Here is a 228,635-nt window from a genome sequence, read left to right as displayed (position 1 = left end):
AATATATTGTTGTTGTTTCTTTCTGAATTCATCGTCACAGTAGCGTCTTTTAATATATTGTTGTTGTTTCTTTCTGAATTCAGCATTTTCACAGTAACGTCTTTTAATATATTGTTGATGTTTCTGTCTAACTTCAGGATTGTTTTTATATGCCTCGCTTGTAGAAGATTTCTTCTTTTCTTTGTAATCTTTATTTGAAGCGTACTTTTGTCGTTCTTTCCTTTTTTGGTTTTCTTTTCTCTGATTTCTTGGTTTGTCTGATGCCATTAATCTTCTTTTCATTTTGCGCCTTTGCTGTTTATTAACTTTTGTCAGTTTATAGATTTTTTGTATAACTGTATCAGAAAGATCACAGTTAGCACCATTTTTTATTGCAGTCCTTGACTGACAGGAAAAAACATCATTTGATGGAAGGAAATTAAAGTCACTCGATAGTTCTTTGGTAGTTATAAAAGTAAATTCATTTTGAGGAGCTTCGTGTGATGTGAACTGAGTCATACGGACTTCTTGTTGTTTCTCCAGTGGTGTACAAACAGACATTGGAGAGATCTCAGTAAGATCAGTGGTTGTGTTTCTCCTTGGAGAAGAGGAGTTTGCTTCATCAACAGTTGTATCAGAGTGAGTAGGTGCCACAGCAGTGGCAGCTGTTGGTCTGCAGACTGTGTCTGTGATAGTATCACTCAGGTTGACTGTGCTCATACTGTAGAACTGCACAGGCTTCAGCTCATAGTTACAAGAAGGTGATATCTCCATCATTTCATAAGAATCTTGGATCCTCTTAATCATGTCACTGAGGAGAGTGAATTTCAGCATCACTGCTGTACCACGATTACGTGACTGTAGTAGTAGAGGAAGACCACTGGCTGTTCTGGAGTGTGGATCAAAGAAACCATATTTGCCTGATGTGGATCGGAACACTGCGATACACAATCCACTCATAATCAATAAGGCATACTGCACATCTGACAACAGGCAGCTCAGTCCTGCTTCTAAGCTGAGAAAGGTATCTACTGCCTCCTCTGGAGGTTCTTCAAATGTCCCATACCGGGAAGGCTGTGTCATGTCGACATCATACATAGACCAGCGAGCATCAACTTTGTCTGGCAGCTCATCGGTTGCCAAATGAATATTTTTAGGAAATCTTTTCTTGGCCTCTTTGTACATCACATCACCTTTATCCAAGACCAGATTAAGGTCAGCTGTAGTCATGTTATCATTCTCATGAAGGAAAGCAAGAAATGTGAGTGAGTTACATGTGCACTGCTTGTTTCTGGAGTCTCCATATTTGGGATGAGCCTGGCTGTGAGATGCACAGATATGTGTAACAGAGGGCTGGTTTTCAAAGTTCACTCTTTCTGCATGAGATGGTCCTGCCACATCACTGTGACGGCCTCTTTTTACAATATCAGCATAACCCACCTGTGGGGCACTTGACACCTCAGGTTGGTCTCTATGGTTTACCTGATGATCATTAAATTCATGCTGCAATCCAATCTTTACAGCATCTGCATAGGATACCTGTTGTACATGTGCAGGAACATGTTGACCTGCCTGTTTGACACCATCAGCATTGGTCTTTGCAGACACAAAGTCTTCTGCAGAGCTCTGAGGAAAATCACACTCAGCTTGTTCACATGTTGGTACTTCATAAAACTCATGGAACTTCTTCCAGCGTTGTTTTGCAGCTTGTGACTTTTTCTGCTTCCTTGGCATTTTTACACAAGTGTTTCTCTTAGTCTTTAGAAAATATGTTTATAAAATAAGAGTGGCACAGAGCAGGAGATGTTTTCTTTGTCTTTATATTTCAGTTTTTATTTCTCAGAAACAGATGTCTTTGTTTGTTTGACAGTTTGTCAGTCAAGAGAATAATATGCACTCTCTTTATTGGCTTGGCACAACTTAGCAGCAAGCGCAAAGTGAAAAACAGCTAGAGAGAAAATTTAGAAGAGAGAACAGACAGAGCAGGAGAAACACGGCTGGGAAATCACAATCAAACCGTGAATTAGAGTTTTCTTTATTTGTTCAGTTTGTTCTCAGGTAGAGGCAATATGCACTCTTTATTGCTTTAATGGCTTGGCGTTTTTCAGCAGCAAGCCAAGAGTGAAAAACAGGTAGAGAGAAAATTTAGCAGAGAGAACAGACAGAGCAGGAGAGACACGGCTTTAAATCAAACCGCAGAGTTTTCTTTGTTTGTTCAGTTTGTTCTCAGGTTGAGGCAAAATATGCACTCTTTATTGTTTTATTGGCTTGTGCATTTTTCAGCAGCAAGCCAAAGAGTGAAAAACAGGTAGAGAGAAAATTTAGCAGAGAGAACAGACAGAGCAGGAGAGACACGGCTTTAAATCAAACCGCAATAAGATTCTTGGTTTGGCAAAATTTCTCACAAACCACAGGGTGAAATACAGATGGAAAGAAGGCAGAGACAACAGGTGGAGTAGGACAGAAGATAGAGGGGTTGGGGGGTTGGGATGTGAGATAGAAGACTGGAGATCTGGTCCTTGTTCTTCTTCTGCACACTGTGAACAAAAAACAAGAAAAAAAATAATTTTAATAAAATTATATCACATGGTAATTGTATGAACTAATTGTGACTACTGAAAAAGGACAAAACAAATATTCAAGCTAAACTGTTGTCGGCTGCCATGTGCAAAAAGTTGCACAATTTGGCACTTTTTAAAAGAATAAATATTTAATTAAATTCAGCAATAATATTTTTAAATACAAATATGACTGAGTGAATTGTTAACTAATCACATGTAATGTGCAAAAATGTACGAAAAAAATATTTTAGCCCAATTGTTAAGCTGAACTTATGTGTCTTTATTATAAAAATGTGTTTAAAAGGTCTAGCACAAAGTTTGAACCCATCACTTTAAAGCTTATATTAGTCAGATTATTTTTTTAAAATTTTGGTGTACTTCTCTAACAGTATGTGCACACCTACCAGGCAAAGCACAGATGTGAGTCAAGTTCCTGAAAGTGTAAGACAAGAAATAACATGTTAGTTGTCTGTACAGTTTTATCAGACTAACAAAAAAACAAAGCCCACACGACATGATACACTGAACTTATAGTCAGCAGGGTAATTATAGAGTAATATAGCACACCAGCTGATACAGCAGCCATTTTATAATTCAAACTAATTAACTGAAGTATTTATTTAAGTACTTATATAAGGCTACTGTTAGACTGTTACTAGCCTTAGCATCGCTGCTAACGCTAGCATTCCTGCTAGCGTTAGCACTTCAGTTAGTGTTAGCACTGCTGGTAGAACTAGCACTCTTACTGTTAAAACTGAGGCACAATGGCAATAATAAATCTCATTTGTTACTTTTGTCTCACTGACCGCCAATAAATATCACAGGAATATCACAGGAATATTCTTTTTGTCAGTTAAAAACTGCTAAGGCTAGTGTTGGCACTATAGCTAGCGTTAGCATTGATGCTAGCATTAGCATCGAAGCTAGCATTAGCACTGCTACTAACAGCAAAAGTCATAAAGTACTCTTACTGTTAAAACTGAGGCACAATGGCAATAATAAATCTCATTTGTTACTTTTGTCTCACTGACCGCCAATAAATATCACAGGAATATCACAAGAATATTCTTTTTGTCAGTTAACAACTGCTAAGGCTAGTGTTAGCACTATAGCTAGCATTAGCATTGAAGCTAGCATTAGCACTGCTGCTAACAGCAAAAGTCATAAACCTATATAAATGGTAGCAAAGGTTATTCTTTTTTTGCTTTCTTTATTCTTTGAACTCTGTTGAACTTTAAAAAGACTTGATATGTGAGTTTAAATGTCAAACATGTATTTTTACCATCATAAAAATAAAACAGTGCTGTACTGAGTGTATTGTACTTACCACAGCAGAGAGCAAAGCGGAATGACGGCAGTTGGTGCAGTGATTAGTTAAAGACTGATGAGGCGTTCAGGTGGTGCTTGGAAATTTGAGCATCAGTTTGAACATCAATAATGAGCATATATATTTCTCTGTCATAGAGAGACAGAGAAAAAAATACACAAGACTCACCAGCATACAAATTGGTACTTTTTCTCTTTATGTCACTCATTCGCTTATACTCAGGAAAGAGGGCAACTGGCATTAAATTAGCAAATAAAAAGTATGTCATCTTGAACTGTTTTATGGATTTTATTTTAAGACTACTTTGAGCGTATTCGTGGGGAGATAAACTATACAGACTAAAAACAGTGACATTAAATGAGATTCGATTATTTAAAATGTGGGAAAATACACTACAGACAGGTAGATGTTGTGAGCTTTAATTATCCAGTCAGAAAAGATTATTTTAAAGTCATCAACTGACTAAAACTGCCGAGGTATGAAAAACCTGTGTGGAGAAGACAAGTCCACCAATACACAATCAACTTGAATTTAACAGGGCAATAATTCAGGGCTCTATTCAGTTAGCCTATATTAACTACTGACATACTGTTAATCTGTGGCAAAAGCCTGTCAAACCTGTCTTATTGTACCTATTGAAAAAGTTAATCTTACTACAACTGCTTAGATGTAACACACATTTTTGATTTAATCTTGGCAGAGTGAGAGACAGAGCTCGTTAAGCAGGCAGGTGTGAGCCTGGTTGCTATAGTGACTGCACCCAAGGGCTCCATACACACGGACACAGACATGTGGACTGAAATGAATTAATTGCTGAATTTTGAGTTAAAAATTTTGAATGAGATAAAAAAACAAAAAAAACAACCTGAATTTAACCTGAAAACAACAGTGCTGAACTGCTAAAAGCTGAAGGTTACACAGAAGAAGAAGTTGGAAAAAAGCTGAAAATGTTTTAATTGTAAATTAGAAAAACCTAAGAAATGAGAAAAGAACATTTAGAGTCAGAAAACATCTGAAAGAATATTAAAAGGTCATATTCTTTGAATCACTGAATGACTAAAATGTGATCCCTCCACTTGGACCCACACAGTTTAAAAAGTTTACATCTCTGAGCTTTGAAAGACAAGATGTTGGAAAAAGAACAACGATGGCGACGTTTTGAGGGTAAAATGATGGCTTTAACACTGTGGACACAGCAGCAGTTGAAAGAGAAGTGTTTAAGATGAATCTTGGCAGAGTGAGAGAGAGAGCTCGTTAAGCAGGCAGGTGTGAGCCTGGTTGCTATAGTGACCGCACCCAAGGGCTCCATACACACGGACACAGACATGCACCTCACTTTTGCTGCTTAAAATGAACAGAAAAGTCAGGCTGAAACAAATCGTTCCCAAATGAAAAGTAAAAGTCGTATTGACAAAATTCTTTCACCGTGAGTGACAGCAATGTCTAGTCTACTGAATTCTCAGTTTTCATGCCTGTGGAGTTTATTATATGGACGTGGTGACAGTGTAAAGACACCATGCTCTTCTGATTTTCAAACGAACCTTCTGAGCCATTTTAACATTAGAGTCTATGGAAGAGTTGGAGGGAGGAGGCTGTGCATTGGTGACATTTACGAAAGAACCATAACACCTAGGACAATAGTAAACACATTGGATGAAAGAGGACAGCGATGGCTACGTTTTGAGGGTAAAATCATACCTGTAGAGCAAACGCTGCGGACACAGCAGCAGTTTTAAAAAAGATTTTAAGATTAATTTTTTTGCTCCTCTCACTCTAGCAGTTGAGCTGCCTCACTCTAGCCCCAACATTCCGTCCCATACACACCCATTATAAACTCTGAAACGGGTGAAAAAACATCATGAAACTTAAACTGGAACTGAAGAAAAAGTATAATAGATATTGAAAAGATAAATACAAGTTGAATAGTTGAATGTCTTGTCTTCGTTTTAAAGTTTGAATGGTGGCTCTATGTCAACGTATGTGGAAGTAGTAAGAGTTTAAAAATGCGTAAGTTGAATGAGAATTTGAAGGGTCTCTCCATTGAAATACATTATAAATTTTTGTTAAATAAAGTTGAATAAAATTAAAAATATAAATGTTAAAAATGAGAAAAGTAGAAGCATTCATGTCCAAAAGAATAGGAATCTAACGGTGTTTGAATGGTTTTTCTAAGTTGAGCGGTTTTGAAGGAGTGAGATGCCAAAAAACGTACGGAATATATAATAATAATAATAATAATAATAAAGATTCGAATAACAATACTGTGAATGCTTTTCAAGCATTCACACTAATAACTAGAAAGTGCATTTTCTGAAGAAACTGCAGTGTGAATGCTTGAATCTGAATGTATGCACTGAAATGAATTAATTGCTGAATTTTGAGTTAAAAATATTGAATGAGATAAAAAAAAAACCAAAAAAAAAAACCGAATTTAACCTGAAAACAAAGGTGCTGAACTGCTAAAAGCTGAAGGTTACACAGAAGAAGAAGTTGGAAAAAAACTGAAAATGTTTTAAATGTAAATTAGAAAACCCTAAGAAATGAGAAAAGAACATTTAGAGTCAGAAAACATCTGAATGAATTTTAAAAGGTCATATTCTTTGAATCACTGAATGACTAAAATGTGATCCCTCCACTTTGATCCACACAGTTTAAAAAGTTTAAATGCCTGAGCTTTGAAAGATACGGTGTTGGAAAGAGAACAATAATGGCGACAATTTGAGGGTAAAATGATGGCTGTAACACTGTGGACACAGCAGCAGTTGAAAGAGAAGTGCTTAAGATGAATCTTGGTACAGTGGCAGGCAGAGCTCGTTAAGCAGGCAGGTGTGAGCCTGGTTGCTATAGTGACCGCACCCAATGGCTCCATACACACGTACACAGACATGCGCCTCACTTTTGCTGCTTAAAATGAACAGAAAAGTCAGGCCGAAACAAATCGCTCCCAAATGAAAAGTAAAAGTCGTATTGACAAAATTCTTTCACCGTGAGCGACAGCAATGTCTAGTCTACCTAATTCTCAGTTTTCATGCCTGTGGAGCTTATTATATGGACGTGGTGACAGTGGAAAGACACCATGCTCTTCTGATTTTCAAACGAACCTTCTGAGCCATTTTAACATTAGAGTCTATGGAAGAGTTGGAGGGAGGAGGCTGTGCATTGGTGACATTTATGAAAAACCATAACACCTAGTACAATAGTAAACACATTGGATGAAAGAGGACAGCGATGGCTACGTTTTGAGGGTAAAATCATACCTGTAGAGCAAACGCTGCGGACACAGCAGCAGTTTTAAAAAATATTTTAAGATTAATTTTTTTGCTCCTCTCACTCTAGCAGTTGAGCTGTCTCACTCTAGCCCCAACATTCCGTCCCATACACACCCATTATAAATTTTGAAACGGGTGAAAAAACATCATGAAACTTAAACTGGAACTGAAGAAAAAGTATAATAGATATTGAAAAGATAAATACAAGTTGAATAGTTGAATGTCTTGTCTTCGTTTTAAAGTTTGAATGGTGGCTCTATGTCAATGTATGTGGAAGTAGTAAGAGTTTAAAAATGAGTAAGTTGAATGAGAATTTGAAGGGTCTCCCCATTGAAATACATGGGAAATTTTTGTTGAATAAAGTTGAATAAAATTAAAAATATAAATGTTAAAAATGAGAAAAGTAGAAGCAGTCATGTCCAAAAGAAGAGGAATCTAACGGTGTTTGAATGGTTTTTCTAAGTTGAACGGTTTTGAAGGAGTTAGATGCCAAAAAACGTACGGAATATATAATAATAAAGATTCGAATAACAATACTGTGAATGCTTTTCAAGCATTCACACTAATAAAGATTAGAATAACAATACTGTGAATGCTTTTCAAGCATTCACACTAATAATAAAGATTAGAATAACAATACTGTGAATGCTTTTCAAGCATTCACACTAATAAAGATTAGAAGAACAATACTGTGAATGCTTTTCAAGCATTCACACTAATAACTAGAAAGTGCATTTTCTGAAGAAACTGCAGTGTGAATGCTTGAATCTGAATGTATGCACTGAAATGAATTAATTACTGAATTTAAGTTAAAAATCTTGAATGAGATAAAAAAAAAACCCCGAATTTAACCTGAAAACAAAAGTGCTGAACTGCTAAAAGCTGAAGGTTACACAGAAGAAGAAGTTGGAAAAAAGCTGAAAATGTTTTAATTGTAAATTAGAAAAACCTAAGAAATGAGAAAAGAACATTTAGAGTCAGAAAACATCTGAAAGAATATTAAAAGGTCATATTCTTTGAATCACTGAATGACTAAAATGTGATCCCTCCACTTGGACCCACACAGTTTAAAAAGTTTACATCTCTGAGCTTTGAAAGACAAGATGTTGGAAAAAGAACAACGATGGCGACGTTTTGAGGGTAAAATGATGGCTGTAACACTGTGGACACAGCAGCAGTTGAAAGAGAAGTGTTTAAGATGAATTTTGGCAGAGTGGCAGAGAGAGCTCGTTAAGCAGGCAGGTGTGAGCCTGGTTGCTATAGTGACCGCACCCAATGGCTCCATACACACGTACACAGACATGCGCCTCACTTTTGCTGCTTAAAATGAACAGAAAAGTCAGGCCGAAACAAATCGCTCCCAAATGAAAAGTAAAAGTCGTATTGACAAAATTCTTTCACTGTGAGCGACAGCAATGTCTAGTCTACCTAATTCTCAGTTTTCATGCCTGTGGAGCTTATTATATGGACGTGGTGACAGTGGAAAGACACCATGCTCTTCTGATTTTCAAACGAACCTTCTGAGCCATTTTAACATTAGAGTCTATGGAAGAGTTGGAGGGAGGAGGCTGTGCATTGGTGACATTTATGAAAGAACCATAACACCTAGTACAATAGTAAACACATTGGATGAAAGAGGACAGCCATGGCTACGTTTTGAGGGTAAAATCATACCTGTAGAGCAAACGCTGCGGACACAGCAGCAGTTTTAAAAAAGATTTTAAGATTAATTTTTTTGCTCCTCTCACTCTAGCAGTTGAGCTGCCTCACTCTAGCCCCAACATTCCGTCCCATACACACCCATTATAAACTCTGAAACGGGTGAAAAAACATCATGAAACTTAAACTGGAACTGAAGAAAAAGTATAATAGATATTGAAAAGATAAATACAAGTTGAATAGTTGAATGTCTTGTCTTCGTTTTAAAGTTTGAATGGTGGCTCTATGTGAACGTATGTTGAAGTAGTAAGAGTTTAAAAATGAGTAAGTTGAATGAGAATTTGAAGGGTCTCCCCATTGAAATACATGGGAAATTTTTGTTGAATAAAGTTGAATAAAATTAAAAATATAAATGTTAAAAATGAGAAAAATACAAGCAACAGTGTCCAAAAGAATAGGAATCTAATGGTGTTTGAATGGTTTTTCTAAGTTGAACGGTTTTGAAGGAGTAGGCTTTCAAAAAACGTACGGAATAGATAATAATAAAATAGAATAATAAAGATTAGAAGAACAATACTGTGAATGCTTTTCAAGCATTCACACTAATAAGAGAGAATTGAAAAACTGTCATTGCTATCTTTTTGTAAGTGGCTCGCAGGTGCACGAGACAGTTTGGGCGAGTTAAATAGCAAGCTAAATTTGGCAAAACCAGACACGATTAGGCTCTCGTTTTATCGATTTTTATCATAAGTGGAACATGTCCGGGCAGAGTGATGTATTGAGGTTAGTCAGACTCCACAGATTCGAGGTTTTAACAAACCTTGGACCAAGCAGCGAAGCGCCTGTTTTCCATGGAGAAGAAAACAAGCCGGGGCAGGTCAAAGCTGGCACAGTGCTGGATGAATAAATGATAGGTAATGTGTATAATCTTAACCCACAACGATAAATTAAAGAGGACATGTATATTTAATGAGTGAGGCTGGTGGACAGCAGCGGTCCATGTTGATGCGACTCTCACTGCAGCCCCATATCAGGGGTTGCGGAGCCTTGTTTGACTCCAGGGACTGTGCTGTAACTGTGATTGTGGTGTTTTTCTCATTTGAATTTCTCAGAGCCCTACTTTGTGAGTGCCATGGAGTGGGGGCCTCATATTTACTTCTTCTTCAGAGAGATGGCCATGGAGTTTCATCATCTGGAGAAGGTGCTCTCCTTCCCTTTTTCTCCTTCCTTCTTCTTGCTTAGTCTGAAGGGTTTTTGTTAAACTTTCCCTTCTTATTCTAGGTGATGGTGTCCCGCGTGGCCCGTGTGTGTAAATCAGACCTGGGTGGCTCCCAGCGCGTCCTGGAGAAACAGTGGACCACGTTTCTAAAGGCGCGGCTCAACTGCTCCGTCCCCGGAGACTCGCACTTTTACTTCAACCTCCTGCACGCCACGAGTGGCATCATCCGCATGCAGGGACGAGATGTCATTCTGGGTCTCTTCTCCACGCCACCCAACAGGTACCACGGGACACATAATACCCAAATAAATGTAATGTTGCTCTTGTTTTCTCATCACCGTCCTCTCCCCCTGTGTTTGGTAGCATCCCGGGATCTGCGGTGTGTGTGTTTGACATGCAGCAGCTCGCTCATGTCTTTGAGGGACGCTTTAAGGAGCAAAAATCCCCCGAGTCTATTTGGACACCTGTACCAGATGAAGCCGTGCCTAAACCAAGGTATTATTATGCAAAGTGTATGTAAGCAGGACTTGTAAGCAGAGTACTGCAGTGCTGCTGTCTAAGCATCTGTCTCACATTCAGTAAAGTCCTCCTATAAGCTCCAACTGTCAGTTTTACTTCTATTTCACAACTATTCACCAAATATTCTAATACTGCCTCCAGCAAATGAAAAAAAAAGAATCTCCTCTGGCTTTTCTCTCGGACTGCTTTTCAACTTCTCCCTCTGTCTGCAGGCCAGGAGGATGTGCAGTGCAGGGATCCAGATTTAGCTCCTCGACCACACTGCCAGATGAGGTGCTGAATTTTGTCAAGACCCACCCGCTCATGGATGAGACAGTTCCGCTGCTGGGACATAGACCCTGGGTGGTCAAGACTATGGGACGGTACACAGAGTGACTCAGTTGTTTAACAGCATCCATGTAGCTCTATAGAACTAAAAAAAAAAAAAAAAAAAGGGAAGGATAAACTGAAAAATAACAGCCAGGATAGGATAGGAAATGTAGTCGATTCACCTTTTTTCTTTTTAATGATCTCTGTTTCTAGGTACCAGTTGACGTCTATGGTGGTGGACACAGAAGCTGGCCCCCATAAGAACCGTACAGTCTTGTTCCTGGGTTCAACCCGTGGGACCATTCTCAAGTTCCTAATGATTCCCAGTGGAGATTCTGTCTCTCATAGCAGCGTCTTTCTGGAGGAGGTGGAGGGATTCAACCCAGATAAGTGAGTATGAGGCAGGATATCTTTGTCCTTGGCATATATCGAGTCACTGTAACTGCTTCTGGCTGATAACTGCAGAGCAGCAGTGCTTTTCACCCAATAACTTTCATCATTTATACTTAATTAAATATTAGATTTTCTACATTTCTGAAGTCCATTTCACAGTAAAAGCCTATTCTTTCATGCCTTTGACCGTATCTATCACAGGTATAGTCATATAGACTATATAATTAAAGCAGTGTGGTGACATTTTTTTTCTTAGCAGCAGTGACAGCAGTCTTAGCCGTGGTACTTTCACAACGCCAGCTCATTAAATTCGGTTGGGCTGAAGGATACTGGAACACAGCCTATCAATCTCTCATGCAACAAACCAATAATCTCACTGTCCACGCATGTCAACTCAGCACCTGGTTAATCTGATTACTGTGACTGAAAACAACTCTGCCCACAGCAGTTACGTGTGAAAATGTAGCTGCAACAGGGAGTTGGTGACTAGAAAATGTTTTCAGCTGCCAAAACTTTTATTGCCTAGGTATCTAATATTCAACTGTTTGTTTATTTGTTTATTTAGGACAGACTTCAGGTGATTTGCAGGTTATTCAATCGATTAATCAGTTAAGTTTTAGTTGTCCCAAAAAATGTTGGTGCATTGTGTAAAATGCCCAATATGACATGTTAATTAAAAAAAACATTTTTTTTGCACCTTCAAATTATTATTAAAAAATAACAATGGAAATGGTTGACAGCAACAAATCATTCATCCAAACGTATCAGGGATATTTGATGTTATGATGTTTCGTTGCTGAACCAGTGATTTATAGGTACACTCACTGGCCACTTTATTAGGTACACCTTGCTGGTCTCAGGGTGGATCTACTTTTGCCTTCACGGCTGCAGTAATTACTCATGGCATAGATTCAACAAGGTGCCTGAGACATTCCTCAGAGATTTCAGTCCATTTTGACATGATGGTATCACACGGTTGCTGCAGTTATGTTGGCTGCAGGTCCGTGATGAGAATCTCAAAGTGGCAGGTGAGTGCATGTGCCAGTTCTGTTTTGGAAGCACCAAAATAATCAAATTAACTATTGTTTCATGTTGACAGCAAAATTCAGCTGAGACCCTTTATATGATGGCAAGGGCACAGAGCTTTATAGTTAAGTGTTTACAGTGGGATGCAAAAGTTTGGGTAACCTTGTTTTTCCTGTATAAATCGTTGGCTGTTACAATAAAAAATGTCAGTTAAATATATCATATAGGAGACACACACAGTGATATTTGAAAAGTGAAATGAAGCTTATTGGATTTACAGAAAGTGTGTGATAATTGTTTAAACAAAATCAGGCAGGTGCATAAAATTGGGCACTGTTGTCATTTTATTGATTCCAAAACCTTTAGAACTAATTGTTGGAACTCAAATTGGCTCGGTAATCTCAGTGACCCCTGACCTACATACACAGGTGAATCCAATAATGAGAAAGAGTATTTAAGGGGGTCTACTGTAAGTTTCCCTCCTCTTTTAAATTTCTCTGAAGAGTAGCAACATGGGGGTCTCAAAACAACTCTCAAATGACCTGAAGTCAAAGATTGTTCACCATCATTGTTTAGGGGAAGGATACAGAAAGCTGTCTCAGAGATTTAAGCTGTCTGTTTCCACAGTTAGGAACATATTGAGAAAATGGAAGACCACAGGCTCAGTTCAAGTTAAGGCTCGAAGTGGCAGACGAACAAAAATCTCAGACAGACAGAAGCGACGAATGGTGAGAAGAGTCAGAGTCAACCCACAGACCAGCACCAAAGACCTACAACATCATCTTGCAGCAGATGGAGTCACTGTTCAACCATTCGGTGCACTTTACACAAGGAGATGCTGTATGCGAGAGTGATGCAGAGGAAGCCTTTTCTCCGCCCACAGCACAAACAGAGCTGCTTGAGGTTTGCTAAAACACATTTGGACAAGCCAGCTTCATTCTGGAATAAGGTGCTGTGGACTGATGAAACTAAAATTGAGTTATTTGGGCATAACAAGGGGCATTATGCATGGAGGAAAAAGAACACAGCATTCCAAGAAAAACACCTGCTACCTACAGTAAAATATGGTGGTTCCATCATGCTGTGGGGCTGTGTGGCCAGTGCAGGGACTGGGAATCTTGTCAAAGTTGAGGGACACATGGATTCCACTCAATGTCCAGGAATCAGTGACAAAGCTGAAGCTGCGCCGTGCTGGATCTTTCAACAAATTTCTGCAAAAGGCGGATCTACTAAATATTGATTTCATTTCTTTTTTTGTGGTGCCCAAATTTATGCACCTGCCTGATTTTATTTAAACAATTATTGCACACTTTCTGTAAATCCAATAAACTTCATTTCACTTCTCAAATAACACTGTGTGTGTCTCCTATATGATATTTTTAACTGACATTTTTTATTGTAACAACCAACGATTTATACAGGAAAATAACGGCGATTAACAAGGTTGCCCAAACTTTTGCATCCCACTGTATGTGAAGCCAAAAGAGGAGTGCAGAGGTGTTACATCTGACTTGACTTTCTGTCCCTGTGTCCAGATGTGGTGAGGACTCTCCTCAGGCCCGTCAGCTCCTGTCTCTGTCGCTGGACCGAACAAGCCACACTCTGCTGCTGGCCTTTCCCTCGTGCCTGGTCCGAGTCCCCACATCTCGCTGCCACCTTCACTCACGCTGCATGAAGTGAGTGGCACTTTTGCCTTTCAGAGTATTTTCCTTTTCTTCAATCTTTCTTTGGCCAATAATTAGGTCACTTTAGCAGCTGCCATATGCCAAGGCTTTATTTTCTGGCCAACTTTTATTTCTCCTCTGCTTTCTCACTTCCTGGTACTGCTATCATCCAATTAAAATGTACAGTTCTATTTTCATTTTTTGCATGTTTGTATTTTGGATATGCATGTCACAGCTGGCTACTTTGGTTTAATATTTATTTTGAGAAAATTTGTTTTGCTAGCAAATGATATTTAAATTGACACAAGAGGCTGATTGACTGTGAAAACAAAGGAGGCACCTGTATTTTATCTGTCTATATGAGGAAGGTGTTTTGAACACTGTGCCATGGACCTGATTCCCACAGCAGATAAATCACACTTAGATAGTGTGAACAAGCAACCATTTGATAGAATATGTGTGTCTGCGGCGTATAAAAATGAATCCCTCGCAAGGATTTATTATCTCAGTAGTTGTCCGCATATTTCAAAACAGACACGTTTCACATTTGAGGATTTTAATGATGTTTAATGATGTTGTTTTGATTGTTTGCTTGTTGTGTGAGTAGAAGCTGTCTGGCCTCCAGGGATCCATACTGTGGCTGGACCAGAGGCAGCACTTGCTCCTTTCTAAGACCCGGTACACGGTGAGGACAACAAACATGCACACAACACTGAATGTTTACTGCCTCCAAATGAAGATGATGTAATTGCAAAATCAGTATGAGCTACACAGGCTACTTGACCTAAATGGTCTCTCTCTCTCTCTATGTATGTATATGTATGTGTGTATATATATGTTAGCATGAATAAACCACCAGTGGGTCACACAACTGAAACTAGGAGATGCAACCATTAACACAAATGGAAGGGAAAACATGCAAATTCCACAGAAAGAGGCCCACAGCCCAGATTTGAACCCAAAACCTACTTCCTGTGAGGCAGCAGTGCTAACCGCTGTCCCCACCTCCAAGTCTGGGCTGTCACCCCTTAGCAAGTTTGTGCCAATACACATGTTGATAAAGGAAAACCAGTGAACAGTTTGCTTTACTTTCTAAATGTTTAAGTTAATTTTGTTATTTCTTTGTAATGACCAGTAGACAGTGCTTATTTTTTATTATTTCTTACTAAAAATACAGGTGTCTGAATCAAATGCAGAACCTGCAGACTGATGAAGTCTTTGAAACCCGTGATCAGAGGGACTCCATTGGCTTTATTACACTATGGGGGTCATTTTGCCAACATAGTTTGGGTCCACTCCTCCCGCTAGAGGGATGGGACCCAGCAAATCAATACGAAGTACGATTACCTTTATTATATGGTGAAACATTTCTATCCTGATGTCAGTGACCACTTCCAGCGTAACAATGTCTCAATCCATAGGGTAACCGGGGTCACCGAACAGTTTGATGATGATGAAGATCGTATGCCTGACCTAAATAAATATCTATAGGAGATACTGTTAGGCAGCAGCCTCCACCGTCATAATCAAAACACTAAGTTAGGGAGCATCTTTTGGGAGAATGATGGTCTTCTCTAGTAGAATCAATACCAAGAGGCATCAAAGCTGTTCTGACAGCATATGGAGGTCCAGCACTGCTATTAGGACACGTTACGACCCCCCTCCCCCTCTCCCCTCTTTTTCCACCAGCTTGTAAATCACAACACACGCTCCCCACCCTTTAATCCTCTTAGGGGTGGAAAAGAAAAAGAAAGAAAATCCATAAAGGGATCAAAAATGTCATAACACCGAATCTTAGATCCATATGTGCAATATCAGTTTTTATTGATCCCCACTAACAAACATCATCATTCACAAACAACTTTCTGCACAAAAGTGAGCATGAAAAGGGTCGGATTTTCATTGATTAGCTGTAAATGATTTATTTGTGAAGTCAGGCATCAAAATTCATTCAATGCGCTCTTCCATGAGTATTCATGTGTCTATATAACAATTAAGGAAACATGTTTCCTGCTGTGTGCTGTCTTTATTAAAAACAAATCTCTGATTATTTTGTCTGTGATCTCTCTGTCTCGTAGACTCCCTTTTCAGCAAGATGTGGAGTATGGAAACACCACCTCCCACCTCGGAGACTGTGATGGTAGGTTGCAGCACTATGACATGGATGCTGCTGGTTGTGTGCAGTCGAGTGAGGGCAGGCTCCACCTAGTGGCTCAATCGCTCATTACACCTGCCTATTTGTCACTGAACATTATGTTCTGATAGTACCAAGTGAGAGAGTACAGACAGTCATTTCTGGAATTAAGTTAATTTTAATTATCAAGGATGTAACATGATTTACTCCGCAGCTCAGCAAGATCCATTCAGCATGGAAACTGAATACTTTAGTATTTTTGTGAGAGCTGGAAGAAGAAGAAGTGAGATTCTGGTTTCGGTCTCACTTCCTTCAGGTCAAAACATATCCCAGAGTGACATTTTAATTAGGGAGGTTGTGACAGTTGTGAAAGTTGTGCAACTGTGTGTAGATAATACTGGAAATGCACTATCATTCAGCATATGAGGTTTTGTTTTGTCATATATCTGATAGCGAGGAATGGGTTCGGCTGGTACGCGAGCAGGAAACGGCTGAGCATAATGTCACTACATCCCGCTTCTGTTGAGAGGCTCAGATGTCACTGCAGCAGTACCACAGAGGCCCTCTTTGAACCGTGCTTTGAAATCCACAGAGTCAGTGGAAAACACCAAAAAAAGGCATTTCCTCTACAGCATTTTCTTTTTTTACGAGGTGTTCCGTTTGCTGTAACCCAGATTCAGCATCATAAAATCCATTTAGCTGGTTCGGAATTTCCAACAAAACAACAGAAAAGGGATACGCAGCACATTCCAAGCCCTCACCACACTCATTTGTCTTGAAATAACATATGACAACAGATAGCACTGGAAGTCAGTGATACCCAGCTGCACATCTGTCAGACTGTAATCCAAGCGGTGAAAACGTCGGAGAGGCTGAGCCAGAGACAGGCATGTGGTGCTGTGTCTGCAGATGGGAGCTATTAGAGCTGGGTGGAAACACTGAGGTAAGGCCTTGCTGCAAAGGGGCAACTCTCTGGCCAGGCAGCAGGATGGAAAGTGTGAGGAGAGGGAGAAAGGGAGCTGCTGTAGTCTTAGCTGTGCTGATGACAAGTGCAGGCCTCTCTGAAACAGAGCTCGTGGAGCCTCAAGGCCAAACTGGAGAGAAGTTACTCTGAAACATAATCATCACAGAAAGAAAATCCTATAATGCTGCAGATGATGATCACCACTTAGGAGTGTATTGTAGTTTTTGATCTATCATGATACGAGACGGGAAAGTGCTAAGTAACAGAATAGGACTATATGTAATAATAATCATTTTAAACTACAGCCTCCGGTCACACATTGAGACAGGACGGTCATTGGAGAGTTCTACTGAATGTCATCTTTGTAACTGTGTCTTTTAATCTTCAGGAATTCTCCAACAGAGTTTGCTCATTGAACCGGAGAGCCTGGTCTCGCTCAACCTGCTCGTGGCATCTGCAGTCTCTGCATTCACCATAGGGGCGGCGCTCTCGGGCCTTGCTGTGTGTTGGATCATGGCCCACAAGCCTGCAAACCGTCGCCATGGCACCACTTCCCAGGCCTCCATCCAGCGGCGTGAAAGAGGCCTGCTGAGTAGCGGCGGAGGGATGGAAGGCTCTGTGTTGAGCGTGACACGGCAGGGAGGAGGGGAGCGCCCCTGCTCTCAGGGCGGGGAGACCTTGTTTGTCATGCCCAACGGCTGGGTGAAGTCGGGAGAGCTAGACCCCGGTTTCCTGCCCACTCCGGAGCACACACCCCAGCAGAAACGCAGAGGCCTGCGGCTGTCCGACTCCAACTCTGGAGGGTGGGACACAAGTCAGACCTACCTCGGGGGAGGTTCTGTAGGTCTGGGTTCACCCTGTCGCATGCCCCCCTCTGTTTACCTGACCACCAGACTCTTCCAGCAAGGCGGAGGTGGAAGACACAGCGGCGACAGCCGAGGGAATGACACGCCACGCCAGCACTATGTCTGTCTGAGCAAGCAAGAAAAAGCGAAGGGGACGCCCAAAGCCCCCCTCAGGAAGTCTGCAGTAGAATATGTTTACCCCATGACCCCCCAGGACTCACCTGAGCGTCGGAGGGTGGTCTCAGCACCCAGCGCACCAATGGAGTACAGCGAGCCACTGCCTTTGCGTTGGCCAGCCCAGGAAGGATACATCCTCAGCAGCCACGGGATGGTTCCTGTCCCCCTGCCTCCCCCATCAATGCCCGCTCCCAGCAGCCAAGCTTATGTGTCCCAGCAACACACCCCCGGGCTGAGCAGGGCTCTCCTGAGAGGGGCCCTGGAGCGAGGGGAGCTGGGTGAGCTGGTGGATCTCAGCCAGCTGATGGGTAAGAAGAACTGCAGTGACAGGACTCAGGCTGGCCAGTGACTGTGGAGGAAACCAATTCTGTTTCCAGGGCTCTTTGTTTTGTTTACATAAATGTCCTTACTCTTTATTCTGCCTGTCACTCTCTCCCTTCTCTTTTCCCCACATCTTTATTTCATTGTCATTTCGGCCCACTACCCCACTCCATAATCTTCTCTGTCAGTCTCTCGGGCAACCCCTCTTTCACCCCGTGATGAGCCTCTCCTTATGACTGGCTGCTGGGCCTGCCGCTCATATCCTGGCTCACATTAATTGGTCAGATGGACTGAGGTTGTTGCTGTGTCTGCATTGCAGAGTTGCCTCCCTCTCCTGATCTTAGTGGCAGCAGGGAGAGAGAGAGAGACTAGAGGGGAGCAAAGAAGATGGAAAGAGAGCAGAAGGGGGGGAGCAGAGAGGACGAGGATGAAAATGGACGTGGCACTTAGATACTGCGTTCACTGTGCAGATTGACTGCAGAGCCAGTCGAATGCTCCTGCAATAGTGGGATGCTTTTCCCTTCATGGATAGCATTAACAAGACTGCTAGCCATCTGTTCCCCACTGCATTACCTGTTGGTGTGATTGCCAACTGGGTACTTGAAGTGAAATTGGAAATTCTGAACATCTTTAAAGTATCTGAAGCTCCAGGTGAAAAAAAAAAGGTCATTCTCTCAAGACAGATATTGAACCTATAAGTCCTTCAGTTTTTTCCCCACTCTTTCTCCTTGCTGCACACATACAAGTACATGTATTTGTACAGGTGGGTATTTAGTATTCTGTGTATACGAAGGAGCATGACTTGTGTGCCAGATCCCTCTAACCTGTCTCGTGGGGATATGGGACCATAACTCACGTCTTTGGAGTGCAGGGCGCAGGACTGGAACGTCAGCACTATTCCTGCCAAATGCATGCTCTCTGTAATGACGGCATCTCAGCTGTCCATCACTCAATTCGTTTCTTGCTTCCACTCTATGTACTCTTTAACAACCAATAATTCCACAAGGACATCAGGTGGGATTGTACCACAGCACTGGACTGACAGAAAAATCACAAATGACAGAAAGATAGACAGAAAGGCAGGAGGCGTTATGGAGAATATAACGTACAAGAACTGCAGTGTAAGAACACCTTGTCCTTCACTGTCACCTTATGGTTTTTTCTGCTTACACACACACACACACACACACACACACACACACACATTCATTAGGTCTGCATTATAGAACGCAGTCCAGTTTTACGGGGGAAGATTTCCCCTTAGGCTCACAGTGGGTCAAGGTCCCACAGATGTAATACAGAGCACAGTGGCAGTTACAGTGGGGATGATTGAAACCTCTGGCTCATCTTAGAGCCAACAGGGGTGAGGGGAAATGTTCTCAGCTGGCAAATGGGACTATATATTCAGCCCATCAAAGTGTCCGCGGTGCCACGAAATGGTCGGCCTTTAGATCAACACAACACGGTTTAAACGTGTTGCAGCAGTAAAACAGAGACCAGATAAAGAGGGCAGACGGAAAAAAGGAAATAAAAACACGATCATATGAAGGTGGAAGAACTAAAACTACTGTGGGAAACAATGAGAATCTGTTACAGCTGACTGGGTGACTTGACGGTCAACCCTCCGGTCTACTAGACGACAAATGAACGCTGGTTTGCGCTGAATCCGAAGCGAGCAGCAATATATGGTTTATATGTACATAGTAAACTTTAATTTAGGTGAGACCATAATGTTAGACAAACAGTAACTTAGAAAAAATATAGACAGGCATCAGCTTGGAAACAAAAATATGCATTTTACTGTCTCATTATAAGAGTAACGTGGAAAATTCTCACAGTGACCTGCTCCAAGATGGAAATGTCCAAGACACTACGCATCGCCAGTGTCTTTTTTTTTCTTTTCTTTACTTCAATGTGCCAAACCCAAATGAAGAATGATTTACTGATGCCTGATTAATGAAGCAAAAAAAAAAAAGAGTGGGAGAAACTTTAAAAGTGCCATGAAAACATAGTTTAGGTCAGCAGTGCACCTTCCTCACGTACTGTGGTGTTGAAGAACTCACTTATTGCAGTATACTTCTTATAATTCTGCCTTTGACGTAACGCGATGAATGTTTCTTCTTTTTTTCATTGAGATGCCGACTTGTACTGCTGTTAAAATACACTTTTTTCAGCTCTCTTCATGTGACGCTCCTGATGCTGAATGTTAAAAACACTATTTGAGGGTCTGTTTGTAAATTACTTTTACTTAAAGGGACGGTTCACCTCTGAAATGAAATGTATGTATTCTTCCTCTGGTCTGCTTTGCTTTATTTTATTTTATCCATAGTGTGAGTTGCTCCTTTAGAGACATCAGCTGTAGAAATACTTGTCCGCTCTTGAATATAATGGAAAGAGATGACCATTTCCTTGTGCTTTTCAAAAATAAAAATAAAAACTCAGCAGTTTTGTCCCTTTCCACACATCATGATGCAGTTGCTCAAAAAAACCCGGAAAAACAACAAAGCTTGCTGTAAGCAGCTTGTCATTGGAACTATTTTCTCCGTAACGTTTAATCATTGGTGAGAAGGAGCCTGATGCTTCCTTCTGCATAGTGACATATGTGGCTGATGTAGTTTGGTTCCTCCATGAAACTGCCTACATCAAGGTTTGTGGGCTGTTTTTTTTTTTATCCAAGTAACACTTTTTGTAGAAATATTGCAGCTGAATCTTTCAAATGTAGTGTTTCAGCACTTTGTGCGCCACAAGGCAACTGCAATGTGCTTCCATTATATTCAAGAGAAGGCTGACTTTTCTACAGCTGATGTATCTCCAACACGTTTTAGATAGAAAGCGCAGCAGACCGGGAAAAAAAAACCCTGATCTTAGGTTTAATACATCACGCCATATACTGTACATATGTAAGCATACATTACATACTCTGTCATGCCCTTTCAACACTATTAATGTTTTCGCTGGTGCCGTGACATGAACTGAATAGCAGATATCTAACAATAATAATAATGTTTTATAAGTAGTTCATAAGCAAACCCTCAAATGGACTGAAGTGCATTGAGGGAACACTGTGTAGCTCATTTCCTGATTATGGACGTTTCGTTGTGTAGTCTGTAGTCTGGTGATTGTCTGTCTGTCATCGTCAACCAACTGCCATACTGGAGGATCTTGAAAACCGCTCGTCAGCATCCCGAGTGAATGAATGTAATCACTTTTGTTTGGCACCATTACAATGTGCAGAAATAAGGAAAAGCACAAACTGTGTGGGGGTTTCTTTCCTTTTCTTTCTAAAAGGGAGCTGTTCTCTATAACATTTGTGAATAATGTAAATAACCATCCTGAATGTATTGTGTACCTGTGTGGTTTCAGGGATGGGGGTGTGGAAATTGGGAGGGGGGGATCCGTGCTCTTCTAAGGCAGCGCGGTTGCTGAAGTGCGAGGCTATTTTTTTCGGTGACGATACTGTGAATAAGACGTATGTACAGTATTTACGTGACTATTGGCTGAACGCAGACTTCAGCAGTTTCCTTCCTGTCGTTAGAGTAGAGTCGCAGGCCTGACCTCAGTCTGAGCTGAGCCGTCTCATTTGACTGATGCCTGCCAAGTTTTGCAGTCGCTAAGCCACTGCTGATATAATAATCATCAATCTTTGGAGTACTGCTATTAAATGGCATTATATAATTGACTGCTAATGTTGTCGCGTGTGGTTTTGAATGCACTCATTAAAATAAATGCATGTCATTATACACGTGCCCACGCACACAGTGCACACACAAATGCACAGTCACTAATGCAGCATGATTGCTTCACTGCCGTCTAGAGTGATGTGTATATCATTATCGCAGTTTATTTTCTTTAAATGAGACATATTTGTCTCGAAACTGGCAGCTTTAGGCTTCAGAGCAGACAGATTCAGAGCAGAGGAAGTGGAAAATCTTTCAAGCATGTGCTTTTCTTGCCACTAGAGGGAGCTGGACACTGGCCTGCATTCATGTGCTCCTGGGTTTCACACAGGAAGGAGTGAAGGACACAAACTCCCATGGGCCCGCTTCTGTTAAGTGCACATGGTCTGTCTGTGCTGCTATACGCCTGAGACAGACTGATGTTTTGATGAGAGGTGTGTAGCAAAGCTGGCAAAGCAAAGCCTTTGTTATCTCCTTTCCTGTTTTGCTATGAACATCACACAGACAGCACAGAAGACATAATGGGTTTTAAAAAAATACAGATATTTATAGCTTAAGACAAATATAAAACATACATAACACACATTAACTAAGACTTAATACAGCAATTTATTGAGTCAGTCCAAGCCAGGTGTTAAAGACAACTGATATATACCAATGAGTCACTGGGAAATAAACACAGATAATAAAAAAAAGGAAAAAAAGAAATCCATTCTCTTCCACTTATCCAATTCAGGTTTACAGGGGTTGATGCCATTTACCATATGAGCTGCCTGGACAGGCCAACAACCTGTCACAGGCCTAAAAGAGAAACAGACAACCATTCACACTTATGGGCAATTTAAATCACCATGGACTAGAAGGAAGGAAGCCAGAGTACCCACAGACAACATGCAAACTCCACACAGACAGTTGATTCAAACCCAGGACCTTCTTGCTTTGCGTCAACACTACTAATCTTGCTGTGCAACTAATACAAATTTCCATAGCTAACCAGGAATATTTGTGTACTTCATAGACTATAAAATTGCCTCTGCGAAAAAGGAATCATATGTCATAATACATAAAAAAGAACAAATCACAAAAAACAGTCAAATATTTATTTTAATGCAATAAGTCAATCAGCTGCTGCATTGCTAAGTAACTCAAATGGAACCAATGTTTCAAAAGTCAAAAAATGTCTTGAGAGAGCAAGAGACATTTTTAAAATGGTCAAAGAGTAGCAGCGGTATTCCAACTTTTTGTGAAAACCAAATGTATCAAGTGGATTCCTGTGATTCTCACAGTGTACCACAGCTTCTTCACTTTAATTCTCAGAGATTTCAGGTACTTGTCTTCAGCAAATGTCAATCAGAGCAGGTGAAATTTACTAGAAAGCCCCTTCATGCATTGTGCCATCAGTGTGGAGAATGGGACACCCACTCCCAGCATGCCTACATGTGCAGTAAATGTGAGTTTTACGTTAATATTCTTTAAGTCCTTAGATTGGTTTTGTTAAGCATTGGTAGGCATGGTAATCAGCTTTTGCTGTTGCAGACTACAAACAGTTCGTGGCAACCAAGGGAACAGTCAGATATATCTAAGCTGTCAGAAAAAATCATCCATACGAGTCACAGATTATTCACTTAAATTATGCATGAGGGATGGATGTTTTTGACAGATTTCTAAAGTATTTGTCTTTTCTTGTTTTTATGGTCTATTAGATTTTCTTAAAAATGTGTGTGGAGATGACAAAACAGCACCTAAATGAAATACATTTAAGTTAGCATACATCTTGTTGTCTGATATCTGTGACTGAAAAAACATTTACCTAAGTTAAACAGCAGCTCTGACTCATTGTGGTCATTTGACCTGTATTTTTGCCCATGTGTTCTACATATTTATCAAAGCCTCAGGCTTTAAGATCTTCTTCTAGTTTAACTTTTGACTTCAAATATAACTGAACTTTACGGTATTTTGCCTCTTTAAATAACACACTCAAATGCTGCCTTAAGAGTTACGTGCTTTTGAATAAAAGCCTTTCAATAAAAAACAATAGCTGATGGAATCGAAACAGCAATTTGTGCCAGCAATCCATTCAGACCAGAGTAAATACTTGTGCACAGTAGTGCTTTTGCATATCCAGTCTTCCTGTGGCTCGTCAAAGAGGCCAGCAACAAAGGCGATATGGATCGGCGTGTAACAGACGATAAACACAATCATATTGGCTGTGACTATGCCAACAATGTTTTTCTTCTCCTCTGACTTGTCGGCCTCCTTTAAAAACATACGGATGATCCGAGTGGAGCAGAAAACGATGATCAGGAGTGGGATGAGAAAACCTATAAATATCACTGACGTCATACTCCATGTACGATGTGGAATATTTTTACATCGTTCAAAACATGTCCAGAGTTTTTCAGGATAGTTGTCCTTGCGGACTATAATGCATGCTGTTATCACAACTACCCAAATGACCAAACACACTGCAAAAGCTATCTGTTTCTTCCATCTCCACGATCTGGCACGCAGTGGGAATCTTATACTCAGGTAGCGTTGGACACTGATGGCTGCTGTTGTGAAGATGCTGGCATACATGTTGATATAATGTACATACATGAGAAAGGTACAAAAGTAAGTTACAGGCAGGCAGGAGAAGGCATCGTAAATCCTGAAGCTCAGGAAAAGGATGAGGGAAAAATCTGAAATGTTCAGGTTCAACATATAGATGTGCGTGTCTGTCCACGAGCGCCGTACGGTAATGAAGGCATACAGAGCAGCAGCATTTATCAGGAAACCCAGAAGAAACAAAGTTGCATAACCCAGACCCTGAAGATAATCCACTGTGCAATTCGTGGCACAGTTGGTGGTAATGTTGCAAACGGTCTCATTTGCAGACATATTGTTCAGTATCTGCGGCCCTGCGTTAGAATCAAACAGAGTAATACGTTAATTACTTGTCTAGATAAGCGAGCAAATCAGTCATAATAATCCACATGTTACTCATTAAAGCGTGTGTACTGTATATATTTTCAACTCTTCAGGGAATATTTTCATGACATATGTACATTAAAGTGTACAATGCTGCCTTGGAGTAACTGTTAACTCTTACTTTTTAGCACAAAAGGTCCTCACGTGTTACTGTATCTACCCTGGAGTTCAGCAAGTGTGGGAAACAGTGAAGTGATTAGAAGAAGTGAAAACGTAGAAGGCACTCGCTTGACTTTGCTTAGAGTTGCTACAGTCATGTCCTCTGCATATGTACTCAGAAATATTAGCGCAGCAGTTAACAAGTTTCATCATTATTTGAAAATAACTGTCTGGTAAGACTAAATATAAATACCTTGCAATATAAATTCCAGTGAAATGGTCGTATATAAATAAAATCAGATGTAACCATTATTCAAAATCTTCCCCTTTTTAAACAGTGAAACAAGTGTATAAACTATCAAGCAGGCAATACATAACAAAGACAACTATTGCACACCAATAACTACAGGACTGCCTCACAATATTGTGTTCAACAGAACAAAAAAATGAAATTAAGTCTGCCTTTTCAGCTAATCATTTCCAAACATGCAACACGAGCTTCTGTCTGTCTTCTTCATCCCCAAGAGGGAAACTCAATTCACAGCCAAGTGACATCAGCCAGTAAAGTATCAGCTAAGAAAAACTGTGAGAAACAGTAACTGTAACAAAGTAACGTGTCTGACTTCCTGATAGCGCTGAAATTTGTCAAAACTAGAAGAAAAATCTGATAAACTTTGAGTTCCTGATTAAAGTCAACCATCAGAAACCAAAACTCACCGGCTGAGATGCACTCTTCTTCATAAAGCTCGCTGAAGTGATTTATCGTACTGCTGCACCAGCATGTTTCTGTGTCAGTAACAAACGCCCGGAATTCAAATCTGCTGTTAGGTTGCCTCATTTCCTTCTTTGTTCATTTCGGTTTATAAATTTCATGAGAAACGTCCAGCAGCACGAGCCACGAGCTATATGGTGATACACCACATCATGGCGGTTTCATGGCAGGCTAACAGTATCTATTTTCAGACTACCTGCCACACAGAAAGATGTGTGGTGAGAAAATGAAACTGGTGCAGATTTTTATGACTACACTTTGAATCTGTAGTACTTGCTGTTCGCATGCAATACGAGAAAATGTTTGTAAAGTTCTTACATTTTTTTAATCAATACATTGCAATCCAAGAAAGATCTAAAACAGGTTGGAACCAGAGAACCAAGTCAGGGCAGTATAGTAACATTTCAAAGACATTTTTAAAAAGGTGTAGTTTTGTCCTTGTGCAGGAGTTCTAGTTATGTAGAAGTTTTTCCAGTTTGCTGGTGTGTGTTAACACAAAGCAGTGGATAAAAGACATCGGCACTGATCTTACTTAAGCAATTATTGCTGCTGATCAGTCTGGGCAAAGATTATAAGTCCATTATTCCACAGTCTTCTTCTTTCAACTGCTCTCTTTAGGGATCACCGTTGTAGATCATTTGCTTCTGTCTCATCCTATTTCTGCTATAATCCTCTGTCACACCAACCGTCTGCATCTCCTCCCTCATTGTGGTCTTTTGTTCTCCTCCTGCATGGCTCTTTCTGCTATCCTCTCTTCACTCTCTTCTTCAACTTTCTTTTGCGCCATCTTTTACTTTAAATGGTTGACCACTGGCAGAGATGGGCAGTAACGCGTTACTTGTAACGCGTTACTGTAATCTGATTACTTTTTTCAAGTAACGAGTAAAGTAAGGGATTACTATTGCAAAATCAGTAATTAGATTACCGTTACTTTCCCGTAGGAACGCTGCGTTACTGCGTTACTAAAACCGTGATTTTTTTTGCGAGAATGTCTCATGACAGTGACATAAGCAAGTGCGACGTTGGTGACAGCAGCTGTGTGCAGATCAACAATGGAGTGCGGGAGAGAGTATGAGCGTGCAGCGTTTAAAGCGTGGAAGTACTGACCTTACTTTGAGTTTGATTCCATAAAAAGTGACAAAAACATTAGCGTCCATCGTGCGTGGGAAGAAAACTTCTTTTTACAGCGAAAAAACCCCCTAAACTTCCGAGCAAGCACCGAGTAGCTACAACGTGATGGGAAACTCACAGAGACACTCGCGCGGATTCTTCAACTGACCGCAGCACACCTGCACCAGGGTAACCCTCCGCCTACCCTTCTCCTGCTTTACAGGTGAAAATAGAGCAAAAGGACCGCTGAGTCTTTGACTTTATTTATTTTCTGCTGTGTTTTACTTGCATCTGTTTGAAAGAGTGAGTGAAAACACAAAAAATATTTTATTTTATGTGCTGGAATGTGTAGAAAATAGGTTTAAATGTTAAACTAATTTATTCAAGTCAGAGAATGTTGCATATAATTAAATGTTTTGCTTGATGCATAAAGTTAAAAGATTAAAACTGATAAAACAAGTTAAAAAAAGAGACTTTTCCATTTGATTACATTTTGTATGATGGATTATGTAGAAAAAGTAGAATTGGGCTGAAAGATCTATCACTTTATCACCTCTTCAGGTTGTAAATCGTGTTTTTAAAAAGTAACTAAGTAACTAAGTAATTAATTACTTTTGAAAATAAGTAATCAGTAAAGTAACGGGATTACTTTTTTGGGGGAGTAATCAGTAATTAGTTACTGATTACTTTTTTCAAGTAACTTGACCAACACTGTTGACCACAGGAATTCAAAATCATCTACTTTAACTGCCACTACACCTTGCACTTTCACTGCTACACCTGCCTCCCATCCATCCACACACATATTCTGTCTTGTCTCTCCAGAGCATACCTCCACCTTTCCAAGCACTTTTCTATTTGCTGCCTATTCTCACTACAGATAGCAATGTCGTCTGCAAACTTCACAGAGACTTGCCAGACCTCATCTATCAACCCATTCATCATGATTGCAAACAAGAAGAGGCTCAGAGCTGATCCCTGATGTAATGCTACCCCCATCCTCAGTCACTCCTACTGCAAACCTCACCACTGTCTTCCTGTCATGCATGTTCTGCATCACCTTCACATACTTCTCTGCCACTCCTGTCGTACAGCACCATAGTTCCACCTTTATATGCTTTCTCTACATCTACAGGTCAACTTCTTCTGACCTTCTCCATCAACACTCTTCACACAGACATTGCATCTGTAGGGCTCCTAGCTTTAACAGCCCTTTTCCATATCTTCATGGTATAGCTGATGAACTTCATCCCTCCGTAGTTCTGTTCTGTAACAACACGCTTCTTAATCATTCCTCAAGCATCCTCTCACTCTACAAGATTGTGTTAAACATCCATCCATCCATCCTCTTCTGCTTATGTGGGGCCAGGTCGCAGGGGTAGCAGCCTAAGGACCAGCATGCTTTCATTCTCTTCTTGGCTGCCCTCACTTCCTCTCCACTTCCTGATTCACTAACTGCCCTCCACCCATCCTCCTCTCTCACTCATTTTCTTTAAGCATGAGCTCCTTAAAGGGCTCCTTTCAACTTCTCAACTCACTCTCTTTACATATTAGCACATTTTCATATCTATCCTTAATCACCCCACACTACTGCACGTCCACTCCACCTCAGTTTGTCTGTTTAACTAGCTAATCAACACAACTCCTGTTCTCCACCTTAGTGTTTAGCCTCACATACAGCTCACTATAAGCCTTTGCATTTGCTTTTGTAACCTCTCTTTCTAGCTGTACACCTAGCCATCAAGTCTCCTTTTTCCTCTGTCTGGAGGATAAACCAAAAACCTTCTTGGCCGTTTTCCTTTCCACTTCAGCTTTCAGAGATTGTCTCAACCCCTCCCTGAACTCTGTGCAACATTCGTCCTACTTCAACTTCCACCATTTTGTCCTAGCGTCTATTTCACTGGCTTTCTCTTCTTGATTTCTAAAATCATACATACTACCATCCAGTGCTACCTAACTACATTCTCCCCTGACATCTCCTTTCTCTTTCCGGTTGCACTTCCTGGATACGATGTAGTCCACCCAATACTATGTCACCTTGTGAAATATATCTTGATGGCTATGGCTACTTCCATCCTTTTTTCCCCCAAATCCACTACCATCTGTCCTTCTGCATTTCCCTTCTTAACACCACATCTACCAACACCTCCTCAAGATCTCTGTTCGCTTCACCAGTGTGTCCACTGAACTCAAAATGTTCCAATCACTGGTCGCTCTCCCCTGAGAACACTCTATTCCAGTTTATTCCAAAATTCCTCTTTGTCTTCTGCCTGACATCCAGGCTGTGGGGTATATGCCCTACAGACATTTAAAATCACCCCTTCAATTTCCAGTTTCAAACTCATGATACGGTATGAGACTTTCTGCACCTCCACAACACTATTTACATGCTTTTCCTTCAAAATTATCTTTACTCCATTTCTCTCCCCATCTACACGATGGTAGAACACACTGAATCCCCCTCTAATGCTGAGCTCTTGCTCCCCTTCCACCTTGTCTCCTGCAAAAATGATAAATTTACCTTCATTTTGTGCATTACTTCAGAAAGCTCGCTCTCTTCGCCAGTTATATTCCCTACTTTAAAGTCCCGACTCAGTATTCCACTCTCTTGACTGCAGCGTGAGAAATTAATCACAACTTGAAAACATTTAAAACAGTGTCCAATCTTCCCAGAAGTGGACGTGTGAACAATTTCACCCCAAGGTCAAACCGCTCATTTCTCAAAGAGAACTGTCCAGGCCTCAGTCAGCATGTTAAAAGTTCATGACAGGAGGGTTGATGATTTGGGCTTGTTTTGCAGTAATTGAACTGGTAGTGAAATCCTCTGTATACTGAAGTATTCTAGAGTCAAACGTGAGACCATCTGTCTGACAGATAAACTGGGTTGTGCAACCCAAAAAATATCCAAAGCACAGCAGCAAATTTAACAAAGAATGCCTGAAAAAGAAAAAACTTGGAGTGTTGCAATTACCTGGTAAAAGTCAAGACTTCAACTCCGCCGAAATGCTGTGTCAAGACCTTGAGAAAGCTCTGCTTAAACAAATACCCACAAACCTCAATGAACTGTAGCAACATTTTAGAGAAGAGTGATGAAATCATACAGAAAAAAGTTAATTCCCATTATTGCTGCTAGTAGTGTTTCTACAAGCTATTGAATCACGGGGTGTAAACTTTCCTTTTCACTTGACAGTAGATTGTAAAGATAAAATGCACCAGAGGAGGCAGCAAATTTCACTAAGCGCAAACAGGAAAGCGACGACCCTTGGAAAATATGTGTCAGTGTGTCAGCCCTGATTGTGAAAATGTTTAAGTCATTTTCTGTTGTCAGCAGATGAACCAGAAACCACCTATGATTTCTCCAAATGCTGTCAAAAGCAGACAGTCACAGCACAACAGCCGAAGACTCCAGGATTCAACATCTGTTTATGAGCATGCACAGATCATTGAAACAGACTGAGAGCTCACCAAGACATCTGCGGGACTTTTTCTACCTTTATTCTGCCTGATGAAACAGCTTCAGGCTCATGAGTTATTTTGTTAACACGTCCTCATCAAAGTGTTTCTATGATGAGGACATGTTTCTGAGGGTGACACTCATGTAAGCCAGACTCCGCACAGTCAATGGGAATTTAACTAGACAGGGCCACAGATTGGTCACAGAATATGTGTGCTTGTGTTTGTGTTTTTGTCACCGTAACCATAATAATGCATGTAATAATCATCATTATAATTCTTTATACAGCTGTGGTCCCACAGTGAGTTCAAGTTTTAGTGCACAAGCCCAGACAGCGATGGGCAGTGAAGTGCTAGTTAGCAGCAGGCAACACACGCAAGAGCCAGGATGTTAGTCATTCTGGCTCCTGGCAACATTTTATACAAAACCGTCATGGTGTGAGTGACTGATTCATAATGTGGGTTTTAAGCTTATACTTCCTGTCAATGATTTTTCAGGGACTATGATGACAAAGCACGAAATACTAGAAAACTAGAACTAGAAGAATGTTAGATTTTTTGCGTTAGACTTGGACTTCCACAAAAAAAAGTTGGAGCGGGCTGAAAGTTCATCCAAGCTAAGGAAATTACTGACGAAAACTACTGAAAGTGATCAACTGATTTTATATGGAGTGACTGAAAATGTAATCTGGAAAGGGTTTTTTTTGACGGGCTTAATGGAAATAATGAGAAAACAGATGACAGAGCAGAGAGGCTCAAAGTGTGAGCTTGTCCTTTTACTAGTTAAAGCTATTTTAGGCCCTGCAGCTTGGTTTCAGGAAAGTTTTACAGTCGCTTTAAAAAAAAAAAGAGTAATCGGCTCCATCCGTCTGGGTCCTCTGTGAACTAAACTGTGATCCTAGGGGAAAGCCTGAAGGTCAGAATTAAATGAGCATTGACTGTGGGCCTCTCTTTTAAATAGAGTGGCTTAAGTAAGTAAAATACCTGCAAATCAATGTAGTGCAGCCACACGATTTCCCATTATAACACCCTTTAACATTCATAACAAGATAAGGAACTCTATAAAGCGGAGGAAATGTCGGATTAGATGTAGTTTATCAGTAATTACAGTATGCATTTTGCAGTTATTACATTTTTTGGGGGGAGGGGGCAATCTTGTGATTTTATTAAAAGCTACTTTATGCCTTAAAGATATTATTCTCTAGAACAACGGGAGAAATCTAATATTGCACAGGATATGAAGGGGTTTGATATTTCAGATGCTGTCTGTTGTTCACATTAATTCGTTTGAAATCCCTTTAAGGCCTATCCTGTTTTCACAAAGATATTTCCCAGATCTACTTTGATCTGATATATTTTGTGGATATATTTGCTCCACTAGTCTCATTTTGCTTGACTCACACGGGCCTGTCTGTTGATCCGCTCCTACTTGTCTCTCTCGCTCTGACTCCCTGCATTCGTTTCTGTCTGTCTGGTACTGTTTGAAAGTGCCCTTTACACGTCAGTAGTGAGGCGGGTGGTGCAGGGAGGTGGGGGTTTCCACAGCTCTAACTAGGTCAATGAAGACACACCCCTTTCTACCCTGGCTGTGCCCCTGTTCCTCTCCCCCTCCTGCTTGTCTCCTTTCCTTTTTCCTCTGCTCCCTGCTGTGACGCAATGCAGACTTTCTGCAAACCTCCCGAAGCTGAAAAACACAGCACAGTCTTCCATTTCATTAACTGACTGACACATCCAACAAAACAGCTACACAAAAAACAACTTTCATAGATGCCAACCCGGGCAAGATGAATCAGCTGCACCATGTGGACCTTCTAATCGGCCAAAGTTTCAATGATTTCGCCCGGCTTCTTGTTGTGATTACAGATTACATAATGGTCCGGCATTGCATAATGTTTGTGGGGGTTGTCAATCTGTGATCAGCCTTTTGCACATTTGGAGGAACAGTGCGGCCGCCATAAAGGGTTGTTTGCTTTGGGAACAACATCCTCTTATAGAAAGTCAGCTGGTGCACACCAGTGATATAGCAGATAGAAATGAATGCATTTATCTGCAACTTGTGAAACCCATAACATATTCGGCCTGTTACTTGCGATGTGTCTGACACGTTCTTCGAACAGTTTGGACTGGAAATCACAAAATAAGCACAAGTGCTAACTCCATGTGTTACATAAGTCCAGCCTGTTATGGCACAATCCCGACACTGGATGTCTCCGTTTCTGCTTGCTGTGCAGCGATGAGTCATCTGGGAGGTTATATATGAACTGAATTATCAATGTCACTCATGCCTGATTCCTAAATGTATTTTGGTAAACAACAACCAGGAAATATATCCTGCTATCTGTAGGTGTAGAGCTGATCTCACAAGCAAGAAAATATCACAAACTCCAGCCAACAACCATAAATGAGCTGCAAAATTAAAAAAAAGATTAATTCACAGATTTTTTTTTTAGCCATAATATGGAGTGACAAAAGCATCGCTCTCCCCTGATTAGATCATTTGAGGCGCTTAGAGAAGCTGGATTTAAGAGAAAAGGAAGCAAGGACCTGATGGGAGTATGGGATGATGAAAGAAAATGGGAGGACAACACTGAGATAAAGCAGCAGAGTGCGGTTGTCCAGTAGTGCCCTGCCTGTTGGCACACAGCAGATTTAGGTCATCGGTGATTGAGGAAACACATCACTGTGAGGTGGAAAAGAAAACAGAGAAGAGAAAAGAAGTAGCTTCTTTCTATTCACTGAACTCCCTGGCCTTAATTAGCATGGGTGGAAATATCACACTGTTGTCAGCGTCCATGTGCTATTACATGTGCTAATCCAGGTGCATTTGGTGTGTGTCTCAGTGTGTGCGCAGTCACAATGAGCTGGGTGTAACTGGGTCAAGTTCACATGGCAAAGCACGTTGTTTCATGCTGGAGATAAACACAACCTTGTTGCCATAGTAACATGTCTTCCCTCTTCCCACAACTTTGCATGCTATACATTTGTATTTGCATCAGATCTCAGCTGTATTGTTAACACATACACAAGCTACAGATTCAGGACAGTGTGTGACGTCCCACCAAATCCCACTGTTATCAGTTGTGGCTCTGAACGAATGCAATCAATCACGGCTGTCGACTGTTTGGATGATGTCTTCTCTAAATCAGAGGTTCCATGAGTAGTCCGAGTGCGTCAACACCACAGAGTTCTCGCTCTATTCAAGCATTCGTGGGTGTGGACGTGAACCTGCTTTTGTGAAGAACAAAGAGGAGAGAAACGTGGAAGGGTGGAGGAAAAGGCAGTGAGTGACAGAACGAGAGCTTTGCTGCTGATTGTGTTTGTCAAGACAAGTTCAGACATACTGGAGAAATTTAAACATAGGCTTGTGCGCGCGTGTGTGTGCGTGTGTGTGCGTGTGTGGTTAAATCGTTTACAAACTCAAATAACGATAGAGAACCTCTCCATGAAGACATGTCTGAATTTAGCAACACGAAAGAAAGACGCGTCCTGTTTAGCAAACACGCTGGTATGCTGCACATGCCACGTTTGCTGGTGAGTGTTTATGTGGGTCAATAATGAAATTCTGATCCACTGAGAAAATCTCAGGATGTTTTTTTTTAGAAAGATGAAAACTGCTGGGACAATATCTAGAAATCCAGTAACTGAATAGATATGTGGAAAATAAGACAAATGCCTGTGAAAGTACAGTAAACAAGTTTGGATTTGCTTGTTTAGAGTCACCAGGAAATGCAATTTAATATTAGAACATAAGATATTTACAACTAAATAAGCTAGGCTATTATGTTGTTGTTATTTGTTTGTTTTTCTTGAGGAAATATACTCGGCATAACCTCATCTAATCTCTTCTATATTAAGTCTGCTTTTTTTCCCCTCTAGGTGACAGCACGTTTCATTGGAAGTGACCAAATGTTCCAACAAATGAGATCATAATGTATTGCAAATGTCTGTTCATCCATCCATCGATTTTCTTGGAGCCTTTCTTGGATAGGCTGGAGTCTATCACAGCTGTCATCTGGTGAGGGGCTAGGTTCACCCTGTTCAGGTCTCCAGTTTATTACAGGCCTAACACAGATAGACAGATAACCATTTACACAAGCAAATCACCAGTTTACCTAACACGCAGGCCTTTGGACTCTGGCGTAAGCCGGAGTACCTGGAAAGGACCAACATGGATATAGATACAGACTCCATACAGAAAGGCCGCACCCAGCTGCTGCACTCAAACCAGTGCTGCTAACCACTGCACCACTGTGCCCCCTTACTCCACACTTGTTGCATGAATGCTTCAAGTAAAACACTTTGGTTTTTCTTGGTCTTTTCTTTATTTTATGAATAATTATGAAGGCACACAAAAAAAGCATCAACTGATCAAATTACCAGCAAGAAGAAGCTTGAAGCATGAATAACAATTTCCACTTCACTATGTGACACAGTGAAACTCAGTTTGGCAATATTTCGTAAATGATTAATAAGAAGAATAAACCAGAGATTAACCATGAGCATCCAAAGTAAAAGCTGAATCGAAAGTTACCCCGAGGTGATGGTCGATTTAGCAAAAGGCTCGAGTTTCTATTACGCAAGCCACAAATTTATCGAGGGCATGAACAAAGACTTCTGTGTTTTCATTATTAACGTTTATTAGAGTCTCACACACACAAGATCTTTAACTCTGAAACATCCTGATGCTTACAAGACAGCTTACAAGACATACATAGCTAGATAGATAGATAGATAGATAGATAGATAGATAGATAGATAGATAGATAGATAGATAGATAGATAGATAGATAGATAGATAGATAGATAGATAACGGAATGTCATCTGGAAATAAGATGGCATGAAATGGCATTAAAAGGGCTCAAAATGTTTTGAAGGGGGGACAGACATAACAGAAACAGTAAACCTTGCAGCACACCACAGGAAAGTGCAGCGAAGAGGGCCTCTACTTAGAACCAGCCACAGACAGATGTGAAGAGAAAGCTACGCCAAAGCAGACCACCAGCCTACCCATCCATTATCTTGGTCTATCAAGCGTAACGTGACAATATGATCAAAACCGAACATTCTGCTGCATCAATATGCATCAAAATGTCACTGGAGATATGTTGTCACGTTTTGGTTTTCAAATGCGGCTTTGTATGCTACAAGCCTTGTGCCGTTGATGCTAGACCTTCAAATCAGATACTGAATTTTTTTTTTTTTGTAACTGATTATTATACAGGCCAAAAACACTACTATAAACAGCATGCCTGAGCTCCTATTACGATGCATGCAAGTCCAGGGAGTGCTGAGGAAGTGCTCGGTGAGATAATCTGTACCTTGTGACCCATGATTGAACTCGCACTATTCATCCCTCAGCCTTTATCAAACTGTGAAGTTGTGCAGTACATGAAAAATGAAAACGATAAGGGGAAACTAGGAGCGAAATGAAGCAGGTGCACACGTGTAAAGCTGTAACAGGAGCTGAAAGGATGAGAAAAGAACTGAGAATGATATGTATGAAACATGGAGAAAAAAGTAGATTGTGACAGGAGAGAACAGCGCTTGCACTCTCTCTGACACATTGACCTAGTGACGCAGCAAAGCTCACAGTCCAGATTACAGAGCCGTGGCTTTTTAGAGCGGAGGGGAGGGGGGATTAACGGAGCCTCGAAACAGAAGAAAACAGGGAGCTTAACTGAATGAGGGAAGTAGGGATTACAGCTCAGAACCTGAAATAATCCCAGCCAACTGACTGGCACAGCCCAGCACACACTGAGTGTGTGCATGTGTGTGTGTTTAAATTTCAACCTTCTTGAGGGTGAAAGCATTTCTGTACAAATTAGGAAATGAAAGGGCATGAAACGGTGAATGTGGTGCATGAAAAATGTTGGTTAAACTGACCCCTGTTTGCATATAAATGTGTATGAGGAGCTAGACGCGAACGACGGGAGGTGATGCCGCTAACACAAGGAGAGAGAAAGAGAGCGAGATCGCCCATGGGGCCCCATTGAAACCATGTGCAGCCAATCAGTTACAGTTGGTCCCTCGTCCCTACAAAGACTCTTTGATGTGAGAGGACTTTAAATTCAACCCTGGGCAGGCACGAGGTTATACCGGCTTTGATGGCAGTCAGGAGAAACCTTATTCCATTCCTCACAACAAGACCTTGTGTATGACAAAAAAGGCTTGCTTGCCTGAGATTCAAAGATTCAGTGGCAAGCGCAGATTCAGTAGGTGGTGGAAAAATGTGAAAAATCAATTACTCTGAACTAAAAGCAGCTACACTGTGCTTTTCCATGTGTTTAGCTACAGTTCCCCATCCTACACGTTCTTATACACATTATTCAAAGGGCTCTTTCACAGCCTGTTTCATCTCAGAGAGCCAATTTTTCTGCATACCTCCTTTCTATACCTCTCTGATATAAATATCCATCCATTTATATATGACTTCTGCCGGCCTCCCCATCTGCTCCCTCATCCTGTTATGCTTCTCCTGGCAACCTTCCAAAGTCTTCTCCAGCTCTAAGCTCTTCTTCTTCTTCCGTGCCTCTTCCCTCTTCACCTCTTACTTTATCAACAAAATGTCTGCCACATAAGAGCCAATGCCGAAGCCCCCCTTCGCCTCCCACTAACTCCCTCTTTTTGTCTCTCTTTCTGCTTCCTCTGCTGTCTAACTGAGCAGCACAGCCGTTACGTAAGAGCTAAGGTCAAAGTGTTGCTGCGGTTGTCAAGGGAAACACAGAACAGGGGGGCTTCGGAGGAGATGCACGCACGATGAAAAACACGAAAAAAGAAAAACTGTGCCACAAAGAAGAGGATATTTATCGTGAGTGAAGGATTAAAAATACTGAGGAGTTTGAATTTATTTCACGCTGGCTGATACCGATGAGTACGAGGAAGTGTATAAATAAAAAAGATAACATACGAAAAACAAGGAAGGGGAAGAGGAAAAGGATCTCTGGAGGAAAAAATAAATGACTCTGGACATCTGTATGTGTGTGTTTGTGCGTGTGTGTCTGTGTATAGAGGAAAGCAAGGAAACAAAATAAAAAAAATCTGTTGCTGTAGGTGTTCTGTGCTCAGCTGCTCCACTAACCTAGTTTGAGTAATCTCTGCCTTCATGCTGTTTCATAACAGTGATGCCAGCGCATTGCATCATAAGGCCACCCGCTACGGCAACACACACACACTCCTCCTGCCCCTCTACCCTCCCAGATCCTCATTAACACCCACAGGCTCATACTTTCCCAAGCACACATATTCATCAGAGTTCAAATCCCTTTTATTGTTATTAATCAGTTAAAGACAGAGATTTGCTATAACAACCACACAAAGAATCCATGAAAACAAACAATTCACAAGAGCAACAGAATAACACATGCATCTGCAACAAAAATTGTTGCGATGTTGAGACATGATAGTGAGATTAAATAAATGAGACGCAAATGCGATAACAGGGTTTCTATTGCATGCCCTTGCATGTGCAGTGCAGAAATATGAACACGAAACAGGAACCAGACTTTTGCAAAGCAAACCTGAGGTTACTGAGTCTAAACTTTGCTCAGTTCCACCGAGAATACACTGAGAGATGGTGAGCAATCACCGGGAAAACAGCCAGGAATATTTTCCCATCTATTCTTCCAAATCCAGATGAACACCACTGAGGAACAAAGCTCATCTGAGTGCACAAGCTGAAATAAATACTTTACAGACCCACAAAGTCTATCAGTCCTTGTCACAATAATCTAAATCCACTTTACCCCTCTGTCCCCCCCCCCCCCCCCTCTCCCCCCCTCTCTTTGAGGAGAAAGGTCGCTCATAAATGTTCAGGAATGGGACGAGAACTGCAAAAGGTGACATAAGCACAGAGGCTGAATAGAAGAGGCATTGTACAATTAGGAAAAGTTGAGTCAGTGGAGAAATAGCGCGATTTTATTCATGCTTTAAACCGTGAAACCAATATTTGAGGAGCTGGAGTCACTTACTTTATTCTTCAATGAGCACCCAACTGATTATTAGTTTATCAGCTTGAATGTCAAGCTTGTTTCCAGGAGAAATATTCATTTTGAGCCTTTCATTTTTGCATTTCATTGAGGCCACATTTCCATACACCATTAATGCAAACCTGGAAAATATGCAACAAATGGTGTGTGTGTGTAGGGGGGGAGTACTCTCTGGTAAACAACAGCCTTTTGATAGCATCATGACGCTTGTTTACATCTTCAGCAAGAGCCTGATTAGACAGGTATTAAATTTACATTGATTTATAGGTCCCAACCTGTGCTGTTACAGTAAATTATGTCTTAAATGAGGGGAAACAGTGTGTTAAAGCAGAACTGACTGCAGGTTTAATTGCCTTCCTTTTCCCTGCTGGATGGTAATAATATTTATTTCTCACACTATAACTGTGTGCTGTCAGGAGTCGGGGTGGGGGGGGAAACAACTAGTGAATCAAACGCCAAGCCACCTTAAACGCGCTCCCGACTGCGCGTCCCCGCGAGAGCTGAGAGAGGAGCTGTCGGCAGTGAGATCATGTGAGAGTCCACGCTTGGAGAAAGTAGGTTAGCAGGGTAGACTGAGAGGAAAGCAGGCGGAGAAGTCACAGAGGCAAAAAGGGGGGGTCCGAGCACCGCTCTTCCACCGTGGGACTATTCTGTCAAGAAGAAGGAGGAAAAAAAAAAGTTGATCCAAATCTATTCACCAGTGCGCGGAGACAGTTACGATGCGAACCAAAGCGACTTCGTACACTCTTTTATTTTCCCCGGACTTTACCGAGCGATAAAAAAGAAGAGTTTCGGATAGCTTTTTTTTCTTTCCCCTGCCGTGGTTTGCGAAAGCTGCCTGCAGCTGGGACGAAGTTAATATTTACAGAGTAAATTGACTCTGGCTCCAGCGCCGTATTCCCCTCTCTCCCCACTGTCACTTACAGTAAACCCATGTAGTCCAGTCTTCGTCGTTCTTTCCAGAAATAAGAAAACACCAAAATGAGAGGTAAGTTTACTTTTTTTTTTTTAATGTCACAATAAATGCGTGTGTTTTTTGGGGGTGAACTTTGTATTTTGTGGTTATGTACGGGCTGGAACAGCCACATGTGTGCACACAGGGATTTAGGAGTGCGCCTGTTTTCCTCTCAGTTCGCGTTAATCCCTCATGACTGGATTATAGGCGCACAGAGCTGCACGCCAAACGCTAAAGGACGCAGCGCTGGAGGCATGGCGTTCACTCGTGACAAATGCTAAATGTTATACATGTTTACTTTTCTTTCTTTCTTTTTTCCTATGCATCTGCTTATTATGATAACATCAGACCAAGTCCTAAATGCACACATGCGCATTTGTGCTTTGTAACTTGTGCAGTGACAGACCTTACAAACCTACCTTTTTAAATAAATAAATAAGAAAACTTAGAAGTGTGAGCGCGATCTCACCTGAGACTCCTGTAAATTTTGCCAGGGCGTCCATGTTGGGGTTATGCAATGAGGAGAGGGAGGGGCGTGGAAGGAGGATGTTGTTAACCAAAACTAGAATTATGTAATCGAGATGTTATTTGACCTTATCAGGTGTCTAATCGGCTAAACTAAAGCTTAAATAGGCCACATTTAGCAATAATCACGCAATCGAACATCATAATAATTATAAATTAAGACATAATCTTGAATTTGTAAACTTATAACCATATATTTTGTTAATATTTCCATATATTTGAAAAATAAAAGAGCCCTTCAAATGCGCGTGTTTTCGTGGGGGGTTTTTTTGTTTTTTTTTTGCAGCTGATGTTACAACACGGATCTGAGCAGCAGTTTGTGTAGTTGTGTTATTGTTGTGATGCGGTGGCTGTGTCAGCATGGCCGACTGTGTGAGTCTACAGAGGGAGACGGACCTGGCTGTTCCACTGACCTAGTTATGTCACCCAACGTTATACAGCACACACAGCGGAAGGAGGGGAAGCGGCTCCGGGAAGCGTCGTGCCTCCCGGACGTGCGGCTTCATGTGCGATTACAGGCTCGATGTTCACGGTGTCGCTCCCTGACACAGGCTGAACTTGAACTTGGCCTGGGAAGAGGGCAGCTCCAAGTGATAAAGGGAAGGGGCTTTTATAATGAAATACTAAAGATAGATACGATTTCACATGAAATCAAACTAGTCCTCAGATTTGCAAAAAATGCAAATCACTTTCATATGAAATCTTTTTACTTGTTGGAAAGAGGCAGCATATAAGACAACCCCCTCCAATTACAGCGGTTTTAAAGAGGCTGATAGTGTTCTGATGGTTGGATCTGTTTGTTTGGCAATTTGGGAGTTTTGGCCAGAGCAAGGATTACTATCTATCATGTACAGGAAAGGAGATTACCTGCAAGGAGTTTGGGGGTTTTTTGGCAGGGGAAGAAAGATCTTTTTTTTTCTCTTGTACTTAAAAGATAGAGAGGTGGGGAGGTAGGGAAGGGGGGTATCTGGTGGAGGGAGTTTCCCTTTCTGGCAGGATATTCAAATGTAAACAATCCACAGCCCTTTCTTAGTTGGCTGCACTCAAAATGTAGTTTAGTCACACAACCTGTCGTGTCCTCACTGGAAAAGCACATCAGCATTTTTTGCTATTTTATCCCATCTTGAATCGTTTTGATTTCAGAGTGTTGAGTCATTCCAAATGTTTAGGCATGCAGATGGGCTCTGGCCTGTTGTGATGTCTGGGCTTCTGACACTTCCCCTCGTTTGCTGCACTAGACAGCACTTCTACAAAATGTGTTCCACTTATTTATAACCTAGCAGACAGTGAAAGATCACAAGACTCGTGTCATAAGCTGACAGCCAGTGTAGGAAGTCCGTGACTTTCTTAGCTCTGTTCTAATCTCTCCCAAGTGGGGCCTCAACTTGGGCCTCCACTTGCTTGTTTTTGCATCTTTTTAAATAAAGTAAGCTAAATGCACGGGTGGCCAGATTGTATATGTTAATTTAATGCATGCTGCAGTCTCAAGTTCTTGTGTTTTAAGTTGTATTATTCTAAGAGAGTTAATAAATATAAATATATATCAGAGATATAATTGAGCACATAGGTTGTTTAAGACGGTTCCAATGTAATGTAGTTCCAATGCAACAAGGAACAGTCACAGTGGACTGTTGTTATACAGCTCTGTGAAACACTGTAAGCCTACACCCAATTAGAAAGCATGATACAACAAGCACTTCAGTGTTTCCAGTATGTACAGTATAGAGCTCCAGCACAAGGCCTCCACCTTTTGTTGAAGGTATTTTCTGCCAGTCATTATGAGTAGGTAGCAAAGAATTAAAGGCACGCCGCCTTTTATAAAGACTAGGATCAATCTTAGTGTATCACTTGTTATTTTAACCCTTTTAATAAACCGACACAAACAAATTGTCCTCCTTATAATTTAGTTTTTATGATTATATCATCGAGAAGTGGCATGTGTGCGTGTGTTCTTGCACGTATGTCTCAGGGAACATGTGGAAGGTAAAAATTCAGCTTTCTCTTTTATTAAGCTACTGACACACTGACATACTGACCATTTGACCCATAAGGCAGGTGGCTCCTGGGTGAATTACTGACTGTTTGTTCCTCGTTAGATGCAGAGAAGTGAACTGCTGGAAGCTCAAAGTCAGTGATTTTATTTCCTGTTTCTGTCTTTGCCTCTCCATACCCCACCCCTAGTGAATTAGCCTCTTTAGAGATAACAAGGTTACACATTTAGCTGCCTGATAAACACTGTGAGGCCAACGTGTTTGCCTGAACCGTTAAAGAGCCTGTTCCCTGTTTATTTTGTGCAAAAGGTTTGGGTGCGCCAAAGTCCTACAGACGAAACACCTGCCGTACTCAAACAATACTCTGCGTTTGCCATTTGCGTCATTTCTCATCATTTGTTACTAAGTTAATGTGTCACCCAGTAATAAAGCTACAGGATATATGAGCTATGTTAGCGAGAAGAAGAACTACCTTGATCCTTTTGGAGAGCTGGCTGTCTGAAGAGTGCTAAAGGTCACATACTTCAGACTAGTTTTCAGGGTTAAAGGTACATGTTTGGGTTTTTTTGCAGTTTAGTGTGGCCACTGTTGCTGTGTCGCTATCAGCATTTCAAGCAGCTGAATTTTTATCAGGTAGTTAGCTAACAGCAATAATTCTGTAAAGATTAGCCAAATATCTGACATCTGAATATCCCTTAATCACTAAAGGCACAAAAGTCTGCAAAAATTAGGACAAAATGGCTTCTAATACATGCATGGGCTTCATAGTCTTTAATAATGGTTAAAATAATACTTTTACAGTGTTGGTCCAAAATCTAAATGCGTCAATTTGAGGGGGCATTTTTCACCATCCTATCACTAGTGGTGTTTTTACGTCAAACATTAACCAGCCAATCAGAAGAAAGTTAACCGGTAATTAAAATAGCTGCTATTTGAAAATCTATTTTGCCACTGACTGCTTCTTTTTTAAGGCATACCTCTTAATTTTCTGTATAGATTTTGTTTTCTATCTAATCAGTTTAACTGCATGGCTGTTCCTTATTCAGAGCGACTTTAAAACAGGGGAACAGAGTAGATGCATCTGTTTCTGTCTCTGGTTTTTCTTGGATGTCTGCACAGATTCAGAAAAGAGGCCCATGAAAGTATGTATGTGTGGTTGTAGCAACAGGGGTGGCTGGCTGGGCATCTGTGTTATTCTGGCTCTCAGCACAGGACAGGAATAGAAGCAGAAGCTCAATGTCAAAGACCTGGGAGAGGAGTGGGGGCTGAATAACTGACATTCAAGTTCAGAAATGGTATGGTTTGCATGGACAGCAGCCAGGGACAGGAAGAGAGGGCAGTCACAGTTCTAGCAAATGTAGTTTATCTTTAATATAAAAGCAAGGTGAAGCCCTAATTAATCTATACAGAAGTAGGAGAAAACTGTGAAGGCCTGTGTTGGATATTAGGTAATGTGCAGTTTGTCTAGGCCTGCTATCGTTGCCTTTCTTGTTAAATTTGGCTGTTATGTAACCAAGCCAGTTTGCTAATGCAGGCCACAAGCCTTCAGGGAAATGTTTTATGGTGAAGTCTGAGCATTGTTCAGCTCCACCTTAAAACTGCTCCGCAGCGCCGGGATCGCGCTCGCCTCCCTCTCCCCCTGCAGTGGGAAAGTGTGTCAGTAGGACAGACCGTCCACATGGGCTGACAGGCTACATCGCCCGAGTGACGTATGACTCAGCCAATACCAAGAAGCTGCTAATGCAGCTCAGCCAGTGGGAGAAAGAGAGGCTGAGCAGGGCGGGTTGTCAGTGTTGCTAGAGTGAGCGTGCTGAATGAGTGTTGTTAGGAATGCTCACAGACAGGAGTTATATAATCGTGAGATGAGGGAGGGGTGGAGGGGAACCTGAGAGAAAGAGAAGAAGGAAGGGAGGGAGGGAGGGTGATATTTTTCCATTGCATGTCTGCAGCTGCCTTGATCAGTTGGAGTATTTCAGTCAACAGTTTTAGAGAAGAGACAGCCGACTGTGTCATTAGAAAAAGAAGTGGAAAGTTGTGTTTTCCAGTACCTAAGAGTGCAACAATTCCTTCTCAATCCCTAAGTGCTTTTCCATACGTGATCCTCGCGGCACAAAGGGTGATTTTGTAAATCAATCTAGGATAGTACAGGCAGAAAACCTCTGCTGTAACTATCATATGATATAGAGCTTGTCGTCTCTACCGCGACCTAAAGAGAACGAGTCTTTGTGTATGTGTCATATGTGCAAGTGTCATGTGATTTCATATGTGGTTGTGAACTCTGTTGCCTCATGGGGGCCATTTACAGGGCGCAGACAAACACAGTTTATGGCAAGTTCTCATATACACTGTGTGCTAATTGCGGGACGGTTTGTTTATGGGGTTGTTGACATTAAACAAATAATCGATGCCAGTGCTACATAGTGGAGATCACTCAGTGGACTAATTACAAGATGTGTTTTTGAGTGGTCTGGGTCAACGTCAAAATACGGTAATAATTTCTTACCAATACCAATGAAAAGGCCTGAGGTGCATTGTTTTCAGTTAATCATATGGTGTACCGAGCAGTTTACAACACAAAGAAGTTCAGAGATCAGAAGGCGTAAAAGTGGTGCGTTTGGGAGAGAAATCGGGATAGCACGGTCTAAAGGCTAAATTTGTGCCTGGCTCAGGGAACAGAGATGTAGGAATAGCTTTAATTGTATTAAGCTGATTGAATTTGGGAGTGAAACTAAAACTTTTCCAGATTTTGAACAGTTGTAGGGCTGTGTGGACAACAGATGTTGGACTCCTTATTTAGGAGAAAGGAAAGCCAGCGCAAAACAGCATTTCTTTGCCAAATATGGACTTGTATGAAACTATTTTTGCAAGTCTTACTAAATATTTTTCTTCCTGTTTTTGTGTTGTGTGTTTGGATGTTAAAGCCAAAGTATGACTGAATATGTAGTCTGAAAGCCTAATGTGAAGCACGGCTTTCCTCTTAATTTTGAGACACATTAAGGAGCAGTTTTCTGACCTCTCCTCCATGTTTCTTTTCATCAATGCAGCTCAGATCGAGGTCATCCCCTGTAAGATCTGCGGGGACAAGTCCTCAGGAATCCACTACGGAGTCATCACCTGTGAAGGCTGCAAGGTGAGCCCAGAGTAACGCCTTGGTATCAAATCTCACTTTAACCGAGCTGTTTTATCGAACGTTTGCATCTCATTCGCAGTGTCTGTATTTTGTCTTCTTGTGTGTGTTTAGGGTTTCTTCCGTCGCAGCCAGCAGAACAATGCCATGTACTCTTGTTCCCGTCAGAGGAACTGCCTGATTGACCGAACCAACCGTAACCGCTGCCAGCACTGCCGCCTACAGAAATGTCTGGCTTTGGGCATGAGCCGAGATGGTAAAAAACAAAATACACGCAAAAACCATGCACTCTATCCACCTTACCAACTTCCTCAGTCTTTAAACTTTTAACAGTTATCACAACCTATTTGGTTAATCTGAGACTTGCTTAAATAAGGGAAGTAAAGAGATATGTGTGTATTCAGTGACACGTAAGGCGTGTGGGTGTCATCGGTTTCAAAGCTGATGCCAGAGGAATTTGAAGACCTCACCAGTAAAGATCGAGATCAGCTGTTGTAAGAGGGTTGGTCACATATAGACCTGTTCTGTGGGCTGCAGAAAGAAGACAAATATTATGTGTCTGCTACCCAGGGCTGGGTAATACAGTGCTCATATATAGAAATAGGGGATTCAAAGTGAGGTAAGATATCCTACAATTAGACTGAGGAAGAAATGTTTACACAAGCTCTTGAATTAACCTAAAAAAAAATTTGAAAGTGCAATATCCTTTTATCTTTTCAGCAGAACTTTATTTAAGCTTTTATATTTGCTATTTTATATTATACTTATTTTATTCTGTGGAATGAATGGGTTGAACTCCATTTTCACTGTGCAGCAACATAAAATAATCTTTATCTGTATCTTAGCTTAAACGTGACAGTCAATCACATACTGTACATTTAATAAATAAAATGTATTTGTTTGTCTACTATAATGAAAGTATTTCTGTTTTGCAGCGGTGAAGTTTGGCCGTATGTCAAAGAAGCAGCGCGACAGCCTCTACGCTGAGGTTCAGAAGCACCAGAAGTCCCAAGAGTGTGTGGGGTCTGGAAGCGGGGGCTCTGCCACTCTGTCCTTACCCAGGGAAGATGGAGTCTGTGGCAGCGGTGGGGAAGATGGCGAAGAGGGTTTGAGCAGGTCCTACAGCAGCGGCGGCTCCAGCTCCACCCTCAGTGACCTGGATGACATCGCCGCGCTGCCTGATCTGTTTGACCTGCCGTTGACACCCGAGGAGGCCAGCGAATACTGCAGCCTGGAGCTGCTCGGAGGCGGAGGAGCCAGTGCCGGGAACACCTCCAACTCATCGTCTTCTTCTTCCACTTCCTCGTCTATGTCCAATCAGAATTCCCCACAGCAGACCATGCTGGATGGCGCGGACAGTAATGGCATCCAGCTCCTGCACTCTCACACACATTCGCTTCTGGGACACACACATGCACTGCTGGACCAGCTGCCTGATGACTGCTCAATAACAGACCTTGGTGAGTGCTTAATATAATAAACAACAAAAAAAAAAGTTCTTGTTCTTCACCCGTAAACCCGTGTGTACAGGAGTACCTCAAAATGTCAAATAGCGGTGGCTGATGTGTAACAGGACTTTATTTGACAGGATATAATAAAAGAGAAGAGTGATTTAGAAGTCCGTATTTTCCTAGTGCATGCTTTTCATGCAACGTTAATATTTCTTTCAGCCGTTTGACATAGTCACTCTTAATGGTTCGTGAAGCTTATGACTGATTCTGGTTAAGCAAAGCAGAGTCAGTCTGGATCATTATTTCAAGTAAAATATGCAGGCTTTGCTTTGAGAATTTACAGTGAAATGCTAAAAGTATTTCTTTGTCAACAAGCAAAAGGGTTGAGCAATAAGTATAATATACTACATGAAAAAAGAGTTAACAGCAAAAAAAGAAATCATATTCAATTCAAGGACAAGGACATGGTTCATCAAAAGGTTGATTTAATAAAAGGAATCTGAGTCATACATGCTAAATCTAAAAGCAAAGAACGTTGGCAAGTGTTATAAAGAACACAAAAAAATAATAATAGTCAAACTATATAGTACATCATCTCTCCAAAAACGGCAACAGATGAAGGGATGGGTGTGTTTCGGGTCTCTGGAGATCTTGAGCGTGAACACATTTCACTTTACAGGTGTTGCAACAACAGACTGTGAGGAATTGAATGGGGTTTTGGTTTTTGAACTTTTAAATCAACCAAAAAAACCACTTGTGAATAATAAATGCAGGAGGTGGTAAAATGACAAACGGCTGTGGAAATAAGGTGAGGAAATGAGCCATTAACACTCCTGTCAGGGTCAGTCAGCAGTAACAGCAGAGTGGTGCAAAGCATCTAGTAATTCAAGGTCACACGGCCATGGTCTGTAGATGTGTAAACAATACCAGTGTTACACTGTAACTCTGCTGAGCTCAATGCTGTCTTTCCAAAGCGCAAAATCGGTGCTACCGCAAATAAACAGCACTGATTGTGTGTGTATATACCTGTTTTGTCTTACAGAGCACATCACTCAGAGTATTGTTAAGTCGCACTTGGAAACGTGTCAGTACAGCGCCGAAGATATGAAGAGATTCAACTATGTACAATATACACCTGAAGAAATGCGTACTTTTCAGAACAAGGTAAATAATCCGCACGTGCCCTCCTGAGGATCATAAGGAAAAGGAAAAAAAGACCTAAACCAAGAAGACTGATCCTATTAGTGAGCATGGGTTATATAGTCAAAGCATGATGGAGCTTATTCTTCAGTGGCATACACCTCCAGTCCTCATCTAAAACTCACAGTAAGCCACACTATTGCTTGGCATGTTCTTAACCATGAACATCCATATTGTGGTTTTTTGAGTCAGTCGGAAAATTAGAAAGACACATGTGTCCATAAGATGTACTGTAATATGCAAGTTTTTCTATACTTAACAGAAAAACAAAACTATTTACATCTATATTAATATTTGGGCATCAATGATCGTATTTCTTTTTAATGGGAGGCTAGGCATCAGGATGCTGTCCATCACATTATCATTGTGACATTGATGAACTTTTAGAACTTAAATCTCTTCTTTCTTGCACACTTTGCTTTTCAGTCTGCTGAGTGGATGTGGCAGCAGTGTGCACACCACATTACCAACGCAATCCAATACGTTGTGGAGTTTGCCAAACGTATTGCAGGCTTCATGGATCTGTGTCAGAACGATCAGATCATTTTGCTGAAAGCAGGTTAGTGCACAGTCTATGAAAGCGCAAATACTCTGTTCACTGAGTTTGTTCTTCGTAAGTAAACAAAGGCTGAAACTTGCTAACTGTGATTCCTTCTGCTTTGTTTTTTTTTGTCTCCAACTCTACCTTTGCCTTTTGTTTTAACTACCCGTTCGTTTGTTTGAATAAACTATACGCTCCTGATCTGAACACTGTACCGGACACATCAAATTGTGCAATCCTGGTGGGAAAAAAACCCAAAACATAATTTTATGTTACCTGAATACCTGCATATATCTGACAATGCATTTCTGTAAATGTTTTGAACTTTTTAAAACACTTTAAAACTGTTCAAAAATGTCTTATATATGCCGTCCTTCAATCTGGGTCAAAATTGCTTACATCTTGTTGTTTGTTTTGTACGTGTTGGAGTATCTTGGGCTTTTTCTATCCTCCCCTCCTTCTTTCTTCTGTCTCCATCTTTTTTGCTCTATCTGTGGCTCCGTTTTTAGGTTGCCTGGAGGTCCTCCTTATACGTATGTGCCAAGCGTTCAACAGCAGCAACAACACCATTTTCTTCAATGGAAAATTTGCTTCAGCTCAGTTCTTCAAAGCACTAGGTGAGTATCAGAGCATTAAAAACAATACAATAAATGTCGTAAATATCACATTTCTTTTTCTTTATGCAAGGTTTATAATCAAACATCTGTTCTAAATGCAATATGCAAATCTACCATTAGTGCATTCAAAACTGCCAGTGATCCCACTGTAAGAAATACAGCCAACACCTCTATACCTGTTACCTAAACCCTACATTGATCAACACAAATCATTATTATAAATGACATAACAGTCATAAATGTCACTGTAATGCTTTTTCTCTAAGATAGTTATTTCTCTTTTATTCTTATCAGCAGCAGTTCGTCACAACGAGAACAGATATTAACGTTAATTAGGGCTAATTGAAACCCTGCAGATGGATTTTCCAGTTTTTGCCTCATTTTTGCCTCTGCGATATCACCGGTGCGCTCTAACAGAAGAAAAATCAGCTTTAAAAACATTTAAACTCATTTAAAGGAATGCTGCTCAGGTCTCATTTTAAAAGACAGATTGGTCAGTGGGGAAGGATTTTCCCTTTTCTTAAATACTTCTAAGAAATCAGATACACAGTAATCTGAGTAAGAAAGCAGCTCATTTAACTGTTATGAAATTTCCAAATCAGGAAGAGAGACCGAGATCTTCAATCTCTATGCATGTCCTGTTTCTCTAAGCAGTGCTACCTTTATGATTATTATTTCTGACAATTAACTTATCAAACACAATGCATGTGTGCAGGCTGTGATGATCTCGTCAGTGCAGTGTTTGACCTGGGGAAAGGACTCTGCCGTCTACAGCTGTCCGACGACGAGATGGCTCTCTTTAGCGCTGCTGTCCTTCTAACGCCGGGTGATTATCTTTCATGCACATCTCCTTGTCGCTCATACACACTTATAAAAGCAAACAAGCTTGAGAAGAGCTACACATTTGACTGCAAAATAATAGTGATAATCAGAAAACGGGTTACACTTACATTCATGTATTAGTTTTGCTTTAGATGTTTATTCTAAATGCAATACTGATTATTAAGCTAACTTGCAGTAAAAAACCTTAATTTGGTTTCATGCATCCGTGTATCAGCTTCAGCATCACATTTGTGGGTTGCTCGGATGACAAAAGCGTAGATCAGTTTCATGACATAATTGCATAAATGAAGCTTTAATCTACCTTATTTATCGTTTCCTGGGGATATATACAGTATCAGGCTGGGAGAGAAGGTGTAGAAATCCTGACACTTGATGTTTCTATTCGATTGGATGGTGTCAGCTAGCCCTTACATCTCTATCAAGGCTTTCGTTTAAAATCTCATCTTTAGAACCTACACTGTAGGTGGCTAATATCTAAATGTCATCTCTGTAGACCGACCCTGGCTGACAGAAGGGCAGAAGGTTCAGAAACTCCAGGAGAAAGTCTATCTGGCTCTGCAGCACAGTCTACAAAAGAGTGGCGCATCTGACGAGAAACTGGACAATGTAAGGTTAAGCAAACGTTGCCCTTTTTAAACACGCACAGTTACGCATTCACATGTTTACCCTTGTATTTTTTTCATCCCCACAGATGCTGTCCAGGCTGCCTGTAATGAAGTCCATCTGTAACCTCCACATTGATAAACTGGAGTTTTTCCGTTTGGTCCACCCAGAGACAGCCTACAGTTTCCCACCACTGTACCGGGAAGTGTTTGGCAGCGAGATATCTCTGCCGGACTCCACTGACAGCTAGACAGGCAGTTAGGCAAAAGACAGAGAGAAAGAGAGAGAAAGTGCATTAAGATGTAGGGAAGCAAAAAAAAAAAAAAAGAGAGAGAGACAGAGAAGGGTAAGGATTTTTAAGATCCACAACCAGCAGTTAAGAGACAATCCAGGACTTTAAATTTTCCGTCTCCCATGATCCCAAAGTAGTCCTCCACTTTCCCAGCAGGCAAAAGCACCTTACACTACAGACCACACATGCTCACGGTCCTCTGCATATTGTAGCATTGACAACACACATATGGGTGTAGTAGTAATAATAATAATGATAATAATACCACAGCAGCCCACTAAGCATGTAACAGCTGCAAGCTCTAACACATGTTCAGCATGTGATCCACTGCGGATCACCCAACCATTTATGAATGTACCTCATCAATAAGCACAAAAAAAAAAAAAAAAAAAAAAAAAAATCAATAAGCACCAGTGCACAAGCGAGAAACAAACAACAGAGAATGTACAACCCTGCCACTTTCGAGACAGAGTTTTACAAATAGCGTTTGTATAAAGTTGCATCAAGTAACAAGTCTCCCTGTTCTTGCAGCTCTTAGTCGATATTCATGCATCTCAGTATGGTACGTCCGCGTATTCATACAGACAGCATCCTTGTACTGACCATCACTTAGGGACCAAGATCATGAGTCAAAATTTGTGGGGGTTTTTCTCCATGACTCACAACTTCGGCTGAACTCAAAAAGCTAAGTACCAGTTTCACTCACTTATTTAGACAGTGTTTGGTGCTGCCTTTTTGTAGGCTCTTGTAATGCAATGACAAACCTCAGTCCCACGCACCCCCTTCCTTGTAAATGCCACTTAGTGACAGGACATGATGAAATTATCTTTAATTTATATACACATTTATAAAAGAAATATTTTAAATAAGAATGTAAATAGATAATAGTATATAAGTGTATGGAGAGAGTTAGAATGTGTGAGTTCCGTTTGGCATGAGAGGGAGAGAGAAGAGGATAGCAAGACGTGAGAGGAGGATTTTTTTTTTTTAACGGATGGATACGTGAGGAGAACTGATATTTGGACTGGAATTTTTTTATTTTATTTTTTTTGCCTGGATGATTTTTCCTCTCCTGACAATACTCTCAGGTTTGCACGGCAACCAACAACCCCAACCGGGCAAAGGCGCGGCCGTCACCCCAAGCGACGGTTTGGACATTTGCTGCAGATGCAACACAGCAGCGGAGCCGGTGTTCTCGAACTTAACGAAACAAACATTGTTTTGAATTTGAACTGTCAGCTTTCGGTTTGCACTGTGGCGTCCCGTCCCTCCGCCCTCCGACAAGAGGATAAACAGTAAGGAAACGAGAATGCAAAAAGGCAACTGACGACTTCAGGAACTGTATAACACAAGCGGACAGACCAGGACTGCCCACCTGTTTCTAACCAGCAGTCAGTACACAGCTAAACTGTCTTCACTCACAGTGTTTCAGGTGGTTAAATGCCGGGATAACGATGGTCCATAATATGTATCATTAACCTTCTTTGCTGGTTGGTGCAACTGTATTATTTTGTACATTTGCTGTTCCTCTCTCCTCCTGTAGTCCCAAACCCGACACTTGTCTTATTACGAAGCACTTATACTTTTCCTCGTTCTCATTGGACACTAGTCTAAGGCCAGACAGAGCTACCAGCTGCCCCCCTGAGTTGGGCTTCAATGCCAGTTAAGACTTCATTTAATCTGTTGAGCTATTTGTATCTTTTGTTAGAAGCCTGTCACACAAAAGTCACCCATAACTGTTTACATTTTTTGATGTACATAAATAACACACGTTCTAAAGGTTCTATTTTAGCATAGAGATGGGGATAAATGTCTTACGATGGGCGATGGTTGTCGAGCAGAGTCCAAGGACCTGCTGCCTGCTGCTCAGGGAGCTAGCTGTGATCTCCTGTCCCTTTATTACCAGTGTCGTCTTTTAGCCTTGTACTCCTCACACCTTTGCACCTAAGATGAAACGCATAACCATAATCACTGTGGACGTAAGTTATTTTTGTGAATGTTACTCACAAAGTGTCAAAGCCCTTCCCGTTTGTCCTAATATTGTAACTTTAAATTTAAGATGCATAGGATTACAAAAAATAAATAAAGTAAATAAGTTAGAGTTCAGGATGAATTTCGTTATTGGGTTTAATGTTTCTTTTGCTGTGATTTTCATTTATTTGTCTGTTCTCCACATTTTTTTTTCTTTACGTGTCTCCACTTTCGTCTTGTAAAGTCAGTGATCTATTTTTTTTTAATTGAAGAAAGAAAACTTCAAACAAAAAAATGTTTGTCTCCCTTCTCTTTCCCTGTATGACAAAATGTACAAGAGGTATATTACTAGTCCAAGAGTCACACAGCTCGATATACAGTATATTGTTGTCCAATGGGATACATTATATGTGGTTTTAAGAATGTAATAAATTGTTTCTTTTTCTTTTGAAGTGTTTGTGTAATTTATTTGCTTTTGTGTCAATTTATACAGGTCAATGCACAAGAATATAGGCAAATGTATAGGCGGTTTTCCACTGTACAGCATTATCAGGGAGGCTTCAGACTGGTCCCAAATTCATGCTTCTGTGAACCTTCCCTCCCAATGCCAGACAGTGGGAGTTGTGAAGCGCTATCTTCAGCCGCTGGAAGAGTTAGGAGTGTTGCAGCAGATGGTCTGATCCCCACAGACCCTTGATCACCATATAATGGAGACAGACTGGGATTACATGAATGTAAAGAAGCAATCCAGACAGCCTAAATCCACTGGTGAGCTCACCAAGATGCAAGAATGTGCTGGTGTAAGGTTAATTTGCGTATATAAAAAAAAGTGTAATTTGCCACTTAAAAAAAATAATTCATGCACTATAATTGATAAATACATTCTGACTAGAACCTAAAGAAAATTCACAGTGCTGCATGAAAAAAGTTCTTGCATATGGTTACCGTTCGGTGTGGGCTAAAACCAAACGTGAAAAGCCAAGAGCATCGTTGTACTTGATCTTGTACACTGTACACTCTAAAGTTTCCACATGCCATTAACCATAGATCTACAACAAAAATCGATTTGCTAGAATTAGTTCAGGAAATCACTTTAGCTGACTGTGACTTTCTTCCTACAAACTCGTTTTGTCCTCAGTAAATTAATTTAACACCTCAAATTAAGGTTTAGATTTTTTTTTTACTTTTTAAAATGCATTTTAATCTTTTATATTCAGCTATAAAATATTATTTGAAAATATAATAGGTGAATCAGTAGTGGAAATCGTGTGGAAAAACGAATGATCAGTTACTTATTAGAATAGAGAAACAACCTTTAGGCTTCAGTACTTGCAGTTTTAATATGGAGTAACGATACCTTAAGGTGGGCAGTTTATTAGTATTTTTATTTATTAGTCTACACGAAGTGCTTTGGTCTACTTTATCCAGCCGGATGGAGCCTCCCACACGAACCTGAAGCCAGGAAACTGTGGTTGCTTAGCAAACTTCTCATCCACGATCCAAAGTTTGGAGACGTGTTGCTCAGTCGCTGTTTGTGCTGTGAACTTAGAGCAACTGCTTTCCTTACGTTTCCCCCCTTCTTTGAGGTCCAGGTGGCAACGCTGAAACCTGCAAAGATGTCCGTCGCAGGATTTAAAAAACAGATTTACAAAGCCACTCAGGTAAGCGCGCGACAGTTAAACATTAGCCTGTCGTTTAGTTAGCCATGTAGCATTCTGACTACCTGGTTAAGCACAACGGAAAACTTTAACAACAAACAATTAAACACCTCCAGCTTGCTGCATATACCATAGGCTATGTTTTTGTTAAACATTTCAGAATATGACAAATGTGTTGCTAACGTAACGGCTAACGTAAAAGTTAATAGTTGACTTTATCTTAGCTAATGCTAATTAGCGAAACATTGACACAGCACTGGTTAACCCAGCTGTTAATCTTTCTATAAAAGTTTTGTTTTCCTCAAGTCTAACGATTTGTATTTATGCACCCACTGTTTTCTGATAAATTACTTTTTCCCCTAAGAAAGTGAGACCTGGGAACAGTATTTGTACCGAGCTTCTACCAAAGTTTTGTACTACTTGGCTTGTGCTCTTGTTAAATTGATGTTAAAAGAGCAGCAGACAATCGGAGGTTTCTTTTCCGTCTCCCAAACAGAGACCTCGTACGTTGGGTGGAGTTTCTTCGTATCTTTTCAGTGTTTTGTTGTTGTTGTTGTTGTTGTTGTTTTCCATAGCAGGGCAGTTAGCCAGTCTTGTTCAAAACTAAGGTTCCTTATCTGTTTCTTGGTGTATCGCAACAACCCCGAGACAGATGAGCTGTCCTGTTAAGATGATAACAGTTAAAAGTAAACTAATTTTAAGTGTTTACGTTTCATATGTTTCCCAGCTGTGTAAAATGATCTGTCATTATTTCTTAGATATTCTGTTCATCAGTCACCTGGTGTAATGTTCTTTTTTTTTTTTTCCATCTTCAATAAGGAAGTATAAAACTCTAAGCTTAAGAGTTCAGTGCTGTGTTTTAAACATTAGCTTTTCTCATTGCTGAGCATCTCCTATGTCACATAACAAGCATGTAAAAACTGAAGCAGCACACGTTAACATAGACAGCTGAGGGATTTGAAAGCTTAGATTCAGATGATTACACAAATTTAAGTCTGTGCATTCTTGTTACATCATGAATTTATTGTACTGGGTTTGTCTCCAGCTTCCACTTATCCATTAACAGTAATGCTTGTTATCAGAGAAACATAAATAGCTGCCCTTTGATGTAAATGCAAAACCTGCCCATGACCTGCGTTGTCCCTGTACCAGCTTTGCTAACATCATGTGATATAAAAGGGATTGCGCTTACGTCGGTGGGTGTGTGCGTCCTCCATTGTAAGTAATGGAATCCTAGTAATGTGGATACTGCCCAAGCCAGCTTCAAACTCACAAGTAATAACACAGATCTAGTTGTTATGTTAGTACTGTAACAACGGATAGGTGAATCCACAGAAACCAGTTCTTGCTAAACTAGCTGCACAAGTGGTTTGCTAACTATACAGAACAGTGACCAGTTTCTGTCATAGAAAAATCAAGAATTATTTAATATGCTATGGCTGCAAACACACAAGATTTATACTGAGTGTTTTTTTTATCTGAGTTGTACTACCTGGCCCAGCACAGCTAAGCATCTTGTCATTCAGGTTTTAAAAGAAAAAAATGGGGTGGAGATTATTAGTTGTGTAAGGTAATTGCCTAACAGACTTACGTCATATGGCCTAGATATTAATTACATATAGATTCTACATTTACATTTTAAAGTTAAATCTTAAATAAAATGTGCGATTTTTCAAATTACTATTTTTAGTACTTTGCCCACACAAAACCCCCCACAATTTTTATTTCCTATAGCCACTGTTGCAGGAAACAACTAAATAAACAAGCCCTTCAGCATGTTTTACAGTTTATAAGTGAAGTGCCAAATCCCTGTGCAATATCACATAAATGCTGAATGGTTCATAACCGTATCAAAAAAATCAGTGCACCTTTAATTACTCAGATTATTAAGACTTCCTTTATGTTTGACAGACTAATCTCTCCTCAGCATGTGGCCACCAGTGTTGCACAAATTTCTGCCATTCTTCAGAGGCCATTTTTAATTTGCTCCTTATTAGAAGGACTTTGTGTTGCTTTACCCTTTATCTTATTAAAATATCCCAAACAAATACCCCAGACTAGAGCAGGGCGATATGGCCAAAAATATTTATCACGATATATATTTGAAAATTTGTGATGATGATATAACCGACGATATAATTGATGCGAGACAAAATACAACTCCACAACATTACTAGCGCAAAAAGACAACCTTCCATTTATTTTCACTTAAACAAGAAGCTGGTTTTTATGTACATTAAAGCTTTATAAAAATGTAACAGTGCAAATGCAAATTCCTTGCTGAAAGTTTAACCAAAAGGCATTTCCAGTAGAAATGGGCTGACATATCCTGAGCATAACCATGTATAATATCCACTGAAGTTAAAAAGAGGTGCTTTGCAACATTAAGCTGCAGTGTGCAGTACGCATTTTTCGGACCATAAGGTGCACGGGATTATAAGGCACATTAAGCGAAACAAAGCAGTCAGATAAATCAAACTTTATTAAACTCATTCTTCTTGCTTCCTCCACTTCTGTACCATTGATTCATTAATGTTGAATTCTCTGGCAGCTGCTCTATTCCCATGTTGTTGCAGTATATTAATGACTAACCTCGTATTGTGGATGGATTATCTCAGTTGTTCTCCTGACTGAAGTTTGGTCCGTTTACAGCACCCTGCCATGCGATTGCATTTGTCTCTAACCATGAAGAACCTTCACGTTAACTTTTATAAGTGGAAAAGTGTTAGTGTTCGTCCTCCAGCTTCACTGTTTATGTTATGCTAACATAGCTGTGTCGCTAGCGATCACGTAGCACATCATTATATACCAGCTAGCCCAACTTCAGTAACCCTACAAACGTCACTGCTGTTTAGTTTCCTGTCTTCATTTATGTTGGAAGTGATAGCAGAGCTGTACGTTTGATTTTTTTTCAGAAATCTCTCAGTCAGAACATGCTATATCATGCTTAGGTAACTAGCGAAACTAGCGAGCTAACTTCCGCTAGCTTCCTGCTAACTTCTAACTCCGTTAAATGTAATAACTTTTGTTTTCATGGATGCCTGGAAGTTAAACTTTATAGTTACACCTGGTAAAGCAGCAATGCTGATCGTTTTATTAAAGATGAAAGAATTTAGACAGTTTTTAACTCTAAGTGATGCTGCAGTGTTGTTTGACCTGAAGAATACGGAGTTTAGGACCCAGATTACTCCCAGATTTAAGAGCATCTTAGTCCGACAAATATGACAATAACAACGGCCGCTTGCATGTTCTGCAAAAAAATGTGCTTTGTTGTGTATCTGACGGACAAACACCAAACCAGTTCCACATCACGGAAGTTGCACCATTTTTACAAACCAATTCTGGTTCATCTGTTTCACTCAACAATTGGCCATGTGCGTATGAAAACAAAGGCACTGCGCATGCGCGTTTTACTCCCATTCTATCGCGATATTTCATTTTCCTATCGTTGCCTAACATTATACCAGTATTACCGTGAACGGTATAATATGGCCCAGCCCTACCCCAGACGTGCAGGCCCAGGTCAGAGTTTTGTGTTTTTACCAATAATATAGAGCTGCCATGCCAGAGGAACAGAGGAAGACCACAGAGGAGATTCATGGAGCTAGTGGTGGAAGAGATCCTCAGTGTTGGTGTGAAAAAAGAGAATGTTAGGGATAGGGTGAGATGGAGGGAGATCATCCTTTGTGAGTGCGCATGCGCCATTAGCGTGCTGCCTGCTGTAACCCCTAATTTCCCTCGGGATGAATAAAGTATTCTGATTCTGATTCTGAAAGGGAGGAAGTGTGTAGTGTTTTGGCATTGTGCTTTGCATCTTTTGGCTACAGTATTCCCTTTTTGCCAGTTTTTGGAGACTGCCAGTCATCTTGTCAGACTGTGTCATGGTGTCATATGGATCATCCAACATATTTTTACAGAAAATATGTCAGCTCAAATGGGGCCTGCTGGGCCCCATTTGACATTATAATTCATTATAATTAGCCCATTTTGAACTTGGAAATGAATTTGATTTTAAAGTGGTAATTTCTGCTCCTTAGTATACTGAAGCCAAACCCTTTCACAGGAGCTGAATTGGTTTTACTTTTCTTGTTGGCCAAAGACATTTCTTGGACTAAGCTGAATTAAACCTGCCACTGTCTCGTGTGGTGCTCAATAGAAGATGGCTAAGCTAACATTGCAAGGTCAGATCTGCACCTAATTGCTTGTTTGAGGTCATTGCTGGAGGTTTGGTGAGTTATTAAAGCCAAATGTTCACTCACTGTTTTCCCTCCTGCAATGGGAATGTGTGTTTGTCTGTGTTCAATAAAGCACAGAAAAATAGTTGTATTTTTAACTCAAGCCTTTGATTAGTTTCAGATCAGATCAGATTTGTTATAAGGGCAGAAAACCACAGAGCTGCAATGAGCTAAGTTTTGACTTCCCACTGTGCATAACAACTTCTCATCTGGTACAAAGAGATTCTTTGATTTCAGTTTCTAAATAGGGAAACATCCAGGGCTAATCTATTTCCCATGAACCCTTTGGTGATAGGTGCTTAGGGCGAATTTCAGAGTCATTGAACGTTAGAAAAAAACATTGCCAGGCCTGTGTACAATAAACTGGAGAGATTGATCGATCCATCTGTTCATAGAGTTTTATGTGTAGTGTGTTGCTGACAGCTGCACTGGACTGAACTGAACTGAAATAAGAGCGCGCACACACAATGAGCCTCTGTTTGGCTTGCCAGGAGACCTAGTGGAAGAAAGATGAAGCCTGCATCTGTGATTATTAAAATTATCCATGGATGTGGCTGTAGTGTAGGAAACTCTGCTAAAAGTCTGTGCTGGCCTAATGGAAAAAAGGAAAACTTCTAGTATAATTCCTTATGGAATTATGGTTCTAAGTAAAGAGGAAAGAACTCAGTCCCTCACACAGAGCTGAGGAGGTTGCTTCCCCCATGGAAAATGGACAAGTATTGGAACTTGGGAGTTAATTAAAACAAAATCTTGAAAGATAAACAACAAAGTTTTAAAAGCAACAAAAGCAAAGGCGTTGCAGAGGGTTGTGAAAACTGCCCAACGCATCGCCGGAGGACCACTTCCTGCCATAAAGGACATCTACAGGAAGCGGTGTCTGAAAAGGGCTGGGAAAATCATCAAAGACCCCTGTCACCCATCACATGGACTCTTCACCCTCCTGCCCTCTGGGAGGCGCTACAGGAGCCTCCGGACTAAGACCATCAGGTACCGGAACAGCTTCTTCCCCACAGCTGTCAGACTCCTGAACTCTGCCTCCTGACATCTGACCCACGTTAACACATGGACATACACACATCCACAACCACCTACACACACAATGGACAACTGTACCCTCATACACACAATAATAACATGGACTGAGCCACCACTCTCAACCACTAGCACTATAGCCTCTGTAGAAATTATCCACATATTTCACTTATCTTAACTGCATTAATGTATAATTCTCTGTAAATAATCATTCTGTACAATTCGATAATTTTTAATTCTACAACTGTTTATAAACTGCATAGTTCACATTTCTGTATAACTGTATATCTCATATTTCTGTATAGTTTTTTAAATTTCATATTCTGTATAGTTTTTCATATTTATATCCTGTTCATAGCCTGTACTCACTACAGCCTGTACATACTTATAGTTATAGCATATTCATAACATACTTCATACCGTGTACATTATAACATACCATAATAGACCCATTTCTGTAATATACTCACATATCTATATTATTGCTAACATATATTTGTAATATATCTGTATCATGGCTAAAGCACTTCTGGATGGAAACAAACTGCATTTTGTTGCCTTGTACTTGTGACATGTGCAATGACAATAAAGTTGAATTCTATTCTATTCTAAAAGCACAGGTGTCCTTGGATCTGGAAGTGGATAGAGTTGTATGCAAAGGGTTAGGCATTTTGTGTTGGCGCAGACAACCAGCATTTTAGATTCTCTGGAGATTATTTAGAGAAGCCAGAATTTGTCAAGCTCAAATGTTTACAACATTTGTAGAAAAAGTGGCTTACAGTTTTCAGAAACATTCACAGGGATATCAATAGAAATTTTATATGAAATATTTTTCTTTTTCAGTCTTCGTAATCCTCCGTGAAGGCCAGTCAGAATGTTAATTTCAGTCAGTTGTATTTTTCTGTTTGCTCTGGGTTCACAGTTGATGAGTGAGAAGGTTGGAGGTGCAGAGGGAACCAAACTGGATGAAGACTTCAAGGACCTTGAAAGGGTATTTATTGCATTCCACATAATACTTACAGCTCATGTGTTTAAGTTGTATTAGCTTGTTGAAATAATTTCTTCCAGCTTCCTTTGATTTACATAAGTGGCCCTAATGGCATTCAACTTGCATTAAATTTTTTTCATTTCTTGTGTGCCACCAGAAAGCTGATATTACTAGCAAAGCAGTAGTGGAAGTCCTCAATAAAACAACAGAGTACATCCAGCCTAATCCAGCAACGAGAGCTAAGCTTAGCATGCTCTCCACAGTTTCCAAAATCCGTGGGCAGGTCAACAGTCCAGGCTACCCCCAGGCTGAGGGCCTGCTGGGGGAGTGTATGACTAAATATGGACATGAAATCGGCGAGAGTAGCAACTTTGGTAAGAACAGCAGTTAATAGCAGGAAAAGATATAAGGTAGAAGAGGCATGTTATACTTGATAGCATATGCTTTAAATTAGGAAAAGACACAAGAATGTGGACAGTATGATAGGGGAGTTGTGTGCATTTGTGAGGGGGTTGCCGACAGACATTGTTAATTTGGGGGCTTTGTTGTGTTTGATTGTTGCTAATTACATGACTCATATTATCTTAGGCATGCTCATGCTAATTGTGTGTGCATTTTCCACAGGTGGGGCTCTTATAGATGCAGGAGAGTCAATGAAGAGGTTGGCTGAGGTCAAGGATGCGCTGGATATTGATGTGAAGCAGAACTTTATTGACCCACTGCAGGGAATCGCTGAAAAGGACATCAAAGACATTCAGGTAGACTCAAAAGATTTTGCGCATACAGGCCTAGGCATTCACTAATGAGCTCTACAGTCTGCATGTGAGTTACAATGTTATAAAAAAGTATTCAGAATCCAAGCTGACATTGAATTACACTAATGACAAAGAAAATTTGTCAAAGCAGTTATGAACAAGTGAAAATCTTTTGATGTTTGTATGATAGTATATATTCTGTGAAATTTCATCCTCCTAATTGTAACACTAATCTCCCACCCCCACTTTGCAGTTCCACCTGAAGAAGTTGGAGGGCCGCCGTCTAGACTATGACTATAAAAAGAAACGTCAAGGTAAAATCCAAGATGAAGAGATCAGGCAGGCCCTGGAAAAGTTCCACGAGTCCAAAGAACTGGCTGAGCGCTCAATGCACAACCTCCTGGAGACAGATGTGAGTATTAAGTAGTACAATGTGGCTTTTAGAACTGCTGCGCCAAGTTCCTTCAACAGATAGTTGTAAGAAAACCTGACATTGTTTAATGAGTCTGATGTAACAAAAGTATTGATGTGATTAATGCCACATTTGTGGCTCTGTGTAAGACCAAAAGGATTAACTTGTAGGAAGACTGTATAAACTTAGATTATATATCTGCAGGAGTGCCAGTGAGACACTCTTTGTTATTCTACAGCACTATCAGCATTATGCATAATGAAAAATACTTTGATAGAGACTGAATGTATTGTGACAAGAGATCCCCAATGAGTTTAAAAGCAGCAGTAGCTTTTAATTTTGACCAATTGTTAACCTAGTTCAGTGTCAACAAACATGGTTATTTAGTCTATAGTCATCTTTAATCATTTTAGCAAGAATAATGATTTAGGGCAGATTTTGTGGCTGCCAAGCTATCTGTGTACCAGTACTTGCAGATCTAAGTCTAGGAGGAAATGTATTATAATGCAAGGTATGCTGATGGATTACTTGTTAAAGTCTGTAATGGTGCATTAATACAGTAGCACTAAACTGAGAAAAGAGTGGCAAGTCACATAAGAAACTACGTAGCGAACATGAGAACCATGTGAAATTACATTGCCCAACTGTTTCACTGTTGCATGTTTTGGAAATGCATGTAGTTGGCAGCTCACAGGTTCTCCAACATCAAAACACACAAGTATTTAAGGGCAGTACGTATCACCTGACTTGCCTTGTTTTTTTTCCAATGTGCTGTGCAGTTACGCGAAACCCGTCAAACCTGTTTGGTGTGGTATTTGCTGTCACCATGTTTCGTTTCTTTTTTCTGTTTTTTAAATACTCATCATGTTTCTGCCTTTGTAGGTGGAGCAGGTGAGTCAGCTGTCGTCTTTTGTGGAGTCTCTGCTGCAGTATCACAGACAGGCCACACAGATCATGGAGGAGCTTTCTGACAAACTGAGAGAAAGGTCAGCACCAGACTATTTTTGGAAAGTGGCATGCCTTTTGTATGTTGAGGCTTCGTCCTCTGGCTCATGACAGGATGATTCAGCCGTATCTTTTATCCATCTGATTACATCCAATGAATACCAAGCTGCAAAATATGTTTAGTTTTTTGTTTTTCTGTTAGAGAAACAAAATATCAGTTTAGTTTAGAACTTTAGATCATTTTGTTTTCTTTTAATAAAATGTGTCTAGTTTTTGTGATTGGATTAAAGCCCAAAATAAGATCGGCCAACTCTTTGTTAGCATGTCTGTATTTGTATTGGCACATCTTCTACTTGTGAGCTCAAAGAGGTAATGGTTTGTGATTCTGATTGTTTGCAGGGTAAATGATGCTCAGTCTCGCCCAAGACAAGAGTACACACCCAAACCCAAACCAGCCTTTGATTTTGGAGAAGTAGAACACTCAAACGGAGGATGCTCTTCATCCGCTTCAAGCCCTCCAGCTTACTCTTCTGGTACACTTCTTTCATTCTGTTTTTTCCCTCTTCATATTGTGTGTGTGCGTGCGTGCGTGCGTGCGTCTCATTCATATGACTGATGTGTCTTTCCTTCTGCAACATTAAGCAAACACAGCACAGTATCAAGGGCCATCCTTCCAAAGACCGTCCATCAAGAACAGACGGCGTGAGTGGACAGAGGAAGAAAATGTGTCACTTGCACTGAACTTAAAACTATTACTACTACTACTACTCAGCCTGTTGCACATCTTTGTAGCAGAAAAGTTTATGCATTAGTGTGAAGTGTCTCACTAGCTTTGCTACACTGTGATTGGTGGGTCAATTAATAACCAAGGCTGCAGATACATACATTCATTCATTGGCAAACAAAAACACATCTTAAATAACCATTGAGTATGGTATTATGTATGAAGTTGTATGTATCTGACAGCTTAGTGCACTGATGACTGAATCTTCTGAATCTCAAGAAGAAAAAAAAACAATCGTGATGTACCCAAATATTTAATTTGCAGTTTAAAGTCTGAATCAATTCTCAGACAAAAGAGAAGAAAATAATGGGGAAAATATGTAGCCTGATTTGTACTCCTGCATTGATTTCTTGAGGTTCAGAAGGATTCTCCTTAAGCACACTGGTGACTAACTTAAAAGTCTTTATGTTTCCAGTTTTTATGACTTGGACTTCATGGCTACAGAGTGGACTGGAAAACATTGGTGTTAAATTCCCTATAATGAAAACCTTTCAAAGGAGAATATACTAACCTCGTTGAAGGGAAATTGTTTCCATGGAATAACTGTATTTGTTTTTTGTTTTGTTTTTCTCCCTTTCTCCATCTCTGTGCCTCTGTCTCTTTCTTTAGCTGAGCCTTGCTGTAAGGCCATGTATGACTTTGAGCCAGAGAATGACGGAGAGCTGGGCTTCCAGGAGGGTGACATCATTAAATTGGTCTCTCAAATCGATGAGAACTGGTATGAAGGAAGCCTCCGTGGAAAATCAGGATACTTCCCCACCAACTATGTTGAAGTGATGGTCCCTCTGCCACACTGAAAACAGCAGGGGTTAAGATTATGAAGAGTGGAGGATAAAGGATTACCAGATCTCTTGATAACAAAGATTATATAAAGAGTAAATATCAAGACAATGACCAATATTATTTTGTATCTCAAGGTTAAAGAGTACACACAGATTTGTAAAAACATCAAGGGCAGAGGAATGTTCGATGAGCCAAATTATATCGTAATATTTGGGTGCTTCTGTCATATCCTGAGTTTTATAGCCATTCTCTATGCACCTGTGCACTTTTTACACTACACCTCTATCACCAGGACTGATTAAGAAATGCTGAGAGAGAATGGTGTTTGGGGAAGAAATGGTCTACAAACTCCTAAGTGCAACAACTTTATTTTTCTTATCCTGTTTTTATACTCAGAATATTACGTTTCGTTCTATGCATTGTTCATATTGGTACTACACACATGCATGCGTTCCTCTAAACACTATTCATACACTCCCATTTTTAATCTCTGTACCTTAAGGCCTTAGTACTGTGCGCCAACATGGAGGACTGGCTACCCTTTATCAATGTTTAGTCTCTGCCGCCCTCTAGTGGTCACAGAGTTTCTTCTTAGCTCCTTATTCAGCAACACTATTCTGTGATGTTTGTTGGCTGTTTCTTACCAAATCTATGTTGGGTAGTTTGTCCTAAGTTTTAGTTTGCAGATGTTGAAACAGCGTGAGTGAGTCAATAGATGTATTTTTTTCTAAACATTGGTAGTTTTAGCATTAACAAAAAGAATTGCAGTTAAACTCTAAAAATTACAATTTAACATTATGTAACGCAGGTTACTTACAACCTAGATCATACTGCCCTCATTTTATTCAACATGGATGCCAAAGAATTTTTTTTTTTTTTTTAAATTTCCAAAATGCAAAGGGCTGTTCGTGTGCACAATTGTGTTGATATTTCAGATGATTACATGCAGCATCCCACCGTTCATGTTGTGCAACGTTACACCAAAGCCAAAACCATGTTCTTTTAGTTCCTGTTTTCTCAGGCTCTATTGATACTGCTGGCAGTGTCACTCATAATGTTCTGTGGGGTGTTTTTTTTTTTTTTTTTTTTTTAATTCAGCTGTTTGTTTCATGAACTTTCTGTCACTGGTGCATTTTCCACGTCAGTGCTCGGGTGAGCTTGGCCTTATTATTCTAACCTCCAATTTGATGCGTGGAATTTAATCTGATGTGTGTTTGGTGTTTTTTGTACCTGCCTCAGTTTTCAGGCCGAAACTGCATCAGACCTGATGGGGGTTACTATCTTCCAGTGACTGTGTACTGAATTTACAAATAATAAGGAAGGACCTTTGCACAATGGCTGGTTTCAGTTCCAATTAAGCCTATTACAAGCAAACTATGAACTGTCATGGTCTGTGCTGTTCACTAGAATGCCAACTTTCTCCTCTTGTCATGATCCCCTTGTTAGACCGCCCCCTGCCCCACTCATCTCTCCCATCTCCATTTAAACTGAGAGTGGAACAGACAGGTCTTTTCAGCAGGCAAGGGCACACAGCACTGGATTATGCCCTCCCCCACTATGCGTTATTCACCACCTGCCCCTGTGCCCCTACCCCCTTTCTCATTATCTACCCCATCCCAAGCCCACGGTGCCTCTGAGGCTCAGTCTCCCAGTCCATAATACCATCATTGCTATCACAGTAGATACCTCTTAATGTTTTGCTTGCATCTGTGCTCTGTTATTAGTGGTATGCATTGCACCGGGGGTTTGGCATAGCAGACTAATAATTGTGGTTCAGGTGTGGGTTTACATGCCTCATTACACCTAATCAAAAGCCCCCTTCCCAAGTTTAGGAGAGGAGGAGGGTCAGGGACTCAGGGGCTCAGGTTGAGCTGTTCTGTAGCTTGTATAATATTCATGAAGAACAAAGGGCTAAGATCAGCTTTTGTCAGCTGCTGCTCTTACTGTGGAAATAAAGCTTTTATTTCTTTTTTCCCCCCCATCATGCACGCTTTTGAATTTTCTGTGAAAGTAGCCTAACTTTTTGTATGTTTTTTTTATTCTAGCTTTTGCCATATGCAATGCCTCATTTTTTGTAACTGTGACACAATAGGGAGAAATGTTGAGACTAAAAGTGGGATTATCCTGGATTATCTTTAGGATGTATGAATTACCTCTATGCTAAATGTAATCTTGTGTATTGTATAATTAATGTGGTGTATGAATGAATGCTGTCCATTTGCTTCTTTAAATAAATGTTAAGTAATTTGTCCCGTGTGTCTGTGTAAAACTAAACTGCTACAGTTTTTGTTTTGATTTTTTTTTTTTTTCGTTGATTATCACACAATACATATTTTGACGTTTCGACAAATGCTCTTTTTTTTCTTGCTCACTAAACATCTCAATACTTGGGACTTCATCCCCCAGTCATCCTATTTTTAATCTCTATAACCACCCGTCTGCATGACCCCCAGACACAGCAGGCTGCATCAGCCAGCTGTTGGATTATTGCCACGGCACTATCTCATCGGGGAAGGCGTGTCAGTCCCCGAATTACTCAGCGCCCCTTTGTCCTCGTTCGGTGGCCAGCCAGCGACACTCATGGCGGCTGCACCCGTCAGGCAGCGCTCCGGACCAGGGGGGCAGCGGGCACAGCTCCCGCCCTGTTACTACGAAGGGTACCTGGAGAAGCGAGGACCGAAAGAAAAGGTAGGCTCACCCGGTGCACATCAATTGCCGTATTTTGGTTTCGGCGCGTCCTGTAGATGCTGGAAGTCGGTGTGTGTGTATATGTGTGTATATGTGTGTATATGTGTGTATATGTGTGTATGGACCGCACACCGGCTGAGCCACCATTCCCAGAGAGCTGTCAACTTCCTTATTGTGCGAGAATGGGTGAGGCGAAACTGCACTGCTGCTGCTGGCGGGGATTTATTTAATTCACACAGCGGTGAAGCATATTGGAGGCAAAGCATGCAACGATGTAGCATCTAATCACAGCGTCTGAATGACAGAAATCACGACTGCTGTCGAACATTACATGTTATTGCCACATGAACCGAACAGGACTGTATTTTGTTGATAACGGGGCATCTGATTGTCACAAACGGTACCCCAGCCAAGTGTTTCCACTCAGAGTCCATTAGCTGACTCACAGACACTCAATCTTTTGAATTATTGATCCGCCAGTCTGATCTCTGAAATACATATCCTAGATTTCAAATAAAGTTACACAGAGAAATTGGCAGTTTTGCCCAAGGATACTTTCACGTATTAGCTTTATTTATAGGGAAGACGATAAAGAAGACACTCCCCAGGTGTCCTACCCCTCTCTGATTAGGCTCCTTTTTAATGCAATGTGGACATGTAATGTGAGCATGGCTCAGGTGCAGGGTGTCGCAGTGATCCATGGCCACAGACTGACAGCAGCTGAGGCTCACTCACTACAGCCATCTCCAGGGACAGGAAATGTGGGGGTGATAAAAGGAAAATATCCATTACACTGACAGGGAAGACAGCACTGGCCCTTTTTGGTTTAACATTTTTAGTTCAGGTCTGTGTGTCCATCTGTATGTGACAGGCATCCAGGCGGCTGTGGACGTGCCTGTGTGGGAATTCTTTGTATTTCTTCAACAACGCCAAGGACACTCATGTAAGTTCCAGATTATATAGCATCTTGTGTGTCTTTTTTCATATAATAGTGTGCTGGCACTAAAATATAATTATGTGTGCAACAGTATGTGGAGAAGCTGGACCTCAGCGGCTTTGTGTCCCTGAAGGACGACTGCAGCCGGGACAGAAACCTAGAGGCAGCTAGGCTCATCCTCCAAATGAAGGATGGAGAGACCAAACTCACAGTAAGCCACTTGGCTCACACACTCAGACGCAAAGATGCTAAAATTAACAAATCTTTGCTGAGACAGAAAATGCTGCTGCTGTCTTTTCCAGGCACCAAACTTGGAATCACGGGAGCTGTGGAAAGGATTCCTCTACTCTGTTATAGATGTAGGTGTTAATCTTTTACACAGCTGCTGTCCCTGCGTCCCTGTACCAGCCTGCCTCTCACATGTTTTTCCTGTCCAATTACAGCTGAATGTACCATCCTATCTCACACTGCTGCCGGGGCAGCTACAAATGCTACAGGAGGTGGTGGACAAAGAAAGAGCCAGGCGGAGAAGTCGCAATCCTGCACGAGCTCCTCCTTCGCCTCTCTCCGTTCCTTTAGTAGGAGAGATCCCACCGTGAGCGCTCCTCTGTGCTACATAGAGAAGATGCACTGCAGCTAAAGTGGCTTTGGTATATCACCACATTAACTGTAATACTGTGTGTTTCATCTGCAGATGTTTTCGGCCTGTGTCCCGGACGGAGGCTGAAGTCCTTTTAGAGAGACACCCAGACTGTGGCAACATGTTGCTTCGTCCAGGCAGAGACGGATGCTCGTTGGCTGTTACTACTCGACAGGATCTCAACGGGTAAACACATTCTGAATATCTGAAAACCGCAGTTACAAAATCACAAATATCAAAGGTTAACTAGAATATCATTACATGCTGTCTTTTTCTTTTTTGTGGCTCCAGGTCAGTTTTCAGACATTACAGAGTCACACAGAGGGACCAAGGTGGTTATGTCATTGATGTTGAAAATCCTGTAAGTGCACAAGTGTCATCAGTTACAGTTTTACAACATTTCATAAGAGGAATGTAAAACATGTTAGTATAACTGACCTACTTTCAGATTCATGAGTATTAGGAAAAGGAGAAGAGGTTTAATTTTTCTAGTGTACACCACAGTGGATCAGGAATGGTGTGATTGACATAAACACAAAGAAAAGGAAGGATTTTAACAATTATTGCATCAGCCATTTAGAAACTACAGCATTTTCACAGGCTCAAAAGTAATTACACATTGTGGACATGGGTGCCTTTTTTCATTTAGGAGACACAAGATACAAGACTTGTAACAAAGCAGTGATTTTAAATCTTATTTTGGTGTTAAGTCAGCACATTTTTAAAATGTTTATCAGATTTGACTGCGGATTCTTTTATATCTCAGTGACCATCAAAGTTAGGTCAGATGACACATATAAATAACTGCCACAAGTGTCATCACTATGGCTTTCAAATGGCGAAACCTGCTTCTAAAAATACTTTCATTCTTCAGCTCAGCAACACTAAAAGATGTTAAAGACTATAACAGACAAGTAAAGTGGATGATTGTGGAATTAACTGATTAAAAACCCCTTCACAACATCTAGCCAGTTAAGAGCACTCGAGGAGGCACTGTAAGTGTATCATTGTCAAAGCCTGCAATCAAGAGACGCCTTCACGAATGTGCAGACGGTTTACGGCAAGACACAAAAACCACTGTTTACGTTTAAGAACAATAAGATCAGATTAGACTTTGCTTGGAAACAGAAAGCAATATATTATTGTGCAATAAGATTCTTTGCTAAAATTAAACCAAGATGAACTTTTATCTCAAGAATGGGAAGAGTGGGCAGAAGGAAAATAACAGCACACGATCCAAACTAGATCACACCGGCTGTAAAATACACCAGAATTAGCGTTATAGCATGTGCATGCATGGCTGCCAGTGGAACAAAGTCCACCAGTGTTTACTGATGATATGACTGCTCATAGAAGTAAGTGGGTGAACTTTGAAATGGATGTATACATTTTGAGTAAAAAAGGTACAGTTTGAAAAGGTTATAGCAAAAGTAACCCAGGAGCTTGATAAGCCAGAGAAGTGAAATGAAAGTGGTTGAGTGAGTCTCAGGATCTCCGTTCAAATGAGCATGCTTTTCACCTGTGCAAGGGAAAAAAAACCCAGAAATCCACTAACAAGCAGCAACCAAAAGCAGCTGCACATAAGGGCCTGGCAGAGCATCACAGAGAAGGAACCACATTGTTTGGTGATATCCATGAGTTCCAGACAACAGAGAATCCTTGTATGCAAAGGATTGCATTCAAGCACTGAAAATAATCCCTCTGAAAACAATGTTTAAGTTTTTATATAAAAAAATGATGTAGTTTCTGTATGGGCAATGCTATTTATTTTTGTCTTGAATCAAAGTTAAGAGTCAAAGAGTTTATTTGCATCATTTCAAATCAATCGTGGTGGTGCACAGAGCCAAAATTCACAAAATTGTGGCCTGATCAAAAACTTATAGACCTTACTGTTATAGATTCAGAATTTTAACATTACATCATGGCTGTGTTTTTATTGAAGAAATGTGTGTTGTTGTTTGTTTATTTTTGCAAACATCAAACCGCTTAAATCCAACTGATCAGACTGATGCATGAGATTATTAAAAACACGGGTCTCAGTTCACCTCTTTTATTGTGAATCACAGCTACTTAACCATGATGCTCTATGTTGGATAATTTTTTTTTTTAAATAAAGAGCTTTTATGCAGGATGTCAGATACAAACTTGATGTTTCAGATCTCTTCAGAGCTGTTATTTTCTCTGTACTGACAGCTGGTCCAAATCAAATATAGCTCTGTCCTCACATTAATCCTTTAAAGCTTTTTGAGTTTTCAGGTTTTGAGGATTTTTGTGGATATTTTGGCACACAGGCCTTAAAAACATTATTTGAAAATAGAACTGTAAGACATAAATTCTAAATTTGAGTAGAGAGATTGAAGAAAGCAGGAGAATCAGGGCTATACTTCATATTAACACTTATATGTCCTCATTTGTGCTTCTTGTATGTGGAGTCCCCAAGGCTCAATCTTTGGACCGGTTTTTGTTTGTTTATATGCAGTACCCCTCGGTCTTCTGCTTAACAGCTACTTTGCTATGCTGATGATACACGGCTATACTTTTCTGTTAGGCCCAACAACCTCAGGGCCCTCTCCTACCTCAGCAAATGCTTCACTGCCATTAATATTTGCATGCATTTACATTTTCTCCATCTCAACACTGGTAAAACTGAGGCACTTGTGTTCAGCCCTGACAATTTCTCCAGGGAGGCCAGCCAATTACATTGTTCCCCATCTCCACCAATATCAGATCTTCTAAAAACCTTGGTATTATTTTTGACCTGCAACTGAAATTTGAAATACACCTCCAAGGGAATCCAGACTTGATTCTTTCATTTAAAAAAACGCTGCAAAAATCGGTCGCTGTCATTTCATAATTTACAACTTTAAGATTGCTATTAAAAAGTCACTGGCCCTGATGAGGCACCTCTATTCTTGCTGCTCAGCCTGTCAGTTTATCTGAACAGGTTCTTTGAACTGTTCCACGTTTTTACTTTTAAGCCTGAGGTGATATTGAGATGCTTTTGAAGTTGGAGTGCCCAAACTTTAGAACAGCTTCCCTCAGCCTATCAGGTCGGGTGAATCTGTGTTTTGTTTTTAACAACTGCTGAAAACTAATTTTTTATAGATTATCTTTCCCTTCATCTTTCTCCCATTATTTTTTTAGCCGTAGTTTAGATCTAATGAGTATATGGAGGTGAGTATGTCAATAACATATGATTGACTATTTGTCTGTATGCTAGATTATGTATACTTATTTTTAATGTAAAGCTTATCCAAACTATGAAACACACTGTAGCTGTGTGTTTTAAGTTAATGTTATTGTTTTTATTGTTATTATTATTATAACACAGAGGTATCTTCTTGCAGATCCCCTGTGCCACTCTTCATGAGGTCATTGATGCACTAGTAGAGAAAACAGCAGGAACTCTTCAGCCTTTCCTACTCGAGGAGCCTTATGAGGAGAATATAAGTGAGGCATTACTAAACATTTCTCACCCACCTTTTTAAACAAATTCTTAATACTAATTTTGTTAAGTTTATGTCATCAGCATATGTTTCTGCCAATGATGAGAATGGAGAGAGGATCCTCCACACTGCCCCCTCAAGCCCCCTGCCTAGGGCCCCTGTCCTTCCTCCAAAACAAGGTTTGTGCCGGTCATATAAACCATGTGCAATGAGAGGCAGAGAGTATATCGTGATCACTGCTCCCATTCTGGTGCAGATCGTTGGTCCTCCAGCAGTCCCCTGTCCAGGTCCCCCGCCCCAGACCGTCGCATTCTGACCTCACCAGTCCCGGCCTCGCCCAGCAACCCGATGAGACGACTCATCCTCTCCCCTTCACCTCTCACACAGAGTGAGTACAAGATGTGCTGATTTCATTGGCGGCAGTTTATCTGCAGTCCTTTAATCCCAAATTGTTTATCCCTGGTTGTCCACAGCGCTCAATGAGGAGCTGAAAATGAAGCTGGAGAAGAGACGAGCGAGTCAGGAGTGACTTTTACTGATTGGGAGGGACTTCCTGTCACAGCATACACAATCTTCGGTGCCAAACCTACTCTCACTGCAGCTACGTGCTCATCCTGTGCCTTCAATGTGGAAGACAAGGGACTACAGAACCACTACTTTCTCTTGGGGAACCTTAAAACTGTGTATGTTTGTTTCAGTATTTATGTTGTTAGATTTGACATGAGTTAACTGACTCTGGCTAGCTCCCTAAGAGCAAGACCGACTGGTTATCACAGATTACTTTCATGCAATCTCTCAAAATGCTGCCCGCCCTGGTTGGCTGATGACCCACTTGCGCGTTGTCCAGTTGCATAATATTGTTTACAACCTGCCTCCGAGCAAAAATACAGTCCACAAGAACTATGAATCACTCACAGAAGGACTGGCACATATCGGACCTCCAGTTGAGCCTCATGTTTTCCTGTTTGAGCCAAAAAAACAAACAAATAAATGAAAAAATACTGGGTGCTAAACTGCTGCTACAACACTGGAAACCACTTAAAAAACAACATGTAGACCGCCATGATCAACTCCAATGCAACAAACTCTGACATGAGACAAATCCAGGCATGCTCAGCTCCTTGAGTCACCTCATTCACATCACTACATGTAGCATGACTGGAATAATAACAATACAACTTAGCTGCACACTCTCTGCCTGCCTGCTCCGAGTCCTACATCTGACTGATAAGCAACCATTAACACTGCTGTTGACACAATGTAGCTCATTTACAGCTCAACTTTAACTGTGTTGTGCGTGTTTCCTTATTCTCTTCTCTTGTGTACGTGCTATTGTATGGTGCTATGATTGACCAGACCTGCCTGGAAACCACAGACTGTATGTAACTCTAGATGATTTCTGTTCCTCTGTAAGAAAAAGGGAAAAAGAAAAAAAATCAGTCTAGTGTAGTCATAAGTGAGGGCGCCCTCTTGTGGTACGTCTGTCCCATAACCCTAATGAGCACAATCACTTTCAATAGGTCAACCCCTTTACTTTGCAGAGTAAACCTGAAACTTTTGTTATAGTTTTTTTTTTTCCAGCTGCACTACAGTTAACTGATTATAGGTCTGAAGGTGCTCAAACAACGACAAGTAACTCTACGTGTAAAAAACGTTTACAGATCAGTGTCAAATGACTCTTAAATGTCTTGCAGTGAACAGTTTCTTGTATGTTGGTACATGATTGTCTCGTCTACTTTATTATTATCAAAGGTAGTTGGATATCTGAAGAATTAAATGTGTTTTTGCATGGATCCGTTGTGAGTTAAGGCCTCTTGTTATCGAGATAGTATTGATAAATTCCACTGTTATCAGTTGATGATTAGAAAGACTATTGGTGCCCTGTTTTTCCTTTAAAAAAATCTTTTAGGTTAAAAGTTAAGGTATTAACATGGGGATTATTGCGATTTTAGTCCTTCCACGATCTCGACAACTATCAGAAATAAATGTTAATATGTAATCGACAGTTTCTACACATTTAAACGGTTAGAAATGTCTTGCCAGAAATACGGCTAGACATTTGGTTTCAATTGGAAGCAAGGAGAATATTTTTAAAGTCTGAGGTTTTGCTAAGTTAGAAGAAAAATCAATCTATTTACCTTGTCAAACATGCTTCTTTGTTTAATAACAAAGTGGCTAACCCAACCCTCTATCTCCCCTTTCTCTACAACCTTTCTCTTGATTTGTGGCGTCTCAATCAAATGTAACTATAAGATCATAACAAATATGCATCAGTTCTCTGCGCTTTTCATATTTCTGTGCATGTGCAGGATTATTATAGTGCCAGAATATTGCACATGCAGGGAGATGATGGTGGCATTAATGTAAATACATCGTTTCCATCGTGGAGGGCAGATAACAACACGCCGCCCTGCTATGTTGCATTGCTTCATCACTCCTGTTTGGACACGCTGCCAGGTGTTTTTACGGTTTACCTGATCCGCCCAGCTGGAGTCAGCTGTGCCTTCTACCGACAGTAGTAGTACTATAACGAACACTTAATCAGACCGGAGGTCAGCGCCTTCCGCCACACTCTGAAGGGGTGTGGGGGACTAGTTTAAAAAAAAAAAAAAAAAAAACCCTGCGCGGCTGTCCGGAGTAGGAGCCCCGGCCATTCAGATCCTTTCACCGACCGAGGGATATGACCGCTGAGAGAGGCTGTGGACAGAAACGAAGCACCGCTGTGTCTTTAGAAACACTCACTGGAGGCTGACGGGCTGCTGAGCCGTTGCTTGAGCGCCTTTCCTTTTTAATTTTTTGTGCGGTCGCTGATTTTTAGACGCAAGCTTGCAGATAATAAATCTCAGTGAAGCTGCTGGCTACGGCCAACGTCTGACACCTCTGGGGTACGTTAGACGTTAGTCTCAGTTGTTCACACTTTTATTGAGTGTTTGCTAAAGGTATGTGGGAGTTTTTGATTTTGCCTTGTTTATTTGTTTTTGTTTTTTAAACTATCAAACTATCCGTGAAGCGGTGGTGAAATATGTCGTAAACAGGTGCTGGGACTATTTTTTTTTCTTAGAGGAAACCTTGGGGTGTGTCCGTGCGCAGGTAAGACATTAACTTGTGATTCGAGTGTTTGCTCACTCTTAGCTAACCTGCAAGAGCTACTTTATTAACAGCTTCAGGGTGAATTTCACGTTAAAGCTTCACTACATGGGGTAACGTACTTTATTACTATTATTATAACTAGTTTAGCTAAGTAGCGTACTGTTAAATTCTCATTTATTTTATGGATTTTTGTTTCTACATTGATTTTCACACACTTATCGGGTTTGTTCTACTGTCCAGATTCAGTTGAACGTAAACATGAGAGGCATTGTGCTGTGAGTGTGTGCGTGTGCGCCTGCGTGTGGGTGTAGAGTGAAGCTGGGATTGGCCCTCAAGGCTAAATAATCTTATCGGGGTGCATTCTCTGACATGTTGTGGCTCATCAGGTAACACACACATCATTACTTCAAATTTGATTACTGTGAGAGTAATGAAAACAGATGCTCCTTTTGTAACAACGACCTAATTAAAGGTCACCTCAGTTTCTTGCTCTGTGCAGTGAAACCACTCTTGCATCTAACTTCCTTGCAGCCAACTTTGTGCAAGAGCTCGTCTCTAATCGAGCCCAGAATTTGGCACTCTGTGTGAATCTTTCATTGTTTCGGTGCTTGGTGCTGCAGGAGAGCTGAGGTTGACATCCCTGCACCCTGCTGAATGCTTTTCATGGCCCTGCATTAACATCACTATGGCACTGACAGAATTACTGCAGTGCTGACTTTAGCTCACTCTGTCCTTTCTGGCGATTCCTTTACTTTTTCTTTTCTTTCTTTCCCCCCCCCCCCCCCCCCTTTTTTTTGGCTAAGTTTCTTACACTTTGTTTTGATGCACTTTAATGTTTACCCCTGTCAGCTATTGTCCTGGTGTTGTGCTGTACATCCATTAAGGTTCTATACTTTTCCTTCTTTACTCATGAACCGTTTTTAATATCTTGTACACCCTTGTATTTTTCAGCCCCCATCGCCTTTGTGTCTTTGGTCCGTGCCATCCATCTCCCCATGGACAGCCTGCAGAGCGGGGCCAGTAAAGGGGCTGCTACCCTTCAAACACCACAGACCACATCACGTCATAGATGCCACCCTGCCGCCTTTACCGCTCTATGACTGACTGTTGAGGAAACAATAAAGCCAAAAATCCTCTGAGCTTGAGCAAAAGGAGCCATGAATCTGCTGCTGTCCCTCACTGTCTTCTGCCTGCTGCCTCTGGCCTTGATGGCCAAGGAAAACTTACCACTGAACTGCATCCCCCGCAGATCTGTGCCTTATCACAGTAAGCGCTGCTCTTTTGTCTTGTGTAACTTGCAACTTGACTTACAGTGCGTCAGCTTGTGTTAGCTCATATAATTTGGACTGACTCAAAAGGAAATGGGATTTAATCACTGGTGGTTGCCGAGTTAATCATTTGTCTGCTGTCTCTTTTTTTTCCCTTAGGGGACAATGCTCGTTTTTTTAGTGAGAATGATGTCTATAACTACTCCACCATGCTGTTGATAGAAGATAAAGGCGTGCTCATGCTTGGTGCTAGGGAAAAAGTGTACGCACTTGACCTCTATAACATCTCCCAGAAACGTGCTTCAGTAAGAACACCGTTTTTTTTGTTTGTTTGTTTTTTTTAACAGGCAGCACCCACTTTATTCCTTTTAAAGCAATCTCTTTCACCAATCCAGGGCAAGTGCCCAACATAGCCGATAAGACCATTTCCCATACCATACCATACCATACCACCAGCTTAACAGGAAGTCTCATAACCAGAGTTTTGACACATTTTTCAAAGATGGGAAAAAAACCTGTTTAAAACTTTGTCCTTAAATTACTCTTCCTTCACATGAATTTATCCTGTTTTCACCTCAGATTGCACCTTATTAATGATCAGCTACAGTCAAAAAATGGCAAGTATCATGGCGTATTTGACCGTTGATTCTTAACACAGTGTAAACAAAGCTAGCAGACATACTAAAGCAGATCATCTCATTTGAGCCGCAACACTTCCTGTTCAGCAACAATTTTAGCCACATCTTCACAGTTTAACCATCTTAACAGCAGCTGTGCTTCCTTTAAAAAAATGTAAACGTTGGAAGTATTGTTCTGTACAGCAGAAAACCTGTTAGCCCTGAGAAACATGTTCTCCTACCACACAGAGTAGTGTGACCAGTAATGAAAGCAATGTCAGAGTTGTGGACTTGTCATAACGTTTGTCATCAATCAGTTATTATGACAGGCCCAAACTTTACCCTATTCAACAGAACTTCTATTAATTTTTTTGAAGTGTGACCAAAATTGTGTTTTTTATTTTTTAGGCTGCATGGGAAGCAACTCCAGCAAAAAAGACAGAATGTAAAAACAAAGGAAAAAATGCAGAGGTTGGTTAATTGTAGTTTTGTAAAGGTCAATTTACATTAAGCAGAGGCAGTCACTGGTTCTTGAATTCCTTTCACAGACGGAGTGCTTGAACTATATCAGGATCCTGCATGAGGTGGGAGATGACAGAATGTATGTGTGTGGAACCAATGCTTTTGATCCCGAGTGCAAATACGTGGTGAGATAAATTCACTAACTGATTGAATAGATGGTTTTTGTGGCTTTTCATCAGCTTCACAATAAGTGCAGAATAATTCCAAAGATAAAACGGTGTTTGCCGGTGCAGTCCTTTTCAGGTGATGCATTGACTTTTGAGAAGGAGATGGAGGATGGCAAAGGGAAGTGTCCATTTGATCCTTTCCAGAGATACGCTTCAATCATGGCAGGTAGGTAGAAATTTGCCAACTACACTAAGAAACCTGTTGAAAAGATTAGCAGAGCAAACAGATTTTCTTTTGCTCTCTGGTCTCGTTAGGTGATGATCTTTACTCAGCCACGTCAATGAACTTCCTCGGCTCTGAACCCGTCCTAATACGCTCGTCTGGTAACATACGGACTGAGTTGAAAAGCTCCTGGCTTAATGGTAAGATATAAAAAAAATAAAATTTTTTAAACCTATTAGTTGAGTCAAAGTTAAAGATTTCTTTTCTTCTTGTGCCAGAGCCCACCTTTGTTTCCATGGCTCAGATGCAAGAGAGCAAGGAAAGTGAAAGCGGAGATGACGACAAAGTTTACCTGTTCTTTAGTGAGACCGCTGTGGAGTGTGACTGCTACAACAAACTGGTGGTGTCCCGCGTGGCCCGCGTCTGCAAGGTGATAAAAGGTTTTACATTGCATGCACTTCCAATGACAATGGCACATAAATGGCACTTCCTCCATTTGTGCTCCTGCAGCCCTTTCCGTTGTTTCGTTGCTATGTGTATTTTTCCTCCTGTTATGAATTTCTGTGTTCACAGGGGGATCTTGGCGGTCTAAGGACTTTGCAGAAAAAGTGGACAACCTTCTTGAAAGCTAGAATAGACTGTCCGGTGCTGGAGTCCCAGCTGCCGTACATTATCCGGGACGCATACCGCTGGTGTGACCCCGAGAAGGATTGGAAGAGCTGTATTTTTTACACCGTCTTCACAGCACAGTTGTAAGTTTGGACATGTTTGTGTAAGAAGGAAAAGGCTAACTTCCTCTTTTATGTCTTTAGGACACCAGTTGGCTAAGATGTCCTGCATGTTTGGTGTGTGTGTTTATTTAAGGGACACATCAGACTTGTCTGCAGTGTGTGCGTACCGCGTGTCAGACATAAGCCGAGTGTTTGCAGAGGGGAAGTACAAGACCCCAGTCCCCGTAGAAACCTCCTTTGTTAAGTGGGTGATGTATAGCGGAGAAGTGCCCATCCCTCGGCCTGGAGCTGTAAGTCTTCCCAAAATTCCCTTGTGCATTTTATTTTATTTTATTTTATTTTTTTAAAGAAAACCCTAGCAGGAAGCTGATTCCTTTTTGCACCCTGCTCTCTCTTTCCTTTTTGTTGATCCTTTGCTAGTGTATAAATAATGCAGCTCGTAAAGCGGGCATACATAAAACTTTGGATCTACCAGACCGAACCCTTCAGTTTGTCAAGGACAAGCCCCTCATGGACCAGGTTATCCAGCCAATAGGAGATAAACCTCTATTGGTGCGCAGAGGAGCTACATTCACACAAATCATAGTAAACCAAATGAAAGCTGCAGATGGCAACAAGTACCCCGTGATGTTTATAGGCACAGGTTTGCATCAGTACATCATTCTGTCACTTCCTGTTTATTGTCCATTTTGCTGTTTTTGATGACTTAACAGTGGTAAGCATACTGGACTTTATGCATGTAAATATGTTTTCTTGTTTTTATACAAAAGACAAAGGCACAGTGCTGAAAGCTGTGAACTACGACGGAGAGATGTTCATCATAGAGGAAGTACAAATCTTCCACCCCCGTCAGCCAATCAAGATTCTTAAATTCTCAAATATCACGGTAATTTGAGATAACCATTCATTTAAAAAAGTTTATATCACAGCTGATGCCTCAGTAGTGATATTGTTTCAGGAATTCCATTACATTTTTATTTATTTATTTTTTATCCTTCAGCAAGACGGGATTCATCAAGAATGTGAAAAAACACATATTTAAGTTATTTATAAAGAGTCTTCTCAGAAAGAATAAACAGGTTCAATATGTTTGGTGTCAATGTACATCAGCATCATCGGTGCTCTGTGTTTCTGTCATAGATCCAAGATGTACATGGTCAGCTCTATGCAGGCTCAGACACTGGAGTAGCCCAGATACCACTGGCCACCTGTGAGAGGTCCTCATCCTGTATGGACTGTGTTCTAGCCAGAGACCCGTACTGTGGCTGGAACAGTGCTCTGGGGAAATGCGTTTTCATTTCTAAATCACACCGGTAGGCATCACTTTAAAGACAAGGACCAAGTGATATTGATGTTGTATATGCAAACTAATTTTCCATTTACTTGCTCTTTTTTTTGTAGTGAAATAATTCAAAGTTTGAAAGTTGGAGATGCTTCCCTCTGCCCTGATGCTGGTGAGTTTATTCATGAAACTGAATCTTCTGGAGTTTGCACGTTTCTGCATGTGATCTGTTGCAGTTGTCAAACTGAAAATGGATTTATGGGTGTCTGTTGAAATTTCAGACCCTATCAAGCCTCTGAATTTGTCCGTCCGGGAAGGTGAGGACCTGAAGCTCAGCTGTCTACCCCTTTCCAGCTTGGGAAAAATCATGTGGCAGAAGAACAATATTGATCTGACGCCTTCAGCTGCACTTCAGCTACAAGACGGACTTCTGATCCAGAATGTTTCATTAAGCGATGCCGGTCATTACCGCTGCTTGTCTGTGGAGCACTCCAGAGCTAAAAAGCACAGCATAACTGTAATTGAGCATCTGGTCACAATTGACCTATCAGACTCAGGTGATAGGACACTGGATACCCAAGCTCAGACTGATTGTGCATCAGTTACAGGACTGCAGGTTGCATGTGCTCTTTTGGGGCTTGCTTTTTTTGCCCTTTTGGCCTGGAACTTTTACAAAGGCCATCTGTGTATGCCTTGGAGTTGCTTTAAGAGTAAAAGTGAAGAGCAATCTCAGGAGAGCCAGAACCAGGAGGCTTTACACTCTGGTGTGAGCTACCAAGCTGCACCCAGAGAGGAAAAGTCTGTGGTCATCAGCAGCAACAGTAACAACAACCAACACTGAGAGTCACAAAGCTGAAGCGCATGACATTAACAAAGATAGACTTTAGAGTCAAATCAATGCGGGGGGACAGAAACAGTTTCATTTCTGCCCTGAACTAATGAGAATAGGGGTTCAGCGGTAATATTTGCATAGAAACTTGGATGTAAAAACATTTCAAATGCTTGTTTTGATAAACAAAACTGATAAAACTAAGTTATTTTTGGTACAAATATGATGTACTTGAATTCCTGCCTTTTTGTTTTATATGCAGGTTTGTGCTCAAATTCCTACTAATTGTTTTAAGTACCACAGATTGGAATATGTTGCAATGACTGGTTTGATTTTTTTTTTTTTTTTTGTTAAACAGGGAATGTACAGTAATTGAAATCGAGCCACTTATTCTGTAACCACTAGCTACCAAGACTTTGTTTTATTGTAATTAAACAATTTCTATATGTTCTTTAAGTTGTTTCAGCGAGTTTAAAATGCTTACTGTTTCATCTCTAACGTGAAGTTTGTATGAAACCCATTAACCAGTGGCCAAAAGGAGAATGGGGGAAAAAAAATCTTTAATGTGTAACTTTTTGACTAAATTACAGTTCTGCTTTCTTAGACATCAGTACAGTGATTTGAAGCTTTAATACTGCTTTTCTAAGAGAGCAGCTAAAACAAAAACAACAAAGCACCTTTACTGTACAGCATGTGTAAAACCCAGTCACTGGCGGCTTTGGTCCGTACTGATCTGTGGCATTTATCTCCTGTAGCGATACCTCTTGAAGTGGAACCAAAGCTGGAAGATCCCATTGGCGAACTGACAGCGAAAGCCGTGTCGGTGCGAGTACTCCCACTCCCTGTTTACGATCTTAAAAGCAATGTCCTCATATGGCGGGCCCGCGTGGAACCTTAAAATCCCAAAGTCCTTGTTGTCGGGACTGGGCTCGAGGAAGTACTGCGGCGTGGATCGCTTGTCAATCAAATCTGGATAGAAGATGTTGAACTTGTAACCTTGGACTATCTTAGGGGGAGGGTTGTCGAAGTCGTAATGTGTCTGGTTGTACTTGTTCCACTCGAAGCCTGTGTGGACCCTGTTGAAGAAGCGTGGTTTCCTGGGGCGGTATTTGTCTGCCCACAGGTACATTTTCCCAGTGACCGGAAACTCAACGCTGAACTGGGCCTCATCGTTGCCCATGCCTTCCTTGGCCCGTCGCACAAAGGCGTCCTCTGCACTTTCGCTGGCATCACCTGACAGACAGAAAGTGGGAAAACAGTGAGGCTACAGTTCCCAATATGCATGGTTATACATTTCTGCAGTGAGAATGCTTTGCTGTCATCTCATACCTGTGACTTGGAGCTGTCTGCGTGCTAACTGCAGCCGGTGTGCGTCTTCCTCTGGGGTGATCGTGTGGGTGTCCAGCGGCAGCTCAGACTGCATGAGCAACGTTGGGCTGTAGCGACCCGAGTCATACTCCGCTTGGCTCTGCTGGATCAGGTCCTCCTCCGTCAGAACAGCCTCCACAACCTCATCCTTTTCCTCTCCATCCTTCTTGTCACCCTTTTCGCCACCTTCCTCATCTTGGTTTCCTGCTGTAGATGTGGACGGACCCTCCTCTGGCTCTGTTTCAGTGTTTCTCTTTTTCTCTCTAGTTTGCCCTCCTCTCTCACTGGAATAAGGAAATGTTGGTTTAGATTTTACAGTGCACCTCTTGCAATAGTGCAAAGAGGAATTTGCAACTCAGGTCTGTACATTTTAACTTACTCATCTTCCTCAGTCCTAGGCTCCTCTTTGATGATGGGAAACAAAGGTTCACTCTCTACTCCCTGTTCCTGTTTCAGTTTGAACAACTTCTGACGCAACACCTCCTGGTGTCGTTCTCTCAGCCTACAGCATAAAAAGTTAGATTTAGTTTTAAACAATCAGACTCTTGAGATTACAAATCTCTTCTATAAGAGTGCCCTGGCCAAAAAAAGACAGCAGTGTGATATTAAGTTGCATAAAAATGGGACTTAACTTTATTAAGCCAGCCAAAAACAGTGGGCATTGCCACATCACTGTCATACCTTGCTCTGGCCATGTAGACTTTGACCTGCTGCAACAGACTCTCCCAATAACCGATATCAAGATTGGATCCTCCAGCCCGAATCTTTGCCTCAATGTTTTGGTGCAGTGCTTGCAGCTGACTGTATGTCTTTCCTTTGAACACAGACTGAACATCTGTGCTCACAGCTGTATTGATGCCCTCACGACGATCACCTGAGAAATAAACTGATAAATTAATACAGTGGAACCTCGACTTACGAAATTAATCCGTTCCTGACGGTCTTTCATAAGTCGAAGCACCCATCGTGCCTTTTGACTGAGACGATGCTGGCTGGAGACGAAGTTCTTGGTAGTGGAGGCTGAAGAAAGCATACGTATGCATGGATACATACAGCACCACCACGGGGCAAACTGGCATAACATTAGGGTGTAAAGTTCTTAATTTTTTTTAATTCAAAGATTAATCAGGTTTTAAACATAAGGAGGTAGTGCAACAGACACTGAAGTGCACGTTAAAGACCAAAGAAAACTATTTTATTAACAAAAAGTTTTAATCCACCAACAGCCCTGCCATCTAAAAACACTACAAGTACAGAAAAAAGGCAACAAAAACAATGTATTCATTCAGACATTTTTACACAATTATTAACACTTCAACTTTCTTTGTAATGTCTGCTTGTATTTTAAGAAGTATCGCATTTGGGTAAAAATATTACCAATAAATCAAAATTAGAGGAATAAGTGTGTGTGTGTGTATATATGTATATATACATATACATATATATACATATATATATATATACATATATATATATATATATATATATATATATATATATATATATACATATATATATATATATATATATACACATATATATATATATACACATATATATATATATATACACATATATATATATATATATATATATATATATATATATATATATATACATATATATATATATATATACATACATATATATATATACATACATATATATATATATATATATATATATATATATATATATATATATATATATATATATATATACACATGTGTGTGTATATATATATACACATGTGTGTGTATATATATATATACATGTGTGTGTATATATATATATACATGTGTGTGTATATATATATATACATATACATATATACATATATATATATATATATATATATATATATATATATATATATATATATATATATATATATATATATATGCATGCATGCATGCATACATATACTGTGTGTACATAACATTCTAAACATTAAAACTAAAACTCACATATTTTTTAAACTTTTAAAAAAAATTCTAATTTTCTATTTTATCCTTTGTTTTTTTATGTTATATTTTTTGTGCATTTTTATGTTTTTTAACTAATCACTTCTGCCACTTTCAACGCTTTTCGCCTTCTAAGGCACACTTGCACCTGAAGGTTGACTTGTTGTCGGCCTCTTTGTGAAAAATCTATCCAACGACATCTGTTTCTCTCTACTTTTCAAAATGGATCTGAAGTGGGACAGTCAAGACGTCACCAAAACGCTCAATAGCCCGAGCGGTAAAGTTCTTTTCAGGGTGATTTTTTTTTTGACAAATCGGCCACCCTCTAAAAAGTGCAGAGATTGCACTTGATATCGTCCGATGGTATGACGGCCTCCTCCTCCTCCTCGCTGAATTGTTGCTGTACTGATGAGTGTTGCATCGCCTCTAACTCTTGCAGCTCTGCCGTTGACAGCTCCTCTTGATGTTTATGCACAAGGCCGTTTATATCCTCCTCGTCAACCTCCAGTCCCAGGGTGGTGCCAAGATTTACGATCTCCTCAACCTCGACATCAGGTTGAGGTTCCCCCTCCTCTCCCTCAAAGCCTTCAAAATCTCGAGGGGCAACAGCATCAGGCCACAGCTTCCTCCAGGCAGAATTCAGCGTTCGACGGCTCACCTCCCGCCATGCCAAAGAAATCAACTGGAGGCATGCAACGATGTCGAAATGACTTTTCCAAAACTCCCTGAGGGTGAGCTGCGTACTGTCTGTTATGTCAGAACACCGTTTGAACATGTGTTTCGTGTACAGTTTCTTAAAATTAGAGATCACTTGCTGGTCCATTGGCTGGAGGAGAAGGGTCGTGTTAGGAGGGAGGAAGAGAACCTTGATGAACGAGAACTCCAGGATGTCATCCTCGAGGCCAGAGGGGTGGGCGTGGGCGTTATTGATGATCAGCAGGCACTTCATGGGAAGATCATCCTCCTCAAGGAACTTCTTGACAGCAGGGCCAAAGACCAAGTTGACCCATTCGACAAAGAACTGTCAGGTCACCCAGGCCTTGGGGTTGGACCTCCACATAACCTCGACCCTATCCTTTAAAATTTTGTGTTTCTTGAAGGCACACAGATTTTGTGAGTGGTACACTAGGAGTGGCTTGACCTTACAGTCCCCACTGGCATTAGCACACAGGGCGAGGGTAAGACGGTCCTTCATGGGCTTGTGGCCTGGCATCTTTATTTCCTCCGCGATGATATACGTACGCGGCGGCATTTTTTTCCAGAAGAGGCCGGTCTCGTCACAGTTGAATACCTGTGGGGATGTAGCCTTCTTGATTGATAAGTTCCTCAAATTTTTTAACAAATTCTTCGACAGCCTTGTGATCGGAACTTGCTGCCTCACCGTGATGCACAACGGAGTGGATGCCAGTCCTCTTCTTGAACAGATCAAACCACCGATGCGATGCACTGAACTCTGGGGAGGTTGGGGGTGCCTCCTGCGAGGACCTTGATGCCGTTGGCTGCTCATTGGAAGCTGCCTTACTTACTGAATCATTATAAATTGAAGACGCCTTCTCGCAAATGATCGTCTCTGTGAGGGTATCGCCAGTCTTTCCCTTGTCTTTAATCCAAACAAGGAGAAGACTTTCCATCTTGTCGTGTATGGGGGTCCTTCCTTTTGGACATGATGGTGGTGCCCATTGAAGGTTTACCTGCTTTGAGGACTTCTTTTTGTTTTTAGAATTGTTCCTATGGTCGAAGGATTTTGGCCATACTCACATGCAATAGCACCAAGTTTCACACCTCGCTCATATTTATCAATAATTTCTCTCTTTGTTTTCATCGAGAGCACTTTACGCTTCCTCTTTTCACTCGCATCACTTGCAGGCCTCATTTTGGATGAATGACAGGCTATAGGCTAATTGCTGTGTTGTTCAAGTGGAACAGCGAAGCGCAAGTACGGAAGCCAAGGGGTTGTCACATGATTCAGAAGGCGTCGTGGGGTTTGTAGGCTCAGCCAATCAGAGCTAGCGGATTTCGTTACGCGGGCATTTTGCCGTAACACGGGCAAAAATATTGCCGTTCAGTGCCTTCGTAACTTGAACTTTTTGTGAAACGGGGTATTCGCAAGTCGGGGTTCCACTTTCATTACAGTAATTTTAAAAAAAAAGAAAGAGAGAGAATCATATCAGGAGAAAAGCCATTAGAGAGGAACAATGTGACGGGTGTCCTACCAGGCCCTTTTCCAGAGGCCTCCAGTTTTCTCAGTTTGCTGATCTCATCCTCAGTGATGGTGGTCATGTCTCTCCAGAAGTCCACGTTCTTGCCCTGTTCCAACTCCATGTACACCTACCAGAACATTGTGCATGCAGTAATGTTTTAATTATGCTGCACTTTAAGATCAGTACATGTTAACATGCATCTTTTGACATTTTTACAGTAAATATGTATAAATATAGATTTACACTAAACAACCTACAGCTGATTTGCCTCCTTTATTCTGTGACATTTATATTATTAAGACTTGAAGTGTGAGAGATGGTCGCTTCCTAGGTGGCCATACTAGGTGGTAGCCTGCTAAGCATGAGGTCAGCTAATCTGAGTCCCTGAATTGGACTTCGCCACCATGTTTGAAGTGATTCTGACAAATGGAGAATTTTAAAGCAATTACCAATTAACACCATCTGCTGTGTGGATACTTACACTAATCTGTGCTCAGGTATTTTACAAAGTAAAAGTCAATATTCAAGTTAGGACTTAATATTATCTACAGTGCTGTGCAGAAGTCTTGACCCACCCCTTATCTTTATATCATTAATGACATTATTAGAAATGGAAGATTGGTGCAAACGTACATAGAAATTCAGTATATAAAAGGCAAAAAATATACAATTCCAGCAAGCTTGAAAGTCAGTATTTTGTATGACCAACTCTCTTAGACAGCTTTCTTATAATACATAATAATAAGACTTGTAATAAGTAGTCTCCAGGAATAGTTCTCGAGGCTTCTTGAAGGAAATTCAAAGTCCTTCTTTGGATATTTGCTGCCTTTTGTTCAATTCTCTATCAAGATGATCCCACACTGCTTCAATAATGTTAAACTGGGAAGGCCAATTGATAGTGTGTTTGGGATCACTGTCATGAAGCCGTTGCCAATCAGATGCCTTCCAGCATTTTCTTTTCCTGTGTTGATAATTCCGTCAATTCTGACTTCCTGTCCAACACCACTGGTTGAAAAGCAGCCCCAAACTATGACAGCGAGCCCACCATGTTTTACAGAATGTTGTGGACACTGAGTTTTAGACCTCCTCTGTACATGTTAATGACAATTTGAATGAAAAACTTCAAATTTGGATTCATTACTTTACAAGACCTTTTGAACAGATTCAGTCCAGCTCTTGTGTAATTTGGTATACCTAACCCGCTCCTCCCTGTTTCCCTTTCTTCCTTCCTTCCTGCCACCCTTCCACTGAGACAGTTCTTGACTGAAGTAAAGAAATATGCTGTGGAGTAACAAAGTGCCTGAAGATTCAATTTCAAATTGGTTATTTGCCAAGTTGTCTGTCGATGATAAACATGGCACAGATCCATCCCTTGCGTAAGGTAAGGTCTCTTTTTATGCTCGAATGATTCATGGTGGCTTAACAAACAACGATTCCTCTGAGAAAGGTCAGGTACAAGGACTGGACTGAAAATAAGCAAAATAGATGCCAGTGATCAAAGAAGAGCCTTCAGGAAGCCAGGAGAACTATTGTTCAAGAGCACTTAAAAAATGTCAATAACATCTAACATCAGGAAGCAAAATATAAAGAAACGGGATAGTTTAAGAATTTTGCACAGTACTATAACATGAGATTTCATAGCAGTAGCTCATAACATAGTGAGTAATGTTATGTTTTACATACAGTCTAAACTTGACACAACAAATTGAGCGGGGTTTTTAATATTGTATCTGTATGGGCATATTATGAAACACTGTATTAAAATCAGTCCTTTCATAAACAGAACTTTTACACTTTATTTAAGCACATCTACAAACCTTTATGTCCTCTAGCAAGTCGTCCATGTCAGTGACCGTGAGCCCATTGAGGAACGTGTATGGTTCGTGCATTTCCACTGCCAAATCATCATCTTCTGCACTGATGTACTTCGCCAAAAGGTCGATCGGCTTCGCGCGGCCGTCACGGATTCTAATCTTAGACCTGCAGAGACAAAGAACAAGGGTGTGAAGCAGGGTTAATTAGATAAACAGATGTAGAAGGTGGAGGTTTAAACAAACTGATCCAATCATAGTGGAGTAAGAGCCACACTAACCTTAGTTTGGCCTGATGCAGATGGAAGTTGTCTTCCTGTTCAGCCCAGGTCTTGAAATATTCTGCCTCTTTCTCTCTCTGCAGCATTTCCAGCTCCTGCTCTCTCATGGCCTTCTCTCGCTCCCGCTCCAGACGCAGCTGCTTCACCTACAGCAACATAAAGTTGGTGTATAAATATGTCGCTCCCAATCTCTAAACTTAAAACTGATCCTCCATGTTTTGCCTGGGAAGTGAAATTCCATCCTTTTTTTAAGCATTTGTATAAAAAGTCAGGCACTGTGTGAGCACTAATGTGGAAGATTTTTATCCCACAGTTCTTACCTTCTGCAGCTCTCTACGGTTCTCCTCCTGAATACACTTGTTCCTTTCTTTGAGCTCTTTCTCTCCGAGATGACCGATACCTTTCTTATCCAACGCCTGAGGAAGCAAAAAGAACCGTGGATGGGATACAAGGTCTCAAAAGCAGGTTATGACAGGCAAATATCCAAACTTTTGCAGTCAGGAACTCACCTTTTGCCATTTAAATGTCCCCAATAAGTTGTTGTCCCCAAAAGGATTGTCTGCATTGGTGTATCCCAGGTACTCCTCACTCCAGCCCATCTTCTCTCTCCTTTTCTTCTCCTTTGCTTCCTTCTTTGCCAACCTTCTGGCCCTCTTCTCCTCTGGTGTCTCAAGAGCTTTCATCATCTCCTTCTGTTTGTTCCTCTCCTCCTTTTCCTTGAGTGCGCCTCTCTCGCAATCAGACTCTGAGCTCTCAGATGACTCACTCGAACTGAAGCGCTGCTTGCCTCTGCCCCGGTCAGACTTCTCTTGGCTTCTGTTACTCCTCCCGCGCTCCCTGTCTTCACTTTTTTTCCTTCGCTCTCGACTTTTGTCGCTGTCTCTGCCACTGTTCTTGTACCTCTCTTTCTCTCTGTCCCACTCCCTCCTCTGTCTGTCTCTCGGTGGACTCCCTCTCTCAGGACTCCTTCTTCTTCTCCTTTCTCTGTCGCCGCTTCCATCATGGGAGTCAGAACTGGACTGGGATCTTCCCTTTCTCCTCTCTCGGGATGTTGTTCTATGACTCTCCTGTTCCTTTCTCCTCCTCATTTTTGTATTATCTGAATCAGGACTGAGACAGAAAGTGTGATTTAATACAGTAAATGCAGGAATACAATATTAACTACAGAAAAACCACATAACAGGAAACTCTGAGGTCCCGTTGAATACAGTTAAAAACATATTTTTTATTATTATTATTATTATTATTATTATTATTATTATTATTATTATTATTATTACATGCAATGGAGTTACCATAACAAGTTGATATAGGGATTATATCTACAGAAGGTCTTTTCATTCACATAAAGACTAACACTAACGTCACTGAACATCAGCATTGCTATCAGTTGATTGGATTACTGTGCAGCAGCCTGGCACTCAACCAAGGATGGGACAAACATCGATACAGCAATATACTGTGCACACATCTCTTTTATGTATATTTTATGCAGTGACAACAAACCTTATGCTGTACAATGATTTAAACCCTACCTACATCCAATTAAAAACCATACAGAACAACAAAAGATTCAATTCAGAAATGCAATTTGCTTTTCAAAAAAGAAGGGTTAATTTAAATTTAATTCCGGCAATACATTTTTAAAAAGCTGATATTGGGGGAAAAAAACCCTGGTGATCTACGGTAATAAGATGCCTTCTCCTTGGGGAGGGGACCCCGAGCTAGACCCAGAACCCACTGAAGAGATTATGCATCTCACTTTGCCTGGAAATGCCTCAGTATCTCCCAGCAAGGACTGGAAAGTGTTGCTTGGGAGATGGGTGTCTGGAATACCCTGCTTAGCCTGCTGCCACTACAACCTTCGGATGATTGATTGATGGATAGACAGAATATCTACGAAGGTCTCACAGGCATGTTGCAGTAAGCAATACTGCGCCACACGCACTGGTGGTATGAGTTCTTCAAATAATAAAACAACAGACACATCTTTTTTCTTCCTTTTTTAAATGTAAGGCCTTGCTCAGTTCTGCAAGTCAACATCAAATTATATTTAGCGCCTAAGCAAAAGCATAGATGCATGCTGATTCCTGGAATTCCCCCCAAAAAGAATAGTTTTTGTTGATGTCCTTTCGCTGTCGCAATTCGGACAGAAAAACGTTACGTTTACGGAGTCACTCGATGTGTTCAAATGAGGCCTGCTACTACCATCATAATATATAAAATCCCAAGTAAGCAGCCAACTCCGCTTCGCAAAGCGATTACCTTGATGACCGACCCTTCGACCTGTTCCTCTGACTCTCTCGCCTCCGGTCGCTCTCCGAGCCGCTGCTGGAACCAGAGCGGCCCCTGTGCTGAGGCCGACGTCGGGCCGTAGAGCCATCGCTGGAGTCCTGACTGCAGGATCTTCCCCTACCACGAGCGGCCGTTTTCCCGTCGGCAGACCGACTGTGGTCTCTCCTCTCATCTGGGGATCTAGACTTGTTTCCTCTAGACTTGTTCGGCCGATCTCGGCTCCGACTTCTGGACTTGGAGCGAGCCCGACGTCGAGACTTGGAACTCATTGCGAACTTTCTCTCAATAGGGGGTCCCAACACCAGTTTGTCGCATAAATAAGATGTAACAAATGGGCCTTTTTAAGACATATTCTGTTCGTACCTGGTTAAACGGCACTGGAACGATTAAAAAGCAAATAATGTCAATATTTCACATTTTTAGGTCATATTAAAAAAATAAATAAATAAAATAAAACCGTTACATATTTAACTAGTTAACGGGGCAGCAAAAAGCCCCCCTCGAAGGGGCTTTCTGTGAAATGGCGCGTATTATTTACGTCACGAGAACCTTGAGAAAAATAAACTAGAAACAAATGGCCCGCTGTTTATTAACTGTTGATTTATGAAATCCGCACCCCTCCTCGGAGTACCATCTGAATACAACTGAGAACCGTCAGTGTGTTGAAATAATTTCAGGGTGAAAACAGCTCAGAAGCACGAACAATATTTGGCGTTTTTGTGACGTCAGAAAGTGGCAAATGCAGTTCCCTAAATTCCCTCTCAAATAAAATGTTAAAGAATTATTGCTCTAAAAGCTATTATTTTTTCTGGGTAAATTTAATTTTATATAAACTTATGTAATAAGACAGTTGAATGCGTCACGGCACGCCTTCTTTGCTGCTCTAAAGGGGAAAAATAATGTTGACAGGTGGAAATTGGACTACAAATCCCGCATATCACAGGGCGCCATTGCCTGTTTGTAGAGGAAAGGGGACTCCTTTCAGCAACATTCTTCTCTATCCTGTCTTCTCTTATGGCCGTATGAGCTATATTTTCCGGCTGTTGCCGTAAAGAATTCATGGGTTTGGGTATATAGGTGTGTTTTCTGTCCTAGCCTGGCTCTTGTATGCGGTTAGGAAGTATTCGCGCCGTGCTAGGATCGGTTCGATCTGGTTGGTGAGGTAGGGCTTGTTAGCTAGCTCCCATTAGCCTACAGCTATCAGTAGATTTACGGCTTATATCCGCGGCTGTTCTGCCAGGTAGATCAGCTAAAGCTGGAGGCGCGGGTCTGACACAATGGTTGGTCAGTTGCAGATTTCTCTGAGTGTTGACATTGGTAAATAATTTCTCTGTTTCGGGGACAGATCAACGCCACCTTTGTTTGGCTCGAGCACAGCCTGACACGTTTGGCCTGTTTTATTGTCTCGGTACTGTTGTTGTTTTCAGGGTAGGCTGCTTGGCTTATTAGGCTAACTTTGCCGTGTTCGCGTGGACAGAAGGAAACTGTCCGCTGTTCACTCCAGAATATCCCGACAGCCACCCAGACCACCACCAACAACAACATTATGGCGCAACCCGACGCCCCTCATGTAGCCAGTTCACAGAAAGCACTCATGCTGGAACTGAAGAGCCTTCAGGAGGAGCCCGTGGAGGGATTCAAAATAACACTGGTGGACGAGGCTGATTTATACAACTGGGAAGTGGCCATTTTTGGACCACCAAACACTCACTATGAAGGGGGATATTTTAAGGTAAGAAAGCCAAAGTGGTGTGATTACTTCACTTAATGTAATACAATACACAGGCTTTACTGAATGAATAAAGATTGCCACACAATTCAAGCCCCAAAGGTCTCTTTTTGTCCTAGGCTCGAATCAAGTTTCCTCTAGACTACCCTTACTCCCCTCCGGCTTTCCGCTTCCTCACCAAGATGTGGCACCCCAACATCTATGAGGTAACAACTTGACATACTTGAATGCCCTCCCACTGCTGTTTGTGATGGGAGCAGCTGTCCTAGGCTTGCCTCATGATTCATATGATCAAATACCACTTGCATCATGGGGCCCATTAAACCCATTAAAAAAATGTGTTTGTTTGTTTTTGAAGCCTTTAATGGATCAGCGCCACCATACATATCTGAGCTGCTGACACATGTTCCCTTAAGGTTGCTGGCAGTTAATTGACTGCCAGCAACCTTAAGGTGTTCAACCCAGCTGAAAACATCAGGTAGTCAATCTCCATAATCTCTCCGTAGCGGGGGATTGGCTTTTTTTTTTTTTTTTTTTTTTTAATTATTTATATTTTGTGTGGTGTGTTTAGTATTTTTATACAGGACTTTATCAGATTCTTGTTTTTTTAAAAAGTGCTCTACAACTAAAACTTGACTTAATCACATTTGAAGGAGCTTTCTTTCCCCTCTGTGTCTTTTAGAATGGAGATGTGTGTATTTCTATACTGCACCCTCCAGTGGACGACCCACAGAGCGGAGAGCTGCCTTCAGAGAGATGGAATCCCACCCAGAACGTCCGGTTAGCACTCCCTCATTATCTCTCATGTCTCTCCTTTCTTGGGTACCTCCCGTCTTTGTTCTGTGTCAGCCACTTCAATAATTTACCTGAGTCAGAGTCTTATCACATGACATTCATCTTCATTGGCTTCTTTTTACTTGTATCTAGAAACTGAATCCATATGTGGGCATTCAATGTATTATACACCTTGCTAGTTAAAGCAGTTTGAGTCGCCTGTTGTTTTTTGCAGTATGGAGGCATTATCATTCAGTAGGAAGAGGAAGATATCCTCCTTTATACTGTTTTATTATAGTAGAAGTACATTATCATGCATTGCTTTCAGAGCACAAGTTATTACACAAAAATACAAAAGTCACCATTTCTGAACATGCTGAACATTCAGTGGCAATCTTAGTGTTGTTTTACGTTGTTGTCTTCGGACAGGGGTCGGCAACCTGCGGCTCCGGAGCCACATGCGGTTCTTTAGTCCTTATAGTGCGGCACTGCGTGGTTTGGGAAAATAAATTTGAAGTATTTGGCTGAAGTGTATTTTATTTATGTTAGTTTTTTTTTTTTTTTTTTTTTTAACGTGTAGTTCTAAATTGTTAGATTATTGTGATATTGAAATATAAAAATAAAATTATATTCTATTATTTCTTCATCGCTCAAAATAAGCGTCACACTCGCGGAAGCCGGTATACCCGCAGAAACGCCGTGCATTTATCGAGACTTTCAACCCCAGATAGGCCAATTATGGATCTTCGGATCCACATTATGTCAGCAGCTGTTCTCCACCGTGAACTAAGTTAAAACAAACTCCGCTCACGCCTCACAGATGACAGCTTACAGTCTTGCGTAAAGATGAAAGTGACTTCGTACAGCCCCGATTTGCAGACGCTGTGCGCAGAGGTTCAGGAGCAGAAGTCCCATTGTAAACATACCACGACAGACCTGACGATGTTTGCATGAACATGCTTTTCAGCATCTCTTTATTGACCACTTTTCACACATGGTTGCTGTACGCACACAGATGGCTGCAGCTTTTCAGCTCACAGTTCGACACACACCAACAACAGCATAGAGAGCACAGACGTTAAATCGGCGAGGCGTGATTGCGGGTGCCGCTCAGGTGCGTCCGCCTCCCCTGCGGCGGCGCTGCAGACCACGCCCCGCCACACACATTAACCAGGTAAAATACATATTTAGGCAGAATATTGTAAATATCTATTTCTTTCTTTTTTTTAGCAACATAGTGCTTTTTTTCCCAATAATTTTTTTTAAAAGTCAGGTCAAGGCTCAAAAAACCCAAAGGCAATATAAGGGTGGCGGCTTACAGTTTTTGTTTGCTACATGGATCATTTTAGTTCAGCTGGGTGTCTTTCCTTTTGTTATATTTCTTTAAGAGTTCAAAATGTGTTAATTACATAAATAAAATTTAGTTTTTGCTGTAGCACTTCATGGATTTCATAAGCAACACACCTTAGTTGTTCACACAAAGTATAAAGGTAAAAAACAATATATACAGTGTTATCTTCATTTTAGATGTCAAAAAGTATTTGTGGCTCCCAGTGTTTTCTTTTGCGTGGAAACCGGGTCCAAATGGCTCTTTTGGTGTTAAAGATTGCTGATCCCTGTCTTAGGACAACAATCCTCCTCAACCTTGTTTTAATAAGATTTACAAAGGCGTAGAGAGGTCTGTTTTAATCAAAACAGTCCAGTGTTCTAGTTGCTCATTGTTTTATCCAGTGCAAGTTACCTCACTGTCATTTACAGCATTTTTGAAAAGTTTAAAATAATCTATCTGCCAGAATAATTAGCATTATATCCATAATTGGAGACTCTTTATCCAAATTTCTAAATTCACCCAATTCTAAAATAAAATGCGTTTTAAAAAATTAACATAAGGGAGAAAGTAGAAATTAGTTCCTTTTTTTTTTCTTTTTGTTTTAATTCCCATAACTTGTGTGTTCGTGTCCTGCAGTAGATGCCACGCTGACTGCCACCTTTGTGTTTGCTTCCAGGACCATTCTGCTGAGTGTGATCTCACTGCTGAATGAACCCAACACCTTTTCTCCTGCCAATGTGGACGCGTCTGTCATGTACCGCAAATGGAGAGACAGCAAAGGCAAAGACCGGGAGTATGTGGAGATCATCAGGTAAACAGTTTGCATGATTCACAGTTAAAAGAAATGGTGTAAACTCACTCGCTGTGCAAAACAAAAGTCATTTCATGTCAGATGTATCCTGTAGTTGTAGAGAAGATTTTACTGATTCAGAGGGTCAAACTAATGCCTTGCATCAAGCAGAGAAATACAGATGTAGTGATTGTTGAAACAGCTAAAACTGTCCAGTGCATTATTAAAACTTGGTGAACCGCCATTCTTCTGGGAATAAATGTGTTCAGAAAATAAAAATCTTGAATGTTCAAAGCTGGAGTTCACTCCAAAAAAAAACCTCCAGAGGGAAGTACCTCGGAGGCGACCTAACCAGATGACTGTTGTGGGTGTGTGGACTCTGTACTTGTAAAATATTGATAGCATAAAGGTAAAATTTTGCACAGCTTCATTCATGTAGCAAAAGATCAGCTGACTGTTGGCGGATAAGGTGGGAACTTTTCTTCAGATTTCTTTGATCTTTTATGGAAAGACAGAAAATGATAGTAAATCTCCAGCTGTTTGTAATGACGCCACTCGATCTCCCCTCAGAAAACAAGTGTTGGCTACCAAGGCTGAAGCTGAGCGCGATGGCGTGAAAGTGCCCACTACGCTGGCGGAGTACTGCGTCCGCACACGCGCCCCAGCCCCCGACGAAGGCTCCGACCTCTTCTATGACTATTGCTACGACGAAGACGACGTGGAAGGCGAGGATGGCGACTGTTGCTATGACGAAGACGACTCAGGCAATGAGGAGTCCTGACACGCTTTTTTCCGGCACCCCGATCTTAGCTGACGTGTGCTACCCTTCCTCTCTCTGCCCGGGTTGCCAGATATTCTAGGTTTACAACCAAGAAAGATTGGAAGCTTCCCTCCTCTAAACCAACACAGAGCTTTTTTCCTCTCGCCTCTGAATGCGTCTTGGAGGTTGAAATTGATGCCTTGCTGAGGAAGGCTCTGACCTGGTAAGATTTGCACCAGCACAAAAGTCACCAGTTTCTTCAGTTTTTATCATCACCTAAATCCTTACTTTAAAGAAAATAAAAAAACATAACTCTCACATACCCTGCTGAGTTTCTCAGTCCCATGTATAGTGTAAGGTGTTGTGGGGTTAAAAAAACAAACAAAAAACCCAACTGTCAACAATAGCAACATTTGCACTGGTGCAAACACTTCCAAACATTTCTCAGCCTGTCTTTTGCATATCTTTCTTTCCCTAATTGTAACTGGTTATTGCTCACTGCTAGTTGGTCACAGTGATGAACAGAAGATTGAGGACTTCAAACAGCACGTTTGCTGTGCTGCAAATATTCTGTTTTTTGTTTTGTTTTTGGGTTTGTTTGTCTTTTTTCTCCCCTCTCCAAGTGTCACAGTCTGATCCGCTTTGATAGGACAAGACCTTAATTGTCACATGACGATGTTTTCAAAGTTCCTGTGCATGCCGGAACTTCTTTTCAAAGCTTTTTGTCTCTTTTACTGGTGGACCGTTTATCTACGTCATGATCCGTGTGATGACAAAGACTTCAACAACAAGGACTCTCTGCCCGGAGGACCGGCTGGCTCAATCGGAAGGTCAAATCCTCACGTGAACTTTTTTTTTTCTGTTTTTTTTCCTAACATGAAGTTGATCTTTGCCGTGTTTTCTTCTGGTTACTGTTGGATGTATTTCTCCTGTCATTTTAAGTGTAGGGTTGTGTTATTTGAAGTAGTTCAGATTAAGAGTTGTGTAGGATGATCACCAGGGAGTTGTTGGGGCGGAGCTAATTATTGATCAGAATTGCATTTCTCCTCGGGGGAGGTCACTCGCTGATGGGCCCCACTTGACCCAAAGACCAAAAGAAGTGTGTTTTAAAGAAAGCCCAAAACATTTGGTAACTGTTTGTCGCACTCTGTTTGCTCTTTGTGTTCTCTCTTGCAAGCTTGTTTTCATTTTACTGTTTTCTTCAGATAGATGTTATGCCTGTGTTTTGTTTTTTTTGTTTTTTGCTTGAGAATGAGTTATGTGATGACGAGATTATTAGGTTTGATTGACAGAAACAATTGTAGGTATTGTCTCATAATCTATGATCCCACACTTCTCAACAAGGTTCTTTCTTTTCTTTTCTTTTCTTTTTTTCTCCTGCCAGTCCTCGGAAGTGAACAAGACCATCATGTTTTATTCTTCCATTGCTATTCTGTCTTAGTTGAGATTGGACTTTTTTCTTTTTCTTCTGTGTGTGTGTGGGTGTGCTCTGTGTGAACCTTTTCATCAGCAATATTGATTGTTTTAATTAAATTGGGAAGTCATACTGAATTTCTCAGGATAATGAATTACATGTGACACAACAATTGAGAAAAAGTAACTATTTTCCTCTTTCGGTGGTCTTCAGTGTTGGTTTGCATCTTTAACAGGAACCGTGACAGATATGCACATATAGCTGTATGAATGATTACTATGTTGTTTTATTCACCTGTGTATTTTTTTTTATTTTTCAGCTATTTAAAAACTGAAAAAATAAAGATTTATTTGGAAGAAAAAAAGACCCACAGAGCTTTTTCTTCTGTTTCACTTGATTTGTATGCCTGCATTTAAGCGGGTTACTTTTTGTATTTTAAGAATTTTTGATATTTTGGTTTTATTATTAGCAAAGCTGCATAGCTATTTGTAAAAAAGGTTACTATAAGGTAAAGGCTGCTTTTTCTTCTTGATTCCTTAATACATAATTGGGGCGATTGTGGCTCAAGAGTTGGGAGTTCACCTTGTAATCAGAAGGTTGCTGGTTCGAGCCCCGGCTTGGACAGTCTCGGTTGTTGTGTCCTTGGGCAAGACTCTTGGTGGTGGTCAGAGGGCCCAGTGGCGCCAGTGTCCGGCAACCTCTCCTCTGTTAGTGCGCCCCAGGGTAGCTGTGGCTACAATGTAGCTTGCCATCACCAGTGTGTGAATGTGTGTGAATGGGTGGATTACTGAACGTGTAAAGCACTTTGGGGTCCTTAGGGACTAGTAAAGCGCTATACAAATACAGGCCATTTACCATTTACAGGTTTCATGTTGGAGCATGTGGGTCTGACTGTCATGTTATTTCCATTATTATCCACTGATTTCACAATAAACTGCACCGTTTGCTTCACAAGCTGTGTGCAGCAGCTCTCAATGTGAAGATATATTTTTATTTCTAGTTTATTATGTTATTCTTATTTTGTGCACTTATGTGTACTTTGTGCTACAGAAACAGTTATAGTACCAAAACTTTTTCTGGAGACGTATGCTTATGCTTTTCTTTTTTGTAACTTTCATCTATTCGCCTGATTGGTGGGAATCAAACTCAGCAGATTTAGACATGACTGTAAAACACAGTGATATAAGCAGACTGAGTGGTATAGAAACAAGCAGGCACACAAGCTGACACCAATCAGAAACTGCTTTGAATATTTCAAATATTTTTAAGCATTTCAGGCAAAATCTTCACATTTTCTGCATTCACATTGCTTTTTTTTTTTTTTTTAAAGTTAGTTACTGTTGCCTCACTTGATATTTTCTCTTTTTCTGACTATACTCTATAAACTGTAGAGATGGTTGTGGGGTAAAATCCCAGGACCAGCTCATCTAGAACCAACAACTGTTACGTTCAGAGTCCCTAAATCACTTTTCTTTCTCATTCTGATCCTCAGTATGAACTTCAGGAGGTTGTCTTGACCATGTCTGCACAAATAAATGGACTGAGCTACTGCCATATAATTGGCTGCTTAGATCTTTCCATTAAGGAGCTCTGTGGCGCGCCTAATAAAGTGACGGGGAATTGTATCTATAAAACAGTCTTCATTCACAATGTAGTGCTATTAAAATGATTTTCAAATAATAATGTTAACTCAAGATAATTTATTACAAAAAATTTGTTTATTTTATTAAGATATCCATCATTTTGTTTATTAACTTTAATTTATTAAGAGACCTTTAGCATCCGTTGGTATATATGTAACAACTTGGAGGTTCAATGTGGAACGTCTTCTGAACACAGAGGTGAAGTCTTAATTTCCCAAAGTCCTTGAATGCAGCATCACCCAGTCGCTTTTTGATGTCGTCATCGTAACTATCGCTTGGTAAATTTTCGCCGCCCGGACAAAACACGACTAATTTTATTAAAGAAAAAAAAACAAAAGTACACTACCGTCTGCAGCCATGTCTGTGAATTATGCAGCTGGACTCACGCCGTACGCAAACAAAGGTGTCTGCGGACTTCCTGAGGTAATTGAAGCTTTAAGAGCAGGTAGCTAGCAGGTTAGCCGCGGACGTTTGTCGCATAGTACGTTTGGAGAGCTTGGTCTTTAAAAACGGCAACATCCGAAAGTAACACGAAGAGCTTCTGTTTGTCTCCAAGCATCGGATAATAATCCACGAGTAATATCACATTAGTTATACGTATTTTATTAGGAAGTGCACAGATCGTATACTGATACTATCTTCAGCACACACGTATAGATCTGAAAGCTACAAGGGGAGGGGGTTAGAGGAGTCACAAATACCAGTACTTCAAAACTGTCAGTGTTTCTTTTAAATCAGTGCTGAGCTGTAATAAACTGTGTTACAGCTGTGTGCTTGTACCTTTTGTCAAACAGACTTATTCATTGTAATTTGATTTGAATGTGGCTCTCGGTCAGCTCTTGAAGTCGCGTTTTTCTCTTCTGCTGCAGCACTTTGATAATCCTGAGGAGCTGAAGGCCAAGGTGGAAACTCTAGCTCAGCTGATTAAAGAATCTCAGTACTTGGTTGTCCACTCGGGAGCTGGGATCAGCACCTCGGCAGGTATCCCCGACTTCAGGTGAGACAAGAACAAAAGTGTTTTTTTGTTGTTGTTTTTTTTATGTTGACGTGCAGTTTTTTGCATAGATTGTGCACCTCTAGGCCAAGTTACATTTTCTTTTAGAAGTGCAAAGAAGGAAATACAGTTCCAACAAAAACAAATATTATGTTTGTTTTCTGGAGCCCAAATCTTAAGAAAAGAAAACACAAGACATACTTAATTTATCTCAGATTTGGGAAGTTCTTTTCTTACAGCAGGTCAAAATCATCACCATCATCACCTTGGCAGATGATACAGTTGGGACACTGAGTAAAATGTGAATTAAAAACACAGTCTAATTATTTGCAAATCTCATAAACCCACATTTTTTTCACAACAGAAAAGGAAACAGTTAAAGTGTTTAAATTCAGACATTTTACTACTTCGCGTAAAATATTAGCTAATTTTGAATTTAATGGCAGCAGAGCAAATCAAAAAATTTGCAGTCACATGCTTTGATTTTAATGATGCACCAGATGTTTTTCAGATGTTTTTCCACCAAGACTCTTCTACTGTGAATCTATGCCATTGTGATAGATGCAGTATCCACAGAAGATGCCGCCTAGTTGTTAATTAAAATATATGTAGCATCTGATTGTTTTGATTTTATGAAATCTGAGTTGCAGTTAAGAAATTTTATCAGTTTAAAAAAAGTCAGTGTTACCGATTCATTCCGATTATTATAATGCTGTTAATTTAGAGTTTTGATCAGCAGTGATTAAAACTGGCAGTAAAACCTCACTGTTGCTTAATGATAAAATCTTCCAAGTGTGTTTTATCCTTTGAGCCCGAAGTTGGCCAGTGTTGCTTCACGGTTTTGTCACTGAATATTTTTCAGATGGAAATTTTATGCTTTAATTGACCTTAAAGAGTGAAGTCATGAAATTTAATAGGCAGCACAAATGAATGATTCTGATTGTTTGTTTGTTTTTAATTTGTTTAATTGTTCTCTTATGATTAGCACATATTAGCATCATCAAATATCATAGCTACAGAAATTGTTACTGTGTGCAGAAAAGCTGTGTTGTGCAGTCATGAGCTCCACCAACTAAGAACAGCCATGCACCACCACCCACAGGATCCAGAAATAGCTATCAAGCTGTCAATCCCTTCCATGTCTGGGCCGGGTGAGGTTTCCTGTGTTGAGTCCAGTTAAGTCAGGACTACGACAATATTTGATTGTCTTTGAACCTTGTTCTTGAAAGTCGGAGAGGTCAGGAGATAGAGAAGGTCATCTACCAATTAGTAGGTTGGTGGTTCGATCCCTGGCCGCTCCAGTCTGCATGCCAAATATTCTTTGGCAAGATCCTAACCCCAAATTGGTCTCCAATGTAAGTAAGCGCTTAAGCATAAGGGGAAAAAAGTGCTTGTGTAAATGAGGCATGTTGGGAGAATAGAAAGCGCTATATAAGAATCAATCTATTCACTGTGAGCTGAGCATTTCTGATATCTTTTTGGTATTTTGGGAGATGTAACAAGCACCTCTCGGCTTATTCTCCTGTTTCTCTTGTAGTACCGTGATTTGAGCAGAGGAGGGTGGTGCTTGCTTACTTCACATAAGGTCTAGCACTGTGTAACACGCACTGAAAATATAATGGAAAATACTTCTATTGTCTACTTAGATTGTCTTTGGTACTGTGGCAAATGTTTGCCTCCCGAATGCAGAGATGTGGAGCGGATAGAGGTCTTCATTGTAGTCATTCAGTTGTACTATAGATTATGTGAATTCACACAAACGCATAAATACTCGGATGTGAAGGCAAATTAATATTTCATTGCTTCGCCTGTCAGCCAGGTGGAGTTGACCTTGGAGGGTTTATCATTAGAGCCAAGATTAAAACATACACATAAAGCTCACAAATGCAAACTGTGTTCCCTCTGCTGCTCAGACACACATAAACACACGTACTCCAGATCAGAAGAAATTCAGCTCATTAAGTTACTGTTACTGACACCTTAATACGTAAATGTAACAGCTTCACAGACTAATGTCGCGCAGCATCGTTCACGGGGTGATTAGGGTGTTGTATGCGATGCACGCATCACTCCCTCACTGCCGATGAGGCTTTGAGCCGGTCGGCTGAAAGACGGGGTTTTTAAAGTCCAAGCTGAGAGCAAAAGATGAGACATGTGGTTGTATTTTTGGATTTGTAGGATGCGCTCTATCGTCTGATGCTTAATGATAAGTTGCATGCCCTCAGAGTAACTTGGCAACTGTCACGGTGTTAGACAGCTCCAGCAGCGAGTGTACCACTGTGTTCATCCAACCATTCAGACATCCACAACTGACAGATAATCACAGGAGCAGAAACGGAACAATTTCACATTGAACATCATCCACATAGTCAACAAAAGTTTTCCTCTCACATTAGACTGTGAGCATTTATTTTTGTTGTTGTTTAAAATGATCGCTCTGATTTTTTTTTCTTACTTTATATATATTTGCAGTGGTTTTATTGGTCTTGGACTAACAATAATGTCAATTTCATACAAATATTCTATGGAGCTTCTCTACAGAAACCTTTCCCATGGGTTTATTGTTACACACACCTGATGTAAAGCCTCTAGTCCACTATATTACAACCTGTCCAGTCCCATTTATGCTCACTCCATGTATTTCTAATCTTTATTTTCTTTCAGGGGTCCCAAGGGTGTGTGGACTCTTGAAGAAAAGGGTGAGTCACCTCATTTTGATACTACATTTGAAGATGCTCGCCCAAGCTTCACTCACATGGCTCTCCTGGGACTGCAGAGGGCAGGGTACCTCAAATATCTCATCAGCCAGAATGTGGATGGCCTGCATGTGCGATCAGGCTTCCCCAGGTAATTTAAATCGTAGAGACATTGCTATTCTCTATATGCGACTATACAGTATATGTCAGATCTTAAGAATATCACTAACTTTCACGATGAATGCTTTGGAGCTGAAGCAGAATGAATGGAGGAGGTGTAAAGTAGCTCTTTAGCTTTCAGCCTGACTTGTTTATGAAATGCATGCAGCAACCACATTACTGTTGTTTTCCCCCAATCATATCAATTCATTCCCACATGTGACTCATTGTGTAAATTTTGAAGCTGCTGCTGTGTGATAACAGCTGCGGTGAATAGCTTGAAATAATTTTCAGTGCAATGGAAAATGTTTGGTCTGAGTCTGGGTTACACAGCCATGTTGGACTAACCCAAGGCCAGGAGTCCTATTTTTAATTCAGCACATACATCCAGCCTTTATGCATATTGGAAGGGTTGCTTTCCCTGGAAGCTGGGGGGTTTTTTTTCGGGGTTTTTTTCTAAGCCTTCCTCCACCCTCGGTCAGGTTTTTTAAATGAGACCAGGAAGCGTAGCGGTGGTTCTCTGAGGAAATAATTAAGCTGGCGAAGGAAACCAGTTGGGCCTAATCGGCACAGGTGCCAGGTGATGCTCAGAAACTAATATGAGTGCTCAGAATATTTATAAGAGTCCAAGTTGAAAAGAAGGACAGAGAAAAAGTTGAGCTGTAGTGTCCTCACATTACAGGGTTTTTCCTGGGTCGAAATAGCCTTTGTTGGATGTTATGTACGGTAACAGGCCATGAATCGGTGGTATTTGGCTGAAATATTCACAGGTTTTTATTACACTATATTGGCAGAAGCATTTACTCAGCCATTCAAATCATTTAATCCATTGCCACAGGTGTATAAAAAAACAGCACCCAGCATGCATCATGGTGTGGGGGGGGCCCACATGAGCGAGTTTGGTGTGGAAAAATTTGACCCACCTACACAGAGTCCTGACGTCAAACCAATAGGACACCCTTGGATGAATTAGAGCGGAGACTGCAAGCCAGGCCTTCTCTTCCAACATCAGTGTCTGACCTCACAAATGCACTTTAGGAAAAATGCCAAAAAATTTCCATAAGCACTCTTAAACCTCGTGGAAAGCCTTCCCGGAAGAGTTGAAGCCAGGATGTCGCTCAGGTTCATATGGGTGTAGAAGCAGTGAAACCTCAGTTAACGAACCTACTTTAAAAAGTATTTTATAACATTGGTGGTTATTTAGTTTCAGTTCTGGCACCAAAAAGTTATATCTGCGTTGGCGACGGTGAATAACACGAATATCATCTGCCTCTCTCTGTCAGGGATTTGTTATCAGAGCTTCATGGGAACATGTTTGTGGAGGAGTGTGAGAAGTGTGGCAGGTATGTGCATGCACACAAACACAAAAAGTTACATTTTGATAAAAACAACTTGTCTTACATTGAATTCACATTTCATTAGGCGCTTGTTTGGCAGTACCAGCAGCAAAGCACAAGGCTGCCACATAGTGCGTAAAGCATGCAAATAAGAGGATCTGTTTATGTTTACTGCTTAAGAATGCACGTATCCAAGGAGTCCTGCACCTTACATTTCCTACGGTCACAATGGACTTTCTACCATCTCCCTCCTGGAATTTGCACACAATCTACATGGGTAATGTGTTGATCAAAACATGCCGTGGTAGTATTCCTCTTTATGTATTCAGAGGAGTTCCATAAGTACACAGATAGTTGCTCAGAAGAGCCCTGAAGCAGATGCCCCGCAGCAGTAGAAACCCCATGCTGGTTTCCACTTCCAGCAGGTAAAAACAAAAACTGGCAACACTCAAAGACGTAAATGTAAGGAGTGGTTCCCCCTGCACACGTAAGGGATCCTAATGTGAAATGAATCTGGAAAGAGCAGGACCGCAGCAGCTTAATCCACACTCACTATCTCCAAATGCTCTCAGTAACATTGCAGTGACTTTACTTTGTTCCAGTGACCTTCAAAGTTGTTAGATTACCGCCGGGATTAGGTGGAAAAAAAGGGGCTTGAGAATTAATGCATGTTTAAACAGGTCTGCGAGAGTTTCATGATGTGGTTAAATCCCTGAAATCTTTAGAGAACCTTTTTGGAAAGTCCACCGTTTAGGTCTAAAAGACGTGTGGTTTGAAGTAGCCACTGAGTGTCAGGCTTTGTGTAAAATTAGACCTTGCTTTGATGCCTTGGGAGCAGCTTGATCTTCTTTCTTGTAATTCATGTAAAGCTGCTGTGGACGCACTGAGAATTAAATGGAATTCTTGTTGGTTTTCCAGGCAGTACGTCCGAGAAAAGGTGATCGGTGTGATGGGCCTGAAACCGACAGGACGCTACTGTGAGGTGGTACGATCCAGGGGGCTCAGAGCGTGCAGGTGACACATGCGTAGGCTTGTGCATTTTAAAGACTCGAAAAGTGAGTCATTGTTGATTTATTATTTCCTTTGTGTTTCCTTAATACTAAAGAGGGAAGCTGATCAGCACTATACTTGACTGGGAGGATGCTCTTCCTGACAGAGACCTGAACAAAGCAGATGACGCAAGCAGGTGAGAGGTGCAGTAGTTTGAACTCCTTTTTTTACTTTATATTGTAGATGTTCTTTGTTTAACCATCTGCTTTGATAAGGCGGAAACAGAAAATGTATGCTCTTTTCTGTCAGAGTTCCTCTGACATGTCTGGGTTTTTTTTCTCAATATAAAGCGAAAGCAGTAGTTCAAACACATCCTGTGAACTGAAAAATGTGGAAACTGTTTGATTTGCTTTAGCCTTCTGTGGCTCTGCTATTGCTCCTGACATGCAAAGAAGACCTTATTTGAAAACCTTTTTAGGGATTATATATGCATTGCAGTGCGCTTTGATGTCCCCATTTTCCTCTGGAGTGTGAACATTTGCATTCTTTCCCTCTGCAACAAAAAAACCCTCTTATTGCTTATGTGTCACCTTGATGCGCCGTTTGTAATGGATGTATTATTACTAACTAAATTACAAAGGGGAGATTTGGAGCTCTGACCATTGAACTCTGAATTATGTGTTCATGGCAGCGGAAAAAGGTGAAAAATGACCGAGCTGTAATCAATGTGAGGTTTAGCTGCAGTTCATGCAGTGGATTTGTCCGGGCGCAGACCTGGGAATCCGTCCGTTGCACCGGTTTGAAGATGAAAACGACCAAATTTGTCTGAGCTCAAGCGAGCAGGGGACAGCACAGTGCAGGAGTTCAGCATGTGTTCATTGCACAGCTGGAAGTGTTGCGTGTGATCAGACTGTATATACTGAAATTTGATTTCTGGCTTTAGTTGTGTTTATTTTATTTGTGGTTTAGGATTGGAGCTGCATACACTAAGTATCTGTTTTAGTATCTGTTTTATTTATTTGTTTGCCATTTTTGCCTTTGTGACTATAACAGCCGAGGCCAGAGGGAGGGACTGTGTGTTTGGTTTGGACTGCTTCTCACATATGAACACAATATCTCTTGACAGCCTTGAGCGGATTTCTTCAAAGTTAGAACAAACTGATTAGAATTCATAGTGAACGCTCACTGGAAACGCTCAGTGTGGCTTTAAAAAAAAAAAAGAAGACATTTTTCGTACCATAACGCAGAAGCTAATTTGCTATTTATAACAACAAACAGCACAAGTATGTTATAGAATCAAATTGCAAAAGCTGTAGTCTGAAGAGTAACTCACGCGCTGTACCTTGACTGGCTGACATAGAAAGTGCCTTGAAGCTGACCTTGCCATTCATTCAGTTTCAGCCAGGATAAATGAGCTTTAACTGCCTTTTTACTGACAGATACAAACGTATATATACACGGGCCAAAGACGTGACATTTTATCGAGGTGTATAGTTTCTGTTCATTCATTTTATGACATTGTGGAGTTTATTCTATAAAACTTATTTTTAATTGAATAGATTTTCATTGCATTCAAATATATATTCTTTAACAATGTCAGGTGCCTTAGCTGCCTGTTGAATGAACAGATTTGGACGACTAAAAATGCTGTTCAAATGATAATAAATTTAAAGTAAAAAACTGTGGAGCGGTTTTCAGCCATCCGTCTTCTTCTGGTTATCCAATTCGGGGTTGCGGGACAGCTGGAGCCTATCCCAGCTGCGAGCTGGGGTACACCCTGGACAGTTTGCAAGGCTGACACGGAGATACAGACAACTATTCACACTCGTATTCACACTTATGGCCCATTTAGAATCACCAGTAACCTAACCCCACTAACTTGCATGTCTGTGGACTGTGGGAGGAATCTGGAGTAGTTGGAGAGAATTAGCCCCGGCACAGGGAGAGCATAAAGTAAAAGTCAGGTGGTGCCACTGCAAGAAATGACACCTAAATAAATGAATAATGCAATTTAACACTGTAAGATAATCTATTGGATATATAGATTGCATCAATTATGTACGAATGATGAAGAACTGGTTTGTGTGTGGCGTCGTCCTCTTTAGACGAGCGGACCTGGCTCTGACTCTGGGCACGTCCCTGCAGATCAAACCCAGTGGAGACCTCCCACTCCTCACCAAGCGCAAGGGTGGCAAACTGGTTATTGTCAACCTGCAGCCGACCAAACACGTGAGTGTCATGTATGCAACACCAACACATACAAACGCATGCACGTGTAATTATTTACCTTTGAAGTGTTGAGTGATTTGTGTAAATGCTGGAAAAAACACTGATTATTATCAACCATTACCTCAATGGCTGCAATTTTCTGTGAGTGCAGGACAAGCATGCACACCTGCGTATCCATGGTTATGTGGACGACGTCATGAAACAGCTGATGGAGCTGCTGGGACTGGAAATCCCAAAGTGGGATGGACCAACTGTCTGCGAGAGCTCCACAGCTACCACTGAGACCACCGCCGATGTCAAACCACCGCGTGGAGTTACTGCGAAGGAAAAGGTGGAAAAGAACTTTGTTAAGGAGGAGAGGAAAAGAGAAGCTTCACAGCTAACGGACGATGGAAGCGTTAAGGAGGAGACAGTTTCAGTAAAGAGGGAGAGAGCGGACCTCCCAGTGGAGATAAATGAAGAGAAATAGCCTTAGGTGCTCTTTCTGAAAAGCACGCCACAAACCCGTCCACAACAGAACCTCACAGCCGAAGGTGATTTGAGCTGTTTCACGGAGGTCAGAGCTTCTTCTCATCTGGAACAAAGACTTTTCTAGTGCTGTAGTGGGTTTTTTAATCAGAGATTTCTGACACTCCCCTTGCTGTCATGTTAAGCGGCGATGTGAAACTGATGCAGCTCGAGCCTGAACGAACTCTTGAGTTACAGAGAGGATGTAAAAGTTCTTCCTGCCACAGTATGGGGCATCTCGGGCAACAAGGTGTTTTGCTTTAGTTGGAGAGCAGGGCTGTTGCAGGTGGGATAATGAGATGAGATCTGGAACACTTCATGACAAATATAGTTTTAATCAGGTTTGTAAGATAGCTGCACCATATTAAAGCTTTATTCATAGCCATGTGCTCCAGATCTCATCCCTGGAGACCTTGTCTCTAAAGACTCTTTAGTTCAGTAGATAATGAAAAGGAGAAAGCAAGCAAGCATTTAGAAAATATGAATAACAAGTATCTACTTTGAGTTGAGGGAAATTTCAGTTTTGATTCATAATCATGCTGTATATTTTTAGGAAAATATTTATAACTCAGGATAAAAGTACTGTGCTCTCAGTTTGTTTGTTTGTTTCATACAGTTTGTATATGTTTTGACAATAAACACCAAAAAATCTGTGGAACAATCTGTATACAGTGTTGCTTAGTGGAGATCAGCATTTGAGAGAACCTGGACTAAGCTGTGCTGTGCTGGGATAGTGTGTGACTAATTGTGTTTGCTGTGATTTTACACCTCTGAGGTCAACATTTCAACACTTTAGTAATGTTCAGATTCTCTCTAATTGTGTATCGCTGCTTTATGAATGAATGCTGTTATAAGGTCTATGGCAGAAATGACCTCAGTGACGAAAGGAGAGAAGAACATCTGTTTTTTTTTCCCACCCCCACCTAAGTAAAATTGGTGCTGCATCTGGATTGCACTTACCTTCTCTATTTTATGAAGCCAGAATATCCATTTTGTGTAATGGGTCACAGGTGTTTGCAAAGGTAGATAATTACTGCGGCAGACGCGTGGCTGCTTGGCTGTTTCAGTCCATTAAGGCACTTGATCTGACACACACAGAAGCAACAAATGTTAAAGCTAAAAACACAACAGCTGCAGACACAATGGCATACACTTAAACTGCCTGAATGTGAACGGATCATTAGACACACCTAATGCCTTTACTGTCTACCTCTATTTAAATGTGTTTTAATCATGTCTACTCGAGAGATGTCCACATGACCTCTTTTTACCTTCAGAACTGCCTGTGGCTTAGATTCAACAAGGTATAGTAAACTCACTCATGTTTAAGAGACCAGTGCAACAGGCAACATTTCTCCAATTTTTCATTGTCCAATTTAGTGAGCATGTGTAACCTGTGTCATGAAATCAATATCCTTTTTTGCTGTGAAAGTGAAATTTAATTTTTATAGTTCAAAGGGCAAAAAAATACATTAAAAAAGCTTTTTAACCAAAGCAAACGAGAAGCATTCAAAAAGGTCCAGGATTCCACTTAAAAATCAAAACGTTGAAACCATGAAGGGACTGAATTTAATCACACGTTTTTTAGTTTGTCAGGAACTTCACTGGTTTGCATAGGAATATTCTGAGAGGCAGTAATACAATCCAATAAAACTTAAATTTACCCAAATCCACCTTGTAGCCACACCTTGCTTGACAGTTTGGTTTCACTCAAGTTGAAGTGGTCTAATGTTCAATAAAACCTGCGTTTCTAAACCAGGAATAACAGATCTTGCTTAGATGAGCTCAGCTAGGTGGAGTCTGATTTATGGATTCCCAGAACTTCATGATGATACCTCTTTTCGAAGGTGTGTTAGACCTGACAGAAGGGACACAGGAAGTTATCTTCAAAACAGGAAAAAACTTGTGAAGAGTTTCCTTGGTGTTTGGTAGGAAGTGGAAAGTTGTTTTTTTTCAGCAGCAGCTTTTCATCCTCTTGATTTCAGTGACAGGGATGCTGGTCAGAGAATCGGAGCCCTGATGTGACGATTTGTACCCAGGGCAAAGGCAGCAAAATACCACATTAAAAATGTTGATATAATGAAGTCTGAAGAACACTTTTCCATTGTAATTCAAAGTGCTTCATTTAGAAGAGAGCAGGCACACCATCAGGGGTGGTAGCTTCATGCTGTGAGGAAGCATTTCACTGGTAGTTACTGGGAAAGTGCTTTTAAGGAAAGTGAGAGCAACCAATAATGACAGCAAAAGTCAGAAAACCCTGCTACAGACTTTCAAAAATATATATACAGTCAGGGAGTTCATGCTCTCTTGTGCTTGTCACACAAAAGCAGGCGAGCAAATCGTGGAACCAGAGTCTGCAGCTGCTTTAGAGAAGCTCCACGTTCAGTATAACCGAGCTCAGGTGAGTCTCAGAGGAAGAACGGAGAAGCTGTAACCATTGTTACTGAGAATGACATCAAGAAAGACAGAAACTAAATGTGATTGAGACACTGGAAATTCTTTAAAGCCTGAAGTACCGCTGACTTTGAGCAGGATGTGCTTAGACAGGTTTCACTACTGCAAATATGTTATTTCATCAGAGCCTCAACAGTCACGAGTTTATCAGAAGCTTTATCTGTTGACAAAGCCTGATAACGTACCGTCATGCGTCATAAAGCTTCCTTTTATCCATTTTCAGGCCCAGCTTCCCTCTTTCTGCATCATGGCATCCTCTCCGATGAAGAAATTAATCAACTTTTTCTCAGTTGGAGGCATTTATCCATGAATTCACAAAAACATTTATCTTATGCCAAATTGAAAAAGGATAGGGAATTTTATAAGGCACTAAATTGATGTTTCAGTCCATCAGTGGAGATTTTTTTTTTTGTTCTGTGTCCTGATTGAAGTTGCAGTTGGCACCAATTAAAGGCTTGATGACCCTTTTATCCTCACATTGGATTTATTTGATGTCATTATTTCATAAACAATTTCAGACACTTGTGTGGGAGACAGAGGAAAAGGACTTTGTTGAAAACCATTTTAGGAAGTCGCCTTTTAATTATAAAATAATTGAGTCACGTCTCTCACTGCTGCATCCGGATTCGTTATTACGGCTCCTGGAGGATCACTCCCCTGAGAGGGCTGTTCTTGTTTTTTCCTGCTTACGCTGGAACACAGTGTTCCTCGCATAATATCAAAGATAACTGCAAATTTAATTTACCGTCATGGCCCATAAAGCGGCACATTGGTGGAGATAACTATGGTCTTAAAAGTGCTATTACAGATGATGCTTTCGCAGACAGAGAATAACACTGAAGATTAGATTGCTAAATAATCAGTGCAAACATAATCCCGAGCTGTTTGTGAAGTTTTGCCTGTGTGCACCACTGCAGTGGGGTTTACATCAAACAATCAAGATGTGATTGAAGTGCAGACTTTCATCTTTAATTCAAGGAGCTTAACACAAATTTGGAATTGAATGTTCAGGAATTACAGACATTTTTATTTGCAGTTCTCCATTTTCAGAGGCTTAGCATTAACTAGATAAACTAAGATAATTTTAAACGTAAGGATTGTTTTTAATACTTAGATGAAAAATAATTTGCAGTCAATGACTTTCTGAAATTTAAAATCCATGGAAGTCACCAAATGCTCTGTTTCCTCCCTTGAGATTCTCTGCCTGCCAGACTTTCAGTTTGCTTGTTTGTGAGTCTCTCTCTGCCTCTTCAGGAACTGAAAACGTCACTCTGTTGGACTGAGATCTCGGCTTGGCCATTGAGAAATATCCCATTGCTTTGAGAAACTCTTTGATTGCTTTTGCAGTTTGTTTTTGGTCATTATACTTTTGCACGGTGAAGCTCTGTCTGATCAGCTGACCAGTGCATTTCTCCTTTTTCAGGATGAACCACACTGTTGATTTGGTCATTCAAAAAGTTTCTGCTGTTTGTCTGAAAATGTTATTGGGGTTTTTCAACCTAATGATGAACTTCACTTGCACTATCATCTCTTTGGTCCTCACATTTAGAATTACAGTGAAAAACTATACAAATTCTTTGTCATGGCTTCACCGGGTCATGAAACTGCTCATCAGCCAATTCTCCAACTGTTTTTAAGCCTCTGAAAATGGAGAGCTCTGTATAAAAATAACTGTAATTTCTAAAATGTTAACGCAATTTTCTTTGTAAAACTCCTTGAGTTAAAGTTGAAAGGTTATATATTCATTTGTCGGATTTAAAATCAGGTGATTGTGGTGATGTACAGATGTGTCTTTGTCCAGCAAACTGTAACAAATTAAAAACGTACTTCTTCTTTTTTTTTACAGTGAGGCTGATCAGAATTTAGTGAAATCAGTTTCAAAAAAATCTGCACGAGTTAAATAAACAGATGGTGAATTGACATGAAAAAGAGAAAAACATGTAAACCAACCATGTTTGTGGCCTTCTGTTGGGCAGTTAGTCACCATTTCTTTTGAGAATCATTCCTGGATACGAATAAAATGTTCTAGTTGAAGGATTTTGAAGGTCATGTAGATATAATGTATCAGATAACGTTATTAATTAAGAATTTTTACAGGTAAACAAGCTCCACAACTGATACTTAAGAAATGTTTCCACTTAATGGTGTTTCAAAAGCTTTCAGTGATGAAATCTCTCCATGATGAGGACCATGATTAGAAGCTGGACTTTCAAACATGGTGATACCTGTGACATGAGGTTGAAAGCTCTAGAAGGCCACTGCGTGTCCCCTGAGGTTGACTGTGTGAGATATACGGTACTGTGCAAAAGTCTTGGGCCACCCATGAGAAGTATGTGCAGCAATTTATTTGAATATACGCAAACATGCCTGGAAATACAGTTTATAAAGCAAAAACAGAGTTTGCACAGTTCTAATGTTCCGGGATCTGGGGAAGCCAATCCATTACTGATGTTGCACTTTTGTGTGTGTGTTTTGAAGCTGTTGCCAGTCATAGCTTTCCAGATGGTATTACAAGACTGATGAAAATCTGAGGAGGCTTTTCTGCATTCATAATTACATTAATTTTGACAAGATCTCCATCAGATGAGTCTCTCCAGTGCTGTGTCAGGTCTTTGCTGGATTTTCCCCCCTATTTGTTAAGGAGGTGACTTTCAGATACTGATCATCTGCTGTAGATGAAGTCTATCTTCAAGTTCTTCTTTTGTCCTCGTCTTGTCCAATTTCCTCCAATGTTTTAAGGATACGGTGCACACCATGGTGCCATGGTCTTTGGGAGTCACCTTGTTGGCGCAAAAATATTATTTTATGCCCGTCAGAGAAAAGAAATGGGAACAGCTTTGAAAGCTCTTCGGAAAGTTTGGAGAATTATTACTCAAGACCACTTTAAAGAATTAAGTAAGTCTGGAAGTACAAAGAAATCAGGTGGCTCAAGACTTTTACACTGTACTGCACTTGACCTTGAAACTGGAGCGTTCAGCAGGATCAGATTCTTCATCATGATGATGATAAAAAGTTGATGAACACATTTTCAGGTTAAGTTAACATCAGCTTTAGATTTCTGAAAAATTGATGGTGAAATCTGTTTCCCATGCAACACATATAAATCTATGATTAATATTTGTCCTTACGTTTGCATTTTTAAGCATTATGGTTCCTCTGAGCTCAAACTGTGTCTCTGTGATTTCAAACAACCACTGAATCCAGCTATGGAGTCCATTATTTTCTACTTTGCACATTATTCTTTTGACATTATCTAAATCCTCTTTTTTTTTAAGCATGCTGCTCGCTTCATATCTGATGGTGTTACGATCCTTGTAGCTTTCTTCTGCAGCACATAAGCTGTGTTAATGTTTGTGTCCACCTGGGAAATAAACTTGTCACTTGTTATAAATCAGTAATCCAAGAAGGCCATATGTGGACACTTACGGATGACACTTCCTCGAGTGGTTTTCATCAGCAGGACTGTGAAATTCCTCTCCGTACAGCACTTGAAGATGAATAGCCGAGCACGCGTGCTTTGTACCCTGTTGTTTTAGATGTTTTTCTGTGAACTGGCTCTGAAATAGAAAGTCCCACCAGGGTCTGAGTGGATGAACTGTAGCTGCTGTGGCTGTTGTTTTGCTCTCGATGAGTTGTGAAGTGAGTTCTTCTAAAGGAGCCTTTCAAATAACAGAAGACTTTTTTGTGCTTAATAACAGTGCATAGTCTGAGTAAGGATCTCGAGTAGATAGCACTTGTGATTGTTGCTGTTCTCAGCTGGAAGATGCAGGCTCCCTTGGTGACCCGACAGCAACATCATAGCTCACAGAGAGCCTGCTGAATGAATCAGGCAAGTAATTATTGATGTAAGAAGCAGGGCTGGGAAATAATTACAACCACAGTGGCGCACAATGAAAACGGTGTGGTGGAGCTCATGTGTATGTGTGTGTGTGTGGTATTTGTATGTCAGGAACTGTCTGCGAGTGGCTGAAGATAGTTTTCCGTTCAAAATTTAAAGGTTGCTAAAGGGCAAAAACGTGCAAGAGCCTTTGTGTGGCTGACTCGTTTACCTTGTCTTCGTGATGCCGCAGGAGAGATTAACTTTCCCGAGATGTCACCAAACTCTTGTTCTCCTGTTTTATTTAATGTCACAGCACACACGTGTATTCACAAAACAATTCACAGCAGGACAGGAAATCAGACACAGAGGCGAGCATCAAACATTGAATGTGAATGCCAAAATGTCCTGGAGACGAGTTTCTCCGGCAGATTCCTGCGCGGTGGATTAATTAGCAGCAATAACACAAGAAAATATTTCACACGTTAATCCTGATGAAACTGTAACAAGTCCTCATAATGGTCTCTGTGGGGAATTAAGACGCAAATTACAAACAAATCATTTTGCAGATCATCTATTCAAACATCAAACAGCAGTGAAAAAGAAACAGGCCACAGGCTGATTGAACAGTTTAACAATGGACATAACGCCCAAAGTCTCTTGTAGTATTTTTGCAAATAGTTTTTTTCACAGAAGTGCATAACAAAAATAAAACATACACACGGGTGCTGCATTAGAGGAAAGACATGAGCCCTTCACTCCTGCAGTAAAAGGAACTGGTTGGCTCTGTGATGCTATGGGGGGCAATTTGGCCCACTGCTCCCACTTGCAGCCAGTAAGGATTATACACCTTTATTCTTTTGTTAAACAAGGTTATGCTATCTTCAAGGTTGACAGGGCCCCACCAAAATTGCAGATGAATATGAAAATGATGTGAGTCATGCACTGTGAATTTTCCAGTCACTAGATTTCAACCAAAGCTCTCAGAGAAGCAAGCCTAACTACTCTGTAACCTTGAAGCACCTCTGGACACACTTCGGGGGGAGTTATTAGAAAGCACAGGCTAAATTAATTAATTCATCACCCCATAAGACCTGTTGCACTTGTTGTGTAATTTGGCATACCTCAGCCTTCCCTCGCTGCTTTCCTTTCTTAAGAATATCTTATTTGCTTCAGCTGAAGAAATGGGAACACATGATGTGTTTTTGCAACAGGATGCTAGTAACAAAGTGCTAAAGATACAATTTAAACTAGTTCTTTGCTAATTGTCTGTTAGGTGTAGACACACCATTGATTTATTCCTTGAGTTAGATGTGTTTTAAACTCGAGTGATTCACAGGTCAGTGTTAAGTGGCTTAAAGAAAACAAAAAAACACTCCTCTGAAAATGGTCAGGTTCAAGGACTCAAGCAGACAACTCCAAAGAAAGATTATGAAATAATTTTTAAAGCCTAAGTTAATTAACTCAAATTTGAATGGTTACCAGTGCACAGGAACTACATATATAGAATTACCAGTATGAAACCTATTTAAAATGGTTAAAAGGCTTACTAACTTTGGCTCATAAAAGTTTTAAAGACCTTTTTTCCCGTAAAAATGATACTTCTACAATCTTTGCTGTTGCAGAATTTGCTGCAAGATTTGCTTAACAAGTCTCTGTTTGACTCAGATTTTAGACTGATTTATTAGTTGGTACTCATGATTATGTTCCAGAGACTTTGAGAATCAATGACAAAGCTCCTGCTTGAACAGAGTGGCCTTATGCCTTACTTAAACACTTTATTTCTTCTTTTAATATGTCACGCATGACACCAAAGAAATATGGCATACAGAGTTGAATTACAAAGCAAACATTCAACATTTGGCAGAATATTCGTAGTGGCTTTCTTGCTAACATTTAGATGATGTGCGTTCTATTTATGAGGCTACAATCAGCGGCCATTTAGCCTAGCTTAGCACAAAGACTGGGGAGAGATGGAAACAGCTAGACTGGTTTAGCACAGAAAGTGACCAAATTCACCTTCCAGCACCCCTGAAGCACACACAATCAAAATACATTTAACTGTGTTTGGAAAAATGTCAGGCTATTCTCTTGCTCTGAATAAATCACATATTAATGTCTTTATGTATCATAACCATGCTGGGCGGTGCTTCCTCCACTCTCCTTCCCCTCAGGGACAGAGAGAAAACATGCTGCACTGCATGAGAAATTCTCAGGAGAAGCTCCTTTAGGCCAGTTCTGTACTCTTTTCTGATCAGGCAGTAAAGCACTGGGTTCAGACAGCTGTTAGCATGAGCCAGGCACACAGTCAGGGGGAACGCATAGGCCTGGGTGTTGTAGAAGGCTTTGCTGAAGGGCACCAAGTCAAATTTGATCAGCACCCCCCACAAGGTGAGGGCCTGGTTGGGCAGCCAGCAGATGAAAAAGGAGAGAACTACGATAGTGACGGAGCGGGTCACTTTGGATCGGCGGCGGTGGCGGCCTCTCTCACACTCAGATTTCTCGGTGGCACTCCCGGTTACCATGCTGCACACAATGCGCCGGCTCAGGATAAACCTCAGCAGGAGGAGGTAGCACACAGAGATGATAATAAGGGGAACCACAAAACCCAGAAGGACCTTCTGTGTTTGATAGAGTCCCAGCAGGACTTGGGGGTCCCAGTGACCGGAGTCGGAGTCAGAGAAGCGAACCAAGCAGAGCTCGTCATCTGCAGAAACCTGGAAACATAAATAGGGAGATCAGAGGATCCTTATCCAAAACACAGAGCATGCACTGTAGGCAGACTAGTTGTTGAGTACTGATTCAACAAACCTGGACAGTGGTGGAGTAGAAAGCATGAGGCAGTGTGGCCACCAGAGACACCACCCAAATGGCTGAGCTGGCCCACTTGGCCCGAGCGGTGGCGCTCCTTGGGCTCTCCATCTTCAGAGCAGTAACCAGGGAGCGGTAGCGTGTCACGCTCATGGCGGTGAGAAAGAAGACACTGGCGTACATGTTCATGGTGGTGACCGAGCTCACGATCTTGCACATGACCTGCCCAAAGGGCCAGCGGAAGTCCAGCAGCGTGTCCACGGCCCAGAAGGGCAAGGTGAGGACGAACTGGAGGTCTGTGAGAGCCAAGCTCATCACAAAGCAGTCAATGGAGGAGTGGTGGTATCCACGGCGACGGGAGTGAAGCAAGAAGAGTGCCAGGAGGTTACCCACGAGCCCCAGAACACATACAACCAGATAAACCAGGGCAATGACAACTCGTACCTGTCACACACACACACACACACACATGTTTTGTGCTTGAAGGGTGTTTTCAGTAAACATAACTGAAAACAAAAATCTGAGACTTTTCCAACCTGATAATTTAAAGCTTCTGGGAGTAAAAAACGTGGAAGTGTATTCAACCTGCATTCTTTCTAATGTTCTAATGCCTGGTCTATGGGGGGAAAGTCACACCCTCGGCAAAGCTTTTCTATTGAGTCTATTTTTTGTCTCAAATGCTAGTTTTAAGATCACTATATGCAAATAATATTTATTTTATAATTATTTCAAGTCCAAAAAGATGACAAAGCAGATTATTCTTTAGGGTGGGTGTCCTTTCAAAAAGCTCAGATGACACTTTGTGAAAACATTGGGCTCCAGACTTACCAAACCAATGAGTGGCATGGTGGCAGTGTCATCTTTTATATACAGGTTATGCTACAGAGTGCTGCAATAATAAATGGTAAGATATTTTAAGCTGAAACATATTCTGAAGATGTGGGACTTGTTTAAAAAAATGGTATAACCTTTAATGTCAGAATAAAGAAACAACATTATCTCCAAGATTCATGCACAATTACCGTTTCATTTTTTATTAATCTGATCCAACTGGACTTGTAGAAAAAAAACAAAAAACAAACAAACAAGAAGGTAAGCAAACCTACTGCCAGATTGGCGCTGTCTCCGTGCAGATCCAACGAGGACTCCTGAGAGAGTATGTGAAGCCAGCAGTTTAATGAGAGGTTAAAAGAGGAGGCTGCACCCGTAGGGCTGACCAGTTCGGAGATTTTGCGCTCATCCTCTTCCCCTCCGCACAGCCCTGTCAGAGCTCCAGAGGAGCTGCTGTTGTCGACCTGCATGACTCGGCTGCAGGCGGGGAAGGGAAAAGAGGGCGAGCTACTTCGCAAAACTATCCACTTCTTCCACCGGGATAACTTCGAGATCGCAGGTGCGCAGGTGCGGCTTCAAAAATCCCCATCTCTTTCTCCTCATGCATTCAGTATTAAAAGAGATCAGAGCTCCAAAATGCGCGTTTCTTCTTCTTCTTCTTTTGCTTGAATCTTTTGTTTGTTTGTGGTTTCCAGTCGGAAATGTCTGAGATATTGAAAAAACAAAAGAAAGAGCTGATTAATCCGCATCCACCTACTTTGGCGCGTTCAGGTCGAAGTCTGACATGAAGCAGTTGCCTCTTCTGTCAGCATCCTCGCACTGGAGGCTTTTATACTCGCCCAGCTTCTCGTTTCACCGCATGATGGCGCTCTGTCGGTGCACACACGGACTCCCCAGTGTTGATATATTATTGTCGTTATTAAAGCAGATGCCCCACTAACCAAGTTTCAGATGTCAGTACTCTTGGCTGAGCTTCATTCATATACCCCCGCACCCACCCTTTTTTGATGTAATCCAGATTTAACTTTAATTTTTAAAGATAAATTGATCATATTTTTATAGATTTTCTTGCCTTCAAGGGTTTTTCAGTGTTCATTTCAACATTAGAAAATCAGAAAGCTTTCAGTCTTTTTGATGCTGTTAGTGGAAGAGCTGTGTGCGTGCATGTGTGTGTGTGTGCACTTGCGATTTGCATGTCTTATAGGTCACTGTTGGTATTCGCACAGTGTGTCGCTGGGATCTAAACTGAGTGCGTTTGAAAAGACATAGTGCAGCAAACATTTTCTCCAGCACCTTCATATTAAAACAGTCTGTAACTTTAAAAAGAAGAGATCTCAACATCTTAACCTCAACCAGTTTGCTCCAAGTGGTATTAAATAATTGATCCTTGTTCCTAAAACTTAGTAAAAGGGGGCAAATATAAGAGCAGCTGGGACATTTGGAAGAAAGTGTATCCTTTCCTTTTGGTTTCTTTTCCTGTTTTCACAAGCAGTTAATCACAAATTCAGATGTTAATAAATCATATTTTGTACACAGTGCTGACATGGAAAGAAATGCAGATGTGGTTGAAGTCTGACCCACCAAATCTCCCTCGTGAAGCCGCTTGTTGTCATTCTGCTGAGGCTTTCGAAGATGCTTAAAAATTCAGCTTTCATTTAAAAATAAATGGATGGGGAGATTCTGACTCTGTTGGGCTTTTGTGTTTTCGACTATAGTCCAAATAAGTGCAAGTAAAGCTGAGGCAAACTTTGGTTTGTGTGTGTAGGGATCAGAGATGGGCAGACTGTAATCTGATTACTTTTTTCAAGTAACGAGTAAAGTAAGGGATTACTATTGCAAAAACGGTAATTAGATTACTGTTACTTTCCTGTAGGAATGCTGCGTTACTGCGTTACTAAAACCGTGATTTTTTTGCAAGAATGTCTCATGACAGTGAGGTAAGTGAGTGTGACGTTCATGACAACAGCTGTGTGCAGATCAACAGTGGATCATATATCGATTGTGGGAGAGAGTATGAGTGTGCAGCGTTTAAAGCGTGGAAGTACTGACCTTATTTTGAGTTTGATTCCATAAAAAGTGACAAAAACATTGGTGTCCGTTGTGTGTGGGAAGAAAACTTCTTTTTACAGCGAAAAAAAAACCCCCTAAACAAGCACCGAGTGTGCTACCATGTAATGGGAAATTCACAGAGAAGCTGCCGTATCCTTCCACTGACCGCTGCGGCACACCTGCACCAGAGCACACCTCCGTCTACCCTACTCCTGCTTTACAGGTGAAAATAGAGCAAAAGGACCGCTGAGTCTTTGATGTTATTTATTTTCTGCTGTGTTTTACTTGCATCTATTTGAAAGAGTGAGTGCACTCACTCTTTCAAATAGATGCAAACACACACAAAAAAATAATTATGTGCTGGAATGTGCAGAAAATAGGTTTAAATATTAAACAAATTTCTTCCAGTCAGAGAATGTTGCATATAATTTAATTTTTGCTTGATGCATAAAGTTAAAAGATTAAAACTAATAAAACAAGTTAAAAAAAAATAGACTTTTCCATTTGATTACATTTTGTATGATGGATTATGCAGAAAAAGTAGAATTGGGCTGAACGATCTATCGCTTTATCACCTATTCAGGTTGTAAATCGTTTTTTTTTTAAAGTAACTAAGTAATTAATTACTTTTGAAAATAAGTAATCAGTAAAGTAACGGGATTACTTTTTGGGGGAAGTAATCAGTAATTAGTTACTGATTACTTTTTTCAAGTAACTTGACCAACACTGGTAGGGATAATGTGTAAGGGTGAATATTTCTGTCTGATGAAGGTGAAAATACTTTACACTGACTGTATTACAATGTAAATTTGTGCCCAGACACGGTTATAAAAATGAGCTCTTCTTTAGTAATACATGCAGTTATTCAAATACAAATTCTTGGCCTGATCGAGGGCGTTTTGTCAATGTCATTCTTTGGTGGAGAAGATGATTTGAATTCACGCTCTAAATGCCGTCCTCAGAGCTGCTGCAATGCAAAGAATATGATGGCAGTGGAAGAAATGCTAATAAATTTAAATTAAATTTAGTTCAAAGGAGAGAAAAATCAAATATATATTAAATGCCCCAAGAATTTAGCCGGTTAATGTTTAAACAGTAAATGTATGTAAGGTTGTGCAGAGATAAGAATTAAAGAAAAGACACTGAACAAACTCACTGAAAAGGGTGAAGGATCTCAGGCTGCTGAGCAAAATCAGCCTCATCTGCTTTCATGTTTGTCATCATTAAGTCAGAATTATGTGCTCATGTTTGTGAGTGCAGGTTAATTATTCTGCAGCTATGCTCAGATGTTCATGAAGCCCCATCCGGACAGCCTAACCTTCTAAAATTATCTGAGCAATCTTCTCCTCCTGCAACCTCTTTTCTCCCTCGGGTAGCAGCACCTCTGCTCAGCTCTGAGATCCTGATTGAATTTCCACCTACATCTTTAACTCTTTATCATTACAACACACTGCCTAACCTGCCTCATCAATTATTCATTTCCGACTCCTAGCCGCTGTGTGCGTATAGTGAGCCCGTAGTTTTGAGCTTGGTTTGCAGAAATATTTATTTATTTATTTCGGTTATTCCACATTCTCTGCTCAGCGAGAGCTCTCAGGGAGAAAGGCTCGATGCACGGCTGCCAGGAGATTAAAAAAAACAGTGAGATGATAAAGCCACATTTCCACAGCGCAGCTCCACCGACAAAGACAAAAAAATATATCAACTGTGTAAAAATATAAACCAAAAAGAAGTATTCAAATTAGAGTTGAAAGCAGATTTGAATGCACAGCTGTGCTTTGACGGAAATGCCAACAGTGTTTCTTTTAAAAGTATTGTGTAAGTATATGAGGCAGAAAACTGCAGCTGAGTGTGATGGGCATCAATTTTGCAGATATTTGATTGAAAGTATAAAGTGCTGTGGAGAAATTATAGTGATATTATATATGTTTTTTGTATATGTTCTTTTTTTAAATGGAAGTTTATGGATATATTGCTAAACTGTAATTGGTAAAATTCAATGACTGGTTAAAAAATATGGAAAAAAAACATCCATAAAAATGAATACGGAAAAATAATTTATTGTAAAATGGTACATTGTACTATTTTTCATTGATGCTTTTTGGGGGGGGGTTGTTTTTCTGCTTCAAAATTGCATTTATTGTATAATTAATTACAAATTTGTCAAGATGTTTCATGCTCACCTACAGAGACAGATTTCATAGTTAAGAACAAAAAAAAAAAAAAAAACCTTCTGATAGAGGTACTGCACTATGGCCCAGGCTATAAAACAGCTCATCCCCCACACAGTACTGAACAATGCTGTGTAAGTACTACAGTACAATGGGGTAGATCAGGTAGCCAAGGTATCCCACCTCAAGTTGCTCTCAGATCCTTCTGTTAGAAACTTTTACATCAACAACACTTACAGAGTCCTCTGTGCCTTCTTTATGTGAACATAATCCATAACATACTCATCATTTAAAAATAATCACAGTTCAATTTGTTTCTCTTTTCCTTTCCAACAGCCAGTTGTTACTCCTGACTTAAAATCTACTACTATTGTATTTTCAGATTAAATTGTTCCAGGTTTGCAGCTGTAGAACATTTAAGCTGCTTATCTCATTTCATCTCACCAGAAAAAGGCACTTAACGTCGATCTGTAAACAGTCTTTAGTTACATTTCCACAATTACAGTAAGCGATATTTTTCTTTCTCAAAAATAATGATATGAAACTGAAACCCACCTTCCTCTGGTGTTTTGACAGCTGGCTGTGAACCTGAAGCTTTTATTTGCTCATTGAGTCATATTTGTCATTTTTGTTTTCAAAATATTGTCTCATTATTTTTGCAAATCGGTTTTCCTCGACACAGGACACATGGTATCGCTGGAGGAAGGAAACAAAACAACAACAAAACTTTCAGACGGGTCCAAAATTCACTGGAGAAAATGTGAATTCACACCCGGCTGATCCTGCCAGTAGCAACCTGTCTCAAAGATTTAACTGTCTAAGCCTCAGCGCACACACACACACACACACACACACACACACACACACACACACACACACACACACACACACACACACACACATATATACACATACACACAGTGAAGAATGCAAATGCATCATTAAATTACTGCGCAGAGCTCCTACTGAATGCACCACAGATCATGGTATATATTCAAAGAAAATAATAAATCACAGTAGTGAGCGTGCATGTGTATTTAATGTGTTTGTATTTAACAGGCATCAGCTGCACAGGTATGATCCAGCATACATGATCCAGCAGGTGCTTAAAGGCTTTTTATTCAGAGCAAAATGAAAAATGATTACATCCACGTCAATGACCTCTTTACTGGCCTTTGCGAAAGTGCATTCCTGAAACACCTTTCAAATGGATGTTTATGTGCTGGAGCAGCCTCTCACCCAGCCTCTGTAGTGAAAAGCAGATGCAGAGAAGCTTTTAAACTACCCTGTTGGGGGCTGCACTCGCATCCAAACTCGCACCCCTGCGCCACGTCTTTCTTGTTAGAATAAATCAGTGAAGGTCCTTGTGCCTGTGATCTTGATGGCGAGAGAAGGGGACGTCTGCTTTGGGGAGATCTGTCCAGGGCCTAATCTTCTCTGTCAGATTGCGCAGGGCTTCAAAGCTCCTAGTAACGCAGAGGAGAGGAAGAGGAAGAGAAGGAGGTGGAGGAGGAGGGATGTCTCGGGCATCATCCATCGACTGCAGGGAGCGGGACGGCACTGAGAGACAGAGATGCGGTTGAGAAGAGTGAGTGTGTGTGCATGAGTGAGTGTGCATGGACGAAAAAGAAAAAAAGAAAGCAAGATTGGCCATGCATGATGGCTACGGACCTTTGGTCTCTGCATAGTCTGCCTGACTGAGCCGGCTGTAAGGGTCTGGTCGAAGATTTGAAGAAATCAGCAGAGAGAAGGAGAGGAGCAAGACCTGGATGTAAATACAGACAGATGGACAAAAAGAGGTCAAGCATAGAAAACACAGATCAGAAAGAAGAAACTGAGTAGGTTATTACGCACACAACTACATAACATTTTGCACAACCGGTGCTTCTCTGACTCATTTAAATATTCAAAGCATTCACAGCCGCAGTCCTGCCGGTACAAACACTCGCACGCCTTGATGTGCTTATGAACTTTTAATGTTTACTGTATTTCTTTGTTACAATTATGACTGCCTCAAAAATTACATAATGCTCTATCTCACCAGGATGCAGGTTGCTTTCTGTCTTGTTTTGCTGGGGCCATTAGGAAGGAGAGCCTGTAGCCGGCTTAGCTGCTCCAGCAGAGCACTGCAACACAAATCCAGACAGAAAGATGAAAGAGGCTGTGCAAAAGTTTCACATAAGGGGTCTCATCATTTCCAGCATCTGTGATCACTCTCGCAAAAAAGAGAGAGAGAGAGAGAGAAGGACAAATTGAAGGAAGAGTGTGTGTGTGTGTGGAGCCTTCACACATTTTGTTTTTACAAGCAGCAGTCTGCCAGCGTCAGGGAAAAAAGAATAAAAAAATCAGGACAGTGAAATTGCCGAGTGAAAAGAAAAGTTGGAAAAGCTGTGTGAAGATTTGGAATGGTATGCACTTTGTATGCTGGTAATTTTACTCTCAGGCTCTTCAGTCCTGAATCTTTCACAGGCAGAACGGTTTGGCCATTTTCAGCCGTGACTCGGTTTCATGAAAGCGGTGTCACAAAAGATGTCGTGGAGATTTATTTTGTGCAGCTAGCTCTGTACAAGCCCCGCGTCCAGGTTTGATTAATCCTGCTGCCTTATCTGTTCAACCGGTAGGGACTTTGATGGGAAACAAATGTGAGGGTTTGCAATTATGCCGTGTTTTCATATGGCTGCACCTCCTCAGCCTGGCCATTGTTAAATGTACGACACCCGGATGTTCTGACTATATATGGTCAATCTTAATTTTTTCTGTCATCCTATATTTCTGGATTTAGGCTCCATGAAACAGGCCTTGTGGTGTCATAGTCTTGAGATGAAGTGGTTTAGGCTATCAACAAAATACTAAATACTACCAGACATAATCCCACTAATGAAAACACAGTAGCTAAATAACTGAAACAGGGAAATAAATTGAAAAACCGAGACATCTGTGGTGCTATTTTTACAGGAGCAATTGCTGCAGAGCTAAAATAGCCATTCTCTAAAATCTAACAGTGACCATTCGATCATGCCAGAGCTCTGAAGCTGTGCCCTGACTGTGCCTGAGCCAGGATATAGCTTCCAAAGCTTCAGAGACTTGGACCTTTCCAGACCATATGCTGAAATGTAGTGCACTGGGCTGTAGTCATGGTAACTCTTTGCTTTTCATTGCAACTTTCAAAAGCAAGTCCTGGATGTTGTCACAGGTAAAGCTAATCAGGTGTGTTATGTTCTTTACTGTATTTTCTGGACTTTAAGCTCTCCATCATTATACAAAACACTGAGTCGTCCAGGCATCTAATGCCAATAATCATCAGGTTAAACTTTTGTTGCCTCACTTAAGGACTCACTTGTTGGTCTCCTCCAGCTGCTGGATCTTTCTCTGCAACTCGAGGTTGTGAGCACCACATGCAGACATCCTACAGAAAGAGGAGGAGGAGAATGAGGGCAGAATCGTATTAAAAAAATATCGTTTTATGATGTTGCCTCGCCTGCCCTCCATTTCTCTCTCTGCCAATATCAGCCTGCTGACTGTTATCGCAAACCCCATTCTGTCATCCAGGGACTCCACCCCCTTTCTTCTTCTGGTGTCTCTCTTGTTTGGTTCAGTCACTGTGAGTCCATTATGCCTTCGACTGATAATGACACCCTGTTGATACGCTCTGCTTGAATCTGGTTTAATTATCAACGAATGCTGACTCTGGGAGAGACAATCTCACTCTGCCATGAAACTTTTGTTATCAGGAGGCAGCAGAGCTCAAGCTTGATTGAGATGTTGATAGCATGTAATTAGATATATAAACCTCCTGTGTTACATCAGTAAGACATTTTCATTAGTACGCAAAACACGCAGACAATTTTCACATTTCAAATATTTACTAAAGTGACAGTACATTTGTGTTTGGCCATTTTTAAAGCTCAAACTGTGTATTGGCTTTATCCCACCCGCTACACCCGTGGTCCAAAACACCTCCATTTACTCTCAATCGACTCTTTTATTCTGACACAGATCAGTAATGGCAGGTTTTAAAAGAGTCCAGCAGTGCAAGGGAGTCAGTCTTAAGAACCACATCAGAGTGAAACAAGTTCTAAAAATACCCCCAAGAGAAGCTGATGAATGATAAACCTAGGGGGATTTGACAAACAAAGGAATTTGGGGAATATTGCTGCATTGCGTTTCTTTGAGGCGAGTCAAATTACATGCTCGACCACGCAGCGCTGTTTGTGGAGGTGTGATGTGGTTGAAGCGCCAGCATGTGGGAGGCAGGTGGGATTAATAAATTTGGTGACAAAGGCTTGCTGGCTGTGTGGTGAGGCTGATTCCGAGCAGCCTCGAGGTAGAGAAGGAGGAGGAAGACTGACGCAAAAACCTGCTTGCTGTTCTGGGTTGTGGCATCATGTTTAGGAATAATCCACTCTCTCTCCTGACTACATCTGTGAATTTGCGTGTATGCACAATGAGAAAGTGGTCCAGATCGACCGTAAGTGTTTTGGTGCCCCACAGTGGAGCAGTTATCACAGTATGGTGGGTATTCTGAGTTTCTTTACAATGTTCAATGAATGTAGAAACTTTCAGGTCTTTGACCTTACTGAACACCGATTTTTTTTCTCATAAACAATATTAAGATCTCTAAGAAGTCTTAAAATGAGTATATACAACCTCAGATAAACTGCAAACCGTGACATATTACACTATGTCAATAAAAACTAAGTCAAAGTGCAAAGAGCATTAAAAATTAGCCGCTGCTAATGAAATGCACTTGATTAACAGGTCGTCAAGACGTTTTGCTAGTTTGCAGGTCTGGAGCATTATCACAAATCCAAGCAGGAAAGACATCAGCAACGATCTTAGAAAAGCAATTGGGGTTATCAGGCCACTCAGAAAATGTTTTCATTCTACAGTGAAAAAGATTATTCACAAGTGGAAAGCAACAGATGCCAATCTCCCCAGGAATGGACATCCCAGAAAATTCACCTCAGTCAGACCATCCAATCCTTACAAAAACTTTTTTAAAAATCTAAGCGCTACATTTCAGACTCTACAGCCTTCAGTGAGCATGTTAAATGTTAAAACTCATGACAGTACAATTAGAAAAAGGCTGAACAAGTGTGGCTTGTTTAGAAGGGTTTCATCTAAAAAAAAAAAACCCTACAAAACTTCTGGAACAATGTCCTTTAGAAAGATTAGACAAAAATTGAGGTGTTTTGGTCATAATGGACGGTGCCAAGTTTGGAGAAAGCCAAACACAGCGTATCAGCACAAACAACCCCCACCAACTGTCAAGCACGGTGGTGGGGGTGATGATTTGGGCTTGTTTTACAGCCACGGGTCCTGGGCACCTTGTAGTCATTGAGGTAACCATGAACTTCTCTGTATCCCAAAGTATTCTTGAGTCAAATGTGAAGCCATCTATCTGACAGCTAAAGCTTGGGCAAAACTGGGTCCAACAACAGGACTATGATCCCAAAAAGAAGGGAGGAAAAGAATCAAGGTGCTGCAATGGTCCAGTCAAAGTCCAGACCTTGACCTGTTGAAATGTTGTGGTGAGACCTTAAAAGATCTGTGGATGAATTTAAGAAGCAACACTGTAAAGAAGAGTGGGGTAAAGTTCCTTCACAATGATGGCAGAGACTAATGAAGTCATACAGGAAACAGTTACTTGATGGTATTGCTGCTAAAGGTATTTCTACAAGCTACTGAATCACTGGGTGTGCTTAGTTTCTCACAGGACTGTTTCTGGATCTTGGTTTAGTTTTTTGTCACAACACAGTTTAATGTGAGAATGTTGTTGTCCTTCTCAGATTAAATTTACCTAAATTTAAGACCACGTAAAGACTAGATCATATTTTTTTATTATACCCTGATATATAACCTTAGAACTGAGAGAAGGCTCACTTTCTTTTTTTTCCACAGCAGGAGTATGAATATATATTATTCTCTGCATTATTAAAACATCATCTTTTCGTGTGTTTGTTCTTACTGAAGTGCCGTTGGCATTATAGATAGTAATGCTTATGTACAAGTTTGTTTTTTGTTTTTATCTAAATATTCCTCCAATGAAAAAGAAATTCTCTTTTGCAGCAATCTCTTGAAAATGGTATTTCTTTGTGTATCCAGATCTTTATTAGTGAATAAATAAAAAAAAAAAACAAGGTTTATGTCTTTCATTTTGGGCTGCTTCACTGGAACTGAATTTTAATGGGTTGTATTTCTTTTATCAATTTTGGCACTATATAATTTTTCTCTTGAATAAGTTTCTGTAATTAATTGGTTTTGCTGGAGGCAATGACAACTACTGCTGCACAGCTCTCCTTCTTCTTCTTTTTAATTCAAAACACCTCACTAGTGTTGTTTGAGGTTGTTATACAATTGTTTTTTTTGAGCTTCCTGTGAGGATTTTTTTTTTCAGGGAACTATTTGACAAATACCAGGAAACATGAAGTGTGCTTTACTTAATGAACAACAAAACACTCACTGAATCACTGAAAAACATAAAAAAAATCCAAAGCAGATGATTAAAAGAATGTTTCCTAAGTCGGTGCAGAGATAATGTCATACCTTTCTTCCAGGCTATCGACATATTCCCTTTTCTTCTTCCGACTTTCCTGAGCTGAGCGCTTGTTGCGGATTTTCCGCCGGATCTTTTTCAAAACTCTCTCTTCAAACTTGTCAGGGAGATGAAACACATGGGAGACCAGGACAAGAGAGAATAAAGAAAAAGGTATGTGAGATGAAACTAGGTTGAGAGAGAGAGAGAGAGTGTGTGTGTGTGTGTGTGTGTGTGTGTGTGTGTGTGTGTGTGTGTGTGTGTGTGTGTGTGTGTGTGTGTGTGTGTGTGTGTGTGTGTGTGTGTCTGGGTGGGTGGTGGGGAAGGGTGGGTGGGGTAGGGGGGGCATCATATCTGGCTGACTTTGTGTAACTGGGGATACAGATTTATACATAAATTGGGGATACAGATTTAGATCACGAGTGTGTGTTTGTGGATGTGTTTGGAGCATGCTTGTGCAGAGACATTTGCCCTACATACATGTGAATATTGCTCATGTACCTTGGATAGAGGCAGTCTGCTGGGCAAGTTTACCCCTTCTTTAGCCAGAAGCTTCTTCTCATCCTCATTAAGTACAAGCTCCCGCAAGGAATGCTGGGGGATTCGCTGCGCCTGTGAACCAGATGGACAGAATTCATTTCACTTAAAGTTACTCTATTTGCAGCTTTCCCCAAGAAGGCACAGGCAGATAGTAAAATTCTCTTTCAGTCAGAGTTGGACAGGACACCACACATATTTTAAGTTTCAACACAATTATGAAACCCTTCTTACTTTGTCTCCCAGGTTGGATAACAGCAGGTCCTTCACGGTGAGAGAATGGCTGGGTGGTTGCAAAGGATTTTGGTTTGTGGTGAGGTAGTATGAAATTCCGATATCCTCCTCTAAGCTGCCAGACTCACAGCCTGCATATTAAAGCAGAAAAAACAGTACACCACATGTCATGGTTTACAAAATTGCTTGTATTTGCAGTTCAAACAAAACCCACCACAAAACGTCAGTCATTGCAGCATCTTTCTGTGCTTTAAAAACACTTTGCAAACACACAATGCTGCACAGGTTTTTAGGCATTTTAGACACTTGGATTCCTGTCCATCCTGTGGCACCACCAGGGAGGAGACTGATCATGCCTGCACCAATTATGCACCAGATGGCACAGTCCCCATCAAGCTCTTGTCTCATGGAGTCAGTCTGGGAGAGACTAAAGATGTCGAGATAGCCAAAATCTACAAAAGCCACCTGAAGCAAGCAACCAGCCAAGTACCTTGAAAACTTGGTCACACAAAATATTGGCTTGATTTGGAGTATGTATCGTTACTTTAATATTAGTGACATCAGGACATTGTCTTGTAATTATATAAAAAAATTGTGAGAAAGTTTTAAGGTAGCCAGTTAACCTATAGGCTGAAGAACGTGTGATTTTTATATTGTCAGCTTTTCACAATTAATCAAACCTGATATGCCACTTTTAAAACAAATACACAGTGTCCCAACTCCATTTACTGAAAGACTCACTCTCTTAATTTCCAGCTAGTTATACATAAATTGCTCTTAGTGCTCATTTGGAAAGCACAACTACAGCGCATTGTGTTTCGTTTCCTAAATACAACTTGAAATTGTTCGCTCTTGTTAACACACAGATGCCAGTTCATAGTGCACAAAAGTGTACAAGCATTTGTAAGAAGAGGAAAACAGCAGGGAAGAGGAAAACAGCAATTTCAGATGATTGCGATAGGCCATGTTCTTGTTCACAGAAAGTCAATTTGAAAAACAAAAATAGAAAATAGCATCAGAACTTTCCATTTTTTCCGAAAGTAAATGTTTACATGTATTAAAGTATTACAGATATATGTGCTTTACATAGTAAATTCAGTAGATTCTATGATGTTTTTATATTCTTAAAGTTACTAATAGAGTACTGAATGGACAGGCTCTAGATAATTTATGTCTGCTTCTTATTACAGTTTTTTCTGATTGCTTAAGCACATTTTTTGTAACTATTGGCTAATTTTGCAAAACTCTTCACACAAATAAGAAAACCTGTCACCCAATAATCAAAACATTGTAGTTCTCTTGCAAAAGCGAACACAGCTAGACTAACTCTTCACACCTTCGTAAAAGTGGTGTTTCCGTATCAAACAGTACACACAAGCCATCATCTACTAAGCACACAATGCGCCAACTGCACACTGATGGTATGAATACAAAACACATCTGGCTTTTGCTTTCTCTGTGCACAAGGTAGGCTATGTCAGTTTGAGCTCATACTTCTGTCATAGATCCATAAGCATAGAGGGATCCAAACTTCAAGTACTGGTGTTTATTCAAACACATCAAAACAAACACAAGTGTTTATTTCCAAGTATAGGATTATTTGCAATCGCCATAATGACTATATGGGTTACTTGGTCTGCAGTGAACATGCTTCCTCTGCCCCCAGCATCTGGTCATCTAGCAATTCTGTAAAGTAACAATTTCAGTATTTTTACATCAATGGTATTGGTGTGTTTCTCATTGGCATATGGCAGTGCTACAAGTCTTTGTGCGAAGTGACTGTGCTAACCGATTCTCATTTCAAGATGTCCTTATGGTACTTGCTACAGTGTAGCGGCTCGAGTTAGGCTGGACCCGTTGGCCAGCTACCCTCAGGGTCATTCCACGGTTGATTACATGGTCCACTATTGTAGCTCTGATGTCATCAGTAATTCTATTTCTTACTCTTCCTACCCTTCCTCTCCCCCCTCCTCATTTTCCTCTCCCCCCTCCTCATTTTCCTCTTGCTCCTCCTTGTCCTTGTCGTCCTCTTCATCCTACTTCTTCACCTCCACGTCCTCTTCCTCGGCCTCCTCTTCTTCTCACTCTTTCTGCTCCCTCCATTGTACTCCGCACACACAGCTTACCTGTATTATAGTGCTTAGGCAGATTGCAAAGTGAACGAATTATCTAAAAAAGTTTTCACATGTGAAAGTGTGCCAGACAGTTGGCAAATTAGTGTTAATGATAGCCATACATGTGTATACTTTTGCTAGGAGTGTGTTGGAAATTTGGTAATTGAGTGTTGTGCAGTGAATTGTGCCTACAGTTTTGCAAAGTGTGTGTTACAAAATTGCAAACTGAGTGCAAAGCAGTTTTTGTGCTTTTAGTTTTGCAAACTCAGTGAGTGGTTTTGCTATAAGTCTGAATAGTTTTAGAGATTGTGCTACAGGAATCACAGTTAGGGTTTAAGCATTCAGAAAAAACTGTAAACACACTCCTAATCGTAGTCTTCAGTTGTAGGCTCTGAATATAATGGTTGTTCCTTGTACAAGACTCGGGACTGACAGAGCATTTCAGTCTGTGGCACCTAGAATATGGAATATTCTCCCACTCCAGCTTTGTTTAGCTCTCTGTGGGCTCCTTTAAAAAGGATTGTTTTGCTTGTTTCTGTTTTAATTTAAAGTTACAGTAAATAAACATTTTCACCTCTAGATGTCAGTAAATTTCAGTCAACTGAGTTTTGTTTTCTTCCCATCTCGATTCAAATGCATAATCCGAGCTACAGTTGCTGCAATATGAGAAAAATGTTTTAGCCAGCTAAGAGAGATCAAAGACATTAAATTTAGACTGTACTCCATAATCGCCACAGCCAGCCAGTGTGTATCTACTATTGTCTGCTCAATTTCTTTATTCGTGTGAAGGCTGTCAGCCCACTGTTTACCTCAGCTGCCAATGACGGGTGAGAGGCGTCCACATCTATTTACTTTGAAGTGGGCTGTGGACGTTTGTGAGAGTTCGATATAAGTTGATGAGTTAGCGAAGGTCAGTTCTGATGGATGATATGAGATGAGGTGAGTTGCTGAGGATATGCTTAAGCCTTAGCCTGTTGTTTTTGCTGCTGTTAGCTGGTGTTTGCCAGCATGAGTGAAACTTTCTTTAAAGTTGATGTAACATTGTTGGACTTGGATGCTTAGTGAATAAACTCACATACAATGTGAGAATGTAATCAAGCTGTTTATCAGAGTGAAGGTTTGAATTTTAAGAAATTAGCTGCCATAATGTTAATTTACAAACAGTTTTTGTTGTTTTCTGTCAGCCGTCCCAGACTGGAGGGTCACATGTCTAATCTACTGACTGTAATTGCGACAATATCAGGAATAAATAAATTTGTGCATATGTTTTCATGTGACTTCAGTTCAGGAGGTAAGGCTTGAGATAAGAAGGAAAGGATGACATTTTATCCAGATGTTTTCGCTAATTGTTGAGGGGGGCACCTTCTCCAATGATAAAATATAGGTATGATCTTTAATATCTTCAGACTGAAGGTGCAGGCACAAAGTTAAATGTCCCTCCATGGCACTCGAAAGCCTACGCCTCTTTGATACATAGATAGATCATACCTAGATCATAGGATTATAAATTGCAGACCTGCTCCTGTGTATTATTAGGTAGATACTATGAGTACAGCATCAGCACAGTACAGTTTTTCCTATTAAATAACCTCAGAAAATCACTGACTGTGCCTGTTTTCCATTAAGATTCTTATTAACAGTAATTATTTTTGTAATGATCTGTTTTCTTGTACTCTATTTCGTTCAGTTTTTTGCATTTTGATTTTCTGTTCTATTTTATTCTGATTATTCAAACTATTTTTAAAGTCCACACCCTGATGTTGTGTTTTCCATTTTTTTGATGTGTTGCTCAATGAAGGCTCGTTAGTGCTCTTATTGTTGCGGGATTTGAGTGTGACCTGAAAGCACAGTCGAAACTATTTCGATACGATTGTTTACAAGAGTCAGAGGTTTTATGAATAGTAGTTTGACTTTGAGTATTGTGTCTAGGTTTTGTGTTAACAGCTTGGAAAAAAGAAATAATGTGTGTGAAAGGTTTCAAGAAATGTGTCAAAGCAAATGTGGAAAACTGTAAACACTGGGAAACACTAATGTTAAATTGTGTGGGTTGCATTAATATTGATATGTCAACACTCCACAGCCATTTCGAATCATCAGGAACCCTCTGGTCTTATCTGCTGATCTTTTCTGGCAGGAGCATTTAAACCAGTAACGCTTCCCTCGTGGATATAAATTCACACATTTGAATTACACCCACACTGGTTCTGTGGCGAGTTAAAGGCTGCAGTTTATGGCGGTTTGTGTAGTTGTCGCTACCTTTCAAATGCACAATGGATTTAACCTTCACGGTAATAGCTGTTACAAAGCTTCGAGCAGCTGCTGAAAGGGACTTTGTAATATAGTCTTACAAGCACAAGACCAGTGTTACAACAATTGTTCCCTGTAATGAATTAAAAGAACACTGACCTTTAACCTAACAGACAATATATACTATATAAATCCAAGTAAATGATGAATTTATTCACTCATTCACTGATGAAGTCCAGTACAGACAAATAAAACAGCTGTCCACTGTAATTGTGATGCTGATGAGTAATTAAGCAGGTATGTAAAGAGTTAAAGAAATTACAGCCCGAAAAGATTACTTTCCTTTCCTCATAATTATGACCTTGTGGATGTATTTGCTTGTGTTTTAAAACCTTTTGTTGTAATTAGAAGGTGATGTATGTGGTTTTTTTTAAATGAAATGTATTTTCAGATATTTCTGGCACTAGTGGTGGGTCAAAAAACTGCACAGTGAAATGAACCAATATTCAAAATAGCTGCCCTCACAAAACAGTTTATGCATGGCAACAATCACAACCGTTTATCTTTAAAGATGTTCAAAAATGGGAAAAAACAAACAAAGTGGCTCTTTGAAAGGTCCGCCATCAGAGGCTCAGTCAAAAGCCCCCATTATCCCACTACAGAAAGCACAAAATGAGAGATCTCACAATGTCAAAAGCTTCCCCTTTTTCATCTGGTAGTCCTGTGCCCTGGTTACTTTGTTCTTTACGCGTCTCAACCTCACATTTGCGCTCACTGTTAAAACAAACTACTGCTTTACAGGTTCCAATTCAGTACATGTTTCTGGTCTGTATAAAAAAGCAAGCCGGTTAACCCTTTGCTATTTAAATGTTGTCTTACCGAGATCGATAACAACATCTGGCTTTTTTTCATTTGCCACTGTCTGATTCACGAGACACGAAGACTGCGTGAAAGCCTGAATATCACAGGGAGTGGAGGCTGTGCAGGAGGCTGTGTGAGGGCTGTTTGTGGGATCTGTCAGGGGGTCCTCGGTGATGCCACTGTCACTGGTGCAGGGAGACCACAGGGGTGATGCTGGCACAGAGGAGGAGTCGCTCCCATGCAGCAGGAACTCCAAGAAATCATCAGGATCACTTTGCTTAGTGCTCAGTGTCTGAAGAGAGTATGCATACATAATTACATTATGGCTTGATTGGCAGAATGAATCTAGATCATAGATAATAGTAATCACACATACAAGCAGACACAGAAGCGTAAACACACCAGGCTTTCAATTCGCTCTCTCTCTCTGTTTCCTTTGGTTCCTGCTATTTGCAACACTTGCCGCTATACAACCAGGCACACCCCAGAATACAGTTTAAACTCAGCACTCAGGTTCTCATGATGAGATGAATTTGTGGCCGTGATTATGTTTTCCCCTGAGTGATTCGGTTTAGGAGCAAACTGTGCATAATGAGCAGCACACTTACATCATTAGTTGAGCTGGTCCACGTTTGGTTGCTGTGGCAACTGGTGGATTCACCTGTGTTTTTGAGCAGAAGGTCAATGATGTCCATCCCATCGTACACCTGAAACAAACAGTGATGGTTCTGAAATTGAAGTGTTTCTCAGTTTTTCAAAAGATAAAACGTTTTTCACAGTATTACCCAATTTCACCTGGGTGTCAAAAACTCGCTCAATCTCACACTTCACTTGTCTCTGACAAACTTGCATTCACGTTCGCCTTTTTTAAAGCGACGCTTTCTTGACACGCACTCATGCTGAATCACTCTCTTACACAAAAAGCATCAACTGCACCCAGTGATCTTACCTTGTCTGTAGTCAGTGTCATAATTCTGACATTAAAGCAGCTGGTGGAATTTCAGCGAAAGTCTCCTTCAGGCATACAAATGCAGCACACAGCCAGATTGGTACGTTCCTTGTGCCTTTAGCGTGAAGGAGAAGCGTCTGAGTCAGCCTTCAGGGACAAAGTTGAAATGCCATATCACACAACAGCATTCCCCAACCCAGCTGATCACTGTCCAATCCACTGTTAGTCAGCCAGCAGAGAGAGCCAATTAGGACAAGAAGGGAGATTACTTAATTGTTAATAAGTGTGACCTTTGAGGTCATAAATCAGCAGTTGGTGTATGCTGTCAAATTCTTTTTTTATTTTTTTTAAATTGGACAAGCTAAATTTAAAGCCCAATTTATTGCTTTCAAACACAGAAAGTGGAAAGACTGACTTTTAATTTGCACCAGTTTGGACTAAGCCCAACAAAAGTTCAATACTCCTCTCTCTGCTCATCACTAAGGAATCCACAAGGCAGTGGAAACACACACGAAAGGGTTTAATCTGAATTCAAGGGTTAGAAACTGTCTATTTGATTATTTGAAAATTAGAGAGAGTTAGTAAAAGAAAGTCAGGATGTGCTTCTAAGCCACTGAGGGATTAACAAAAAGGGCAGCTGTACTTCAAACTCTATTCACTGACACTGAAAGCCAGCGCAGAGATCTGATTTGAAGCAGAGCTGAAGCTGTCTGGGAGGTTTCTGGATGGAAATCGAAGGAAAAGAAAAAATGCTCCCCTTCTATGGGACTTCTTCCTGATTCTTCTTATGGCTTTAAGGTTGAATAAGGACTTGAACTAATTTAATTAAAAGGTAAAAGTCAATAAAAGTCAGGATTACACTGAGATTTTGTGCTTGGTCTTTGGTCATCAAAGCCAGAAACTGAGATGAGAACTATCTTTCAGTTAGCTGTCGTTTAGCTGGAGACAGTTCTGGCACATCTAAAATGATTTTAAGACAGTCCAAGAGTTACTAATGATAGTCTTGGTAATATTTCACATAATGAAGCCCAGTGAAGGGCTCAATGTGCAAATAGAAGAGAACAATGAGTGAGCAGCAGGGAACCCCCAAATTCTTGTTGGTCCACTTAGATCCAAAATTACAGAAACAAGTTTCCAGAAGATACAGTATCATGAAAAATAAACGTTTCACATGATCCAATGATTCAGTAGCTTGTAGATCTACTTGTAGAAGCAATAACTTTTTTTTATGACTTTATCAGTCTCTCACATCACTGTGGCGGACTTTATGGGCACCTGTTTATGCACAACTATCTTAAGTGTAGTGTTTCAGTCAGGTTAGGGTCTGGACTTTGACTGGGCCATAGTAATACTTCATTGTTTTCATTGTAGATTGTTGTAAATTTGCTGCTGTGCTTGCCAAGATTTATCTGAGACAGATGGCTTCACATTTGAGTCTAGAATATTTTGGTACACAGAGGAGTTTGCAATTGATTCATTGACCGCAAGGTGCCCAGATGCCGTGGCTTTAAAACAAGCCCAAATCATCACCCCTCCACCACCGTGCTTGGTTTTCTCCATTATGACCGGCCCCCCACCCCAAACCGAACTTTAAGTGGGACGGTTAAAAAACCAAAAACCAAACTGAGATTAAATATAATTGCTATCTACAAAGGTTATTTTAATCTATAACAGCAGATGTGTCCAAGCTACTCTTTTTTAAAAAGTGGCTCAACAATTACAGTTTTTCAGTGGTTTGAGAAAAATAACATTTCAGCAAACAGCTGCAAAGACCTTTCAGTGAAGCTTGTTGTCAAAGCATCAAGAAAGAGAATGCGATTGTTCTGGACAGTTTCTTTCAGTCGCTGGCAGCAAACAAACTGATAATTACCTTAATGTTTTGGGGTTTTTTGTCAGCAAACTGTTTACAACAACAAAAGAGTTCAGCTGAAGCTACTGTGAAGGGATGGATCAATCAAGGTGGATCGACATGAGAAAAAAACATGCATCCTTCTAAATGAAGTATTTATTTTCTTTGTGTCTTTCAAATAGACACTTGCTCCTCAAGTTACAGCTCTTTAGAAAGCTGATCAATGACTTTTTTTTTTTGCTTTCCTAATGCAAAACATCGTTATCCGTTCCTTATCTTTGCTGTCATAATTAACAGCATCTGTTTCATGCTAGCACGCCCCATGAAGCAAAAGATATTACACAATGTGTTCTTCCAGCAATTACACAAGGGGAACATGCACATTGGCAGAGATTATCTCATTGTTATCACAGGGGAAGGGATTGTTTCAGTGGCAGAGCTACTTAGTATTACACCCGTCTAAAAGCAGAATAAGCACAATCAATAGTCAGCATTCTTTTAAGAATGAACACCATCAGCTCAATCCTCCTATTGCCATATCAACTTCAAAGCATCGCTACACCTTTGAGGGAACACAGCCTGGTAGCTCAAATAATTCAAAGCCATTTTCCTTTCTCTTCACATAATTTTATATGACATTTTTGCCTTCATCAGATGGCTCGAAGCAGACAGAGATGCCAGATATTTTCTTTGGGTTCTGAATTTATGTTTTTTTGTTACCTTTACTAAGCTGTTCAAAAGTCAGAGTGAAGAGGGACTTTATGGGAAGAACGAAAGTGAAACTGTGGCACGGCAGAAAGGACGCAAATCTTTCTTATCTTTTGTTTGTCAGGCATGCATAATGTGAATAAATCAAATTCTCTGAGGTGTCTGATTCCCAGGCTTGGTGGAGACGCTTGTTTTACAGGCTAGGTTGGATTTCCAGACCTAAAATACAATTCAAATGTCAAAAAGCCCCTGTTGTATAAGGCCAAAAAAGGTTATTTAAATACACTCTGGTGAGACTAATGGAAATGGATGGTGTATTAGCATATTCTGCTGTGTTAGACTCTTTCTTACTTAAGAAAATAACGCTCACAGTGAAGCCACCGTACAAATTCATTATGACCGCTATACTTTAGTTTTTCAAAGACTTGCTTCTTAAGTATATTAGTTGCTTTAAAATCAACATATTCATGAATACGCCTAATTAAATGGCAGCAGAGCGCTGCTATCTTTATTGTTGTTCTAACTGGAGATTAGAGAGTATCAAAGTACTTTGAGTGCAGTGATTATCTAACCGGGGCATTTTGAGCACATCTCTAGATACCAGGAATAAGTTGCTGCTCAGTACACGTAACTGTTATTGCATATTAGATCACAATGTGAATGCATATTCAGATATCTCCATGTGAGAGCAGGTTGGTTAGGGTGAAGGAAAAGAACATCTATTGGACACCTTAGGGTGTTTTAAAATGAAATATACCATGAAATCACTTTTATGCGGTCAGTTCTCTTCCAGTGAAATGACCTGCACAGGTACCAATGACTGCAGCTCCACAGAAATGGTCTCACAGCTCACCCTATTCCCTGGCAAGAAAGTGTTCAATAAGATGTGTGGAGAGCAAAAGAATCATATAAAAAATACACAGCTACTGCAGTGATCAAAGAAATGCCTTCTTCAGGTCCATGGGTGTGAAGTCACGGGCTGAAAACATGTTTGAAGCTTACATCAAGGTCATTTAACCAGCCACAAAGTGCATTTTCATTAGCTCTTATCTGAAGCTCAGTAATTGCTCTAATGTGAGCAAAATCGTTCTATATCTACAGCTGGGAAATTGTTAGTGTGTGCAAACAGGAGAAACACGCTTGTCCGCTGTCTCTAGTGGAGCTGACTGTACGTTATTGGTAAAACCATAAACTCTGCAATTAGGAGACAAAGATTAAACACAGCCTTCAGCTACAGCTACAACGGAGTACCAGCTCAGCGTCTGCTTTTTGAAATTTCCCATCATGTGTGCCACTAGTATGAGATAATCCACAGCTTTCTCCTCACTCTCACAGCTACAAGTGTCATGTAATTGGCTTCTTCAGCGCTACGCTTGCAGCGAATGCCCACATGCAACTGGGAATTGTTTTCAATCATGTAAGATTTTTTTTCGTTGGCTTTCTGATTTCCCTAAAGATCTTCAGGTAACAACCCCAAATGTTCATTTTAAATCTAAATTCAGTATCCGCAGGCACATCATGTGGATTCTATCAGTTTATAAGTTTATTATTACATTTAAAAATATGATATCATAACATCGATAGTTTTTGTTATTTCTTAAATTTAATGTTATCTATTCATTTTTCTACTGCCAAGTTTGGAAATCAGTTCCCTTAATGTGTAAAATCCTCCTGTGACTAGTAAAGGGAATATATTTCCCACCGTTTGGAGTTTGACAAAAGAAAGAAAGAAAAAAAAAAGGCAGACATGCTCCACTTTAAGCTGCACTGTGGCAGTCAGCGTCCTACACCGAAAGCTTCAGAGAGACTCCTGCTAAAAGGCCAATCAAGATATCGTCCTCCACTGTTTTGCAATTTTAAGACTACTTCACTGAGTTTATGAAAACTACCTCTGTAGCTTTTGCATAAATCTGATGATTAGATGGAAGACACCGTTTTTCAGATGAAGTAATCTGCACACCACTGCCTATGCGACTGCAGACAACACGCTCTTTCTGCTGTGAACGTTGCTGTTTTAGTAGGTCAGCCCTGCTGGAGGAAACGTGACACACTGCGCAGTGATATTGCAGTAATATCAGCTTTATCAGCTGCACTGACCATGGAAACCACTGGTTCTTGTTTAGTCACCACAAACTTTAATATCTGGACTCCCTTGTGTTAAAAAGGGCATTATACAATGAATAATCTTTGGAGCTGTGTAGATCTTTTATTGTTGCTCACTAAATTTAAATTTGTTTTGCTTCTTATAGTGCTCTGAAGACAAAAAGTAGAACTTTCTAATGATATGTATTTTAGGGAGTTTTAACAAAAGATTTTCTACATTTAGAGACTATGAGCAGAAATTATAAATGCAAGCTCAAAACTAAAAATAAACATTGAAAAAAGAAATCGTCTTGCAGCATCGTTTGCTTTGTGGTTTTATCTTCATCTGAAATTCATGAGTAAAGCTTTCTTTAGAGATAATAATCATCTGCTCTCATGAGAGCCCATTATGTGCTTATTATGGGAAACCCACGAATAATGTATTTTTCAGTTATTTCCTTTCTGGACATGTAGAGCACAGTCCACTGGTTTAATAAGAAAGATACCCCCTCCCCAACAATTGTTATCACAGGGGGAGGGATTGTTTCAGTGGCAGAGCTACTTATTATTGCACCAGATTGATTAAATGTGTTCTTTACATTACTCAGTTTTCATTTCAGTGTCCCATTCCACATATCTTGGCACCTCCCAAACATGTTTTGTCCTGCTCTGCCCTCAGCTGGTGGAGGACTGCTACGGCGCCCTGTCTAGCAGTGGCCTGCTTTATTCCACGGGGATCGATATTTCAGAGGCGGAGGTGTACATCAAAATGTTTGGGGGGGAAGAGGCGGAGCATGAAAAAAAAAGGAAGGAAACATTCAGTTTTTGCTGCGGATAAGGCTTTCCTGTGAAATTGGCTCTAGCATGCATCGCACTCTCCAAGTGCTGCTAAACGTCATTCACTGACACGCCCAGAAGCAGCTGCACGCTAAGATACGGAGAAATACAAGCAAACAACAGTAATACATGCTTTCTAATGCATCGTTGGCTCCTTAGGTGGGCTAAAGAGAAGTGAACCAGACGGTGTGGTTAAACAGATGCACTGACAGTGAAATCCTGCGGAATTTTCATATGTTTACGATTACAATTAGGCCAGTACACACTGTAACAAATTGAATTGAATTGAATTTTGTTTTTTCTGTGTGTACAAAGAAATAAATGTATTTTTTGTTAATAAATACATACATAAATTAACAAATAAATAAAAGTTTTTAAGTCCAAAAACAATATATAGGTGTGGTAGTGTGGTAAGTCTCAAATGCAATCAATGTGTCAACGATATTCCAAAACCATACACAAAATATTTAGTATTTACTCAAAACACAGCAAATAGCAATACAAATTCTATAAAATCTGGACTTATGTTATCAAATGCTATACCACAGAAATGCGTGATTCGAATGAAGCTCTTTTTTAATGTTGAGTTAAAGCTTTAACGCAAAGAAATCTAATGTGCAGTATATATTTATACTGATATCCACATTTATGTTTAATTAATTCTGTATCCTTTATATGGACCTTACCGCACCGTTTGCACAGGAAACGTGTCTTCGCGTCTATACACTGTTTGTGTATAGACTGGATTACAATAAAGGTTTGTCTGTCTGTATAGCTGAAGCCATAGAAACTAATCACTGAATAAAGCTTCAGTTGGTATTACCTCCTTTAGAAAGTGGTCATCTCTGTTGCCAAACCACTTTATCTTTTGACTTTAGTGCATTTTGGTTCGATTATGTTACTTTCTAACAATGTAAATATCAACTGTACAAAAGTACTTGTTCTTAAGTTTTGGATCTTTCGTGGCAGCTGGAGGCACAAACATACATGGTTAAGTCAACAGAAGTGCGCCCTTCTTACTCTCACGCACTCACAAACACAGCCGGGCACTCACACGCGCACACGCACACGCACTCAGCATGGACGTATTAGGATAACATGGCAAAGCGCCACGGACATGTGATATGTGACGGGCTGCTGAGCTGCAGCGCCCCCTGCAGCTGCAGTCACTGACCGGACACCGCTACACGGCAGCCGCATCAGCAGCAGCAGCAGCGCCTCTCCTGTCACCACCGGGACTGCCTGTCCTCAGAGGCAGCGACTACGGCAATAACCCGTCGCACATAAAGACCCACGACCTGCAGACAACATGGTGAGTGAAACTAGAGCCTTAAATGTATAGATGATGCCTTTAATGTATTTGTAGCAGCGAGGGAAAACACGCTGTCAAATGCTGCACCCAACAACCGTTATGAGTTGTAGGCTCCGACTGCAGCCGCACCGGATCCCGTCAGGTCCGTGAAATGGATGCCGATGCCCGGTGGTGTTATGTGATCGGATAAGGGCTCTGTTTGTGCGCCGTTATAACATGCGCAACAGCCGGCCGATAACGCAGGGCTGTGGCCTCCAGTGCACGGGCCGCTCAGCTCTCACTGTGACGTCCACTGCAAAGCCTTTAATATCACGCTGCTCTGGCATGACCGCAGAAATATCACGTTAATACAGCTGCCCACAGAGGGAACGCACATGGCCATGGCATGTCTAATGTAAATGTCATCAGCTCTGTTTGTGTGTGGGGGGGAAATGTAGATTTTCATTTGATTAGAAGAGATTGCGTCATTGCTTTTTATTTAAGAAGCGATGGAAACGTGTTATTACATATAGGCAGGCTGCACTACGTCACACTCAGAGAGCTGCACCGCATTTCATCTGAGTGTTTTGCAGCAGTGGGTGATGTAAAAATGAATTATTTCACCAAAAGAGTCTTTGGTTGTGTTCATTTATATATCCAGTGTGATATTTCTGAATTGATGAATACATTTGTTCTGCTAGGAAAGCTTTGAGGGACACTGGACCTTGTTTTCTTCATATTTTTTATTTACAGAGGATTATGGGGATGGTTTTATATAGTCTTAACAACCCACTGCTAGACAAACTGTCATCTTGTCATCTTAGAGGACTGCCCTCTTCATATATTACACATTAAATAGCAAACTTAGTGGTTAACACTCTTTCTGTAGATTTAGTTTAAGGTCTAAAATCAAGAGACCGTGTTTTCTTGCAATTGTGGTACATTGCGTTCACCCCCACTCAGTTGCCACATGGTGAATGGTGACTCAGTAATTCTGGAAATCAGGAGGTAAAGTCTTTAAGCGGTGTCCACTCTCCTTCTTCCTGGGTTCAGTTTCAAACATGTCTTTCTTTTTATAACTCTTCTCGGAGCGGCTGGGGAGAGCTGGTAGTGGACAGAAATAGATGCATATGATGAATAAAATGAGCCTGTGCTAGTTGGAAATGGATGACTGTAGCCACCCTGCTCCTCTCCCCTTCTAAATCTCCAACCCTCCCTCCAGGTGAACTTCACGGTGGATCAGATCCGTGCCATCATGGACAAAAAGTCCAACATCAGAAACATGTCCGTGATCGCACACGTGGATCATGGGAAGTCCACGCTGACCGACTCGCTGGTATCCAAAGCGGGGATCATTGCATCGTCCCGTGCCGGAGAAACCCGCTTCACAGACACACGCAAAGACGAGCAGGAGCGCTGCATCACCATCAAATCTACGTATGTGCTTTGTGTTTGTAGCAGGAACTATTCATAATTTATCCTAACAGTACTGGTTAATTTAAATATTTTTATTACGCGTTCAACCTCCCAAATTCTCGTCATCTGCCTGATCAGATCTGTGTGGGTTTGATTTTGATATTTCTATACGCTGACATCACACTCAAACTTTAATCAATGAGTAAAAATGCAGAGGAGAGACATGGGTGTTGCTTAGGGTTCTCAAATGTGAAGCTAAAATTCAGCATTCTTTCTAATGGCCAGCAGGGGGCGACTTCTTTGGTTCCAAAAGATGTTTGATTGTGAAGAAGTGTAAAAGAAAATGACAATGCTGCTTCAGGAAACATTTACCTGATGACTTTGTGGCCTTGTTCTCTAAACACAAGTCTTATTTTATACAGTTTGATCTTCCTTTTTTAAAATTATTATCTGACTTTGAGGATAATAAATAATAAAGCACGTAAAGAGTATTTCAGGTTGCGACTGGCAAGTGTGGCCATCCCTTATATATAGTCTGTGTCATAGACAAATATACTGATTGGAAGCGATCAATACTGTTCTATCTTTGGCAGGAAATATTGGGTACACATAATAACTCATCAATCATACTAAGACCTTGACTCAAAAAGAAGACGTACTTGGCCTTCAGCTGTCAGATCTCCCTGTTTGGTTGTGTTTGTAGGGCATATATGTCCGATAAAAAGAAGGGCTATAGTAAGTACATTACCAAAATAAGAAATATTTGTGCCATACTGAGTTCATTATTGTTATGAAATTGTGTTATGTATTTTAACCTCAAGGTACACATCGTTTCTAAAGGCGGCGGGCTGTGCTGTGTATTTAATTGGAACATGCATCTCATACTTGATTGGTTCATAATCACAGCACTTGTTTTATTTGTAAGTTGCTCGTGGTGTTATACTTTATCGACACACGTTAAGTACCATATTTGACTTGCAGAATTGTTTCTCTGTTCCAAATTTAGAGAGGTGTTAAAAAACACTGTTTTAGAGATTTACACATGGATGTTTGTATATAATAAATGCACCAGCAGAGATCACCAAATATTAATTCAAATCTATGCAGTCAGGACACTTAGTAGCAGCTGAAAGTCTTTGCTGTCTCTTTTATTAGAGGATGGTCTGACTCATCCGTGTGAGTGCAGTTTTTGAGATTTATTTACATAAATCGTTAAATTTATCAGTGCAGAGTTAACACATCTCAAGGTTTTTCTATGTTCTCTCACTCTTTTTCAGGGCCATCTCCATGTATTATGAGCTTGGAGAGAACGACTTGGCGTTTATCAAGCAGAGCAAAGACGGAAACGGCTTCCTCATCAACCTGATCGATTCCCCGGGTCACGTTGATTTCTCTTCTGAGGTCACCGCTGCCCTTAGAGTAACTGATGGAGCCCTGGTTGTGGTGGACTGTGTCTCAGGTAATTAGACATAAAACACTCGTCCTGTCACTCACATACACACTCGTACGCACTGAGGCTTACCTGTTTGTTTCCACTGACAGGTGTGTGCGTGCAAACCGAGACCGTACTGCGTCAGGCCATCGCTGAGCGCATAAAGCCGGTTCTCATGATGAACAAGATGGACCGGGCCCTGCTTGAGCTGCAGCTGGAGCCAGATGAGCTCTATCAGACCTTCCAGCGTATTGTGGAGAACGTTAACGTCATTATCTCCACCTATGGAGAGGATGAGGGTGGACCCATGGGGAACATTATGGTGAATACATACTTACGCTGGTAAAATACCTTCTAAAACTTTCAATATATGGGTAGTTACAATGAATGCTATCATTTATTCCTCAGATTGACCCTGTTATTGGAACAGTTGGCTTTGGCTCGGGCCTCCACGGATGGGCTTTCACCTTGAAGCAGTTCGCTGAGATGTATGTGGCTAAGTTTGCTGCTAAAGGAGTTGCACAGCTGGGACCAGCAGAGAGGTGCAAGAAAGTGGAGGACATGATGAAGAAACTGTGGGGAGAAAGGTGAACACGAGTGCACGTACAGTGCCCTCTCTGGTTACAGTGTGGTACATCAGAGGTGCTGCATGTGTTAAGAAGGATGCTTGTACATGGACCACACCCCTTTTTCTGTGTCAATGTTCAGGTGGTGTTTAGTGGTTCTTTAAAATTTAAGCATTAATACAAGACAGTGGGCAGCAAGTGATATTCAGGCAACATATTTTTATATAATAATTTCATTGCATTTTCCAGATATTTCGATCCAAGTGCTGGAAAATTCAGTAAGACCGCCACCGGCCCCGATGGTCAGAAATTACCTCGAACTTTCTGCCAGCTTGTTTTGGATCCCATCTTTAAGGTGAATGTACTAAAGATGCTTTATTTCAGCAAATTGTGTATTTTTTATGTTTCTAACATTGTTAAAAGGGGATTTAAAGCTCTTAAATTTCAGACATTTCAGATCCAGACTGTGACTGGATCCAAACTAAGATGATTAGACTTTAAGTAGAGTCTGAAAAGTCACTGCCTTTGATTAATGCCCTAATTTTTTTTTTTTTGTCCTTTTTCTCATTGACCTCTTAGGTGTTTGATGCCATCATGAATTTCAAAAAAGAAGAGACAGCCAAGCTAATTGAAAAGCTGGATGTCAAACTTGACTCAGAGGACAAAGAGAAGGAGGGGAAGCCCCTGCTGAAGGCTGTAATGCGACGCTGGCTCCCTGCCGGAGAGGCCCTGCTCCAGATGATTACCATCCACCTGCCCTCCCCCGTCACTGCGCAGAAATACCGCTGTGAGCTGCTCTACGAAGGGCCCGGAGATGACGAGGCTGCCATGGGTCAGTAGAACACCTTCACGTGACTCAATTCAATTAAAAGTATTTGTATTATTATTAAGTAGCTTTAGAAGAATTATCACTGTTTATTTTGACTGTGGTAAATTCACAACTTCGAAACTCTCTTCTCAGGTATTAAGAACTGTGATCCTAAGGCCCCACTGATGATGTATATTTCCAAGATGGTCCCAACCAGTGACAAGGGTCGTTTCTATGCCTTCGGCCGTGTGTTTTCTGGCTGCGTGTCCACAGGGCTGAAGGTGCGCATCATGGGGCCAAACTTCACCCCTGGCAAGAAGGAAGACCTCTACATCAAACCCATCCAGAGGTGGGCATGTTTATCTACAAACTGTACACAGTACAGGTCCAAGATAGTAGGAAAAGCTCAGAATGTGTGACTCCCCTTTCTTCTTTTTTTTATATCCTTCTTATTTTATCACCACGTCAATCTAGGACTATTTTGATGATGGGTCGCTATGTGGAGCCTATTGAAGATGTTCCCTGTGGCAACATCGTGGGTCTTGTTGGAGTAGACCAGTTCCTGGTTAAGACTGGAACTATTACCACCTTTGAACAGGTAGCGTGTCACTTTCCCTTTGTTCTGTATCTACACAGAGTGTGCTCTAGTTTAAAAACCGAGGCATGACAAATGAATCAATAGCTATTAACACGGAGTCATTATTTGGTGTGGCTTCCTGATAAAACAAACCTTAAAAGAATCTAGTCTTATCACTCATCGATTCCATCTTCAGGCCCACAACATGAGAGTGATGAAGTTCAGCGTGAGCCCTGTTGTCCGAGTGGCCGTGGAGGCCAAGAATCCTGCTGACTTGCCCAAGCTAGTGGAGGGCTTGAAGCGTCTGGCTAAGTCAGACCCCATGGTGCAGTGCATCATCGAAGAGTCCGGGGAGCACATCATCGCTGGAGCAGGAGAGCTTCACCTGGAGATCTGCCTGAAGGACTTGGAGGAGGACCACGCCTGCATTCCACTGAAGGTGAGCAAAGGAGTAGAGGTTTACTGGCAAGGTGCAAGACAGGTCACTGATGCAAGGTTAATATTAATAGCTATTACAAGTACTGATTTGTTTACGTCACATATATGAAAAGCAGCCTCACGACAGACAATCCGAACTATAAACCTGAATACAATTTAAACTGTTGTGTTTAGATAGATGGGTGGTCTGTACCACACAGCAAGCAGTAATATTAATCAGGTAACCCATTAAAAAGAAGAGGTCCACTTTAATGACTTGAAGTAGTGGATGAGGCCTAGTGGACTCTGACTGGCTCCAGCTGCCTATCAAATCAATTATTAGGGTAGATGAGTTATTAAAGAAAAATAATCACCCCACTCAGAGTTGTTATAAGTGGGGTAACTCTTCATAAAGGCCAGAACCGTTTTTTGAACCAGGCTATAAATGTGCTTTTTAATGCAGTAAAGTTGACCATTTTAACATGTTAGTCTAAGGCAGGGGTAGGCAACTCCAGGCCTTGAGTGCCGGTGTCCTGCAGGTTTTAGATCGCACCCTCAGTTAACACACCTGAATCAAATGATTAGTTCATTACCAGGCCTCTGGAGAACTTCAAGAAATGCTGAGGAGTCATTTAGCCCTTTAAATCAGCTGTGATGGATCATGGACACATCTAAAACCTCCTCGGCACCGGCACTCAAGGCCTGGAGTTGCCTACCCCTGGTCTAAGGGGATTGGCTAGATGTTGGAGCCAGCCTCAAGTGGTGACTAGAGGAACTGCAGTTTTTGCTACTTCTGCACGAGCTTTGTTTTTCAACCCCTTAGGACTGATTTAATTTTGCCTTTTCTTTCTCTCTCATTCTTGAGACTACATATAATCCAGGTTCACTTTTAATCACAATAAAACTTGTGATTGCAGACATCAATCATATTTATTTGCTAATTTCATTTAATATTTTTCCTCTGCTTGTGCACAGTTTGACAACCACTCAATTAGGACAAGTAGCTTTCAAATGCTAAACATAAGAGCTTTACATAGCCTTACTGATTATGTGGGGCTAGAATTAGATAAAATAAAAAATATATATACATTTTATTCCCATATTTTTGAAGTATTGCTCATACCATCAATCCTGACCAATTCTTTACCTCTTTGTAGAAATCCGACCCAGTGGTGTCTTACAGAGAGACGGTGACGGAAGAATCCGACCAGCTGTGTCTGTCCAAGTCCCCCAACAAGCACAATCGTCTCTTCATGAAGTCCCGTCCGTTCCCCGACGGCCTGGCTGAAGATATCGAGAAAGGGGATGTCACTGCTCGGCAGGAGCTCAAAGCCCGTGCACGTTACCTTGCTGACAAGTATGAGTGGGAGGTGACAGAAGCCAGGAAGATCTGGTGCTTCGGTCCAGATGGAACCGGGCCCAACCTGCTGATAGACATGACAAAAGGGGTTCAATACCTCAATGAGATCAAGGACAGCGTAGTGGCTGGTTTCCAGTGGGCAACTAAGGAGGTGGGCAGCTAATTAATTCATACTCGTGTTGCATTTTAAATTCTTATTAGACTGTAAAACAGCTAGCTATTTATAACCTTGCGTTCACACACTCCTGTCTCTGTCCTCGCCCTGCAGGGTGCACTGTGTGAGGAGAACATGCGCGCAATTCGCTTTGACATTCATGATGTGACACTGCACGCAGACGCCATTCATCGCGGGGGAGGACAAATTATTCCCACAGCTCGCAGGGTCCTGTACGCCTGCCAGCTCACTGCTCAGCCTCGGCTCATGGAGCCGGTTTATCTTGTGGAGATTCAGGTTGGTGTTTGGACTAGAGTGGGCGCCTGGACATTGCTTGAACACAGGCTTGTAATTTTTTGGAGCTCTTCTATATTCTGAAAGGAAAAACATTTTAGTAACTTTAGTAACTATCTGTGGCCGTGCCTCTTGTCCATGCAGTGCCCAGAGCAGGTTGTCGGTGGGATCTATGGCGTGTTGAACAGGAAACGAGGTCATGTCTTTGAGGAATCCCAAGTGATGGGCACGCCCATGTTTGTGGTGAAAGCCTACCTGCCAGTCAATGAATCCTTTGGTGAGTTTCAGTCGATACTGCTTGCAGTCTTTTGTGGTGGGTTTTAACTCTCAGCTGGAAAGGAGGGCTTAGGTAAAAGAGGGACTGGAGAGGTCTAAAAGCTAAAGTGGATCTCTGAAATGTTTGTGAAGATATACACTCACGTGCCTTTTTATCGGGCTCACCGTTTAACAGCTTATCAACACAACTGTCGAATCAACTGATCAGTTGCATGGCAGCGTCTTATCCTCAGGCTTGTAGACATGGTCAAGAAACCTGCTGAAGTTCGAACTGAGCATCAGAATAAGGAAGAAAGGTGATTTAGGTGATTTTGACTGTGGCATGGTTGTTCGGTCCAGATGGAACCACAAGCTGCTGATCTACTGGGATTTTCCTGCATAAGCGTTTGTAGAGTTTACAGAGAATGGTGTGAAAAAGATAAAACATCCAGTTAGGCAACTTAAATAACCACTCATTACAGCCAAGATATGCAGAAAAGCATCTCTGAATGCACAACACATCAGCTGGGCTACAGTAGCAGAAGAGGTGGTGATGATAGTGTAATGGTGTGAGGAATATTTTCTTGGCACACCTTGGATGCCTTAGTACCAACTTAGTATTATTTAAACACCGCAGCCTTCCTGAGTATTGTTGCTGACCATGTCCATCCCTTTACGGCCACCTCACCCATCTTCAAATCATCTCAGTCTGGTATCTTAAACATGCTTGGTAAACTTGGTAAATGTCTCAACAAACATGTTTAAGACAAATGTAAAGGGCATATCCAGCAACTTGGTTTCAGCTGACAGAGTTGCTGTCTTTGTATATGAAGCTATTCTATTTGAAATAATGCTTTTATCTGTTTTTCTGACCTCCAGGGTTCACAGCTGACCTGCGCAGTAACACTGGAGGCCAGGCCTTCCCCCAGTGCGTATTTGATCACTGGCAGATTCTCCAGGGAGACCCCAGCGACCCTGCCAGCAGGCCCTGCCAAGTTGTCGCTGAAATTAGGAAACGCAAAGGTCTGAAAGAGGGCATACCTGCCCTCGACAACTACTTGGACAAATTGTAACCACTCACCCCGGATTAGAAAATACCAAATCATTCTCTAAACCCTACCCCGTGGGCACTTTCAAATCTTTGCACAGGCTTAAAGGTACATCGCACCAATTGTTTCATCTTTGAGCGCGAAGCAGAAACAAAGCTTAAGCTTCCATTGTAGGCTAGTGGAAGCAGCGATGCTTTTTTTCATTTCACAGCTACAGTACACCAAGTGCCTAGGGCAAGGGTTTGGGGGAGCAATTGGATCAAAGCAGCTGTATTATCAATTCCTTGTTTCTTCTATTCCTTCACATCGTCCCCCTTCTCCTTCTACGTATCTGCCGGGTTGGGCCTGTACAGTGCACTGTGATACTGCTGCAATAATGCATATTTATATGGATCATGGCCAGATTAAAGCGTGGCAATCACAATAAAAGTGTTAAGAAGTGAAACGCACTGGAATGGACGTTTGTTCAGTGGATGTAATGAATAAAAACAACTCATGATGAAAATGTGACTCCTAAAATGTTGTTTTTGCTCTAGAGGGTTTTTTCTGCTGCTTCTCAGATTTTCTCTCTATTTCCTGCTTTTATTTATTATATATATATATATATATATATATATATATATATATAAATAAAAACATTTCTTTAGGATTAAACCAGAAAACAAAATGTATTTGGTCTTAAATGTAAATTTGACAAAAACAATGATCTAATAAAACTCAGATGATTATCAGATAGTGAGCAAAACTTTTTTCTTTTTACCCCTAACTTTTTTTTTTCTCCTTTCTCTGCTTACTTTGAATTTGACTTCAGTAAGTGAGGTCTGGTAGTTAAGAGGATGATATATGTTCTGTCTGTGGTTGCAGGTGAACATTATTTCCTTCAGACTAGGGGAGTCAAATATTTTACACTGTGGGTGAAGATTTTCTCCAGTTCTCTCCATTTTGCAGACAAAATACAAGGACGATAATTGTTTTTTCTTCACTCTTTAATCAATGCGCAATTCAAGTTACATATATAATGTTAATAAATGCCACTTTAATATACAACCCTCTCACTTCCATACAGAGACGGGAAAGCTGTTCCACCCACACTTTTTAAAACAAAGCATAAAAGAAACATATCTGAAGAGTTAGTGTGCATCCATACAACAACCAAATTAACATATGCAAGGCCAAGAAGTGCAAGGTTATCTTGGATATAGGCAACTACCAAGCAAGGACACAAGAAATCACAGATTGTACTGTATGTAGAAACCCAAAAAGTAATCATTCTTACCCCTAACCATATTGTTAAGATTAACATGAAGTTTGGTTCAAATTTACCAAGATTTCATAAAGCCTATGAGGTCTGTCAGTATGTGGAAGTTACAGCTAATGTGGGATTCTAGTCTGTACTAAACAGTGATGAGGATCTTTTCTTGGCAAATCTGATAAACTGTACATTCATACAGTTGAGACTCTCCTCTGTGTTAATGCTGTGGAGCACAGAAAGAGGAATCATACAGTTTAAGCCTTTATCAATCCACAGCAGTGACACTGATACTGTGAATAATCTGAGAGGCTTCTCCTTCCCTCTTGTTTCTAAGTGGAGTCAGTTCCAGTCAATTTCAGAGGCTGGTGTCAATATAACACAATGGGATAAAGGAAAGCCACTGAGAAGGAGAAAGACATCTCAAATGACAAGCTTTGACCCATGTAGTGACCTACAACGCTTCCAGGTTGTTTGCCTTCCCATGTTGCCAACAGTTGTGCGCGATATGGAGGGAGCAGTATGAAGTCTGACAGATTAGTCCCCAGTACAGCTGCTGAGGTGCGGCCCTGCGCTCGCTGGTGTCACGGTTGTCACATTTGATGGAAGATTGTTGCAATGTCTGAGGTGACTATGTGTAGAAGATGACCTCGGGAATCTGTCCGTCCTCTACGGAGGTTCCATTGTTGTTGCCTGCTGCGTAGCAGAAGGTGAAACATGTCTTTGTGCCAGTGGATGACGACTCGTGAGTTACCTTTCGCATTCCCTTAGTGCCATAATGAGAGTCTGGACCCTGTAAGACAGAAAATTAAACTCAGTTTTATTCACATATAGTGCCAAATCACAACAAAAGGGAATAAAGAAAAGCCCAACAATCAAACAACTCCCTATGAGCAAGCACCTGGCAACAACGGGAAGGAAAAAACTCCCCTTTAACAGGAAGAAACCAGGCTCAGGGAGGGGCAGCCATCTGCCATGACTGGTTGGGGGTGATGGGAGGGAAAGAGAGGAAAAAAACACCAAAGGAGAGAGAGAGCCAGACATTGATAATAACTAATGATTAAATGATTCAGGGTCAGCCCTAATTATATGGTGTGAAGAGCCAATGAATAGAAGATTGTATGGGGAAAAATACGCTTTCTCTTTCTAGTCCGTGTCAGCAGTCTGGTTGCAGCATTTTGGATCAACCACTGAAGACTTTTCAAGGAGTTTCTAGGACAGCCTGATAGTAATGAATTGCAGTTGTCCAGCCTAAAAGTATTAAATGACATACTGAGCAAATGCAGGAAAGCAGTCCTACATATTTGTTATATACGTACAGTGAAGGACATGTCCTGGTCAAAATGTAAAAAATTAAACAAATTAGAAAAATATGCTGAACAGTGCAGTACTTGTGCTTTCCTGCTTCAAGTATTAAATGTTTTTGACATTACATACCTTGAGTGTGGCACAGGCAGTGTAGTTGACATTGGGTAGGATCTCCACTGGCTCTTTGAACATGACTCTGAAGGTGTTTGCTGAGCCATCACAGCTGAAGCCTGTGTCGTTCTGCCCCAGCACTGTGTTACTGTCTGTGTGAATGATCTGGAAAATGCATATACCACCTCCATTACAACCAGACAGAAAAGCTTTTCACAATAACTGCTTGTTTACTGTGCTATGAATCAGTTGATGAGGACTTTGCAGTTTTTACCAAATGGTGTGATTTCTTTTCCCGAAGAGAAAACTCCAAGCGGACCAAAATGCATCATTACAAACCACGTGAGACTGTTCGGTCTACTTATTGCCTGAGATGCAATTAACAAAAATAAACATGGGAAGAAGATGATGTGCTCTGAACCAATGGATAAAAGTCTCCAACTCCAAGTGAGGCCTCAGTTCATTCTCTGGCTAGCTGCTACAGTTTGTGCACTGTGCTGCATCCCAGAATATAAAGCATCCCAGGCTACAAGAAGGCATCTAGCTGAACTTGCAGGGTACACTAGGTAGTTGGGTTGGATTGAGGTTTGATCACATTATCACCACCAAAAACTACCCTGGGGTTCCTTTTGAACCAGTTCAAGGGTTCCTCTTTTTCCAAAGGGTCTCTAAAGGGTGCAGATTTTTTGGGCCATACGCAACTGCGATTATCATATTCACACTAAGGAGGAAAACCAACAAGAATATGTTTAGAGAGAAAGGTTTTAAAGACCATACCTGTATGTTGACTTGATAATCTGTGGGTCCGTGTATTGAGCCATATAGCCCAAAACCAACCACGAATATCCTTCTGTTTACAGAGAACCTGTGAATAACAAAAAAACAAAACAAAACAAATATATAGAATATAAACATGTTCCTTCTTTAGTTTTCTAGCCAGTACTGCATGTGATTATAGAAAAAGCTCATCAAACTGAGGCCGTACGACCACTGTTAGTATTATTAGTTACATTTCAATAAACTTCTTATCATTTTTTTCAAAGAACATGGTGAATTTGATTATACTGTCAATGAGGATGTTGAGTTAATGGCAGTGGATGGAAAAAGTAATTTTTTAAAAAAGTCTTTTTTTTAAAATTATGTAGTCTTGACTGATTTTGTATTTTGAAAAATACTTTAATAGTATTTTTAATACTTTCACTCATTCACCTTATTAACCTTTTATTGAATTACTTGTCATATTTATACACGACGCCATATTTTCATATTTTACGTTTTTCGTAAAAAGACAGAATCTATAGTTATGGTTTTAAAACGCTCCTGACTCACCGTATGCGGTCACTTGTGCCGCTGTAGCCCCAGCGGCTCTCCACCTGACCAAAACGTGTGATGCTGCACTCCTTTCCGCGGAGGCAGCAGCGAGGGCGGTCAATGAAATCTACGTGTGGCTTCGGGTTGACTGTGAAGTGCAGGAAGAGACTCACCACCTCCCGGTCAGTCAGGATACTGGACTGTGCTGGACCTGGAGGGAAAGGGATGCAACCCGAGGACACACATCAAAGACTAAATCACAGTGTGTGTTTATAGGAGAGGGAAATGCTTCTTAAAAAACTGATTAAAAATGTTCCCATCCACCTGCAGCAAACTCTTCGATGGTCATGAGAGGGAACCGGATGAGTGTGAGAGCTTTTCCCAGGACTTTACGCTTGTTTTCGGGCGTTGGCTGCAACTGCTGCCTGTGCGCCTCGGCCTCGGCCCAACGAACTGCAGCACTAAACAAACGCACCTCCCTCACTCCCAGAGTATCTCTCTCCAAAACTGCCACCAGTGTGTCTAGAGAAGAAAAGGATGACAAAAAAATATTACACTGTTACTCTGAAATACAAAACTTGGACACAATGGCGCTCACAATAACAAAGACAAATTACCCAGATCTATGTCTGTGAAGCCTTCAGCGGCAAGCGCGTCTCCAGTGTTCTTGTCAATATTTTCCAAGCAGAGGCTTGCAAGCTGTGGCTCATCAAACAACCGTGCCTGAAATTACAAATTATTTTGAATACACAGATAAGTTAAAGGTTTAAGATGACAGCTGCAATCTGCAAAAGGTTGTAGCGTAGTTTATGCTTAGACATGCGTAACTTGAAGTTCAATAAGATGGACTAAATCGTTAACACATGCTCTGCACAGGAATGCTGAAAATACAGTATCGCACTCAAAAGCCAAAAGGTGGAGCCATTTTTCAAAGGCATACCTGTGTCAGCAGCATGAAAGCATTGTCTGCTCTGAGGTTCTTCTTCAGGAACTCCACACAGTGAGCCTCCAGGGCTGGAACTGCATACTTCTTTGCCGTATAGAGTGTGGTCATCACCGTCTCAGGCCCTATCTGAACTTCATCAGAGTAGAGAAACCTGCAGAAAGATGGCAGATTACACATGTTATTGCATTACAGTTACTGTGCATGTGTATATGCCCTAATATTCAATTACGATTATGAATAGCAGCAGATCAGACACAACATTAACACCACCTGGCCAATATCTTGCCACCAAACAGCTCTGGCTCACTGCACCTGCCAGCTTACCTTCTTCTAACCTCAACACGTTTATTGACTGAGGTCACATTCCTCCACTGATGCAGTTCTGATGCCTGCTTTAAGCTATTGTCAGTGGGCAGGAGTCTGCACGGCCACTATGACCAGTATTCAATGAGCTGCAATGAACCAATCTATCATAACCAGCAACTACAGCAATTTTTAGATTTATGTGTTTTTGCTCCCCCTTGAGCCTTTGGTTATTCATGACCCTGTCACTAACTCACTGCTTAATCTTATGGGTTCCCAGTTCTGCCAAGGCCTGCTGGAGATGCTCCGACCCACTTTTCTAAACTTAGCAAAAAAAGTAAGGAAATTTGTGTTTAGTTGATAACTTAATTGTTGTAACAATGCTTCTTGGCAAAATCCTTATACCATTGTTACAACAATTAAGTTATCAACTAAACACAAAGTTATCAACTAAACACAAAAAAGCCTGTTTATTTCCACATTTGTAAGGAAGATGCTTTTGTGGGTTGAGCAGCAGAGGTGAGAGTGTGAATATCAGCCAGTGCAGTTGTGCTGGTCACTCTGGCATGAACAGCATGTCCAGGCTGATCCCACAAGGGTTCAGTGGGGTTGAGATCAGGGCTGCAGGCCGGCCATTCAATCCTCTTTACTTCCAAATTCTGGAGGCAGTCTCTGATAAACCCCACTCTGTGGGAGCAAGTGCGGTCATCTTGGAGGATAGAGTTCAGCCCCAGACCAGATTTGGCAAGTTTTCCATCACTGCAATCCACAAATGCATTTTCACAACTTACAATCGTGGCACCACTTAAAGGGAAATAAGAAGGCTCCCCAACGGTATAAGACAAAGAAAGAAATCAAACAAACACAAATGTCCTTACTTTCTGTTCTTTCCAAGAAGCCACAATCAGGTGCTGACCGTCCCCCATAGCCTAACATATCCCAATACCTCACAGGTCCCATTGTCAGGTGCCCATCCCTGTCATGGGTTTTAATGTTGTGACTGATCGGTATAAAACCACGCCCACTTTAAGGTGAGCGTCGTGTTAAAGACGCTCGGCTCCTTACTTTAGCAAGGCCAGAAAGGCAGCTGGTTCCACATCTGGGAGCTCGATCTCCGTTGACGTGGTCGCCATTCCCCCGTTGAACATGGCATCAAACACTGCGCTGCCCACAGCCAGAACGAACCTGACAGCAGCAGAGACAGAGGCAGGGATAAAGTCGCTTGCAGAGCTGCTTGCAGAGCCTCTTCCCCCCCCACTTAATCCTCTTACCTGTGTGCCGGTATCCTTTGAACTCCCATCCCCTTGCCCACTAAAAAATGAACGTCACTGAGCACCTCGTTGTTGAAGAGGAAAGCGAACCTCTCTTTCACGGTGCTCTTCGTTGCCTGCCAGTTGTACACTGGCTCTCGGTACACCAGCACGGAGGCGGCCGCCGGAGTGGCCGTCGGTGCCGCCGCCGGAGAGGCGTTTGACGCCGCGGTGCTTGCCATGTTGGACGCCGGAGAGGCCATTGCTCCGGCTGCCGCAGCACCTGCCGCAACGGGCTGCTGCAGGGAGTTCTGCGCAGTCGGTTGAGTTCCGGTCGAAACACCGTTGCCGTCTCCCCCTCCAGGCCCAAGCTGCGGGTTGGGCCGCCTCGCGGCTCCCTGCGGCCCCCCAGCTGCACCGACCCCTCCGCCGTTGGATGCGGGCATGGAGAAAACACTGTTGCTGGGTTGGCTGTTTCCCAAAGGACCCGGACCAGAGAAACTGAGGCAAGGAGGCCTGCCGCTGTTGTCTCCAGTAGCCATCTTGAACCCAGAGTAGGCGTAAACAACACACTTCCTCTGTTTATTTATTTCTAGCAGGCTCAACAGTCACATCTGCTTTTTGCTTCCCCCTAGCGTTTATCACAAGTATTGCAAGCTATAATCTGCACCAGTGGGTATTTTTATTGTTTGCGTAATACCTCTTTAAACCCCCACCCCACACTTGATTAAAAGCTATTTATTCAGTAATCAGCAGTGGAGAACAATGGGAAAAGGCGTTAAAGGCTTTTTACACTCAAGCGTGATACAAGAAACAAAACAGTGCACAACCATGCAACTAAAAGTAGTACAGAAAATGATCTGAGAGAAAACAATATTATACTATACTTGTGAGAAGAATGTGGAATATTTTGTAAGTTAATATCGTAGCTGCCCAAGCAATTTATTTCTAAACCAGCCAACAGACAGTAGTGTGCAAAATCCTTGAGCCACACCTTATTTCTTTATATTTTGCTTCCAAGCGGCCAGACTTTCTTATACCTGGCCATTTTCAAAAGAATGCTGAATGTTGAATGAATCTGCAAACAAGGCAAAAGATAACACAGTTTGACAGGCATAAAATAGAATTTTTGCAGTGATTAGGTAATTCCAAAAGAGCTATTAGCTGAAACCTTGGCATATCTGAGCACGGTGTACAGTGTGTCCTTAAAAAAACTGAAGATATAGGGCAAGTGGAGGAGAAAAGACAAAAGAAGACGTGGCAGGCTTAAAAACAATTTATATATATATATATATATATATATATATATATATATATATATATATATATATATATATATATATATAACTTAACACCCAGCACGCCCCTGCGGGCGGTTTGTCCTTCAAGCTCGTATGAAAGTGATCTCAAACACACCGACAACACAGTGAACGCATACCTGGATAAAGAAAAACACACAATAGAACACTATCAGTCATTGACTGGCCTCCCCAGAGTCAGACGTCAACACTATTGAAGCAGTGTGGGATCATGATGAAAGAGAAAGGAACAAAAGGCAGCCAGAGTTTATATTTTGTAATATGGATCCACTTATATGTCTTTTTAACCTGACAGATTTTATATCACGTGCATGTGCACCAATAATAATTAATTTTCACAAGACTCAAAATAATGATGATAATCGCTTTTTTGGATATTTGCTTCATGAGCTGCTGTTCAGACCACAACATTTTTTTATCACCTTTAACTATTTCATGTATATACTCTTGCACACATTAGCTGTCACTTGGCACTGTCTATATTTCATCTTACTGTTTCTTAGTGTGACTCAACTGAGTCTATGTTTTGCAGTCTTTGCATTTCACCACTTTTACCATCTGCCTTGCTTGTCATCCTTTGACAAACCCCTGAGATGCATGTTTGATAGCGCCTATTCCACAGCAAAGCCCTTTTTTCTGTCTCCATCTCCATTGTGACACTTTCTTTGTCGGTCTGGCAAAAAACAAAACAAAAAAAGAGATTATAGCCAATGTTGTAGTGCTTTATCCACCTATAACACACATTTACAAATTTGAATGTGCTTGAATGTGTGCTGGGCTTGTTCTCATGGATGCACAGGGGTGGACTAATGAAACTCTAGTCAAAGAGTACGACACTGTACCTGAATAGTCCTGAAACTGTAGAAAGACTTCGTGGGAATGTTAGACCAGATGCTTTGGATGTTGACCTATGCTTGCAGTAATAACAAAACGCTTTTGAAAGAGTTGCATCTGAACAAACCACAGGACCACAGGAACCATGTACTGGTTTGGTGTTGGGCTCTTTGACAGTGGCGGAGGGTTGATGATTTAGTCTTGTCTTGCATCAACAGGACCTGGGCACCTTGTAGTCATTGAGTTGACCGTGAACTCCTCTGTACACCAAAGTATTCTAGAGTCAAATGTTAGGCCATCTGTCTGACAGCGAAAGCTTGGCTTAAACTGGACCAGGAATGTGATCCCAGGGAGGCACAGCAGCAAATCTACAATAGAATGGCTGAAAATAAAAAACATTTTGTAATGGCTCAGTCAAAATCCAGACCTCAACCTGACTGAAAACCTGCAGTGGGATGTTAAGAGCACTATCAAATTCCTGCAAACGTCAACGAACCGCAACAACGCCGTAAAGAAGAGTGGGCCAAGTTTCCTCCACAAGGATGGGAGAGACTGATAGAGTCATACAGACAATGATTACTCCAAGTTATTGCTTCTAAAAGGCTTCTATGAGGCTTCTATGTTGTTGGAATTAAATAATTTGCTGTGCCTCAATAATGGTATGCTTTTTATTAATAATAAGTGTTATAAAGTTATATAGTGTAGTATTAAGTGGACGCAGCCCTGAAAAATAAAGGCATGAGACCATGTGTCCTTGGGGAGTAGAAAGCTGCAGACTCTCACTCACGCTTGCCTTGGAAAATGTAGATAAGAGGGGACCATCTCTAGTGGAAAGTTACTGAGACACTGTTGTTTAGACTAGAATGGTAGTATAATAGTAGTAGCTTCTGTAATAAAACTGTTAGGGGCACACCAGCATTTTGAGATCCACGGCAGCGTGTCATGCAGGACGCATCTCCCTTCTAGAAGTAATGTGAAAGAGTAATAAAGTGTTAAATGGTCTACTGAGCAGTGTTTTGTCTTCCATCGGATGCCTCTGAGGAATCAAAAGAACTCGGTGTAGTGTTGATATTTACAGTGTGCATAGATTCTCACAACCTGCTTCTTCTTTCTTTAAATATTGATGTTATTGTTGATCATCTCAGGTAGTATTTAGCTAACTTACAGACTAGATAATTTTTTAGTACTTCCTGATGTGTAAAAGCTTAGGTTGGATAGGGTGCACTTTCTTTTTTTACCATGAGGGTACGAAGTTCTGTGGACAAGTGGATGACCTCCTGAATATTTTCAGCGGATACTGGAGTGATGCTTTTTGGGGGCTGCACTAACTGACAGTTATACAGTAAAACTCTATTTTCAGACTGATTTCTGAACATGATAGTGGATCTGCTGTGAAACCCCTATCAACACACCGAAAAGAGGGCTAAGTTAAAGGGTTAAGTGCTATTGGATGGGATTAGATTATTTACTTCATCACTGGGTGTATTTTCCATATGCATGACTTAAAAAGAAGAAGAAGAAAAAAAGACCACGGATGCTAACTTGCTAAATGAAAGCGCCACCTGATGTTGATGTTACCACCTGATCCAGCCTTGGATGTGAACTGAGAAAAATACTGGACAACTTTCTCTCTGAAGCAGTGAATGGAAATTCCTGGTCGCCATATTGTTCATTGAGTACATTACATCAGCCAAAACGATATTATTAATTACCCCACCTTCCCGCCTCCCCTTCTGGCTGCTACTCATCACCCGTGACGTCAGGGCGGCACGGCGCGGGGGAGCTGTCCTCGCGCGGAGGGTGCTGCTGCTGAAACAAGATGGCTGTGCGCGCAGGAGGAGCAGCGGCGGCGGAGGAGAGCTGAGGCAATGCAGAGGAGGGGGGGGGGGCGAGGAATTTACTTCTGTGTGTCTTTCTTGTCCTGCCAAAAGAGCAACAGCCCCGCAGAGGAGGAGACGACACGCTTCCGAGATGGTGCTGATTTGTTTCCGTTACCTTTTACGGTGACGGTTTTTAACGGGGCTTTTTTATTTTTATTTTTTTTTAAACGGACGGACTGACCAAACAAATCACGGAGTCTGAGTAGAGGACAGCCGGGGACGCTCAACACCGCTACCAGAGATGTCCCTGCTGTGTGTGGGAGGTAAGAGGGGAAATGAAAGAGGCCGTGAAAGCCTGCCTGTTTCATGTTATTGAAGTATCACTAACTGCACCAGCTGTCTGACAGAGCCTGCGGGCTATCAGCTCCCAGCAAAAGTGTGTATGTGTATGCGTGTGTGTGTCCCGAGCTATTGTGCTGAATAGTCATTAAATCTCAGAGCAGAAACAGCCCGTTTATTGCGTGGGGAACACCACTGGGATACTTTCAGCAGCACCGTGTGTGTTTGTTCAGCGCTGTCTGTGCTCACGTGTGTCTGACATGAAAAAAGAGCAGTTGTGACTGTTTGTAGTAGAAAGCATGAACGGGCTCTTTGACTTTCTGTAAGCCCGGGGAGAACCGCTGCATCTTCTCCCGGCTCGCACTGTTGCGGTTGCCCGGTGTAAGCCTCCGTGTGTGTCATCCACTTCATTCATTCATGCGTGGGCAGTCCAAAGAGGAGGAGGAGGAGGAGGAGGAGGAAAAGCCCCTGCCGCTGCCGCACCCCTCGCCTCCTCCTCCTCCGTTCACCGTGAGGGAATACTGGCTGTAGTCTGGAGGTGCGCGTCACTTCTGCGCGTTTTCCCTCAAGCGATGCGTCACCTCCTCCCACCAGACTCCCCGAAAGCACCTGATGCTGATACTGTTGCCTCTCCGCGCGATGAATAAGCATCTGCTGTGATTGCTCATAAGCTGGAACCTCCAGCTTCACATCCAGGGCGCGGTGAACGCACACGAGGAGAGGATGAGAGAGGCGGGGGGAGATTTTACAGCGAGACACGCGGTTGTTCTCAAGTGCGTTTTTGGCATAATTTGATGATAGATTGGGGCTGAATCAGCAAAAACTTGCCACCTCAAAAAACCCAAAACTGTTTAAAAACTGTAGTCAATAGATGGAATTTAAGCAAAATTGGTGTTGAATAGCAAGTTGTCCTCTAAGAAAGTTCCAGCCAGGGCTCTCAGTGTCTTGTAATTATTCATCTACATTGCTCTGGTCTTTAAGATGCCATGAAACATGAAATGAAACTGAAGCTTTCAGTTTAAAGTCATTCCATAATAATTTAATGGGTACCTGCTTTCTCCTTTTTACATAACTTAAAGGTGACGTTTAAAGAAAGCCTAGATGAGCCTACATGCACAAGTGCACTACTGAATATTTGTAATTTTTACTTGACTATTGACTTTTATATCAATTCTCTAAAGCTGTGACTAATACAGCCTCTAAAACAGATCAAGGGTTGGGCTGTAGTGTAGACATACAGTGTAGGTGAGCTCTAGGCAGCTGTCAAATGTGTGTTAGTGGCAGCATAAAGACAAAAGAGAAGTTAAGTGGTTCGTGAAGTCACCTTTGATATGGCAGGCCCATTATGGATGCCAGCCCACCACATCTTGTCCCACCGGGTCCACCCACTGAGTGTTCCTGCTCTGAGTCAGTCCCAAGTGTCATTAAGACGCTGAGCGTTATTCATTCATAAACACTGGCTGCGGCTGTCAGTGTTGTAGTCTACGAGACTTGGCAGCGGGCCCTTTTTCTGTTCCGCTTACATCATTCATGCTTACCTGACTGGAGCTATTTCTGGCCTCCACAGTACTTCATGCCTCTCAAATAGGCAGCATTTCTTTGGCGCATCTGCCGACCAAGCAGAATTCAGACACTGATACAGATTAACTCTGAAAAACTTGGCTTCTTTTCCAGCAGATAGCCCACATACTGTACTCTGAAGTCCACTTATTCTCCCTGTCCTCTCGATTTGGACACTAAATCAGGGACTGACACTATCAGCAACTGCAGGGGCTGCTGCAGATCTCATGTATATGTGATGCTTCAGTATAAAGCACTGTCTGTCTGAGTCATGTCATCCCTCGTTTCTGTCACTGGATGGCTGAACTCAGCTCACATGATGAAAACTGCTGGCATATCAGAGATACATACCAAAAAATAAATAAATAAATAAATAAATAAAAAATGTATTTATTGTGGTGACAGCTGAGTTGGCGTGCAGCTGTGATGAAATGTTGTTTGCAGAGTATTTCTCATCATAACGCTCACTGTCAGAGAGATTTATGATTGCATGCTATCATTAAGCTTTAGCTTTCTGCCACTGAAAATCCAATTCACTTTTTATTGATCCTTCTTTTACATACTGCTGCTTTTCCAGGGCCGTGTTAGTGTTGACATTAAAACACAGCAGGAGGCAGGCTCTGATGGGGTCTTCCCAAACAATGTGAAGATGTAACATTGAATCAAAAATTTCATTTTCGGTTGTCTTTTACAGACATCAAAAGGAAGCAGAGTGTCAGGGCAAAACAAAAACAAAAATCAATGTTATTGCAAATATGATAACCCATTGTTTGGATATTTATTTGTGTTTAGCAATAAGAATGGTGGTGGATCTTAACATTACTCTCATTGCTGCAGGTGTGTGCGAGCAAGCGTACACACCTGCTGATGTAACAGCGTGCCACTTGAGTTTTTGTGTGCGGCACGAAAGAAGCGAGAAATAGAAACATACAAAATAAATAAATAAATGAAAGTGCTCTGCTGACTCAGAGCAGTTTTTATTTTATGGTGGTTGGTTTCTGTGTGGACAAGCCTGTGGAGAGTATTGTGAAGTAATTTGTGAATTGGTGTTAAAATAGTTTTTGTTTTAAAGATCTGGTTGCATAATCTAGCGAGGCGTTTTATTAACATGTGCACACACATGTAGTGTGGGGATCTGCATGGAGGAGAGCGAGTGGGTAGTGGAGCATTAAAAATGTATGGGCGTTACGTCAGGGCTGGTAAAAAGGTGCTGCAGAGAGAGAGAGAGAGAGAGAGAGAGGAGAGCCTGGGCTTTAACTGTATACTGAAAAATCACACGTGGTGAAGGTGGAAATGTTCCCTTTGAAAGCTCGTACAATAAACCACAATCAAGCCATATAACTGAGCTCCTGCATTATGTTAAGGACTTCATAATTAAATCACTTGCTTTATATGTGCACTGTGTCTGCTACTGGGGAATTAATAAAATTGAATAAACACAATTAATAAAATTCTAGTTTGGGTTTCAGTTTAACCCTTTCCACCCTGCAAGTCCCTGTATCAGGACCATATACAAGCCCATTTTACCTAACACTCACACTCCGATTGATGCACCAGGGGTAGCTTGTGGTTCAGTATTTTGCCCAAGGGTATTTGGACGTGCAGACTAGAGAAGCTGGGCATAGAACCACCATCCTTCTGATTAGTAGACGACCCGCTCTGTCTCCTGAGCCACAGCTATCATTGGGCAACACAGTGTTTTTAGTGAATACACCTTACTGATTTAACTTGGTGCGTGATGACTCAGAAGCAACACCGTCGTGCTTGATTTCTGTCGCATCAGATTCTGTAGAGTTGCAGCTCAGCAACAAAAGCACTGCCTTTTAGGCTGAAGTAAAATTCTTAGAGCAGAAAAGTAGTGAAAATAAAAACAACAAAGTAAAACTAAATGGGAAAGGAATTAAAAATGACTTACTAAATGTATTTAAAAAAATTGATAGAATATCATTTGTCTGAGGCTGCTCATTGTTGTGTAATTGGAAAGCTCATTAAGTGTTTTCTGCATGTGTTCTTTCTCAGACTAAAAGGAACTGAAATTAATAGGATGCATTTTATGGGTTAATATGCTGTAGTGTTACTGCTCTAACCCATGAACTAAAATGAGACTGACATCTGAGCTCTATCCCGTCCGTGTATTAGCATGTAGATGCGTTGTATTTGCCGTTTCTGTATCCCACACTGATGAAACTCAGCAGGACACCCATGTTTTTCATTGCCAACTCGGCTGGAACTTATAAGCACCGAGTTCAAGTCTGGATCATTAAAATTTAGCTTCCCTGAGTCAAGACTTGAGCTATTTGTGTAAAATGTGGATGTTTGCTGTGCAGTCGTCACCAATTCCATCTGATTGGAAAGTATGCGAGGCTATTTTTTTCTTAATCTAATAATGCGATTAATTTATGCAGTAATTTGTTGTGATTTCATGTTATGTGTGTTTTACTAAAACTCACACTGTCATTTCTTGTGCATCGCAAGCATCCCCGTGTTGTCCGATTTCAGTGCAAAAGCTAAAAACAGAAGACACATTAGCATGGCAACAGATGGTGTTCCTGTGTGTCACTGTGTCCCTCTCTGTGTTTTCACAGTGAAGAAAGCCAAGCTGGATGGACCCCAAGGTAAGACCTGGGATCCTGGAAGTAACATGAGGTGCAGGGGCAGAGATATAAGTCTTTAAAAAGACTGAGCACACATTGTAAAGTCAAAGAATAGAGGGACAGGAAATCTGTTATTGTGTAGGAATACAGTTGAAGAGAGGGAGACTACCTTATTGTTTTCCATTTTAAAACACCTATTTCTTCTTCCCTTTCTCCTCAACAGAGAAGTTCAACACTTACGTGACTCTAAAAGTACAAAATGTGAAGAGCACAACCATCGCTGTCAGGGGCAACCTGCCCAGCTGGGAGCAAGACTTCATGTTGTGAGTCCTTTGTCATCTTCTGACAAAGCTTCCTCTCTTTCTCCTTCTGTACTCTCCTCTCTCTAACTGCATTCTCTTTCCATCCTCCCATCACACTCTCAACTCCAGCTACTTGAGTGCTTTCATGATGTTTTTCTTTTTTAATCTCAGCTTTTCTCCGGCCCTCTCCAGTTTTTCAGTCCATCCCAAGTGCCCTTTATCCCTGTATTGTTTCAAATATCTCTTCCTCTCTGCCTACAACTGCCTCATGCTCTTTTTCATCTGTTCTCCCTCGATACTTCTGCCCATCTCATCCTTATTCTCAACGTTGGCTCCTTCCCAGCCCCTCTCTCCTCTCCTCTTCTCTGTCATTTCCTCTAAACACAAATCCTTGTTATTCATTTTTTCAGCCTCTCCTCCTCATCCTCTCTGTATTTTATAGTCACCCCAGCACCCCTCATATTCACAGCTTGCTTTAACAATCTTTATTCACTTTAAAATTAGTTTGTTTTGTCTTATTTTACTTAGGATGTAATTGGTGGTTTCAGCCAATAAAATATTACACAACACTGAGTATTTTTCATATAGAGTGATCCAGTGTGGTACTGACAGAGTGGCAGCATATGGGTGATAAATGGTGAGAATCACTTAGCATGTGGGATGCAGCAGGCAGGATTACTGCGGCGTCCTGTGCATCTGTATGATGGTCGGAGGCGTTGAGTGGTGTGCTGGGGTTGCATCAGTGAAGCTGCGTTATGTAATGTTTGGGCTGCAGAGAGCGCCTCATGCCCCCACTCAAACCGTCTTTAAATGACTGTGCCCCCTCAGTCACCACCATGAATCAAACAGGCACTTTTCTTAAAAGGAGTCACCACCGAGATGGGAAATCCACTCCCTCCATTTCTTAATTAAAGTTCCCGATTTCTCCCTCCAGGCATGCGATACAATCACCTCCTCCACTGCCTTCATCACATTCTTACCCTCCCTCCCCCTTTTTATGCCTCACTCTCACTCTTTTTTTCTGTCCTGCTGTCTTGTAAATGTTTTATGGTTCATGCTCACATCCCAAAGGAACATGTTTTAAATTTGTCATAGCGGAGCCCAAAAGTAATTACTTGTGTTTGTTTAATGTGGGGAAAGTATTCAGATTCATTACTTAAGTAAAACTACATGTAAAACAAAGCAAAAGTCATCCAGTACACTAGAATTTAAAAATTCTTAAGTGTTCATGGCAAAATAGACTTATAGTAAGTATAAATTGTAGACCTACACTCACTGGCTGCTTTATTCAGTACACCTGCTGAACTGCTTATTGACACAAATATTGAATCAGCCCATCACATGGCAGTAACTCAATACACTGAGGCATGTAGACATGATCAATATGACCTGCTGATGTTCAAACTGAGCACGAGAATGGGTGAGAAAGGTGACTTAAGAGACTTTGAAAGTGTGAAAGTGGCATGAAAGTGGTCTGTTGGTGTCAGAAGGGCTGGTGTGACTATTTCACAAACTGCTGATCTACTGGGATTTTCCCACACAAGCATCTATAGGGTTTGCAGAGAATGATCCTAAAAAGAAAAAAGCTGATTCACACAAGCTCGTCAAAACCCGACAACAGAAAATTGGAAAAAATGTTGCCTTGTGCTGTAATAGTCTCAATTTCAGTTTAGGCTCATGATAGTAGCGCAATGGTGTGGGGCATATTTTATTAGCACAGTTTTGGGTCCGTTAGTACCAACTGAGCATTGTATACCCATCCTCTGATGGCTGCTTCCAGCAGGATAACACACAATGTTGTAAAACTCAAATCATCTCAAACTGGTTTCTTGAACATGACAGTGAGTTCACTGTCCTTCAGTGACCTGCACAGTCACTAGGTCTCTCTTCACCTTTGGGATATGGTGGAACAGGAGATTTACATCATCTGTGTGCAGCTGGCAAATCAGCAGCATCTGTGTGATGCTCAAGTATATCAGGCATACCTTTAAAAAAGTGGTTACGCAGGAAAAATATTTTATTTGACACTGATATGTGAAACAATGTGAAAGTGTCCTAATTTATAGTTACACAACTGTGCCATTTAATCTACTAACACAGGTTTTTTTTTAATCTGTTACAATGTTTTGCATTTTATAAGCTAATCATATGTTCCTAATGAAATAGTACAGCATTAGTCTCTTTAATACTCTTAAAGTCTATAGACGCATGCAATAGTCAAACTCTTTGTCTGGATTTTGGACTTGAATTTTCTTTGTCTTCACAGTGAAATTAACCGCCTAGACCTGGGTCTGACAGTAGAGGTGTGGAACAAAGGATTAATCTGGGACACCATGGTTGGCACTGTGTGGATTCCACTTCACAGCATCCGGCAGTCCAATGAGGTTTGACACTAACCACGATCACAACTTTAGAAATAGCTGTCAAGTGGTGGTTGAGGACTCTTCACTCAGTTTTATGTTTGTGTAATGCAGGAAGGTCCAGGGGAGTGGCTCACACTGGACTCTCAGGTCATCATGGCTGATAATGAGATCTGTGGCACCAAAGATCCCACCCTCCACCTGGTTTTACTCGATACGCGCTTCGAACTGCCTCTAGGTGAGAAATCAATATTCACATCAAAACCAGAAACTGTCAGTTGGTGGGAAAAAAATGAGAATTTGAAATTACAGGAAGTCATCAATCCTGTTGGCAACCGGGGGGATATGGAGCAAATAAATTATGTCTGTTGGTACATTTTCACAGCAAACAGTGATAAATGAGGACCAATAATTTCTGACTGATTAATTAAGCTGACCTACTTTTCAATTCTATGTTTGAGAGGACGTCGTGTGCAGATGTGTGTCATGGAGGCCAGTGTTTGTGCTCTTCTTTTCTCGGTGATCAAGCTGTGTTCCACTTAGCATTGATTAGGTGTCATTTTCATGCTGTTTCCCCTTCCTGTAGTCAATATTGCACACCTGACTCCACAGTTTGTGGACCTGACCTATTTATAGGTACTTGGCTTTAGACCTGTAAGTGGAGGAGGGCAATTTTCAATGTCACTGTATCCTAGTTAGACCAAAGTTTCCAATCTCAATAATATTTACGGATGGCTTGTTATACAATACTTTGTCTTCATTTGGGTCGCCTTTCATTTGTGACATAGAACAAAACAGTTCTTATGCAGACAGTCCTGTGAAAAACTATTTTAAGTGCTTATTTAGGAGAAGCTCTGTTTTTGCTGTGTTTGTAAGTGAGCCTTTCTCACTGGTTGTTTGCAGATATCCCAGAGGATGAAGCACGGTACTGGGCCAAAAAACTGGAGCAGCTCAATGCCATGAGGGACCAAGATGTAAGCTGTTACCCAGTTTGATTTAATATCCCTACGGCACATCCGTACTTTTTAGGAACAAGCCAACATGATTAATTGGGGGAATATTTTTCAGTTTACGAGATGAAATCCAACATTTTCTCCACTTCTGTTTCATTATTTTTCAATTATCCTCACGGTCTCGGCTCCAGTATTCATACCAGGAGGAACAGGAACGCCCTCTGCGTGTGCCAGGAACCCAGTGCTGTAAGTAACCCGTCGCTGTTTTTACAAATCAGTTTGTGCTTAACAGGAGAATTATGTGTCTAGCTTCAGAGATGTAATTAGTTTAAGATCAGCATGTGCATGGTGCATATAACCACACGAGGGTTGTTGAGCATAAGATGGGGAAAAGGGCCCGGATATCTGCACTGTAAAGAGATCGATAGCGTTAGATATCCAGAGGCGAGCTCCTCCAGAATCCTCTGTGTTTCGACCATTAACTCCGTCTGCAAGGCTTGCTGAGCCAGCTGTCTGGAAAGGCTTTCCATTCACCACCTCCATCTTGGAAATTTGAAGTGTTTAATGGCACGGAATCATGTTTACGTTTTAACACCGGTATAATTCATAATCAATACTGACATCCTCCTGTTTCCCTGCAGGTAACTGGAGTCTGTGGGGAGACCAACAAAGTAAGTGTACATACACTCACACTTTCTAAATTGCTTTGACTCTGCAATCCATCATTAGATTTGAAATCAAGCAATATGATCAATGGAGCGCTGACTTTGAGCTTCAATTTGAGGTCGTTTTCGTGTAGTTGTATATCGGGTGAACTGTGTTGGAGTGATTGTGATTTCAGCCACCTCTGAAAGCTGTGAGGCTATATTAAATTCCATATGTGGTAGTCACAGCAGTACAAACAAATATCTACTTCCAGTAGCAGTGTTACTTGTTACTGCAGGTAATAAACAGACCTTTGTTTACGGCCATGCTGGTAAACAAAAATGACTTCAATGACAAAGTTTACATATTATTTCAAGTAATTTCGATGAACTAAACTTTTAACATTAGTTACTATTTTATTTATTTATTTTATACAGTGATTGAAAGAAAAAAAAAATCAGCATCTCATTGTCCGGACATTCAAATCTACACAAAAAGTCTCCTTTGTCTCGCTTCCTTCCTGACTATCGCTTTCTCTCTCACTGTGATTAGCAGATGGTGTTATATAAGTGCCTTTCAGACTCACCCACACAACTGCAGCGATTCATCTCTCTTCACTCAGATTTTAAAAAAAGGAAAAAGCAGGGAGTGGGGTGTGATGATGGATGCTGAGCTGATGGAGAGGGGAGAAACAGGCAAAGAGAGAGAGAGACGGGGGGCACACGTGGGGGACATGAAGTTTGATGCCTTTAATTAGTGTTTTTACATGCCCAGGCGGATGAAGATGAAGGTGCGAGCGGTGCAGCGGCTGCCTCCATCAGTGGCTTTCAGAGTGCAAAAGATGATGGATAATGATGAATGATTAATAGATAGCTGGTTTCTCTTTCGACTGCTTCAGCACTGTTCAAGTCGGTCATCACTTCCCTCTGGGATTTTTAATCTAATCCAATCTATGGACACCACAGAAAAGTAAAGCGTCCCCTCAGCAAGCGGCATAGATTTACATTCGGCTATGACGGGAGGGTGAGAGGGAACATGCTGATATTCGTCGTGTGCTTCATGTTTCACTTCACTTTGAATGGCCTGCAGTTTATGGGTGTAGCTGGGGTTCAGCGGCTCATCTTTATTATCTGTAATTACCATAGTGTAAAAAATTGGTTTAGTGCTGATTAGAGCCTCTTATCTCTATACCACATGACGGTTTCATTATTTTCATGGTAAATTATTCTGAATTTCTTCTTCCGGCTATAGCAAATTGTGAAGTTTTTTTTTTTTCTTGCTATGAATGTGTGTGCTCCTCTGTAGATGAAGACCCAGATAGTGCTGTGGACGACAGAGACAGCGACTACCGCAGTGAAACCAGTAACAGCATCCCCCCTCCCTACTACAGCACATCCCAACCCAACGCCTCTGTCCACCAGTATCCTATCAGCCACCAGCACCGCAACTCCAGAAGCTTCTCTTACCCTCGCTCTGGCAACAGCCATGACCTCGACTACCACCATCAGAGGACTGTCAGGTGTGTTTCTGCTTTGGTGTAGGTGTGTCTGTCCCAACAGTACCATGGCTGGCAGATTAGATGTGATGTTTAGTTCAGCTATAACCAATTTTGTCGCAGACGTTTTGATCTTCTATAGTAAGAAAAGACACAGGGGATATTAAAAAAAAAAGTATTTTTCCAGGTGCCTCAATAAGCCACGACAATATGATAATGGCCTGCATGAACAATACCTGGCACCTAAGTGGAAATCAGCCATGAATCATTCATGAATCATTCATTAATTCATGTCCGCCTGTGTTTTTCCTGCTGTGACAAGTCAGAAAGTCCTGTTAATGACTCAGTACAGTTAATGAAAATGTTCAGTGTCTTTGGTGCACATGCAAGCCTTTCATTGGTTTTTTCAGACAAAAAGCTGCATCTGTTTCAGAGTTGTTTACAACACTGTTAGACCTCTCAACATTTACATATCTTCCACAGAGTTAGAATGAAAATATACATTCATCCACACTCTGCTTTATGAATTATTCAGGTGGCAATCTCATGGTCAATACTGCACATAAGATTAGCTGTCTCTGTGAGTGTATTGGACAGGGCAACCTCCTCACATCCCCGCACATCCTTCTTCATCTCTTCCTCTCAGCTCTCTGCACTCGCTCCCTCTCTGCACTTTTGTTTTGTCACCGTGCTCACCATCCCATCTCTCTACCCCGTCTGCCTCTCCCTCATTCATCCTTTTTCTTCTCTGTGCCTCTATTTTGTTTTTAATAACCCCATTCATCAAATAGCATGAATAAGTTTTCCCCATTTGTTGCATTTCTTGATGCTTTTTTCATTTTTCCTTGGTCAGCTTTCTCGGGGCCTCATACCTTTCTGTTCTGCTCTATTTCTTGCTACTTGTCTGGTACTCTTGTATCCCTGGTGCTTTTCATTGATTAGCCATCAGCATTATTTCAGGCGGCCTCAAGACATGTAGAAAAGGTATTTTGTTGAGCTGTCTAGCAGTGTATCAGCCATAAAGGGCTCTAATATAGTGCTCTATAAGCATTTTTAAGATAATAGTTCATAGAGGGATGGTAAACCATTTATTCTACATATGCCTAGATACTCACTAATATACATGTAATAATAGCATAAATTATAGTGTATGTATGTTTATTATAAAACTGTCAACCTTTTCTTAGTACCTTGGGTACTCTCCAGGCAATGCTGTCTTGCATTTTTATATTTTTCTCTTCTCTTCTCTTCTCTTCTCTTCTCTTCTCTTCTCTTCTCCTCCCTCCAGTCCCACTGGGAGCTATGCATCATCTGCAGAGCTCAGCCGGTGCAGCAGTCAGCTGAGCGAGGAAGACTACGGTGGTGAGTACGGGGAGAGGGACCTTTACGATGAGAATGACTCCTACCATTCCTGTCACTCCTCCGTTAGCTATAGTAAAGGCTCTCCAGACTGGGACCCTGATGAGACTCAGGGGGCGTACAGCGATGAAGGTGGCTACAGCAAAGATGGAGGAGAAGAGGCTGCTCTGTATGAGGAGGATGACGGAGGACTGTTATATGAAGGAGAAGAGGAAGGCCTCTATGAGGATGAGGAGATGATGTATGATGATGAGGATTTGTACAATTTGGATGGGACCCTCAGTGAGGACATGGAACCTCCCTTCACTCCCACTCCAACCTCAACTGCCCCTCCAGCACTTGATGTACCCAACTCCAGGCCCCCTCTAGAGAAGCAAAACTCCCTGCACCAACAGCAGCCTCCTGCTCAACCCTCTAACCAGTCCAACCAGGCTCATTCTGCTGGTATGGCACCAACAACACAGTCCCCTTCTGGTCAACAAACAGCCCAACCGCCCAAACAACCCCAGACCCAAACACAACCCCAGCCGCAGCCAGCTCCTTCTGCCACGTCCTTCTTCTCCATGGCCAAACCTCTAACAGCTGCTGTCACAGGATTGGCTTCCAGTTTCCTGTCTTCTGTCCCCACAGCCCAGCCAGCTCAGTCTCACCCTTCACCTTCAGCTGTATCTCAGCAAAACCATTCTGCTGCAGCTAACTCTGTCCCTCCATCTCACCCAGCCACTTTGGCTAACTCAGCCCCTGCTGCATCCCAGCCCCCTTCCAAAGCAATGGGCCCTTCATCTGAGCAAACCCCATCTAATCTCAATGATCTGGCGACCCAGTCAATGTCATTTGAAGACCAGGCTCCCATGGTTGAGGAGGAACCATGGCTAGAGCAGGAAACAATGCTGGAGAAGGAGGCCAGAACCCCTCCCGCACAGAATGAAGAGATGATTCCCATTGAGCAGAAAGAGGAGAATTTTGAAGAAAGCAGACCCGTGACCCCAGATGAGGAAAAAGAGATGCCACCTGAGAGGTAGGATTGAAGGTTGAATGGAAATAAGATCAATTCACTGAATCAACAAAAAAAAATCAGAGCTGAAAAGTTGTTTTCACAAAGATCTTTTCAGCTGAAAACAACTTTTCTTCAGCTGAAAAAAGTAAAAAAATGTTGTTGTTTTTTCTTTTAGTCCTCCAGTAACAGAGGAGCCCAAAGAGCCAGTTGATCCAGCAGTTAGAGCCAAAGAGAACTGGCACAGACTCTACAACAAGGTCTTAGAACAACTCCGGGAGGTAAGTGCACCATTTACTCCCAGTCTCAGCTCTGACCGAGCCACACCCTTCCAGCCTCACTGCAACAGTCCACTCAACTGAGCTGTGTGCCTGATTCAGCTCCACCCAGTGATATCAAAAATACACCTCAGTTCCAGGGACTCTAAAGTGTCTACCAGGTCTCTGAAATATGTATGCGCTATCCATTATTTATGTGCAGAGGCAGGGTACATACACTAACTTCTTGAGTTCTGTTTTGATAGTGTTTTATGCAGACTTAATGTGTTTCATATTCTATAATTGATACCTTTTTGGCTTCCTTAAAAATAAAAATACTTGGCAGGGAGCAAACTTCATATTTTAGCCTGGGTGCAGCTCCACACCACTGCTTGACAAGAACTGCATGGCCTAGCCAGATACATTAAGTTTTGCTTGGTCGGTTTTCACTTGCATATTTTATTTATATATTATGTTGCTGTTCATTGCGTTTGAATTCAGTTGTGCAGAGAAATAATCACTTGCTTCAATGTTTATTTTGATGTGTGTTGCATTATGTTTTTGTACATTTGGCTTCCTTCCCCTCTCTTTATTTTGATTTTTTTTGTTTGTTTGTGCCAACCCGCTTTGTTTTCTTTCCAGTTTCATGTCATTGCCATAGTGACACTCACATGCACTTTGCTCGGCCATCATTGGAGCATGCTGACAGGTAGGTACAGCCTGAACGTGTTGCTTGAAAGACAGAAGGAAATGCGTCCTGCTGCATATCTATATAAACAGACACCTTCGCTTCGTTCATTCATTTTTCACAACAATTTGACCTTTTTTAGTTGTATCTTTCAAGAGCTGAGCAGTTTGCATATGTGACATAAATTAATTGGCTTTCCAGAAACACCTTTGAATTGAACGTTTACATAAATAAGAGTACTTTGCATAGCTCCATAATCCATAGTAATTTACTGACTAAGTGGTTCTTTTGGTTCTAAATTCTGCTGCCTATAGAGTAAATGCCTTTGTAAACGCCATTATCTTTGTTTCACAGCTGTACAAAGAGCACACTAACTCTGTAATTTCTCTGACCCGCCCTCCTTCAAACAGTGATACAATAATTCAAAATGGGATGGGGTTTAAATGTGAAGAGTTTAATTGAGCACTTTCATAATCAGATAACTTTCATTATGGTGATGCAGCTGTATTCATGCAGCATATTAAAGGAAAAGAAAACCCTGTAGGGACAAACTTCAGATGTCTTTTTTCTTCTTTGACATTCCTCCTCTTTCTCTCTCAGGCTCGAGGAGAGACGTCCAACTCGCTGTGGTTTGGTAAAGGAGGGTGAGTCGTTTATGTTCTCTTACATGACATTACATCAGACAGTGTTTCAGTTAGGTCAAATAATATATCAGCAATTTTACAAAGTACATGAGAAATTTGAAATATTATATAACTTTTTACAGGTAATAACTGTTTCCTTTCCTTTGAAATACCTAGACATTAAAGTGAAGCCACTCCATAACATTAACACTGTCTGAACCCTGAAATGTACAGTACATTGGCAAATATTGTTTATTTTTCCACAAAATTACCAAAAATTTATGCAGTAATAAAAATTACTAACAGAATAATTTATCTCTTTTCCTGTAAATTTTCTTACACACTACTTAAATGTACTCACAATATAATTGTTTCTTTGTTTCCTGATGTGTTAGCCCTGTTATTCTAGTAAATTTACCCTTTAAGTATTTGTAGGTAATTATTTTGTCATTTCAAGTAAAGTACATTAAAATTCCATTTAATTACTTGGGAAGTATGCACCTCAAGTACAATTAAAGTTATCCTCAGTTCATTGGTGAAAGAATCCTTTAGTGTTTTAGCTTGACAATCCTTTTTTTTTAGCCCAGAAATGTTTCGTTCTGTTTTATCGAGGCTCGTTCAGCTTGTGGCATTAAGCCAGTCAGCACTGAACAGCTCTGGGGTGCCCCGACTTGGCTGGCAGGTCGTTTGTAGATGAGGGAGACGTCAGAGCTCAACTGAAGCTTCATGCTGAAGAAATGCTACGTTAGCCAAATAGAAACCCAGCAGTTAATGCTAGGTGTGTGGAGTGTCATGCCCACTATTTTATACAAAGCAGCCGCTGTAATTAAACTCCCCAATCAAGTCCTTGAGAAGTCCTTGACTGAGCATTAAAAAGGACTGAGATAAATCCATCACCCTCTTTGTTCCAAATCTCAAGTTTATAGTAAAGCATTTTGATTATAAAAATATAAATACTGATGAGTATATGCATAAATATTTTACTGTTTATTGTTCAACTTACAGAATGGGAGGTGCACTATACAGTATTGACAGCATGCCCGACCTTCGCAAGAGAAAAGCCATTCCTCTAGTCAGAGATCTGGTGAGAACATTAACACACACACGTGCACAAACACGCGGACACACACATGTAATAAACCCCACACTAAGAATCCTTTTTGTGTAGACACAATTGATTTCTGTCTACGATCTTTCCTCTGTCATTGATTTACTGTCTTTTATTTTGCGTTGTAGTTAGTTTTTCTTCCTCTTACCTTATGCATGATTGAACTTCTACTTTTCTAGTTCACCTGTTTTTATAATCAAAAGTAAATTTACTCCACCTGTAGCCAGTTTGATTGCTGTGCTTTGTTTGCTGATAAATGCTGCATAGCAGTAAATAAGAGTTCAGGAAACACACTTGTACACACACAGATCATTTAGATTCTGATAGCTCACTGTTTTAATATCCCTAACTTTGCTCACATCTGTTTTTGTCTCCTTCCACTCTGCTCCTGTGTTTAATCATTGCCTGATATCTTTAGGCGATGGTAAGTGTATTTTATTCATCAAAGAAATCAAATATTAGGATCTATGCAGTTGCTCCACACTTGAAAACATTTTTTTTGTTTGCCGTCTCCTCCTCAGTCTCTGGTGCAGAATTCACGTAAAGCTGGAATCACCTCAGCCATGGCCTCCACTACTCTCGGCAATGAGGAGCTGGTGGGTTTTCCTCCACATGTTTCTTTGTCAGTTTTTTTTTCAGGACCTTCAGAATTTAATAAATAGCTGGACTTAAACATATGTTTCTTTTCTGTGTGGCACTTGCAGAAGATTCATGTTTATAAAAAGACCCTGCAGGCTCTGATCTACCCCATCTCCTCCACTACACCACACAACTTTGAGGTGTGGACAGCCACCACTCCCACCTATTGCTATGAATGTGAGGGACTACTCTGGGGCATCGCACGTCAAGGCATGCGCTGCTCAGAGTGCGGTGTCAAATGCCACGAAAAGTGCCAGGATCTGCTGAATGCCGACTGTCTGCAGAGTAAGGCCACACAGATTTTGGCACTCGTGCGGACAGGCATAAAACATACACATCTTTCTATTGCGCATCTGCACACACCCAAACTGTTTTAGCTCCTCCTGTGTATCCTTCTGCCCGATTGACATCCCATTATTCTTGTCCTCTGTCCACTCTCACATTCTCCTCCCTCTTCCTTTCCAATTTATCTCCTGAGTAATGTGCTGTCATACCCCTGCCCTTTTTTGCTCTCCCTTCTCCCCATAGGCTTTGCATCCATACTGCTTTGTCTAATTTAGTTTCACAAAGAGTGACTTATCCAGTTCCCATCCTCATCTTAGAGTCAGTCTAGGCGATGCATAATTCATTTCTTCTGAGTCCAAAGATTCTTATAAGATCTTGATCCTGGAAACATTTGTTGATCTTTTTACAGTTACTTGACTATCTTGTTTTTCCCGAGTAGATCAATGGTTAAGTGGAGTCAGTCTCTGTCATTGTTTGAGGGAATTTAGGGGTTTGACTCCTGGCCAAGAAATGTCTTTCTAAATTGATCTGATGCTATCTTAACTTGGTGCCCAGTTTTAAGGAAATATATTGCAGTGACTCAGATATATTCCCTTCCCAACATATTCCCACTATCAGCTATTCGTTGTGCATCCCTTCATTCATTTTTTTTTCCTGTCTATTCAGGAGCTGCAGAGAAGAGCTCCAAGCATGGCGCAGAGGACCGGACCCAGAACATCATCATGGTCCTAAAGGATCGCATGAAGATCAGAGAGAGGAATAAGCCAGAGATCTTTGAGCTAATCCAGGAAGTGTTTGCCCTCGACAAAGCAACGCATGGCATGCAAATGAAACAGATCAAGCAAAGTGTGCTTGATGGGACCTCCAAATGGTCAGCTAAAATCAGCATCACAGGTACAATTGAATATACATTTATATATTTACCTGAAATAATTGTTGAAGGATACATGTTTGGAGATGTAAAGCCCATAGATGCAAGTTTGATTTTTATTTTCAGAAGCTGTTTTCTCTTTTTCTTTCTTTTGTAAGAGAGTTGAAAAGATGTTTTTATACATTTACCTTTGTCTCTCGCCTCTTGCTCAGTGGTGTGTGCCCAGGGCCTTCAGGCTAAAGACAAAACAGGCTCCAGCGACCCTTATGTAACTGTTCAAGTTGGAAAAACCAAGAAGAGGACAAAGACCATCTATGGTAACCTCAACCCTGTGTGGGAAGAGAGCTTCCACTTGTGAGTTCACTAGAAAGCCTATCATAAAAGTTTCAAATGCAAATGATATCTTATTAAAAGTTGTTGAAAATAAAATTTTTATGGTTTGTTTTTATGTCTAAGGCCCACGCAGTAGTTGTAGTTTATTTGGACTAATTTCCCCCACCCTTTCTGTATTACAGTTGTCAACTTTTTATGTTTTCCACCCGTTTGTCCCCCTTCTTCATCCAGTGAATGCCACAACTCATCTGACCGCATCAAGGTCCGTGTGTGGGATGAAGACGATGACATCAAGTCTCGTGTGAAACAGAGGTTCAAACGTGAGAGCGATGACTTCCTGGGTCAAACCATCATCGAAGTCCGCACTCTGAGCGGGGAGATGGACGTCTGGTACAACCTAGGTGAGTTTTTGTGGGACAGGAGAAGAGGCTGAAAAGGGGATAGTGTGTTAGAGATGAATGAGAAGATCAACAAGTCAGTAAGAAATAACAGATAATTGAAGTGCTTGTCTGTTGTAGATAGGAGAAATTTTAGCCAACTAAGGGGACATTTCTTGCTTTCTCGTGACAGACAAGAGAACAGATAAGTCTGCTGTGTCTGGAGCAATTCGGATGCACATAAGTGTGGAGATCAAAGGAGAGGAGACGGTGGCTCCTTACCATGTCCAGTACACCTGTCTGCATGAGGTCAGTCTGCACAAACATGTGGTGGAAATCCTTTAACCTCCTAGGACCTGGCGTCCACATATGCAGACATCACATTTTGGGTTATTTAGACCAAAATACTCAATTTTGCTCTACAAGGGCCTGATATCCACTTACGAGGACATTATACTGCTACTGTTCTATCAAAATTTTAAACGAATATCCTCATATGTGGCTCTTATTTTCCTTAAAAACAAAAATAAGGTTAAAAAAAAAATCTGGTAATTCTTTGTTTTTGCATTCATTGGGCCCCAATATGACCAAATATCAAAGAGAAATTAAAAATGCATGCCGTGGAAGAGTTCAGGTCTTAGGAGGTCTTTTTGGAATATTTTAATTATTTATTATATCAGATCCAGTCAGTTTACACAGACATAAATGGGCACATTTAGGTCTAATACTATCATTTTATCCTGCTAATTGCTATTTAACTGCCAGTGATAATGTAAACATTTTTATAGCTTAGTACATAAAATCGCCCTTACTTCCTCTTTGTATGTGTTCAGCATTTGTTCCAGTACACAACTGAGGAGCAAAACGGCGGTGTGGTAAAGATTCCTGACGCCAAAGGAGATGATGCCTGGAAGGTGTACTTTGATGAAACGGCTCAGGAGATCGTTGATGAGTTTGCCATGAGATACGGAGTGGAGTCCATCTACCAGGCCATGACGTTAGTATCCCAAACAGATCCACGAGAGCCAAATGTAAATGTTTGAAACATGAAGTGCTGACGTGCTAATAAATGGTTTCATGAAGCACACAGTGCATCTAAATCTTGACCACACAGTGTATTTTCTTACCGTGCAATGCAGGAATATGAGATGAGAAGTAAATGTACTAAATCTTTGCCTTTTTGCCACATCCACCCCACAGCCACTTTGCCTGCTTGTCATCGAAGTACATGTGCCCAGGAGTGCCAGCCGTGATGAGCACACTACTTGCCAACATCAATGCTTACTACGCCCACACTACCCAGTCCTCCAACAATGTTTCAGCCTCAGACAGATTTGCTGCATCAAACTTTGGAGTGAGTCCCTGAAAGAGTTTGTCCTTTCTTATATGTGACTATACGCACATGGGACAATTTATTAGGTACACCTTGCTAGCACCAGTTTTGATATCGTTCTGCCTTCGGAACTGCTTTAATTTGTCATGGCACAAATTCAGCAGTGTACTGGCAACATTCCTCAGAGATTTTGGTCCATACATAATAATGATGCTATCTGTTGACTGTGGAAGCCATCTGAGTGCAGAGAACTCATTATCATGTTAAGAAACCAGTTTGAGATGATCTGAGCTTTGCGACACGGTGCGCAGTTAGAAAAGGATAGTTATGCTGAGCAACAGTACTTGGATAGGCTGTGGTGTTTAAATGAAATTCAGTTGGCAGGAGGACGCCAGAGTGTACCAAGAGAATGTCACCCACACCATTACACCTCCACCAACAGCCCAAACCGTTGATAAAGGCAGGTTGGATCCATGCTTTCATGTTGTTTACACCAAATTCTGACACTACCATCTGAATGTTGCAGCAGAAATAAGGTCTCATCAGACCAGACAGTGTTTTTTCAGCCTCTGATTGTCCAATTTTGGTGAGTTTGTGTGAACTGTAGTTTCAGTTTCCTGTTCGTAGCTGACAGGAGAGCCACCCGATGTGATCTTCTGCTGCCGCAGCCCATCTGCTTCGAGGCTCAACATGTTGTGTTTTCAGACATGCTTTTCTGTGGAACATTTGTTTATTTGAGTCACTGTGGCCTTCCTATCAACTCAAAGCGGGCTGCTCATTCCCCTCCAACTTCTGGGATCAGTAAGGTGTTTTCATCCGGAAAACTGCTTTTATACCATTCTCTGTACACCCTGGAGATGGTTGTGTGGGAAAATCCCAGTAGTATTGGCTGATTAGATATTTGGGTTAACAGGCAATTGAACAGGTGTACCTAACAAAGTGGCCAGTGAGTGTATAGTGTAAGAGGAATTATATGATAATTTTAAAATCCTATGAGAAATAAGATAGCATCTCGCTTAAACACCCTAAAAAAGGACGTTAAATGTGTCGCTGCCTACTTTGTTAAACTTGTAATGAGCTGAATGTCATCAGATCCATCTTAACTTTGTTTAGTCAAATGGTTGCAAATAATCCTCCAGTCGTGTTACGTTCTTTCATTTTTTTTCTGCATCTTTTCCTTTGTAGAAGGAGAGGTTTGTCAAACTGCTGGATCAGCTGCACAACTCCCTGAGAATTGACTTGTCCATGTATCGGGTAATTACTTCTCTTATTTCTTTTAGAAAATGTGCTAAACAATTTCATTCTTAATTACACGCAGCTTACATAGTATCACAAGTGTCCCTGTTTGTCAGTCTCTTGCTCCTGATTTTCTGAGTGCATGCATCGTTTAAATAAGAAATAGCATGCTTTTAAGCTACTTCGACATAATATTATATATAACATTATATAAGTTATATTTTTTAATTAGTTCTGTTTGCGTTTTCAGAATAACTTCCCTGCCAGCAGTCCCGAAAGACTGCAAGACCTCAAGTCTACTGTTGACCTTTTGACTAGTATCACTTTTTTTAGGATGAAGGTAAGAATTTTCTTTTCTTTTCTTTCTTCTTTTCTCTTTTTTTCCTTCTAAACACATTAGAAAAATGTCAGTACTTTCTAGAAGCAGCCTGTGGCACAAACTGAGAATCAGCCTCATCAGCATAACCCTACATAACCCAACTTAAGCTATTAGCATGAACCACTGTAATATGTGTGCGTGTGATCATTTTTGTGTGGCTGCTACTGTACACGGGTGCCATTTATGCAGCTCAGTGAGTTTACGGTTAAATTCCCAGTGAGAAAACCCTCCTGATGACGCTGTGTGTGCCTGGTAAATGCTTTGAGGTCTTTTCAGTTCAGCAATATGCTCTTTAATATTTGTTTTCAGGTCCAGGAGCTGCAGAGTCCCCCAAGGGCAAGTCAGGTGGTTAAGGATTGTGTAAAAGCCTGTCTCAACTCCACCTACGAATACATTTTCAACAACTGCCATGACCTCTACAACAGGGAATATCAGACAGACCCTGTGAGTGTGCCTCTGTTTTTGTGTACAGATGCTGCTGTTGCAGTTTTAGGACCTTTACAGTGAAAGAAACCTTTCTCATTTCAGTCAAAAGCTGTCCCTCCAGATGAGCAGGGTCCCAGCGTCAAGAACCTGGACTTCTGGTCGAAACTCATCACCCTTATTGTGTCCATCATAGAGGAGGACAAAAACTCGTACACTCCTTGCCTTAATCAGTGAGTGTGTGCTTATAAGATTTGTCTGACTCTACGTAGTTATTATACACAGGCAATGCTGAAATATCAAGGCTAGTCTATGAAAGGCAGTCTACACGATGCATAATTGATTGATTGATTGATTGAATCTTTATTTTGAACATGTTGAAAAAGTATATAAAAAAAAAATAGAATTAAAAGACACAAATGAACAAAGCAAACAAAAGGAAAACGAGCAACCACAACTCCAAATAACGTCCATGTTCAAAAAGGAGCAGGAAGAAGCATGAGCTTATTTAATCCCACCCCTTTTCCACTATCTAGTATCAATAGACTACAGAAATACCTCCTTGTAATTACATTATATGTTATGTGTAATTTTTTTTTTTTTTTTTTTTTTTTTTTTAATATATACACATATATGTTTCTATCTATCCATACCTACGTATATACACACATACGCACATATACACATTTTCAATAACCCCATTAACACCTGAAGGATACACAACCTACAATTTTATATATATTTAATATATATATATGTATATATATTAAATATATATATATATATATATATATATATATATATATATATATATATATATATACATATACACACATACATACACACACATACATATATATATATATATATATATATATATATATATATATATATATATATATATATATATATATATATATATATATATATATATATATATACACATATACATACATACATATATATACATACATACATTTACATATACATATATATACATACATATATATACATACATACATATACACATACATATATACCCATACCAACAAACCCGTGCATGCGCACACACATGAAAATATTAGACAAGAACACCCTATCAAATCTCTACCTTTTCCCTGTACCCTGTAAAAACCATATCCTTAAACCGCTTTTTAAACTGCGCCATGCTTGGACATTGCTTCATATCTTTACTTAGTCTGTTCCACAGCTTCACTCCACACACAGAGATGCAAAAACTTTTTAATGTTGTACGGATACGAGGATGTTTTAAATTTAATTCCCCCCTCAAATTGTATCCCCGTTCCCTTTTAGAAAACATTTTTAGAATATTGTCAGGAAGCAGGTTATTTATTGCTTTATATATAATTTGTGCTGTGAGAAAATGAACCAGATCTGTGAATTTTAGAATTTTTGATTTTAAGAATAGTGGATTTGTATGATCTCTGTAACCAGTTTTATGGATTATCCTTATGGCCCTTTTTTGTAATATAAAGATTGATGATAGCGAACATTTGTAAGTATTGCCCCAAACCTCTGCACAGTAATTCAAATACGGTGCAATCAGGGAACAATAGAGAATGTGGAGTGATTTGTGGTCCAGAATGTGTTTTACTTTACTCAAGATTGAGACACTTCTTGAAATTTTGTTATGTATATGATTTATATGAGACTTCCAGTTTAATTTATCATCTATAATCACACCAAGAAACTTATGTTCAAGTACTCTTTCAATTTCCACACCATCTACATGAATCTGCACTTGTGCATTTCTAAGGGAATTCCCAAATAAGATAATTTTAGTTTTACTTAGATTTAGCGATAGTTTGTTCCTGTTAAACCATTTTTTAATTTTGCACATTTCTGAAGTAATTGTATCCAGCAGCTCCTTTAGATTCCCCCCAGAACAAAAAATATTTGTGTCATCTGCAAATAATACTAATTTTAATATATCAGATGCCTTACAAATATCATTTATATAAATAATAAATAATTTTGGACCCAGTACAGAGCCTTGTGGAACACCACAAGCAATGTCCAAGCATGATGAGGAATGGACACCCAGCTTCACAAATTGTTTCCGGTCACTTAAATAATTTTTCACCCATTGCAGTACAACCCCCCTAATCCCATACCGTTCCAGTTTATTAATTAATATGTCATGATTGATTGTGTCGAATGCTTTCTTGAGATCCAGAAATACTCCAGCTGCATACTGTTTCTGATCTATAGCATTCGTAATCTCCTCAATTGATTCGATTAATTCTTTTCGTCTGAGTCCAAAGATTCTTGTAAGGACTGACTAGTCTATGAAAGGCTTTATTATTTAATGGGTGGTGGGTGTGATGGAACAAAAAAGGAACAAAAAGGGAAACAGAAGTTGTTATGAGACACAAATAGCATCCTTTCAGCACAAAATCCAAAGAGGGCACAATGTCTAGGAAATCAAACAGTATCAACTGTATTATGTAACTGTGCTTGCAGCAGTCCCTTAGTTTATGTTCATAAAATAACTCCTGCAGCTTTGCTGGTTGTGTATTTTTAATATTTTAGTACAAATTTAAATAAACTCATAGCTTTTTTTGGAGGAAGAAAACTGAGAATAATAGTATCTTGATAATTTCATATTCTCTCTGTGGTGGATTTCTCTCTGCTGGCAGCTGAAAACATGCTGTGAAAGCACTGATGGAGTTACACAAGAAAGAGCCTGGGCTGTCTTGTTAAATAATACAGCACCATTACTGAATATGGAGCTGGATTTAGTCCTGAGCACTGTGATGTCTCCTTCAGGTTTCCCCAGGAACTCAATGTGGGCAAGATCAGCGCTGAAGTCATGTGGAACATGTTTGCACAAGATATGAAGTACGCTATGGAGGGTAAGTGTTCAGGGTGATGAGATGGGAGTGATGGGCTTTTTTTATTTTGGAATTTTTGCGTGTAATTTTCCTCACCTGTTCTTCCACTTTGATATTCAGAGCATGAGAAGCAACGCCTGTGCAAAAGTGCAGATTATATGAATTTGCACTTCAAGGTGAAGTGGCTCTATAATGAGTACTGCAAAGAACTTCCCACTTTCCAGAAGCACGTACCTGAATATCCAGCGTGAGTATTTTTCTATAGCACCGCATGCTTTTCCTGAAACATTTACCACCGTGGCATAAAGATTTATGTTGCCCTTTGTCATTCTGTGTTGTGCAGCTGGTTTGAGCCATTTGTCATCATGTGGTTGGACGAGAATGAGGAAGTGTCCAGAGATTTTCTCCACGGGGCCCTCGAGAGGGACAAAAAAGATGGGGTAACTGTTTTCAGACATGATCTTAGGTTATGTATTATCAGATTTTCAGGTGTTGCTGTAGTTAAATCCTCATATGTATCTGTTTTAAATACTGACATATGCATAAAACTTCATAAGATTACACCCACAATGTCAAACATTATGAGATGCAGTTTTATGCTTGCCTTATTTCGCATTTTAAGGAATAGTTAAACTTTTTTGGAACTACAAAATTATGGAGGAAAATGTTGAACAATCACATTCTGTTGAGACAGCAGCTGAATACATAGTGAAAACTTGAATGAGGCCCATCACCTGAAGGCAAATTCCCCCGAAAAATGTATTCATGCAATTTTCATGCAAATTCTGGAATTTCTCATCATCTCTCCGACTCAGTGCATCCCAAACTAAGACGAAAGGGTTGAATGCCTCAAGGGAGTCAATAATGGCTCGATACTGACTCAATACCAAAGTGAAAAAATGCCTCACTGCACCAGTTAGTGCACACATACACACACACACACACACACACACACACACACACACACACACACACACACACACACACATAAGTACCATGAAGCATCTCACACTCTCAGTCTGGCTCACACCAAAAAGTCGATACAAAGCAGCTGAAGAGTCTCCCAGCTCATATGTCGGGGATCTTTTGGGTCCAATTACTGTCACCAGAGGCGGCTTCTGCTTTCCTGTGTCAGCAAAAAAAACGATCCCCAGGCTCCGGCGCTTACCATAACATTATTCACTTCTTGGCTAATGGCCGGGCTGTTAATGAGGGACTTGTTTCCCATCATGGCCCTCTGATCGCCTTGATCACCCTGATCCAAAAGATTTTAGAAGAACTTTTTTAAAATGCCGTCACAGGAAGCTGACCTCAGGGTCAGCTCCATTGTTCCAGATGTGAATTTCTCCCGTTGGTGGCCATCAGGGGATTCGAGCCCTGTCTGTGTTAATGTCAGTGCTCAGGTCAATGTGATGTACCGCTTGCTTCTAATACTTCTCCTGCTCTTTCTTGTTGATCAACAGTTCCAGGTAACGTCAGAGCACGCTCTGTTCTCCTGCTCAGTGGTGGACGTGTTCTCTCAGCTCAATCAGAGCTTTGAAATCATCCGTAAACTGGAGTGTCCTGACCCTCAGATCGTTGGAAACTACATGAAGAGATTTGCCAAGGTGACTTTCACCGACTAAATCTCTCACAGAGTGTTTCCCCGCTGTCATATATGTCTAACTATTACTATTTTATTTTTTAGACGATTGGCAATGTCCTGCTGTCTTATGCTGACATCATAGCAAAGGACTTTCCAAATCATGTCAAGAAAGAGAAAGTGGTAAGCGTGGAAAAACTGTGGAGCTCGAACTGCATTTTATGTTCTACACTGATTGGTGTAAATGGTCAAGTTGATTAATTTGAACATAATAAACTGTTCCTCAGTGTAATAGCTGTGCCCAGGTTGCAGCTCTCAAAGTGAATTAGAACTGTGTAATTAGCTGAATGTGATATAAGGTTGGGGAAACGTGGGCTGCACTCCCAGAGAGACTAGGAGGCCCCGGAGGTGCACTAATTACTGAAAACTCTTGCTTCTGCTACCCTGCATCAAAAGAGTGCTTTCACAGACAAGGCAATAAAAAGGTTGAGGCCTAACCTTGATTGATCACAATAAAAAGCCAGGAGCAGACAGAGGATGGGGATGGAGAGAGGGGGGTGAAAGAGACAAAAGTGTGTGTAATGATTTTTCTCCTTCTCCCGTCAGCCATGTATCATAATCAATAACATCCAGCAGCTCAGAGTTCAGCTGGAGAAGATGTTTGAGGCCATGGGAGGCAAAGATGTGAGTTTCCAAACGGGCTGTTTTCATTTTGGTTGTTCTCATGTGACCCGGCTGTTGCACTCAACACATCTGTCTTCTTCCAGCTCAATGTGGAGGCCAGCGACTTCCTGAAGGAGCTGCAGAACAAACTGAATAGCGTCATGGATGACCTCAGCCGCATCTTTGCTGTCAGGTGTGTGCGTCTGTTTGTCACCCTGAAACCACAGTAGCTTTAACACACACTTAGAAAAATATTTGTGGCCCAAAAAAGCTGATTTTAAGTAATTCAATTACATTTAAATCTTTCATGTAATCTTGTTACATAAGTACAAAATGTTAAATTTTATGGAAAATAGTCAAATCAACTGTACTTGGCTGGTATACACTCGGTTTATACCAAGTATATTTTCCTTAATGATTAATAATCTGAATAAATAATCTTTTGATTTTCTTTTTTTCAGTTAGATTTTATTCAAAATTATTCTATCATGTTCGTGGGGGCAAAGAATAATTTTTTGAGTCCATTTCATTTGAATATTTCCACACGATGATATAGTTTCCAGCCGCAGATCGAGGATAACGTGAGGCAAATGGGGGACATCCTAGCCCAGGTCAAAGGTCAGACTGTCCCAGCAAACGGCAGTGTAGTGCAGGAAGCTGACAATGTCCTGCAACCCATCATGGACTTCCTGGACAGCAAGTAAGTGTCTCTCCATGGACGATCAATAAAGTTTAAAAAAACAACTTAAATTTGTCTCAAGAGTTGGGATCAAATGTTGAGATTTCTTGACCTTACCTAGAAAAACGGGAAAAAAATGCTTTTTATTGATTTTTTTTTTTTTTTTTAAATGGCCACATTTTCAGTTGCTGCTTTTGCTATGAAAAATTCCAATATTTTGCACAATAAGCATTTTATAGAAAAAAAAAAGGATTGCCATGAAACCAAATAAAGTTTTGCTCCCAGTCCAACAATGCCACCGCTAACAAAAAAACCAAATAGATACTTTTATTTTGAAAAGCCCTAGCCAAAAGCCTCAAACAAGGGTCATGTCTATTTTTTCCCTGTGGCTGTATCTGATGATCAAAATGAATAAAAAAAATTACACCCATGACTGAAATCATGTTTTAAGCTGTTATAGTGTGTGTTAAGAGATTCTGTGTTCTTTGTGTTTTAGCTTATCACTGTTTGCTAAGATCTGTGAGAAAACGGTCCTGAAGAGAGTGCTAAAGGAGCTGTGGAAGCTGGTGATGAACACGATGGAAAAAACAATCGTGCTTCCGACCCTTACTGACCAGACGGTACGTGTTTAAAAAACAAGACAGCCGCCCCCCGGATATTTTCACCCTTTCCCTCTTTAGTGTTTTGGTTTGCTGCGTTACCCTGGATTTGTACATTAACACATCTATCCTGCCATTTTTCTTGTTCATCCTTTCATAGGTGATTGTAAGTATATGTGCAGCCTTTTTAAGCATGAAGAAACACTCTTCTTTTTTAAACAGGGATCTTAACTTCACTCTTCATAGCCTTTGTCACTTTTTTCTATGTGGATACAGTGCATCAGTTCAAAAACTCAGTTCAGATGGCAGCACAGTGCACCAGAGGCAGCGTTACGTGACAATGAGTCCCTGCAGTACTGCTGACTGCACACTTAAGCACTTAAACTATAATCCTCCTTGCTGTTGAGAACTTTCCAAAGACGTAACCTTTTTGCTTTGTTTGTTTAGAAGGTAATTTTCACTCAAATCAACGTTACTAAAGTGCATAAACCAGCATAAAACTTGGAGTTTGCTCACCTGTCACCTTGCAAATCTTCCTCACTGGCACATCTCAGAAAACTCCACTTGTTTCTTTTATCCACTCACTCTGCGCCACCTGGTCTTTGTGTCTCTCCTCGACAGGGAACTCAGATGATCTTCAATGCTGCAAAGGAGTTGGGACAGCTTTCAAAGCTGAAGGTGATTAAAAATAGATGAGTGGAACAAGAACATGTCTAAAAAATTGCGTTTATTGAATGTCAGCAGTACAGAATGACTCCTCTCTCCCTGTCCTGCAGGAACACATGGGCCGAGAGGAGGCCAAGGCTCTGACTCCTAAGCAGTGTGCAGTAATAGAGCTAGCGCTGGACACCATTAAGGTATGAGGAGGTGATCACATGTTTTTTAGGCAGCACATATTATAGAATCTCCCTACTTACTATGGACACTGTGATCATACATGAGACTTCTCTTTAAATCAATAGAAAAAAGAAGTATTCTCCATTCTTAATCAACCCACCTTAAATGTGACTCTTAATCACTGTTGCATCTGCCAGGTTTGGCGCACATTTAGAGATCTTTAAATTACTTCTTCATTGCTTGCATACTGACAGCCCTGATGCACGCTACAAGGCAGTTTAGTCGCACTCGCTCACATTACACGCTCTGCTTAGAGCTCGCTGTGTCTGCCGTCTATCTGCCATTCGGTTATCCTCAATAAGCGTGTCATGTCACATCTGTTACACAGCAATACTTCCACGCCGGCGGTGTGGGCCTGAAGAAAACGTTTCTGGAAAAGAGTCCGGATCTGCAGTCTCTGCGCTACGCCCTGTCTCTGTACACGCAGGCCACAGATAAACTCATCAGGAAGTTTGTCCTCTCGCAGAACGCTCAGGGTACGACTTCAATCTGAGTCACACACACACACGGTCACAAGGTAGCTTCAAACAATTTCACACAAATAAGCTTTCAGATGTTCTCAAAGCGCTCAGCTGCTTATTCTTTGTTACTGTGGTTTATGGAATTAAACAGGATTATGGGATTAAAAAGAATGACTTGCTTACAGTACAGAAAATGCTTAATTCACTGGTTGAGTGAGTTATGGTAGGAAAACTGCAAAATACTCTTTGCCTTTGCTTGTTTTAGATACAAAGTATCTAAGTTTAAAAGCCTGAAGATGGTTTGTAGGTCAGAGACATGTTTCTGGACACCTTGCTGAGGGATACCTAATCCTTTAGGTGTCAGACACATCAGCCAGAACCACTTCTATAAACTGTTGGGTTGGAAAATGATATTCATGTGCAGATGTACTAGTGTGAGCTTGTTCTTTTAATACTAACTTCCTTTCATTTCCCCTCAGTCCATGGAGGAAAAGGGATCAGGTACACAGCGAACGAAGACACACCACCAGAAAAAGGTACAAGTCTGCAGTGTTATGTAACGTCTGCATGTCCCCCAGGGCAAACCTGCAGCACTCAAGCTTCTGCTCAGATACATTTGTGATCAAACTGTCAGGAACCCAAGATAACCTGACTGCGAGCAGTGTTCGCTTTGGGCACAGCTCAGATCTCACTCTGCTCCCTCTTCTTTTTTTTTGCTCTTTAATTGATTAAAGTACATGCCCAGTTATGAAAGATGTAGCCTGCTACATAACAGTATGCATACCCTGCCTGCTGCATGAGACACAGAAACATGATATTTAAGACAGCAGTGGTAGTTAACTAAAAGCAGTGTTTGTCCAGTCTGTTTTAGTTTCCTTTCATATTAATCTACTTTTTTCTTTTCAGTTCAGAGTTTGTAGTCTCTTTAACAAATTAAGATTTCTCACTGCATTAGAGTTTGCCATTTTCTTTGCATTACAGCTCGCACAAAAGCCGCTTTACCCGGCCACCAGATTATCTCAGAGAACTCCTGCCTGCATGCGCACGTTTGTGTGTAACATCTGCATGTTTAAATATAGTTCACAGTCTGCTGATACATTACAATTCTTGAAGTCATACATCTCAACTGTGCTATATCAGGGTCTGCAGAAAACACAAGTTCACAGCCATGGAAAGATAAAGTAGGGGCACAGTTGCCTGTCATCCACTAACAGAGCGTGTCTTTGCAGCGTCTGGAGTGGATGCAGTCGGTGAGGGGGTCATGAATGTGGACATTTTACCCCAGCCTAATGGAGAACACAAGATCAGTGTGAAAGGTAAAAATAGCAGAGCAGCTTTTGCGGTTGTGTCTTCTGTCACCTTCTTTTATTTTTTCACTTAAAGCTGTTCAGTCGGCAGAAATGTGAAGAAGGCCGAAAAACAAACAGCCCCTCCCACCAGACTAGTACAGCCATCTGCATCATGGCAGAATTCAAACCCTGCTCTTTCAGGTGGAAGCTGCTCAAATGCTCAAAGAAGGGTGTCAAACATAAGGTCTAGGGGCCAGAATCGGCCAGGCAAAGACTCCAGTGTGACTCACTGGATAGCTTTGGAAAATATGGAGGCCATACATTTGGAACTTTTAACTGTATTTTCACAATTTGTACAGATTTGGGTACTGATCAAGTAAAGTAAATAAGTAATAGATAAACAATTAAATGGCTTAAAAGTACCTGGTTTTTTTACTACCTGCTACAGACAGTAAGTGTTTGAAAATAAAGGGCAAATCTTTCTGCTTAATTGGCAGTTTTACACATCTGTTTTTTACAAATTTAGCCTGAAGAGTCATGCTGATAGATGCATGCTTTCATTCATTACAGCAACATTTCTGTGTCATGTAGAAAAAAGAAACACATAGAACTCTTGAAACTGTACTTCTTTTTCTTAAATCAAGATGTCTCAGGGCTGTGTGGTTAAACTTGTTTACACTAACACAAAGGGGAACCGGCCCATTTACCATCAAAGTGGCCTGTATGTGGCCCACAGCGTAAAATGCACTGCTGTATACAAAACAAAGCAAAAGCCAAATGTGATTTTATTCTACTCAGTCTCGCCTCTCATGCTCTCACCACTTCCACAGAATGCACATTACAGTCAACAGTCTGACCCTATGGGACGAATTCTCAGTGCAAAAGCCGATGAGTTAAAAAACAAACAAACAAAGCAAAAAAAACAAACAAGCATGCTCCTGACGTGTCGCCTTCAGATTTAGACAGAGTGGACTTTGAAGTCTGCTGTTTGGTCTCAGGGTCCTAGCCAGAGAATCGGCTCTCATCACTGTGATGATCATTGACACAGAAGCTGATGTTTCCTCTCACTGAGGTCCACAGCAAACAGAGTGTAAACAGAATTTGTATAATAGCAATATGAGAATAATGGCTGCTCTATAAGCAGTCCAGAGGTGCACGAGGAGAGGTCCTTAGAAAGGACTAAAGTCACTGGACTCTTTGGTTGTATTTTCCACTGCTGATCTGGTCTTCTGTATTTTATAAAGTCTGAAAGCAGACCCACAGGAGCCTTAAATTCCTCTCAGACCAATTTAATCATGCTGAAAGTTTGTTATGGATTTATTACTCATGTTACCTACCCTGGCTTTCTGTGTCCAGTGATCGCTGCTAATGACCTGAAATGGAAAGCACAGGGCTTCAGGCCTTTCGTCGAAGTCTACATCATCGGCCCTCACCTGAGTGACAAGAAGAGGAAATTTGCCACCAAGTCCAAGAACAACAGCTGGTCGCCAAAGTTCAATGAGAGCTTCCAGTAGTGAGTGTCCACTCAGTCTGATTTGCAGCACCAGCTGATCCAGAAGAGACAAGCTGACCTTTATCGTGTGTTTTCTGTCTCATTCCAGCTCACTGGGCACTGAGGTCGGGCCGGAGAGCTACGAGCTGCAAGTGTGCGTGAAGGACTACTGCTTCGCCAGGGAGGACCGCACCGTGGGCATGGCTGTGCTGCAGGTGAAGGACATAGCCAACAAGGGCAGCGTCACCTGCTGGATGCCGCTGGGCAGACGCGTCCACATGGACGAGACGGGCCTGACGGTGTTGCGCATCCTCTCTCAGCGCAACAACGACGACGTGGCGAAAGAATTCGTCAAACTCAAGTCAGACCAGCGTTCGGCCGAAGAGGGCCGCAGCTGAGGGGAGGGAGAGGAGAGCGAGAGAGCACGTGTGCACAGAGACGTACCTGACCGGCGAAGTGTTACGCACACATACTACTCACACCTGCATAGTTAGACAACCACGTGCAATACACAAGCACACACATAAAAATGCTCAGTTGTACATATCTCGCTTACATTATGCAACATTTACATCGCAATGTTATCAATGCAAACAAGCAGGAATATGTTTATATGAATCTCATTAGTCATTTCCCCCAAAAACTCTCCACTGAAGCCTCACATCCCCATCCCTCACTCACTCGTTCCTGCCACACTACGCCTTTTATACGCCGCGCATTTAGATGTGAGATAACGCTCACTGCATCCACAACAAGTCCATGTGAATAGGTTGAGAATGACCACTTTGCACTTTGCTCCTCGCCATAGCTATGCTCCGTCAGCCTGTCCGTCCGTCTGCTTGCCTGCCTGACTGTGTGTCGTTCTTCCAGTCCGTCTCCCCGACCCTCGTTGTTTTGCTCTTTGTAGGCTTCCCACGATGTAACATATTGTGTAATTTGGAGTTCAGACACAGATCTAAGATCAGCCCTCCTTCCCCTCAAAAACAGACAAACAAACAAACAAAAAACACAACACTGACCCTGGATCATCTGACATCCAAGGTCAACATCACTGCTAGTCCTGTAATGTAATCTCCTGCATGTTGACCCCCAGGAACACTGTGATTATACCGTTCCCACTCCCGTGTTAAAGATGGGTGCCTCCGATATGTTGTCTGTGTGAGCATGGTGCATTTAACCCCGGTACAATAAGGTTTTTATAAAATGTGACATGAAGACACACCACCAGTGGATCCATGACGTGCCGTGACGTGTGACGTGCCGTTAGGGGCAAAAGCCGCGGTCACACACAATGTGCAGTTTTTAAAATGTTTCTTGTTGCTTCACGTCACGACAAAACGGAGCAATGCCCCGACGTCTTACCTTCCCCTCCCCCCTGAAGAGTGCACATTAATTTAAAAAAAAAAGGGCTACAGGATGGGTGGACTGGGATGTCACTTCATGCACTAACTCATGCTGTCCGTGCTTCTGTTGCCCGCCTGCTTGTTCTGCCATTTAAACCTTGAAGTGTCACCGTGGAGGAACTCAAACAAATAAAAAGGACACGTGGTGCCGAACAACCGCTCGGTGGAACACTTTCCTCCCGATCGCCTGCACACGCATCTGAACACATCTGTTCAAGGCAATAGTGGTTTGTTTCACCAACAAAGCTGGTGAATACGCTTTTTGTTAATGTATGCGTGAAGGGGTGTGTGTTTGTGAGAGTGTGTGTGTGTGTGTGTGTGTGTGTGTGTGTGTGTGCCTGTGTGGGCTGATAGTCACACCTGCAAAATGGGCTGTGAGATTGTGAGCAATACATTGTACCTACACACCCAAAACGTATGCGCTGTCAATAACTAACAGAAGCACCAACTGCACACTCTGCATGAAAGGAATGGGAAAGTTATGATCACGTGGTTTTTGTAACTCACTGAAATATTTTATTTGTGGACTCATAAAGTTCCCATTCCTGTTGGAAGTGTGTAATCTCTTTCTCACACGTTTTGGATAAGAAAGAAGGAACGTGTTTTGCTTTTGAATTACTGCTTTGCCTTCAGTAGGACCAAATTTGCACGAAGCAGAGCTCATGTTTTTCTTTTTTCTTTTTTTTTTATTCAAAGAATGAAGCCATCAGAGTCACCGCCAAGCATTTATGGTGTACAAGTGTCACTTTTAGTCATGTGAAAAGGTGAGCAAGCGTTCGCGGTCGCCATCCGGCTCGTCTTGTAGTCTCTGTGTAAAACTGAGTGATGTCAGTGACGCCGGGTAGGTTTCTGTTTTAACCCGGGCGTCACTGCTGGCCCTGTCACATGTTGTCTTCGCTTAACTGTTCAAAAGCTACCAAAAACTAATCGTCTGAATGTTATTCACTCTCAGCAGAGCCTTCTTTCTCCGATCGTCGGGATAGTTCAACCCTAAAAGCACGTCTTTCTTGGGGAGACCAAATCATGCCTCTGATTTAGGCCATTAAATTGCACTTGATCGTGCTTGATTTTGCTGTTGTTGCCCAACATTAAAAGGGGAACTCCACTGATTTTTACTGTTGCACAGGATTTGAGCGTTTGCTTATTTAAAAAGAGGGAGGGGTGGGAGAGTCAGTCCTGCTTAGTCCTGTCTGCTTGTGGCTTAAAGCTCTGCAGAGGGGGGAGATAACTGAAAAACAAATAACTAACCCAGACTGGATCGTGGGTAATGCAGTCCCCGAGGAAGAAGAATATATGGACAACATCTCCAAGCACTACCTTTTTCCCCTCTCTTTTGTTTGTTTTTACCTGCACACAAATCAGCGGAGTGCTCCTTTAAACACAGTTAAACTTTTTTGGGGGGTTGCCGTTGGTAACCCCAGAGCTCAAGACAAAAACTTGACATGTCAGGTTGTAGCTGAAAAAAAAAGCAACAATAAATAAGTAATGACCCGGCCCGAGGCTCATTGGCTGCCTGGTTCACGTCTGTATGTGTGTACACGTATACAGACACCACCACACATATGCACTGATGACACACACACACACACACACACAGACCTCTGCTCAAGCACAAAAGGGCACATGTAAGATGACACACATGCATGCATGCACGCTGACACACCTCCGCGGAGACCAACAATGGCGCCCTGTGAATAGAATCAACTCCAGTTGCATGATGGGAAACTTTATTGTGCCAGCACGTGTCTCTTTGATGTTACTTGCTGTTTTGTTTTGGGGGGTTTTTCTCCTCCTTCCCTGTTTTTACTTTCAAAGCTATGTAACGACAGCTCATCTGTGTTATCTGTTGTTTCCAAAAGGCTTGTGAATACGTCATCTGTAACCAATACGAATGTAGTGAACACAGAACTCGCATGAGAGAATTATTTTCTACCGAGGATGTTTCTAATTTGTTTCTTATCATTATCGATTGTTCTTTAATGAGGATGAAGTGGAACTGGAATGCAGCCTGATTGTGATCTGCTTCCTATTAAAAGGACATTTGTGTCACAACCCAACCGTCTCTCTGAGAATCGCATCACTGCCTCTGAGTCGAAGCAGAAACAGTCATTTTTATTCTTACTTTGGGATGCAAGTGAGACCTAATCCAAGTTTCTAGTGTGAGTCTTTGAACACATCAACTGGCTTCTCTGTTCTGTGTGTGACCTCTGACCTCTATATGGAGCAAAAGAGGGGATCAAGTTTCAGCTGCCTCTCCGCTGTGAAGAGTGAGGAAAGACAGGTGATCATTTCAGTCTTAGGCTTTATACATGTTGTACTCTAAGCCCAGAGATTAGTATATTGTGGGCAGCACAGTTGTTAGCACTGTCACCTCATAGCGACAAGGTCCAAGAGTTTGCATGTTCTTCTTGTGTCTGCACGGCTACTCCTCTTCCTCCCACAGTCCAAGGACATGCATGTTTAGAGTGACTGGTGATTTAAGTTGGCCAACCAGAAAATTCAATTCAATTTTATTTTATTTATACAGCGCCAAATCACAACAACAGTTGCCTCAAGGCGCTTTATATTGTAAGGTAGACCCTACAATAATGCATATAGAGGAAAAAACCCAACAATCATATGACCCCCTATGAGCAAACACTTCAGCAACAGTGGGAAGGAAAAACTCCCTTTTCTCCCAGGAAGAAACCTCCGGCAGAACAAGGCTCAGGGAGGGGCGGGGCCATCTGCTGCGACCGGTTGGGGTGAGAGAAGGAAGACAGGATAAAGACATGCTGTGGAAGAGAGAGAGATTAATAACAAGTGTGATTCAGCAGAGAGGTATTCACAGCACTTCATTTGTTCCACATTTTGTTGCATTGCAGCTTTATTCCAGTATGGATTAGGTTTATTTTCACCTCAAAGTTCTGCACATAATACTCCACAATGACAAATTTAAAAACAAAACAAAAACAAAACGCTAGCTTGAAATAATTGCAAATTTATTAAAAATCAAAACAAAAACATAAGGTGCTTCCTGTTTCCACTGATCATCTGTCAGCCCTAAACCAGATAAGTGGTCAGGAAGAAATAACTTTGGTGTTTTATCCCAAAGTTAACAAGGGTTGTAACAGATGAGTATTTTCATTTATGTTATATTTAACAAGGATGATATCAAATAATAAGATATTTGCTCTATAAAATGTGTGCTTTAACAGTCCATTGACCCCAGTGTGAGACAAGTTTCCATATCTGAGAATCTGGAAGGTTTAGTTGTCATACATTAGGATATTTGCAATTTAACCTTCTGTTAAATATAAAAGTGTTCATGTGACTTGATGCCATACTGCTGTTATTGGTTTTCTGAGTCTATAATTCAGATATTTAATGTCCAAGGCTGCCTTTTTGTTAAACAGCCTCAACACTTCCTGTTACAATTTTGCCAAATGTTTAAACAGATTTCCAGAAACAGCGTCTCAGAAATCTAAACACAAACTGAAGGGAATTAAAACCGCACCTTTAAAAACAAACATCTTCTGAAAAATGAAAGCCGGCACTCAAAACCGTGCCCTCTCTTCTGTTTACCTCCACCACAACAACCCCGCACAGTTGTTATCAGCCTGTGTCTTGCAAAGCATCAAATAAACACTTATGTGATCAGTTCAAAACAAAACCATTTGAAGAGTCTGCGCATGTTCAGGCTTCAGATTTAAATGCATGGGTTTCCCTTTCGGTGAAGTGCACGCTTTTTGGTCCTGAAACAGCATTTATATCACATGTCAGCCTACATACATTCAGAGGCCACTCTATTATGTACGCCTGTTCAACTGCTCTTTAATGCAACTATCCACTCAAACAGTCACAGGTCAGTAATTCAAAGCATTGAGGCATGCAGATGTGCACGCTGAAGTTCAAACTGAGCATCAGGAAGAAAGGTGAGTGAAAGCTGCATGGTTGTTGGTCTGAGTATTTCACAAACTGCTGATCTCCTGGGATTTTCCCACACAGCCATCTCCAGGGTTTACAGGGAATGGTCTGAAATGACAAAATTCTCTGGTTCTCTGGGTGAAAATACCTTGATGATGTCAGAGGAGAATGGTCAGACTACTCTGAGCTGATATGACGGCAGCAGTGACTCAAATAACCAAGGTATGCAGAAGAGCATTTCTGAAAGCAGATTATGGCAGCAAAAGACCACAGTGGTGGCCACTCCTGTAAGCTAAAAACAAGTAACTGCAGCTACATTTTGCACAGACTGCACACAGATGTCCTCCACATTCACCAAATCTCAGAGCAGCAGGGCATCCTTGGATGAGCAGTTGTGACACAAGACGGAAAGTATGTACTTCTGTTTTTTGCAAGTAAATCTCTGACAGTGTATTTTTCTATTTGCTCCTTCATACATATTTGAAAAAGGTAATTTGATTGAAAACACTGATGCAGTGCTGGACAGTATTCAGGAAAGTGAGTGATCATCACTCTTCAGTTGTGACTGACAGAAGTAAAAATGGTTTTGATGGAATTCGGGTGAGAGGAGCATTAAAAAACAAGTCCCGAGTCTTCTTTGTCTTATTTTTCATTTCATGTGCCAAATGTTGGTGAACAGTCTGGGCTGGTGCGGGTCAGTTCATCATGTGAACGCTTCTGCTGTGAAGCACGCATGTTAGCATCGTCTCAGTGAAAGATTCAAGAGCCGGAAAGACATCATCTGGACGAAGCATATGCTCTTCTATTACTTATATATACACCGTTCAGCCTTTCCAAATGTGCAACTCCACAGGCACCGATGCACCTTATTACCATCATAGATGCAGACTTGTAAACCAAGTGGATGGTCTCTCTCCTCTTTATCCTGCAGGAACTTTGAATGATCTGACCACAGAGCAGTTTCTCACTTTTTCTCTGGTTATTTTTGGCTCAGAGAAAACAGCAGCGTTTCTGGTGGATGGAAGTGTTCCTGTACCCACCCCCTCGCCCCCCAAGGTGCATTGACGTCCATGACGGAATCACGCCTGTTTTTAATGCAGTGACGCGTCAGGACCGGAAGATCACGGACATCCAGTATCAATTTTCAGGCGAGCGCACAGAGATTCTCTGAATCTTTTGTACTGCAGATGATGACAGAAGTATTCACAATTCTACTTTCAAGAACATTACTTTAAAATTATTCCACATTTTTAAAACTCTGCCGCCGTTTTTATACTCAGCCATTTTACCGCCCTGCTGTAATTAAATGTTCATTAAATGTTTCTTCAGCTGTCGCTTTTTAGTTCCCAACTTCTTCTTGAGACGTCTAGCTTCCATCGAATCACGTTTTTCTCAGAGTTGTACATTTTGACATAAAACTGAAGCAGCAAAAAAAAGCAAACTGCCTCCTCTTATCCTACTCACTCCTCCCAACAGCTGTATAAGTCCTTGATATCTCTTAACGCTCAGACTGAGCCTAAAGTACATTAAATGCTGCAACTTAAGAGTGACGTTTGAGTGAAAACAGTGGGACTGTATTTAAAGTTGAGCAGTTTGGATTCATACTGTTGACACACAATCTTCAAGTTCACAGTACATGCTGGAAAAACCTGTTCCTAAATGAATAACTTCGTCTTGTTGTCACATTTACAAGCAAACACTCCCGAGCTACACTTTTCACGTCATTATGGTTTACTCCTCTGCAGGTGCATCTCTACTGCCACCATGTGGTCGGAAGATGCGGCTGCTGCAATCTTGTGCACATTTCCACTGACAATAAAGACACAGCACACAGACAAGTTCTTATTTTCCAGTAAAAAAATGAAACAAAAATAAAACAAAAACAAAACAAGACTTTATTAAAGAAGCATAAAAAATAAAACTCTTGATACATTTCTCATAACCGTCAAGTCAGCTCAAATTATACGATTATACAATTTTTCCCGGCTCACGGTTAAAAGGTCCATAAACTTTCAAATAAAATATATTTCAATTTTAAAATTTCTTCAATAATTTTCTCATTTTGTTATAAATCGCCTATATGTAGTACACAGGAAATAAGGAAAATGAAAAAAAAAGAAAACAAAATGGAAAACAAAAATAAATTTGAAGTAATAAAAGGGTCACATTATTGTCTGGGATATTTAGGTAAGCAAATAAATTGTAAAAAATAAAATGTGTAAAAAGTTTTTTGTTTTTTTGTATTTTTGTTTTTTTTGTATCTTAAAAATTATTAGCTAATGCCAGAAGGCTCGAAGACATGCAGATGGTTAACTTACAAATAATAACACATGTTTTTTTTAGAAACTACGTTCATCTTCAATTAAGTTGTTTTGCTTTGAAAAACAAGATCCCGATGATTGTATCCAGGGTATATACATACACACAGGTTAGGCCTGAAACCTAGTTTGCTGACGTTTTACATTTTGGTTCTGCATACAAAAAGAATTAAAGCAAAAATAGAGGAGAGCAGAGGTTCGAGGAGAGTCTGGCACCCCGTACTGGCGTGGCTCTCTTTGCATTCCCCCCACCTCTAATCACAAAAAAGGTCAGAGGTCACTGGCTAGCATGCCTCAGGAAACCCTGTTTTCAAACCTTTAGGAAGGAAGTGGGGGAAGGGGGAGACGTCTTGTTAAGAAAAAAAAAAAAAAAAAAAAAAAAAGTACCTTTTAACAATTAAACTACTGTACATCAACCCTAACATTCTCTCGACGGCCACAAACATCCTGGTGCAACAGCAGGATCTATGCTGAACCCATCTGGAAATCACAACACATTTTATTGTTTAACGCGTCACCTCAGACAGTTGAAAGTAAGAGCTTTAAGTTGGGCCTCAGACTTGCATCAGTCATCACAGAATGGCTCATATAGACGCGCTCGCAGCCCCGTGTTTGCTCTGAGGAACACGCTCCAGCCCCACGGGGCCGGGTGGGCATTTAGAGGGGGAGGGGTGAGGGCGAGAATGAGAACAGGGTCATTGGGTCTACAGTGCATTGGAGAAGTTGATCTGAGAACAAAACGGCCTCCCTTTACCCACTTATTTCTCCTGCGTTTGTGCAGGGAGTTGCACTAGAAGCACCACGAGCTCATCTGCGCACCAATTGGTGCGCTGCTGCTGCTCAACCAGGACAGCCTCGTCACGCGCGTAGGAAACAGACAAAAATAAGTTAAACATCATCATCATCATCATCATCATCCAGGCTACAGCACCAAAGCACAGCAAAATCAGCCCACATATTTACTCAAGAGTTACCTTTAATTCCTTGACATTTAAACCCTGCAACTCGTCCTGATCTGTGAGACACCCTGATGCAGCGCCATACACACCAACAGGATCTGCATGTGATGACTGTGTAGGGCAATTACACACACACACCCCGACACACAAAAGACCCCCCCCTCCCAAAAAAAGAAAGAAAGAAAGAAAAAAGCAACAAACAGAATAACTAAAAAGAAGCACAACATTCTGCAGCTGCTGGGATTTGAACACGACGAGTGTCTGGAAGCCCTGGATGACCTAGCTACTAGCTGCCATAAAGGATAAGTTGATTCTTCCTACCGTGTGAGCCTGAAAATGTGATCGTGTGTCTGTGCGTTCAGAGGAAGCCCTTGTAAATTAGGTACGTCTTTTTCTTTTTCTTCTTTTCTTTAAAATTCAGCTGTCATGGCTTTGTCTCGTTCTACGAGCTGAATCCACACGTGTCAGGGAGAAGAGAGAGGGAAAAACAAAACAAAAAACCTGCAACCGTGTAACGTCACACAGACGTTGGAAAAAAAAAAAAAAAAAAAAAAATCATACACATAGTATAAAGACTACAGGAGGCAGTTACTGCAAACTCAATGAAATCAAAAAAAAAAACCCAACTTAAAAACAGGATGTACCCGCCTCACTGGAGTTACTCAGTAATGCTATGAAACACATGACAGACCCCAATCAACCAGCCACATAGTGCACTACATTTTGCCAGGAGTACAGCGCTGTATGGGGACAACAGTGACGTCAGAGAGTGCCGTACAGCTTCGCTGTGAGAGACAGGTGGAAGACCTAACAAAAACAGTAAGAGCTGTTTCTTTTTCGCTTTTAGTTTAGAGGGGCCGGGCCTTACAGTGCATGAAGAAAAGGTTCAATGGAGGCCCCTTGTAATTGTTTAGTGTAGGAGGAGCAGCAGGAGGCCTCTCTCCTTAACCTTAACTGGACAACACATTCTTGTGTGACATCAGAAAAGCCCCATCTTATCCTAGTGTTCAAAATATTGTCTGTCAGCCACACACTTGACAGTCAAGAGTCAAAAACTAGTAGAAAACACCAGAAACAGGCGGCTCTGGGCGTAACAGACGTGGGAGGACAACTACAGTAGTGTGGATGGATCAGAGCGTCGCTTTCCTTCAAGACCGAGTGTGCAGCAAAGAAGAACGGGACAGGGAGCAGACCTACTCTCGGCGGTGCGACGAACAGCATGAGTGGGCGTTGTTCTCTCGCACACACACTCATACTCGCATATCGCAGAGACAGAGGGGTGTAAAGGGATTGTCAGGCTGCCCAAACACAGAGACCTGACCTCAAACACATTACTTCACGTATGGTACGTTTCTCACCTATTAAAGGAAAATTAATGTGAATCAATGCGACAGCCACATTTGAAATGTGGGGCAGACTCATCCAACATGAATTCACTCAAGAGATGTCTATTAATAACATTCATTTGGCTTACTTACTGATGGCTATTCTTTTGTGGCAAAGAGAAACTGGAATTGATCCTTAAGAGGTCCCTTGGGTTTATTGTTCTTCTAGGTGCCTGACAACACAGCGATCTTTAAAATAAAAACAGAGAGAAAAGTCCCAAACTTACAGAAAAAAAAGAGGAACCTTGCCACTTCGTGCCACAACAGCATGAGTGAGAGCAAAGGACAAAGGGATTTGTTGGAAACGGGCGGTGCCCTGTTGAGAACAGTAAAATTAGGGAGTAGAAAAGTGCAGGCCTCGTCGACAGCTTCATTGAAAAATATCTGTTAAGTATAAAAGTGTCAAAAAGAAAGGCTGTGAGACAGATAGAGAGCGAGAGAGAGAGAGAGCAGGCAGAGATCTGAAGAAGAAGCCAGAATGAAGAAATGTTGAGACAGACCAGCAGGCAGCCGCAAGGGCCGCTCTGGGTCAAAAAGAAGGCCTGAAGAGAGATAAGACACTAGTTTCCTTCCGTTAAGTTCAACACCAAGAGACTGGCTGAGCTCCAACTGTCTACAGACCAGTTTCAATTAACTTCACTCTGAAAATAAGTCACTATTAATTATTATCATCATCATTTATCGACAGTTACCAGCAATAAATCAGCATCCTTATAGTATCGTCATCTCTATTAATGCATTTATTATGGTCCATCATGTGTGTGAAGGTTATTATTGTGACTCCTTCCATTGTCTCTGCCGCAGCTGGTGCCCCACTTGGGGCCGTTCCCCTCCCATCCCAAATTTTACCCCACCACCCCTCCCTTTGCCCGGGACATTACGAGAAGATGCGGATGCACTGTGTGGTAGGAGTGTGACAGACGGGGCATTCTGGCTCTGTTGATTGGCAGATCTGCCCAGCGCACTCCATGCAGAACAAGTTGTGGCCGCAGGGCACCAGGGCTGCCGTCACCTCGCTCTCGAAACACACGAAGCAGTCCCTGTTGACCCCGGGGCTGACTCCAACCAGAGCCGCAACCCCAGAGCCAGAGCTGCCTTTCAGTCTGCTCAAAATCCCAGAGGTGAGACCCACGCCGCTGCCGCCTCCCTCTGAGTCGGTAGGCGACCCACCGGGGAGGGAGGAGGCCGAGCAGGAGGAGTAACCGGTCGATGAGCCGCCGGAGCTGGAGCTCGATGCTCCGGAGAAGGAGCCGCCGCCTGCGTTGCCAGACTGCAGCCAGGAGAGAGTGCTGAGGGGGTCGCTTTGAGCACGACGGGCAAGTGGGTGATCCAGAGGGGGGACCACGCCTGTGTCCTGAGGCAGAGTCGGGGACAATCGTGGAGTGATGGCGCCGGCGCTGACGCCGCTGCTATTGCGACGCAGAGGCTGCTGCTGAGAGGAGCTGCCCGTCTTATTGCCCGATCCGCTGTTGACGAAAGGCGCCCAGATGTTGGAAGCACTGAACTCGAAGCCCAGCTCGTCTGACGAAGGCAGTCCTGGGGTGGAATCGCCTCCAAAAGTGAATCCCCCAGCGCTGCTGGAGCCTGTGCTAAAAGGGCTAGTGGGACTGCCTCCCTCAGTGGCCTTCCGGGCGGTGCTGAAGCTGTCTGCGCTCATCCCGCCATTGTGCGTGTGATAGGGAACCGATGAAGACATCTTCCTGCCGGACGAGTGGTGTACGGACATGGAAAGAGCAGAAGGTGGGGATGTTGGAGGAGGAGGGGGGGCAGAATGGTGGCTAGCTGCCCTGGACCACAAAGTCGCTCCCAGTCCCCCACTCAGGGAACCAAGGCCTTCAAGACTGACATCAGTGCCATTAGTGTGGAAGTCATTGTCTCCCTGGAGGTCTACAAAGGTTCCAGTTCTCAGGGTGATGTGAGTCTCGATCTCCTCTCTCGCTCTGTCCACGTTCTCTGGCATCCCAGTCACCTCGAACACGGGGTCTTTTTCTCGACTCGGTGTCACGATGTAGGTGTGAGTCTGCTGCTGGATGCGCTTGATTGTTGCCCCTTTTGGTCCAACAACTAAACCGACTACTCTGTACGGCACTCTAACCTGGATCAGGGATAAAATAAAAGGATATTTTAGCTGATTTTCAAGCAAAACAAGACAAAAAGCAAAAACATGACCCCAGCACCACAGCAGGGCTACTGCACCTGTATAGTGGTCTGTCCAGGTAGGTTTGGTGGTCCGGGAAGGGAGCCGCCTCCTCCACCCCCTCCAGCTTTGCAGCGGGACGCCCTGATCATAGAGAAGTGCTCTGCTGCAGACACAATTTCACGCTTGGCCATCTCCACATCCTCCCTGCGTCCCGTCACGATGAACACAGGGTCCTCGCCTCGCACCGGAGTCTTTATGTAGGTGTTTGTTTTGGCACGCAGGGCCTTGATCTTACAACCTGGAAGATTCAGAAGCACACAATCAACTGCAATGTTTTTTTTTGTTTGTTTTATTAGTTGATCTGATTTTGCTGACAATTATGAATGCTTCACTTTGTAAAGTTTCAAAAATTCAGTTGCTCTCACTAATATGAATGGGCTATATTAGGCAGAGCACCAATTTTAGCCTAAATTTCAAAGCCTGACATCAAAAATATTTTTGTAACATACGCCTGGCACTTTGGTGTAGTAATTTACACATTTGCCATAAAATATCCATCTATCCATTCTTTTCCGCTTATCCTTATTGGGTCGTGGAGGGACTGGAGCTTGTCCCAGCTACCACAGGGTGAGAGGCAGGGTACAACCTGGACAGATTGCCAGTCTGTCGCAAGGATAAATAAAGTAATTTCCTCTGTTCGGTCCCAGGAGGAGACACAAATCCTTTTGAAGTTGTGTCAGGAAGGGTAAACTGTGTAAAGGTCTACCACATCAAATATGCATATCTGCCCGCTGTGGTGACCCTTTGTGAAAAAGGAAGGAGCTGAAAGTAGCATTTCTACAACATGATTATATTAGTATAAATTCAGACTTACTCTGGCATCAGAAGCCAAAAAACACACTTCAGTAAAAATGAGAAGCATTTTCCTGACATAATCCACACCCCACAACAGTGGTGTATGCTCCACAGTCAGAGAGCCACCAAACTACACAAAGTGCACCTAATTTACCGACAACTACAGCATAAATGAAAAATAATCAGCCATTCCTTTATCATCAGCTCAAACTGAGGTAGTGCTGATCATTTTATGAAACAGGCAGTAAAGCCAGCAGGTCTTCATGAAGCTCTCCACATTAAATCAGTGCTGCACTGCATGCCTCCTCCCAGCAGCAGCATCCACACTGCGCTCTGTGTCTTTAAATGCGGACGCTTCATTCTCGGCGGCCAATAGGACGCACGGAGCGTGATGTCATTCTGGGAAGCAGAAAGCATGGCTTTTTCAAACAAAGAGAACAATGCTGTAACGTTAGCGCGAGCGCAACGGGAAAAACAAACCCACGGCTTGACTAAATTTAAAGTGTAGGACACATCCGAATAGAAATCATAATTAAAGAAATCATCTCGAGTATAAACGTAGCGGCAAGCAGCAGCAGCGGCAGACTGAGCTGGGTGCAGGGCGTAACACCGCCCAGTCCCGTGTTTGTGCGTCTGCTGCTGCCCCGTTTCAGCCTCACATCTGCTCTGAGGAGCAAATATAACAAACGCATGTATGAGGTGAAGGTGTGAGTTCAGTGCCGCCTGTGATCTGCGGTACGAAGAAAATCTACACATTACGCGATATTTCCTTTGTTTGGTGCAGGCTGCTAGACATGTCCAGACTCCCGACAATCTGCCGCTTTGTCTGACCCTCTCCCTCCCCTCCCCCTCCCTTCCCACTCAGCCACGCTCACTCCCTCACCCTCTGTCAGAGCATTGTCTAATTGCTGATTTAAAAAAACAAAACAAACAAAAAATCACAAATACTACAGCGGCATTTCATTTCAGTGGAGTATCCGCATTATGCTGCCACTGAAGAGCAGGAGAGGGAAGTGCAGCCCGACCACAACATCAAGCTCAGACAGCTGAAGTTCACAGACCCAGCTCACCAGGCAGTCACCCAAACAAAGAACAAGCTGCTCAACGGCACAGCCTTACCTTGTCTGCCCACTATCTCAGCCACATGCTCGGAGCTGGGGACGGGAACACACTCGGTCATGTTGACACTTCTTTTCCTGCTGCAGAGGACGGAGTTTGGTTCCCCGTGGAGCATGGCATGGGAGCCGGCCATGTGGTACCCCCCTGAGCCATAGTACTCCGGGGATGGAGAGCAGGACGTCGGAGAGTCCCGAGACCCGCTGGGATGGTCCAGCATTTGTAGATCCACGAACCCCCCTCCACTCACACCGTTGCAATTCTCGGGTCCCGGACCCTGGGTCCCATCCAGGCTGTCCACAAGCCCGCTGCTTCCGCCGCCCCCACAGTCCACCTTCTCCATGGCCATCAGTGACAGCTGGTCCAGGGCGAAGCGGAGCGCCTCTTGGTGGTCCTCCTCCCGGGACTCCTGATCAGTCTCCCTGGACAGACCGACCCCGTTGTGTTGGCTGCTGATCACCACGTCGTGGTCCATAATCTCGGGGTGAAATAAAGGGCTAGGCATAGTCTCTCCGTGGATCTCACATCAGATCACGGATGCCTGTTTTGTTGGGAGTCCGCTCACCCTCTACTGAAATTCAAAGAAAACAACAATAAAAATAAAAGGTTTTTCCATGTCTTCTATTAAAACACACAAAATACGAGTGTAACAGAGCACCGTGGAGCCTCAGATCACCCAACAATAACAACGCGCATTAACAGTATTGATTTGAGCGCCTTTGCTTTGTCTGTTGTTGCTGTTTGTCTGACAACTGAGCTCATCCAGGAGGTTGACTGTTTTGCCCGTCCTCACAACCACACACAGTATATTCCCGAGCCTTTTCGGTGCCGACTCCAGCCGGTCCGGTGTGTGCTGTCCGAATTTAAACGTAAATTTAAAAACAATAAACAGATAAATGAGCTGTTGTTAGCTCCAAGAATCAAAAGCTAGCAGGCTAGCTCCACACAGTCGGCACTCAGTCACGTTGTCGACCTCTTTGTTTGAGAGCGCCGCGGTTAGCTGCTTTAGCTCTGTTCTGACAGTCGAACTTGTGTTCACATTCACAGACTGCCGTGTTATTTTTTAAAATTAAATACGTGCGGAAACCACGAGAACTTACCTTATCTACGTTTTGTCGATGAAGTCCTCTCTTCACTCGTAGCCCAGTTCTTTAGGGAAAGACGTGGAGCAGACTGAAGGAGGAGACCTGTGCTGTGCAGCGCTAGGAGCTAGCGGTTCGGCTAACTAGCAAACCGAAAGGGGGGCGTTTGAGGAGAAGAAGAAAAAAACGTTTAAAACCGAAAAGAGGGCACTGTTGTTTTTCCTCCTCCAGGAGATTTCCACAGGAGTGTCACTGCCTCTTCATTTCTCCCAGCGTCAGGGAGAGCTCAACTGAAGTCCAAGGTTAGCGGTTATCTTTTAGTTAAAAAAAAAAAAAAACAGTGATTCTCGGCTTTCTGTTGCTGCTCTTGCCTGCCTGACCCCGGTCGGTCCGCCGCCTTTGTCTCGCCAGGCGCACGCCGCTCCGTCTCCCGCACACGGCACTGACGTCACCCGCGACACAACAATGAGTTCAAAGGCCACATGAAGCAAGGGGAGAGCATCAACGCACAGCAGTCTGGGCTACTGTCACCCCCGCCGGGTCTGTCAGAGCACTATTTCACTCTCCTCTTCCGTGGAGGTTTTTGTAGCGTAACTATTAAGGCACTGATATACGTTTAGAAAAATGTGACCACGGTTGGGTGTGTTCATCATGGCTACCAATGAGGTGTTTGGGGTGGTCCAACAGCATCACTGAGCGATGCTCATGCACTAGTAGTTACTTTCTAAGATATTTGTTTAAAAAAATAACCAAACTCATAAACGCGGCACAGGGTTGTTCAAGGGGTTTCGATTGAAGTTATTTTTATATAAGCGCATACATGTTTTAAAAAAACCCCACATCGGCATGCTTCCTTGTATACCTTTAGTCAGAGGCACAAAGATGAAATTTATTACTAATGCTGACTGATTTATCTTATTTAAGAATGAAGGGTTACATGGGTGTAGAGATCCCTCCACTGCCAACACAGACAAAAGGAATATACTAATTTATTACCCCCCTCCCTTTCTTCATCGATATAAAGAAACTATTTCCGAATGTTAGGCTGTCTTTTGGTTCATGGTCTATCTGAAAGGTTATACAGGAAGGACTCAGAGTAGAGCCAGCTGAGGTGGTTAGCATTTGACCAGCATGCCTCCTAGGTGAGGTGGGAGAAGGATATATGCTAGAGGGATTGTATCCCCTGGATGGCTTGCTATCCCCTCTGAAGAGCTGGAGGTGGTGGCTGGGGATGGGTGGTGTGGGTGTCTTTGCTTACACTGCTCTCCTATGACCTGGATGGATACGGTTTAATAAAATTTGTCCTGTGGGGACATTAAAGTTCGTTTTTTGTAGGTATCACTTTAACAGACACTAATTACAAACAAACATACAAAAGGACACATAAGAAAAATGCCTTTATTTGACAGAAAACAGTACATCAGCAGTGTGTTTGTATGATCCGAGGGAACGCACCTTTTACTGAAATGCAATAGTAGTTGTTCAAAGAATAGTGAAAATACAAATACCATGGCTTCATGTTCAAAGCTATGTAAACTCAAATTATTGTGACCAAAAAAAAAAAAGAAGTTTGAACCGTGAAACTGTAATCATCACCATCCAGAGGCATGTAAAAATACTGCTGCATTTCTATGCTTTCAAACATGACATGCTAACTTACAGTGTCAGTAAAACATAAAAAGCAATAGCAGGAAATAAAAACACTTCTTAAAACCAATTAAAATGTAACACACACACAGATCAGTCGTGTACATAAAGGTTTGCGTTTTCAACACTGAGCTTAAACAGCTGTTAACTAAACATAACACTGCATTGTGTAGAGCACCATAACCAGCTGCCGGACTTTAGTAGAGGTAAAAATGAAAACTCAGAGCACCCTTACAGGATTATAAGGTCATATGTTTAAAAAACAAAAAAATTAAAGACCACAGTCTTTGTTTAGGTTAGGAAAAAAAATCTGCAGAATGTCTGCATATAAAGTCTGCTTCAGTTTAACTGCATACAAACCTTCATGGAGCCGTTAATTCGAGCATTGAAAAGACTTTACCAGCAAATGTCTCAAACAAGTCTGTGGGAGAGATAGAGGAGAGTTACTTGTTTAGGAATATACTGTAGGTCATATTAAATGCAATTAACCATGAGAAATTCAGCCATACTGTAGTGATTACTGCCTTTCTGTGTACCTTGGCTATAACTCCTCCTTCTCCACCTGCTCACCCTTCACCTCTGCTTCTACATCTGCAGCGGTGTCTTTTATATGAGCCAGCATATCAGCCATAAGGGCTTCTTCGAGCCGCCTCCTCACATTCTGCACCAGGTCCTCCTGCTTCCTGAGGGGCACAGACAAGAACACATAATTACATTAATGACATAACGTCTTTCACGACTTGAAAAAAGTTTCAGGGAAGGAAAAGTGCAAATCATTTGATGTCCACCAAAGAGCCGCACACTACACCTCAGCCCACCACGTGACCTTAGAGGGAGGCTGATTTTTATTTATTTATTTTTGCTCACTCCAGAAAATCATTTCATTTTCAGACCCAAAATAAGCAATAAAAAAATAAATACATTCAATTCCCAGAGACATGAAGCTTGATAACTGTAGATGATACATCCAACACATGAACACAGAAGAAATGTGCATCTCCTCTGTGGAGATTGAGTCTGTTTTTATGACTTATACATGGAAACGTGTGCTCTAAATTTTAATATGAGCACTTCAGTCTAGAAAACTTTGCACATCATTACAATAACTAAAAATGCTAACATGTTTTGGGAAATTAATGTCACTGGTGAAGGAGGATTGTATGTATGTATGTATGCACACTCAATAACAGGGCAAATCTTTGATACGATCTCAGAAACACATTTATGTCTGAACACAGCAGCTTCAGAGCCGTGCTCTTCAAACCGTATGCGATTGAGGGGCAGCCAATCAGCAGACAGGTGGCATAAAGTGAGGGTGGCCTTCAGAGAAGATAAGGTAAAACAGCTGACTCATGCACTCAAGTTATGCAAATCTATTTTAGCAGAGTCCAAGAATAAAAGTCAGAATAACAGGTTCCCATTAAATATACAAAGAAATAGCCCTGTTCTCTATTCTTGTTTCTCACCTGAGGTCATACACACATCACTCGAGACCAAGGACAGGGAGCTTTCTGCCTGCTGGCTGAGTAACACACATTTTCTCCTAGTGACAAGTGGTTGCCAGGTGGTCACAGACTGGTCTCAAGGCCTGTGTGACTGGGTCCTTAGTCACTTGATCATACATTGTGACCATGATTGTCACACTTCCAAAATGATAGATAAGTTAACGTCACATGGTTAGTGGTCACGTTTCCAAAAAAAAAGAAAAAAAAAAAGAAAAAGAAAAACCACATATCTGCATTTTATCTTGCTTTTTGCTAAATGGACTGAGGCTGATTTGCTGTTCTCACCAGTGACCCATAAAAAGACACCATAGTTCAATTTGGTATAAGAGTATAAATGCAAAGTATGACTCATTACAAAGCCATAAAAGAGAAGCAGAACACAAAGTAAATCTCAAGATTGAACTTTTGAACACAGTGAATTTAGTTTGCTTTTCTAACATTTATATAATAATGTGCCTGAACTGAAGGTCAAATAGCAAAATAATAATGGTGACTTGTGATACAACTGTCCCAAGTTTTCAGTGTGTAACACTTGTTTCTCAGTATGAAATGTCCTTGGTTCAGAACGCTCCGAGAGTCAAACATCTACTTTCCTGCAATAAAAATAAAGTGCGCTGGTTTTGGCAGTGCACAAGTTTTTTATCATCAGCTATAGCATACTAGCTGGAGCTTCAGTAAATAGGTACAAAGTGCTGATTCACTATATGTTGAGCCTGAATTTAAAGCTGTATTCTTGTGTCACTGGAATAGAAAACGTCTGCGCTCACAGGTCAAGTGACCGGCTACCAGCTTATACTAAATGTGAATACCAAGACCAGTTGCATTTGTCCGTTGACAGCTCTGACAAAGCTTTTTCAGACAAGATATTGATGTCCTCAGTGACATTACTATGCAATTTTAAAGCCTATTTAATGGTTTTACTATTGGAGTCCAGTGTGTGAACCCAGCAAGGGCCCCTTGTATGGAGTTTTTCCCTCCAAGAGCTCAGCTCCCCGGGTTAATGATGCGTTCTTCACAGAAACAAGAGATTCTTAATCTGAAGTTTCACTTCCTGATTAAATAATAATAATGATAATGTTGTCTGAGGCTTTAAGGCCCTTTTTCATTTTATTTCTTACTTTAAACTGGTCACAAGCCTTTGCCTTTTGACAATATACACCTTAAAGCCATCTCCACACAGGAAGTGATTTGTAACGACCACAGAAAGTCTGGGACATTCAGCAAACAACTACAAGCAGTAGTCAAAAAAGATGACAAACAAAAGAAACCCCCTGTAGTGACGCAAACTGGGCGGGTTGCAGGATAAACTTCTCTAAATTTCGAGGTGAGTGATGGATGCAACAACCTATGAGTGTGAAGAGTACTGTGCATTTGTCAATACATGGTGGTCAGTTTTGGTTTCTAGACCGCTCCAAGAATAAATTGATTACATGATTTTACCCTAAACAGAGTGCCTCAGCAACCCCAACATTAGAGGGTTACCTGGGCAACCGGAGCCTTAGCATTAGGAGTTTTTCCTTTAAAAGAAAAATCCAAATGATTCCAAAACTGAAGCTCATCATGTAGAGTTTTGTGAGAACCTGTCACTGTGGTGGCGTACGCTACATGAGAACAGAAAACAGTCACTGACAGTCAAGCCATTGATTGTTGAAAACAGCAGCATGTGCCCAACAAGAAAAAAGAAACACCACCTCACTGCTTGGTAGTGGTGGAACATGTTGAAATGCACTTTTAGAGTGCACTTGATTTACATTTGACACCCTTCACAGAAGAAGCCACCAGCAGCAGACTCAAGCCTTCATCAGTTTCCTATGCATGAATAATATCACTTAGTATTACAGTTAGAAAATCAGAACTCCTTTGTGTTAAATATGAAAGTATCTCACCTAATATCATCATCAGTCACTACAAAGGCTTTGCAGAGAGGCTGCGCAGTGTTGAGCCAGACTCCTGGATTTTTCTCCACCGCAGCAGTGAGCTGTCCCGTGATGGGCGCCGGGCTGGTGTGCAGGGCGCTGGCGATCGCAGAGAGCAGCGTTTTGTCTGAACATGCAGGCCCCACCCCTAAGAAGAGAAAATCAGGTGGTATGGGTCAACCTGGTAGAATTATTTCTGTTTGAATTATATGTGACGGATAAGTTTTAAAGGTTAACCTCACCCTGCAAGCCTTTGGGGAGATCCATCGTTTTGACCAGCTCTTCTGCTATATCGAATGCATTTAATCCGCTCAACTTCCTCTCCCAGAACAGCTAAAGAGTGAAGCAAAAAGGAAGATACCTTTTGTGTATTTTAGGCACAGTGTTTCCAAAACTGAACATCTCAGTCAGTCAGTCAGTCAGTCAGTCAGTCAGTCAGTCAGTCAGTCAGTCAGTCAGTCAGTCAGTCAGTCAGTCAGTCACTCACACACACACACACAAAATTAAATTACCATTAGAAAACAAACAAACACTTGACACACCTTTTCTGCTTCTGACTTACTTGTTTTGGTTGTTCCACAGCCTTCTGGGGGTCCGTCTTCACCTTGTTGTTGGGGTGATTTGTTACTTTGGTCACTGGCTGTTTGAAGATGGAAGCTGTCTGTCGAACTGGCAGCGTTGTGTTTAAATCAGGCTTAGCCTTTAAGAGAGAACTGTAAGTTAGTTTTCTACTATATGAACAGATTTGTTTTTTAATGACACTTAAAAAGAGCCACTTTTAAAGCCAACAGTTATCCTACTGCTTTATTTTTACTGCTGTCAGTCTTGTATAGCAGTGGCTGCTGCATCCCGTATTTAATTGTGAAGAGGCTATAAAAACATTACAAGGCAATGGAATGACTACTATGACACAATGTGGCATGAAAACAAAAATGCAGTAAATAGCTACAAGGAAAACACCTATCCTTCAGCTTAACAGTAGACATAAAAGGCTGTAATGATGTTAATTTTACAACATTTACCACTTGTACAGTCAACGGTCAATCATAAAACCTCATCTCTGGGGGAGGTTTACTGGTGAAGGACACAATGCACTCTATAGCAACTATGAAATAACGACAGGTTTCAAATGTCAAGAGGTAATAATCTACCATCCAAAAATCATGTGCAAATTGGATATTTCAGGTTAGGAATTCACGAGAGAAAAACTTCCTTACGTAGGTTAAAGCGAACAAGTGAGCACGTCAGACTCAAGTCTGTTTTTACTGCAATTCATCTGTGATGGCTTCATGACAGAGAGGTTCCTGTGACGGTCATGAAATTTTAACCACAGTTTGCTAAAAGGCCTCAGGCAGACAGTGTGATCAGTGTACAGCCTGATGAGCTGTGCTTTTGGTTATGATGTTTATGACAAACACTCAAATGAAGTGGCAAAAATCAGACTTGGAGCTAATAATTCAGGACTGAAATTACTCTTATTTTAGCCACAAAGAATAAAAATTCTAGCTTTGATTATAAAAAATTCTCAACACAAATTTGTTACTTCGATACTTCTTTTAATGCATGACTATGTCACTATGGAAACATGAGCGTTTCACCCACATTTGCGACTAAACAGTCCTGCAATAGAAACGTACTCAGCAGCAGCGTATGAATAAAAAGTTTGACAACATTAGACACCGACCCCAGTTTTTAAACGTAAGCACTGATAAAACAACAGCAGCAGTGATGATGATGCTGGCACACTTTAACGAGGAGTCGGAGTCTGTTTAAACAACGTGGAGAGCGAAGAAGCCAAGCTGTTACAGAGACGGTGAGCTCAGGTTGACTGAAAGAAAACATGTTTCCAGCGTTCAAAAGAGGAGCGCTGTTCCTGTAATCACCATTAAACCTTTAGTGGGAAAAAGCTAGCGGGAGTCCTTCATCAAAGAACCTGATCAACAAACTTGATGTGAAGAAAAGCGAAGTTTGTAGCTGCTCCATCCTCCACCGTTATTATATACAGCAAAAAATCTGCAGTAAGCCTCCAGAAGTTTTATTAAAATATGCAGCTGAACTGATACCAAACTGGTTAAACTATACAACTTGCTGATGCCTTACAGCCTCCTATTAACGTCAGAAAGCCTTCAAGGAAGACAGAGTAATAGTAAATTTTTATTTAGTTTAGCTTAATATATTTTTTTCTTATTTATTTATTTAAAAAGGGACAATGCAGTTTAACATGATTCCAACAGCATGAAACTGATGTGCTGCATACGCATCTTATTTTATTTGACTGTACTTGAGATTATTTATATATTTTTGCATTTAAGAAAACTTTTTCTTCCAAAAAATGACATTTTTATATGGCATATGCAAATAGAATCAAAGGATTTAGTTGTTGTTCTGTTTTTTGGACAGATGTATGCAGTTAAACTAAATATGAAGAAGCACAACTTAAACTTACAGGTATACATTTTTAAGCCTCATAAACACCAGAGACCAAACTGTCTTACCCTTATTTGATGGCTGATGTCATAGAGATGGTTGTGCCTGCTGCGCTGCCCCTTGATCAGGAGTGACTGTTCGCCCCGGGAGTGGCCAGCATTCACATCAGTGTGAGGGCTGCCGCGGAATATCTGCGGCTTGTTGAGAATACGCTTAACAGGTAGACTAGAAAGAAAAACAGAAAAACCATCAAAACAAGCATCCACCAGGGATCAACAGTATTTCAGATACATCAGTTCTGCTTATAGCAGGTACAATTCTTTAAGATAAAACAACAAGTACTTGAATATTTATCCCACAAGCTCAGAAAGTCCTGTGTGAGAGCAGCCCAAACATTAAACCCAACATATAACAAAACAGCTTAAATAAAGTAAAATAGTTAGATAAATAAAACATGTCAAAATTAAAGTCGGTGTAAAAAAATAAAAAAATAAATCCACAAAAGCAGCTCAATTAAATAGGAAATAATATTAATAAGTCAGATAAAAAACACTCAATGAATTCTACTGTATCCATAATACAATAAAGACTTCATTATATACAAGAATAAAAACAGGCGCTTGCCCATTACTAACTGATTCCTGATCAAAGGAAAAAAAGTCTGAATACACAGTTCTTCTGCATCAACACAGCTGTTTTTATAATCACATTTGAACACTGTATAGAAACAAAGTTAGAACAAAAAATTGCATTTAACTCAGGCGGGTCATTGGGTTCATTCCACTATTTTTAACTGGGATGTCCAAGAGTTTAGTACTCCACAGACACTCTCAGTTACTTTTTTGAATAAACTTTTTGACAGAGCCACGCTTCGAAATGGTATCTGGGGCCACCCCAGTAGATGTGTTTTGTTTTTTTGTTAGCATGAAAATTGTGAAGGTGGGCATAAACGCAGCTGTGCATTTAGCTTCATTTGACTTACTACATTGGCACTGTTAAACTTGCACTTATTTTTCTGAAGACAACTGTGTAATCATGACCGGAGTACAAATGAATGATTTGTTAAATGTGCATTTACACTCCTTTACACTAAAAGAAAGTGAAACGATTTGTCAGATATTAGTGACCATCTGTCAAAAATTGACTACTGATATTTAAACTGTTCTAAATTCCTCATGAAATCTCTCATGAATGACATCGAGCCATTTTGATCCAGAAAGTACTTAAGGGTTTTGTACAACCTTCTCAAGAGGCCTGGCCAAAAGGGAATCAAAAGGGAATCAGAAATTGCAACACATCTAACAAAACAGATGTGTTGCAATTTAAATTAAGTAAACACTGAGTAGGCACAATAACGTAGACTCATATAGCCTATAACTCCAAATACACAATGACATAAAAAGATATTTTCAAAGAAATATTATAAAATAACTTGTCGAGCACGGGACCCCAACAGGTGTGCTGACAACAAGTCGAGAGACGTCATTCAGGCACCTCTGTAGCCCACCCTGTGGTTAAAAGCGGTCTGACCAGCAGTAGCTGATAATATCCACGTGGTTGTTTTTGTTTGACCGTCTCTAACTGAAGCGTGTCTGAAGCGTACTCATGGTGAGCCCCACGTGAAGTTTGGAGCGCTCGTGCTGCTGTAGCTGTGACGGGCCTGCGCACTGCAAGTCAAGCGTGTGTAAACAATGAAACTTAGCTAGCTAATCAAGCTAGCAGCACCGGGACGTCAAAGTCGTAGCAAATAGCGTGTCAATTGTTGCTTGAAGCTGCAGTATTTTAAACCAAACGAACTCCACCCGCTTTAAAGCCAACTTTTAGCTACAAAAGTAATGCTGCAAATAAATTAATTAAACCTCCCCAGATCGATTCATTTACTGATGAGCGTTTCTAAAGTGCCCCACGGATGTATGCAGGCGTGCGTGCATTTCCTCGTTATTACAATAACTCACTCGGTTAAACATGACAAAGTCCTACCTTTTTCTTTCCATGGTCCCGGCTGTCTCAATATTTCTGCCCCTAATTTTTGCTAATAAACGACAAAAACTTCACTACCTTATTAATATTACCACAGGCATGAATTTTGTCTGCTAGCTGTCCGTCTCAGCTCGAGATCTTGCAGATCTCGAGTACAGATCACTCCGCCGTATTAGTAACTTATGCGTCACACGCTGTAAAGTAGTCCGAAAGTAAAGCTCGCGCAGGTCTCACGTGGGCTGTGTCATAGGCGGAAAGTAACTGTGACAGAGTTTTGACACTGTAACGTTTTCATCGTGTTCATAATTGTACTCAAAACTGCATTTATGGGAAAATATGTTACTTAATTGTAAAATGATATTTGTTTTTAGTTATTGTGAACTGGATATTTCTGGATAAACGGTCTGTATTTAAAGTCTAATGACACAATACAATAATGCAATTGCACTAGTTTGATGCTGTAACAGGTAGGCCAGCTAGATTAAAATCCAAGTTTAACGGACTTTATTTATTTTGTTTAATTGTTAAACTGTTACCTACACATTAATACATTTTCTATTCACTTTGTATAGAATTGAAAATGTATTAATGTGTAGGACCAGTATTTTCTACTACACCACGTTTTGTAAAAGGAGATGGAAAAAGTTTAAAAAAAAAAAAAGCTTTCTAAAAATTACCCAGCTGTTAATAAAAATATTAAGTGCCTTGATATTTTATAGCTTTTTAACAAAAGAGTGAAACTGTCAGTACTTTTCATTGTGACCAGTTATGAGGATGAGTAAGAGAGGCTGTTTTTAAATTTGCTTCATGCACATTTACCTTCAGCAGGAACACAAGCAAATTAAATAAATCCATAAACAGCCATAATATAGGAGAAATCACAGATACTTTACTTCTCACAAAAATCAAGAATCAAATTTGACCCACAGACCACAGATGATTACAATAAATACACGTCCTTAATCTGAACAGGGAAAGAAACCAAATGCACGTTTAAATCGTTACTGTTTTCCTCTTCGTCTGTTCATATTTTTACTGGCAGAAGAACGCTGAAAAGCCAAACCCAAGGATCATTTCATTGGACGTTGGTAGTCAACAGTTCAATGCTGAATGAGCTGGAGGGTGAGAATGATGGTCTCTGGTGGCCTGCCATGCAGTGGAAGGTCCTGGCTGCAGCAGTGTGTGGTCTCTCTGTAGGTCCTTGTGTAAAAAGAAAAAACAGCGCTGACCTGAGGAGGAGGAAGGTACATGTGTTATAATGTGTTCAAGAAATTATCAAAGCTGGATGCTGAGGGCAAGCGGAAAAGAAAAACTTAATGGAATATTAAAGCATTTTTGTTTATTAACTGTAATTTTTTTCTCGTTTGAAACCATCATTCAAAATTGACTCAACATCAACTGAATGAACCAATTCAAAGTTAATGCCTATGAGTTTTAAATTTCCAGTGGTCACAGTCTTTTCATTAGAAGCTGCCTAATACAGTCTCAAACAGGCCACTTTCCTTAATTCTGGTCTTGTGTCCTCTCTGAACTGTCCAGTTTCATTTAAGTTATTAATTTATTTATCCCAAACATCTGCAGATTACTATGTTAAAGCAACCAAACCTTTAAGGACAACAAGATACAATATGACAAAAACAAAAATCACATACAAAAACAAACTGGAAAGAAAAATAAAATATATCAATGAGTATGTCGCCACAATTGTCAATACTTTCTTTTAGCAAGCTGATGAAATGTGCCCCTGTTTTTCCAGGGCACAATTCATGCTAAAGCCCTTTAATTTGATCAGACCAGAAAGTCTTTTTATGACTAGGGTTTTCCAGTGACTGACCATAATGAGCTCCTGAATTTGTTCATTGCCTTTCTGAATGTCTGCTTTGTAACTGAGAAATAAATGAAACCAAAAGATCGCCTGGCAGCTTTGTGTCAGATGACATCTCACATTTAGTAATCACATTTTCAATCTTCACATTATTACGACAAGCACTTACAGAGCTCATCATGACAAACCGCTTCATTGTTTCCTTCCCATCAGTTGAAGACTTTTCAATCTCAGCTCCGACTCCGGACATTTGTTTCGGAAATCACAGTATGTCTGCTTGTTTGTTTTTGATATTAATGTAGTGTCCCATCCTGTTCGGTTGAGTCATGCGGTTCAGGCAATACTTAATAAAGAATCTATTTGGGAAACGGGGGGCTAATACTCCACCCAGTGATGCTTTTACCTCTGGATTGAGGCATGACTGTTACCATTATATAGACAGCCTGTGTGCTGGGTCAGTAAACAGGAAAAACATATATCTATGCCCAACAAACATGTAATATTGTAGGTTTTTCTTGGCTCACAATTTGATTTTGGGGAGTGAGTACTCATGATTGGTCTGTATGCATTGGAAGAAATGAGTCTGTGTTTCACTTGACTCAAAATTGTTCGCTTGAAGACCTAAGTATGCTGAAAGACTCGACTTTTGGCCCCAACAAACCCGTGACTGTGGTACTGGGACTTGTTTTCTTTAAAGTCACATACATCCCTCTGTAGACTGGACATCCACAATGTCAAGAAAATTTACTGAAAACCAAAGCTAGACTTGAGCAGTTTGAATTATCCCAAAAGATGTTAAGAATAATTATTAAAAAACAAAATATTTCTGAATGTGTTTGTTTTGAGCATCACGCACGTGTGCTGTTAGAGATAGCTGAAAACATTTAGTGTTACACAATGCCACACATGAGAAATGTGATTCTTGCCTGTTCAAACAAGTTTAAAGTCAACATAAAAGTAAAACTGGTACTGAGTAGCCTGATCAGTTATTTTTGCAACAAGCTGCATATTACGTTGCAGAATTAGACAGAACTTCTCTGAATTTCAGGAGTGGGTCAACCCCCCACACACACCCACACCCTTTATGTTCTATCACTTTATATGCTTCATGATAAGCTGTTTGTTCTCATTTTCATGCAGCTATGTCAACTTCACATAAAGGACTCCCCGTTGGTTTATGGGCCGCTGGTCATCGCTAACAAACCAATTATATATTCACTACAATTTGTAAAGTCTTTGGAACTATCATCACTGACTCGGGGGATGCCTGGTCCTCACTGAAGTCTCAAGCCTAGATCTACCTTTACGCCACCTGTTATTCTGTTAAGCACTGTCAGTCCAACTTAGGATGTGGTTCCTGCTTGTTAAATGATTATTTATTATTCAACGGTGCATGATAATCTCCCGAATGACTGTTTCACGCTGCCATTCTTTGGACTAACCTGACACATGTTAGTCATCGTTCTTGAATTTGCCGTTGATATAGGGGACATAATCCAAAACCAAACGCCAGTCTGTGACGTACACTAGGGCTACACCTCCAGTTGTTCCCCATACTGCCATAGTTGGGAGCCTGTGGAGAGAAGACAGTGAAAATTTGTCCGTTGTGTTTCTATTAATTTCAGCATCGATTGATGAAACCGAAGAGAGAAATACATTTTTATTGGGTAAAACCAAATATTCATTTTAGTGGTTTCGGTTATTAGAAGAAGACAAAAGGGTTGATGCCTTTTTATCTGCTGAAGCTATAAACATGCTGGAAAATGATGTAAGTAACTAACCCCCCCCCCCCAAATAAATCTGTTGCACCTGCTTCTGTTTGGTAAAATATGCCAGAGCATTTTACTTTTATCTGTTTAGGAGAGGGGATCCTGTACCTTAATCCAGTTGGGATAAAGTTTAATGCAGCCTTTGCGGCAGATTTATTAAGAACATTAAAAACCTTCGCCCGAGATCACATGGTTTAATTTGTTAGCTCGATGTATTTAAAAAAGCGATTCCCAATCTCCTCTGTGAACAGGCAGAGTTAATAACGAAAAGATAGCTCACACTCGCTTTAATACATAAAAATCATAACATCTTCAACAGACAGTCTAAAGTCAGTATGTCCCTACGACTATGACCTCAGTTGTGTTAACGGCTAATGCTAGCTAAGGACACATCGAGGTTCTTTTAAGCACAGGTCCGATTTCTTTCCGCTTTTTCTCACAGGCGCGACGTAAAAACTTCTTACCATGACTTGGCAATGGCCACATATTTCTGACCGATTACTTTACCGATCATTTTGGCTGAATTTTGTGATCCTTACGCAGGACGTGCCACTTTAAAAGATTGGAAGCACTTCCCAGTTTCTCGGCAGCCTAGTGCGCAAGCGCAAGAGGTACTTCCGCTTACTTAAGAAATAAAAGCCTTTAATAATTAAAGACAGACATTTTTTGACGCGCTTGTAAGCACCTAAAAAAATAGTAACGATTTTATGTGGCAAATCTATAAAACATCGTAATGTTTCATGAAATGAGTCCCGTTTCGATTACAAAATCATTTTTGACTTTTTTATATGGCGCTTGCAACGAAAAGTGTTGTTTTTTATTTGTTTTGTTTTTTTAAATCGTGCATTGTACCAAGTTGCACAGAAAAAATCAGGGGCAAGGCAGCAATCCAGCATAGCACCTGTATTGTTTTTCTTGACTTCTGTCACAAGTTGCCGTGTAATTTTTGAGAGGACAGTGGCGGATTTTATGGACACAGCTGACAGCGCATGTCTGCACCCTAGTGGACTGAGAAAAAAGTACTGCATCTGGTTTCAGGTGTTACTGTGCTTTTAAATGTTTTCAAATTTTCAAACTCCTTGGCGGCCGCTTATCGGGGCCTGGAGCCTGGGGCTCGCTCGGGCCACTTCGGAGGTGGGGTGCCCCCGGCCTCTCGGCCTGGGGCTCGGTCACTCAGGCACGGCTGGCTGCCGGTGTTCCAGATCAACTGGCGTTTAGATCAACTGGCGTTGGTCGAACAGATGTGTGGCAGTCTTGCGTTTCAGTAGCTCCTACCGACAAACCAGCAAAAAAACGCCAAATGTGTCACCTGTGACACTTGTGAGGTTATCTCAAACACACTCCGTCAGTCTTGATGCTGTTGAACAACAAAATGTTTAAAATGTGGCGAGTTTACCTGGTGATATCCTCATGCGCGACGCGATCGCGAAAACAGCAAACAATTAACACCACGCCGATGTTGTTCACAGGACAGCAAGAGTAAACGATCGGGAGACCCTTGTCGTCGTTATCGTTCCCCTCGCACGGTTTATTTCTCCGAATTCAGCGTTTTTGCTCCACAACTAAAGCGAGCAGTTTACTTTGTGCACTAACATGGACTCGAGTCAACCAGCGCCACCTCTGGCCAAGTGCCACAGCCTACAGCCAGATCAACCTGTGACACACATCTGCAGCACGTTTGATTTCGTTTCTTGCACAACACATTTGTACCTTTCAATTGTGTCTGTTTGTGCGTCATGCAAATGAACCTTTGAAATGAATGAAATGATATCATATATTCCTTATTGGCCTACATTTGTACAAAATTCCAAATTATATACACAAAGTCATAGAAATCACCACTCCAATTGGTCATCATGATTTTGATATTCTCTTTTCCCATAACAATGAAATACGCCTTGGACAAATATGACACATCAATATTTCATTAGTGTCGTCACATCACATCCTGTAAGCATCATCTGCCTGTGTCCTTTCCCTGGAAATTAATATTTCCAGCCAATATAGGCAATCCATCAACATGGCTGGAGAGTTGGTAGTTATATATAAAGTCAGTGACTCAGGTGTGTCGCTTGGTTTGTCATCTGTTTGTGAGACTGGAGGAGACGCAATCTTTTGTTTTAAATCTTAGTTAGGAAGATTCCTGTTTTAAAACAAGCACGTATTGTGAGAAATGCAAGAAGTACATCTGCAGAAAGTACACAGTTACATTCTGTCCATCATGTGGACAAAATTGAAAATGTTGAGCATTGAAAAACTGAGAACGTTGGGCAAGTTCAAAAGAAATGTGTTTGTAAGAACGAAAAACCAAATTGTTCCTAAAATAGTTATGGAAAGTCTAACTGTTGTATGTCTGTGTTCTACATGTTTATCTGATGGGAAATAAAGTTGCTATTGTTTCATTGCAGTTTTTGAACAATTCTGAGTGGATTTACACAGTACGGATCTAAATGACCCGCAACAAAATCAATGTCATTTTTTTGTTCTTCAACATAATACAAGGGTTCATTTCCAAAACTTGCCTATGATCTTCAATTTGTAGCAGATCCAGCTGCTATCACACAGCAGCTAGAGCAGTTTCAAATGGAGGTCAGTCCACTGCTGCCATCTGTGGCCAAATACCATAGCCCACTACTAGATTAACTTGTGACACATCTTCACCTGCTGCTATGATGACATTGAGTAGAGGCTGAGTGGCTGCACTTACCCCTGGTACATTCAAATCTACCCACAAACATGTTGAAAGATGCAATGGCAGCAATGTGGATTGTCAACACTAAAAACAATCAGTAAGCAAAGACAACAGGGATCACTTTTTACTGTTTATTTAGCACCCACAACATTTGTTGTCGCCTTCTGCACAGGGAAAGTCCACACACACTGTGTGGTACCACTTTCCACAGAAGGTGCATTCAGTCTGCAAGATTGAATGAGATTGTCAGAGTCATTGTCTGACTGTTTATTACTATTCACCTGCGGTACATTCACAGTAACTGCCATCTCCTTACAAATGTTTATTAGATTAACCACACTTATACAGACTGTATATAACAACCAACTCTAAAATGTTTTTTCTCAGAGAAAAGACACAGACAGACTACGCTAACGACATGTGATGTTACAACACTAGTGAAATATTGGTGTCATTTCATTCTTTTCAAAGGTTCATTTGCATGACGCACAAACAGACACAATTGAAAGGTACAAATGTGTTGTGCAAGAAACGAAATCAAACGTGGTGCAGATGTGTGTCACAGGTTGATCTGGCTGTAGGCTGTGGCACTTGGCCAGAGGTGGCGCTGGTTGACTCGAGTCCATGTTAGTGCACAAAGTAAACTGTTCGCTTTAGTTGTGAAGCAAAAACGCTGAAACCGGAGAAATAAACCGTGCGAGGGGAACGATAACGACGACAAGAGTCTCCCGATCGTTTACTCCTGCTGTCCTGTGAACAACATCGGCGTGGTGTTAATTGTTTGCTGTTTTCGCGATCGCGTCGCGCATGAGGATATCACCAGGTAAACTCGCCACATTTTAAACATTTTGTTGTTCAACAGCATCAAGACTGACGGAGTGTGTTTGAGATAACCTCACAAGTGTCACAGGTGACACATTTGGCGTTTTTTTGCTGGTTTGTCGGTAGGAGCTACTGAAACGCAAGACTGCCACACATCTGTTCGACCAACGCCAGTTGATCTAAACGCCAGTTGATCTGGAACACCGGCGGAGCTCACGGGCGCGTCACTGCAACTCCCCCTGGCTTCTGCTCCGCGGCTGCTGAGTGAGCCCTCATCTGGGACTCTCCTCAGTTCTTTCTAGGACAGTGGCGCGGCTGCCCCTCTGTTGGTCTTCCTTGGTCTCCTGTGTTCTGGGGGCCTCTGGATGTCTGGAGTTTTGATCTCCTCCATACCTGCTTCATGCCCTGGAGGACGGGGGCTGTGACCCCCCCACACCCTCTAGCAGATCATTACATGAAGGAACCAGTGGCGTGTCTAGAAAATTTTTGTTGGGGGGGCCAGGTAGGGGCACAGATTTGGAGAAGGGTGGCAGATGTAATTGGCAGATAATGTTTAAAAAAAATTTCTACCAACCGTTAACCATAATTCAATAACCCTGTAAACCTAATAACTGAATGCGCTTTTAACTCTTATTAGAATGAGATTTTAACCACTATGGTGCAAAGTTTTTAGATACTGCGTTGATAAAGTACAAGAGATACAATCAGTGCTTTGTCAGTGTTTACTCAGCATTCAAGGAGAGCAATATTTGCATAGTATTTTTACTGACATATAGTGCACATATGTTTTGGGCAAAAACATTTTTGAATATTAAAATACGAACATTTGTAACAAACAATTGAAATTTAGCCAATGCCAATGCAAAACTTTGTGCCTATTAAAAAAAGAAGATAATCTTCTCACAAACTGGTGATTTTGAAACAGGAAAAAAGTGGGGAAACAACTGAAAAGACTAACATTTGAATAAAACCTGAAAGCTAGTAAATACTTGCTATGCTGCCTTATGGTAAACTTTGGTAATATTGATAAAGAACAACACTGGCTGATGATGAAATACAGTCAGCTGGCATGGTGACACTGCCAGTATTAACCTGCAGGGCTGGACTGGGACAGAAAATCGGGCATTTTGACTACAGACCGGCCCACCAGGTATTAAAGCCATAAAGACTGAATGAAAACAAACCCTGTTGTGACAGTGATGTACACTGTCTTGTTGGTATATGTATGATTTCTATACATTTTACATCAGATAAAAACTTTGGTTGTAAGATTTAGATAATTATTTAATAAAAGCTAGATATTTTAAATAAGAGTAAGAAAGAAAAGTATTTCTTTGTGCCCACCTCTCCCTGTTAATGCCCTACCTGGCCCCCTGGTAAAACTTTCCTAGACCCGCCCCTGCACAGTTACCAGCTGTCAGCTACATAAAAAAGGCTCCTGGTGTTATTTGTCTCTCAGAAACAGCTCATAACTTCCCTTCAACTCGTTCATGTGAACTAAAAGGTAAACCTGTTTCTCCATCACAGCTCTGATGATTCAGTAAGGACATCTCCTGGTTTCATCTTCATGTTTCCCTCTCACCACATATCCAAACCGACATCATGACCAGCAGCTTTACAGCTGTGGCTCCAGCAAACATCAGCTGATACTAGAAATTAATATTAAATACATCCTAACAACAGCTGATCAAGCTTAAACGTGCTGCTGTTGTTTAGCGCGACATCTGCTGGTTTCCTCTTTCTGGCGCAAAGTGGACGATAAATAAACAAGAGAGAAAAGCCGATCAGCTGATCATTGATCAGGTTCATGATTGAAGTAGCAACAGGAGAGGGAGGGGGAGAGAATGAGAGAAGAAGAGGCAGCTGTGCAGCGTAACGATAGAATAACTCCAGCTTTGTGTCTTTTTTTCATTATAGCGAAAGTACGGGACAAACTGCGTCTCTTCTCAGCTCAATATGAAATGTGTAATATTTTCTCTGAATGAGGGACCATTCCATTTTTTAAGGAGCCGTTGGCAACTCTACTAACTAACCTTATGAATAAAATAAAGTTCACTATCTGTAACATCAGCACGGTGGCACAGTGGTTAGCACTGTTGCCGCGCAGCAAGAAGGTCCTGAGTTCAATTCCACCATCAGGCCGGGGTCTTTCTGTGTGGAGTTTGCATGTTCTCCCCGTGTTTGCGTGGGTTCTCTCGGGTACTCCGGCTTCCTCCCACCGTCCAAAGACATGCAACTTGTGGGGATAGGTTAATTGAATAATCCAAATTGTCACTAGGTGTGAATGTGAGTGTGAATGGTTGTCTGTCCCTATGTGTTGGCTCTGTGACAGACTGGCGACCTGTCCAGGGTGTACCCCGCCTTTCGCCCTATGACAGCTGGGATAGGCTCCAGCGCCCCCCGCGACCCTGAAAAGGATAAGCGGAAGCGAATGGATGGATCAGTAACATCATAGCACCCACCCAGCTGTATAAAAACTCTGTCAAGCTGGCTAGAACGCAGTATGAGTTATTGCAACTGAGGGTAAAAAGTCAGCACAACGAAAATAAACTGCACCTAAACTTGGTTTATATCTGACCCAGATAGACTGCAGGTCATAACTTCTTACATGAAGTTCAGTTCACCTGACACTCGGACTGGCGGCTGCCTCGGGTCTCTGCTCCTGCCTCCCCTTCCCTCATCCACCTGCTGGCCTCTGTGGAAGCCCCGCCATAGCCACCACCAAACAACTGAGTTATTTTTACACATCGACCTGCATCTGGCCAATCCACCACCTCATGCCATTACAAAAAAATAAATAAATAAGTCACCGGGCATATGCCCGATGGCCAGTCCAGCTATGTTAACCTGCAACCAAATCTGCAGCTCCATACAGCAATGTTACGACTTAGATTATATCTTATAACTCATAACTCTTATGTTAGCTGCCCTCAGTAGCATACTGTCTGAAATATTCGACGGCTGCAATAATTCTTTAAGTGTTATTTTTTCTTTGGTATTCTAATTTCACCGAAGTTTACTAAACTCAACAAACTTAATATTACTTACCGGGACATTTATTCTCTCCTCATTTTCTCTCACCGAAAAATTGTTTCCTGCAGTGCTGTCTTTCTGCTTGGCTCTCCTACCTTTGCTAACGTGATGCACATAGCGCAGAAGCCGATGCTGCATTCACTTACACTCGGATATCTGAGCTTCACCGTGAAAACATAATCGGATATTTGATTGAATTTTATTGTTTTGCCTTTGGGGTGGCACCTGGGGTGGCCAGTCTGGTTGGGGGGGGGGGGGGGGGGGGCCTGTGCCCCCCCCCCCCCCCCCCCAGGCCACCCTGCTGGACACGCCACTGGAAGGAACCTTTTGAAAAAAACAAGCGCGTCCATGCTCACAGGTGTACACACGGGTGATCACACCCACAAACTACACCCTTTTTGGCTCCTACCTCAAAGCACACTGTGTTCTGTTGATCTTATGTGCTGCACAATAATGTTTAATATTTAGTATTTACTGTCATATTCCCATATATCATTGTGATGTTGTTTATTCTATTACTCTTGTTCTCTTCTGCTTGTTTTCTTTTTTCTTTCTCAGCAGGTGATCCAGGTGATTGATATAGGCCTATGCATTTTTTTCTCTCTGCTCATTCTGTTGGTTTTTGTTTTTTGCCCTTCTCCCCCGTCCCTCTTCTCAGCTGTTTCTCTTTCCCTCTTTCTTTCTCCCCTTCTTTCCCCCAGTCAAGTCTGTCCCGTATTCAGCAAGTGAAAATAAAATAAACAATAAAAGGTGAATCAAATGGACCATTACGGCAAGGCTGGGATGGTCAATTTGGTAAAGTAAATCCGTTGGGCATCTTTCTTTGCCTTTAGACAACAATTCTGATGGCAAAAAGAGCCAAACGGGACAGGCCAAAAAAAAAAAAAAAAAAAAAAATGTTTTCAAATTTCACAGATGAGAAGCGTGTGTATATAAGATTTTTTTGAATTCATTAGTTTAAGGTGTAAGGTTTTTAGTGAAGTATGGGGGTATTACTTGCAAATGTGAAGCACATATGGAGACTTACCTGGCTCTGTGTGGGGGCCAAAGAAAACAAAACGTGTGTGCTCAGATCTGGTTCTCAGACTGGTTTGATTTTTCCAGTTCAAAAATAAAATGTACGCTGTATTCAGTTAGGGCCATACTTTGTTGAACAGACAATTTTTTTTGTCACCACAGTATATTTTAAATAAAAAAAAAATCAATATAATAATCAATAAATCAATATAAAGTTTA

The 228,635-nt window shown here is 41.2% G+C and overlaps 17 protein-coding genes across 30 annotated transcripts in view; 9 read left to right on the top strand and 8 right to left on the bottom strand.

The window, feature by feature from the left end:
* LOC113009927 (semaphorin-6B-like) overlaps window positions 1-22,045 on the top strand; it is a 65,433-nt gene extending 43,388 nt beyond the window's left edge. The window contains exons 9-17 of the mRNA XM_026148584.1: window positions 9,908-9,996; window positions 10,077-10,294; window positions 10,378-10,509; window positions 10,746-10,895; window positions 11,056-11,232; window positions 13,797-13,937; window positions 14,533-14,610; window positions 16,004-16,065; window positions 17,412-22,045. Of these exons, the coding sequence (XP_026004369.1) occupies window positions 9,908-9,996; window positions 10,077-10,294; window positions 10,378-10,509; window positions 10,746-10,895; window positions 11,056-11,232; window positions 13,797-13,937; window positions 14,533-14,610; window positions 16,004-16,065; window positions 17,412-18,394 (2,030 nt within the window). The 3' untranslated portion in view covers window positions 18,395-22,045. The remainder of the gene's footprint in view (window positions 1-9,907; window positions 9,997-10,076; window positions 10,295-10,377; window positions 10,510-10,745; window positions 10,896-11,055; window positions 11,233-13,796; window positions 13,938-14,532; window positions 14,611-16,003; window positions 16,066-17,411) is intronic.
* Window positions 22,046-22,123: 78 nt separating this feature from the next.
* Window positions 22,124-27,021, bottom strand: LOC113009928 (G-protein coupled receptor 35). Of its 2 annotated transcripts, none has more exons than XM_026148586.1 (2): window positions 26,992-27,021; window positions 22,124-24,943 (listed from the first exon to the last, which is right to left on the bottom strand). In XM_026148586.1, exon 2 carries the CDS (start codon window positions 24,921-24,923, stop codon window positions 24,033-24,035), a length of 891 nt encoding a protein of 296 aa, XP_026004371.1. In that variant the 5' UTR covers window positions 24,924-24,943; window positions 26,992-27,021; the 3' UTR covers window positions 22,124-24,032. The 2 variants fall into 2 exon arrangements, with proteins under 2 accessions (XP_026004371.1, XP_026004370.1); XM_026148585.1 differs by lacking the exon at window positions 26,992-27,021 and adding an exon at window positions 25,830-26,692.
* Window positions 27,022-38,876: 11,855 nt separating this feature from the next.
* LOC113010417 (nuclear receptor ROR-beta-like) lies at window positions 38,877-53,001 on the top strand. Of its 2 annotated transcripts, XM_026149437.1 has the most exons (10): window positions 38,877-39,421; window positions 44,949-45,034; window positions 45,146-45,287; window positions 45,967-46,491; window positions 47,525-47,646; window positions 48,109-48,241; window positions 48,733-48,840; window positions 49,556-49,666; window positions 50,177-50,289; window positions 50,375-53,001. In XM_026149437.1, exons 1-10 carry the CDS (start codon window positions 39,415-39,417, stop codon window positions 50,534-50,536), a joined length of 1,509 nt encoding a protein of 502 aa, XP_026005222.1. In that variant the 5' UTR covers window positions 38,877-39,414; the 3' UTR covers window positions 50,537-53,001. The 2 variants fall into 2 exon arrangements, with proteins under 2 accessions (XP_026005222.1, XP_026005221.1); XM_026149436.1 differs by lacking the exon at window positions 38,877-39,421 and having other exon boundaries at window positions 44,820-45,034.
* Window positions 53,002-53,962: 961 nt separating this feature from the next.
* Window positions 53,963-64,246, top strand: LOC113010947 (endophilin-A2-like). Of its 2 annotated transcripts, XM_026150247.1 has the most exons (9): window positions 53,965-54,210; window positions 60,397-60,465; window positions 60,620-60,836; window positions 61,087-61,220; window positions 61,471-61,629; window positions 62,512-62,615; window positions 62,974-63,107; window positions 63,217-63,276; window positions 63,968-64,246. In XM_026150247.1, the coding sequence occupies exons 1-9, from the start codon at window positions 54,166-54,168 to the stop codon at window positions 64,153-64,155; spliced, it is 1,110 nt and encodes a 369-aa protein (XP_026006032.1). In that variant the 5' UTR covers window positions 53,965-54,165; the 3' UTR covers window positions 64,156-64,246. The 2 variants fall into 2 exon arrangements, with proteins under 2 accessions (XP_026006033.1, XP_026006032.1); XM_026150248.1 differs by lacking the exon at window positions 63,217-63,276 and having other exon boundaries at window positions 53,963-54,210.
* A 2,322-nt stretch (window positions 64,247-66,568) lies between these two features.
* Window positions 66,569-73,645, top strand: stap2a (signal transducing adaptor family member 2a). Its single transcript, XM_026150650.1, has 11 exons — window positions 66,569-66,829; window positions 67,701-67,772; window positions 67,858-67,977; window positions 68,069-68,125; window positions 68,210-68,361; window positions 68,461-68,592; window positions 68,698-68,767; window positions 71,754-71,856; window positions 71,936-72,031; window positions 72,109-72,240; window positions 72,326-73,645. Exons 1-11 carry the CDS (start codon window positions 66,584-66,586, stop codon window positions 72,379-72,381), a joined length of 1,236 nt encoding a protein of 411 aa, XP_026006435.1. The 5' UTR covers window positions 66,569-66,583; the 3' UTR covers window positions 72,382-73,645.
* Window positions 73,646-74,315: 670 nt separating this feature from the next.
* On the top strand, window positions 74,316-80,977 carry sema4e (semaphorin 4e). 8 transcript variants are annotated; one of them, XM_026148748.1, is made up of 16 exons: window positions 74,316-74,737; window positions 74,863-74,942; window positions 75,894-76,208; window positions 76,370-76,515; window positions 77,236-77,298; window positions 77,376-77,474; window positions 77,583-77,682; window positions 77,772-77,879; window positions 77,958-78,109; window positions 78,253-78,431; window positions 78,544-78,700; window positions 78,831-79,053; window positions 79,181-79,296; window positions 79,551-79,723; window positions 79,812-79,864; window positions 79,974-80,977. In XM_026148748.1, exons 3-16 carry the CDS (start codon window positions 76,100-76,102, stop codon window positions 80,531-80,533), a joined length of 2,238 nt encoding a protein of 745 aa, XP_026004533.1. In that variant the 5' UTR covers window positions 74,316-74,737; window positions 74,863-74,942; window positions 75,894-76,099; the 3' UTR covers window positions 80,534-80,977. The 8 variants fall into 8 exon arrangements, with proteins under 8 accessions (XP_026004533.1, XP_026004534.1, XP_026004531.1 ...); XM_026148749.1 differs by having other exon boundaries at window positions 74,316-74,791; window positions 74,914-74,942; XM_026148746.1 differs by lacking the exon at window positions 74,863-74,942.
* An 83-nt stretch (window positions 80,978-81,060) lies between these two features.
* Window positions 81,061-90,863, bottom strand: cactin. Its single transcript, XM_026148745.1, has 10 exons — window positions 90,412-90,863; window positions 88,656-89,256; window positions 88,467-88,562; window positions 88,147-88,292; window positions 87,872-88,034; window positions 86,067-86,181; window positions 82,571-82,763; window positions 82,269-82,391; window positions 81,851-82,173; window positions 81,061-81,754 (listed from the first exon to the last, which is right to left on the bottom strand). Exons 1-10 carry the CDS (start codon window positions 90,708-90,710, stop codon window positions 81,264-81,266), a joined length of 2,550 nt encoding a protein of 849 aa, XP_026004530.1. The 5' UTR covers window positions 90,711-90,863; the 3' UTR covers window positions 81,061-81,263.
* Window positions 90,864-91,373: 510 nt separating this feature from the next.
* Window positions 91,374-97,583, top strand: LOC113010001 (ubiquitin-conjugating enzyme E2 R1-like). Its single transcript, XM_026148755.1, has 6 exons — window positions 91,374-91,758; window positions 91,869-92,173; window positions 92,290-92,376; window positions 92,853-92,950; window positions 94,951-95,085; window positions 95,635-97,583. Exons 2-6 carry the CDS (start codon window positions 91,988-91,990, stop codon window positions 95,843-95,845), a joined length of 717 nt encoding a protein of 238 aa, XP_026004540.1. The 5' UTR covers window positions 91,374-91,758; window positions 91,869-91,987; the 3' UTR covers window positions 95,846-97,583.
* A 1,478-nt stretch (window positions 97,584-99,061) lies between these two features.
* Window positions 99,062-108,451, top strand: sirt6 (sirtuin 6). Its single transcript, XM_026150578.1, has 8 exons — window positions 99,062-99,304; window positions 99,751-99,878; window positions 102,540-102,722; window positions 104,014-104,073; window positions 104,986-105,081; window positions 105,173-105,253; window positions 107,163-107,286; window positions 107,438-108,451. Exons 1-8 carry the CDS (start codon window positions 99,239-99,241, stop codon window positions 107,753-107,755), a joined length of 1,056 nt encoding a protein of 351 aa, XP_026006363.1. The 5' UTR covers window positions 99,062-99,238; the 3' UTR covers window positions 107,756-108,451.
* A 7,024-nt stretch (window positions 108,452-115,475) lies between these two features.
* LOC113010545 (relaxin-3 receptor 1-like) lies at window positions 115,476-118,496 on the bottom strand. Its single transcript, XM_026149649.1, has 3 exons — window positions 117,982-118,496; window positions 116,876-117,319; window positions 115,476-116,781 (listed from the first exon to the last, which is right to left on the bottom strand). Exons 1-3 carry the CDS (start codon window positions 118,174-118,176, stop codon window positions 116,170-116,172), a joined length of 1,251 nt encoding a protein of 416 aa, XP_026005434.1. The 5' UTR covers window positions 118,177-118,496; the 3' UTR covers window positions 115,476-116,169.
* A 4,367-nt stretch (window positions 118,497-122,863) lies between these two features.
* On the bottom strand, window positions 122,864-145,171 carry LOC113010081 (cyclic AMP-responsive element-binding protein 3-like protein 3-B). 2 transcript variants are annotated; one of them, XM_026148917.1, is made up of 11 exons: window positions 145,109-145,171; window positions 135,404-135,550; window positions 135,063-135,161; window positions 134,473-134,746; window positions 129,233-129,363; window positions 128,963-129,073; window positions 128,473-128,579; window positions 125,264-125,332; window positions 123,968-124,052; window positions 123,598-123,691; window positions 122,864-123,486 (listed from the first exon to the last, which is right to left on the bottom strand). In XM_026148917.1, exons 2-11 carry the CDS (start codon window positions 135,422-135,424, stop codon window positions 123,278-123,280), a joined length of 1,200 nt encoding a protein of 399 aa, XP_026004702.1. In that variant the 5' UTR covers window positions 135,425-135,550; window positions 145,109-145,171; the 3' UTR covers window positions 122,864-123,277. The 2 variants fall into 2 exon arrangements, with proteins under 2 accessions (XP_026004702.1, XP_026004701.1); XM_026148916.1 differs by having other exon boundaries at window positions 135,404-135,518.
* LOC113010080 (elongation factor 2) lies at window positions 142,045-151,003 on the top strand. Its single transcript, XM_026148915.1, has 14 exons — window positions 142,045-142,191; window positions 143,393-143,607; window positions 144,864-145,045; window positions 145,129-145,340; window positions 145,427-145,605; window positions 145,834-145,939; window positions 146,164-146,416; window positions 146,546-146,741; window positions 146,867-146,990; window positions 147,166-147,408; window positions 148,544-148,897; window positions 149,015-149,197; window positions 149,339-149,471; window positions 150,329-151,003. Exons 1-14 carry the CDS (start codon window positions 142,189-142,191, stop codon window positions 150,520-150,522), a joined length of 2,577 nt encoding a protein of 858 aa, XP_026004700.1. The 5' UTR covers window positions 142,045-142,188; the 3' UTR covers window positions 150,523-151,003.
* A 463-nt stretch (window positions 151,004-151,466) lies between these two features.
* On the bottom strand, window positions 151,467-157,558 carry btbd2b (BTB (POZ) domain containing 2b). Its single transcript, XM_026148918.1, has 9 exons — window positions 156,998-157,558; window positions 156,792-156,911; window positions 155,418-155,574; window positions 155,095-155,200; window positions 154,802-154,999; window positions 154,496-154,688; window positions 153,944-154,031; window positions 153,185-153,331; window positions 151,467-152,540 (listed from the first exon to the last, which is right to left on the bottom strand). The coding sequence occupies exons 1-9, from the start codon at window positions 157,516-157,518 to the stop codon at window positions 152,379-152,381; spliced, it is 1,692 nt and encodes a 563-aa protein (XP_026004703.1). The 5' UTR covers window positions 157,519-157,558; the 3' UTR covers window positions 151,467-152,378.
* Window positions 157,559-160,393: 2,835 nt separating this feature from the next.
* Window positions 160,394-196,079, top strand: LOC113010456 (protein unc-13 homolog A-like). Of its 2 annotated transcripts, XM_026149506.1 has the most exons (43): window positions 160,394-161,272; window positions 165,434-165,463; window positions 165,666-165,765; window positions 168,011-168,128; window positions 168,219-168,342; window positions 169,008-169,078; window positions 169,249-169,303; window positions 169,699-169,728; window positions 171,008-171,221; window positions 172,486-173,574; window positions 173,729-173,831; window positions 175,096-175,139; window positions 176,124-176,202; window positions 176,645-176,650; window positions 176,748-176,822; window positions 176,931-177,150; window positions 177,817-178,044; window positions 178,234-178,375; window positions 178,586-178,755; window positions 178,925-179,040; window positions 179,565-179,728; window positions 179,932-180,085; window positions 181,250-181,318; window positions 181,551-181,640; window positions 181,989-182,123; window positions 182,208-182,335; window positions 184,893-184,978; window positions 185,078-185,204; window positions 185,301-185,397; window positions 186,421-186,564; window positions 186,645-186,722; window positions 187,146-187,223; window positions 187,307-187,395; window positions 187,759-187,902; window positions 188,378-188,501; window positions 188,641-188,646; window positions 189,102-189,158; window positions 189,257-189,337; window positions 189,706-189,853; window positions 190,318-190,374; window positions 191,068-191,154; window positions 192,484-192,640; window positions 192,729-196,079. In XM_026149506.1, the coding sequence occupies exons 1-43, from the start codon at window positions 161,251-161,253 to the stop codon at window positions 193,015-193,017; spliced, it is 5,625 nt and encodes a 1,874-aa protein (XP_026005291.1). In that variant the 5' UTR covers window positions 160,394-161,250; the 3' UTR covers window positions 193,018-196,079. The 2 variants fall into 2 exon arrangements, with proteins under 2 accessions (XP_026005291.1, XP_026005292.1); XM_026149507.1 differs by lacking the exon at window positions 188,641-188,646.
* Window positions 196,080-202,726: 6,647 nt separating this feature from the next.
* Window positions 202,727-208,386, bottom strand: LOC113010064 (RNA-binding protein MEX3B). Of its 2 annotated transcripts, none has more exons than XM_026148886.1 (4): window positions 207,802-208,386; window positions 206,705-207,272; window positions 204,787-205,028; window positions 202,727-204,685 (listed from the first exon to the last, which is right to left on the bottom strand). In XM_026148886.1, exons 2-4 carry the CDS (start codon window positions 207,204-207,206, stop codon window positions 203,468-203,470), a joined length of 1,962 nt encoding a protein of 653 aa, XP_026004671.1. In that variant the 5' UTR covers window positions 207,207-207,272; window positions 207,802-208,386; the 3' UTR covers window positions 202,727-203,467. The 2 variants fall into 2 exon arrangements, with proteins under 2 accessions (XP_026004671.1, XP_026004672.1); XM_026148887.1 differs by having other exon boundaries at window positions 206,705-207,269.
* A 777-nt stretch (window positions 208,387-209,163) lies between these two features.
* LOC113010065 (methyl-CpG-binding domain protein 3-like) lies at window positions 209,164-217,744 on the bottom strand. Its single transcript, XM_026148888.1, has 7 exons — window positions 217,259-217,744; window positions 215,347-215,503; window positions 213,414-213,551; window positions 213,094-213,184; window positions 212,822-212,999; window positions 209,967-210,113; window positions 209,164-209,851 (listed from the first exon to the last, which is right to left on the bottom strand). The coding sequence occupies exons 1-6, from the start codon at window positions 217,270-217,272 to the stop codon at window positions 209,972-209,974; spliced, it is 720 nt and encodes a 239-aa protein (XP_026004673.1). The 5' UTR covers window positions 217,273-217,744; the 3' UTR covers window positions 209,164-209,851; window positions 209,967-209,971.
* Window positions 217,745-218,125: 381 nt separating this feature from the next.
* uqcr11 (ubiquinol-cytochrome c reductase, complex III subunit XI) lies at window positions 218,126-221,469 on the bottom strand. The gene is made up of 3 exons (XM_026148889.1): window positions 221,317-221,469; window positions 220,526-220,656; window positions 218,126-218,487 (listed from the first exon to the last, which is right to left on the bottom strand). Exons 1-2 carry the CDS (start codon window positions 221,364-221,366, stop codon window positions 220,536-220,538), a joined length of 171 nt encoding a protein of 56 aa, XP_026004674.1. The 5' UTR covers window positions 221,367-221,469; the 3' UTR covers window positions 218,126-218,487; window positions 220,526-220,535.
* Between the last annotated feature and the right edge of the window lie 7,166 nt (window positions 221,470-228,635).

This window comes from Astatotilapia calliptera, chromosome 18 (genome assembly GCF_900246225.1).
Source record: "Astatotilapia calliptera chromosome 18, fAstCal1.2, whole genome shotgun sequence".
In the NCBI taxonomy this organism is placed as follows: domain Eukaryota; kingdom Metazoa; phylum Chordata; class Actinopteri; order Cichliformes; family Cichlidae; genus Astatotilapia; species Astatotilapia calliptera.
This window is presented reverse-complemented; position numbering and strand designations above follow the sequence as displayed.

Excerpts from the sequence above, each read along its gene's own strand:
- LOC113009928 (XM_026148585.1), bottom strand. The coding sequence starts at position 25,950 with ATGAGGCAACCTAACAGCAGATTTGAATTCCGGGCGTTTGTTACTGAC. Across the intron at positions 24,944-25,829 it reads AGAAGAGTGCATCTCAGCCG|GGCCGCAGATACTGAACAAT; the intron begins GTGAGTTTTGGT and ends ATTCTAACGCAG.
- LOC113010417 (XM_026149436.1), top strand. The coding sequence starts at position 44,927 with ATGTTTCTTTTCATCAATGCAGCTCAGATCGAGGTCATCCCCTGTAAG. Across the intron at positions 46,492-47,524 it reads CTGCTCAATAACAGACCTTG|AGCACATCACTCAGAGTATT; the intron begins GTGAGTGCTTAA and ends TTTGTCTTACAG. Across the intron at positions 49,667-50,176 it reads TGCTGTCCTTCTAACGCCGG|ACCGACCCTGGCTGACAGAA; the intron begins GTGATTATCTTT and ends TCATCTCTGTAG.
- LOC113010947 (XM_026150247.1), top strand. The coding sequence starts at position 54,166 with ATGTCCGTCGCAGGATTTAAAAAACAGATTTACAAAGCCACTCAG. Across the intron at positions 60,837-61,086 it reads CGGCGAGAGTAGCAACTTTG|GTGGGGCTCTTATAGATGCA; the intron begins GTAAGAACAGCA and ends CATTTTCCACAG. Across the intron at positions 62,616-62,973 it reads TCTGACAAACTGAGAGAAAG|GGTAAATGATGCTCAGTCTC; the intron begins GTCAGCACCAGA and ends GATTGTTTGCAG.
- stap2a (XM_026150650.1), top strand. The coding sequence starts at position 66,584 with ATGACCCCCAGACACAGCAGGCTGCATCAGCCAGCTGTTGGATTATTG. Across the intron at positions 66,830-67,700 it reads AGCGAGGACCGAAAGAAAAG|GCATCCAGGCGGCTGTGGAC; the intron begins GTAGGCTCACCC and ends TGTATGTGACAG. Across the intron at positions 67,773-67,857 it reads ACAACGCCAAGGACACTCAT|TATGTGGAGAAGCTGGACCT; the intron begins GTAAGTTCCAGA and ends TGTGTGCAACAG.
- sema4e (XM_026148746.1), top strand. The coding sequence starts at position 76,100 with ATGAATCTGCTGCTGTCCCTCACTGTCTTCTGCCTGCTGCCTCTGGCC. Across the intron at positions 78,110-78,252 it reads GCGTGGCCCGCGTCTGCAAG|GGGGATCTTGGCGGTCTAAG; the intron begins GTGATAAAAGGT and ends CTGTGTTCACAG. Across the intron at positions 79,054-79,180 it reads CGTGATGTTTATAGGCACAG|ACAAAGGCACAGTGCTGAAA; the intron begins GTTTGCATCAGT and ends TTTATACAAAAG.
- cactin (XM_026148745.1), bottom strand. The coding sequence starts at position 90,710 with ATGAGTTCCAAGTCTCGACGTCGGGCTCGCTCCAAGTCCAGAAGTCGG. Across the intron at positions 86,182-87,871 it reads ACTTGCTAGAGGACATAAAG|GTGTACATGGAGTTGGAACA; the intron begins GTTTGTAGATGT and ends ATGTTCTGGTAG. Across the intron at positions 82,174-82,268 it reads CCTAGGACTGAGGAAGATGA|TGAGAGAGGAGGGCAAACTA; the intron begins GTAAGTTAAAAT and ends TCCTTATTCCAG.
- LOC113010001 (XM_026148755.1), top strand. The coding sequence starts at position 91,988 with ATGGCGCAACCCGACGCCCCTCATGTAGCCAGTTCACAGAAAGCACTC. Across the intron at positions 92,377-92,852 it reads GGCACCCCAACATCTATGAG|AATGGAGATGTGTGTATTTC; the intron begins GTAACAACTTGA and ends TGTGTCTTTTAG. Across the intron at positions 92,951-94,950 it reads AATCCCACCCAGAACGTCCG|GACCATTCTGCTGAGTGTGA; the intron begins GTTAGCACTCCC and ends GTTTGCTTCCAG.
- sirt6 (XM_026150578.1), top strand. The coding sequence starts at position 99,239 with ATGTCTGTGAATTATGCAGCTGGACTCACGCCGTACGCAAACAAAGGT. Across the intron at positions 104,074-104,985 it reads GAGTGTGAGAAGTGTGGCAG|GCAGTACGTCCGAGAAAAGG; the intron begins GTATGTGCATGC and ends TTGGTTTTCCAG. Across the intron at positions 105,082-105,172 it reads AGGGGGCTCAGAGCGTGCAG|AGGGAAGCTGATCAGCACTA; the intron begins GTGACACATGCG and ends TTAATACTAAAG.
- LOC113010545 (XM_026149649.1), bottom strand. The coding sequence starts at position 118,176 with ATGCAGGTCGACAACAGCAGCTCCTCTGGAGCTCTGACAGGGCTGTGC. Across the intron at positions 117,320-117,981 it reads GAGACAGCGCCAATCTGGCA|GTACGAGTTGTCATTGCCCT; the intron begins GTAGGTTTGCTT and ends TGTGTGTGACAG. Across the intron at positions 116,782-116,875 it reads TCTACTCCACCACTGTCCAG|GTTTCTGCAGATGACGAGCT; the intron begins GTTTGTTGAATC and ends TTATGTTTCCAG.
- LOC113010081 (XM_026148917.1), bottom strand. The coding sequence starts at position 135,424 with ATGACACTGACTACAGACAAG. Across the intron at positions 124,053-125,263 it reads CAGCTGGAGGAGACCAACAA|TGCTCTGCTGGAGCAGCTAA; the intron begins GTGAGTCCTTAA and ends TTTGTGTTGCAG. Across the intron at positions 123,692-123,967 it reads AGAAAGCAACCTGCATCCTG|GTCTTGCTCCTCTCCTTCTC; the intron begins GTGAGATAGAGC and ends ATTTACATCCAG.
- LOC113010080 (XM_026148915.1), top strand. Across the intron at positions 146,417-146,545 it reads AGATGACGAGGCTGCCATGG|GTATTAAGAACTGTGATCCT; the intron begins GTCAGTAGAACA and ends CTCTCTTCTCAG. Across the intron at positions 146,991-147,165 it reads CTATTACCACCTTTGAACAG|GCCCACAACATGAGAGTGAT; the intron begins GTAGCGTGTCAC and ends TTCCATCTTCAG.
- btbd2b (XM_026148918.1), bottom strand. The coding sequence starts at position 157,518 with ATGGCTACTGGAGACAACAGCGGCAGGCCTCCTTGCCTCAGTTTCTCT. Across the intron at positions 155,000-155,094 it reads CTTCACAGACATAGATCTGG|ACACACTGGTGGCAGTTTTG; the intron begins GTAATTTGTCTT and ends TTTCTTCTCTAG. Across the intron at positions 152,541-153,184 it reads CTGCCTGTGCCACACTCAAG|GGTCCAGACTCTCATTATGG; the intron begins GTATGTAATGTC and ends TCTGTCTTACAG.
- LOC113010456 (XM_026149506.1), top strand. The coding sequence starts at position 161,251 with ATGTCCCTGCTGTGTGTGGGAG. Across the intron at positions 189,338-189,705 it reads TAGCGCTGGACACCATTAAG|CAATACTTCCACGCCGGCGG; the intron begins GTATGAGGAGGT and ends TCTGTTACACAG. Across the intron at positions 190,375-191,067 it reads AGACACACCACCAGAAAAAG|CGTCTGGAGTGGATGCAGTC; the intron begins GTACAAGTCTGC and ends GTGTCTTTGCAG.
- LOC113010064 (XM_026148886.1), bottom strand. The coding sequence starts at position 207,206 with ATGCCTAGCCCTTTATTTCACCCCGAGATTATGGACCACGACGTGGTG. Across the intron at positions 205,029-206,704 it reads TGAGATAGTGGGCAGACAAG|GTTGTAAGATCAAGGCCCTG; the intron begins GTAAGGCTGTGC and ends TGAATCTTCCAG. Across the intron at positions 204,686-204,786 it reads CTGGACAGACCACTATACAG|GTTAGAGTGCCGTACAGAGT; the intron begins GTGCAGTAGCCC and ends TCCCTGATCCAG.
- LOC113010065 (XM_026148888.1), bottom strand. Across the intron at positions 213,552-215,346 it reads ACATCAGCCATCAAATAAGG|GCTAAGCCTGATTTAAACAC; the intron begins GTAAGACAGTTT and ends TCTCTCTTAAAG. Across the intron at positions 210,114-212,821 it reads GTGACTGATGATGATATTAG|GAAGCAGGAGGACCTGGTGC; the intron begins GTGAGATACTTT and ends TGTGCCCCTCAG.
- uqcr11 (XM_026148889.1), bottom strand. The coding sequence starts at position 221,366 with ATGATCGGTAAAGTAATCGGTCAGAAATATGTGGCCATTGCCAAGTCA. Across the intron at positions 220,657-221,316 it reads GTGGCCATTGCCAAGTCATG|GCTCCCAACTATGGCAGTAT; the intron begins GTAAGAAGTTTT and ends TTCTCTCCACAG.